Genomic DNA, 288358 nt, shown 5'->3' on the forward strand with positions numbered 1-288358 from the left:
CAGCCTCATCATAGTGTCGGGGAAGGTGGTCTCACACTGTTTGCAGGTAGGACCCCCAGAAGTCACGTGTTCCGCACTACTGCAGCACTAACCCTGAGGCACCAGGAACCAGCTGCAGGAAAGTTTCCACCCAAACAGCTCCAAATGATCTGAAGTTCTCAGCCCGCTCCTAGACAGTGGTGACTGGCAGCACAGGACAAGAGGCCCCTCACTGCTGTGTGACTGTGCACTATATGTGGTACAGACCCCTCATAGCTGTGTGACTGTGCACTATATGGCGGTACAGGCCCCTCATAGCTGTGTGACTGTGCACTATATGGCGGTACAGGCCCCTCATAGCTGTGTGACTGTGCACTATATGTGGTACAGGCCCCCTCATGGCTGTGTGACTGTGCACTATGTGGCGGTACAGGCCCCTCATAGCTGTGTGACTGTGCACTATATGGCGGTACAGGCCCTTCATAGCAGTGTGACTGTGCTCTATATGGCGCTACAGGACCCTCATAGCAGTGTGACTGTGCACTATATGGCACTACAGGCCCCTCAAAGCAGTGTGACTGTGCACTATATGGCGCTACAGGCCCCTCAAAGCAGTGTGACTGTGCACTATATGGCGCTACAGGCCCCTCATAGCAGTGTAAATGTGCACTATATGGCGCTACAGGCCCCTCATAGCAGTGTGACTGTGCACTATATGGTGGTACAGGCCCCTCATAGCTGTGTGACTTTGCACTATATGACGGTACAGGACCCTCATAGTTGTGTGACTGTGCACTATATGGCGGTACAGGCCCCTCATAGCTGTGTGACTGTGCACTATATGGTGGTACAGGCACCTCATAGCTGTGTGAATGTACACTATATGGCGGTACAGGACCCTCATAGCAGTGTGACTGTGCACTATATGGCGGTACAGGCCCCTCATAGCTGTGTGACTGTGCACTATATAGCGGTACAGGCCCTTCATAGCAGTGTGACTGTGCTCTATATGGCGCTACAGGACCCTCATAGCAGTGTGACTTTGCACTATATGGTGCTACAGGCCCCTCATAGTCTGACTGTGCACTATATGGCGGTACAGGCCCCTCCTAGCTCTGCGATTGTGCACTATATGGTGGTACAGGCCCCTCATAGCTGTGACTGTGCACTATATGGCGGTACAGGCACCTCATAGCTGTGTGCAGGGCCGCCATAAGGGCTTTACTGCCCTGACTGGTGTGTGGATCTGGATGAGCAGAGGAGGCCCGCATCGGGCCTCGTCTCATCTGCTCACTGGGCCCTAGCAGCAGGATTCTGCCGCTGCAGAAACTGAACCTGCGTCTGAGACGAAGGTTCAGGTAAACTCTATTGCTGTGCGAGCCCCCACGGCAATAGTTAAAAGCTGTCAGCCTATCGGAGGCTGGCAGCTGATGTCAGCGCACATGTCACCGGTGTATGACGTCATTGCCATTTGCCGGCAACTCCGCACTTGAAATGCCTGGAGGGAGCATTGCCGCAGGAATGCGGCCAGGCAAGAAAAAAGTTTTTGCTTCTTTTATTAAAATCTGCAAGCGGCAGTATGTTTCGACGGCAGGATGGAGATACATGGACCATGTGTCTCCATCCCGCCAAAGGCAGGATGGAGACAAAGGGGGCGGGAATATGGGGCAAAATGGAGACACAGAGGGGGCAGGGTGGAGACACAGAGGGGGCAGGATGGGACATCACATTGGGGCAGAATGGATTCTCATGAGGGCATGATGGGAGAACATATGGCTGGAGCCAGGAATGAGACACACGGGGGCCAGGATGGGGGATATTATTACTATAGGGACTAATTAAGGGATATTAGTACTGCAGTGATGTATTTATTTTATGAGGATACTCTTTTAAATTGGGGAGGCGGTCCTGTTACTGTGTAGCGTGACACTATGTTGCCTTTTTTTCTTCATCTGGTGTAGTTTAGAAGTTGGGAAAAAATTAAGTAATGTGTTACGCATGTAATGCCCTATATAACTGTGTTATTTCCTGCAGAGACAAGCCCTGGCTGGAAGAAGTGATGGCGGTCTGTGCTGGATGAAGATGAAAAGCGAAGATGAAGGACTTCACTGGTGAGTCAGTGTGTTACCTGTACACTGACACTATACACTGTATACTATATACAGCAGTCCTGTGTACAATGTCACCAGTGATCAATGTATTAACTATACACTATATACAGAGCTCCTGTGTATGTCACTGGTGATCCCTGTATTACCTGTACACTGACACTATATACAGAGCTCCTGTGTATGTCACTGGTGATCACTGTATTACCTGTACACTGACACTATATACAGAGCTCCTGTGTATAATGTCACTAGTGATCACTGTATTACCTGTACACTGACACTACATAGTAAGTACAGATCTCCTGTGTATAATGGCACTTATGGTGATATTATTATTGTTGATTTCTTGTTAATGAGCAGTAATAATATTAATAATAATCTTTATTTTTATATAGCGCTAACATATTCCGCAGCGCTTTACAGTTTTGTAGTATTCAGTCACTATGTGGTGGTAATATGTTGTCCGGCCATGGTGCGGTGGTATTTGTCCCTTGTATGTGATATTATTGGTCATTTTAAAAACTGAAAAATAACTGAAAATATACCAAAATTGTATTGGATATTTTAACAAATAGGTTTAATAGGTTAGAGTAGAGTAGGACCTGGCCAAAAGAGGCTACCTTGTCTTGGTGGCGGCTTAAAAAATCTTTTGGCCAAAACAAAAGCTGCTTGCTACATGTGTGATCTGGAGATGGGAACTGTTAATGTGTGATTGGTGAGAAAAGGAGTTTTTCCAAGAGAGGGCGGTGGGGACTGTGGACAGGTTGAGGGGTGGAGCCTGGGTGGAGTCTCAAGGGGGCCCCGAGAATTTTGCTAGTATGGGGCCCCGAAATTCCTAGTGGCAGCCCTGATTGCCTCTCATAAACCCTTTTAAAAATTGTTTTACAGGGAATAATCCAGTTAAAGGGGTCTTACCAGCTAGCTATAAAAAGAAAGACTCCAGCCGGAGATTTAGATACAGCACAGCTGAGTATGACAGTCCTTTATTAATTAAAGACTCTGCGAACCGAGACTAGACTAGATTCTGCATAGTCAAAATTATTCATAAGGCAAAAGATAACCCATTAGTGCCATATGGTTGAGTAATCAGCATGGTGGCTCAGTGGTTAGCACTGCAGCCTTGCAGCGCTGGAGTCCTGGGTTCAAATCCCACCAAGGATAACATTTGCAAGGAGTTTATACGTTCTCCCCATGTTTGCGTGGGTTTCCTTCCACATTCCAAAAACATTCTGATAGGGAATATAGATTGTGAGCCCCATGTGGGACAGCGATGATATTATGTGCAAACTGTAAAGCGCTGTGGAATATGTTAAATATTCAGGATTGAGAGTCCTCAGTAGTTGATACCTTTTAATGGCTAACTGAAAAGATGGTAATACATTGCAAGCTTTCGAGACTACTCAGGTCTCTTCATCAGGCTAGCTATGTGGAATATGTTAGCATTATATGAAAATAAAGATTATTATTATGATCTATCAGCTAAAGATTTCTTGATGAAATAAGGAATAAAACCCAAATTATGTCCCATACATGAGAAGGGCATGGTGTTGCTTCCGCGTCGGCGTCTGGTGCCTGCTGGCGTAATACTGACCACTGGCAGTGACAAAGGAAATTAGAGGTTAGAATTTTTTCACTCATGCATAAACAGCTTTAAGCCATATGTTGAATTTCAAGCAATTTAAAACTAGCTGTCTAATAATCCTAGCTGCCCAAATAGTTTTAGAAGAAAGCATGTTAATAGGAAAAACAAGGCCTTGGTTAACAGAAAAAAATTAAATTCTCGTATTTTGCATTAACGGGCCCCAGAGATAAATATCTAAGAACAGTGAAAAAAGGTTAAGGACAGATGAATTTATCGTTACTTTATTGCAATGCTTACCCAAAAACAAAGGGGCTCTACCAGCAAGATCTTCCATTAAAATTAGAAAGGAATTCCAGCCAAATTTTCGTATCCTCCGTTAACGCAGAACCTATTCTAATATGTGAACCAGGGACAAAAGGCTTTTTGTAGCATCATAAAGGCCCCTGGAGACCACCCGCCCCATAGGAATAATTCTCAGCGCAAAGTTTAGCAATCCCAAGAGAGATTGGAGTTCCCTTAAGGTGACTTTTTTCTTTAATAGAAAAGCCAACAAGTAGTTGCATAGTTTAAAAATCTTATCCTCAGGCAGTCTACATTCCATCTTTGCTGAATCCAAAGTTATACCAAGGAATTCCGATGACCTACAGGTGCTTCTCACAAAATTAGAATATCATCAAAAAGTAAATGTACTTCAGTTCTTCAATACAAAAAGTGAAAATCATATATTATATAGAGTCATTACAGAGCGATCTATTTCAAGTGTTTGTTTCTGTTAATGTTGATGATTATGGCTTACAGCCAATGAAAACCCAAAAATCATTATCTCAGTAGATTAGAATACTCCCATGAGACCCCCCCCCCGTAATTATTTTTGAGGGAAGGCTACCATTCTGATTAATATTACTTTACTTGCTAAATGTGAGGAAGCCTGCTGTATCCCACATTTTAGCTAGTTAGCTAGGTGGTTGTATATCAGTCAGATAGTGTAGCTACCTAGTGTCCAGTGTGGCTGTTAAATTTACCTTCCAGCATTTTTTTGGCCATTACTGAGGTCCACAGACAAAGCCAGCCGGGCACATGTCTTACCAGTGTGTTGTGCACTGCTTCTATTGTGCTCCGTGCACGAGTATAGCATTCTTATTAATAATTTTTCACTAGCTAAGGCTGGTTTCACATTTGCGTTTTTTAGCGCTGGAAAAAAACGCATTCCTGCGCATGCGTTTTTTCCCCTATATTTAACATGGGTGCGCATACCTGCGCGCTGGTAAGCGCATGTATGCGATTTTCATGCGCTGCGTTTTTTTGGGGTGTGCGTTGGTATTTTCCAGACGCAGCATGTTGCATTTTTTGGCCCTGCAAAAAAACGCATGCGCACATATGCGCACGTTTTGCGCTAAAAATGGCCATTATAGCCTATGGATGCGCATATGTGCGCACTGGCATGCTCATGTATGCGTTTTTTTGCATATGCATTTTTTTTTTTTAACCATGGAATTTAGGGGTTTGGGTTAGAGTTAGGGTTAGTTAAGGGGGTTTAGGGTTAGGGTTAGGGTCAGGGTCAGGGTTAGGGTTGGGGTTTGGGTCAGGGTTAGGGTTAAGTATGGTTTGGTTAAGGGTTAGGGTCAGGGTTAGGGTCAGGATTAGGGTTAAGTATGGTTTTGTTAAGGGTTAGGGTCAGGGTTAGGGTTAGGGTTAGGGTTGGGGTCAGGGTTAGGGTTAGGGTCAGGGTTAGGGTTAAGTATGGTTTTGTTAAGGGTTAGGGTCAGGGTTAGGGTCAGGATTAGGGTTAAGTATGGTTTTGTTAAGGGTTAGGGTCAGGGTTAGGGTTAGGGTTAGGGTCAGGGTTAGGGTTAGGGTCAGGGTTAGGGTTAGGGTCAGGGTTAGGGTTAAGTATGGTTTTGTTAAGGATTAGGGTCAGGGTTAGGGTCAGGATTAGGGTTAAGTATGGTTTTGTTAAGGGTTAGGGTCAGGGTTAGGGTTAGGGTCAGGGTTAGGGTTAGGGTTAGGGTTAGGGTCAGGGTTAGGGTTAGGGTTAGGGTCAGGGTTAGGGTTAAGTATGGTTTTGTTAAGGGTTAGGGTCAGGGTTAGGGTTAGGGTTAGGGTTAGGGTCAGGGTCAGGGTTAGGGTTAGTTAGGGTTTAGGGTTTGGGTTAGGGTTAAGTATGATTTGGTTAAGGGTTAGGGTCAGGGTTAGGGTTAGGGTCAGGGTTAGGGTTAGGGTTAGGGTCAGGGTTAGGGTTAGTAAAGTCATGGTTTGGGTAGTGTGAGGGGCCACCTAAAAATGTTGGAAAAAAACGCAAACGCGGTAAAAACGCACTAAAAACGCATACAAACGCATAAAAACGCTGCGTTTTTTTCATGCATGCTCATAAAAATGCTTGAAAAAAACGCAGCAGTTGCATGCTTATGTATGCGTTTTTTCAATGCGTTTTTTTGCGGGAAAAACGCGCTGCAAAAAAAAGCAAGTGTGAAACTAGCCTAAGTGTGAAGCAGCCTGCTGTATTCCACCTTGTCATTTAGTGCTGTGGTGATATGAAACTGTCTGCAGACCTAAGGCACATTAAAAAAAATTATAATATTTTCTGTTGCTGAATGTGATACAGCCTGCTGTATCATTTTGTGGCGATGATATGAATCTGTCTGCAGACCTAACGCGCATTAAAAAAATATATATTTTCTGTTGCTAAATGTGATACAGCCCGCCGTGTCCCACATTGTCATGTTGTGGCAGTGATATGAACCTTTCTGCAGACCTAACAAGCATTAAAAAAAATTATATTTTCTGTTGCTGAATGTGATACAATCCACCGTATCCAACATTGTAATTTTGTGGCGGTGAAATGAAGCTATTTGCAGACCTCGGGAACATTAAAATATTTATTTTTTTTCTGTTGATAAACGTGATACAGCCTGCTATATCCAACCTTTTCATTTAGTGGCGTTGAAATTGGTCTGTGTGCAGAGCTGTTGCACATTAAAATTAATTTATTTTATTTTTTTTTTACAAACGTGACACAGCAGCCGAGATCTGAGTTTGAAATTGTTTTGAGCCTAACTTCTAGATTATGTGGATCTTTGGTGTCCAATTTCTCACGGTCATCTTTTATACCTAGTCTTCTGTTACTAATGTCATACAGTAGGGGACATCTCACTTTGAAATTGTTTGTAGCATCTAGTCAATGTTATACAGGCCTTATCGACAGGCCCCAAAAAATTCTTCTGCTACTAGCGTCATTCAATAGGGGACATCTCACTTTGAAATAGTTTGGAGCATCTAATCAATGTTATACAGGCCTCATCCACACCAAAAAAAACAAAAAATTCTGTTACTAATGTCATACAGTAGGGGACATCTCACTTTGAAATTGTTTGGAGCATCTAGTCAATGTTAAACAGGCCTTATTATTATTATTATTTACTAGCTGAAGAGCCCGGCGCTGCCCGGGCATAGTAACTAACTGTGGTTAGTTATAACAAATTATAATTATCCTCCATCCCATAGTCCCGTGCCCATATACCCATCATACATATCCTCCATCCCATAGTCGAGTGCCCATATACCCATCACACATCCTCCATCCCATAGTCCCATGCCCATATACCCATCACACATCCTCCATCCCATAGTCCCATGCCCATATACCCATCATACATATTCGCCATCCCATAGTCGAGTGCCCATATACCCATCACACATCCTTCATCTCATAGTCCCATGCCCATCTACTCATCATAAATATCCTCCATCCCATAGTCCCGTGCCCATATACCCATCATACATATCCTCCATCCCATAGTCCCGTGCCCATATACCCATCATACATATCCTCCATCCCATAGTCCAGTGCCCATATACCCATCACACATCCTCCATCCCATAGTCAACCATTATGACATCAGAATGAAGGGCGGGGCTTGATACACACACACTTTTTCCCCATTATGTAGATGGGGCAACATTGTTTGGTGAATTGGAATGCGCGGGGTTAAAATTTCACCTCACAACATAGCCTAGGACACTCTCGGGGTCCAGACGTGTGACTGTGCCAAATTTTGTGGCTGTAGCTGTGACGGTGCGGATGCCAATCCCGGACATACACACATACATACATACACACACTTGAGCTTTATATATTAGATATAGCACCATTGATTTCATGGTGCTGTTCATGAGAAGGGGTTACATAAAAATTACAGACATCACTTACAGTATACAAGCTAACAATGACAGACTGATACAGAAGAGAGAGGACCCTACCCTTGCGGGTTTGCATGCTACAGAATGGTGGGGAAGGAGATAGTAGGTTGGGGGGTTGCAGTAGCTCCAGTGCTGGTGAGGTGGTAGCTCTGGTATTGGTGAGAAGGTAGCGGGTCGTTGCAGGCTGTATGCTTTCTTGAAGAGGTGGGTTTTCAGGTTCCGTCTGAAATATCCAAATGTGGTTGATAGTCGGATGTGTTGGGGCACAGAATTCCAGAGAATGGGGAATATTTGGGAAAAGTCTTGGAGGTGATTACGTGAGGAACGAATAAGTGCTGAGGAGAGAAGAAGGTCTTGGGAGGACCGGAGATTACGTGAGGGGAGATATCGGGAGACTAGTTCAGAGATATATGGAGGAGAAAGGTTATGGATGGCTTTGTAGGTCAGTATTAGTAATTTGAACTGGATACGCTGCGTGAATAGGAGCCAATGAAGAGATTTTCAGAGGGGAGAAGCAGAGGACTAGCGAATAGAGAGATGAATTAATCGGGCAGCAGAGTTAAGGATGGACTGGAGAGGTGCGAGACTGTTAGCAGGGAGGCCACAGAGGAGGATGTTGCAGTAGTCGAGGAGAGAGATGATGAGGGCATGCACAAGTATTTTAGAAGATTGAGGGTTGAGGAAAGGACGGATACTGGAAATATTTTTGCGCTGGAGGCGACAAGAGGTGGAAAGAGCTTGGATGTGCGGTTTGAAGGACAGGGCAGAGTCAAGGGTTACTCCGAGGCAGCGGACTTCTGGTACGGGGGAAAACGTGATGTCCTTAATTGTGATAGAAAGATCAGGTAAGGAATATCTGTGAGATGGAGAAAAGATGATGAGTTCAGGTTTGACAACATTGAGTTTGAGGAAGCGAGAGGAGAAGAAGGCGGATATGGCTGATAGACACTCTGAGATTCTGGACAGCAGAGAGGTGACATCTGAGCCAGAGAGGTAGATCTGAGTGTTATCAGCATAATGGTGGTACTGGAATCCATGGGACTTTATGAGTTGTCCCAGGCCAAGTGTACAGATTGAGAAGAGTAGGGGAGCTAGAACAGAGCCTTGGGGGACTCCAACAGAGAGAGGGTGGGATGAGGAGGTTGTGTGGGAGTGGGAGACACTGAATGTGTGTTTGGAAAGGTATGAGGAGATCCAGGATAGGGCGAGGTCTTTGATGCCAAAGGAAGAGAGGATCTGTAGTAGGAGGCAGTGGTCAACTGTGTCAAAAGCAGAGGACAGGTCTAGAAGGAGGAGTATAGAGTATTGTCCTTTAGCTTTGGCTGTAAGTAAGTCATTAGTAATTTTGGTCAGGGCAGTCTTAGTGTAATGATGGGGATGGAAGCCAGATTATAGATTGTCAAAGAGCAAGTTACATGAGAGGTGGGTGATAGCTGGACATAGCGGTTGGGTCGAGGGTTGGGTTTTTAAGGATAGGCATGATTGTGGCATGTTTTAAAGAAGTAAACGTACCAGAAGTCAGTGATAGGTTGAAGAGATGGTTTAGGGATGGGATAAATGTGATAGAGAGGTTGGGGAAGAGTTGGGATGGGATGGGGTCTAGGGCATAAGTGGTGAGATGTGATTTGGAGAGGAGATGTCACGCTCACCTCCTCCCCGGCGCCTGTCACGCTCACCTCCCCGGCTCTGGTCCGCTCTGCGGCATCTGCGGTCGCTGTCCCGACCACCGCTGTCCCTGCTACCTCTGCCCGGGCTCCTGTCACTGCCGCTCCATCTGCTGATGCCGCGGCACCACCGCTTGCGGCGCCTTCGGTTCCCGCCGCCTCCCGTGCCTCCACACCACCTGGGGCTCTCCGGCGCGTCTGGTCCTCTCGGTCCGCCCCCTCAGCTGGCACCTGTCAATCATCCTCCCTGCAGCTGGCCCCTGCTCCTTCACACAGGCGTACAGCTAGATATGCCCCCTAGACCTGGCGTCCTATCTCCTGGCCCCATGGTACTGCTGCACTCTGACCCGGAAGTTCACCAGCATGCTCTATATCAGGCAGCCTCACCCTATGCTCTCTGCCTGACTATCATTTGTGGTGTCGGGTCCATGCGCTCCTGCATTCCTCGTCTCTGCGCTGTGTACCACTCCGTGGCCTCCGCTAACTTCCCTGTTTGTGACTTTCCTGTGCTCCCTCCTAGATCCAGTCCGTTCCTGCCTCAGTCTTCCTGCTCCTGTGTCTCGTCCTGTACCGGTTCCTGCCGTCCGCCATTGCCATTCACGTCTGCCGTCCACCGCCGTTCCCGCAGTCTCTGCAGCCATCCCTGTGGCCGTCGCCATCTCCCATCTGGTCGCCTGCACTTTCCTGCCTGCATACTCTCCCGGCTGTTCCCAGGTATCAGCTTCCACGGCGATAGTCTCCCTTGGGTCTGCCCTAACGCTCCCTGTATAGGGGGTGGTCCACCTGGTCAGCTCGCCCAAGGGAGGTTCGTCATCGCGGTCCTGAGGGTTCACTTCCGGAGGTCCCCAGTCTCACAGGAGACATTTAAGCACCCCTTCAGTGATGTTGGAGAGGGAGGTTATGGGGAGGAGCTTTGGTCTGGTATAGGGGTTATGGTGGTTGAACAGTAAAGACTTGCCTTGTTATCGACAGGACCCCAAAAATTCTTCTGTTACTAACGTCATACATTAGGGGATATGTCACTTTTAAATTGTTTGGAGCATCTAGTCAATGTTATACAGGCCTTATCGATAGGCTCAAAAAAATTCTTCTGTTACTAACGTCATACAGTAGGGGACATCTGACTTTGAAATTGTTTGGAGCATCTAGTCAATGTTATACAGGCCTCATCCAAACAAAAAAAAACAAAACAAAATTCTGTTACTAATGTCATACAGTAGGGGACATCTCACTTTGAAAATTTTTGGAGCAGATCTTCTTTGTTCTTTGTCATACAGGCCTCATCGACACTGAAACAAGTCTTTCTGCTGTGAGTAACGTGATTAATCCCGCCATATTTCACTTTCTAATTTTGTGCCACTGAAATTCAACTGTTTGCAGAGATTCTGCAGAGTAAAAAATCTATTTTTAGTTGCTAATAGTGTGCTCCTAGCACACTATCAGAACAACATGACTGGGAAAAAGCGAGCTCGTGAAGGGAGATTAATAATGCTTGGTGTTCGAGGTATATGTGGGGTAGGTGATAATGTTTCTGAAAGCACTAGTGAACCACTAATGTGACATCCTAACCAAAGGCAACTGACAATTACTGTTACTGGATGTTGTATTTTTTCTCTGATATCTTTAGTGGGGCTTATATGCCTGCTGTTGATGCTGCTGGAGATATTAACACTAATTTGTGGAAATGTGAACAGTCCTGCTTGGGTGTCCATCTGCTGGGTTGGTATCAGAGACACCGCACTGCACTTGCTCATAGAGCCAGTGCGCGTGTCCTGAGTACAGAAGCAGTGCTAAAAGATACCTGTAGAGACGGGCAGCAGAGGTGACCATGCGTGCTTCAGGCTAATAGTGTCAGGGTCCAGTCAGCGCTGGAAAGTAAAGAGGCATAGGACCTGCGGACACTGAAAATGAATAATCTGCACGGGACCTATGGTCATGTGACAGCAAGGGGGCGGGGCTTAGCGTCCTGTATTCAGATAGGACAGGACACCATACAACAACTCAGAGTCAGGCAAAACAGAGGTCACAGCAGTACGGGCAAACGAGGTACAGGAGGGACAAACAGACGGGTAGTCAGACAAAGCCAAAGGTCATACACAAGAGGACGATGTGGTACCAAGGGGACAAGCAGAGAGAAGTTGGGTCACAAGCAGAGAGTCATACACGAGAGGTAGCGCAGTACAAGAGGGTCAGGCAGAACTCGTAACAGGGACAGAACCAGATCACAACCGAACAAGCAAGCAAGATATCAGGCACAAGGCACACGTATACAAGAGGTCACTCAACTCAGCCGAGGGCAGGAGTATAACTGACACCGGACCCAGGTCCAGTGAGCACTAAATAGCCTCCTTCTGCCAGAGAAGAGGCAGCACAATTAACCCATAGTCTAACCAGGACGGGTCAAAGCGAAATCCCGTCCAGGATCATGACAGTACCCTCCTCTCAATGGGGGGCCACCGGACCCCCAGGTCTCTCAGGGTACTTGGCGTGAAAGGCTCGGATCAACCGATCCGCATGAACTGATCGAGCAGGAACCCACGAGCGTTCCTCAGGACCGTAGCCCTTCCAATGTATCAGATACTGAAGGGCGCGACGGACCAACCTGGAGTCGACAATTCGTTCCACCTCGTACTCAGCCTGCCCATCTACCAGAACCGGTGTCGGGGAAGATGATGATCCCTCCCCACTGGACCTCACAGGTTTCAAAAGGATCTTATGGAAAACATTAGGGATCCTTAGAGATGGCGGAAGACTCAACCGAAAAGCCACTGGGTTAACTGCTTCGGTAATTACATAGGGATCTATAAACTTGGGTCCAAGCTTCGCAGAGGGGACCTTGAGCCTTATATTTTTGGTGGATAACCATACCTTATCTCCGACCTGAAACACTGGACCCACGGATCGTTTTTTGTCCGCAAAAAATTTAAATTTGTCCTGGGCCTTCGTAATGTTATTCTGGACCTCCCACCATACCTCCCCCAACCGCTGGATCGTCTCGTCCGCCCCAGGACACCCAGAATTCAAGCGGGAAAATTCTCCAAAATGAGGATGAAACCCATAATTGCAAAAAAAAGGAGATGTATCCGTAGACTGGTTAGTGCGGTTGTTAAATGCAAACTCAGCCAATGGTAACACAGAACACCAATCATCCTGTCGGGCTGAGGTCAAACAACGCAGAATTTGCTCCAGAGACTGATTGGTCCGCTCAGTCTGCCCATTAGTCTCTGGATGGTAGGCGGATGAAAAGGACAGACCAATACCCAACCTCCTACAAAAAGCTCTCCAAAATCTGGACACAAATTGCACTCCCCTATCAGACACCACATTCAGGGGTACCCCATGCAACCGCACCACATGCTCCACAAACAATCTGGACAATGTTTCCGCATTAGGTAGAGCTGCCAAAGGTACAAAATGTGCCTGCTTACTAAACCTGTCCACTACGACCCAGACCACGGTATTACCCTTGGAAGGGGGAAGGTTGGTGATGATATCCATGGACAGATGAGTCCATGGTCTCTCAGGAATTGGCAGTGGTACCAATTCCCCGGCCGGCCGGTTATGGGGAGTTTTCGCACGGGCACAAACCTCACACGCAGACACATACTCCCCAACATCAGAGGCTAAAGAAGACCACCAGAATATTCTAGCAATGGCCTTCCGGGTCGCTGAGATCCTTGGATGTCCACCCAGAACTGAGTCATGGAACTCCTGGAGGACCTTGAGACGAAACTGAGCTGGCACAAAAAGTTTATCCACCGGCTTAGCTGGAGGTGCAAGAGCCTGGGCTTCTCGAATCTCCCGTTCCAACACATTAGAAACCTCTGCCACCACCACCCCAGGCTGAAGAATGGAGGATGGAGGTTCCGGGGGGGACACCGGATCAAGACTGCGTGACAACGCATCCGCTCTGATATTCTTGGATCCTGGTCGAAAAGTGATCGAGAAGATGAATCGGGAAAAAAAAAGTGACCATCTAGCCTGTCTGGGAGTAAACCTTTTAGCTGACTCAATGTAAGCTAGGTTTTTGTGGTCCGTGATTACCGTTATAGGATGAACAGCCCCCTCCAAAAAATGCCTCCATTCTGCAAAAGCCAATATTACGGCCAGAAGTTCCCGATTCCCCACATCATAGTTTCTCTCCGCAGGGGAGAACTTCTTTGAGAAAAAGGCGCAAGGTCTTAAATTGGTCAAAGTGGCGGGTCCCTGGGACAATACCGCCCCCACCCCCACCTCTGAGGCGTCTACCTCAACAATAAATGGTTCAGAGGGGTCCGGTTGGATAAGAACCGGGGCCGACATGAAACATTTTTTCAAAAACTGAAATGCCGCTACCGCTGCGGTTGACCAATTCTTGATATCGGCCCCCTTTTGAGTCATGTCTGTGAGGGGTTTAACCACCTGTGAGAACCCCCTTATAAATTTCCGATAATAATTAGCGAACCCTAAGAAACGTTGCAGACTCTTCAAATCACACGGTTGAACCCACTCGAGAATGGCCTGCACCTTATTAGGATCCATGCGATACCCTTCAGCAGACACGATGAACCCCAGAAAGGACAGTTCCTGAACAAAAAATAAACATTTTTCAAGTTTAGCAAACAGACAGTTCTCCCTGAGCCTTTGGAGAACTGACCAATGTGAGTCTGTTTATCAGGCGAGTAGATTAAAATGTCATCCAAATACACCACCATAAAACGTCCAATCAAATCGGAGAACACATGATTTATGAAATTTTGGAAGACCGCTGGAGCGTTGGTCAGGCCGAAGGGCATGACCAAATTTTCAAACAACCCTTCAGTAGTGAGAAAAGCGGTTTTCCATTCATCTCCGTCCCGGACTCGGATAAGGTTATACGCTCCCCGTAGATCTAATTTCGAAAACCACTTAGCTCGGACAACTGATTGTATAAATCAGGAATAAGTGGAAGGGGATAAGTATTCCTCACAGTTATTTTATTTAACTCACGAAAATCGAGGCATGGGCGCAAACCACCGTCTTTTTTTTTTTAACAAAAAAGAACCCTGCCGCCACAGGAGAAACAGAAGGACGAATATGTCCCTTACGTAGGCTCTCGGAAATATATTCCTTCATCGCAGCCCGTTCCGGACCCAAGAGGTTATACAGGCGGGCTTTGGGCAATTTAGCACCTGGAACCAGGTCAATGGCACAATCAAATGGGCGGTGTGGTGGTAAAACCTCAGCCTCTTTTTCGGAGAAAACGTCTGTATAATCTATCAGGCACTCCGGAATGCCTTCTAGATCCACGAACGACACAGACACAGAAACAAGACATTTCTCAGAGCAATAGGGACCCCATTTAACAATATCCCGAGATTCCCAATTAATCACAGGATTATGCAGCTGTAACCAGGGGAACCCCAACACCAGTCCCGCAGGCAGGTTGTTCATTACAAAACATGAAATACGTTCCTGGTGTAAGGAACTCACTTTAAGGAGAAACTCTTCAGTACAAAACACAATGTCATTCTTAACCAGTGGTGTTTTGTCAATAGCAACAAGGTGAATCGGAGTCTCCAACCTAACTGTCCCTAACTTACACCTGGCCACCAAGTCAGAGTCAATAAAGTTCAATGATGAACCGCAATCCACGAAGGCAGAAGTGGATGTGGAGACACCCCCACAACAAAGTTCCACTTGAAATGACATTTTAGAAAATGCAGAAAAGGGTACCTGAGAGCCTGGGTGACCTCCACGATAATCACCCGGGCTCAGTCGCTTGTTGGTTAGTGGCCGGGAGGGGCAATCCTTTTTCACATGTCCAGACTCGCCACTGTGAACACAGCAATTTCTCACGTGCCGTTGTCTCCTTTCTTCCTCCTTAAGGTTGATGATTCCCATCGCCGTGATTTTCAATGAAGAACTGGCTCCCCTTCCTTGGGAGAATAATGATGTCTCGGTTTGTATCACTCCCCTTGCCCGTAACCTGCGATCCATTCGGACAGCCTGTGTCATAGCTTCCTCCAGGGCATCAGGTGGGGGGTGGAGAGCCAAGGCGTCTTTCAGATGCTCAGACAGGCCTCTACGGAACAACCCCCGGAGGGCGGCGTCGTTCCAGCAGACCACAGCAGCCCAGCGTCTGAACTCTGAGCAAAACCACTCGGCTGAGTGTTTCCCCTGGCAAACATTCATCAGCCTGTCCTCAGCCATACGCACCCGATCAGGCTCATCATAAATATGCCCCAGGGCCTCAAAAAATGCATCCACAGTCGCTCAGGGGCCGTGGTAGGAAGGGAGAAAGCCCAAGCTTGGGGGGCTCCCCTTAACAAAGACATAATGACCCCCATTCTCTGACTTTCATCCCCAGAAGAGTGTGGTCTTAAGGAAAAAAAAAAGCTTACAGCCCTCCTTGAAAACTCTGAAGTCATTTTTATCTCCAGAAAAGGTTTCTGATAACTTCACTGGAGACTCAGGGGAAATTAATGTAACATCCCGAGCCCCCAATGAAAGAACCCCCTGCACAGTGTCAGCGATCAGCTGCTGAGACTGAGCCAGGACTCTTTGTTCTCCAAAGAGTTTCTGAGACATCTGAGTCAGATGCTTAACCTGCTCAGAAAGAGCGTGCATAGGATCCATCACACACACAGGTGAATGGGAGCAGAGACAAAAAAATGGTATGGGTCAGTTATGTCAGAGACACCGCACTGCACTTGCTCATAGAGCCAGTGCGCGTGTCCTGAGTACAGAAGCAGTGCTAAAAGGTACCTGTAGAGACGGGCAGCAGAGGTGACCATGCGTGCTTCAGGCTAATAGTGTCAGGGTCCAGTCAGCGCTGGAAGGTAAAGAGGCACGGGACCTGCGGACACTGAAAATGAATAATCTGCACGGGACCTATGGTCATGTGTTATGATTAAGTCACCGTAGGAGGCAAAAATAGAAATGCTAGCTAAGTCCAGAAAACTAGAGAAGTTGGCAGCTATCGGATTGCAGACCCCTGAACCTATCAACACAATTAGCAGTAGCCGTGGGGGGCTCCTACGATGCCCTAGGCCCCTCGATCACAGCCGGAGGACTACATAGCCTAAAGACAGAAAGGGAAATCTAAACTGCCCCAGAGCAGACCCCAAAGTAAAAGGCAGCCCCCCACATATAATGACGGTGAAGCAAGAAGAAAGAACAAAACACAGACAGAAAGATAGACTGAGCAAAGATGGGGCCCACGCTAGCTTAGATAGGAAAGGACAGGAAGGCTGCTGTCTGCAATCCGTGAAAAACCCTATGAAAATAAGAGCCAACAAACTGACAGTAAAAAAGGCCCTGAAGACGCTAGGCTTCAAAAAAGCTATGTCAGTACTCAGGAATATTCTGAAGACAGAGCAACAGGCAAAAGGAGATTCAGCTAACCCCAGCAGGGAATGGCAGAATCCAGAAAAGCAAGGAAAACAAAACACTAATGCAAAAAGGCAAAGCAGAAATCTTAGCTTTAGATGAGCAGGAATCAGACTGGTTTCCTAGAAGTCCACAGAGAAATCACCCGCAGGCCAGAAGGGCGTCGGCAGCCTTATATCCAGTCATTAAGTCCACTCAGCCAGTCATCATCATCAGCCCCAGGTGTTTGACAATCAGGCTCACTACCTTTCTTCACCAGAAGAGGGAGTTCCTCGGGCCTCAGTAGTGAAGGGGAAAATGAACTCACAACAGTACCTCCCCCTTGAGGAGGGGTCACCGAACCCTCAACCATGCCACCAGGGCGATCAGGGTGAGCCCGATGAAAGGCACGCACCAATCTTTTGGCATGAATATCAGAGGCAGAGACCCAGGAATTATCCTCCTGACCATAACCCTTCCACTTAACCAAATACTGGAGTCTCCGTCTAGCCAGACGGGAATCCAGTACTTTCTCTACCTCATATTCCATGTTACCTTCAACCAATACAGGGTCTGGAGGTGCAACCCCCGGAACAACAGGTTCAACAAACCTCTTTAACAAAGATTTATGGAACACATTATGGATTTTAAATGTGACAGGAAGAGCCAAACGAAAAGAGACCGGATTAATAATCTCCAAAATCTTGTAAGGTCCAATAAATCTAGGCTTAAACTTAGGAGAAGCCACCTTCATAGCAATATTTTTTGATGATAACCACACCATATCACCAACCTTAAATTGGGGACCAATGGTCCTATGTCAGTTGGAAAACCGCTGGGCTTTTTCCTGGGAGAGAGATAACTTATCCACCACTTGGTCCCAGATCTGGTGCATTCTCTCCACCACAGTGTCAACCCCTGGGCAGGCAGAGGGCTCCACCTGCCCTGAAGAAAATCGAGGATGAAACCCAAAGTTACAAAAAAAAGGAGACATCAAAGTGGCCGAACTAGCTCTATTATTTAAAGCAAATTCGGCCAAAGGCAAAAATGAAACCCAATCATCCTGATCAGCAGAAATAAAACATCTCAAATATGACTCCAAGGTCTGGTTTGTTCTCTCTGTCTGCCCATTGGTCTGAGGGTGAAAAGCAGAGGAGAAGGACAACTGAATTCCCAGCTTGGAACAGAAAGTTCTCCAAAATCTAGACACAAACTGGACTCCTCTGTCAGATACAATGTTCTCAGGAATCCCGTGCAAGCGAACCACCTGTTGTAAAAACAGGGGCACCAATTCAGAGGAAGACGGCAACTTAGGGAGTGGTACAAGATGAACCATCTTAGAGAACCTATCACAAATCACCCAAATAACAGTCATCCTTTGAGAGACAGGCATATCAGAGATGAAATCCATTGAAATATGGGTCCATGGCCTCTTGGGGACAGGCAAAGGCATCAACAACCCACTAGAGCGAGAACACGATTTAGACCAGGAGCACGTCCCACAGGACTGCACACAATTCCTGACATCACGAGACAAGGAGGGCCACCAAAAAGACCGACTCACCAGATCTCTAGTACCAAAAATACCTGGATGACCAGCCAAAGCAGAGCAATGAACTTCAGACATCACTCTCTTCTTCCACTGGTCAGGAACATACAACTTTCCACTGGGACAACACTCAGGTTTGTCCTCCTGGAACTCTTCCAGAGCACGTCTCAAATCGGGCGAAATGGCAGAAAGAACTACCCCTTCGCCTAAGATGGTAGCAGGCTTGGTCACCACAGGAGAATCAGCAAAGAAGCTCCTAGAGAGGGCGTCTGCCTTGACATTCTTAGTTCCAGGAAGAAAAGAAACCACAAAATCAAAACGTGTAAAAAACAAGGCCCACCTAGCCTGTCTAGGGTTCAAGCGCTTAGCCGACTCTAGGTAAATCAAATTCTTGTGGTCAGTGAGGACCACGACTTGATGCTTAGCTCCCTCCAACCAATGTCTCCACTCCTCAAATGCCCATTTCATGGCTAACAGTTCCCGATTCCCCACATCATAGTTACGTTCAGATGGAGAGAACTTTCGGGAAAAGAAAGCACAGGGATTCATTTTAGATGTTACAGGATCCTTTTGGGACAAAACAGCTCCTGCACCAATCTCAGAAGCATCCACCTCTACCTGGAACGGAAGTGAGACATCAGGTTGCCGCAAAACCGGGGCGAGGGTGAATCTTCGCTTCAGCTCCTGAAAGGAAGAAACAGCCTCCGGAGACCAATTTAACACATCAGCACCCTTCTTAGTCAAATCAGTCAATGGCTTGGCAATACTAGAAAATTTTGCTATAAATTTCCGATAAAAATTAGCAAAACCCAAAAACTTCTGGAGGGCCTTCAAAGAAGTGGGCTGAACTCAATCGTAAATGGCCTGTACCTTGTCCGGGTCCATTTCAATAGTTGACGGGGACAAAATAAATCCCAAAAAAGAAATCCTCTGTACTCCAAAAAGGCATTTAGATCCTTTGACATACAGGGAATTCTCCCTCAAGATCCGGAACACAGTCCGAATATGTTCCACATGAGAATCCCAATCCTTGGAGAAGATCAAAATATCATCCAGATAGATAATCAAAAATTTATCGACAAAATCTCGGAAAATATCGTTCATGAAGCACTGGAAGACAGAAGGGGCATTAGTGAGCCCAAAAGGCATCACCAGGCACTCAAAATGTCCCTCCGGAGTATTAAACGCCGTCTTCCATTCATCCCCATGCTTAATGCGAATAAGATTATACGCCCCCCTGAGGTCAAGCTTGGTAAACCAGCAAGCACCTTTAACTCTGGAGAATAGATCAGAAATCAGGGGTATCGGATACTGATATTTAACAGTAATTTTGTTGAGAGCACGATAATCAATACAAGGTCTTAATGATCCATCCTTTTTGGCTACAAAAAAAAAACCCTCACCTAAGGGTGACGAGGATGGTCTAATATGACCCTTCTCCAACGCCTCCTTAATATAGGATCGCATAGCCTCGTGCTCGGGTACAGATAAATTGAAGAGCCGACCCTTGGGAAATTTACACCCCGGGCTCAGTTCAATTGCACAGTCATAACTCCTATGAGGAGGCAGGGACGCAGACTCATTCTCACTAAATACATCATAAAAGTCCGCCAAATAATCAGGAACATCATGCAACTGAGGAGAGGTGGAAAACACCGGAGCCTCACTAAAGGCACACCGACAACCCCAACTCACCACAGACACAGATTTCCAATCCAAAACTGGATTATGAATTTGTAACCAGGGAAACCCCAGAACAATAGTATCATGCAGATTATGTAACACCAAAAACCTGCAATTTTCTTGATGGTCTGGGGCGACCCGCATTACCACCTGGGTCCAAAACTGAGGTTTATTTTTAGCCAAAGGAGTAGCATCAATCCCCCTCAAAGGGATAGGCGTCTGCAGAGGTGTCATCGGAAATCCACAACGTTTAGCAAAATCCAAGTCCATTAGGTTTAGAGCTGCTCCCGAATCCACAAAAGCCTTGGCGGAAAATGTGGACAGGGAGCAGATCAGAGTAATAGCCAGAAGAAACTTAGGTTGAACACCACCAACAGAAAACGTGTGTGCAAAGCGTTTCTCGCGTTTAGGACAGACAGAAATAATATGCGAGGCATCTCCACAGAAAAAACACAACTTATTATGCCTTCTGAACTCCTGACGCTGCTCTCTGGAAAAAACTCTATCACATTGCATAGGTTCAGACATCTGTTCAACAGGTGGCAACACCTCTCGTGCAGCTCTGCGTTCGCGTAAACGCCGATCAACCTGAATGGCTAAAGACATAGAATCGTCAAGACCAGAGGGAACAGGAAATCCCACCATAGTATCTTTTACGGCTTCTGACAACCCCTTCCGAAAGAGAGCAGCCAAGGCATTATCATTCCAGGTAGTAAGTACTGCTCACTTTCGGAATTTTTGACAGTACAATTCTGCAGAATCACGACCCTGGTTCAATGCCAGCAGGGTCTTTTCAGCCTGATCAATGGCATTAGGTTCGTCATACAACAACCCCAAGGCCTGAAAAAATGCGTTCACATTAGTCAGAATAGGATCATCTGGTTTCAAAGAAAACGCCCAATCCTGGGGATCGCCACGCAGCAAAGAGATGACAATTTTAACCTGCTGCGCGGAGCTCCCTGACGAGTTAGGCTTCAAGGTAAAAAATAATTTACAATTATTTTTGAAATTCAAAAATTTAGACCGATCCCCAAAAAATACATCAGGTGTAGGAATCTTTGGTTCAGCAGCATGTGAATGAGCAAGGTAGGCGGAAATTCCCCGCACTTCCGCAGCGAGCTGCTCCACACGATCAGACAATTGCTTTATCTCCATTGAGAGAAAAAAAAAATTCCCCCTACGGCCTCAGAGATATAGAGGAAAAAATATACACACCTTTTTTTTTTTTTTTCAATTCTTTCCTGCTATTGAGTACCCTAGAATCTGCGGTATGGTGGGTGATTCTGTTATGATTAAGTCACCGTAGGAGGCAAAAATAGAAATGCTAGCTAAGTCCAGAAAACCAGAGAAGTTGGCAGCTATCGGATTGCAGACCCCTGAACCTATCAACACAACTAGCAGTAGCCGTGGCGGGCTCCTACGATGCCTTAGGCCCCTCGATCACAGCCGGAGGACTACATAGCCTAAAGACAGAAAGGGAAATCTAAACTGCCCCAGAGCAGACCCCAAAGTAAAAGGCAGCCCCCCACATATAATGACGGTGAAGCAAGAAGAAAGAACAAAACACAGACAGAAAGATAGACTGAGCAAAGATGGGGCCCACGCTAGCTTAGATAGGAAAGGACAGGAAGGCTGCTGTCTGCAATCCGTGAAAAACCCTATGAAAATAAGAGCCAACAAACTGACAGTAAAAAAGGCCCTGAAGACGCTAGGCTTCAAAAAAGCTATGTCAGTACTCAGGAATATTCTGAAGACAGAGCAACAGGCAAAAGGAGATTCAGCTAACCCCAGCAGGGAATGGCAGAATCCAGAAAAGCAAGGAAAACAAAACACTTATGCAAAAAGGCAAAGCAGAAATCTTAGCTTTAGATGAGCAGGAATCAGACTGGTTTCCTAGAAGTCCACAGAGAAATCACCCGCAGGCCAGAAGGGCGTCGGCAGCCTTATATCCAGTCATTAAGTCCACTCAGCCAGTCATCATCATCAGCCCCAGGTGTTTGACAATCAGGCTCACTACCTTTCTTCACCAGAAGAGGGAGTTCCTCGGGCCTCAGTAGTGAAGGGGAAAATGAACTCACAACAGTCATGTGACAGCAAGGGGGCGGGGCTTAGCGTCCTGTATTCAGATAGGACAGGACACCACACAACAACTCAGAGTCAGGCAAAACAGAGGTCACAGCAGTACGGGCAAACGAGGTACAGGAGGGACAAACAGACGGGTAGTCAGGCAAAGCCAAAGGTCATACACAAGAGGGCGACGTGCAGAGAGAAGTCGGGTCACAAGCAGAGAGTCATACACGAGAGGTAGCGCAGTACGAGAGGGTCAGGCAGAACTCGTAACAGGGACAGAACCAGATCACAACCGAACAAGCGAGATATCAGGCACAAGGCACACGTATACAAGAGGTCACTTAACTCAGCCGAGGGCAGGAGTATAACTGACAACGGACCCAGGTCCAGTGAGCACTAAATAGCCTCCTTCTGCCAGAGAGAGGCAGCACAATTAACCCATAGTCTAACCAGGACGGGTCAAAGCGAAATCCCGTCCTGGATCATGACAGTTGGGTGTAATGGAAGACCTGTCAGTCCCTATTATACTATTCCTACTGTGGGAAAATTGATGCCACTTTGTTAGTGTCTGACACTAATTTTTGTAAATGTGTAGATTCCGTGTTGGGTCTCCTTCATGTGTTGCCTGTAACAGTAGGCCTCCGATACCGGCAGTCCTCCACTGTCTTTGAGTCAACTAGCTGTGTTACTATCCTTACATTTTTCTGCCAATAGTAATTCACAAAACTGATATGTGTGTCACCTGAGTGTGACTGAGCATCACTTTCAATTTTTTGGGGAGGGATTTTATCACTTATATAGCGCCAATAATTCAACATTTGCTTTACAGACATTACTGGCACTGTCATCATTGGGACTCACAATCTAAGCTTACTATCTTGTAGTGTGGGGATAAAAATAATTACTGGGAGTAAACCCTCGCAAACATGGGTAGAACATACAACCTCTTTGCAGATGCTGTCCTTGGTGGGGTTGTTTTCAAATAATTTTATTGTTTTTTTTAGAAATAAACAGGGTAGGGAAAGGAAGGTAGGGAGGGAAGGGAGTGGGGAATAAACAACCTTGTACAGGTACGGAAATTTTTTTTAAAAACTAGAGGACCCACAAATAGGCATAGAATAACATATCTTGGTGGGGTTGTAACACAGGACTACAGCGCTGCAAGACTGCTAATGTTTTTGCGTTGACAACTGAACTTTTCTGTGGTTGAAAGGCTATCACTGCGATTCAAACTGTGTGCCTCACAGCTGTGTTGGGGAAAACCTCTGTCAAGATTGTCTTCCAGCATGTTTTGATACTGCAGCATGGGAGTGTCCCTTTCCAGGGGGGGAAGCAACAGGCAAACTTGTGGATAGAACACACTGGCAACCCAGTAGTCAGCACAGAATCATAACTATACGGGTAACAATCATGTTGCAGATAGTGCTGCAAGAAGGCTCTCATAGGTTGGTCTCCTTCATGAAGTCCAACTCCACAGTGTGTTGGTGGTGGAATAACACTCAAGCTTTCTTCCTCCATCCTATCCTGACAACCACGGACAACAGGGAATCATTATTATCTTCGTCTCCTAACTGTTGTGTCCATCACCTCTTCCTTCTCATCCTTTTCATGGTCCTTCTCTATTTGTTCATCCCATGGCAAACGTTTGTGAGATGACAGACCTGAACTTATAGATATTGCTAATCCTAAAGGTATCCTCCTCTGCTTCCTCCTCTTCCCCCAGGACCACCACCACCACCTGCTCACCCACACTATTTAAAGTGTGCTCCAGCATGTAGATTCGGTGGATCGGCAGATGGAGCTCTGACCGTTATTTAACATATGTGCATTATTAATGGTGTTGGGGAATTGTGTAGGAGTGGCTATCATGTTGCTTCTGAATATTTCAGGTCGTGATCCCTTATTAGCCTGGATTTTTGGACATTCGTTCGTGCATTGGGAGGCGCTACAGGCTGACGTGAGGCCAGATGGTAGGCAATTAGGCTTTAGTAGAGATCAGGTGGTCATTCGTTGTTAAGGTTTTAGAGGCATGGTTTGGAGCAGGGTCTTCTGTGAATTTTCACGAGCCACTCGTTTTGATAGAGCGCCTGACATTTGGGTTGTGCATAAGGGGATTAATAGGGCCAGGGTAAAGTTGAATAGGGCCGTGTTGAGTTTTGTATCCAGGAATGGTGGCATAAGCGTGAGGCACTTCGAATTGGAATCTGGGGTTGGAAATTTTTGGTTGGAGGATGGGGTTCATTTGAACGCAATAAGGATTGATTTGTGGGCATTGGCGATTCAAAAGGGGGTTGAGAGAGCATTGGCGGTTTTGGGGCACTCACAAGCCTGAGGTGGTCAGGGCTGTTCGTAGTTGGCGGGGAGTGGGGTGCTTGGAATTGACGCTAATTCGTCGGGGAAGGAATTGTGAGTAAATTCCGGACAGTTAAAATGGTGTGGGGTTGATCTGGCATTTGGTAATGGGCTCTGGACGGGGTTTACCCTGGGAGCTTTTGGTGGTTAGTCTTCCCTGAACGGGTTGTATGGTGTCCTCGAACTGGTGGTGTACAGCTGAAGGTTACATGGTGGTTGAAGTTCGCTGGTGTTTTTGCCAAGTAAAAGCCAGGTCTTTTAGCTCCAAGAACCCTCCCCTCATGTTTGAAGAGAGATTTTATCAATAATTATTGTTATTTTTTTTATGTAATTGTTTGTTAATAAACTGGCCACTGTGGCCAATATTATCTGTTATGAATAGGTAACCAAGGAGGATAGCAGGGGAACAGACTAGGCAACCAGATAACCAGAGAGGTTGGTATCTTAGAGAATTGCAGACCCCTAAACTGACAACACAACTAGAATTAGCCGTGGGACGTACCTAGGTTGCCCTAGACGCCTCGGCACAGCCAAAGAATTAACTAAGCCTAAAGAGAGAAAAGGGAAAGCTAAACTGCTTCGGAGTAGAAACCCAAAGGAATAGATAGCCCCTGAACATATATTGCCAGTGAGACAAGATGAAGCACAAAACACAGGCAGAAAATAGAGTAAGCAAATGATGGGGCCCAAACTGTCTAGATAGAGCTGGACAGGAAAGGATACCGTCTGCAATCCCGCAAAAAACCCTAAGAAAAAATCCAACACGTCTGATATGCAAAAATACTTAGGCTACATGACCTCTCCCCACTAAATCATAACTCTGGTGTGAACTGGACGCAAAACAAAAGATACTGATGTAACAGGGGATTAGACATACTGAAAAGACTGACATGAGCTATGGAATATGGAACAGAGTCCAGCACAGGTCCCAGCAGGGAACAAGGCTGAACTCACACCAGCAAAGCAGAAATCAGAGGAAAGCAAAAAATGGATCAAATGCAAAAGATTCAAGCAAACAAATAACTTTTCTGAAAGATGCAGGACAAAGCAGGAGGCAAGTAGACTTCCAAAATGCTCAGGAAGAAAACCAAATCACCGGCAATAACTGAGGGAAGGTTGCTCACTTAAATCTCTCAAGTCTGTAACACCTGACCTCCAATCATCCTCCTCAGGTGATTGACTTCTGTCAGCCAGACCAGCTCCATTACCAGCAGCAACCACCAGAGGGAGCCCAAACTCAGAAGCAAGGTCAAAAGTGTTCACAACAATTATCCAAAGAATTGATGAGCAATGTTTTTATTTCAAGGGGTGGAATTGTCATAAGGGTTGGGTGCAGAAGGGTAGTTGCAAGGTAAGAAACCCGTATTCGCCATACGCGGTCATAGTAACCCCCAATGTATGAATACATTTCCTGAGGAATAATAGAGGAACTTAAATAATGCAGAATTCTAAGAAATGCTCCAGATTTGTTATTTCTTCTTTTCCTTTTTTTAACACATGCAGTCCCTGCATGTGTTGCGGCTGTCAGACAGTCACGAGACAGACGCAGGGACTCGAACATATTTTTCAAGCATGCCGAAGACACTCAGATAGCACCCGAGCATGCTCATAGTGATACTCGAGCATCACTGTGATAAAGGTTAGGAAAGTGGAAAGGGACTTTGTTTTCTATGTGACCTCGTGAAACAAGCAGAACCGGTCTCCTTTTGACAACGGTAGCACCGTAAAAACTTTTATTACATTTTACAAAAGTATGTACATAATTATTAAAAATAAAGATCAGCGTGGTCCGTGTTCTGATATGCAAGGAATTGTACGCATCTTTTGGTGCTTATTCAGATAGGACAGTCCGGGAAAGTGCAAGAAATTCACAGGAAGACTCGGGAACACATTAGGCACTTGCAGTGATAACAGATGGTGCTGGTCCTAGCGGGGGCTACAAAGGTTTGTCAGTTAATCGGTTCCTGGAAGCTTGATGACAATATGAGGGAAGCACGTTGCCATTAATGTTCAGTTTTCTTGGGAATTTTAACAACCAGCTCCATTGGCTCCCTCTGCTTGTTGCTGTAGGACTGGCGAATCACGTCTACTGCCCGCTGGTGTGTCACGTTCTGCAGCGTCTCCCCGTCAACCGATACCAGTTCATAGCCAGCCTAGAAATGTTGTCAGACGTGTTACAGTTTATTCATTTAATTTATTTTCAACAGTTTTTATAACAATTATTTAAAAAAAGGAAACAAAAATAATGTTCCCTGTAAACCTCCTTCACTTTTTGTTTTCACTTTTTTTATTTTACTTTTTTTGTTTATTATTATTATTATTAGTATTATTATTTTGTCTTATAGAGACGTGTATAGGATAAACGGCCCCAAAGAACATCATACCTATAGCAGGCAGCGTTTTGAAAAAAATAAACAATATCGTTACTATTATTTTATTCTTTTAATGATATCTCTGGCTGCTGTTGTGCGCGCCAATGTGAAGCCATACTAAAAGGAGAACCATGAAATAAAGACCCAAGATGTCAGATTTCAAGCTGAATATGTTGCCCTCAAGATGGAGTCTGAATAGTTAGATCTGTAAATTACAACATTAGGGTTTGTCCACACTTGCATATTATTGATTTTCTATCGGATTGCACTAGGACCAAAGTTATTCATTGAGGCAGTGCAGATCTGCGTATTTTTTCCAGCTTGAGAAAAAAATAGCAGCATGCTGTGTTTCACTGCAAAATTGGACGACTCAAAAAAAAACTCTCATGCCATACGGACATCAAAATGCCATCCGATTTTTACGAATACATTACAATTCTGCAGTATGGGAAACTAAATGGTCCTGTAAAAGATTAATAACTGCTTAGTAATAAAACAGATTGCACATTGACAGCACACGGATGACAAGTGAGAAAAAATTGTCTCACTCTCCTAAATGATCCATCTTCGATACGCTAGTGTGAGCGTACCCTTAAAGAGGACCTTTCACTAGGTAAAAAAGTGGACATTTTTTGCTTATATTTTATTTCCTCAGCTCCCCCGAGTAATTGGCTTTTTTTTTTCTTAAATCTGCGGTACGATTCCAGAGAAACAGGCCGTTTAACTTAGTGTGTGCAACATGCAACTTTTTGTGGTCTTTATCAAAGGGGCATGTTTTCAGCATGTTTACTCTGTGAGCAACGCCCTTCTGGGAAATAGCATAAAGATTAGCATATTGGGCACACTAAATGAAAAGGTCCATATCTCTGGAACTGTATGTGAGATTAAAAAGAAAAAAAATGGAATAATTAGAGTAAGGGCTCGTGCACAAGATCGATTTTCTCAAACGGGTACTATCCGTGGTTTTCGTGGATAGCACTTGTACCTATGATATTCTATGAGGCTGTACACATGTTGGATTTTTTCCTCAGACTGAGGAAACTTTTTTTTCTCTCCATGTACGAGAAAAAATGAGGCCACTCTGATCAAAATCTGATTGGAATAATAGAACCGTTTTTCTCGGATGTGGAGAAATTGGTCGTGTAAGCCTACCCTATCAGTAATGCAATAAGAGCAAAAACTGGCCACTTATCACGTGGTGTCAGGTCCTCTTTAATATCAACGTAACGTTTCAGATTTAACACTTCAGACTCCACTGAGAAAAGCCCTGTACTAAATTTTGGAATACAGCAATCAAGAACATTAGCCTACACCCCAGCTAAGTCACAAAGTGAGTGGTACTTACACATATTTGCATCTTCTTTTGTGAGTCAGGGGTGGGGGCTCAAAAATAACCCACGAGTAAGAATGCAAATTTTGGGAGGTATGTATTTGTTTAGTTTTGACCCCAGGGGATTTGGGTCTTGATATCCACACAAGATTAATTACAGATGAAGGTGGTCTGTGATGTTTTGTGCAGGCCAGTCACACTAATAGATGCCAAACCAACCTTTTAAGGGCCTAGCTTTGTACATTGTCATACTAAATTGTCAAACTATAACAGGAAAGTTAAAATCATTGCATACCTCTGCAAAAGTTTACAGTAGGCTCTATGGATTAGAATATGAAACTTTTGCCCAGAATCTGATAATCCCTGCCTCATCTATCACACTGCCAGATGATGCCTAATTTGCTCCAGAGAAAACATTCCCACTTTAGTGACTAGTGCGAGCATCTGAGCATTTTTATCAAATTGACTGTACAGATAATGTAAACCTATGGAGTTGGATGACCCTTTTTGGACCATGCCAAAATTAGTTCAGGTTACATCTGAGAATTTTGAAGTTATTAAAGTGAAATGATAATGGCAGGGTATTGGAAGAATATCACAAAAGCAAGATATCTTTACCTGCAGATCTCCACTGACAAAAGCTGCTCCTCCTGGAAAGATCTTCTCTATCTTAACCATTGGTTGAATTTTCGATTCCATGCCCCCAGAAATGCTAATACCTATAAAACATGAATATGTATAAATCTTAAAATTACAATTACCCCTACTTTATACCTTGCACATCTTATATCCTATGATAGCCAGTGCAAGTAATCTGCAATCAGAAGCAAAAGCAAATTAATAAAAAAACATATTGACAATCTTAAAATATGCTAAGAGTGTTTGAGGCAGTGACCAGTGTCATATGTGAGGGTCGCTATGTGTCCCCCCCCCAGGATGCGTACAAAGACGTACTGAGGCTGTGGGAGTGCATTGCAGTCACAGGCATAGCTGTGATTGCAATGCAAAATAAAAGTAAGTGTTGGTCTTGGGCAAGCCATCTGTCCAAGGCAGATTTAAGAAAACCTGTTCTGGGCTTTTATTTTTGAAATGGACTACAGGATGGTAGTGGGGCAGTCTGTTTCCTTCCCGGACGGCTTTTCCATGTGGCCCACAGCCACAGGTTCCTTGTAAAAACGCCTGAAGCAGAGGGTTGGGTGTGTCAGTTTGGTCTTGCAAGCGTGCAGAGCAGAAGGCTCTGCAGAGAGCTACACCTGTGTGAGGCAACAAGACCTGGCACCCCTTAGTGTACACGGTGGTGTAGTCACCCACGGCAACAGAACCGGAGGTTGGCTGTCTTGTTCCCGGCAGCGATCCGGAGGTGGACTGTCTTGTTCCCGGCTGCGATATGGAGGATCATATTTACTTTCTGTATTGTGAGTATGCTGAGCATTAAAGAGCATTGCTTTGAGCTTTGCTGGGTCAATGCCTCAGCACTGCAGAGTGTGGATACCGCTGCACTACATATGGTGGAGAATGCGGGCAGTGTGAACTGAGGCATACCTCAAAGCGTGCTGCATGTCAGTGATCAAGCCTGCAATGCTAAAGCTCAAGACTGCTGGAAAAATGGAGGAGCTTTTGAAGCAGTTGGTCCTAACTCAGCAGCGGCAACAGGAGCAGCAGCAGTAGCAGCTACAGTTTCAGTGTCAGCAGCAAGAGGCGCTGCAGTTGCAGCGGCAGCAACAGGAGCTACTGTATCAGCACCAGAAAACTAATGAGGTGATCTTGCAGCAGATGTGAGAGGCTCCCCAATCCATTATGAGGCCTGGTACAAAGTTTGGACAGCGCTGAGGGAGATGAGTTCTGAGGACGATATGGAAGCTTTCCTCATGGTGTTTGAGCGCACAGCAGAGCGGGACAGCTTGCCAGTGTCACAGTGGGCTGAAGTGATGGCCCCTTTTCTGATGTAAGATGCCCAGAAGGACTACCTGGACCTCAGTCGGGAGGATGGCCTGGACTACAAGAAGCTGAGAGGTGAGATCCTTGCCCAACTGGGGGTTAATATGTGCGGGCTCAGCAGGTGTACCAGTGGTCCTTTGCAGAGTCTCGTTTCGCCAGGTCTCAGGCCTATGACTTGTTGCAGCTGGTAAAGAGATGGCTTCAGCTAAGAGACCTTGACCCCAGCCCAGATGGTAGACAGGGTGTTGGTCGACCGGCTGGTGAGGGCTCTGCCAGCAGCCATACAGCGTTGGGTGGGGCAAGGGGACACGGGCATTCTGGACCAGGTGGTTGGACTAGTTAAGCAGTATATAGCCATTCAGGACTTTGTACGGGACACTGCTCTACTTCAGCTGTCTCGACGGGCCTCGCCAGCGCAGGAGCCTGGGAAAAGTCCACAACCCTCTGTGGGGGCTAACCAGGACTGAGCCCATGATGAGAGAGTAACCCAAAGTGAGGGTGACAAAGGTCTCGTTTCCCCTAAAGTGGCCCCAGGGTGTAGTCTGGCCCGGACATGTGGCTTCCAACTGCCCCTTGACATCTGAACCCATGGACTAAGGTTATACTTGCCTGGTGTCTATGTTTGCCCAGCCAGTCTGTACCAGCACTACAGGAACTGCCAGCAGCGAACCCCGGTTGTGCCAGGTGTTCGTCAATGGGTACCAAAAAGAGGCTCTCTTTGACTCGGGGACTTTAGTGACTTTGGTCCGTGGGTCCCTTGTTTCTGGGGACAACCCCAAAGGACAGAAAGTGTAGGTGATGGATATACATGGGGAACTCCGGGAGTACCTGACCGCGGAGGTTATTTTTTCCACATCATGTGGAGACATTAAATATGTGGTGGCAGTGCTGAAGACCCTTCCATATGGGACTGTGTTGGGAAGAGATTTGCCCCTGTTCTGGTCCCTGTGGGAGACCAGCGTTAACCCTCCCAACGTAACTAATAAGTCATGTCAGACTAACTTAATTTCCTTCTATGACAGAATCACTGATTGGGTGGATTAGGGAAATGCTGTAGATATAATATATCTTGACTTCAGCAAAGCATTTGACAAAGTATCTCACACCATCCTTATTGAAAAAATGACTAAGTATGGAATGGACAAGGCAACTGTTAGGTGGATTCATAACTGGCTTAGTGATCGGCCCCAAAGAGTGGATGTAAATGGCTGCACATCCAGTTGGAAGAATTTCTCAAGTGGGGTACCACAGGGCTCTGTTCTGGATCCTGTATTGTTCAACATCTTTATAAATGATTTAGATGAAGGAATTGAGGGTAAACTGATTAAATTTGCTGATGACACAAAGTTAGGAAGGATAGCTAATACTAGAGAAGAGAGAGGATTCAAAAAGATATAAATAAACTGGATCAGTGGGCAGCAACTAACAGAATGGTGTTTAACAGGGAAAAATGCAAAGTACTACGTCTGGGCAATAAAAATGAAAAAAGCATATACAGAATGGGAGGAATAGGGATAAGCAACATCACATGTGAAAAAAACTTGGGTATACTAATAGATCATAATCTAAACATGAGTCAACAGTGTGATGCAGCATCAAAAAAGGCGAATACAATTATGGGATGTAGTAACAGAAGCATACAGTCTAGATCAGGCCTGGGCAAACTGCGGCTCGTGGGCCATATCCGGCCCCCTGAGTGTCCCTGCTGACACAGCCTGATGGCTGGAGTCCTCACCTTTGTATGTGAGAGTTAACCCTTACCTCCCAGCTTGTACTGTTGCATGTCCTGTGGAGGACAGGTAAGGGTTAAGTCCTCCATAGTGCTCCCCCTGTGATCTGTGGCTTATGCCATCCACTCCATAGACTGCAATAAGGATTCCCTCCTCTTGTTAGCTCCTGCCCATATGTGATGTGGATCTCTGCATGTGGAGTAGAGGTGGGAGAAAACTTTTTTCCAATGTTCTCAATTTATTGCTTGATCAATTTCTACTACCTGTTACGATAAGCTTTATTGCAACAAGTATTCTCAGGCTGTGTTCACACAATTGTAATATTTGTCCAAGTGCTGTCCGTCAAAAAAAAATAAACCCGACCTCAGACAGAGTCCTAGGAGCAATGTTATGGAATTGTGCTATTTAGATTACAGCTTGAAAACGTCTGTGTGAGAAATGTCACAGCATCCACCAGTCTCTTCTGTATTTCGGATCAGACTCGCCTGTTGAAGTCTATGGGTGTGCAAAAATAAAAAAATTGGATCCCATATGAATCATCCGTATAGCATCCGATTTAACAAACACATTTCCATTACTAACATAGGACACTATTCTTTAAAATTTTATTAACTTCTGATGTCTAAAAATGGATGCCATATGGATGATAATGATTATGGCTGGTCCATACAATCAGGGCAACTGTTACCACCCACCTTTCGTGTCTACCTCTTTCCTCATAGATTGTAAGCTTGCGAGCAGGGCCCTCATTCCTCTTGGTATTTGTTATAATCTATGTGATTATTGTTATGCTGTAATGTCTATTGTCTGTACAAATCTCCTCTGAAATGTAAAGTGCTGCGGAATATGTCGGCGCTATAGAAATAAAATTTATTATTATTATTATATTATTAATACGGATGGAAAGTCGTCTTTTTGTAGATGAAAATAACGATTTTTTTTATACGCTCATGTAAACTTCATCACATAAGCAACTGCTTTTTATATAGTGACAAAATTAATATTATGCAGCATTAAGGGTGATCCGAAACCAAAGGTGACGTTCATACTAAATTTAATTCATAATCTAATCACTTTTCTAATATATTTCAGTTAAAAAAATTCTGCCTTTCCCTCTCTATTCTAACTTCCTGTCTGCTTGTGTTTTTTTTAAACTTCCAATGACATTTTGCTTGAGAATCCCAGTGCATTTTGGGGTACTCACACGGGACATCATCAGGGGGCAGAGGCTGCAGTCACTGCCACAGCTGCTTTCCCCACCATGAAAAGAAGCGTCATCTGTTTCAGACACTGGACTGGTCCCTGTCGGGTCATCTCTTCTCCTTAGAGTCAGCAAGGGAGCGCACTGTCACTGTGCATTCAAAGGAATATAGCACAGAAAACTCATACTGAGTATGCATCAGAATTTACGTACGACGCATTATCAGGTGAGCAGGACTAGCCTAACCTCCAAAACAGACATCACTGATGGCGCCTAATTTCAGAGAGGCCGCAGAGGCTGTGGCAGTGTCCGCAGCATCTGCCCCCTGATGACAGCTCATTCGAGTATCCCAGCATGCACTTGTGAATCTCAAGCAAAATGTCATGGGACGTTAAAAAAAAGACAAGAAGTCTGAATGTAGAGGGTACGTTAGGGAATTTTTCATTGAAGTATATTTGAAAACAAGATTAGATTACACTGAATAGATATACATTTAATAAGAAATTCACCTTTGGTTTTCGGACCACCCCTTTAAGTTCAGCCGATTGGTTTGGCCCTCTACAGCAGTGCCAGTTTCTCATGTGGCCCCTTGGGAAAATTAATTGCCCACCCCTGGTCTAGATCACGTGAAGTCATTATTGCCCTCTACTCCTCTTTGGTCAGACCTCATCTGGAATACTGTGTCCTGTTTTGGGCACCATATTTTAAAAAAGACATCAACAAACTGGATCAAATTCAGACAAGAGCGACTAGAATCGTGACCGGTCTGCAAACCCTGTCCTATGAGGAACGGTTACAGGATTTGGGAATGTTTGCCTTGCAAAAAAGGAGACAAGAGAGGAGATTTAATAGCTGTCTACAAATATCTCAAGGGCTGTCACATTGTATAAGGATCTTCTTTATTCTCATTTGCACAAGGAAAGACTAGAAGCAATGGGATGAAACCGAATTGGAGGAGACACAGATGAGATATTAGAAACAACTTTTTAACAGTGAGGGTGATCAATGAGTGGAACAGGTTGCCATGATAGGTGGTGATTTCTCCTTCAACGGAAGTCTTCAAACAGAGGCTGGACAGACATCTGTCTGGGATGATTTAGTGAATCCTGCTTTGAGCAGGGGGTTGCACCAGATGACTCAGGAGGTCCTTTCCAACTCTACCATTCTATGATTCTATGAAATGTTGTTCCGGGTGCAGAACCTGAAGATCCCGAGTCAGAGATATCTGCCATAGGGGTCGCCAACCTAGGAACAGAGTGTAACTTCGATAGGTTTTCACTAGAGTTATTGGCAGGAGAGGTCAAGGAGAACCCACCGATCCCCGAGCTGGAAAAGTCCCCTGGTAAGTTTGGGACAGCTCAGCTCCAGGGTCCCATGCAGAGACGCATGTACAAAAAAAAATCCTGGAGGAACCAGGAATGTGTGTTCACGGAGGCGACTTCGGTCGTACCCATGGTGAACCCTCTGGTGCCGGCCAAGGACAAAGCCGGGGTCAGGTTAAAATAAATGGAGCTGTTGCTAATCAGCAGCGATGGGAGGCTCCGGTTCAGATGTGACGGAGTATGGATGTGTAAACGGAGTTGCCGGGGCAGACCTCGGTGATACAGCATAACATAGACACCGAGCCCCAGGCAAGGGTATGGAGGAAACCGTAGCGAGGGCCAGGAGCCCAGTACTTAGGTTACTGGATAGGTCGCGGGGTTGTGAGACCCCAAATAAACAAGAACAATGCCAGTGGAGCATCAGGCGGGGAAGTCACAGGGACATGCGGATGCCCTGTCACAGGCCCCCTGTATGGTGACAAATGTTCAACCCCACAAGTTTGAGCAGAGGAGGGGGGTATGTGAGGCAGTGACCAGTGTTATTTGCGAGGGTCGCCATGTGTCCCCCCCAGGATGTGCAAAGAGGCGTATTGAGGCCGTGGTAGGGCACTGCAGTCACAGGCATAGCTGTGATTGCAATGTAAAATAAAAGTAAGTGTTGTTCTTGGGCAAGCTATTTGTCCAAGGCAGATTTGAGAAAACCTGCTCTGTGCTTTTATTTTTGAAACGGACTACAGGATGATAGTGGGGCAGTCTGTTTCCTTCCTGGACGGCTTTTCTAAATCCATCTTTATTTAAAGAGTAACCATAGTTTTAATTTTTATTTTAATAAAAATAAAAATTTGCCTATCCATCAAGTATATAAGAGATGGCAGTTGGTGCTCATAAAGTTCAATGTAGAGGAGAGGAGCTAGAGACAGACACAAATATTCTGTTGCAAATTCTCCTGAAATGATAGTTACAGTTCTCCATTGGGCTTTATTAGCACTGTCAGTAATCGGAAAGTTGGCATTCACTGAATACAGATTTTACCCATGACTTGAGAATTTTGAGAATGAATCATCAGTCCTAGAGGAGAGAAAAAAAGCACACTTTTGTGATAAGATACATTATAAAGTTTCTTATTTTCAGGTGTACTATTAATTTATGGAAAAAGAATTATAAAATGATGGTTAGTCTTTAAAGGAAGCCAGAAAATTGTGTGTGAGATCAAAGTTAGGAGACATCATTGATGTGCAACTTACCCAAAGACTGCTTCATCTTTGAGACCATCACAGTCACAAGCTCATACTCTTCCTCCTTCTCTTCACCAAAGCCATTTTGTGACACCAGCTCAGCTTCTACATGATTGGTCTCCATCTCTAATTTCACAGGTTTCAGCTTGATATCAAGATTTGAAGGACTCAGGGAAACTCCACCGAATATCTGAGATAAAATTGGCCTGGATTTCTTGGGTTTGTTGAGCACAGAATAAGCATTGTCTTTTTTTTCTCTAGATCTACTGCGGATAGTCCTCGATGCTTTTGAGTTCTCACTTGAGTCTCTTTGATCTTTTCTACTCCTCTTAGACTTGTAATCACTAGGCAGCGACGAGGATGTTTGGGATAAATCAGAAGATGACTTTGTGGGTTCAGCAAGAAGCCAATTTGGCCTTGCCTTGCTAGAGGAAGACTTACTATAAGTTATGTTTTGGGCATCATATGAATCGACTGGCACATCTTCAAGTGGGGTAAAGTTTTTTTGTGTCCGTTTTATATATGTAGAATCCGAAACCTGTAACCTGTCCATTCCACCTATCAGTGGTTTATCATTGTGTATCATTATATCTTCTACTGGCTTAAGCTGGAAGGCTCCTCTATGATCTGAGATAAAAAAGTAAGTAAAGTACTACCGTCAATATATTTTCTAATAAAGCACTCAGGATAAAACTAATAGTTTTAAAGATGTATAGTATATATAAAGGTCTGCTAATATACAGTCATTGATCTTGAGAGGAACACCATATAAAATACCGTTAATCGTCGTTTAGAGTATTCCTCAAAAACTAGAGGCCAATATACACAACAGACAGGGAAAATCTGTAACACAAAAAGTGATTTAGATAAGAAGTGGTCCTCTCAAAGAGATTCACTTTTTTGAGACGTTTTTGGAGGTGTTATCATGATGGCTGACATTTTTTATAGACTTTTGGAAAGTATTCTCATTAAAGAACAAGCTATTTTCTATTAGGAGAAGCAGTATATTGCATTAAATGACACAACTAATATAATGTAGGGTTGATAACCTGTTTTTTCTTTTTTTAATTAAAAAAATTACTGACGAGCTGAAATTTTTTATGGACTACATCGGAAAACTGTGCTGAAACAAAAAGATCAGAAGCAAAACTTGTCTATATGACAGGCAGTAATATGAACTCATAGCTGCATTTTCTGTATAACCTAAAATGATGGGAATTACAATTATAATAATTCATACAAGATAATTTGAAAGAAAATCAGAGACATTAATTTTTGTGTTTCCTGTTTCTATGGACTGTCCAGGAATTTATGAATGGTTGGCAACCCATAAAGAAGATAGACTTTAGGACTTATAGTGCCCCATGTAAAATATAGACATATACAGATGTTCTGACACATTATACAGAGCCCATCGACATGGCAAGTGGACATTTCAGATACATCAATTACTTCCTAAAGGTCAATGTGGAAAAAAACGAACTGATTATCTTTCCACCATCCCACTCAACTCCCTTTCCTGATTTATCTATCACAATAAACAACATCACATTTCCCCTGTACCGGAAGTCCTTTACCTCGGAGTAACCCTCCACTCTGCGTTGTCCTCCAACTCAAAAATATTTCCTGTATTCTTTTTTTTCTCAATCCCAAATCTAATAAAACGTTAGTGCATGCCCTCATCATCTTCTGCCTCATCTACTGCAATATCCTCCTCTGTGGCCTTCCAGCTAACACTCTCGCTCGTCTCCAGTCCATCCTTAACTCTGCTGCAAGATTAATCCACCTTTCTCAACGAATAAAGTTAAAACTACTAACAATGACCTACAAAGCCGCCCATAATCTGTTTTCTCCATATATCCCCTGACACCTCACCTTTAATCTCTGGTCCTCCCAAGACCTCCTTTTCTCCTCCACTCTTGTACGTTCCTCACTCAATCGCCTCCCATACTTTTCCAGAGTATTTTCCTTTCTCTGAAATTTTGTGCCTCAAAAAAATTGTCCACCACATTCGGAACTTTCAGACGGAACTTGAAAACTCACCTCCCCAAGAAAGTGTGCAGCCTGCAATGACCTGTCACTACTAGTCTGATCATTGTAACTTATATTTGTATTTTGTTTGTAACCCCTTCTCATGTACAACACCAAGGAAGCAATTACAAATAATAATAAGTACTGACCTGGAATTGGTGTAACAAGATGTTTCTTGGGAAGAGTGTTGGACATGGCCGGCCGGAGTGCAGGAGATGCCACTAGAATAAATACACAAAATAAAACCTGTTAAAAACATTGGAATTATACGAGCGCCCTAATTAAAGGGTCTTTCTTTTAATTGTTCAGAGTGGTTTAAAACAATAAGACATAATGCTCACTGTACTCAATCCCTCACATATTCTGTTCTCATACACACTTTGTCTCCAATGGTCTCTGATCCCTGCTTTTGTCCTTGATACACAGGAAATGTCCAGAAATGTCTACTGAGCCAATCTTTAGCCACTACAGTGACTTGTCTCAGTGACTGGATGAGCAGGCATTTCCCCCCATTTGCAGTGTTTTGAGTATTCGACCAGAAAACAAAGATCAGTGGGGGCAAGGTGAGCATTAGACCGATAACTGCAGGGGGTCAATTAATTTTGGAAAAACATTCTGGTACATGGACATTTTATGGACATTACCTCCTGTAATTATGACCGTATATACGCAGTACGTATACCTGCTCAATTGGAAAGTGCTGGGGAATATGGTGGTGCTATATAAATAAAATTATTATTATTACATTACTATCTCACTATAATGGTCCAGTGACAGCTGTGCAAAGGTCACTGTGGGGACCTCTGATTGTACCGGTACCACCTCTGCCTAAATGAGCATTCGTCCTGGAATGTTCAGTGGGTGTTCTTGATTCCTAGTCGTTGACAGTCTAAGTGTGACTATTTAAGTATTTAATAAGAATATATTGTATTAGTTGTTATTGCCAGATACAATTTATGTAGTGCACTCTGGTATATCTGTTAGAACTATAGAATCGTAGAGTTGGAAGGGACCTCCTGGGCCATCTGGTCCAACCCCCTGCTCAAAGCAGGATTCGCTAAATCGTCTGTCCAGCCTCTGTTTGAAGACTTCTTTTGTAGGAGAACTCACCACTTCTCGTGGCAGCCTGTTCCACTCATTGATCACTCTGTCAAAAAGTTTTTTCTAATATCTAATCTGTGTCTCCTCCCATTCAGTTTCATCCCATTGCTTCTAGTCTTTCCTTGTGCAAATGAGAATAAAGATGATCCTTCTACAATGTGGCAGCCCTTGAGATATTAATAGCTGTCTACAAATATCTCAAAGGCTGTCACATTGTAGAAGGATCATCTTTATTCTCATTTGCACAAGGAAAGACTAGAAGCAATGGGATGAAACTGAATGGGAGGAGACACAGATTAGATATTAGAAAAAACTTTTTGACAGTTAGAGTGATCAATGATTGGAACAGGCTGCCACGAGAGGTGGTGAGTTCTCCTTCAATAGAAGTCTTCAAACAGAGGCTGGACAGACATCTGTCTGGGATGATTTAGTGAATCCTGCTTTTGAGCAGGGGGTTGGACCAGATGGCCCAGGAGGTCCCTTCCAACTCTACGATTCTATGATTCTATGATTCTACTACATATGGTATTTTGTATGACCGCCATGATTTTTAAGGACAGCACCTCCAGGCATGGAATGAACTAGTTGGCCACACATTCCAACATCTATCTTTCAATAGCATTCCATTCTTCAAGAACAACCTTGAATGCATAGTGATGCTCAACTTGTCTCTACCGGATTACCCATATGTGTTCAATTGAGTTCAGTCACACTTGGTCACTGAATCACTTTCACCCTATTGTGGTGCAGTGAAAGGGGTAGTGCTGGATGGAAGATATAGTTCTCTTAGCAGGATAAGATTTGGCCTGAATTTTCCCTAAGGTGGAGGACCTGTAGTGATGTCACAATCGCGTGATCAGCCCATGTGATTATGTGATAGGTACTTCACCTGTGGGTGTGGTTATGGGCAATATAAGGAGACTGTGATGTGGTCACATGGTCTGTGTTGGAAAGTCCTGGTAGTGGACAGACTTCCTGGATAGCACGTGGTGAGACCATGTACCTGCAGAGCATGTGACAGCTACTGTGTTGGTGAAGCCAGGACTGACAAGGAGTCAGTGTGTGGTGCGGAGATCCTGGAAGGTAACTCCGGACAAGGGGGTTGTAATATACGGCTGTCATGTCGGACGCTATTCACACCACAGCGTCCGGCAGGCAGAGGTAGTTCCACCTCCGTCCACTATAGCCTCAGTGGCGCCGGCTTGATTTTCTCAGGCTATCGGGGGTTAATCTAGCTGGAGATCAGTTTGGATGTTTGGTCACGCCCACGGTCTTTAAATAGTCGTGCTGGCCTATGGGCGTCGCCGATTATAGCTTGTGTTTCATACCAAGTGGTTCCGGTCTGGAGTGGAGGTGTTGGAGAGAGAGAGATTCGTAGCTGGTGTCGTATGATCCGTTGTTACCTTTTCACCTTCCCATATTTGTGTTTTGTTGTGCCCTGTTCACATTACTGTATAGTCCTGTGTGTATGCGGCGCGGTGCAGTTTAAGTTCTCCCTGTCTGTCATTATTGTGTGGGGCTTTGGTGGTTTGTCTCCTCACTGGGTGGAGGGTTAAGCTTAGGGCTGAGCAGGAGATAAGGAAAGGTTGGAGGCTCAGGCATTTGCACCATCAGCAAAAACCCTGGGCTGAGGGTCAGACAGGGTTTCCCCTAGTTAAAGGGACACCACAGGGGCCCCGGGTATTTCAGCCTTAGTTGACCTAAGCCCCGCGTGACATTATAATCGGCCTACATTTTTCAGGAGTCCATGGATCCCATGGATTCCATAACCCGCCAGTTGGCGGCGCTGTCCTTACAGGTCTCCGAGTTGAAAGGGGCAGTTCAGCAGCAGGGCCTGGTAGTAGCGAAGGTGCAAACGGCATCTGCAGGTATCGGTGCAGAGCCGAAGATCCCGCTGCCAGAACGATTTTCAGGGGAACGCAGCAAATTTGTCATATTTCGGGAGGCCTGCAAGTTATACTTCCGCATGCGCCCTATCTCCTCAGGTAATGAGGCTCTGCGGGTGGGTCTGGTGTTATCATTACTGAGTGGTGACCCCCCAAGCATGGGCATTTTCCTTACCAGCTGAGTCTGCTACATTTCATTCTGTCGATAATGTTTTTTCTGCACGGGCTCATTTATGATGATCCTGACAGATTGGCTCTAGCGGAATCTAAAATCCGCGCCCTCCGCCAGGGGGAGCGCTTGGCGGAGGACTATTGTTCGGAATTTCGCCGTTGGGCAGTAGACACACAGTGGAACGACCCAGCGCTGCGGAGCCAGTTTATTCATGGGGTATCAGGGAACGTTAAACAGGCCCTCCTGATGTATGAGACTCCTGCATCGTTGGATTCTGCCATCAGTTTGGTTATACGTATTGATCGCCGTTTGCGTCAGGGGGCACGGGAGACGCTACCCCTGGGGGAAAGCAGAGGTGCAAGTGTGGTTGCTGCAGGTGAGCCCACTGAACCTATGCAAATTGCGGGGGTGTCACAGGTTAAGCGTCGCGTTCCTGGGTTCAGGAAGCCCGGAGCATGTTTTTACTGTGGTAAAAGAAATCATTATGTTAACGTTTGTCCTGTGCTACCGAAGAAGATCACACCGGCAGAAAACTGTTAAGCTCAGAGGGTATGGAGGAGGCCCAACTGAGCGTATGCATATCCTCCATGATGGTATCTCAATGTATGCTCCCTGCCAAGGTTATTATCGCGGGCAGAGAGGTACCAATATCAGTGTTTGTGGATAGCGGTTCCGCCACCAATCTCATAGATGAGGAGTTTGCACGCACTGCCGGGTTTAAGATCGAAAAACTCCCTCATCCCATTCAGGTGGTTACCATTAATGCCGCTCCCCTACCACAAGGGGAGATTACGGAGTTTGTGGCTGAGGTGAAACTCCACGTTGGGGTCCTACATTCTGAGTGGGTTACATGTAGGGTCCTCCGTAATCTCCCAGCACAAATGGTCCTGGGTTTTCCATGGTTTTCCAGGCACAACCCGGTGATTGATTGGAAAACTCAGGACATAGTCCAATGGAGTGGTTTCTGCCAGGACAATTGCTTGGCCACATGTGTGTCCGCCGTGACGCCCAGCCTTCCGGAGGCTTTGCAGGATTTCGCGGATGTATTCTCTGAGAGGGGTTGCTCAGAACTGCCTCCACATCGAGCCTATGACTGTGTGATTAGGTTAAAACCCGGGGCCAAATTACCTAAGGCCAGGATGTATAATATTTCTGGTCCAGAGAGACAAGCTCTGAAAGACTACATCGCGGAGAGTCTGAGCAAAGGACACATCTGGCCTTCGTCCTCGCCTGTAGCAGCGGGGTTTTTCTTCATTAAGAAGAAAGATGGGGGGTTACGCCCGTGTCTGGATTTCCGGGAGTTAAACCAGATTACGATCCGTGATCCCTACCCGATGCCTTTGATCCCTGATTTGTTCAACCAGGTGGCGGGGGCGAAGTGGTTTTCCAAGCTTGACTTCAGGGGGGCGTATAACCTCATAAGGGTCCGTCAGGGGGATGAGTGGAAGACGGCGTTTAACACTCCTGAGGGTCATTTTGAGAGCCTGGTTATGCCATTTGGGTTGACAACCGCGCCTGCTGTTTTCCAACATTTTATTAATGATGTATTTGCTCATGTCCTGGGGAAATTTTTGATTGTATACCTGGATGATATCCTCATTTATTCGCGCGACCGGGACACTCATTTAGAGCATGTCAGGCAGGTGTTACAGTTGCTCCGGGAGAATAAGCTCTATGCTAAGCTGGAAAAATGCTTATTTTTTGTTCAGGAGTTGCCTTTTTTGGGATATATTGTGTCCGCTGCAGGGTTTAAAATGGACACCGCGAAGGTGCAAGCGGTGCTGCAATGGGAAAGGCCTGATAATCTGAAAGCGCTCCAGCGGTTCCTTGGGTTTGCTAGTTATTATAGGAAATTTATAAAACACTTTTCTACTATAGCCAAACCGCTCACGGACATGACAAAAAAAGGTACCGATCTGGCTAGCTGGTCTGAGGTGGCGATACGTGCATTTGAGCGTCTGAAGAACAGTTTTGCTTCAGCCCCCATTCTGGTGCAACCGGACGTGTCTAAACCTTTTGTGGTGGAGGTTGATGCGTCTGAGGTGGGAGTGGGGGCAGTACTGTCACAAGACTCGTCCTTGAGCGATATGCATCCATGCGCCTACTTCTCCAAGAAGCTGTCGCCGGCCGACCGGAATTATGATATCAGCAACAGGGAGTTGTTGGCCATCAAATTGGCTTTTGAGGAATGGCGACACTTCTTGGAGGGGGCGGCTCACCAGGTCACAGTCATCACCGACCATAAGAACCTGCTCTATCTGGAGTCGGCCAAGCGTCTGTCTCCTAGGCAGGCTCGCTGGGCATTGTTTTTTACGCGTTTCAATTTTCTGGTGACTTATCGTCCCGGGGCTAAAAACACCAAGGCGGATGCCTTGTCTAGGTGTTTTCCGGGGGGGGGGAGAACCTCGGGAAGAGCCGGTACCCATCCTCCAGGAAGGTGTAGTGGTCTCGGCTCTCACGACTGAGGTAGAGGCGGAGATTGCCGAGGCCCAAGAGGAGGTTCCGCCAGGACTTCCCGCCAACAAATCATTTGTACCCCTTCATCTTCGTCTTAAGGTGTTGAGGGAACACCACGACTCAGTACTGGCTGGTCATCCAGGGGTTAAGGGCACCTTAGAGCTGGTATCGCGTCGTTTCTGGTGGCCCAAAATCCGGCAGGACGTGGTCTCGTACGTGGCAGCTTGCATCACGTGCGCTAGGGCCAAGTCGCCCCGAGCCCGTCCTGCTGGCACGCTACAGCCTCTGGGGGTACCTAATAGGCCATGGACAGAAATCTCCATGGATTTTATCACTGACTTGCCAGCCTCGGCGGGGAACACGGTCATCCTGGTGGTGGTTGACCGATTTTCAAAGATGGCGCATTTTGTGTCGTTGCCTTCCTTGCCCAATGCAAAGACGTTGGCTCAGGTGTTTGTGCAGGAGGTGGTCAGACTCCACGGAGTTCCATCGGACATAGTATCTGATAGGGGAACTCAATTTGTGGCGAGGTTTTGGAAAGCTTTTTGCTCACGTTTGGGGATCAAGTTGTCACATTCATCGGCGTTTCATCCACAGTCAAATGGTCAAACTGAGCGCATGAACCAAAATCTGGAGCAGTATTTACGATGCTTTGTGTCCGACAACCAAGAGGAGTGGTCTACTTTCCTTCCTCTGGCCGAGTTCGCGTTAAATAATCACCGCCAAGAGTCATCGGGAGAGTCTCCGTTCTTTTGTGTTTACGGTCAACATCCTCAATTTTGTACTTTACGTCAGGGTGACTCGGGGGGCGTCCTGGAGGAGGACCAGCTAGGAGCTCAATTATCATCGGTCTGGAGGAGGGTGAAACAGCGATTGTTGAGCATGAGTGCGAGGTACAAACGGGTGGCTGACAGTAGACGCGTGCCAGGTCCGGACCTGTGTGTGGGTGAATGGGTGTGGTTAGCGACTAAAAACATAAAACTCAAAATTCCATCTTTAAAATTGGGTCCAAGGTTTATTGGGCCTTTTAAGATTGCTGCCATCATTAACCCAGTTGCTTATCGGTTGGAACTTCCTGCAGTATACAAGATACACAACGTGTTTCACAGGGCTTTATTGAAAAAGGTGGTAGGCTCTGTGGACACGACGCCGATGCCACCTCCGCTCATGGTGAATGGCGATTTAAGTTTGAGGTCTCCAAGGTAGTGTACTCTCGAGTAGTGCGCCGTACTCTTCAGTATTTGGTACACTGGCGGGGGTATGGTCGGGAGGAGCGGTCTTGGGTACCAGCCTCGGACATACATGCTGATCGGCTGGTCAGTTTTTTTCACCGTCGTCATCCGGACAAGCCGGGTCCTATGAGTCTTGAGGGCCCTGGGGTCCCTCGTAGAAGACGGGGTACTGTCATGTCGGACGCTATTCACACCACAGCGTCCGGCAGGCAGAGGTAGTTTCACCTCCGTCCACTTGTCATGTCGGACGCTATTCACACCACAGCGTCCGGCAGGCAGAGGTAGTTCCACCTCCGTCCACTATAGCCTCAGTGGCGCCGGCTTGATTTTCTCAGGCTATCGGGGGTTAATCAAGCTGGAGATCAGGTTGGATGTTTGGTCACGCCCACGGTCTTTAAATAGTCGTGCTGGCCTATGGGCGTCGCCGATTATAGCTTGTGTTTCATACCAAGTGGTTCCGGTCTGGAGTGGAGGTGTTGGAGAGAGAGAGAGATTCATCTCTGGTGTCGTATGATCCGTTGTTACCTTTTCACCTTCCCATATTTGTGTTTTGTTGTGCCCTGTATAGTCCTGTGTGTATGCGGCGCGGTGCAGTTTAAGTTCCCCCTGTCTGTCATTATTGTGTGGGACTTTGGTGGTTTGTCTCCTCACTGGGTGGAGGGTTAAGCTTAGGGCTGAGCAGGAGATAAGGAAAGGTTGGAGGCTCAGGCATTTGCACCATCAGCAAAAACCCTGGGTTGAGGGTCAGACAGGGTTTCCCCTAGTTAAAGGGACACCACAGGGGCCCCGGGTATTTCAGCCTTAGTTGACCTAAGCCCCGCGTGACAACGGCAGAGAGGTTTATCTGCTACATGAACAGACTGGTGGTCATGATATGCTCGTGGATATAATGAAATGGACTTTACGTTATGCGGTTTATGCAGAGTTAATAAACCAAATAGACTGATTTTTGTGAGAAACCGTTCTTGTGTGCTTTAATCCCGTTGCCAAGCGAGTGTCCCCCAACACATGCAGTAAGCGCTGTCTTACACTATACTGAAGGTAACATGCATTTAGAATAAACAATTTAGAAAAATGCATGTTGCCTACAGTGAAACATGTTGGTGGCAGTGTTCTTATGTGAGGCTGCATGAGTGCTGCTGGTGTCGGGGAGTTACATTTCATTGATGGGATCATGAATTCACAGATGTACTGCTCTATATTGAAAGAGAACATGCTGCCATCACTCCGTACCATTGGCAGATATGCACTTTTACACCTGACAATGATCCAAAACACACATCTGTTGCATTTCTGAAAAAGAACAGGGTGAAAATTGTCCCAAATTAGGAATGTGATGGAATAACAAATTATTACTCAACTGGTAAATGCAACACTGTTCCATGCTGTGGTTCTGCCGGTAACCATCTGCACATGATGACTGCAGTCAATAACTGTCCTCAGTGATAATGGCGGCATGTATGTCACATCGCTGAGCACAGTCTTAGGCTGCAATTGCCATATTTGCATGTCAGGAAGTCATCATTGCTGCAGTGGGGGAGGATTTATCAGGTAAGTATAAATTATTTTTTTATTTTATCACTTTCTCAGTTTTATAGAATTAAACAAAAAATCAGAAGTAAATGCTAATCTACCTGATCGGCTCTTGAGTGCATCATACGCTTCCATCTCCAGGGATATAACCATACTGTCAAAGCGTCCAAGATCCGTCAGTGCAATCAAACCTCTGTTATATAACATATAAAACATAATAAATGCATGTTATAAAGACATCACTAAAGAGACACACAGATTCAGTAACTTTAGATATTGTTTGATATGATGCTTTTTACTTTTTTCTCTTTTATACATTTGGATTTTATCACACGATGATAGAATATGGTGGAAGGAGTCTGTGTGAATCTAAATGACCACCGCAGATCACTTGACAGCACAGCATTCCTTTAAATTTGCGTATGCAGGCACATAGGCTTTTGATACATCTGACTGTTCCAGATCCTGCAGATCAGACCCATTCAGTGATGAATAGCAGGAGTCTTTGGGGTAGGATCCCCACAAATCAAACATTTATGACCAATCTTAAGGGCAGGCCATAAATATTTTAGTTTTACAAACCTCTTTAAAGAGGGTCAGTGACTGGGAAAAACTTCAGTATTCCTACCATTACCCCCATCTTGCCATAGATATTGAATTGTTTTCACAGAAGTATTGAAGAAAGTGTCCAATTTTTGGTTATTAGCACATAAAATACTTGACAAATCTCCCGGACTCTTGGAAGAGGTGGTGAGTCTCTTGAGTACTACTAAAGTCTCCCGAAACTTTCCTCAAATAAGTGATTCCAGAAGCTTTTTTTTTGCTACCACATCCAAATACACATTTAGAGAAAGGATGGACTGTGGAGGGGCGTATCCACTGTAGGAAGAACGACTATGTGTAAAAAATGGTGGCAGTGCATTTCACGAGCCAGAAAGAATCTTCAGGGATATAGTCTGGAAAAGTTGGTAAGTATGGCAGATAGAGTTGATTAAGTGTGGAGGTCAAAAATTCTGGGTGGAGGCTGATATCTTCACAAAGATAGAAACTTTGAGGGGCTGTTGAATGGTCCAATCTACGTGATAGGAGGGTGACCACCATCTATGTACTTAGGTCTCAGTGTAATGCAGTGATCACCGATAGTGAGTGGGTGGGGGGCAATAAAAGATGTAGGCACCGGTGGAACTGACTCCTTGTCTCCTTGCTGGGAGAGTAAGAGGGAAACTGTTATTTATTCACCCACCACTAAGGAATCAATCCAGTAACTTCCTGAAAGAGAAGCCATGATTAAAAGCATTGGAAGTCCAACAGATCCAGAAGCTCGGACCTGTTCTATAGGGTAGCAAGTTCTTGACAGAAAAAGATTTCTTTCCTTGATTTTCGTCTACCAGATTCTACAGAAGAGAAATCCTACCTGACGTCTCGTAAAAGGAGAAGCTTCTCGGGACGGTCCAAAATTGCAAGCAATGGTCTGACGAGATCTTCAATCCCTCCTTCCTGGATATACTGGTAGGAGAGGTAATGATAGATTTAAAAGTGTCTGTCCATATCTGATATTTATGATATATTAACAAATTAGAGAGAACCCCAAATAAACCCTCACTAGAAAGCCTAAAAATTAACTTTTATTATTTGTATTATTAAAATTTAGAAAGGGTATAAAAACAAAATGTTCCTAATTCTAGCCTATGCCCCAACCTTTGATGACACCGCAGACGTGGCGAAACATGTTGGGGGGAACGTGTGCGCTAAATTTATGTTCTATTCTGCCAAATAGAGGCTAGCACCCCAGGGTGTTACTGAATTTGCACAAAAGATAGAGTAAGCTATATACAATGATAAGTTAAAGTATTTAGGCAGATTAGGGACATTTCGTTTTTATACCCTTTCTAAATTTTAATAATGCAAATAATAAAAATTAATTTTTAGGCTTTTTAGTGAGGGTTTATTGGGGTTCTCTCCAATTTGTTAATAATTTATGTATCTCTACAAAGCCTGTATGCCCTCAAATTTGTAATTTAATGACATTTATGATATGCACATTTGCTCGGCAATTTACAGGAGCTCATGAACAATTCTCGAGATAGATCCAGGTCCCAGAGGTGAGGCTTCTCTATTAAACATGAGAACAGGCATAAATGTCCAAGACGGAAATATCTCTTTAAACATAAAAGGATTATTTCATTAGGGCATATGGACATTACAGAGGAGGCTCCTTTTTTTGCACTTATGTATACTTTCTTATTTAGATCTATAACCATCATAGACTCAAAGTACTATAAATGGCAAATTTTGCATATCTTTATGAAGTATCCTCACACCATAAAATATTTCTAAAAGAAAATATATCCAAGGCTGCCACCAATCAGTAGCAACAAAATATAATTTCTTTGACTGTGTTTTGGTGCCACCTTTAGGTCAAAAATAAGAATGCTTTACTCAATAACCTAGAGGAGGGCTGCATAACCTTTTCATAGTTACATTTAGCGTCTTCAAGTGACCACAATCGAACTTAAAGGGAATCTATCACTTTAGACCCCCTGAACAGCCGTGTAAGTCTTGAAAATACAAAGGTAATAGATACATGTATGGCTACAAAGTGCTACCAAAGTGCTGAGAAATTGCATTCTAAACTATTATGATAATGAGGCAGGAAGTTCAATGGGACTGATAAATTACAAGTGTATCAGTCTTTTCCATTACGCCCCACCATGTACAACCCTTTTCTCTTTGACTGATGCCTCATTTCTCTGCTGCAATTAGGGTTTGGCCAACGAAGAGAGGAGCTGTCAATGAAGGACAAAAGGTAGGTACAGGGCTGGGGGTAATGAAGAGGATTAATGCAGGTCTGCCCCCAATACACATCCAGCCTCATTAGCATATATTGTAGCGGATTGTCGCCACAACACAAACACAACCCCATTTTGGTCAACACGGTCTGTTGTGTCCCCCCCAGTGTCCAGCTTCAGGCGTCCAGCACGGCCATTCTTTTAGTATTTCTGCTCCTGCATGGTGATATTAGCGAATAAGTGAAGAGAGACTAAAAAATAATCTATTCACATGGTGTCTTCTTACCGAAGGAGAACAGACGAGGGAGCTACAGTGGTAGCGTGACCCAAACAGGTTCTAGTGCCAGACTGCTAGGTCCTCCTACCCTCACATAAACCCATGAGTGGTGTCCAATCTGTGGCTCTCCAGATGTACCTCTCTTAATTACTGACATATTTTTCCCTGGAAGCACAGTGGCATTTAATGGAACGAGGCAAACTTTTTTAAAAACCTCAGTTGTAAGTATATGGAGGTCAAGTAACTTTCAATGAGAGTAGTATGACATGTATCACTCCATGTCATAAAAGGGCTGTGTACATGGTAAATATTGAGACAAGAGTTGAGTGAATAAATAGTCTGATTCCTGTTTTGCTTTCTTAAAACCAAAAGTTTTTTCTCCTTCCCCAACCTTTATATAATTGACCCTGTGTAGAGTTGAAGGGAGTGCCCTTACCCTGCGACAATGGCGCAGAACTGCCGCCACCTCATCCTCATTGAGCAGCTTTCGGGCCATGTCTTCCGTAACCGCCATTCGATCCTCCATAGTCATATCTCCATTGTAGAGAGCATTCAGATCGCGCTGTGCCCCAAAGAAAAATGGACGAGTCCGATCTTTACCTAGAACAAACCAGATGGATCTTTCTTATTTATCATTCTGAAACCATAGTCAATGATAGGGGCTATAGGAATATATACACCCATCATCACCACCGGTAGAGCATTGGGTGTTATGAATGGATCACCAAGGAGGATAGCAGGACCAGGCTAAGCCACCAGAACACCAGAGAGGTTGGTAACTAAGCGGATTGCAGACCCCTGATCCTATCCACACAACTAGCAGTAGCCATGGAGCGTACCTACGATGATCCTAGATGCCTCTGCACAGCCGGAGAGCTAACTAGCCTAAAGCAAGAAAGGTGAAATCTAAACTGCCCCGGAGCAGGAAGGAATAGAGAGCCCCCCAAACATATATTGTCGTTGAGACAAGATGAAAACACCATCGCAGTCAGAAAAATAGACTGAGCAAATGATGGGGCCCAAACTGACTAGACAGGACAGGAAAGGAAAGACACTGTCTGCAATCACGCAAAAAACCCTGAAAAATCCAACACGTCTGATGCACAAAAAACACTGAAGTCACACGACTTCGTCCCCTCTATATCAGCACTCTGGTATATACTGAAAGCAAAGCAAAAAGAGACCAATATAACAGGGGACAGAACAACCTGACACAAGCAGTAACATATGGACGGTGATCCAGCACAGCCCCAGCAGGAGCAAGCTGACCCGCACAAAGCAGAGATAGACAAAACCAGATCAAATACAAAAAGATTAGCAAATGAACCACTTAGCTGAACCATGCAGGATCTGAGCAGGAGACATCAGACCTCAGAAGGCACAGGAAGAAAACCACCAGCAGGGATAGAAGTCAGCTGTCTTAAATAATCCAGTCAGAAACCCCAGATCTCCAATCATCATCATCATCATCATTATCAGGTGGCAAGCCTCTGTCAATCTGACCAGCTCCACTACCTCCAGTAACCACCAGAGGGAGCCCAGAAAGAGAACTCGCAGCACCTCTGTCAATCTGACCAGCTCCACTACCTTCAGTAACCACCAGAGGGAGCCCAGAAAGGGAATTCACAACAATAGGGGTTTACTTATATCAGCGTATTAAAAATGTTCATCGCAAAAAGTTGGATGAGTGTCCTTCAAGTGTCTTGCGTATGTCATTCCGTATGTCATGCGAGTGTGCGATTTTTTTCTCGTATTGCACTCGTTTGATTTACACTCCAATATCAGCGAACCTTTAAAGTAAATTTCCCCTCTGACCCGCTTTCTGAATTTTAGGTATGCACTTGGGGATAGAAATAAGTTTTGCAACTGGATTTTATTAAAAAATTTGCACTGTTGACGAATGCAGGCTTTCTATTTTCCTGCACATTCTATTTTGATGTGGTCATGGTCATGAATCAGCTCAGAAAAAGACAAATAAAAGAGCTGCAAACTCTCTCATCAGACCATCAAAAGCAAACTCACTGACAGATAATCAGATAACTCATTCTACAGTCGGTATCAGACAGTACAACAAAAAGGCCATAGAAGGCAAATGGTGTTAAATGACCAATGACACCCAATTGCAAAAATTATTTTTAGTCCCAAATAAATGCATTTAATTAAAATAAAAAATGTCCCCACAGATGGACCAAGCGTAAACCCTGCTAGCAAGGACTAGGACAGAGACTATGTTGTCTATTCAATGACTTGCAGTCTTGGGTAGTTGGGTGTGAACAGGGGTGGATTAAGGGTAGCCAGGGCCCGGGGCAGTTCAGACTCTGTGGGCCCCCCTCGTCACGTGACGGGGGTCACGAATCGTAGAGCCACACTCTACATAGAGAATAATGGGGCCTCCAGCACCGACCTCCACCCGCAGAGCCACACTCCACATAGAGAATAATGGGGCCTCCAGCACCGACCTCCACCCGCAGAGCCACACTCCACATAGAGAATAATGGAGCCTTCAGCACCGACCTCCACCCGCAGAGCCGCACTCCACATAGAGAATGGAGCCTCCAGCACCGACCTCCACCCGCAGAGCCACACTCCACATAGAGAATAATGGAGCCTCCAGCACCGACCTCCACCCGCAGAGCCGCACTCCACATAGAGAATAATGGAGCCTCCAGCACCGACCTCCACCCGCAGAGCCGCACTCCACATAGAGAATAATGGAGCCTCCAGCACCGACCTCCACCCGCAGAGCCGCACTCCACATAGAGAATAATGGAGCCTCCAGCACCGACCTCCACCCGCAGAGCCGCACTCCACATAGAGAATAATGGAGCCTCCAGCACCGACCTCCACCCGCAGAGCCACACTCCACATAGAGAATAATGGAGCCTCCAGCACCGACCTCCACCCGCAGAGCCGCACTCCACATAGAGAATAATGGGGCCTCCAGCACTGACCTCCACCCGCAGAGCCGCACTCCACATAGAGAATAATGGGGCCTCCAGCACCTACCTCCACCCGCACTCCACATAGAGAATAATGGAGCCTCCAGCACCGACCTCCACCCGCAGAGCCGCACTCCACATAGAGAATAATGGAGCCTCCAGCACCTACCTCCACCCGCAGAGCCACACTCCACATAGAGGATAATGGGGCCTCCAGCACCGACCTCCACCCGCAGAGCCACACTCCACATAGAGAATAATGGAGCCTTCAGCACCGACCTCCACCCGCAGAGCCGCACTCCACATAGAGAATGGAGCCTCCAGCACCGACCTCCACCCGCAGAGCCACACTCCACATAGAGAATAATGGAGCCTCCAGCACCGACCTCCACCCGCAGAGCCGCACTCCACATAGAGAATAATGGAGCCTCCAGCACCGACCTCCACCCGCAGAGCCGCACTCCACATAGAGAATAATGGAGCCTCCAGCACCGACCTCCACCCGCAGAGCCGCACTCCACATAGAGAATAATGGAGCCTCCAGCACCGACCTCCACCCGCAGAGCCGCACTCCACATAGAGAATAATGGAGCCTCCAGCACCGACCTCCACCCGCAGAGCCGCACTCCACATAGAGAATAATGGAGCCTTCAGCACCGACCTCCACCCGCAGAGCCGCACTCCACATAGAGAATAATGGAGCCTCCAGCACCGACCTCCACCCGCAGAGCCGCACTCCACATAGAGAATAATGGAGCCTCCAGCACCGACCTCCACCCGCAGAGCCACACTCCACATAGAGAATAATGGGGCCTCCAGCACCTACCTCCACCCGCAGAGCCGCACTCCACATAGAGAATAATGGAGCCTCCAGCACCGACCTCCACCCGCAGAGCCTCACTCCACATAGAGAATAATGGAGCCTCCAGCACCGACCTCCACCCGCAGAGCCGCACTCCACATAGAGAATAATGGGGCCTCCAGCACCGACCTCCACCCGCAGAGCCGCACTCCACATAGAGAATAATGGGGCCTCCAGCACCGACCTCCACCCGCAGAGCCGCACTCCACATAGAGAATAATGGGGCCTCCAGCACCGACCTCCACCCGCAGAGCCGCACTCCACATAGAGAATAATGGAGCCTCCAGCACCGACCTCCAGCCGCAGAGCCACACTCCACATAGAGAATAATGGAGCCTCCAGCACCGACCTCCACCCGCAGAGCCGCACTCCACATAGAGAATAATGGAGCCTCCAGCACCGACCTCCACCCGCAGAGCCGCACTCCACATAGAGAATAATGGGGCCTCCAGCACTGACCTCCACCCGCAGAGCCGCACTCCACATAGAGAATAATGGAGCCTCCAGCACCTACCTCCACCCGCAGAGCCGCACTCCACATAGAGAATAATGGAGCCTCCAGCACCGACCTCCACCCGCAGAGCCGCACTCCACATAGAGAATAATGGGGCCTCCAGCACTGACCTCCACCCGCAGAGCCGCACTCCACATAGAGAATAATGGAGCCTCCAGCACCGACCTCCACCCGCAGAGCCGCACTCCACATAGAGAATAATGGGGCCTCCAGCACCGACCTCCACCCGCAGAGCCGCACTCCACATAGAGAATAATGGGGCCTCCAGCACCGACCTCCACCCGCAGAGCCGCACTCCACATAGAGAATAATGGAGCCTCCAGCACCGACCTCCACCCGCAGAGCCACACTCCACATAGAGAATAATGGAGCCTCCAGCACCGACCTCCACCCGCAGAGCCGCACTCCACATAGAGAATAATGGAGCCTCCAGCACCGACCTCCACCCGCAGAGCCGCACTCCACATAGAGAATAATGGGGCCTCCAGCACCGACCTCCACCCGCAGAGCCCCACTCCACATAGAGAATAATGGGGCCTCCAGCACCGACCTCCACCCGCAGAGCCACACTCCACATAGAGAATAATGGGGCCTCCAGCACTGACCTCCACCCGCAGAGCCGCACTCCACATAGAGAATAATGGGGCCTCCAGCACCGACCTCCACCCGCAGAGCCGCACTCCACATAGAGAATAATGGAGCCTCCAGCACCTACCTCCACCCGCACTCCACATAGAGAATAATGAAGCCTCCAGCACTGACCTCCACCCGCAGAGCCGCACTCCACATAGAGAATAATGGGGCCTCCAGCACCGACCTCCACCCGCAGAGCCGCACTCCACATAGAGAATAATGGGGCCTCCAGCACCGACCTCCACCCGCAGAGCCCCACTCCACATAGAGAATAATGGGGCCTCCAGCACTGACCTCCACCCGCAGAGCCGCACTCCACATAGAGAATAATGGGGCCTCCAGCACCGACCTCCACCCGCAGAGCCACACTCCACATAGAGAATAATGGAGCCTCCAGCACCGACCTCCACCCGCAGAGCCGCACTCCACATAGAGAATAATGGGGCCTCCAGCACTGACCTCCACCCGCAGAGCCGCACTCCACATAGAGAATAATGGGGCCTCCAGCACCGACCTCCACCCGCAGAGCCACACTCCACATAGAGAATAATGGGGCCTCCAGCACTGACCTCCACCCGCAGAGCCGCACTCCACATAGGGAATAATGGAGCCTCCAGCACCGACCTCCACCCGCAGAGCCGCACTCCACATAGAGAATAATGGAGCCTCCAGCACCTACCTCCACCCGCAGAGCCGCACTCCACATAGAGAATAATGGGGCCTCCAGCACCGACCTCCACCCGCAGAGCCGCACTCCACATACATGGCTGCTCTCAGTGCTGTGCGCACCGGACCTGTGATGAGGTCACAGGAGGGGAGGAGACAGGGGTCACATGATCGGGGGCCCTGACACCTTACCTCCTGTGATCTCATCACAAGCCTTTGCACGCTACCAGCAGCATCAGCGTTCACGCTACTTGTAGATGCTGCTGGTAGCAGAGCACATAATGCCGCCCCCACGGTCACTCACTTTTAGGTGGGGAGAAGATGGAGTGCCATTGCAGCAGCCAGCAGGAATGTGGTGGGGGCCCCCTTAGAAGCTCTTGTGGTGGGGGCCCCGGGGCTGAAGCCCCGCCTGCCCTGCCTATAATCCGGCCCTGCGCGGTGGCGGATTATAATGGGGCAATTTACTGGCCTGGGCTGTGGGCCCCTTAACCCCACTGGGCCCGGGGCAACTGCCCAAATTGACCTCATTATAATCCGCCACTGGGTGTGAATTCTTTGAAAGATAGTGGGTGGCTGAGCAGTCACAAGGACCGATGGAGTTGCTTGACATATGTGTAACGCATACCGGAGCACAATGTGATGGGATAACCCTCCAGTATGCCGGGCATCGGTCGGATCCTCTCTGTCCCTCGTTACGGTGGTGGCCGTGCCCGACGCCTGTGGCCCTTCGGAGGTCACAGTGATAAGGACACGCGGCTGTGGGCGTACGGGGGATAAACGTCGCTTCTTACCGCCCCGTCATGGTGTGATCTTGCCGACTTTCCCCCGTGATGTTGGTGCAGAGGGAGAGGAAGAAAAGGCAGGTGAACTGTTCAAGCAGATGAAACTTTTACTTTTAGAATGTAGTCAAGAAAGAATTACATCCAGATGGTACAGAGCAGACATGTGCAGATGACAAGGTTCCTCAGGCAGACGCTTAGCGACAGATACAGGGAAAACAGCAGATGAGAGGTGACATTTTGACTTTGGCCAGGACCTACTTGATACCTGATTAAAGGATATTCACTGTATACCCTCACAAAACGGGTTTTCATTTTTTAGGGATGAAAAAGAATATAGGAAAGCATGCTTATAACTGCCCCAACACATACAAAGATGCATCACTATGAAGATGAAACGCTTCTATATCATTGCATCCAAAAAAAAAAAAAATACATATTGTTGATACTCAGGATAACAAAAAATGTCCTGAGCAAGACTGCCAGAAGACGTATTAGGTACATGGGCTAGCTGATTTGCTGGCCCATAGATTACAGACAGTGTAGAAATGATTCACATAATCTGGTATATTTGCTGAAAATCAAAATCTTCCATCATATTTGAGAATGTAGGTTCTTAAAAAGGTATCTGCATCTTTATATATTTGCGGCAGGATCATAGACAAACCATCTGCACACATTACATTAGAATTTACCTCTCTTCAGGCTTCTGATCATAAATTTCTGAACAATATTAACTAGAAAAAAAACAACAATATTATAGCTATGCACACGACAAACCCATTGTTAAAGAATGGCAAACTGTGCAGTGACTTACAAAAATATTCACCCTCCGTGAGATTTTACCTATTTTATTATGTTACAACCTGTGGTTAAGTATGTTTGTAATCTGATTTTTGTGCTATGTATCAGCACTAAATAGTCTAAGTTGGTGAAGTGAAATGAGAAAAATATAGCCGTAAATTAACCCTTCATGACCCGAGGTTTTTTTTGGTTTTGCGTTTTCATTTTGCTCCCCTTTTTCCCAGAGCCATAACTTTTTTTTAATTTTTCGGTCAATATGGCCATGCATGAGGGCGTGTTTTTTTGTGGGACAAGTTATACTTTTGAACGACACCATTGGTTTTACCATGTCGTGTATCAGAAAACGGGAAAAAAATTACAAGTGCGGTGAAATTGCAAGAAAAGTGCGATTACAGAGTTTTGGGTTTTTTTTACGATGTTCACTAAATGCTAAAACTGACCTGCTGTTGTGATTCCCCAGGTCATTACAAGTTCATAGACACCAAACATGTCTAGGTTCTTTTTTATTTAAATGGAGAAAAAAATCCAAAGTTTGGTAAAAAAAAAAAATGGTGCCATTTTCCGAGACCTGTAGTGTCTCCATTTTTCTTTTGATTGCCCGTTATTGCATACTATTGTACAGTATATGCTATTTTAGGTAGCAGCGACCAAAAAAACGTAATTCCGATGTTTTGAATTATTTTCTCGTTACGCCTTTTAGGAATCGGATTAATTCTTTTTTTATATTCCATACCAAATAAGTGTATATTTGATTTTTTTTGTTGTTTTATTTTGAATGGGGCGAAAGGGGGGTGATTTGAACTTTTATATATATATTTTTAAATATTTTTAAAAACTTTTTTTCTTTTTTTAGTTTTTGCATTCGTCAATAATCTCCATGTGAGACTAGAAGCTGCACTACTTTGATCTCCTCTGCTACACATAGGCGATGATCAGATCACCTGTGTGTAGCAGAAATGCTCACTTGCTATGTTGCCAAACCAACACAGCTCGTCACTGAAGGAACAACATGCCCGCAGTCAAATATGGTGGTGGCAGCAGCATGGACAGGGAAAATTAACCGAGTCGAGGTGAAGATGGATCGTGTGAAAAACAGATATTCTTGAGCAAAGCCTGTTTCAGTCTGTCAGTGATTTGAGACTGGGGCGAAGGTTCACCTTCCAACAAGACAATGACCCAAAGCATACTGCTAAAGCAACACCTGAGTGGTTTAAGGGGAAACGTGTAAATGTTTTTTAGTGACCTAGTCAAAGCCCAGACCTTAATCCAATTGTGCATCTGTGGTCAGACGTGAAGACTGCTGTTCACCAGAGGAAACCATCTAACTGGAAGAAGCAGCAGCAGTATTGCCTTCAGGAATAGGCAAAAATCTCAGTGGCAAGACATGAAAAGCATCATAGAGACTTATCCAAAGCAACTTGCAAAGGGCTCTACAAGGCACTGACTTTAGGGAGTGTGGTGTGGTAACCACTGTGTCCGCTAGGGGGCGATGTGTGGAGGTCCCAGGAGAAAGGATGAACGGCAGAATATTGAATGGCCGTTAGGTATCTCAAAGTGGGTGGCTTTGAGATGGAGACTTATGTATGTGTGATCAGCAAGGTCTTTGCTGAGATGCTGATTTAATATGAGAGGGAGAAGTCTTCAGGTAACTAGAGAGATGGGCGGATCTAGTTACCTACAAACCCACCCAGGGGTGTGTCTGAAAACGCCTGTAGTAAAAAGCTATGTGAGTGTGTGAAGGACCTGTGATGAGGTCATAGTCACGTGACCTGGTGGGCATGGCTATGGACCATATAATGTGGCCAGGGTAGGTCACATTTGGTGAATGCTGGGACCTGGTTGGTCCAGTGTGGAAGGTCCCTCTGAGATGGAGCTTCCTGCCTGACAGCACGTGTGGACGCTGTGAGCAATAGCGATGTGTGCCTGAGAGTTCCCTGGAGGGGATAAACGTGTGCGGGATGCTGAAGCCGCATGAGGAGCGCTGACCTGGGTGAGATAATTGTGAGGCTAAGAGAGCCTGCGTACTGGACATTGATAACCAGAGTGAAGCACTATAATGGACGCTATGCAGATGTTATGAAGTTATGTTGCTTCTATGGGTTTATGCTGCTAAATAAATCGCATTGACTGGCTATGTTTTGATGTTTTGATGGAAAACCCAGTGCCGGATGTGTTTTGTTCGCTGCCTAGCGAGAATCCCCTAACTAAATGACAGCGCTACCTCACAGGAGGTAATTAGTTATGCACACTGAAGTTTTCCGTTATTTTGCCTTATTTGTTGTTTGCTTAACAACAAAAAGAAAACCAAATGTTCACAGTTTTAGGCGTGTTCTTTATATGAACTGATGCAAATTCTAAAAAAAACAGTGAAATTCCAGGTGGTTAGGCAACAAAATAGGAAAGATGCCAACGAGGTGACTACTTTCACAAGCCACTGTACACTGATTGTCAAGAGTCAATTTCTTATATTTAAACCATTATATTACTTATTCTAAATTAATAATTAATATATATTGATATTTCTGATGTTCTAATAGCCATGAAGACAAAGACTTTTTTTTATTCAAAAAGAGCATGGGGATAAGTGTCCATTAACACGTGCTGACTGTAGCCTTAAATGACTGCTGACTGGCTACAAAGAAGTAATAGAGTGAGTGCTATGCTCCCTAATGGATTGCTAATCTCATCATTCTGTTCGCATGGAGCATCCTCGCTATCGGCAGCACATCTGTTTACACAGGACGATGTGCTGCTGACAAATAATGATTTTCATGCTAGCAAGAATGATACAATCATCTGACGAACCAGCGTTATGCTCATTTGTTTGATGATTGATGCTGTTTACACAAGCCAATAATTGGAGTAAGGGTGCCATTACACGACAACGATATGACGCGGTCAGGATCGCTGGTGCGTCGCTAGGTGGTCTCTAGTGAGCTGCCACACAGGCAGATCTCACCAGCGACATCGCTGGGGTCGGGGATCCCTACTTACCTGTCAGACGCGGCGATCCTGACGTCCTCCCGCCCGCGTCCACGCGTCGCTCGTCGGCGCCACAGGAAGCCCAGCAGGAAGCGCCTGATGAGAAATGATCCACGACCTTCTCGTGCGATCAGCGATAACCAGCGGGGGAGCCGGTCGGAGGTAAGTATCACATGTAGCGATATCGCTTGTAATATCGCTGCTACGTCGCAAAACCAGTGACGTTACAGCGATATTGCTAGCGATATCGCTATGTGTAACGGGCCCTTAAGAGCGATTACATTGCTGCCTCCTCAATACTGAATCTGCAACAAGAAGGAAAACTCACCGTATTAAAAATCAGGATCGATAGACATGTTAGTGATCTGCAAATAAAGAAAATGGGAACAAAGTTTTCAAAACATCTCGATTTATTCAGTATGAAGTATGAGCAACACGTCTCCAGAATTATCTACCATCGAACACATCTGGGACATCACTGGCTGGCAACTGCAAAGGGAGAAGCTGCCAACAGAGGATCTTGATGATTTGCCTAAGTGCATTCAGCACTGCAGACGACCATTAATAACCTCATTGATAGCAGCCAAGGTGTGTAAGTGCACAGATTTCTGCACTCATACTTAATACTAAATAATTCGAGATATTTGAATTTTTTTTTCCAATTGAATATCATTAACACGTCTATCCATCCTTTGATTTACATAATTTTCTTTGTGTTGCAATTTCAGTGCTGAAGAGTGGAAATAGATGGGAGGTCTCTGCTAGAGCAAGATTTACTACTATTTATTAGTGCATTTCGTCAATAAAGAGTGTATCTCTAATCCCCTAATATCACTGGAATTGAATGATTTATCTCCAAATGGGACTGTGCAACTTACAGTTGTGGCCAAAAGTATTGACACCCCTGCAATTCTGTCAGATAATACTCAGTTTCTTCCTGAAAATGATTGCAAACACAAATTCTTTGGTATTATTATCTTCATTTAATTTGTCTTAAATGAAAAAACACAAAAAGAATTGTCCTAAAGCCAAATTGGATATAATTCCACACCAAACATAAAAAAGAGGGTGGACAAAAGTATTGGCACTGTTCGAAAAATCATGTGATGCTTCTCTAATTTGTGTAATTAACAGCACCTGTAACTTACCTGTGGCACCTAACAGGTGTTGGCAATAACTAAATCACACTTGCAGCCAGTTGACATGGATTAAAGTTGACTCAGCCTCTGTCCTGTGTCCTTGTGTGTACCACATTGAGCATGGAGAAAAGAAAGAAGACCAAAGAACTGTCTGAGGACTTGAGAAACCAAATTGTGAGGAAGCATGAGCAATCTCAAGGCTACAAGTCCATCTCCAAAGACCTGAATGTTCCTGTGTTTACCATGCGCAGTGTCATCAAGAAGTTTAAAGCCCATCGCACTGTGGCTAACCTCCCTAGATGTGGACGGAAAAGAAAAATTGACAAGAGATTTCAACGCAAGATTGTGCGGATGTTGGATAAAGAACCTCGACTAACATCCAAACAAGTTCAAGCTGCCCTGCAGTCCAAGGGTACAACAGTGTCAACCCGTACTATCCGTCGGCATCTGAATGAAAAGGGACTGTATGGTAGGAGACCCAGGAGGACCCCACTTCTTACCCCGAGACATAAAAAAGCCAGGCTGGAGTTTGCCAAAACTTACCTGAAAAAGTCTAAAATGTTTTGGAAGAATGTTCTCTGGTCAGATGAGACAAAAGTAGAGCTTTTTGGCAAAGGCATCAACATAGAGTTTGCAGGAGAAAAAAAGAGGCATTCAAAGAAAAAAACACGGTCCCTACAGACAAACATGGCGGAGGTTCCCTGATGTTTTGGGGTTGCTTTGCTGCCTCTGGCACTGGACTGCTTGACCGTGTGCATGGCATTATGAAGTCTGAAGACTACCAACAAATTTTGCAGCATAATATAGGGCCCAGTGTGAGAAAGCTGGGTCTCCCTCACAGGTCATGGGTCTTCCAGCAGGACAATGACTCAAAACACACTTCAAAAAGCACTAGAAAATGGTTTGAGAGAAAGCACTGGAGACTTCTAAGGTGGCCAGCAATGAGTCCAGACCTGAATCCCATAGAACACCTGTGGAGAGATCTAAAAATGGCAGTTTGGAGAAGGCACCCTTCAAATATCAGGGACCTGGAGCAGTTTGCCAAAGAAGAATGGTCTAAAATTCCAGCAGAGCATTGTAAGAAACTCATTGATGGTTACCGGAAGCGGTTGGTCGCAGTTATTTTGGCTAAAGGTTGTGCAACCAAGTATTAGGCTGAGGGTGCCAATAATTTTGTCTGGCCCATTTTTGGAGTTTTGTGTGAAATGATCAATGTTTTGCTTTTTTCTTCATTCTCTTTTGTGTTTTTTCATTTAAGACAAATTAAATGAAGATAATAATACCAAAGAATTTGTGTTTGCAATCATTTTCAGGAAGAGTATTATCTGACAGAATTGCAGGGGTGTCAATACTTTTGGCCACGTATAGAAACAACACCGTGAGCACAACTCAAGATGGTGCTAAGGTTAGGTTCCCAAACCGTTAAAGCAACAAATATGAACCTAGCACTCAACTTAAAGGTATTTGTAAGGCGGTTTATTGTAGTACACGAAAAAAGACGTTTCGGTCAATGTGACCTTCTTCAGTTACGTGTGGTATATAGATTGTGTAGAGCTTATAGGCATCTATCAGAAAGGACGATGGTGCTTTAGGCATTGAGGAGAATGATCTCTCTAAGGTAACGAGCTTGTCAGTATATAGGAGAGGGGCAAACTTGCCTCCAGATGCGGTGTCCTTTCTGATAGATGCCTATAAGCTCTACTTAGGCTTGTATCCTAAGTCATATTACAAGACTCGTTAAAGGGTTGATTGTGACTTGTAGGATCGCTACTACCAATAGGTGGCGCTGTAGAGTAAAAGTCCTCTTTCTTTCTGAAGAGGCAATTTGCATATAAGCTCTACACAATCTACTGTATATACCACACGTAACTGAAGAAGGTCACATTGACCAAAACGTCTTTTTTCGTGTACTACAATAAACCGCCTTACAAATACCTTTAAGTTGAGTGCTAGGTTCATATTTAATACTTTTGGCCACAACTGTAATTTGTAATGTGGGGGGGATCTGGTTCTTAAGTACAGGCATACAATAGTAAGCATATACAGTCTGTACATACTATGGCAATATACTGTACATATATATAGTATACACATGCACACGTTTATGTATCTATATATACACAAACGGTGTGAATATATATATATATTGTATATATGCACACTTTCTTTACACATTATTATGTTGGGTGTTTGCATCAGAAAAGCTCCCAGTACCCATCTCTGAGCATGTTCATAGGCTACCAGGAACTCTGCATACGTCAACAGTGCGTCATTTTGGCATACAATGTCAGTATGCCATTTTTTCATACTGCAGGGAAATATATATACCATAATATATTTCCACTATTGGCTCCAATTGCGAAAAGACAAAAATAAAATTATATATACATATATAAGACGAATTTTTTTTCCTTTTCATAATTGACCCCAATAGTGGATGTACATGGCTTCTGTTGGAGGTATTCAGGGTAGTACGAGATGTTAGCCAGACATAGGACACAAGCTGCAATACCGTTCATGACCACTAAGAGCAGACTTGTGTCAATTACTGTGGTAGCGGGCGGGCGAGAACCAGCCAGATCACGACAGATCACACATAGGCGGCCTAATATTGAGAAATATTATTACCTTTTTTCACACTCTAATGTTACACCCTCATACAGGAAATCCTGCCCAATCTGAAGCAATAGGTGATTTCTTTCTCAAGCTCAGATTCACTAAAGGTAATCTCAACAGGATTTGGGGACCATTCAAATATAGGATCAGATTACAAGGAGGATAAATTGGATTGGTGACTAAATCCTTCTTAGCGGTGACAGGCTTTCCTTGAAATAAGGTGTCACAGTGACAATAATGTATGACAAGGCTGCTGCCGGAAAACAATGTACAGCAGCCAATCGGACCTAGAAACATATTGCTGAAATCAGCAAAACTGATTCTATTCCCAAAGTAACATGTAATTATAGATGGAGCAGGGATGAATTTACCAATTTTTCCTTTTTGGATTTGCACAGTTTATCAGCTTTTATTACTTTCTAAATTAAAGGGCTTTTTTCAGGCGATCAAAATACAGGTAGATGATCTGTAAATGGAAAGTTTGATCTATTATCTCAGATCCTCTATTCACTGGTCGCTGCTCCAGGCCAGATCCCAGCCTCCGTGTACTTCCAGTGTTTACAGTTTATCTGAGCAGTGAGTAAAGGGGGTGGGCTAATTCCTAATTTCCAAAGTAAGCCAGTCCCCTTTGCTGCCAACATATCAGGAAAAGGAGCTGGCTTAGGCTAGTTTCACACTTGCGTTCCTCTGTGAAGCTCCGCCCAAGGCCGCACCTCCGCCAGTCAGCTCCTCCTCCGTCGGCATGCGGCTGCCTGCGTACCCTATCGTTAGCATTAGGTACGCAGGCCGTGCACAGGTATGCGTTTGCCACTTCATGCGTCGTTTTGACAGTGCGGCGAGCACACCAAAATGCAACAGGTTGCGTTTGGCGCAGGTCACCACACCGTCAAAACGACGCATGTGGCGGCAAATGCATACCTGTGCACGGCCTGCGTACCCAATGCTAAAGATAGGGTACACAGGTCTCAGGCAGCCGCATGCCAACGGAGGAGGAGCTGACTGTACGAATCCCTCCGCAGCTCCAAGGAACGCAAATGTGAAACTAGCCTTAGCCATGCGAATTAGCAGTCAGCCAGCGCCCTTCACCTGAACAGCAGTGATACAGAATTGGGATGAAACGGCGACCAATGGATCTATTAGTATGTGATCTATCTTCATATTAAATGATAATTAACCATATTTTTATTGCTTGTAAAACCAGTTAAATCTACTGTCTTAATTCAGTGCTAAAGAATAGTTAATGCAATTAACAATAAATAGGTTAAATATTATATTAGTATTAGGAATTTTTATTTAATAGAGGAGAGTCTTTAACGCAGAATCGTCATTGTGTAGTCATTGCAATGGCTTCCTCTGTAGAATCCTGAACATCCATTTATCCATCCATCCATCCAGCCAGTGTCAGCTGATTCAATTGTCATTATATAATGCATATATTGGTCCCAATTCATTATTTTTTTTTAACTTTTTTCTGGAGTAAAAACTATTTTATGGACTTGTGCAGCAGATTGTATTTTCGGTCCGAGTGCGATCTGACAAAATCGATCCAAATCACACTTGGACCAATGTTAGCTTATAAGGCCGTGCACATGTCCAATATTTTTTTCCTCAGAGTCTTTCCAGTGAAAAAAAAAAAAATCGCAGCATGCCTGATTTACATCCGACATTTGGTTCACACTCAGCCATTCAAGTCAATGAATCCGTGGAAAACATTGCATTGCACTCGGAAGATATCTGAGTGCAGTCCAATTTCCGCGGCCTCACAGAATGCAGCAGATGGAGAAATTATTTTCTCCATCTTCTCCTCATCTGAGAGAATCGGATCCCACTCTGATCAGAGTTAGAGAAGAGTGTAATTTACATAATCGACCCGATTCTCTGGGATGAGTGATATTTTGTCTGTCTGCACTTGCCCTAAAAGTGATTTTTTTTTAATTTACAACTTTTTTTGTTATTTAATTTGCGACTTTTTTATTAACTGTACTTTTCTTTGTCTTTTCTGTTGTTTGAAAATGTATCGTGGTTTTCTTTATGTTTTAGCATAATTAATAATTTGCTACTTTTTGAAATGTCACAAAATTTTAATGCAATACTACAGGAGTACAAAATGTGTCACATTTTATTTTTGCACAGTTCTAAACTAGCATACGAAATTGTAATAGATCATTCAACTTTTTGCTCTAAAAAGGCTCAAAATAGGCAAAAGACAAGAAAAAAAAGCATATTTGATTTTGTGCAAAATTTGCCAACTCAACTGTTATTTTGAAGAATTAGGCCCAAAAATGGGAACAAATACTACAAGAGGAAAAAGAAGGGTCCAATTCATTATTTGCATCTTTTTAAGTCGCTTTTATTTTTTTTTGTCTCGTGACATTTGCCAAATTCGTAAAAAAAATTGGGAACTTGGTTCACAAATTTTGTGCAAAACAAAAAAATGCTCTTTTTTTTGTCTTTTAACTTTGCTGCACTATTTTTTAGAGCAAAGATTTGCATTTTCAACTAAAATGTAAAAAGAAAATTGCTACAAATTTTCAGGCGCACATAGCATCACTCCAGGAGAAACTGGAGTACATTTACACCAAAATTTGGTGACTTATTAAAATATCACAATTGAATGAACCAAAAACATCTGGCAACTCCAAGCCCTGTCTACTATGGCAAACCTAAAAAAAAACAAGTGAACACATAAAAATGGACTAAAAAGGGCATGAGATAAAAGAAAAATGTGGCACAAATTGAAAACTCTCACAAGTGTTGCACGTCCTCCTGGGAGATCTGGTGTTAGGCGATCATCACTTATTGTGAATCACAGGTCGTCCATTTAGCCTGTGTATTTTGTTCCTCATATTAAATGGACTTTGTTTCCTTTGGCGCTGAAGAGGTTAAAGACTCTGTGTATGCTGGTTAGACATGCAGCTCCATCTCACAGCTGCTCTTGACCTGCTCATTTTCTTTTTCTATAAAATCTGGCCAGACCTTCTCATCCCCGCTTGTGAAAGTTTTACTTCCTGGCTTGCTGGAGTTGGTGTGCTAAAGTTGGAGTTCATAGTTGCTGCTGGAGATTGTTGTATGCTGTTTTTGGATGTATGCTTCTTCTATTATCCTATTCTGATTTCGTTTGTATATACACCGAAATAAAATGGGAATGGTTGGTGATATCAACTTCCTGTTTGTGGCACATTAGTATATGGGAGGGGGAAAACTTTTCAAGATGGGTGGTGACCATGTTGGCCATTTTGGATCCAACTTTATTTTTTCCAATGGGAAGAGGGTCATGTGGCACATCAAACTTATTGAGAATTTCACAAGAAAAACAATGGTGTGCTTGGTTTTAACATAACTTTATTCTTTCATGAGTTATTTACAAGTTTATGACCACCTATAAAATGTGTTCAAAGTGCTGCCCATTGTGGTGGATTGTCAATGCAACCCTCTTCTCCCACTCTTGACACACTGATAGCAACAACGCAGAAAAAATGCTAGCACAGGCTTCCAGTATCCGTTGTTTTAGATGCTGCACATCTCATATCTTCACACCATAGACAATTGCCTTCAGATGGCCCCAAAGATAAAAGTCTAAGGGGGTCAGATTGGGAGACCTTGGTGGCCATTCAACTGGCCCACGAAGACCAATCCACTTTCCAGGAAACTGTTTGTGTAGGAATGCTCGGACCTGACACCCATAATTGATGGTATGGTGTGGAATATGGGGTACAAAGATAGTGGGGTCATTCTTCATCAATGGAAACCTCAATGCCACTGGATATCTGAAATTGCTACATGATGATGTGTTGCCCTCTTTATGCACTGAAGATGGCACGTGCCCTGAGTTTTTCCAGCAAGATGGTGCACCACCACATTATGGCTGTCAGGACCGAGCATTCCTACAAGGAATCTGACCCCCTTAGACTAGCATTTCTTCTGCGGTGTTGCTATCAGTGAGTCAAGAGTGTGAGAAGAGGGTTGCATTGACAATCCAACAAAATGGGAGCACTTTGAACACATTTTATAAGTGGCCATAAACTTGTAAATAACTCATGAAAGAATAAAGTTACGTTAAAACCAAGCACACCATTGTTTTTCATGTGAAATTCTCAATAAGTTTGATGTGACCCTCTTCCCATTGGAGAAAATAAAGTTGGATCCAAAATGGCCGATTTCAAAATGGCCACCATGGTCACCACATTCATCCACTCAATGCCGACTTTTATTCCCCATTGACTTGCATTGGGGTCGGGTTTCGGATGAAACTCTGACTTTTTTTGCCCTAGTCGGACCAGTTTCATCTGAAACAAATTTTATTTCATGAAACCGGATCCGACTAAAGTCGCTCAACTCTAGTCACCACCCATCTTGAAAAGTTTCCCCCCTCCCATATACTAATGTGCCAGAAACAGGAAGTTGATATCACCAACCATTCCCATTTTATTTAGGTGTATCCATATAAATGGCCCACCCTGTATATTTATTACTGACCGTTGTTGCTATAAAGGCTCAGAGTCATTCTGATCTTAATGAAAACTGCTTTGTGTCAATATACCACATATTAATTAAAATTTAGAAAGCCAGATTTGGGGACCATGAAATGAAGCAAATCTCAGTAATACCTTTCTCTGAATCGCCACGTGAAGGGGACTTGCTTCTTCTCTTAGAATCCGGAGTAGAAGTTTCCTTACTGCTGGTTCCATTTTGTTTTCCAAGTCCGCCCTTAAAAAATAGGTTCATGAACGTCTTGGACCGTTGCAGGCCTGGACTTTCAGGAGTGGAACGCTTCTCTTTTTTCTTCTTCTTTCTGGCCTCTGCAAAAAATAGAAAAGAGAATGAATGGAGACTTAAGCGTTTATTCAGCATTGCTATTGTGTCTTTATTCTGGAGTAAAAATTGTTCTAACAGTGATTTATTTTTATATGCACCTTATTCATTTTTTATTCATTATTCCATTTACTTGACGATGTCTGCTCTTTTTCTTTTTGGTTCAGCATTATGGTTGTGGTTATCCAGAATCTAATGCATAATTTGTGACCTTTCGAATTGTTATAAAATTTTTGTGCAGAGGTACTCTGGTACACTAATGGAGTACAACATCTGTCATTTTTTTGCCTAGTTGCAGACTAACGCTATAGTTTAGTGAGAAGAATGTTGTTGTACTTTAAGGGCTCGCTCACATGCGTGTATAAGTCGGAGGGGTGCTATGTTTTATCCGATAGCACGCGGACCAATGTTGTTCAATGGGGCACTGCTGATCTGTGTTTTTCCTAATGCCGATTCAGCAAGAGAAAAAAATCACAGCACGCTGCAAGTGGATCCGTAAATGTGATGACACGCACCCGTACAAGTCTACATCGGACAGCATCTGGATGTCATCCCAGTGCAGTCCGATTTCCGCAGACTCAGACAACAGAGAAGATGGAGAAATTAAGTTCTCCATCTTCTGCTCACCTGTGCTACGATTTCCTCATGCGAAAGAATAGAATTACACTAAGGCTGCTTTTACACTTACCATGTTTTTGCAGGCCGATTTTGCAGCCCCAATAGATTTCTATGGGGCTACAAAATTGGCCCGCAAAAATTCCATGGTGCACCATGTGCTGTACAGCCGTGATAAAAGATCGAGCTTGCTTGATCTTTTACACGGCATATGGACACAGCCCCCATTGTAAATCAATGGGGCCGCAAAAGCAAATGGAAGTTTGTTTTTGCGGCGCACCATGACTTCCGGTTTTGCGGAACGTTTTTTTTTCCCAACACTATTTCCATAGTATTGGGAAAAAAAAACAGCGATCCGCAAACTTTTTTGCGGTCTGTTATTGCGGCACACCACAAAAAATGCGGCAATACTTACTTAATACTTACACAGTTCGATTTTTTTCCACATACTCATTGACTTGTATGGCCGAGTGCGATCCAATTTACGGATGCAAATATGAGTCTCTCCGAGGGAAAAAAACAGCATGCCTGATTTTCATCAGTTAATCGGATTGCACTCGGCCATGCAAGTCAAGGAGCATGTGGAAAAAATTGGACATGCTCACGGTCCCATAGAGCAACATTTGTCTGTGTGCAATCCAATGTTTTGTTGGATTGCACTCTGTCATGATCCGGGTAGGCTATGACAGGTTTTGAATAAGTAACCATTTTTTTCTTTTGAGCTGGTTGCTTGGAGTTGGTTTTGCCCCCAGTGGCCATTGGGGTTATTGCACGGTGGTGTCTTTTGTTCTAGTTTGCCCCCGGTGGTGGTTAGTGTTATTGCACATGATAATGAAGCAGGTGTGATTCCTTGGGTCCTGCCTATAAAGGTGTAGCAGGTTGCTTCACGGTTTCACTCACGGTTGGTGATATTGGTGTTTTCCAACCATCCTTGGTGAAGGAAGGAACTTGAGAAGAGTCCCGGGCAGCCCAGTCAGAATCCTAGAGTGGCAGCTATGGTGTCATCGAGGAGTTCTTGCAAAGCTTGGAGGAGTGGCAGCTATGGTGTCAGGGTGGAGTTCTTGCAAAGCTTGGTGGAGTGGCTGCTATGTTGTCAGCGAGGAGTTCTTGTAAAGCATGGTGGAGTGGCAGCTATGGTGTCAGCGAGGAGTTCTTGCAAAGCTTGGTGGAGTGGCAGCTATGGTGTCAGTGAGGAGTTCTTGCAAAGCTTGGTGGAGTGGCAGCTATGGTGAAAGCTGCACTCAGATGCTGGACTCTGTTGCTGGAGGCGGTGTATCCAGACATACGTGTACTACTGAAATTCGCCTGCTAGAGCCGGTGTATCCGGTTGCACGTTCTATTATTTAAATTCGCCCTGCTGAAGGCGGTGTGTCCAGGGTCACGCGTGTCATATAAATTCGCCCTGCTGGAGGCGGTGTGTCCAGTCACACGTGACCATGACTCACTCGGACCAAAAATATGGTCTGCACAAGTCATAAGAATGAGAAGCAAGTGCTTCCATTACAGCTTGAATTGGAGAAAGCTTAAGGCCCAGCACGGACCTTAACCCCATAGAGAATCTATGGGGCATTGTCAAGAGGAAGATGAGAGACACCAGATCCAACAATGCAGATGAGCTGAAGATTGCTATCAAAGCAACCTGGGCTTCCATAACACCTCAGCAGTGCCACAGGCTGATCGCCTCCATGCAACACCGCATTGATGCAGTAATTGATGCCAAAGGAGCCCTGACCAAGTATTGAGTGCATTTACTGAACATACATTTTAGTGGGCCAACATTTCGGATTTTAAAATCATTTATTCAAGCTGGTGTTATAAAGTATTCTAATTTACTGAGATAATGACTTTTGGGTTTTCATTGGCTGTAAGCCATAACCATCAACATTAAAAGAAATAAACCCTTGAAATAGATCACTCTGTATGTAGTGACTCTATATAATGTATGAATTTCTCTTTTTGTATTGAAGAACTGAAATAAAATAACTTGTTGATGATATTCTAATTTATTCAGAAGCACTTGAATAATTTAAAAGAGAAATCCGTCACTCGTGATTATACAAAAAAGAAAAAGTTGTGTTTATTTCAACTGCATCCCAGTATAGGATATCTATCACTTTGTATGTAACCCCCCTTCTCTTGTACAGCACCATGGAATTAATGGCGCTATATAAATAAATAATAATAATAATATGTAACATTCCAGTCTAATACTTAGACCTTCATCAGACGGATTGCTATTTAGATGGTTGTGCAGATGGTGGGATGCAAAATAGCGCTCTATAGATAGAGGTAGCAGACCAAAAGACCATACTTTTTAATAAGAGTCTCCTTTAGGTAAACCTTTGGGTGCTTTAGATTTCACTAATTTTTCTTTTAATTTTCTTTCGAATAAAGTTTTGGCAACTATACTTTTCAGCAATGTAGAATAAATGTGATAATGTAAGTCAGTAATAAGCATGGGCAACATAGAAGTAAAGAAATAAAGAAAACCCTAAAAGAAATATTTGGATTTCTACATGAAAACTAAATATATAGGAAAAGTATAAAAAAATTAATTAAGAAAAAACTCACCCCATAGAGTAAGGTAACTCTGACTTCTTTTGATGGGCTTTCGAGGTTTGCTAAGAGCTAATAACAAGGCTGTTTTGGGAGATTCTGAGCTAGGAACATCTGAAGATTTCCTCTGCTTCTTCTTAAACTGGGATTCGAGAAAACTCTCTGATCTTATGGCAGTGTCTTTAAGACGAACAGTAGGATGCACAGTCCTGTTGGATTCACCAATGACCATTCCCATCTTGTGAGACCCTTCTTGATCCAGGAGCCCTGATGATGATGACATGTTGGGATCTGTTTGTATGGCAGTCTCTGACTGGTCCAAGTAATTGGTCTCAAGTAAGGCTTCAGTAGAAATGCCAACATCGATCATTCCTGGTTCATACAAGGCTGGGCTGGAAATAAGTGCTTGATGGTATCCATTAATAGAACCTGGAGGAGGTCCGGAGGAATACGAAGAAATAGAAGAGTTGGTTTCCGATGCTTGAGATAATTGCTGCAATTGGCCATTGGTTACTAATAAGGAAGAGAAGAAACAAAAATGTATTATATGGCCCTAAAAGTCCTTTTTTCAGTAAGAAATGGCTTCTCTAACTCTTAGTGAACAGCTATTACTGCTTTTTGTCTACGATAAATGTAGTATTACATGTAGTGCAAGGACAGACCAGGTCCCCCTGAACGGTACTATGTGCTGGTTGAAGGAAAGTCCTGACCGGGAAAATCTAAATCTACATATCCTTATTATGGAAAAATAACAGAATTTACACAGCCGTAAATTTTCTTTAGTTGTCTCATTTGTTGAACACTGTTTCTTAGTTCGAAAGGCTTGCTGGTGATAAGCTGAACACAGGAGGTCCCATGGTTGGGACCATATATGATAAGCTATGGGTGAACTTGGTAGTACATATTCAATTTCTCTGCAGGGCTAAGAAATCAAACTTTAGATCCAATCAAAATCATTGGGCTGTCTGTGTAATACAAAGATATCCTAGATCGTTTAGCTTAAGAGTTTTTTTTTATTTGGATTTTGAAGGGGATCCACTCTCATATCCATGTCCAAAAATACTAAAATATTCTTTGTTGTGGATTTTGGCATGGTTACTTCAACACTTGTAAAGATACATCGACTATTATATCCAGCCGAGTATACCCTGCTGATTAGCTGAAAGATGAGGAACGCAGAAAGTAGCATTCATTATTTCCTCAAGCACAGTGCCATCATCTGATCATGGCTATTAATGGTACTGCAGCTGAATGTAGCCCAGTTCTATTCAAGGAGATGAAACTGAGCTGTATACCATGCACAGCCACAAGTGTACGTAGAATGATGTGCCTGGGTAATCCATGAAGGTACCGGTGAGCATCATGGCCCCTACATTCAGTTGATCACCAGGGGTTTTAGGAGTCAGAGCCTATCTAAAAAAAGGAAACCCCCTGGAACAAAGAACCTAATAAAGTATTTGGAATAAGGCTTTCTAAACAAGACATCTCCTTTAATGAGGACCTACCATTTGCCATAAATATATATTTTTTAACCTGTTATAAATGATGCTGTTCTCCTGAATCCGGTGTTGTTTTTCTTTTGCTGCTGTTCCCGTCCGTTCCTTAAATATGACCCCTATTTATAAATCTAGAGTTTTTAGCCAACTGGGCATGGTCCTCAATAAGAATACATGTTAACCACACCCAGTTGGCTAAAATAATGGATTTATATACAGGAAAGAGAGGCAGGAAAAGAAGAAAAATAACACAGAATTCAAGTGAACATCGACATTTTCACCAAGTGCAAAAATTCCGTATTGAATGGTAAATGATGGATTCTTTTTAATTGAATTGCCTGATCAATTTTGAACAAAAAGCTTCCAAATAAAATACTTTTTTTCGGTATTTTTTTCGATACAAATCAGATGCTTCTTAATAAATTAGATTTAAAAAAGTGAATGAATATTCATCAAGCCTTTTCTAGAATGTCTGGAAACCTTATCTAAGAGCAGTATACATTCTCAAATGGAGTTCCTTGCACCAGGATTCCCTTCAAACGTCACAATCCTGTTTTATTATTCAGTACTTACATCGATTAAACCAACAATACTCTGCAATCATCTCCTTGTACGCAGGGTACATCCCCATCTCCTGTAAGACACAACGAGATACACGCTAATAAAATACACATAGACCTGCAAATATGAGATGAGCTGCAGAAAGTAAAACCTGATCGGCCTGTTTGATGAATAATACATTGCTCTTCACAGATGAAACCGTAGACACAGAGCCTTAAGTAAGTGACCCTGCAGTGCCTTGAGACGCAGCTTGCGTGATGCTTGATTATACCCTTCCCTTTATGGAGGAGGTAATTAGTGGTAAGTCACTTAACCAAAAACAGGCGCAGGTTTTCACTAATGACTCCATCACTCAGGCATGTCCCTCAAAGCTTTCTTTTTATTGTTCAGAAAAATAATTTGCTTCTAATAATATGTGTCTATGATGTAGGTTTATCGATTTTTCTAATTTTTCAACCAGTTATGTCATAAACATTAACAGAAGTAGCTGATCCAGACTCCTACTATGAGAATGAACAGGTCACCAAGCCAAGTTATAATTCCTACATGTCAGTACTACTGCAGCTACAAATGCTTCTCACTAAATTTGAATATCATCAAAAAGTTAATTTATTTCAGTTCTTCAATACAAAAAGTGAAACTCATAGCTGTGGGCCGACACATGCGAACACCGGAATCGCAGCCCAAGGCTTCAGGAAAATGGCCGCCACCAACACAATGCACTCCGCTAGCCGCCACACTAGGCCTGCAGCATCACACCACTGGGGCACCCACTTCTTCCACCCAAGGCCTACAGCATTGCTCCACTTCTGCCGCCACTGGCTTCCTTAACAAAAGGTCATTCAAAAATTTGGGGGAGAATCACAATTTTTTCCTCAATTAGAGCTTGTTGTTTGTCGTAGCTGTAGTATCTTTTGTAATATTTTGGCGTACCCCAAATTTTGGGGAGGAAAGTAGAAAAAAAAAAGATTTTTATAAGATGGGGTCCGTCTTATAGTCCAAATTTAAGGTATCTTACCTGGAGGGCGGCTGCAGTTGAGCGAGGTCACAGGAGGCATGGTTCCTTCCTCAGGATACCGGTGGCAGCAGAAGTGGAGCAATGCCGTAGGCCTTGGGTGGGTGAAGTGAGTGCCCCATTGGAGCGATGCTGCGGGCCTGGTGTCGGCAGTGAGGCATAGCGGAGTGCATTGTATTGGCGGTGGCCATTTTCCTGAAGTCTTGGGCCGCGATTCTGGTCTGCGCATCTCCCCACTTCTGTCACCACCGACTTCCTGAGGCAGGGACCCTGCCTCTCGTGGTGCCACTCCACCACCGCCACAACCCCCCAGGTAAGCTACATTTGGACTATAAGATGCACTAACCATTTCCCCCAAAAAATTTTGAGGAAAAAGTGCGTACAGTCCAAAAATACGATATATATGATCTCTGTGCATTGTATTTTCCGAAGTAGATACAGCAACCGAAAAACAGCAATTCTGTGGTTACTATTTTATTTTTCTTCATGGTGTTTACCTTATGGACTAAGTCATTTTGTATTTTTGTAGATCAGACTTTTATGAATGCGGAGGTGAAGTAGTAAATAAGCTTTTTTAATTTCTTGATTTTTGGCTGGGTAAAAATCGGTGATTTCAACTTTTAAGTTTTTAATTTTTTTTTAGAATATTAAGAATATATGTTTTTCTAATCTTCATTTTTTACAGGAACTTATAGTGACATTTAAGGAGTTAAACAGCAGCGATCAGAGGTGGCTCTCTAACATTTCATCACAAGTGCACTCAGAGCAACATTTTAGCATTTTCTTCTTATTTTACCACTGTAGTGGTGACACTAGCTCCCTGCACCAAGTATCACAATTGCCAGCCATCTTCCATCTTTTATAGGGGGCTCAATACAAATGCACATCACAGTTTTCAGATTTTTATATTTAAAATATTTAGAAAACTATGTATCATTTCCTTTACACTTCACAAATACTAGCTACTTCACAAAAAATCCCAATAGAATACATTTATGTTCTTTTAGTACTTCACTATTGTGGGCTTTAGGCTTCTGATTTCTACATTTATTCCCTTATGAAAAGTACACCTTGTTTGGGATTTTGGAACACCAGAATAGAGAACCCACTAGATTGCTGGATCTTTTAAGCCAAGTTCCTTATCTGTGGATGACGCTACTATTTTGCGCTTTATATTTGGAGTGTGACCAGCTTGGTTTGAATTTATTGTTGCGGCTTTGAAACATTATTTAAGTGACTTTTTTTTGTAGGAATTTATTTGTTCCGTGTCTTATGATTTCTAAATAAACCATTTTGGATTCACCTTGATTGTGAGCATGATGTGAGTTAACCCCTTTAGCACTTCGACCGCTTTACTATGGCTTATGTCTTCAAAGTTAATTCCGTTGGCTGCAAGGACTTGATCTCCAATTTTGATGCCTCTTTCTTCAGCTATTCCCCCTGAATCAACTCTGAGGACAAAACAAAAATATGATAAAATACACTACCGTTCAAAAGTTTAGGGTCACTTAGAAATGTCCTTATTTTTTAAAGAAAAGCACTGTTTTTTTCCAATGAAGCTAACATTAAATGATTCAGAAATACACTCTATACATTGCTAATGTGGTAAATTACTATCCCAGCTGCAAATGTCTGGTTTGTAATTCAATATCTTCATAAATGTATAGAGGCCCATTTCCTACAACCATCACTCCAATGTTCTTATGGTACTATGTGTTGGCTAACTGTGTAAGAAGGCTAATGGATGGTTAGAATACCCTTGAAAACCCTTCTACAAGTATGTTAGCACAGCTGAAAACAGTTTGGCTGATTAGAGAAGCTATAAACCTGACCTTCCTTTGAGTTAGTTGAGAATCTGGAGCATTACATTTGTTGGTTCCATTAAACTCTCAAAATGGCCAGAAAAATAAAATAGAACTTTCATGTGAAACTCGACAGTCTTTTCTTATTCTTAGAAATGAAGGCTATTCCATGCGAGAAGTTGCCAAGAAACTGAAGGTTTCCTACAACGGTGTGAACTACTCCCTTCAGAGGAGAGCACAAACAGGCTCTATCCAGAATAGAAAGAGAAGTGGGAGGCTCCGCTGCACAACTGAGCAACAAGACAAGTACATTAGAGTCTGTTGTTTGAGAAATCGATGCCTCACAAGTCCTCAACTGGCAGCTTCATTAAATAGTACACGCAAAACGCCAGTGTCAACGTCTACAGTGAAGAGGCGACTCCGGAATGCTGGCCTTCAGGGCAGAGTGGCAAAGAAAAAGCCATATCTGAGACTGGATAATAAAAGGAAAAGATTAATATGGGCAAAAGAACACAGACATTGGACAGAAGAAGATTGGAAAAAAGTGTTATGGACAGACGAATCCAAGTTTGAGGTGTTTGGATCACACAGAAGAACATTTGTGAGACACAGTACAACTGAAAAGATGCTGGAAGAGTGCCTGATGCCATCTGTCAAGCATGGTGGAGGTAATGTGATGGTCTGGGGTTGCTTTGGTGCTGGTAAAGTGGGAGATTTGTACAAGGTAAAAGGGATTTTGAATAAGGAAGGCTATCACTCCATTTTGCAACGCCATGCCATACCCTGTGGACAGCGCTTGATTGGAGCCATTTTCATCCCACAACAGGACAATGACCCAAATTATGCAAGAACTATTTAGGGAAGAAGCAGGCAGCTGGTATTCTATCTGTAATGGAGTGGCCAGCGCAGTCACCAGATCTCAACCCCATTGAGCTGTTGTGGGAGCAGCTTGACCATATGGTACACAAAAAGTGCCCATCAAGACAAACCAACTTGTGGGAGGGGCTTTTGGAAGCATGGGGTAAAATTTCTCCAGATTACCTCAGCAAATTAACTGCTAGAATGCCAAATGTCTGCAATGCTGTAATTGCTGCAAAGGGAGCATTCTTTGACGAAAGCAAAGTTTGAAGGGGAAAATTATTATTTCAAATAAAAATCATTTTTCGAACCTTGACAATGTCTGGACTAGATTGTAAATTCATTTGGCAACTCGTCTGATTAATAAAATGAGTTTTCGTGGAAAACACAAAATTGTCTGGGTGACCCCAAACTTTTGAAAGGTAGTGTAAATGAGAGCTAAAATGTAGGAGACATATCGTGATATATGGAATTTAAGATCACAACAGGTTTTATGACTTTACATAATTTTATAGATACCCTGATAAGTCATCATTCAGATGTCTTTTTTTTCCTCGTATGTGATGTCACACTGATGGTAGTAATGTACACATGTATTAAAAAATGGATGAAAATCAGATCTACATCACTGCAAAGTCCCTGGCTGGATGTAGGAGCAGAACTACTGGGTCAGGAGTCGAAGATTGGCTGAGGCTGGGCTGCCAGGGACTTTGCAGTGATGTAGAATTGTAGTTCTAATGATGACTCATGCACGGAAAAGAGACTTCCTGTTTCTACATAGAGTATAGAAGGATTCAGCTAGTCAATTTTTAATCACGTGATGTCATAGACTTAATGGAAAAGAGAAGAATTAACTGAGTAGAAAGGCAAAATGAGCAAGTGTAAGTACACAGTGCTATATAATATGATGATTGCAATATATTTAGAGGATAACAATTTTGATAGGAGTAGTGCTTCTTTATCTGCCCAAGTACAGTAGATAATTTTCTCCCATTTGCTCTTTTTACTGACAGCTATCTCTCCCAACTACCTGTGGGATCTGTGGCCGCGCGGTATGAAGGCCGGGATGTGATCTGAGAGCACGGGCAGCGCTGACTGCGCATGCCCAAGAAGATATAGTACAGCGCAGGTGCCGCATTTCAAAAGAAAACTGAGGAGGCGGCGACAAATACGAAATGAGTAATGGATGCGAGGCGTCTGTCGGAGGGGGGTAAGACCTGTCCCCCTGTAAAACTTCAGGTATTTTTGAACAATTTTATAAACAATTATTTCTGCAGTGGAACGGAAGCTAAGTAACAGAGACACCTTGACAGAATGCAGCATTAGTGCTGCACAAGGTGGCTCTTTTACTTAAAAACGCCTGCAGGGGGGTGACAGGTTCCCTTTAAATGGTGGACGGTTCTGCTGAAATGGCCATGTTTGGTTGACTTTTCACTCATATGTTTAGGGGCCTTCAGCTTATATTTTAGGCTCATTTTTCTCAAAAATCAGTGAAGGATTAAAAAATATACAGTTTCTAATTTTATTATTATTGGGTGCAATCTGGAAAAACACAGCTGCAAAAGTACTGAGAAACACAAAGTTGCAAAAAGTAATTTGATATAATAGATAAAAGATGGATGTACTATGCAACTTACATCATATTTTTAACTTCATGGAATATTTAAAGTTGCCTCTCACAATTGTAACATGGTGGGCACCGATGCAGTGAAGTCACCAGAAGCTTATGGGCCCCAAAGCAAAATTTCCAACAGGGATCTCAACGATCATGCATCTTTTGACTCCCCTAAGCTGTAGGGTACGAGTGTGACTGCAACCCCCGCACCCACAAAAGTTACCCAACTGCTCAGATGACGGAGAAATAAGTACAACAATTTATGAACTAAAATATAAAAGTGTATGTGTGTGGACTCTTCACTTACTTGGAAACAAAGATCCCAAGTCCAAATTCTTTCCCCCCTCTAATGTTGAACCCCCAGCATGTGTCATCAGAGGATGTGTAGAGATGGACGATCCTTTTCATTCCATCTTCAGAGCTGCTGTCTGATGGTGTCGAACTTCCCTTCTCTACTATGAGTCTCTTATTCAGCACATCTACCCTGAAATTAAAGACAGGGAGATATATGATCTAATACATTGATGACACAAACATGCATGCACACTCTTCCAACCAGTTATCGCTAGAGTGAATCTCAATTTAAAAAAACAAAAACAATTTTTGAAATATTGTGTATCTTGTGTACACCACTCCTACACAGACCTATGTGTCTCCATGGTAACAGACTACTAAGGAAGACTATGCAGTCTGGCCATGCAGTCGTACTCCCTTCAATCTTGCCCTACCTCTCCTAATCTACGGAGTGTGCAAGGTCTTGTAATATGCAATCACTAGAACACATAGATCTGCATGGGAGCTGTAAACCTAAAACCGTAGGAAGTTTTTAATCAAGACCTATTGTGAAGTTGTTTTTTAATGATATGGCGGCCCAGATTTTTCTGATCCTTCTAAATTAAAGAAACTGATGGCAATGCTAAAATAGAGAAGCAGAGTGTGGAGAAGGGGATAGCATGATCGAGCATTAGTACAGACCCCATTATGTTGTTTTCTTTTGCCATGGGGCACCTTCTACTGTATTTGTGTCACTGCACATTTATTGTATAGCATAAAATAGTATATTATTGCTATTTGGCCCAGTAGACCTGGACCCTTCAAAAATTGAAAAGCAAGGTATTCTTACAGATGACTGATTTGCTGCCAGAAAATATTCTGTGAAAATCCACAGTGGCAAAAAACACTGTGGACTTCATTGCAGAAATACTATGGAGTAGCCAGTAGAGATGAGTGGACCCGTGGACGTTAGGTCAAACTGTAATCTAAAGTTTGGTTTGGGCACCAGAACTTGACCTGAACTTGACACTCAACCCAATAGGGAACCTGAACTTTGGTGCTGTAAAATGGCTGTAAAGTGGTCGTAGTAAGGGCTAGGGGGCAGCAAAAGGAAGCTAAATGGGGGTAAGAGCAGGACAATTGCCCTGCAAACAGATATGGACAGGAAAATGACTTAAGATAACATAGAATAAAAAAATATTAAAAAATAATAATCTTGAACCAGGATGCAGAGGCCCTAGTAGAGGCGGAGGAGATGGACGTCACATTGTAGGTAAAAGAGGCGGAGGAGGAGGTAGCCAACATTGTTTGTATTTTTTGTTTTTGTATTTTTTTGTGGAAATTAGTAAAAATAACAGACTAAGAAAAAAAATAATAATATTGAACCAGGATGCAGAGGTCCATGAGGAGGATGAGGTTGAGGAGGAGCTGGAGATGGACATGGAGTTGTAGGTGGAAGAGGAGAAGGAGGTAGACAAGACTGTTTTTGTGTTTTCTTGGCAAGGACAAGTCCTGTGGGATCCATGCCTGGCTCATTTTAATGAATATGAGCTTGTTCATGTTGTCTGTGGACAGGCAGATGCGCCTGTCTGTGAACACATCTTGCCGCAGGGCAGGCCAGCACCTCCATGGCATTAAGTGCAAGCTCAGACCATGTGTCCAATTTGGAGACACCGAAATTAAGTGGCGCAGACCCATCACCCCATACATGAAGACACATACTTTTCTACCATGTTGTTGAAACGCTGTCTCCTGCTAATACGGACCATATCAGATGGTAGTGCCAGATGTTGTGGGGTGCTGAGCAAGGTTTTCCACGTTTTAAGGAGGCTAGCCTTCAGTGTCAGTCCCCACCACCTCCCCAGTCAGTAGTGCGTCTACCAGCATGCGCTTGTATGCCCATATTTTCTGATCCTGCTCCAGTGACAGAAGGATGGTGCGTGGTCCTGGTAGTGGGGATCCAACAGGGTAGACATCCAGTAATCAGTACTGGCAACAAACCAGGCAACTCAGCGGTCATTGTGCAAGCACAGAAGCATGTATTTGTTTATGTGTGCCAGGCTGGCCAGAGGCAACGACAAACTGTCCTCGATGAGAGGTGTATCATCTTGGTCCTCTATATCCCCCAGCCATGCTCCAGTGATGAATGCGAGTTGCTTTGAATGCTACCCTGCTGTGAACACAGTTCCTCCTCCTCCTTATTCTCCAAAACTGTCCCCTGGCTGGACAATTGTGTACCTGGTTGCTGTTGGTACAAGAACCCACCCTCCGAGCCATGTGCGGACGACTGGCCTGATAATGTTGTGAATGGTCTCTATTTCTCCTTCTCCTGTGCGACCACCTCATCCATTATTGCCCGAAGCGGTTTTTCAAGCAGGCAAAGAAGTATAATAGTAATACTGATAATGGCGTCATCAAGCGCTGGCAATGTTGGCAGAGTACTAGAAGCAGCGCAACAATGCACAAAAGTCCCACTCGAGTGGAGGCCAACTCATTGGTCATGAAGTGGTGTTGTTCCGCAGAGCAACTCATCCATGCACGCTGCAGCTGAAACTCCACTATTGACTGCTGATGCTCGCACAGTCTCTCCAGCATGTGCAAGGTGGAGTTCCACCTTGCTGGTACGTCGTATATGAGGCAGTGAGAGGGAAGGCAAAAGTGATGTTGCCGCGCTGACAGGTGAGCAGCAGCAGGGTGAGAATGACGAAATCGCACCCAGATAGCATGCTTTTTCAGTAGCAGCTCTGACATATTGGAGTAATTTTTAAGAAATCTCTGCACCACCAAATTCAGCACATGCACCAGACAATGGATGTGCATCAAACCTGCTAGGCTCAGAGTTGCTACGAGATTTAGCCCGTTATCACACATCAACAGGAAGGGCTTGAGGCTCATCGGCATCAACCACTCAACTGCCTGTTCTTTGAATCCCGCCCACAGATCCTGTACGGTGTGGGATCTTTACCACAAACAGATGATTTTAAGAACAGCCTGCTGTCGTTTCCCCCTGACTGTGTTGCAGGTGATATGCTTACTGGATGAGCAGGCGGAGGAGAAAGTTAAGTAAGGGTAGGAAGCTACATGGACAGAGACACATTAAGCAATCCTTGGTGGTGGTAGGACATGTGCCAGAACATCTTCTGCCTCTGTCCCAGCCGCCACTACATTTACCCCAGTGAGCAGTTAGGGAGATATAATGTCCCTGGCCATGCTTACTGATACGTTTATTGGTGGTTATATGGACCTTGCCACTGATGGAGTTGCACAGCGCACACCTGATTTTGTCCACAACATGTGTGTGCAGGCCAGGGATGGCCTGACTGGAAAAGTAGTGGTGGCTGGGAACCATGTAATGTGGGACAGCCACTGCCATCAGTGTTTTAATACTGTCCATCTCTACCAGCCGAAATGGCAGAATTTCAAATGCCAGGAATTTTAAAATGCTTTTAGGACCAGGGCTTGTGGATGGATAGGGGAGTACTTTCGCTTACTCTCCATTGATTGGGGGATAGATAACTGAACGCTTCCATGGGACTGTGTGGAGATGCTCGGGGCTGGTGGTGATGCTGTCACATTCTCTTTGCTGTAATCTAGGTGGCCCTGTTGATTGGGAGCAGGAGTTAGAAGCCGAGACCACAGCAGAAGATGGAGCAGGAGGAGCCTCAGATATTACCTGTTTTTTTCAGATGTGTATTCCACTGCAGCTCATGCTTTGACTTCAGATGCCTCATCATGCCGGTGGTACTCTTCCTCCCAACTGCACACGTCACACGAATAGCCTTCACTTCATGTAGGGTCCAGGACCTCACCCCTGCCCTCCTTGCCAGTCTGCGCACTGCAGAAAGATGCAGTAGTTGGCACGTGTGTTTTGTCATCATCAGAGATGTGCTGCAGTGGTCCACTGACCCATGTACTCGTCCACCAACTGAACAAGTGATTGGGCATCAGTACACTCGGTCTCTTCCACTTCTGGGTAAGGGCCAGGTGGATGGCCCACGGAACCACAGCCAGCGGAGTCATCAAAAAGCAGAAGTGAGTGCTGCATGACTTGAGGCTCAGATTGCCTGGCTGATTTGTAAGGGAGTGAGGTGGAAGCCAGATGACCATGGTCCGCAGGTGCCAACTCTGCGCTTTCTGCAGTGGACTGGATGGAAGATAATGCAAAGGATTTGGAGGCATTTTCAACTATCCAATCTAAAACCGCATCAACATATTGGAGCCTCACCATTGGTCCAGTGGTACTCGGGCCTACGAAATTACGCAGAACGCCCTGACAACTGCGTGCTCCAGATGAAGAGGTTTCATTTGGTCATGTAGCAGGCACCGAACGACTATGTCCTCTCCCTGTAGCAGCTACACCAGCAGCACCACGGCCATGTCCACGTCAAGTGTTTGATGATCTTTTAATTTTTTCCACCCAAAAAGTGCACAGTAGAGAAGAGAAACTGGTCAGCAGATAATTACACTCTTAGTGCTCGCTGCACCAGGCTGTCATGGCATGCTACACCAGGCTGTTATGGCACTCTACACCAGGCTGTTGTGGCACTCTACACCAGGCTGTCGTGTCACGCTGCAACAGGCTGTTATGACACTCTACACCAAGCTGTTATGGCACTGTACACCAGGCTGCTATGGCACTCCACACCAGGCTGGTATAGCACTGTGCACCAGGCTGTCATGGCACTCCATACCAAGTTGTTATGGCACTGTACACCAGGCTGTCATGGCACTCCACACCAGGCTGTTATAGCACTCCACACCAGGCTGTTATGGCACTGTGCACCAGGCTGTTATGGCACTCTACACCAGTCTTAGAGTAAAATGATGGCGCAGCCCATGAAGTGGAGTTTATACAGTCAAATCACAGTTAATCCAATACTGTGATGACTCGAGAAGTGCCCACGACCTAAATGCTTGTTTTTACTTGACACCAAACACAAACAGTAAAATGGATTTAAGGAAAAAAGTTCATGTTCGGAGTTTGGTACTGGACACGAAATGTCCGGTACAAACCCCGAACTTTACAGTCCTGACTAGCCAGATATCACCGATTGCTTTGCAAACTGTGAACTCCCCATTGAAAATATGCAGCTGTCAAATCTGGAGAGCTGAGTATTTTCCACTGCAGATTATCTCTGCACTGTGTAAAAGAGATTTCTTAACTTTGCTAAAAAAAATTGCTGGTTCAAAATTACACAGTGATTTTCTGAATGCAAATTCACGGTGGAAGATCAGCTATATATCGCTCTCATGGACGTACATTCAATAATGCTCTTATTATGGACTTAGTTAATTCATCTAATTTTTGGTGATATCCATCTCATTTTATTTTCATTTGCCATAGACTTCATTGCAACTCACATGTGACAGCGAGTTGTGTGTGACTTCCCTGCCAATTAGTCAATTTATTAAAAGCAAATCACAACTAGGGATGGGCGGACCAGAACCCGGACTTCCACTAGAACTCAAACCCAATTGAAAATAATGAATTCCCGGTTTCAGCAGAAAGTCCATGTTCAGCGTTCAGGCCCGAACAGTGACTGTCCGGTACAAGCACCGAACATTTCTACTGGGTTTGCCCATCTGTAATTACAACTCAAAAAATGGTTGTATGACAAGTCCCAGACAAGTTGTATAGATCTTGTTGGTCATGCGACTTGTCTAAGAATTAAGGTTGTGCAACACATTTTCCCATGTAACCTCAGCTTTATGGCGTATCCACAGAATACATTGAAAATACTTAGTAGATGCACGTCTCACCTTTGGGACCCACACCTGTTTCCAGAAATCTATCCTGCCTACGGAGTGGACAGTTGTCCATGGAGAAGTGGCTGCGCACCTGCATGGCTCTCCCCATCCACTTCAATGTGAACCACAGAAATAGCCACCCATGCTTGCACAGCTAACTCCCATAGAAGTGAATGGAGAGAAACGTACATGTTTAAAGCGAATCCATCAGCAGATTTTTGCTATATAACCTGAGAGCATCATGGTGTAGGATCTGAGACCCTGATTTTAGCAAAGATTAACTTACTGGGCTGTGTTTTGCTATTTAAATAAAATGAGTGTTTTAGCAGGAGATTACTTCAGAACTACACATAACTAGGAACTTGTAGAGATATTAGAAATATTATTTTATTATAAGTAGACATGAATGCCACGGCCCACAGCCCTGCTGCACACCCTACATTTAAAGGTTAAATCGGCATTCACTAGATTTCCATAGACCTAGTGGGGCGTCTCCGAGTGGCGCGTTTTCTGGTCAGAGTTCACGCTCGCACAAGCCCTTTTACTACTGTGAAAGCAGATACTGTGATCCTCTAATGAACTTGACACGCTCTCTTTGGCCCATAGAGGTGATACATTGTGATTTTTGGTTACCTAGAATGGCTGACAATGAGCGGGAGGATGTGAGTGAAGAGTACGGCTCTGCTTACCATGTGGTCTTTTCTCTGGAGAACTTAATCCCTGGCACTTTTCCCATCCGTCTCACCATCATACGTAGACGGTTGTTCCCAGTCAGAACTTTGACAGCGCTTCCCATGGTTATACTTTCTAAACTGATACCATTCACCTCTGCAATCTTATCTCCAACGCAAAGCCCGGCTAGATCTGCGAGTATGAAATAAAAGCGTATTATACCCTATGCATATACAGTAGGTGAAATAAGTATTGGACACATTACCAATTTTCTAAGTAAATACGTTTCTAAAAGTGCTATTGACATGAAATTCTTACCAGATGACCGTAACAACCCACCCAATCCACACAGGCAAAGAAATCAATCCATAGATGTCCATAAATTGAGTTGTGTGTAATAATGAGAAATTACACAGTAATTACAAAGTATTGAACACATGAAGAAAGTGAGGTGCAAAAAGCCACGGAAAGCTGAAAACACAAGCTGAAATCTATCAGTAATTAGAAAGCAATCCGGTCTCTTAGTGAAAAATAATAACAGCTGGTTCAACTTATGGCTTATAAAAGGGTTTCTCATTACCAAGGTGCCACACAAGAAACCTCTCATGATGGGTAAAACCAGTGAGCTGTCTCAAGGCCTTCGCAGCCTTATTGTTGGAAAACATATTAATGGCATTGGTTACAGAAGAATTTCTAAACTACTATTATTTTTTCACCAAGTGGCAGGATTCCTTTATCATCACTGATAGATTTCAGCTGGTGTCATGAAAAAATGGAAACAAATTTTTCAAAATATCTCAATGTATTCATTGTCTCAGGAATACTCTGCCATGATGAATGTACTTGGGCACACGAATCAATAGGATCCTCTCCATGCAATTGCCAACCACTGACATCCCAGATATGCTCAATGTGAGACAAATCCGGAGGCGCTGCAGGTCATGGCAGCATGTTTAGGCCTTGCAAGCTGCACACAGTAGCACGAGAAACATGCAGCCTGGCAGTTTAATGGTGGTAAACAATTGCTGCGGCACTTTGGAGAAATTAACGTACCACTAGTACCACAACCAAATTAATTTATCGCTGAGCTGTTAGTATCTGGAATGAAGACTAGAGGGGTCCGGCTACCATACATTATGCCAGTAGGACTGGTGTGATGTTTCCTTGTGAAGTCTTCTTCATTGTCCTCCTCACATCACTGCTATCAAAGGCTATCAAGTTGTACAGCAGGATGGCAATAGTGTCAGGAATGGAGGTCTATCTTAATCAGCAATGAGTCCCGCTTGGATCAGAGTTAGATGAAGACTGGTCTGGAGACTTGATGAAGAGGCCTTCATGGGGCACTGTCACACTGATACTACTCCAGGGACTTCAGTGCAGAGTAGCATAATGTATGGTAGCTGTGCCCCTCTAATCTTCATTCCAGGTACACTAACAGCTCGACGTTAAATTGATTTGGTCGTCGAACCAGTAGTATGGCAATTTCGACCAAAGCGTCCCAGGAACCGTTTTTCAACACAACAACACGAGATTGCATGTTCTTATTCCATTGCTATCGTGAGCAGCCTGCGTGACCTTAACGTGTTACCATGGCCTGCATCATCTCCAGACTTGTCTTCCATCAAGCACATCATTGATGTCATTGGTTGGCAATTGCATAGGGGGCTGCCAGCAGCGGAGCTTGATGATTTGCTCAAGTGCATTCAGTGTAGCAGGACACTTTTGACAACCATTAACATCCTCATTGATAGCCGCCAAGGCATGTAAGGAAGGAAATTTCTGCACGTGGCGCTCATACTCGATATTGAACACCGAGATTTTTTTGAAAATGTTTCCATTTTGTCATAATTTGTATATCATTAACATGTCTATTCATCCTGTGATTTCTAGAATGCCATGATTTTCCTTTTTGGTGTTTCAGTTTTACTGTTTAACGGTATATACATGATGTATACACACAGATATATCATATATGTATATACACCGTATATACTTGAGTATAAGCCGAGATTTTCAGCACATTGTTTGTGCTGAAAAAGCCCCCCTCGGCTTATACTCAAGTGAGGGTCCCAGAATAGGGAGGGGGAATTGCAGCGGCAGAGCAGTGGGTCACAGGAGGCAGGAGCCGGCTGCTGCAGCTAAAGCGCTCGCATATGAATATTCATTCCTCTTTTGCAGCGGGCACACGTGATCACCTCGCCACTGTAGCTGCTGGCATCGGAACAAGTCGTTGCGAGGGAGCGCAGGGACAGTAAGTAGGATGGGTGATTTTTTTTATGTTTTTCTGATGGAGACTATGCAAACAATGATAGGGATGAGGAGCCATACATACAAGGATAGGGATGAGGAGCCATGCATACCAGCATAGGGATGAGGAGCCATGCATACCAGGAAAGGGATGAGGAGCCATGCAAACCAGGATAGGGATGAGGAGCCATGCATACCAGGAAAGGGATGAGGAGCCATGCATACCAGCATAGGGATGAGGAGCCATGCATACCAGCATAGGGATGAGGAGCCATGCATACCAGGAAAGGGATGAGAAGCCATGCATACGAGGATAGGGATGAGGGGGCCATGGGACCAGGATGGGGATGAGGAGGCCATGCAGATCAGGATGGGGATGAGGAGGTCATGCAGACCATATTGGGATGAAGGGGCCATGCATACCAGGATAGGAATGAGGAGGTCTTGCATACTAGGATGGGGTTGAGGGGACAATACATACCAGGATAGAGATGAGGAGCCATGCAGACCAGGATGGGGATGAGGAGCCATGCAGACCAAATTGGGGATGAGGGGGCCATGCATACCAGGATAGGGATGAGGGGACAATGCATACCAGGATAGGGATGAGGAGGCCATGCATACCTGGATGGTGTTGAGGGAACAATGCATACCCGGCTTATACTTGTGCCTCGGCTTATACTCGGATTGGCTGATACTCGAGTATATACGGTATATATACTGGTCAAAAAAATAAAGGGAACACTAAAATACCACATCCTATGTTTAAATGGTTCCTTTATTTTTTTGAGCAGTATATATCTATATCATGTCAAGTGTTGTAGTACAACACTATTAGACATGTAAGATATAGTACACATCGGGAATACATGCATCTTACCAGCACTGCTTCCTTCTTCCACCTTACTGACAAATATCCCCAGCCCGTGTTCTGAACCACCTCGAACGCTGAAACCCAATCTTCCATCGGGAGTTTTATCCACTGTGATTGCGAGGATTGAATCACTTTCATCACTGTTGGCTGAAAAGAGATCAGTACAGGTTAGTTTGATTAATTTTTTAATTAAGAACTTTTAGAACGTTACACAGCCAAGAAGGGCATAGAAGAAAAAAAAAAATTAAAAAAACGAAAAGGAGTATATAAGAAAACAAGCTTGCATTATCGCAATCTACACAAAGTCTAAAACTGACAATGCAAAGACACAGCTGACGGCTTCTCTATTAGCTTGCTCGTCTCAGCAGAGTGCTTGTTTTTCTAAATTGGAAGAGAATGAGCTAATTCGAGGTCCCTCTTACACAGGCTTGTCACCTGCAGGAAAAAAGGATCAGGCCTGTTGTAATCCAACCTAAGATCTGTTGCCAAAATAAGTGGTTCTATTGACTTTCATTTAAAGGGAACCTGTCAGCATGATTGTGAAAATTAACCTACAGACAGTGTCAGGTCGGCGACCGTTATACTGATTACAATGATACCTTGGTTGATGAAATCCATCTTGTGGTTCTTTTTTAATCTTTATTTTCCGTTTTGACTTAATGATATGCTCATGCTCTGGGGCGGCCTTTGGGGGGTCTTCATGTGGTGCTCTGCTTAGATATTCATAATACAGACTGCTGACAGGTCTCTGATCCCTCAGAGACCTGCCCCCTAGTTTACATAATGAATATCTGTACATACTGCGGAAAATCGAAAAATAAAAACCCTTCTGGAGGCAGGAGCCAGCCGTGGCACCTGCGCTGCAGCATAATCGCATGTGTAGTGTCCTAATAATAAATGTGGTTGATGTTATTCAGATAGAAAAAAAATTAACTTTAAAATGGTGCCCGTCGCTCCGGCACAGTAGCTGCTATCGGTGTATATAGGTGATCCTATCCTATCTCCTATATCTGCTACTGCGCAGGTGCGGGTGGCGCCATCTTGGAGGTCTCCAGCAAGATGATGCTACTGGCGCATGCGCAGTAGATGCTATCCAATCACCTATATGCACTGATAGCAGCTACTGCCACCTACTACCATATTTATTATTGGGACATTAAACATGGGATTATGCTGCAGCGCAGGAGCCATGGCTGTCACCTGCCTGCAGAAGGGTTTTCTTCAGTATGTACAGATATTCATTATGTAAATTAGGGGGCAGGTGACTGAGGGATCAGCGACCTGTCAGCAGTCTGCATTATGAATACCTAATCAGAGCACCACATGAAGACCCCCACAGGCCGGCTCGGGGCACGAGCATATCATTAACTCAAAACTGAAAATAAAATTAAACAACAACCACAAGATGGATTTCATCAACCAAGGTATCACTGTAATCAGTATAACGGTGCCAACCTGTGCACAATTCTGCTAACAGGTTCTCTTTTAGGCCGGGGTCACACATGCGAGAAACTCGCACGAGTCTCGCATCTCAATACCCGGCACTCTGGACTGGAGCGCTCAGATGCATAGAAATACATGCAGTTGAGCGCTCCGGTCCTGACTGTCGGCGGCAGTGCCGGGTATTGAGATGCGAGACTCGTGCGAGTTTCTCGCATGTGTGACCCCTAATAGGTATGCTAGCTGAAGGGGTTAGTCTCATCATTTTCAGTTGGTAAAATTGCAAAGTGCTTCTAAAAACAAGTAACTATGAAACTTACTTGTCATTAAAAATCCTATCCGTTCAAGAATTTTACATTTATTTGGTTCCAGCTTGTCAAGATTACCGGCCAGCGCAGTATGGCAGTGGGGACTGAACATGCACAGTGCTTACAACCTATTTACAATAGATCTTGTAAGTGTTGCTCTGACGCTTGCTGCATCGCTGGAGGGCGCTGTTAGCTCCCGATCCAGCCAACATCTGTGCCATGGCGCTCCACTGATGCTGCAGAAGCAAAGCAGCCTCATGTAGAGACATTAGCGAGTGCACAGTTTTGGCTAGTGGCACAATACTACAGGTCTGTCCTGTGCAATCCAACAAGAGCATATTGCCCCAGGAAGCAGCCAGCCAGAAGCAAAGGTGTGATGCACCTCTATTCAGAAGAAGAGACAATCCCTTCAAAGGGAACCGTCATTAAATTCATGCTGTCCGAACTATGAGCAACATGGTGACATGATTCTAGCCTAGTATGTCCTTCTCTTACCTGGTCTGACCAGTTCTGGAATAACAAAATTAGCCTTACGTACACAGTGCCGCTCTAGCACTACCTCTTCATTGCTCCTCCAGTCTTTGCTGATATGGCTGCAGCAGTGGTGTCACTTCTACATCAAATGACTGCTGCAGCCAATCACTAGGCACATCATCAGTCATGCCAAGATAGACAGTACAGGACTGCTGATTAGCAGAAGGAGATTCTGACTGCACTGCAAGAGAATAGAAGGTCTTGGCTTGTCAAAAACACAGGTGTATCAAGTCTGGAGAGACAAATGCACAGCAGTATACGGGGAAGAGCAGAGAAGGTGCAAGGTCTAGATCACAAGAAAGCATGGGCAAGGCACCAAGGTCTTGGAATCAGGCAGGCAGACATGGTCATTGAGTAGTTGACATCAAGGGTAATGTATGAAAATACAACATAATTAATTAAAAAAAAATGTGTCGAGGTAACGCATTGGATCATAAACAGAGTAACTCATCTGAATATTAAAGGGTCATTCCCAACATGTTATCACCTATTAGGACGTTAGGTGATAACCTGTGCATGGGTGGGGGTTGGACTCTTAGGACCCTCATCAATCAAGAAAACTGCCTCTTATTCATACTATGGGACTGCCACAGATAGCCAAGCACTGTACTCAGAAATCTCTAGCTGTCCCACAGACAATGAATGGACTGGTGACATGATACCACAAAGGAATTTCAAACTCCCAGTCTTAGGACCGATAAGACCCCAGTGCTCCGCAAAATATCAACAGATAACTTATAAATAGAAGGGGTAACGTTAAATATTGGTAATAGCCTCTTGATGTCTGTAGAGGAAGATGTTGCCATGCCAAAAATGACCTGGAAAAGGCACTAAGAAGCCTAGCACACAAGGTGAGTGTCAATGGGAAGAACATATAAGATTATACTTCCTCCATATAAACCAAGTGCCTTAAAGTGGTTTTGTCACAGCCATTAGCCATCAGACTTATAGTGCTTTTGCATGGAGAAATGTAGTATTACATGGCTGCAATTCAAATTCTAATATATGGCATTGGGTCCATCAGATGCCCTCCTCTGTGATGTCTACATGCCATAATAAAGCAAACGACTTGCTGGTGATATTGGTTTTATTAAAAAAAACTGACTCACATTTGTTAGCAATGTTGTGTGGGAGTGAAACGGTTTGGGCACCAGTCCTGTGTCTCATCAGCGTATAGAATCCTTTTTTTACAAATTGACTTATGCAGCATTGCTTGGTGGTGCATCACAATAGAAATTGCATGAAAAATTTTGGGAAAAGAAGAACAGTGGCACTCACCAAAAGCTGCCGTTTTAACAGTCCTTTATTCCAGCAGACATAACTGGAGTAGCGGTGGACAGGAGGTGTGTGGGACCGAGGATAAGTCGACGATAGCCGTTTCGCAATACAACCAGCCCTTCTAGGGATCCAACTCTGAGTTGGACCCCTAGAAGCGCTGGTTGTAGAGCGAAACCACTGCTTCTACAGTTATGTCTGCTGGAATAAAAGACGGCTAAAACTGCAGTTTTTGGTGAGTGCCACTGTTCTTCTTTTCTCCTGATTTCTCACATTTTCTAGGATATCTCATGAAGACAGACCCTTTCCCTGATAAGGAGGTGTGACTTTTGTCACTCCCAAAAATCATCTGGTATTCCAAAGGGAAATTTTCTCCATTACGACATCTCACCTGCAGCAAGCAACATGGGGCATTATACTGTGCGGTTTGCAATAAGTGAGTCTATAAATCAGATACATCTTGTATTCCTCTCCACAGATAGTCACTATCTTTAGGCAACATCTATGATCCTAAATTATATTCTTATAGAGAAAAATATCCAAGGACTTACCTTCTAAGGGAGAATTTATCAAGATCACCCTTCCCATCGGAGAGGTGGCTCGCAGCCCTTTAGTGTGACCATTACCTGGTCTGTTCAACTTTCGAAATAAATGCCGAGCCTTAATTGAGGAGTCTCTCCTGGAACTACTGGGGAACACATCACTGGTCATCTCACCGTCATCCATTTCAATAGCGTGTGCCATGGCGGCGGAAAGTGAGGGCAAGTCATAGGGATCCTAGAGTCTGATAGATGCTGTGGGTGAAGAAATCCGTGGGTTTTTCCAAATAAGAAATTCCCTTATGTCATCTCCCTCCAGAAGAGATATATGCTGAACATAGTGAGAAGAAGCATATCTTCAGGCCATGAATGGACGTTCTGTGTTTGCCATTGTAAATACCATTCAAGAAAAGACCATGACCTAAAGCGGAGAACAGAAAACATTTTTGTTAATTTCTATGCATTTCATTTTTTTTATTGCAGCTTTGTTGCGTCTCCTGGTCCACCTCGTCTGAGTGCAGCATAAGATAGAGGGGCAGATGCTGAGCCCAGGGACATATTAGTTCAACTTGATTAGTTATGTTAATGTAACAAGTCCTGCTTCCCCTGCTCATACATGGAGACAGCCATTGGTGTAACCTTAAGCTTGTGGTCTCCTGTACAAAATCTCAAACAGCGCCCCAAATTATCACAAGTTTTTGCCCACTTTTTGCTCCATTACTTATGCATCCCATACAAAAAAGGGGCTCAGCAGCTCTCTGCAAGGACCAAGATATATGCAAACACGAGCTCTAGACTACACTGTTGCTGAATAAAACATACTAACAAAAAGAATTACTTACAATAATGAAGGTTCCTAGTGCATAACCTGGCCAATTCATGTATGCCCATCATCCACGGCAAGGTGACACTTCTCTGATAGGTCCTATCATCCTAAACATGCTTCTCTTGAGCTTATTACTTCTGCATCTATTATATAATGGGTGCAGGAGTTTGCGGTGAGCTCAACCCACACGCTCCTGTACTTTATGGGAAATCGTGATTTTTTTCCTATCTACTGCATTACTTTAGTATAAAAAGTATTCTAAAGTATTACAATATATAGAACGTGCAAGCAAATGAACAAAAATGGAAATTAAAAATACAGTCAAAGTTAAATAAAAGTCTTTACATTTTTTTTTAAATTATTAAATTGGGAATATCCCCCTTTTCATAATTTAAAAATTAAGACATGAACAAATAAGCAAATAAGATGACCTGAGGTTAGTATCCTCAATAGTCAGAACCTCCCACTCCCGTCTCCAAGACTTTACACGTGCCGCGCCAATTCTTTGGAATGCACTTCCCAGGTCAATACGATTAGTCGCCAATCCCCACAATTTTAAGCGTGCCCTGAAAACGCATTTATTCAGACTGGCCAATCGCCTCAACACATTAACCTAATCTATCCCTGTGTGGCACAGCCAAAAGTTTTACCATAACCATATTTCCTGCATCATGTTCCCACATGCTTTATGCATCCATTAGCCCTCTGTGTCTGTACTGTCACACACATTATGGCTGGTCCATACAATCAGGGCAACTGTTACCACCCACCTTTCGTGTCCACCTCTTTCCTCATAGACTGTAAGCTTGCGAGCAGGGCCCTCATTCCTCTTGGTATTTGTTATAATCTACTGTATGTGATTATTGTTATGCTGAATTGTCTATTGTCTGTACAAATCCCCTCTGAAATGTAAAGTGCTGCGGAATATGTCGGCGCTATAAAAATAAAATTTATTATTATTATAAGCATATTTCTTGAAAATAAGCCCTTATATAACTGTGACAAAAAGTAAAAAAAAAAGTTCTGACTTTTGGAACAAAAAAGCAAAAATGAAAACTGCCTGCTTTTGTAAAGGGTCAATAGTATATGTGCCATAGGGACCTTTTTGGGCCCCCATAGGCTCCAGTACCTGCGGTGACTGTGACCCCTGCACACGCAATAGTTCAATTATCAAAAGTCCCGCAGGAATGTGGTGAGATTAGTCTTTACTGGGGATCTGTCTATGGAGACACTTTTTGAATGATGAACTGGGCACTCTGATGCCCTCTACCTGGCAGGCACATAGCATGGAGACCCTTGTAAGGCTGGTTTCACATTAGCGCTTTTTAAGCGCACGCACGGCCGGGGGTAGCTCCGCCCCCGAGCCGGCTCTCTGCCCGGCGTGCCCGCCCCTTGCTTGTAGCGCCGCCTCCTAGCGCACAGCGGCGCCTGCGATTGGCGCACCCTATCTTTAGCATAGGGTGCGCAGATCGTGCGCAGGCCGTGCGCTAGTTGCGCTTTGACCTGCGCTGCGCACTTTTGACGGTGCGCCGTGCGCGCCAAAATCAAACTTTTCGGATTTTGGCGCGCACAGCGCACCATCAAAAGTGCGCAGCGCAGGTCAAAGCGCAACTAGCACACGGCCTGCGCACGATCTGCGCACCCTATGCTAAAGATAGGGTGCGCCGATCGCAGGCGCCGCTGTGCGCTAGGAGGCGGCGCTACAAGCAAGGGGCGGGCACGCCGGGCAGAGAGCCGGCTCGGGGGCGGAGCTACCCCCGGCCGTGCGTGCGCTTAAAAAGCGCTAATGTGAAACCAGCCTTACGCAAAACTGCCTTTTTATCTAGTAACATTTCATTTGCAACTCATGTAATCTGTGTAGGTAAAAAGCAATGAACCAAACCGAAATAATGTCCAATAATTAGCACATTTATTTAGGGAATATAAAGAGAGGGGCAGGAAACCAATGCCATGGAAGGGGCACAACACACGGACACTAGAATATATCAATAAAAACAAAATCTGGACCACATATCAAATTTTCATATAGGCACAATTATGTGCACTACATGAGGTACAAGTAAAGTGCAAATGCATAAGAAGTATGTGCAAAAATACATATACGGTAATATGTGCAAAATGGTATAGGGCTTGTAAGATAACAATAAGGTGCAAGTGCATACAATTCATACCAGTGCATCAACAAATTTTGCCACACATGACAGGAGACCACAATTGACCTAGTGGATCATTGTAGGATATAATATAAGGAGAATATATTGCATAATAGAACAAAAAAGTAGCTAAAGTGAATAGCACAGTGCTATTACCTCATGTGCTGGTGGAGTCCCCAGGATGCGCCCACCCCGACGCGTGTTTCGGCGTTGCCTTCGGCAGGACCCCCTCTCTTTATATTCCCTAAATAAATTTGCTAATTATTGGACATTATTTCGGTTTGGTTCGTTGTTTTTTATTCAATTTTTTCTGCGTTGTCCTCCATTTATATTCATGAGTGCATAAAGAATATGGGAGTTTTTTATTTTTAGTATATATTTAATTTGGTGCACTTTTCGTTGAGTTTGTTTAATCTGTGTAGGTGCAGGAAGTATTGGGTGCAAGGTGAGTAGAGTCCAGCTCTGAAAAGACCCCCAGGTCACCTGTACATGCGGCACTTCTGGAAGTTATACCTAGCTATGTGAATAATTAACAGGAGATTCTGGCTCCTGTGCTGCGAAAGTAAGGAGAGCTGAGGATTAGATGCGTATTTGTTTCCAAAATGTGCACCATTGTGACTTGTCTGTACCGTAACATTATATAAACACATATGAACAAATAATTGTAATATACAAGATACAACTAGAATAAAGAAAATAAACCCATCCATCCATAAAATATTCATAAAATAGATTAATGTTATAATTATATAAGTAGAATAAAATAAGTTACCGTAGATTGCATTTTATGGCAGCGTGCATGACATGTGTGCCTATGTAGAGCTGAATATGTAGCAGTAACAGCTTTGTGGGCTGCAAAACCCCATCTCTGCAGGACGACAGCCCTGGATCATATGACCGGTTGCTGTTACACTTCATAGCACTGTATAACAAATACAAAGGATGGAAGCTATTTAACCTATTCCTCTCCATTTTGTCCATATGAAAATACCCTACTGTTATTTCCAATGTAAGCTGTTCATAGAGATGAGCAGAGTGTTTCCAAGTGTTCAAAACCGAATAATTTTTCAAGCAAAAACCACTTCAGGAAACTTCTAAATTCATTTTTCTAAATGCATGGTGCCTACAGGGAAACATGGTGGTGGCACTGTCCTTATGTGCGGCTGCATGAGTGATGCTGGTGTCAGGGAGCTACATTTCATTGATGGGATCATTAATTTACAGATGTATTGCTCTATATTAAATGAGAAGATGCTACATTACTCCATGCCCTTGGTTGATTTGCACTATCCCAACATGATAATGATCCAAAACACATGTGTTACAATTCTGAAGAAGAACAGGGTGAAAGTGATTCAATGGTCCAATGTCTCCTGATCTGAACTCAACTGAACACCTAAGCTCTGGAGAGACAAGTTGTCCTCACTCTCCATCCAGCATCCGGGCTCTACAAGAGGTTATTCTTGAAGAATGGAAAAAGGTAGATGTTACAATATGTCACCAACTTGTTCATTCTATGAATGGATAGCCCTCGTATCTACAATAGTGATTGGGGTCATTCACATGTTTTTCCACAGACTGAGTGGTTTGTGCAAAATTGCGGGGACATGTCTGATTTTGATGAGAGTTTTGGATCAAAACCAGCAATGCAAGTCTATGAGTCCATGAAAAAAAATCGGACAACACTCAGATGCCATCCAATTATGTTCCAATTTTTCACGGACTGCTAGATAGGAAAAGAATAGAGATTTTTTTTTTCATACAAGAAAAACCGATGACGCTCGGACCAAACTCTGATGACACACAGATGAAACTGACCAATAAAATCGGATTGCTTTTTTCTTCGCACGAGAAAAAGAATGACGTCGAAATGAGATTTTTTGGTATCCGAATAAATAGGAATTCACAAATATCCAAGCCCGGAGAATCTAAGCTGAGCTGTGAGTGTCTTTAGCTGTTTACGTGATCTTACTTAATATTGGTGTTTCGCAGTAAAAATTGTAGTTGGACAATAGGAGGCAGAATTCTTCATTCTAGATCTATTCACATGCATTGCCTGGGGCTACACCATCTGTCTATGTGCCTGAACAGCAAGAGTTGCCCCATTGAAATAATATACCTTTTCCATTGTCCTGAAATATGCATGCATTCAGTCTGCTTTTGGTCTTTATTCCATGAAAACTTTTAGATGACTTCTTGTATGTCTAGATTCATATTCATTGTATCGTTGAAAAACCTCCTGGGTTCATCTTCCAGATCAGAAGCCAGAACTTTCTTTTGCAGGAAAGAATAATCAGCATAGCACTAAGATCTGACAGGGCTTCCATAGCTTCCTTTTCCTGTTTATGATGCTGAATGTTGTTATTATTACTTTGTATCAATGCAATAGATAGAATAAAATGTATATTAATCACATACAAAACCCACATAACTAGAAAACTGTTTCGCAATAACAAAGGTGAGCATGCTCACTGTAATCATCTCTGTTGCAGGTAGGTTACAAACTTTCACTATTGCAAGTAAAGACATTTGCAAAGAGACTCAGGGGCAACATTATCCTTAGATCTGGTGCCAGACCTGCAGCACCAGGTAAATTTGCAGCAAGGAAGGAACTATTTCTAAGCCAAATTACAGATAATCCTTGAAGAGGACAAAGTTATCAGAGGCAGAAACATTAGAACATTTACTTACTTTACATTTGTCCCTGCAGATGAATATTCTGATGCTGTGCTGCTTCCACTGAATGCTGTGTTACATCACCAGCCTGCACTGTACCAAGACAGCTCAGCTCTAGCGCCCTCTAGTGGCCCTACTCAACCAATAGGCGGAGCTTTCCTACCATCAGGGTAACATGCAGTCACACTGTGTATATAGAACATGCACTTTATAGCAGACAAGGAAGCAATGGAAAAATCAATTAGCAGTGATGAAGGTGAATCCCTCCAGGTTTATTAGAGTATGGACAAGGGTACTCTAAAAAAAAAAAAAAAAAAAAGACCAAAGTTATATGATGATGTGTAGAAATAAGCATGCTCTAAAAATTAGATAAAGTTGTACTAAAAAACATATCAAATGAATGGAAAAGTTAAGGGGGCAACGAAGGTTTGGAAAAGCATGGCTGATTTATTCCAGAAATAGTGGCACCTTTGCTTTGACCATGGGTGGTGCCTGGTATTGAGGACCAGCCGGCGGTCCATGTGGCGTTCCAACAAACAGGACAAACAGTTTGTTGGATGCAGTGAGTAACCGGAGACAGAGAAGGGGATTAACAAGAATTTACTGAACAATTAATAACAAGTAATACTCCACGCAGGGAGGAAAAGGAAATGGCAAATGAACATACAAAATAAACAGGACACTTATCGGTTGCAGTTCTGGCAGGAGGAAGGCTGGAATATCTCCTGGCGGCGTCTCCAACGATGCACAAAGTCTCTGGCTCTGCTACGAAGAAACGAGTAACGCTGCCGCCCGACAGTGCCGATGGATTCAGTCCTGCTTGTCTTGGGTACAAGCATGGAAAAATACTTGCAGAAGTGATCTGCCGCATAATATAACACTGGGCAAAGTGTTATGTGATGTTTTATTGAATTGGACTCAGCCATGTTATACGCTTGTGTGACCCCGGCCTTGGGCTCCCTTCACATGTTCGTGTTTCAGGTACGTGTGGCATTTGTTTTTTTCACAGATACCACACGTATCCATTATAATCTATGGGGCTGCTGACTTGTCCATTTTTTACTGGCTGCACGGATGACAGACCAATACAAGTCTATGAATCCGTGTAAAACACGCACAGAACAGTTTTTGATTTTTCAAGGATCAAGTGGAAAATCACGAAGGAATGTCTGATTTTGATCCAAGGGTTGGCGCAAAATCTGCAATCTATGTCTATGGGTCCATAAAATCAGATAGCACTCAAATGACATCTGAGTACGGTCCAAGTTTCACGAACTGTCAGAAAGGAGGGGTTTTTTTGCTTCTTCAGGTACAAGAAAAACTAATGGCATTCGGACCTCACTCTGATCAGAGTCTAATCAAAATTATCGTTCCGTTTTTCTCATTTTAGATATGTTTTTATCGCGTTTTTGATGCTGCAATTTTTGTCTCTTTTAATTATTACGTCATGTTTTAAACAAAATTGCTTTGTTTTTCATACTTCCTGGAATTTGGCTTTGACAAAACTTTATTTTTGTCAAACTATGTTTGATTGGATTTCTGTCACAGAAATGAACTACAAAACGCATGTGCATTTTTTACCTGCAGATTTTCCACATCTAATGCAAGTCTGTGGGAAAAATTTTAATATTAAACTCGCAAGAGAAATTGACATTTTGTGCATTTGAAATATGCACCGCAGGCCAGTTTACGCTGAGTAAACCAAAAAGCACAATGGGAAAGAGATTTCTATTAATCCCATCCACTTTGCTGGAACCGTAAGAAGCAGCGAAAATACGCAGCATAAAAAATGCACCCAAAACTCATTGTGGGCACACAGCCTTAGGGTATGTGCAAGCCAAGTGGTCATTTCATTAAGTCTAGCATTATGTATGGCAGTCTTAATCTACAAGTGCACCGGAGTACGATGCGCCTAATTCATTAAAATTTCTGATATCTCATGCACACGCTATTTACTTTTTCCTTGTGGCTTTCAACCATGAGAGCCTTTTTGAAATCCTGCAGCATGTAAATTCTTTCAGTGTTTTTCACTGTTAAAATTGAATGAGTAAAGACGTTTCAAAAACGCACATAAAAAATGCACATCTTTAGGCCGGTTTCACACGTCAGTGTCTTCGGTACATGTGATGACAGTTTTCTCACGTACAGGAGACACTGACACACGTAGACCCATTCAAATGAATGGGTCTATGCATATGTCAGCGTGTTTTCATGGAACGTGTGCAAAACCCGCTGACATGTCTGTTTTCTCCCGGGCGCACGAGCCGCAAAACGTCCCACACACGTGCATACAGAGAACACACATTGATGTCCTCCGTGTGCACGGACAGCTGCTGGGGAAGAAGCGCTACTGTAAGCGCTGTTCCTCGGCGGCTGGTGATGAACGCGGCTGTCATTATTCTCCCCTGCTCTGCCGTGAGCAGAGGAGAATGAATGAAAGCCAAACCCGACGTGGGGTCCCCCTATGTTTTTGAACCAACCCGGCAAAACTCATACGTGCAGGCTATTATTCTCAGGCTGGTAAGGGGCCATGAATAAGAGCCCCCCCAGCCTAAAAACAGCAGCCCGCAGCTGCCCCGAAAAGGCACATCTATTATATGCGCCAATTCTGGAGCTTTTCCCTTTAGCGGTGGCAAGTGGGGTAATGGGGGTTAAGGTCACCTTTCTATTGTAAGGTGACATCAAGCACATGGCTTAGTAATGGAGAAGCATCTATAAGACACCTTTCAATTACTAATCCTACAGTTGTGAAGGGGTTAAATAAACACACAACATGAATAAAGCATTTTAATTAAATAAAACACGACACAGTTTTGCCATCTTTATTGTTCTCCTAATCCAAGCGACGCCCTCGATCTCCTGTAATAAAATTTAAAATAACAAACCAACAATATACCATACCTGTTCTGCATTCAGTGTAATCCATATCTGGGGAATAATCAGTTTACAACTGGAGCGGTGCAGTGCGACTGCTCCGGCTGTAAACTACTGGGGAATGAATGAGAATCAGCGGGCGCAGGCTCAGTGACTAGCAGTGATGTCACTGAGTCTGTTCTCACTGTCGGCATGAACTTCTGTGACCTCAGGACGGTGGGAGAACGCAAGTGATGAGGTCACAGCAGTTCAAGTCTGTCACAGTCTGTCTGTTCATTTATTTATTCTCCTCTGCTCGCGCTGATCGCGGCAGAGCAGGGGAGAATAGATGAAAGCCGCATTCAGCGCCTGCCGCCGGGGAACAGCGCTTACAGTAGCGCTTCTTCCCTGGCGGCCTTCCGTGTGGTACTGCAGTGGCACACGGTTGCCACAAGTGTGCTGCGCATAGTACACACACGGACACATGGACAATGGTGTCTCCGGTACCATTTTTTCCGGTACAGGAAATATCAGGACGTGTGAAACCGGCCTTACACACCATTTTTGGTGCAGAAAAATCCTCAAATACTCAATGTGTGCACCTTAGGGTATGTGCACACAACGTTCTTTACATACCGATGTACCTGCTGAATTTTTGAAGCAGTAGACTTTTGGGGTTACTTTTGTCACCGGCCTATTTTTACATATTATATATATATATAAACTAATGATCTGTGAAGAATGGTCTGGTCACTTCTTTTAGTTGCCTCATTGCTTTCTATGTCTCAATCAGTTAAAATAAGACCAAAAAGTCTAAACTTATGCACAGCAAGTCGTTTTGACATTGCTGTTCACATGCTTGATCTATTGGCATTTTTTAAGTGCTTTTTAAGGCAAATTGCGTCGGCTTTTTCCTAAAGTGGCTTCACTAAGAAAAACGCGGAAGCTCTGCCACATGAAAGAAAACATAGAGTACGCATAGTCTAAGGGCTATTTCAGATGTCCGTGATAATTGGTCCAATGTCGGATCGCAATGCATGGACTATCCGCGCGTCTCCTGATCCGCGCGTCACAGCTTCATATATTTCATGCATTGCGATCTGAAATCAGACCAATTATCATGGACATGATTTAGACTGAAAATCTTCAATGTATCCATCCTGAGTGAACATACCCTTAAAATGTTTGTCCGGTTTTAATAAAAAACAAAACCAATTGATAAATCTTTATAAAACTACAGATGATACGTTGTGACGTTATGATGAGCTATTAAAAAAATTTCCGCAATACATTAACTTACTACTGCAACGTTGATCTGTGAGCACCATGAGAAATTTTAAGCTAGTGTAGTAATCGCAGGCACGCGGGATGCAGTGACGAGACGGGAGCCGGAGTAAGCTTTAAGTGTAACTTTTATATAGATAAATATGCACCCCTTTAGGGCTATCTTGAGTAACCAGCAAGCTAACAACCGTTATCCTCGCAGGGATCAGAACAACAATACACAAGTAACACAATAACAACTACCCGGTTAGAACCGGTAGCTATGAGGCCGTGGAATGTCCGACTACGAGTCCAGAAACTATGATTATGCAACTACAACGTGTCACTTATCCTTCTCTGACAACCGTCAGAGTGGTGATCGATGTCTGTTCGAAGTCTCAGCCGCTGGGCCCAGCCGACGAGGAGTTGACACAAGCTTCTGGTGTTCCTATGCCCAGGTGTAGCAAGGGCACAAGAGGCCCCTGTAGGGTTCCTCTGCGTGGCGCCTCCTGGCGATGACGGGGCGACGATGGTCGGGGCCCGGGGCGTGTAGGCCTCAGCCGCAGGCTGGAGTCGGACAGGGGTGGCAGCGGGTAGGCCGCAGCCGTGGGCTGGAGTCGGACAGAGGCGGCCGCGGGCGGCAGCAGACAGGCCGCAACCGCAGGCTGGAGTTGGCAGGCTGCGGCCTGGAGTAAGGCAGTGGTGGCCGCGGACAGCAGTGGGCAGGCCGCAACCGCGGGCTGGAGCTGGGCAGCGGCGGCCACGGGCGGCAGCAGGCAGGCCGCAACCGTGGGCTGGAGCTGGGCAGTGGCGGTCGCGGGTGGCAGCAGGCAGGCCGCATCCGCGGATTGAAGTGGTGGGAGAGGGTGTGCGGTCATTTGGTCGGCGGCCCTCTGCTGGGCCGCTCGGGGCTGTCTCCTCCCTGACAGTGGTGAGTTCCCCTCCGTTCTCTCTGGTCGTCGCTCTCTCCTGCGGTCTCTGGCTCTCTGTTGCCGCCTAGGCCGCCTACGCCTTCTCTCCTGCTCTGTCGAGTGCCCCCTGCTGGAGTTCTCAACTCCCTTTATATCGGCTCCGCCACCACTCCTTCTAGAACTGTCTCTGGTCCGTCCTCTCAATATATCCCCCGGAAAGAGTCTCCCTAGGAACCTTGGTGACAGTCCCCTTGGTTCCGGTCTGTTTACACAGCGGGGACTCTCCCTCCTACACTAGCAGCAGAAAAAAATCATTTTTTGTGGTTTACAAATTAGAGTGTGACTCCTACATGCTGAAAGGACCCCAAACAATTCTCTGTATCTTAAAAATTGATATGTATTGTTTAATTTCGGCCTACCAGGATTTACCGCTTTCTTTTGATCAGTTGGGTCAAACCTGAAGTTTGGGTGAGGTTAGAGATAAGGAGTAAGATACCAATGTTTGTGTAGTTAGTGAATGAAATCTCTTATAAAATAAAAAAAGATTTCTACGTGTAAAATATCTTTGGAGTGCAGGTAATACAAGTGCAGAGTCACTAACTTTTCCTATCCATTAGCTGAATTACAGTGTCTTGGATGAGTGACCAAGGTCTTATGAATTAATCATGTGACTCCCACGAACATCTCAAGTGCAAAGTGTTCTTAGGCACAAACCCGCAAAGCACCGATCTTCAGGAAATTACCGGTCTGCTATAAGAATGCGAGATAAACTGTGAGTCATTCTCCGTCATATCAGATTCTTGCTGTGATTCTGTATCGGACAGGCTATGTGGTTGATTCTAATAGAGATTTTCATTAGAATTATTATTTGGGAATGTCTGAAACTATTTTAGACTTTTTGTTAAGTAGTTTGATGTTAGGCTGAATTTCCCCTTATTTATGGCATAAGGATCAATTTTATTGTGTCTCAGTGTACCACATCTGATGTCAAAAGCGCATCACTTCTCATCCAGCATTTTACTAGTTTATACTGCAAAACTCGAGAGTCAAATTGAAAATGTCAACAAGTAGCATTTTGTGACCTGACTCTTGAAGACTCTAGTGCAACAGCTTGTGTGCTACACGAATGGGAATAATCCCAAAGAAAACTTTGTGATCAGTGTCCCACATCAGTTTTGTAGCCAGCCAGATGGCTCGATAAGTGGAAACAAAACCTTAAATGACATCTTGTATCCGTTAATCCGTATAGGACACACCTGTCATGCCACTACAATGCAGGTAAATGCAAGCTCCACTAGATGGCAATAAAGTGCAAGGAGGACTGCACATAGCAAGGCCAGACCTGCAATGCAGCGGCAAGGCCACCACCAGGTGGCAGCAGAATAGTCAAATAAGTCGGGTCAATATAAGACTGTATCGCAGTACAAAAGAAATAAGTAAACACAGCATCAAAAACAAGCCAAATGGGTCATTACTGGTCAGGATCAGATATGCCAAAGACAAGAGACAAAACAACAAGTCAGAGTCCAAGCCAAGTCAAAACCAGGGAGTCAGTACACGAAAGGGAGACACAAATCGGGAAGGGAAGAGGGGATAAACAGACAGGGGTTCAGTAAGCAGCAGCAGGCCAATCAGGGCAAACGGGGTCAGCTACACACGCCATAGGCAGAAAGTATAACTGACATGGTCGGCAGGACGCAGCTGAGATAAATAGCAAACCTGAGACCTGACTGAGGTTGAGAAAATTAACCAATGGCATGACCACCCCGTAAAAAGGGGAAGACATGATTCCAAACCCGGTCTGGATCATGACAACACCTTACTATAAAACACACTCCAGGTTTAGATAACAGAAAATAAGACAACATACTGTATTTCCTATTAATTAAAACTTCCCCGCTGGTGTAAAGAAAGAGAGGGGTCAAGATCACTAATTTTAGGGTAGAATAGGGAGATAATAGGCCTATTGATAGTGTTTGTGTGCAACATGTGTATTATACTCATGTAGCTTTACAGCACATAATAATAATAATAAATTTTATTTTTATAGCGCCGACATATTCCGCAGCACTTTACATTTCAGAGGGGATTTGTACAGACAATAGACATTACAGCATAACAATAATCACATACAGTAGATTATAACAAATACCAAGAGGAGTGAGGGCCCTGCTCGCAAGCTTACAGTCTATGAGGAAAGAGGTAGACACGAAAGGTGGGTGGTAACAGTTGCCCTGATTGTATGGACCAGCCATAATGTTAAGTGTGTAACAGTACAGACACAGAGGGCTAATGGATGCATAAAGCATGTGGGAACATGATGCTGGGAACCTGGTTATGGTAAAATTTTTGGCTCTGCCACACAGGGATAGGTTAGGTTAATGTGTTGAGGCGATAGGCCAGTCTGAATAAATGCGTTTTCAGGACACGCTTAAAATTGTGGGGACTGGGGACTAATCGTATTGACCTGGGAAGTGCATTCCAAAGAATTGGCGCGGCACGTGTAAAGTCTTGGAGACGGGAGTGGGAGGTTCTGACTATTGAGGATACTAACCTCAGGTCATCAGCAGAACGGAGGGCGCGGGTAGGGTGGTATACTGAAACAAGGGAGGAGATGTAGGGTGGTGCTGAGCCATGGAGGGCTTTGTGGGTGAGGGTAATAAGTTTATACTGAATTCTGGAGTGGATGGGTAGCCAGTGTAATGACTGGCACAAGGTAGAGGCATCGGTGTAACGATTGGTGAGGAATATGATCCTGGCTGCAGCATTCAAGACAGATTGGAGAGGGGAGAGTTTTGTAAGAGGGAGACCGATTAGAAGAGAGTTACAATAGTCGAGACGAGAATGAATAAGAGAAACAGTAAGAGTTTTTGCAGAGTCAAAAGTAAGAAAAGGTCGAATTCTAGAAATGTTTTTGAGGTGCAGATGACAAGAGCGAGCCAGTGATCGAATGTGGGGGGCAAAGGAAAGCTCGGAATCAAGTATGACCCCAAGACAGCGGGCATGTTGCTGGGGAGTAATAGTGGAACCACAGACGGAAATGGCAATGTCGGGTGTAGGTACATTAGTAGCGGGAGGAAATACAAGGAGTTCAGTCTTTGATAGGTTCAGTTTCAGATATAGTGAGGACATGATATTAGACACAGCGTTTAGACAATCGCCAGTGTTTTCTAGAAAGGCTGGCGTGATGTCAGGAGAAGAAGCGTATAATTGGGTGTCATCAGCATAGAGATGGTACTGGAAACCAAATCTACTGATTGTTTGACCAATAGGGGCAGTGTACAAGGAGAAGAGGAGGGGGCCTAGAACCGATCCTTGAGGAACCCCAACAGTAAGAGGAAGGTGAGAGGAGGAGGAACCGGCAAAAGAAACAGTAAAGGAGCGGTCGGAGAGATAGGAGGAGAACCAGGAGAGAACGGTGTCCTTGAGGCCAATGGAACGGAGCATAGTGAGGAGGAGCTGATGATCCACAGTGTCGAATGCTGCAGAGAGATCCAAGAGAATTAGCATGGAGTAATGACCATTTGATTTAGCTGTTAGCAGATCATTAGAGACTTTAGTGAGGGCAGTTTCAGTGGAGTGTAAAGAGCGGAAACCGGATTGGAGAGGGTCGAGAACAGAGTTTTCTGAGAGATAGCGGATAAGACGGGAGTGGACCAGGCGTTCCAGGAGTTTAGAGATGAAGGGAAGATTAGAGACAGGTCTATAGTTAGCGGCACAATTTTGGTCGAGGGATGGTTTTTTAAGTAGTGGATGTATGATGGCATGCTTAAATGAGGAGGGAAAAATACCAGAAGAGAGAGAGAGGTTAAATATTTTAGTTAGGTGAGGGGTGACAGCAGGGGAAAGGCACTGGAGGAGATGTGACGGAAATGGGTCACTGGTGCAAGTAGTTGGGCGAGAAGATGCAAGGAGCCTGCTTACTTCTTCTTCTGTGACTAGTTCAAAATCAGAGAGTGAGTTAGATGCAGTGGGGGAGGGAGGACAGTGCATGGTATGAGGGGATTTGGAGATAATTTCCTGTCGGATCTGGTCAATTTTTTCTTTGAAGTAATTGGCCAGATCGTCAGCTCGGAGCTCAGTGGTTGGGGCCTGTACTCTTGGATTGAGTAGAGAATGAAAAGTGTCAAAGAGACGTTTCGGGTTATTGGACAGTGAGATGATGAGGGTGTTGAAATAGGTTTGTTTGGAGAGGTGAAGGGCAGTGTTGTATGTTCTAAGCATAAACTTAAAATGGATGAAATCTTCGTGTAGATTGGATTTTCTCCACAGACGTTCGGCGCACCTGGAGCACCGCTGCAGGAAACGTGTTTGCACCGTGTGCCAGGGTTGTCGCCGTCTGCGTTGTGGTGTTCTATTTATAGGGGGTGCAAATTCATCCAGGGCACTTTGAAGTGTTTCATTGTAATGCTTCAAAGCAGAATCAGGACATGAGAGGGAGGAGATAGGGGCCAATGAAGACTGCAAGTTCTTCAGAAGTTTCTGGGTGTTAATGGCCTGTGTGTTTCTATAAGTCTGGACAGTGGGGGTGACCTGAGCAGCCTGGCAGTTCTTTATAGAGAATGAAAGAAGATTGTGGTCAGAGAGCGGGAGAGGGGAGTTTGCAAAATCATCCACTGCACAAAGCCGAGAGAAGACCAAGTCGAGGGAGTTTCCGTCTTCATGCGTTGGAGAATTAGTAAGCTGCGAAAGGCCAAATGAGGAGGTTAGAGATAAAAGGTGAGTAGCAGATGGGGAGAGGGGAAGAGCAATGGGGATGTTGAAATCTCCCATGATGAGGGTAGGGATGTCACAGGAGAGAAAATGTGGAAGCCAAGTGGCAAAATGATCCAGAAACTGATGGGAGGGGCCGGGAGGACGATATACCACCGCCACTCGCATGGAGAAGGGGGTGTAGAGTCTGACGGCATGGACCTCAAAAGAAGGGAAGACAAGTGAGGGTAGTTGAGGGATAACCTGAAAGGTACATTTTGGTGATAGGAGCAGACCAACGCCTCCACCAGCTCTATTGTCTGATCTTGGGGTATGAGAGAAGTGTAGCCCCCCGTATGAAAGAGCAGCAGCAGCGGTAGTATCTGACTGCTGGATCCAGGTTTCAGTAAGAGCCAGAAGGTTAAGAGAATTAGAAAGGAAGAAGTCATGAATGAAGGAGAGTTTGTTACACACTGAGCGAGAATTCCAAAGTGCACAATTAAGAGAGACAGATGGCATGCAGGGAATATTAATAAGATTAGAGGGGTTTCTGAGTGTAGCAGTGGGGGGGTTTGACTTTCTATAACATGGGGGACCAGGGTTGGGAGCAATGTCTCCTGCAACTAGGAGAAGGAGGATAGAAAGAGTGAGCAGATGGTTAAGTGATTTGTGAGAGCGTCTCTGGTGTTGAATGGTGGGACTGGCTGGATCTGTGCAATTTAACAATGTGAAAAGAGCATGAGTGCTATACATAGGAGAGGAAAGGAGCGAGGGGCCAATATGGATGGAGTGTGGAGAGTTAATGCCAGGGCGGTGGATGTGTGTGAATGCAGCGGCCAGGATAAAAATTACACAAATGCATATGGTATATATTTGTTGTACTCCAAATGTACAGGGAGTAGATGTATATAAATGTCTTACCTGTCTCCTGCCCTGTTTAACTGCCATGTTATAACTGCCAGAAGTACTTTGATACATGTACTTCGATAACATGTGCATAAATGCCACCCCTGCATAAATGCTCCCCCTAGCTATGTCTGAATATATAGGAGGTTAAGGCTAAGTTTTTTTTGTTTTTTTTTTGGCTCTCTCTTCTCGTTAATCAATCACACTAAATTGAGACACCAGGACCCAATAAAATGTTGTGGTCAAATAAACACATGTCCAGCACTACATGGATCATAAAGCACTTTGAAAAGTTTCTTGACCTCACAACATAAGGGGACAAGCAGAGTAAGTTGAAATAACTATATACCAGATATAAGCTTGCAGAGTTGAAAACACATAGATAGCATTCAGGATTAACTGCTTGCTGACATTGAATGGAGACACAGGAGTGGATTCAGAGCAGAGATTGGAAAAGCTGGTTACCAGATATAAGCTTGCAGAGTTGAAAACACATAGATAGCATTCAGGATTAACTGCTTGCTGACATTGAATGGAGACACAGGAGTGGATTCAGAGCAGAGATTGGAAAAGCTGGTTACCAGATATAAGCTTGCAGAGTTGAAAACACATAGATAGCATTCAGGATTAACTGCTTGCTGACATTGAATGGAGACACAGGAGTGGATTCAGAGCAGAGATTGGAAAAGCTGGTTACCAGATATAAGCTTGCAGAGTTGAAAACACATAGATAGCATTCAGGATTAACTGCTTGCTGACATTGAATGGAGACACAGGAGTGGATTCAGAGCAGAGATTGGAAAAGCTGGTTACCAGATATAAGCTTGCAGAGTTGAAAACACATAGATAGCATTCAGGATTAACTGCTTGCTGACATTGAATGGAGACACAGGAGTGGATTCAGAGCAGAGATTGGAAAAGCTGGTTACCAGATATAAGCTTGCAGAGTTGAAAACACATAGATAGCATTCAGGATTAACTGCTTGCTGACATTGAATGGAGACACAGGAGTGGATTCAGAGCAGAGATTGGAAAAGCTGGTTACCTGTATGAAGAGAATAGAGATGCGTGTCACATTCATCCATGTTATAACTGCCAGAAGTACTTTGATACATGTACTTCGATAACATGTGCATAAATGCCACCCCTGCATAAATGCTCCCCCTAGCTATGTCTGAATATATAGGAGGTTAAGGCTAAGTTTTTTTTTTTGGCTCTCTCTTCTCGTTAATCAATCACACTAAATTGAGACACCAGGACCCAATAAAATGTTGTGGTCAAATAAACACATGTCCAGCACTACATGGATCATAAAGCACTTTGAAAAGTTTCTTGACCTCACAACATAAGGGGACAAGCAGAGTAAGTTGAAATAACTATATACCAGATATAAGCTTGCAGAGTTGAAAACACATAGATAGCATTCAGGATTAACTGCTTGCTGACATTGAATGGAGACACAGGAGTGGATTCAGAGCAGAGATTGGAAAAGCTGGTTACCAGATATAAGCTTGCAGAGTTGAAAACACATAGATAGCATTCAGGATTAACTGCTTGCTGACATTGAATGGAGACACAGGAGTGGATTCAGAGCAGAGATTGGAAAAGCTGGTTACCAGATATAAGCTTGCAGAGTTGAAAACACATAGATAGCATTCAGGATTAACTGCTTGCTGACATTGAATGGAGACACAGGAGTGGATTCAGAGCAGAGATTGGAAAAGCTGGTTACCAGATATAAGCTTGCAGAGTTGAAAACACATAGATAGCATTCAGGATTAACTGCTTGCTGACATTGAATGGAGACACAGGAGTGGATTCAGAGCAGAGATTGGAAAAGCTGGTTACCAGATATAAGCTTGCAGAGTTGAAAACACATAGATAGCATTCAGGATTAACTGCTTGCTGACATTGAATGGAGACACAGGAGTGGATTCAGAGCAGAGATTGGAAAAGCTGGTTACCTGTATGAAGAGAATAGAGATGCGTGTCACATTCATCCATGTTATAACTGCCAGAAGTACTTTGATACATGTACTTCGATAACATGTGCATAAATGCCACCCCTGCATAAATGCTCCCCCTAGCTATGTCTGAATATATAGGAGGTTAAGGCTAAGTTTTTTTTTTTTTTTTTTGGCTCTCTCTTCTCGTTAATCAATCACACTAAATTGAGACACCAGGACCCAATAAAATGTTGTGGTCAAATAAACACATGTCCAGCACTACATGGATCATAAAGCACTTTGAAAAGTTTCTTGACCTCACAACATAAGGGGACAAGCAGAGTAAGTTGAAATAACTATATACCAGATATAAGCTTGCAGAGTTGAAAACACATAGATAGCATTCAGGATTAACTGCTTGCTGACATTGAATGGAGACACAGGAGTGGATTCAGAGCAGAGATTGGAAAAGCTGGTTACCAGATATAAGCTTGCAGAGTTGAAAACACATAGATAGCATTCAGGATTAACTGCTTGCTGACATTGAATGGAGACACAGGAGTGGATTCAGAGCAGAGATTGGAAAAGCTGGTTACCAGATATAAGCTTGCAGAGTTGAAAACACATAGATAGCATTCAGGATTAACTGCTTGCTGACATTGAATGGAGACACAGGAGTGGATTCAGAGCAGAGATTGGAAAAGCTGGTTACCTGTATGAAGAGAATAGAGATGCGTGTCACATTCATCCATGTTATAACTGCCAGAAGTACTTTGATACATGTACTTCGATAACATGTGCATAAATGCCACCCCTGCATAAATGCTCCCCCTAGCTATGTCTGAATATATAGGAGGTTAAGGCTAAGTTTTTTTTTGTTTTTTTTTGGCTCTCTCTTCTCGTTAATCAATCACACTAAATTGAGACACCAGGACCCAATAAAATGTTGTGGTCAAATAAACACATGTCCAGCACTACATGGATCATAAAGCACTTTGAAAAGTTTCTTGACCTCACAACATAAGGGGACAAGCAGAGTAAGTTGAAATAACTATATACCAGATATAAGCTTGCAGAGTTGAAAACACATAGATAGCATTCAGGATTAACTGCTTGCTGACATTGAATGGAGACACAGGAGTGGATTCAGAGCAGAGATTGGAAAAGCTGGTCCAGATATAAGCTTGCAGAGTTGAAAACACATAGATAGCATTCAGGATTAACTGCTTGCTGACATTGAATGGAGACACAGGAGTGGATTCAGAGCAGAGATTGGAAAAGCTGGTTACCAGATATAAGCTTGCAGAGTTGAAAACACATAGATAGCATTCAGGATTAACTGCTTGCTGACATTGAATGGAGACACAGGAGTGGATTCAGAGCAGAGATTGGAAAAGCTGGTTACCTGTATGAAGAGAATAGAGATGCGTGTCACATTCATCCATGTTATAACTGCCAGAAGTACTTTGATACATGTACTTCGATAACATGTGCATAAATGCCACCCCTGCATAAATGCTCCCCCTAGCTATGTCTGAATATATAGGAGGTTAAGGCTAAGTTTTTTTTTTTTTTTTTTGGCTCTCTCTTCTCGTTAATCAATCACACTAAATTGAGACACCAGGACCCAATAAAATGTTGTGGTCAAATAAACACATGTCCAGCACTACATGGATCATAAAGCACTTTGAAAAGTTTCTTGACCTCACAACATAAGGGGACAAGCAGAGTAAGTTGAAATAACTATATACCAGATATAAGCTTGCAGAGTTGAAAACACATAGATAGCATTCAGGATTAACTGCTTGCTGACATTGAATGGAGACACAGGAGTGGATTCAGAGCAGAGATTGGAAAAGCTGGTTACCAGATATAAGCTTGCAGAGTTGAAAACACATAGATAGCATTCAGGATTAACTGCTTGCTGACATTGAATGGAGACACAGGAGTGGATTCAGAGCAGAGATTGGAAAAGCTGGTTACCAGATATAAGCTTGCAGAGTTGAAAACACATAGATAGCATTCAGGATTAACTGCTTGCTGACATTGAATGGAGACACAGGAGTGGATTCAGAGCAGAGATTGGAAAAGCTGGTTACCTGTATGAAGAGAATAGAGATGCGTGTCACATTCATCCATGTTATAACTGCCAGAAGTACTTTGATACATGTACTTCGATAACATGTGCATAAATGCCACCCCTGCATAAATGCTCCCCCTAGCTATGTCTGAATATATAGGAGGTTAAGGCTAAGTTTTTTTTTTTTTTTTTTGGCTCTCTCTTCTCGTTAATCAATCACACTAAATTGAGACACCAGGACCCAATAAAATGTTGTGGTCAAATAAACACATGTCCAGCACTACATGGATCATAAAGCACTTTGAAAAGTTTCTTGACCTCACAACATAAGGGGACAAGCAGAGTAAGTTGAAATAACTATATACCAGATATAAGCTTGCAGAGTTGAAAACACATAGATAGCATTCAGGATTAACTGCTTGCTGACATTGAATGGAGACACAGGAGTGGATTCAGAGCAGAGATTGGAAAAGCTGGTTACCAGATATAAGCTTGCAGAGTTGAAAACACATAGATAGCATTCAGGATTAACTGCTTGCTGACATTGAATGGAGACACAGGAGTGGATTCAGAGCAGAGATTGGAAAAGCTGGTTACCAGATATAAGCTTGCAGAGTTGAAAACACATAGATAGCATTCAGGATTAACTGCTTGCTGACATTGAATGGAGACACAGGAGTGGATTCAGAGCAGAGATTGGAAAAGCTGGTTACCTGTATGAAGAGAATAGAGATGCGTGTCACATTCATCCATGTTATAACTGCCAGAAGTACTTTGATACATGTACTTCGATAACATGTGCATAAATGCCACCCCTGCATAAATGCTCCCCCTAGCTATGTCTGAATATATAGGAGGTTAAGGCTAAGTTTTTTTTTTTTTTTTTTGGCTCTCTCTTCTCGTTAATCAATCACACTAAATTGAGACACCAGGACCCAATAAAATGTTGTGGTCAAATAAACACATGTCCAGCACTACATGGATCATAAAGCACTTTGAAAAGTTTCTTGACCTCACAACATAAGGGGACAAGCAGAGTAAGTTGAAATAACTATATACCAGATATAAGCTTGCAGAGTTGAAAACACATAGATAGCATTCAGGATTAACTGCTTGCTGACATTGAATGGAGACACAGGAGTGGATTCAGAGCAGAGATTGGAAAAGCTGGTTACCAGATATAAGCTTGCAGAGTTGAAAACACATAGATAGCATTCAGGATTAACTGCTTGCTGACATTGAATGGAGACACAGGAGTGGATTCAGAGCAGAGATTGGAAAAGCTGGTTACCAGATATAAGCTTGCAGAGTTGAAAACACATAGATAGCATTCAGGATTAACTGCTTGCTGACATTGAATGGAGACACAGGAGTGGATTCAGAGCAGAGATTGGAAAAGCTGGTTACCTGTATGAAGAGAATAGAGATGCGTGTCACATTCATCCATGTTATAACTGCCAGAAGTACTTTGATATATGTACTTCGATAACATGTGCATAAATGCCACCCCTGCATAAATGCTCCCCCTAGCTATGTCTGAATATATAGGAGGTTAAGGCTAAGTTTTTTTTTTTTTTTTTTGGCTCTCTCTTCTCGTTAATCAATCACACTAAATTGAGACACCAGGACCCAATAAAATGTTGTGGTCAAATAAACACATGTCCAGCACTACATGGATCATAAAGCACTTTGAAAAGTTTCTTGACCTCACAACATAAGGGGACAAGCAGAGTAAGTTGAAATAACTATATACCAGATATAAGCTTGCAGAGTTGAAAACACATAGATAGCATTCAGGATTAACTGCTTGCTGACATTGAATGGAGACACAGGAGTGGATTCAGAGCAGAGATTGGAAAAGCTGGTTACCAGATATAAGCTTGCAGAGTTGAAAACACATAGATAGCATTCAGGATTAACTGCTTGCTGACATTGAATGGAGACACAGGAGTGGATTCAGAGCAGAGATTGGAAAAGCTGGTTACCAGATATAAGCTTGCAGAGTTGAAAACACATAGATAGCATTCAGGATTAACTGCTTGCTGACATTGAATGGAGACACAGGAGTGGATTCAGAGCAGAGATTGGAAAAGCTGGTTACCTGTATGAAGAGAATAGAGATGCGTGTCACATTCATCCATGTTATAACTGCCAGAAGTACTTTGATACATGTACTTCGATAACATGTGCATAAATGCCACCCCTGCATAAATGCTCCCCCTAGCTATGTCTGAATATATAGGAGGTTAAGGCTAAGTTTTTTTTGTTTTTTTTTGGCTCTCTCTTCTCGTTAATCAATCACACTAAATTGAGACACCAGGACCCAATAAAATGTTGTGGTCAAATAAACACATGTCCAGCACTACATGGATCATAAAGCACTTTGAAAAGTTTCTTGACCTCACAACATAAGGGGACAAGCAGAGTAAGTTGAAATAACTATATACCAGATATAAGCTTGCAGAGTTGAAAACACATAGATAGCATTCAGGATTAACTGCTTGCTGACATTGAATGGAGACACAGGAGTGGATTCAGAGCAGAGATTGGAAAAGCTGGTTACCAGATATAAGCTTGCAGAGTTGAAAACACATAGATAGCATTCAGGATTAACTGCTTGCTGACATTGAATGGAGACACAGGAGTGGATTCAGAGCAGAGATTGGAAAAGCTGGTTACCAGATATAAGCTTGCAGAGTTGAAAACACATAGATAGCATTCAGGATTAACTGCTTGCTGACATTGAATGGAGACACAGGAGTGGATTCAGAGCAGAGATTGGAAAAGCTGGTTACCAGATATAAGCTTGCAGAGTTGAAAACACATAGATAGCATTCAGGATTAACTGCTTGCTGACATTGAATGGAGACACAGGAGTGGATTCAGAGCAGAGATTGGAAAAGCTGGTTACCTGTATGAAGAGAATAGAGATGCGTGTCACATTCATCCATGTTATAACTGCCAGAAGTACTTTGATACATGTACTTCGATAACATGTGCATAAATGCCACCCCTGCATCACACATATATACACATTATGTAGATACAGTTGTCGCCAAAAGTATTGACACCCCTGCAATTCTGTCAGATAATACTCAGTTTCTTCCTGAAAAATGATTGCAAACACAAATTCTTTGGTATTATTATCTTCATTTAATTTGTCTTAAATGAAAAAACACAAAAAGAATTGTCCTAAAGCCAAATTGGATATAATTCCACACCAAACATAAAAAAGAGGGTGGAACAAAAGTATTGGCACTGTTCGAAAAATCATGTGACGCTTCTTTAATTTGTGTAATTAACAGCACCTGTAACTTACCTGTGGCACCTAACAGGTGTTGGCAATAACTAAATCACACTTGCAGCCAGTTGACATGGATTAAAGTTGACTCAACCTCTGTCCTGTGTCCTTGTGTGTACCACATTGAGCATGGAGAAAAGAAAGAAGACCAAAGACCTGTCTGAGGACTTGAGAAACCAAATTGTGAGGAAGCATGAGCAATCTCAAGGCTACAAGTCCATCTCCAAAGACCTGAATGTTCCTGTGTCTACCGTGCGCAGTGTCATCAAGAAGTTTAAAGCCCATGGCACTGTGGCTAACCTCCCTAGATGTGGACGGAAAAGAAAAATTGACAAGAGATTTCAACGCAAGAGTGTGCGGATGTTGGATAAAGAACCTCGACTAACATCCAAACAAGTTCAAGCTGCCCTGCAGTCCGAGGGTGCAACAGTGTCAACCCGTACTATCTGTCGGCGTCTGACTGAAAAGGGACTGTATGGTAGGAGACCCAGGAAGACCCCACTTCTTACCCTGAGACATAAAAAAGCCAGGCTGGAGTTTGCCAAAACTTACCTGAAAAAGCCTAAAACATTTTGGAAGAATGTTCTCTGGTCAGATGAGACAAAAGTAGAGCTTTTTGGGCAAAGGCATCAACATAGAGTTACAGGAGAAAAAAAGAGGCATTCAAAGAAAAGAACACGGTCCCTACAATCAAACATGGCGGAGGTTCCCTGATGTTTTGGGGTTGCTTTGCTGCCTCTGGTGCTGGACTGCTTGACCGTGTGCATGGCATTATGAAGTCAGAAGACTACCAACAAATTTTGCAGCATAATGTAGGGCCCAGTGTGAGAAAGCTGGGTCTCTGTCAGAGGTCATGGGTCTTCCAGCAGGGCAATGACCCAAAACACACTTCAAAAAGCACTAGGAAATGGTTTGAAAGAAAGCACTGGAGACTTCTAAGGTGGCCAGCAAGGAGTCCAGACCTGAATCCCATAGAACACCTGTGGAGAGATCTAAAAATGGCAGTTTGGAGAAGGCATCTTTCAAATATGAGGGACCTGGAGCAGTTTGCCAAAGAAGAATGGTCTAAAATTCCAGCAGAGCATTGTAAGAAACTCATTGATGGTTACCGGAAGTGGTTGGTCGCAGTTATTTTGGCTAAAGGTTGTGCAACCAAGTATTAAGCTAAGGGTGCTAATACTTTTGTCTGGCCCATTTTTAGAGTTTTGTGTTAAATGATCAATGTTTTGCTTTTTGCTTCATTCTCTTTTGTGTTTTTTCATTTAAGACAAATTAAATGAAGATAATAATACCAAAGAATTTGTGTTTGCAATCATTTTCAGGAAGAAACTGAGTATTATCTGACAGAATTGCAGGGGTGTCAATACTTTTGGCCACAACTGTATGTACAGTTATCTCTGTATGCACACATATACATAGAATGCTCTCAGTCACGGATAGGACCAGCCACTGAACAGAAAATCCCAGAAAGAGCAGAGGATTAAATGATGAAAACACAAGTTATAATAACTGAATCGTTTATCACAAAACTATATATCAATCTGCTCATCGCCTCCTGCTCTATAACACGGTGCCTGCAGATTGCACTACATTTGCATGGTGAGAGATTCCCTTCATTCAGGCATCCAATTTTATTTCACACATATGAAAAAAAGGACCAATTTTCATCATTGTTTGGTCGGTGTGTTCATTTTTACCATCAGAGTTTTATCAGTGATTTTCTCGTATGAAAAAAATAAAGAATAAAATGCAAAGCTTATCCTACTCATTACAGCGGTAAAAAAGGACAGTATACAGTCAGGACACGAATGACATCCATGTGCTGTCTGCGATTTTTACAGACCAATAGACTTGTATGGGTGATTTTGATCCGTGACTCATCAAAAATGGACGTCGCTATGATTCTTTTTTTGAAGACGTAATGTCTGCAAAACACAGACGTGTGAACAGCTTCATAGTATATAATGAGTACATGTTCTATCATGGATATAACAAGTACATGAAAAACAAACTCCTGTATAAGGCCTAATATTGCAACTTTGGGACTCGCTGAAAGGGATAATAAAACAGGTTATTTTTTGATCTTAAGATTAAAAGTTAAGTTTTATTATCCCTTTCAGTGAGTCCTAATAATTCAGGGATAAATATACCTCTGTCAGTGAAATTCTAATATTGCAACTTTGCCACATTCAAGTCCAAATCCCCTGCTTAGGCCTCTTTCACACTTCAGTTTTTTACAATCAGTCACAATCCGCCAGGTTTTGAAAAAAACGGATCCTCAATTTTCTTTTGAGGATCCGTTTTTTTTCCCCATTGACTTCCATTATTGGCGGATTGTGACGGATTGCCGTCCGTTGCATCCGTTTTTTTTGCGGATCCATCAAAAGTTGCTGTCCGTCACCATCCTCAAAGATTTCAAAACGGAGCTTGCAATGTTTTTTTCTCTGGCGGATCCTCCAGACACTCATTTAACCCAAAATTCTTTCTGGGTGCCAGAGAAAAAAAAAAAATTCTCTCTCTCTCTCTCTTTCCTTTAAATTTCCTCATTTTCAGGATCCGTCTGAAAACGGATCCTGTGCCATCCGTTCACATCAGTTGAGAACGGATCCGCTTGTCTGACTTTTTGGCGGATTTGAACTGATGCAAAAAACTGAAGTGTGAAAGAGGCCTTAGACGTAAGTAAATATATCTTTGGAGAGTGTTATCCATTAGATAGAAAAGATAAAAACTAAAGCCCCCGTCACACACAGCGATCTCACCACAAGTTTTGTGACGCAACAGCGATCTCACCAGCGAGATCGCTGTGTGTGACATCTATCAGCGACCGGCCCCCCTGCCGGTATCGCTGATCGTTGTGGAAAGCCCTGGACATTTTTTTTGATCGTTGGTCTCCCGCTGACCAGCACGCATCGCTGCGTGTGACAGGCGGGAGACCAGCGATCAGCGCGCTGGTAACCAAGGTAAACAGCGTGTTTCTAAGCGCCTCCCGGCAGCTCACCAGTGATCATGTAGCGACACACCAGCGATCCTGACACGTTCATATCTTTGTCGGGATCGCTGGTGAGTCGCTATGTGTGACGGGGCCCAAAGAGTTCAGTTATCTAAGAAGATGATGACAAATAGCAAGCTTTTAAGGTTTTATGCAAGCTTTTTAGGTCTTTTTAGCCAGGTTTGGTGAGGAGACCTAAGCAGTCTGGAACACTTGCTATTTGCTATCAACCACTGAGGACTCACAGTCTTTTCTGATCATAGATAAAATACCTGCAGTCACCACTAGAGGGAGTTTAGAAGGTTATGGTCCATCTCTGTGGAGGCAGTGTGGAGCTCTGTATCAGTGAAATGTAGCCTTGGCTGCTATAAAGATATAAAGAATTTGTATCTATAAATGCCATGAAGTTAAAACATTGACATTATACAATCTTAGAAAATTCTCTTTAATAGGCACAATGCATACAGAAAATAAATACTCCTAGGGCCCCCATAATGACAGCTACAGACCCCATAGGAGGGACAGACCTCAGAGCAATGAAAGTAACAGAATTTAAAAGACCACCACATTTAGAAATGAATGATTTAATCAAACTAGAATTTTAGTTGCCCATGCTGTTTTTTTTTTTTCAGTCCATATACCTATAGCCGTTAATTGTGTTAGGTTCCTGCAGTGTTAACTGCAAGACTGGCCCCAGGGAGGGAAGGTGGAAAAGGCAGCTCCATAGGGGAATCAGTGGGAAGGTCTTAGGGAGATAGGAAGTAAGTAGTGATTGTTGGAGACAGGGGAGGTGAAAGAGAGAAGACGGTTTACCAGTGGTGAAATTACAGTTCTCAGCATGGAAAGGAACTACACACGTGGTCAAAATTGTTTAATGACAGAAAAACCCACAATGGTGACAAAAATAACTTGAATCTGACAAAAGTAATAATAAAGCAAAAATCTATGAAACTGAACAAATGAAAGTCAGACATTGCTTTTCAACCATGCTTCCACAGAATTTAAAAAAAAATAAAACTCATGAAATAGGCCTGGACAGAAATGATGGTACCCTTAACTTACTATTTTGTTGCACAACCTTTTGAGGTAATCACTGCAATCAAACGATTCCTGTAACTGTCAGTGAGACTTCTGCACCTCTCGACAGGTATTTTGGCCCACTCCTCAAGAGCACACTGCTCCAGTTGTCTCGTGTTTGAAGGTTGCCTTTTCCAGACGGCATGTTTCAGCTGTTTCCAAAGATGCTGAATAGGATTTAGGTCAGTGCTCATAGAAGGCCACTTCAGAATAGTCCAATGTTTTCCTCTTAGCCATTCTTGGATGTTTTTAGCTGTGTTTTGGGTCATTATCCTGTTGTAAGACTCATGACCTGCGACTGAGACCAAGCTTTCTGACACTGGGCAGCACATTTCTCTATCCCTTGATAGTCTTGAGATTTCATTGTACCCTGCACAGATTCTAGACACCCTGTGCCAGGAGCAGCAAAGCAGCCCCAGAACATAACAGAGCCTCCTCCATATTTCACAGTATGGACGGTCTTCTTTTCTTGATATGCTTCATTTTTCCATCTGTGAACATAGAGCTGATGTGTCTTGCCAAAAAGTTCAATTTTTCCCTCATCTGTCCATGGGACATGGGACATTCTCCCAGAAGCTTTATGGCTTGTCAACATGTAGTTTGGCAAATTCCAGTCTGGCTTTTTTATGATTTTTTTTCAACAATGATGTCCTCCTTGGTCTTCTCCCATGAAGTCCACTTTGGCTCATACAACGACGGATGGTGCGATCTGACACTCATGTTCCTTGAGCTTGAAGTTCATCTTTAATCTGCTTAGAAGTTTTTCTGGGCTCTTTTGTTACCATTCGTATTATCCATCTCTTTGATTTGTCATCAGTTGTCCTCCTGTGGCAACATCCAGCGAGGTTGGCTACAGTCCCATGGAGCTTAAATTTCTGAATAATATGTGCAGCTGTAGTCACAGGAACATCAAGCTGCTTGGAGATGTTCTTATAACTTTTACCTCTAACATGTTTGCCTATAATTTTCTTTCTAATCTCCTGAGACAACTCTATCCTTCGCTTCCTCTGGTCCATGTTGAGTGTGATACACATCATGTCACCAAACAGCACAGTGAGTATCTGTAGCCCTCTATACAGGCCACTCACTGATTCCAAGATTGTAGACACCTGTGATGCTAATTAGTGGACACACATTATTTTCAATGGTACCATTCTTTCTGTCTAGGTCTGTTTCGTGAGTTTCATTTTTTTTTCATTCTGTGGAAACATGGTTGAAAAGCAATGTCTGAATTTAATTTGTTCATTTTCATACATTTTTGATTTATTATTACTTTTGTCAGATTCAAGTTATTTCTGCCACCATTGTGAGTTTCTGTCATGAAACGAGGGGTACCAACAATTTTGACCAAGTGTGTAGTTACAGACATGGCAGGACATCACAGGCAAGTGGGGACCCCTGCAAGAAGAAAGCTTATAAGTCTGGGAAACGTATTGTCCAGTGAGAAGGGGACCTTGGGACAAGGTAGAGCCATGCTGTGAGTACTGAAACAGGGAACGTCTCTGAGAGGCCCCTGGGACTGATATAAGCAAGGACACAGGGTATCTGTCATGATCCATGCTGGATCATGACAGATAAAAGCACATGTAACCTTTTTTTTTTTCCTTAAGCTTGTGCTTAAGTTTTGGTTTTGCCCCCGGTGGCAATTAGGATTATTACACAGTGGTGTCTTTTGTTCTAGTTTGCCCCCGGTGGTGGTGAGCATCATTGCACTCTGGTTTCTTTAGTTTAGTGCATGATTATAAAGCAGGTGATTGCTCTGGCTCTGCTATAAAAGAGTGTCAGGTGTTGCAATCACTGTTGGTGATAGTGTTCATTTCAACCATCCTTGGTGGAGGAAGGATCTAGAAAGAGGTCCTGGCAGCTCAGTCAGAGCCCTGGTGTGGAAGGAGTCAGAGGGGATTTCCTTGCAGCTCTGACAAAGCTTGGTGGCAGCTATTCAGGAGGAAAGCTGCATTCTGGTGGTGGACTGTTGCTTGGAGCAAGAGCAACAGAGCAAAGCTAAGTGGTGTTTCCCTGTTTGTATTTTTCCCTGGTGTGTATTAGTACAGCGGTGGGGCCAGTGCCTGCACCATCCAGCAAGGGATAGGTGTAGGTTGTGCTAGGGTGACAGGTATCCTGATCGGCGCCCGGTGCGGAACCAGCCTAGGGAACATTAGGAGTGTGAGGGACGCTGACTCGGGAGTGCAGGAGGTCTCCACGTCCCCGTTCCCTATCCCTATTCATGTCTTATTGTTTCAGTTACCGGCCTACTGGTCGCATCACACAGTACGGGTCCACGTGACAGAATCAGGGTCATAGGGACACACCTGGATGCTTTTGAAGATGCAGGCAATTCCAACCTCTCTTCATTACTTTGTTGTACCTGTTGCTGGGAACCAAATGCTAACTGTAACTCTGAAAAAGGAACCAGTGTATTGTGCAAAGGGCGATGTAGAAAGCATAACCTGTTATCCCCTGTTCACCACTTTGGCCATGCATAAAAAGACATTGTTTGTAAGAATTGGTCTGGCCTACTGATTTAAAGAGTCAAAGAGAGTTATGCTGCACCAAAAGGACGATGGAGGTAACAGATTCGAATTGAAAGACTAATGATAAAAAATTGATTGGGCTTACCAGAGGTAAGCGGAAAACAGCCTTTATATCCACTTTAGCCAGCAAAGCTCCTCTGCCACATGGTTGTATTAAAGAGATTGCTTCATCAAAAGAAACTTTACATGAAGATTTATCAACACAATCATTGAGAGAGGAACCAGCTCGAAAAAAAGAGATGGTGAATAAGCCGAAAATTATTTGGCTCCTTTTTGGGGAAAACACCTAAAGGTGAAGTCCTAAAATTTACAAAGGGCGGGTTTAAAATTGGACCAGAAATTCTACATTATTTTAAAGTGAGCCTGTCAGCTGTTTTGGCCTATAAGATGCGGCCACTGCCTTTCAGGGCTTATCTACAGCATTCTATAATGCTGTAGATAAGCCCCCAATCCGACCTGCAAGAGAAGAAAAATAAGTTTTACTATACTCATTTGGGGGGGCGGTCTGGACCGATGGGTCTCGCAGGTCCGGGTCCGGCGCCTTCCATCTTCTTATCATCGCCGCCCTCTTGTTGCTTCATCGCTCCCCAGCACCGTGCTCCTGCGCAGGCGCACTTAGCAGAGCAAAGTACTGCAGTGCGCAGGCGCCGGGAAAAGTCAGAGGCCCAGCGCCTGTGCACTACAGTACTTTGCTCTGCCCTCAGTTTTAACTCAAAGCTGAAAATAAAGATTAAACAACAAATGCTTTCAAATGTTTTATTGTCAGTCCTTAAAGTGGAGTATAAGGCTGTGAGCACACGTTGCGGATTTAGATGCATTTCCACAGCGCTTTTGGACGGAATTTCATCAAATGCACAGGTAGTGTTAGTCAATGTGAAGTTAAGAATTGCTGTGCACAAGCTGCAGAAAAATACGCGCAGATTTGCAGCGTTTTTTTCCCGCAGCATGTCAATACTTTTTGCGGATCTGCAGCATTTCTGTACTCATTGACTTCCATTGAGTCAGGCACATCTGCAGCAAAACCGCAGGTGTAAAAAGATCTGCAGATTTCCTGCAGTTGTTGGTGCGAGGAATGCTGCAGATTGGGAGGAGGCAAGTGTGTGTGTGGGGAGAATATGTGCGTGTCTGTGTGCGGGCGTCTGCATGTATCTGTGTCTGTGTGTGGGGGTCTGCCGAGCTGTATGTAGGCAGGCATCGTCCGATAGGACTACTAGACCCATCCGGCTATGCCTGCTACAGTGACACCATTAGCCAATGATGGGACAGTAGTATTCCCATCATCCGGCTAATGTGTTGAATAGTAAAAAAACAAAAAAAAACAAAACACATACACACATAAAGTACACATACCATACAGCTAATCCCAGACGCCCTCGATCAGCTGAAAAAAATAACACTCATTATTAAATTGATTACGTCGGACCAGGGAGTATACTGTTGGTTTATTATTATTTTTTTTTTTTTACAGGAGATCAATGGCTTTGGGAAATGTTGTACAATAAAAGATGTAAATTTGTGTGGTGTTTTATTTCATTAAAATTTTTTTCTGGCTGTGTCTTTTTTTTGTTTTCAAATATTTTTATTAGGTATTTTAACAAAATTTACAAACATGCTCTTTGTTTATGTAATAATTCACCTTGATAAGTAGGGAAAGGGGGGGAAGGAAAGGGATAGGAGTAGGGAAGGGAGAGAAAGGAGTTTTGATAGTAACATAGACAGAGCTGAACATATTTGTATATCTACTACAAAAAAATTTATCTGTCTTGGTGAGATAATCTTCTTTGAATTTCCATGTTCAAACCATGTACATCGAAAATAGCTGGGAAGCTACCTTTAGCTTAAGGGTAAGAAAAAAAACTTATTAACAAGAAAGTCTTAACTAAACTAAACTAAATCTTGGTATTTAGTGTTCCATATGCTCCATTTATTGTCATATTTATGTAAGCATCCATTTGCTATTGAGAATTTTAGGTCCAAGGAATTATGTGTCTTTAGTCTATCCACAATGTCAGAGAATCTTGGTATGTCAGTCCTTCTCCAGAAGGAGGCTATCATATTTTTAGTTATCAGTAAAAGGTGTATTATAACTTTTTTAGTTGAGTAATGTACCTCTTCCAAGTCCAAGGAAAAAAGAGCTGTTTGAGGGGAAAGTGTAAAGTTCTTGTCAAGAAGTTCACCAATGTATATGGAAATCTTATTCCATAATTCTGTGAGAGCTGGGCAGGACCAGAAAATATGTTTCAAATCTCCCTTGAGCACAATGGGGATGAATCTGTTTTGAAATGTGATATTCTAGAGGGAGTTAGGTACCATCTCGTTAAAATTTTGTAGAATGATTCGTGAAGTAGTATTGATATGTTGGAAGAGTACGAGTCCCTTATTGCCCTTTCCCATTGACCCTTTGTTGCGCAAAACTGGAAGTCTTTCTCCCACTTGAACATATATTTGTTTTTTGTGAAGTCGTCATCCTTATTGAAAGAGCTACAAAGGAATTTAGTGCTCCAGAAAATCTTATGGTTTGGACTGTTTAGAAGAAGATGAACCACCTCTGTTTTCGGAGGGACCAAGCTGACAAATTTTTGTATATACTCCTTGATTATGCAATATTGCATAAAGTCTGAGAAGGGTAGGTTGAATTTGTTTCTAATCTCGGAAAAACTGAGTAATTTATCCATTACGAGAACGTCTCCCAACTTTCGAATGCCATTTTTTGACCATATTTCAGTGTGTCTTTTTTTTAACCCGTTGTAAGGTCGCGCTTGTCATTAAGGTAGGGGACACTCGCTAGGCAGCCGATGAATCAGGTCTGGCACTGGTTTCTCAACATAAACTCAGTCCATTTGGTTTATTATGCAGCATAAACCCTCAAACAGCAACAGAAAGTTCATATCAAATCAGCACAGCGTCCATGACAGAGCTCCCCTCTGTTAACCCCGTGATCACACAGGCTTTGCTATGTCCGTTACGCAGGCTCTCTCGCCTCAGAGTTATATCCCCTGTCAGGGTTACCTCATGGCTGCTTCTCAGTGCAAATGTTCATTCCCTCCAGGGAACTATCAGACACACGTCTCCACATGCACTCAGGAAGCCAGACACATCTTCCTCAGTCGGCCTTACGTCAGCCAGACGAGACCTTCCATACAGACCAACCGGGTCTAAGCATTCCCTCATGTGACCTACCCTGGCCACCTTATATGGTCCGTAGCCACGCCCACTGGATCACATGGCTATGACCTCATCACAGGTCCTTCAACCACTCATACACATACTTTACTATGCTGTTTTAGACACCCGCCCCTAGGTGGGTTTGTAAGTGATTGATCCCACCCGTCTCACCAATCACCTGAAGGCTTCTCCCTAACACATTGGAACAACAGATCAGCTCTGCTGATCAGCACATAATCAAGCCTTCATCCCAAGGCCACCCACCTTGGAATGCATAACGATCCTTTAGCACCCTGCTCCTGTTACCACTCTGGACATGGCTATCCGTCCATCCTGGGACACCCACACAGCGCCCCCTAGTGGACACAGTGGTCACTACACCACACCATTAATTACTATACCACACCATTAATTACTATAGGATTAGTAATGGATAGGTATTTTATCGACGACTGTTATGAATGAGTCACTGTAGGAGGCAAAAACAGAAATGCTAGCTAAGTCCAGAAAACCAGAAAAGTTGGCAGCTATCGGATTGCAGACCCCTGAACCTATCAACAACAACTAGCAGTAGCCATGGGGGGTTCCTACGGTACCCTAGACCCCTCGATCACAGCCGGAGAGCTAAATAGCCTAAAGACAGAAAGGGAAATCTAAACTGCCCCAGAGCAGACCCCAAAGCAATAGGCAGCCCCCAACATATAATGACGGTGAAGCAAGAAGAAAAAACACTAACACAGATAGAAAGATAGACTGAGCAAATGATGGGGCCCAAGCTAACTAGATAGGACAGGATAGGAAAGCTGCTGTCTGCAATCCGCGAAAAACCCTATCAAAATAAGAGCCAACTGACTGACAGGGAAAAAGGCCCTGAAGACGCTAGGCTTCAAAAAGACTATGTCAGTACTCAGGTATTTTCTGAAGACAGAGCAAAAAGGCAAAAAGGAATTCAGCTCACCCCAGCAGGGAATGGCAGAATGCAGAAAAGCAAGGCAAACTAAAACCAAAACACAAATGCAAAAAGGCAAAGCAGAAAACTTAGCTTTTGAGGAGCAGGAATCAGACTGGTCTCCTAGAATTCCACAGAGAAATCACCAGCGAGGCAGAAGGGCGTCGGCTGCCTTATATCCAGTCAGAGATCCCCGTCGCCCAGTCATCCTCTCCCAGCTCAGGTTCTTGGTAATCAGCCTCACTACCTTCCTTCACCAGAAGAGGGAGTTCATCAGACCTCAATGGTGAAGGGGAAAATGAACTCATAACAGTACCTCCCCCTTGAGGGGTCACCGAACCCTCATCCACGCCACCAGGGCGATCAGGGTGAGCCCGATGAAAGGCACGCACCAATCTTTTGGCATGAATATCAGAGGCAGAGACCCAGGAATTATCCTCCTGACCATAACCCTTCCACTTAACCAAATACTGGAGTCTCCGTCTAGCCAGACGGGAATCCAGTATCTTCTCTACCTCATATTCCATGTTACCATCAACCAATACAGGTTCCAGAGGTGCCACCCCAGGAACTACTGGTTCAACAAACCTCTTCAACAAGGACTTATGAAACACATTATGGATTTTAAATGTGACAGGTAGAGCCAACCGAAAAGAAACCGGATTAATGATCTCCAAAATCTTGTAAGGCCCAATAAATCTAGGCTTAAACTTAGGAGAAGCTACCTTCATAGCGATATTTTTTGATGATAACCAAACCATATCACCCACCTTAAACTGGGGACCAACGGTCCTATGTCGGTTGGAAAACCGCTGGGCCTTTTCCTGGGAGAGAGATAACTTATCCACCACTTGGTCCCAGATCTGGTGCATTATCTCCACCACAGTGTCAACACCTGGGCAGGCAGAAGGCTCCACCTGCCCTGAAGAAAATCGAGGATGAAACCCAAAGTTACAAAAAAAGGTGACATCAAAGTGGCAGAACTAGCTCTATTATTTAAAGCAAATTCGGCCAAGGGCAAAAATGAAACCCAATCAACCTGATCAGCGGAAATAAAACATCTCAAATACGACTCCAAGGTCTGGTTTGTTCTCTCCGTCTGCCCATTGGTCTGAGGGTGAAACGCAGAGGAGAAGGACAACTGAATTCCCAGCTTGGAACAGAACGTCCTCCAAAATCTAGACACAAACTGAACTCCTCTGTCAGATACAATGTTCTCAGGAATCCCGTGCAAGCGAACCACCTGTTGCAAAAACAGGGGTACCAACTCAGAAGAAGATGGCAACTTAGGGAGTGGTACAAGATGAACCATCTTAGAGAACCTATCACAAATCACCCAAATAACAGTCATTCTCTGAGAGACAGGCATATCAGAGATGAAATCCATTGAAATATGGGTCCATGGCCTCCTGGGGACCGGCAAAGGCATCAACAACCCACTAGAGCGAGAACAAGGTTTAGACCGGGAGCAAGTCCCACAGGACTGCACAAAATTCCTGACATCACGAGACAAGGCGGGCCACCAAAAAGACCGACTCACCAGATCTCTAGTACCAAAAATACCTGGATGACCAGCCAATGCAGAGCAATGAACTTCAGACATCACTCTCTTCTTCCACTGGTCAGGAACATACAACTTTCCACTGGGACAACGCTCAGGTTTGTCCTCCTGGAACTCTTCCAGAGCACGTCTCAAATCGGGCGAGATAGCAGAAAGAACTACCCCTTCGCCTAAGATGGTAGCAGGCTTGGTCACCACAGGAGAATCAGCAAAGAAGCTCCTAGAAAGAGCGTCAACCTTGACATTCTTAGTGCCAGGAAGAAAAGAGACCACAAAATCAAAACGTGTAAAAAACAAGGCCCATCTAGCCTGTCTAGGGTTCAAGCGTTTGGCCGACTCCAGGTAAATCAAATTCTTGTGGTCAGTGAGGACCACGACTTGATGTTTAGCTCCCTCCAACCAATGTCTCCACTCCTCAAATGCCCATTTCATGGCCAACAGTTCCCGATTCCCCACATCATAGTTACGTTCAGATGGGGAGAACTTTCGGGAAAAGAAAGCACAGGGATTCATTTTAGATGTTACAGGATCCTTTTGGGACAAAACAGCTCCTGCACCAGTCTCAGAAGCGTCCACCTCTACCTGGAACGGGAGTGAGACATCAGGTTGCCGCAAAACTGGGGCAGAAGTGAATTTTCGCTTCAGCTCCTGAAAGGAAGAAACAGCCTCCGGAGACCAATTCAACACATCAGCACCCTTCTTAGTCAGATCAGTCAATGGCTTGGCAATACTAGAAAATTTTGCTATAAATTTCCGATAAAAATTAGCAAAGCCCAAAAACTTCTGAAGGGCCTTCAAAGAAGTGGGCTGAACCCAATCATAAATGGCCTGTACCTTGGCCGGGTCCATTTCAATAGTTGACGGAGACAAAATAAATCCCAAAAATGAAATCCTCTGTACCCCAAAAAGGCATTTCGATCCTTTGACATACAGGGAATTCTCCCTCAAGATCCGGAACACCGTCCGAACATGTTCCACATGAGAATCCCAATCCTTGGAGAAGATCAAAATATCATCCAGATAGATAATCAAAAATTTATCCACAAAGTCTCGGAAAATGTCGTTCATGAAGCACTGGAAGACAGAAGGGGCATTAGTGAGCCCAAAAGGCATCACCAGGTACTCAAAATGTCCCTCTGGAGTATTAAACGTCGTCTTCCATTCATCCCCATGCTTAATGCGGATAAGATTATACGCCCCCCTGAGGTCAAGCTTGGTAAACCAGCAAGCACCTTTAACTCTGGAGAATAGATCCGAAATCAGGGGTAACGGATACTGATATTTAATAGTAATTTTGTTGAGGGAACGATAATCAATACAAGGCCTTAATGAACCATCCTTTTTGGCCACAAAAAAAAACCCAGCACCTAATGCTGAAGAGGATGGTCTAATATGACCCTTCTCCAACGCCTCCTTAATATAGGATCGCATAGCCTCGTGCTCGGGTACAGATAAATTGAAGAGCCGACCCTTGGGAAATTTACACCCCGGACTCAGTTCAATTGCACAGTCATAACTCCTATGAGGAGGCAAAGACGCAGACTCATTCTCACTAAATACATCATAAACGTCCGCCAAATAGTCAGGAACATCATGCGACTGAGGAGAGGTGGAAAAAACCGGAGCCTCAATAAGGGCACACCGACAACCCCAACTCACCACAGACACAGATTTCCAGTCCAAAACTGGATTATGAATTTGCAACCAGGGAAACCCCAGAACAATGGTATCATGCAAATTATGCAACACCAAAAATCTGCAATTTTCTTGATTGTTTGGGGCGACCCGCATTACCACCTGGGTCCAAAACTGAGGTTTATTTTTCGCCAAAGGAGTAGCATCAATCCCCCTCAAAGGGATAGGCATCCGCAGAGGTGTCATAGGAAATCCACAACGTTTAGCAAAATCCAAGTCCATTAGGTTCAGGGCTGCTCCCGAATCCACAAAAGCCTTGGCGGAAAATGTGGACAGGGAGCAGATCAGAGTAATTGCCAGAAGAAACTTAGGTTGAACACCACCCTCAGAAAACGTGTGTGCAAAACGTTTCTCTCGTTTAGGACAGACAGAAATAATATGCGAGGCATCTCCACAAAAAAAACACAGCTTATTACGCTTTCTGAACTCCTGACGTTGCTCCCTGGACAAAACTCTATCACATTGCATAGGTTCAGACACTTGTTCAACAGGTGGCAACACCTCTCGTACAGTCCTGCGTTCACGTAAATGCCGATCAACCTGAATGGCTAATGACATAGAATCGTCCAGACCAGAGGGAACAGGAAATCCCACCATAGTATCTTTTACGGCTTCTGACAAACCCTTCCGAAAGAGAGCTGCCAAGGCATTATCATTCTAGGCAGTAAGGACTGCCCATTTTCGGAACTTTTGACAGTACAATTCTGCAGAATCTCGACCCTGGCTCAATGCCAACAGGGTCTTTTCAGCCTGATCAATAGCATTAGGTTCGTCATACAACAACCCCAAGGCTTGAAAAAATGCGTTCACATTAGTCAGACTAGGATCATCTGGTTTCAAAGAAAACGCCCAATCCTGAGGATCGCCACGCAGCAAAGAGATGACAATTTTAAGTTAGGCTTCAAGGCAAAAAATAATTTACAATTATTTTTGAAATTCAAAAATTTAGACCGATCCCCAAAAAACACATCAGGAGTAGGGATCTTTGGTTCAGCAGCATGTGAATGAGCAAGGTAGGCGGAAATTCCCCGCACTTCCGCAGCGAGCTGCTCCACACGATCAGACAATTGCTTTATCTCCATTGAGAGAAAAAAAAAAAAAATTCCCCCTACGGCCTCAGAGATATAGAGGAAAAAATATACACACTTTTTTTTTTTTAAATTCTTTCCTGCTATTGAGTACCCTAGGATCTGCGGTATGGCTGGTGATTCTGTTATGAATGAGTCACCGTAGGAGGCAAAAACAGAAATTCTAGCTAAGTCCAGAAAACCAGAGAAGTTGGCAGCTATCGGATTGCAGACCCCTGAACCTATCAACAACAACTAGCAGTAGCCGTGGGGGGTTCCTACGGTACCCTAGACCCCTCGATCACAGCCGGAGAGCTAAATAGCCTAAAGACAGAAAGGAAAATCTAAACTGCCTCAGAGCAGACCCCAAAGCAATAGGCAGCCCCCAACATATAATGACGGTGAAGCAAGAAGAAAAAACACTAACACAGATAGAAAGATAGACTGAGCAAATGATGGGGCCCAAGCTAACTAGATAGGACAGGATAGGAAAGCTGCTGTCTGCAATCCGCGAAAAACCCTATCAAAATAAGAGCCAACTGACTGACAGGGAAAAAGGCCCTGAAGACGCTAGGCTTCAAAAAGACTATGTCAGTACTCAGGTATTTTCTGAAGACAGAGCAAAAAGGCAAAAAGGTATACAGCTCACCCCAGCAGGGAATGGCAGAATCCAGAAAAGCAAGGCAAACTAAAACCAAAACACAAATGCAAAAAGGCAAAGCAGAAAACTTAGCTTTTGAGGAGCAGGAATCAGACTGGTCTCCTAGAATTCCACAGAGAAATCACCAGCGAGGCAGAAGGGCGTCGGCAGCCTTATATCCAGTCAGAGATCCCTGTCATCCTCTCCCAACTCAGGTGCTTGGTAATCAGCCTCACTACCTTCCTTCACCAGAAGAGGGAGTTCATCAGACCTCAATGGTGAAGGGGAAAATGAACTCATAACAGACGACTCTCCATTACTATCCGGGCTTGATATCAACTTACAATACAAAGGTGACATTAACCCTTTATTACCCCATGCGCCACCGCTACACGGTAGTTGGAAGAGAGAGGCTAAGTGTCGGAATTGGCGCATCTTACTGATGCGCTATTTCTGGGGCGGCTGCGGGCTGGTGTTTGTAGCCGGGGAGGGGGGCAGTATCCTTGGCCCCTTCCTAGGCTATGATTATCAGCCTGTAGCTGTCTGCATAGCCTTTCTGGCTATTAATTATAAGGGGATCCCATGTCATTTTTTTGGGGGGTCCCCCTAGTTTAATAGCCAGTAAAGGCTAAATATACAGCTGCGAGCTGATATTCATAGCCTGCGAAGATTCATGGGTATTAAGCCCTTCCCAGGCTATAAACATCGTCCCCCAGTCGCTAGCTTTCCCTGTCTGGCACAGAAAACTGCGTGGGAGCCCACACCATTTTTCTTTAATTCTTTTTATAATTAAACAGATATTGCATTAGGCCGGGATCACACATGCGAGAAACTCGCTCAAGTCTTGCATCTCAATACCTGGCCCTGCCGCCGGCACTCAGGACCCGAGTGTGCGGCTGCATATATTTTTATGCAGCTGAACGCTCTGGTCCGAGTGGCGGCGTATTGAGGTACGAGACTCGTGCGAGTTTCTCGCAAGTGTGACCCAGGCCTAACGCAGATTTTTTCTATCTATAGGATATATCTATCCATCTATCTATAGATATATCTAGTTAAAAAAAGATTGAGGCAGCACATCATAATAAATACTATGGTGTGCTGCTTCAGTCTTTTTTGAACTATTTACAAGAACTGGTAAATACCTGAGGCGTTGCACCCTATTCCTAACTGTGCTGTACTTCAACTATTTAATATCTATCCATAGATATATCTATGTATAGATCTGTCCATCTACTGAATCTATCTATTGCTATATCCATCCATCTACCTAGCCATCTATAGATCTAAAAATCCAACGTAAGTGCAACGTTTTGGTTCAAGTGGCGAACCTTTTTCAAGCAGTGAAGGTTCGCCACTTGAACCGAAACACTGCACTTATGGGCTAAATAAACAGCTCTCATTTAACCCTGAAAAACTGGTGTGCTGTTCCTGCTTTCTGGATTTTTTGCATCATAAAGGTTTGGTACATGCCTTTGGGAGCTTTGCACCTGGACTCTCTTTTGTACTTTTGTGCTGCTCTATTTCTTGCCTTCAATAACATCTATAGATCTATCTATCTATAGATCTATCTATCCATCTATCTATGGATACATCTATCCAGGGCTGCCACTAGGAATTTCGGGGACCCATACTGGCAAAATTTTCGGTGCCCCCTTGAGACTCCACCCCAGCCCCGCCTCCACCCCTCAAACTGTCCACAGTCCCTCCTCTCTCTCTTGGAAAAACTCCACTTCTCACCTATCACACATTAACAGTTCCCATTACCAGATCACACATCTAGCCAGCAGCTCCTGTTTTGGCCAAATGATTTTTTAAATCTGTCACCACGACAAGGTAGACTCTTTTGGCTGGGCCCTACTCTACTATAACCTATTAAACATTTGTTAAAATATCCAATACAATTTAGGTATATTTTTTATTTAGTTTTCAATTTTTAAAATGACCAATAATATCACATCCAAAAGGGACAAATACCACTGCACCATGACAAGACCACATTTTACCACCAGAATGACAAAATAATACCACATACAAGGGACAAATACTGCCACACCATGACCAGACCACATATTATCACCACAGTGACAGAATAATAGCACATACAAGGGACAAATACCATATTGTTATGAATGAGTCACCGAGGAGGTATAAACAAAAAGCAAGCTAAGCCCAGAAAACCGGAGAGGTTGGTAACTAGCGGTTTGCAGACCCCTGATCCTATCCACAACAACTAGCAGTAGCCGTGGAGCGTGCCTACGGTGGTCCTAGACGCCTCGTCACGGCCGGAGAACTAAATAAGCCTAAAGAAAGAAAGGGAAATCTAAACTGCCCCAGAGCAGACCCCAAAGCAATAGACAGCCCCCAATATGTATTGTCGGTGAAACAAGATGAAAACAGACACAGGTAGAAAGATAGGCTGAGCAAACGATGGGGCCCTCGCTAACTAGAAAGGACAGGAAAGAAAAGCTGCTGTCTGCAATCACGCAAAAAACCCTGCCAAAAAGAATGTCCAACACGTCTGATAGAAAAAGGCCCTGAAGTCGCCAGACTTCAAATAACTATATCAGCACTCAGGTATATTCTGAAGACAGAGCCAAAAAAGATCAACTGATTGGAGACAAAATGGGGATTCAGCCCAGTCCCAGCCAGGGCTAGCTGAACACAAAAACTAAGTAAAACAGACAAAAACTCATATGAACAACAGCAGAGAAAACTTAGCTTTAGGAAGGCAGGAACCAAACTGGAAACCAGGAGCCACAAGTCAGGAAAAATCACCAGCAAGAAACTAGGGAGTCGGCTGCCTTAAATTCAATCAGAAACTCCTGATGTCCAATCGCAGTCCTCTTCCTCAGGTGGCCGGTCTCTGCCATTTAGATCAGCTTCATTACCTCCCTTCACCAACAGAGGGAGTCCAGATAGAGAACTCACTACTCCTCTGTCAGCACAGACAGCTCCATAACCCTCACCAGAAGCCAGAGGCAAACCCGAAAATGAGCTCACAACAGTACCCCCTCCTTGAGGAGGGGTCGCCGAACCCTCATCCATGCCACCGGGCCGATCAGGATGGGCCCGATGAAAAGCACGAACCAATCTATCGGCATGAATATCAGAGGCAGAGACCCAAGAATTGTCCTCCTGGCCATAACCCTTCCACTTGACCAAATACTGGAGTCTCCGTCTAGCCAGATGAGAATCCAGTATTTTCTCTACCTCATATTCCACATTACCTTCAACCAATACAGGGTCAGGAGGTGCAGCCATAGGAACTACTGGCTCAACATATCTCTTCAACAGCGACTTATGAAACATGTTATGGATCTTAAACGTAACAGGAAGAGCCAATCGAAAAGAAACCTGATTAAGAATCTCCAAAATCTTGTAAGGTGCAATAAATCTTGGCTTGAACTTTGGAGAAGCCACCTTCATAGAGATATTCTTTGATGACAACCAGACCATATCACCCACTTTAAGCCGGGGACCAATGGTCCTATGCCGGTTAGAAAACCGCTGGGCCTTTTCCTGGGAGAGAGACAACTTATCCACTACTTGGTCCCAAATCTGCTGCATTCTCTCTACCACAGTGTCCACACCTGGGCAGGCTGAAGATTCCACTTGCCCTGAAGAAAATCAAGGATGAAACCCAAAGTTACAGAAAAAGGGCGACATCAAGGTGGCAGAACTAGCTCTATTATTTAAAGTGAATTCGGCCAAGGGCAAAAATGAAACCCAATCATCCTGATCAGCAGATATAAAACATCTCAAATAGGACTCCAAAGTCTGGTTTGTTCTCTCCGTCTGCCCATTGGTCTGAGGGTGAAACGCAGAGGAGAAGGACAACTGAATTCCCAGCTTGGAACAAAAGGCTTTCCAGAATCTGGAAACAAACTGAACTCCTCTGTCCGATACAATGTTCTCAGGAATCCCATGCAACCGAACCACCTGTTGTAAAAAGAAGGGTACCAACTCTGAGGAAGATGGCAACTTTGGGAGTGGTACAAGATGGACCATCTTAGAGAATCTATCACAAATCACCCAGATAAAAGTCATTCTCTGAGAGACAGGAAGATCAGAAATAAAATCCATTGAAATATGGGTCCATGGCCTATTAGGCACCGACAAGGGCATCAACAACCCACTTGAGCGAGAACAGGGTTTAGATTGGGAACAAGTCCCACAGGACTGCACAAAATTCCTGACATCACGAGATAAAGCGGGCCACCAAAAAGACCGACTCACCAAATCTCTGGTACCAAAAATACCTGGATGACCAGCCAATGCAGAGCAATGAACTTCAGACATCACTCTCTTCCTCCACTGGTCAGGAACATACAATTTTCCCATAGGACAACGCTCAGGTTTGTCCTCCTGGAATTCTTCCAGAGCACGTCTCAAATCAGGCGAGATGGCAGAAAGAACTACCCCCTCACCTAGGATGGTAGTAGGCTTGGTCACAATAGGAGAATCAGCAAAGAAACTCCTAGAAAGGGCGTCTGCCTTAACATTCTTAGTGCCTGGAAGAAAGGAGACCACGAAATCAAAACGCGTAAAAAACAAGCCCACCTAGCCTGTCTAGGATTCAAGCGTTTGGCCGACTCAAGGTAAATCAAATTCTTGTGGTTAGTGAGGACCACAACTTGATGTCTAGCTCCCTCCAACCAATGTCTCCACTCCTCAAATGCCCATTTCATGGCTAACAATTCCCGATTCCCCACATCATAGTTGCGTTCAGATGGGGAGAACTTTCGGAAAAAGAAGGCACAGGGATTCATTTCAGACGTCACTGGATCTTTTTGGGACAAAACAGCTCCTGCACCAATCTCTGAATCGTCTACCTCCACCTGAAAAGGAAGTGAGACATCAGGTTGCCGCAAAACCGGAGCAGAAGTGAACCTCTGCTTCAGCTCCTGAAAGGCCGAAACAGCCTCTGAAGACCAATTCAGCACATCAGCACCCTTCTTAGTTAAATCAGTCAGTGGTTTAGCAATACCAGAAAAATTAGATATAAATTTACGATAAAAATTAGCAAAACCCAAAAACTTCTGGAGAGCCTTCAAAGAAGTGGGTTGAACCCAATCATAAATGGCCTGTACCTTGGCCGGGTCCATTTCAAATAGTTGACGGAGACAAAATAAATCCCAAAAATGAAATCCTCTGTACACCAAAAAGGCACTTCGATCCCTTAACATACAAGGAATTCTTACTCAAAATCCGGAACACAGTCCGAACATGTTCGACATGAGAATCCCAATCCCTGGAAAGATCAAAATATCATCCAGATAGATGATCAAAAACTTATCCACAAAGTCCCGGAAAATATCATTCATGAAGGATTGGAAGACAGAAGGGGCATTAGTGAGCCCAAAAGGCATCACTAGGTACTCAAAATGTCCCTCCGGAGTATTAAACGCCGTCTTCCATTCATCCCCATGCTTGATGCGAATAAGATTATACGCCCCCCTGAGGTCAAGCTTAGTAAACCAGCAAGCACCTTTAACTCTGGAGAATAAATCAGAAATCAGGGGTAACGGATACTGAAATTTAACCGTAATTTTGTTGAGGGAACGATAGTCAATACAAGGCCTTAATGAACCATCCTTCTTGGCCACGAAAAAAACCACAGCACCTAAGGGCGAAGAGGATGGTCTAATGTGACCCTTCTCCAACGACTCCTTAATATAAGATCGCATAGCCTCGTGTTCGGGTACAGATAAATTGAAAAGTCGACCCTTGGGAAATTTAAACCCAGGTCTCAACTCAATTGCACAGTCATAACTCCTATGAGGAGGCAAAGACGCAGACTTGCTCTCACTAAATACATCATAAAAATCAGCCAAATAGTCAGGAACATCATGCGACTTTGGAGAGGTGGAGAAAACAGGAGTGTCACCAAGAGCACACCGACAACCCCAACTCGACACAGACACAGACTTCCAATCCAAAACCGGATTATGGATTTGCAACCAGGGAAAACCCAGAACAATGGTATCAAGTAAATTATGAAACACCAAAAATCTGCAATTTTCTTGGTGGTCTCGGGCGACCCGCATTATCACCTGGGTCCAAAACTGAGGTTTATTCTTCGCCAAAGGAGTAGCATCAATACCCCTCAAAGGAATAGGCGTCCGTAGAGGTGTCATATCAAAACCACAACGTTTAGCAAAATCCAAGTCCATTAGATTCAAGGCTGCTCCTGAATCCACTAAAGCCTTCGCGGAAAATGTGGATAAGGAGCAGATCAGAGTAATTGCCAAAAGAAACTTAGGTTGTACACCACCCACAGCAAATGTGTGTGCAAAACGTTTCTCTCGTTTAGGGCAGACAGAAATAACATGAGAGGCATCTCCACAGAAAAAACACAGCTTATTACGCCTTCTAAACTCCTGATGTTGTGCCCTAGACAAAACTCCATCACATTGCATAGGTTCAGACATTTGTTTAAAATGTGGCAGCGCCTCCCGTGTAGTCTTGCGTTCACGTAAACGCCGATCAACTTGAATGGCTAATGACATAGAATCGTCAAGACCAGAGGGAACAGGATATCCCACCATAGTATCTTTTAAAGTCTCAGACAAACCCTTCCGAAAGAGAGTTGCCAATGCACTATCATTCCATGTAGTGAGGACCGCCCACTTTCGGAATTTCTGACAGTATAACTCTGCAGGATCCTGACCCTGGTTCAATGCCAATAGGGCTCTCTCAGCTTGATCAAAAGCATTAGGTTCATCATATAACAACCCCAAGGCTTGAAAAAATGCATCCACATTAGTCAAAACAGGATCTTCAGGTGTCAAAGAAAACGCCTAATCCTGGGGATGGCCGCGCAGCAAGGAGATGACAATTTTAACCTCCTGCGCAGAGCTCCCCGATGAGTTAGGCGTCAAGGCAAGAAATAATTTACAATTATTCTTAAAATTAAAAAATTTAGACCGATCCCCAGAAAACACATCAGGAGCAGGGATCCTTGGTTCAACAGCATGTGAATGAGTGAGATAGGCAGAAATTCCCCGCACTTCAGCAGCGAGCTGCTCCACACGATCAGACAATTGGTTAATCTCCATCAAGGAGAAAAAAAAAAAAAGAATCCTCCTACGGCCCGAGAGAAAAAGAGGAGGATACATATAAAAAAAAAAAAATTCTGACCCTTTTTTTTTTTTTTTTTACAATTCTCTCCTGCTTTTGAGTACCCTAGAATCTGCGGTATGGCTGGTGATTCTGTTATGAATGAGTCACCGAGGAGGAAAAAACAAAAAGCTTATAAGCCCAGAAAACCGGAGAGGTTGGTAACTAGCGGATTGCAGACCCCTGATCCAATCCACAACAACTAGCAGTAGCCGTGGAGCGTGCCTACGGTGGTCCTAGACGCCTCGTCACGGCCGGAGAACTAAATAAGCCTAAAGAAAGAAAGGGAAATCTAAACTGCCCCAGAGCAGACCCCAAAGCAATAGACAGCCCCCAATATGTATTGTCGGTGAAACAAGATGAAAACAGACACAGGTAGAAAGATAGGCTGAGCAAACGATGGGGCCCTCGCTAACTAGAAAGGACAGGAAAGAAAAGCTGCTGTCTGCAATCACGCAAAAAACCCTGCCAAAAAGAATGTCCAACACGTCTGATAGAAAAAGGCCCTGAAGTCGCCAGACTTCAAATAACTATATCAGCACTCAGGTATATTCTGAAGACAGAGCCAAAAAAGATCAACTGATTGGAGACAAAATGGGGATTCAGCCCAGTCCCAGCCAGGGCTAGCTGAACACAAAAACTAAGTAAAACAGACAAAAACTCATATGAACAACAGCAGAGAAAACTTAGCTTTAGGAAGGCAGGAACCAAACTGGAAACCAGGAACCACAAGTCAGGAAAAATCACCAGCAAGAAACTAGGGAGTCGGCTGCCTTAAATTCAATCAGAAACTCCTGATGTCCAATCGCAGTCCTCTTCCTCAGGTGGCCGGTCTCTGCCACTTAGATCAGCTTCATTACCTCCCTTCACCAACAGAGGGAGTCCAGATAGATAACTCACTACTCCTCTGTCAGCACAGCGAGCTCCATAACCCTCACCAGAAGCAAACCCGAAAATGAGCTCACAACACCATATTACCACCACATGGTGACTGAATACAATACTGATCATTAATAAAAAAACACAATACTATCACCATAAGTGCCATTATACACAGGAGATCTGTACTTAGTATGCAGTGTCTGTGTACAGGTAATAGTGATCACCGGTGACATTATACACAGGAGCTCTGTATATAGTGTCAGTGTACAGGTAATACAGTGATCACTGGTGACATACACAGGAGCTCTGTATATAGTGCCAGTGTACAGGTAATAGTGATCACTGGTGACATACACAGGAGCTCTGTATATAGTGTCATTGTACAGGTAACAGTGATCACAAGTGACATTATACACAGGAGCTCTGTATATATTATATAGAGTACTTGTAATACAGTGATCACCAGTTACATTACACACAGGAGCTCTGTATACAGTGTCAGTGTACAGGTAATACAGTGATCACTGGTGACATTGTACAAAGGCACTCTGTATATTGTATAGTGTCAATGTACAGGTAACACACTGACTCACCAGTGACGTCTCTAGGTGAAGTCCTTTAGCTTCGCTTTTCATCTTTCATCCAGCACAGACCGCCATCACGTCTTCCAGCCAGGGCTCGTCTCTGCAGGAAATAACACCGTTATCTAGAGCTCCACTTGCAGAACACATTACTTAATTTTTCCCAACTTCTACAATACACCAGATGAAAAAAAAAGGCGACAGTGTCGCTCTGCACAGTAACAGGACCTTCCCCCATTTAAAACATGCAAAACAGAAGCCACGGAGACACCATCATGTGTTTCTCAACGCAAGCAATGACCAGCCAGGTCTTTGCCCGGGAAGGAACAACCACGGGAAGGGCAGTCTCCAATGAAGGAAACCACCTATGCCAAAACATGGTATCCATCCACATACAGCTGTTTCGGGGTATTGCCCCTCATCAGTGTGGAGTAGGAAACTGGATGGTAGGAGCAATGCCTAGTGAAAAGACTATGAAAAGGAGGATGAATGAACTCATGGAGATCAACATCCGACACTGCGGAGACACCATCACTGCGTTGAGAAACACGTGATGGTGTCTCCGCAGTGTCGGATGTTGATCTCCATGAGTTCATTCATCCTCCCTTTCATAGTCTTCCCCCATTTAAAACAGTATTCTCAAAAAAATAAAATAAATACTTCACTGCAGTAATAATATCCCTTAATTAGCCCCTATGGTAATAATATCCCCATCCTGGCCCCCGTGTGCCTAATTCCTGGCTCCAGCCATATTTTCTCTCATCCTACCCCCATATGATCTCCCGATCCTGCCCCATCTGTCTACATCGTATCCATCCTGCCCTATGATCATGTCCCATGTGTCTCCCATCCTGCCCCCTCCTGTGTCTTACTGTCATATTCTGCCCCCTCCTGTGTCTCACTGTCACATTCTGCCCCTCCTGTGTCTCACTGTCACATTCTGTCCCCATGTCTCTCACATTCTGCCCCCTTGTTTTGCATTCTGCCCAGGGTGCCCCCATGTCTCGCATTCTGCCCCCATCATGTCTCGCATTCTGCCCCCATCATCTCGCATTCTGCCCCCATCATGTCTCGTAGTCTGCCCCATCATGTCTCGCAGTCTGACCCCATCATGTCTCGCAGTCTGACCCCATCAGGTCTCGCAGTCTGACCCCATATCTCACAGTCTGACCCCATCATGTCTCACAGTCTGACCCCATCTTGTCTCGCAGTCTGACCCCATCATGTCTCGCAGTCTGACCCCATCATGTCTCGCAGTCTGACCCCATCATGTCTCGCAGTCTGACCCCATCATGTCTCGCATTCTGCCCCATCATATCTCAGTCTGCCCCCATCATATCTCACAGTCTGCCCCATCATGTCACGCAGTCTGCCCCCCTCATGCCTCGCAGTCTGACCCCATCATGTCTCGCAGTCTGACCCCATCATGTCTCGCAGTCTGACCCCATCATGTCTCGCATTCTGCCCCATCTTGTCTCGTAGTCTGACCCCATCATGTCTTGCAGTCTGCCCCCATCAGGTCTCGCAGTCTGACCCCATCATGTCTCGCAGTCTGCCCCCATCAGGTCTCGCAGTCTGCCCCCATCAGGTCTCGCAGTCTGACCCCATCATGTCTCGCAGTCTGACCCCGCCAGGTCTCGCAGTCTGACCCCACCAGGTCTCGCATTCTTACCTGGCCGCGCTCCTGCGGCAAAGCTCCCTCCACGCAGCTGAAGCACGCACTTGCCGTCGACTGACAATGTCAGACGCTGGCGACATGTGCGCTGCGGCTGACGTCAGCTGCCAGCCTCCGATTGGCTGGCGGCTGTTAAATATTGATGTGCGGGCCAATAGCATTGAACTGCTGCAGTGCCCGGTGTAGCCTGCTGGTAGGGGCCCGGTGAGCAGATGAGCCTGGGCTTGATGCGGGTCCCCTCTGCCCACTGGGCTCCATACCCCAGTCAGGGCATTACCCTGATGGCAGCCCTGCATCTATTACCTATCTGTGGTGTGTGGAATCATCACTCTTCAATGGAGTATGCAAAATAAGAGGTTGGACAGAGAAATTACATCACAATTTTTTTTTTAATTAAATAATATATATTAAGCTTACAAAAACGCATACAAATCCGCATGGAAAAAATGCATAAAAATCCGCATCATATCCGCACGGATTTTTATCTGTGTTTTCGGCCAAGAGATGCAGAATCTGCGCAGAAAATTCCACAGGCAAATCTGCACGGTGTGCACACACCCTAATGTGACCCCATAGTCAGAGCTGTCTCCAGGGCTCCTCCCCATGCTGTTCTCCTTCCATTCAGCACTTTTCCCGGCCATTTGAATATTTTCACTGCCCCCCAACCCTCCTTATAGGGTCTGCTGGAATAAAGCTCGGCTCTCCCAGTGACTTCCATTATACTCGTTACTGGAAACGAGCATGCGCGCAAACACCGGAGCATGGCAGTGCTCGCTCCCCCTGTGTAATGTGGCCCCGCGGCTCTGCTGCATCTCGTCCTCCTCGCCCTCTGTCACGCTGTTACCCCGCACGGGGTGGGGAATATTTTGCATTCTCATGTGACCGTCCTCAGCCCGCGCCTCCGTGAGCAGCAGCTATTCTTAGTCACCCCCGCCGTGCCGGCTCCCCCTGCTCTGCTGAGGTTTCCAGTGACAGCAGCAGCCAGTCACAGCGAGGCCGCCCTCCTGCCTGTGTGTGCGGCATGAGCCCAGCACTGGCGGCCTCCCCTCCCCTGTACACTACGGTGACGTCACGGAGAGGTCGCGGCGATCACTGGATGCCGGGGAGCACTGACGGCAGAGCAAGGACGAAGGAAACGTAAGTGACTGTAGTGTACCCTCCTGTGCACCCTGTACACACTGTGACTGCACCCCCCACCCTGTACACACTGCACCCCCCACCCTGTACACACTGTGCCTGCACCCCCCACCCTGTGCACACTGTGCCCCCCACCCTGTACACACTGTGCCCCCCACCCTGTACACACTGTGCCCCCCACCCTGTACACACTGTGCCCCCCACCCTGTGCACCCTGTACACACTGTGCCTGCACCCCCCACCCTGTGCACACTGTGCCCCCCACCCTGTACACACTGTGCCCCCCACCCTGTACACACTGTGCCCCCCACCCTGTGCACACTGTGCCTGTGCCCCCCACCCTGTACACACTGTGCCCCCCACCCTGTGCACACTGTGCCTGTGCCCCCCACCCTGTACACACTGTGCCTGTGCCCCCCACCCTGTACACACTGTGCCTGTGCCCCCCACCCTGTGCACACTGTGCCCCCCACCCTGTGCACACTGTGCCTGTGCCCCCCACCCTGTACACACTGTGCCTGTGCCCCCCACCCTGTACACACTGTGCCTGTGCCCCCCACCCTGTACACACTGTGCCCCCCACCCTGTACACACTGTGCCCCCCACCCTGTACACACTGTGCCCCCCACCCTGTGCACCCTGTACACACTGTGCCTGCACCCCCCACCCTGTGCACACTGTGCCCCCCACCCTGTACACACTGTGCCCCCCACCCTGTACACACTGTGCCCCCCACCCTGTACACACTGTGCCCCCCACCCTGTACACACTGTGCCCCCCACCCTGTACACACTGTGCCCCCCACCCTGTACACACTGTGCCCCCCACCCTGTGCACACTGTGCCTGTGCCCCCCACCCTGTACACACTGTGCCCCCCACCCTGTGCACACTGTGCCTGTGCCCCCCACCCTGTACACACTGTGCCTGTGCCCCCCACCCTGTACACACTGTGCCTGTGCCCCCCACCCTGTGCACACTGTGCCTGTGCCCCCCACCCTGTACACACTGTGCCCCCCACCCTGTACACACTGTGCCCCCCACCCTGTACACACTGTGCCCCCCACCCTGTACACACTGTGCCCCCCACCCTGTACACACTGTGCCCCCCACCCTGTACACACTGTGCCTGTGCCCCCCACCCTGTACACACTGTGCCTGTGCCCCCCACCCTGTGCACACTGTGCCTGTGCCCCCCACCCTGTACACACTGTGCCCCCCACCCTGTACACACTGTGCCCCCCACCCTGTGCACACTGTGCCTGTGCCCCCCACCCTGTGCACACTGTGCCTGTGCCCCCTGTGTGACTGTACCCTCCCCCACCCTGTGCACGCTGGGGTCTGCTGGCACAGAGCCGTTATAGCCTGTAGACATACACCGCTCTGGTGGTTAGCAGCAGCGTTGTCTCTAGATAGCCGGCAGAGAAAGGGTTACAGGGCAGCAGCGCGGAGTATAGGACCAGGAAGCAGTGGGGTATCTCTGTCTGTCTGTCTGTCTGTGTAATCTGTCCTTGGCCGGTGCCGCACTACTGTCACACTGCGGGGACACATCCTGACGCTCCCCGTGTGCCCTCAGGAGTCACGGTCAGGTGGTAGATTGCTGTTATGGGTGGCACAGTCCATGTACCTGGGGTCACCGCTTGGGCACACTTCCTTCTAGGCCGTAGGTGGATTGGCCTTGGTCAGGGTAGATTAGGGTCAGGGTAGGTTTATGACCACAGTGAATAGGACCTGTCTATTGGGGGATTAGAATATGTTTGGGATTAGTGTGTGTTTACATTTGCAAACCCTGACCCCCAACCGTAGTGGCACATTATGGGCTGAGAATGCATTATGTCACTAGATATAAGTGTACACTGCATGTTAGGCCTCTTTCACACTTCATTTTTTTGCATCAGTTATAATCCGCCAAAAAGGCGGACAAGCGGATCCGTTCTCAACTGATGTGAACGGATGGCACAGCTCTCCGGGAAGGAGAGAGAGAGAGAGAGAGAGAGAGAGAGAGAGAGAGAGAGAGATTTTTTTTTTTTTGGCCGGCACCCAGAAAGAAATTCGGGTTAAATCAGTGTTTGCAGGATCCGCCACAGAAAAAAACGTTACAAGCTCCGTTTTTAAATTTTTGAGGATGGTGACGGACAGCAACTTTTGGCGGATCCTCACAAAAAACGGATGCAACGGACAGCAATCCGTCACAATCCGCCATTAATGCAAGTCAATGGGAAAAAAACGGATCCTCAAAAAAAATTTGAGGATCCGTTTTTTTTCAAAACCTGGCGGATTGTGACTGATTGTAAAAAACGGAAGTGTGAAAGAGGCCTTAGTAACCAGTGGGGTTTTTCGCCGTCGTACATTTTGGGTGGGGTCCTGGCACTGCTGCCAAGTAATCGGAACGAAAAGAAGAGACCAGATCTCCATGAGAGGATCTTCTCCCTGCTGGATCCTGTGGGATGTGCAGCACACGGTGTGTTACCTGGACACCTAGAGGTGAACACATTGGAGCAGACAGCGTTCAGCAGAGGTTTCTTTTCAGTATTTATTTTTGGTATATTTCCATATTTCAGCAGTAAGAGAGAAATATTTTTGTTTTCCCGTCTTTGATCTTTTGTATATTTTGTAAACAAAGGGTTTTCAGTGCTGGGAGGTGACGCCTCCATATACCGGCGCAGTCGGCAGACTCACTGCTGCCGTTCTCATGGAGACAACAAGGGAAAGCAGAAAGAGAAAGAAAGAGTTAATGAAGAATCCCTCCCTTTAATTTGACTTTATATGGAGGTTAAAACGGAAAGTTTGAGTAAAGTATCTGGGCATAGTCCCAAAAGGCTGGGGCTGGTACGAGACGGAGCCCTGGAAAAAATGATGAATTTGACTTTTTGTAGAAGGTATTTTGGCCTTGGTACAGTCACACAGCGCATGATCTAAATGTGGGGGATTCAGATTCCAGGATTCAGCTGAATTTCCGACACTCGGACATTGTGGGAGGATGAATTGTTCTACTTGTGATGTACAGTAATGTTCAGTCATCACAACGAAGGATTACAGGAAAGAATGGAAGAGAAATAAGACAAAGAGGTCACACAGTGCAGCATTAAAGGGAACCCGTCCTCGGATTGACGCCGCTTGAATCTTTTTACGAGTTCCCTTAACAAACTTTGATGATGGAAACGGCGCCATCTGCTGTCTGCTGAAAACAGTCCCTCCACAGAATAATTCCGCAGCTGTTGTATACTCCAGAAGTCAGAATTGCACCTGGCGCAGACGTGTAAATCGGGGTCTCGCGACTATGATAGGGCTGTCTGTACTTTTATTGTAAACAAGGGTAAAGGTATAAAATAATGTAAAAAAGCATTACCTATTAAAACCCCAACATTTTAGCGCCACCACTCCATACCATTCAGAGATTTTATCGTCCTCAGCAGTCATGGTGATATTTATGACGAGTTATTGGCTGCAGCAGTCACATGAATGAATATAATGGGGCATTATATGGTTTTCACTGAAAGGCCGGGGTCAGATTTGCGAGAAACTCGGCACAAGTCTCGCACGTCAATACCTGGCACTGCCGCCCGCACTCGGGACCGGCGTCTGAGGCTGCATAGAAATACATTTTTGCACGTCTATTTTCTCCTCCTTTTCTTCCAAGAGCCACAACCTTTTTGCTTTTGCATGAACATAGCCATACGAGAGCTTGTTTTTTTGTTTTTTTTTTTTGCAGAACGAGTTGTAGTTTTGAATTATACAATTCATTTTACCATATAATATACTGAAATATGGGGAAAAAATCCAAGAGAGGGGAAATGGCAAAAATACTCCAATCCCCCAATATCTTTTTTTTATTCTTTTTCACAGCATTCCTTGTGCGCTAATAATGACCTGGCAAATTTATTTTCCTGGTCAATTTTGATAAATTTCAAATTTTCAGCATTTAGATTTTTGTATGTTTTAAATTTCTTTATTTTTAAATTCCTAATTCAAAAGGGATTGAATAAAACTTAATAATTGTATAACTTTTTAAAAAAAATATTTTAATTTTTACTTGTTTTCAACATCCACCTAGGGAATTGAAAATGTGATTGTTTGGTAGCATGAGCACTGTGTATACCCACCCCCACCACTGACATCGCTTCCTGTGCACAGTGTTGGCAGATCGCCGTCCATCATTGTTGCACGGATTAGACAGAGCGCATCACGAGAGGATTAGCAGAGCTGCAGCAGATACAATGAGGACTGTCTGAAAACTCCAGCAATTAGCACGGTCAGTGACACATTAGACTGGGAAGCCTTAGGCCTCGGTTTTTTTTCGCGTTTCCTAGGGGGTATTTTCCGTGTGTTTTTGCAGCGAAAATGTGAAAAATAAGCATCCCATGCATTCCTATGGGATTCCGCAATGCTGTGCTAATGCTGCGGTTTTAACCGCGGCGGAATCGCTTTATGGTAAAAACCGCAGCATGCTCATTAATTTTGCGGAATCGCGGCGATCCCGCACCCATAGGAATGCATTGTTCTGCTTATTTTCCGCATGTGGCTGTGCACACCATGCAAAAAGTAAGCAGAACATTTGCGGATGGTACCCACGGTCCGGAGGAGAGGAGACTGTCCTCCGGGCTTTGGGTACCATATCCCTGTAAAAAATAGAATTTAAAATAAAAAATATTGTTATTCTCACCTTCCGACATCCCGCGCAGCCTTCCCGCTTCTCTCCACGCTCCCGGTCCCAGTAAGCCTTTGCGAGCGATGACGTCCATTCTCGCGGGATCGCGAAGTCTCGCGGTCATTCGCGTGACGTCATCGCGAATGACTGTGAGACGTCGCGATCCCGCGAGAACGGACGTCATCGCGGTAATTGCCGCAAAGGATTACTGGGACCGGGAGCATGGAGAGAGGCGGGAAGGCTGCGCGGGACGTCGGAAGGTGAGAATAACAATATATTTTTTTTTTTTTATTATTATTTTTTACATTCTAACTTTTACTATTGATGCCGCATAGGCGGTCTCAATAGTAAAAAGTTGGTCACACTCATCAAACACTATGTTTGACGAGTGTGACCAACCTGTCAATCAGTTCTCCAAGCGATGCTACAGATCGCTTGGAAAACGCTAGCAATTCTGCAAGCTAATTACGCTTGCAAAATGCTATTTTTTCCGCGGGAAAATCGCCGGAATTTAAAATGCGATTTTCCCGTGGAATGGAATTCCGGAATTCTCGCGGTAATTTCCGCGAGAGTTCCGCTACGTGTGAACCCAGCCTAACCCTGGTGGCATGGCACCTTCTTGGGTTCACCAGGTACTCATGCCGACCTTGTCTCCCAGCTCTAGATTATGGATTTTCGTCTTCAGTTATTTTTAGAACACAATGCATTAATAGCGCAGAATGAGATGGGAAGTTGCATGGATGCAGAGCTGCTTTTCTCTCTTCTGCCGTCAGTGTAGTGATAATCCGGTGCTGAGACATTGCAGTATTAGATTTATACAGTGTGAATCCATACAACGAGCGCCCTATGGATACCTGGACCTTTCCTGGAGATGGTCGAATATAGTAGAACATATATTTTTTACTGCTTTCAGCATTGCACTAATTCACATAACTCTAATAACTGTCTCAGGGAATATAATCTGGCCCTGACTGCAAGGATTAAGCGACTACCTATAGTTTAGCTGTGTGGCTGTCACAGAGATGAAGACACAGGATGAGGAATGATTTCTTCCATGTTCTGGGGCGTTCAGTGTCGAGGAAATCCCTGCCTCCTGTCTTCAATATAATATCACCCCCCTAATGCGCACATGACACTGACCAGTGACGTGCAGCTGTGGCGCCGAAATCCCGCGCCTGCGCCCTGCACTCCCTCCACAATTCACACCTTTTATTCTCTTCAATGGGCCGTGTATTCAGTGCATATGTACACATGGTTCCTAGCGATGACAGTGCAGGGAGGAAGTGGGGAGAGCAACTTATCGTCGCGCACGCCGAAGGTCACTGGAGAGGAAGTCGTTGGCGTCTGCGCAGAAGATCCCTGAATACTGTGCCCATAGAAGGTGCCAAAAGGTTTGGCTTGTAGAGGGAGTTCAGGGCGCAGGCGTGGGATTCTTGTGCCAGAACTGATGTGCATGGGAGGGGGGTGATATTATAATGCAGACAGGAGGCAGGGATTCCTTCCAGGCACCACAAGCCCCGGAGCCTGGAAGAAGTCATTAGTATAAAGAAATAAAATAAGTTTTCTCAAGAAGATCATTAATATGAGGCATACAGGTAGGACTAGTTTAACATTTCTATAACTATATATCGACTTGCCTGTACTGTAGGTATTACTAACTCAGAATATGCGTGTCTTCTCTAAGTCTATTCATTTAGGCATAGAAGACACAGAGGAGTTACTGTGAGGGAAGTAGTAATGCACAAGATTGACAGACAGGGCCCATTGGGAAAGAGATAAGTATGGAGTAGTCTGGGTATCCAAGCCGAACCAGGTAACCAAAGGCAGTCCTCCATAGCCTTGAAATTAAAGTCTCATACATCCTGTTGGGTATTGGTTGTTACTATTCTATATACGTATAAGATAAATACTAGCGATGAGTGGATCGATTCGCGAAGAATGAACTTCAAGTCGAATTTCCTCAAATTTGACCCCCCCCCCCCTCCAAAAAAAAAAAAAAAAAAATTTCCAGGTGCTATTTCACACTCTGCTGAAGAATCAGTAAAATGAAGTCGGGGATGGCTGCGCAGTCTTTTCCATATTGCCTTGCAGATATCACATCGTATGGTCTCGTGCAGCCAATCGGGGGAACTATCACAGCCACTTTAAAAGAAGCGCCATTCTAAGATTTTACAGAATGGGGATAGGAGGTCAGAGGGCACAGATCTTTGCACATAGGGGCAGAAAAAGCTAATTCTGATTGTGGTATACTACTGCACTGCTAAAGCAGATTGAAAATGGAAGCAGTAGTCTCCGTCTGTGATTACTAAACCAAAGATTCAAGTGATATAGGGAGGTGCTGGACCTGCATAGTCAGTGTGACTGTGAATTGATTGATCTGTGATACACCATTGTAGCAGCACCTTAATAACATATTTTTATATTCTTCGGGTTCTGCAAGAGGGCAGTTTAATACCCATCTGTCCTGATGTTTCTGCTAAACAAAAATCATGAAACCAAGGCTTGTGTATCACAGAAATTGTGAATCCTGGATATTAAGACAGACCGACCATATTTGTTTATATATTTTTTGGTTTTGTGAAGATAAAAGAAAAATCTCCACAATCTAGAAATGTAAACACAACTGTCTACCTCCCACTGGTTGCATGTTGTACATTTTTTTTTTCACACTTCATTGATATTTTAGTCCAATATTGGAGCCATACACGCCACCCGAATTCCGCCGTTGGTTACTACCAGTTACCATCCGTAGTTACCATGTGGTCACTTGCACATTTACAAAGGCTCTGTTTGCATTAAAAAGCTAAAAGTGTTCAGTGCACACTTAGGAGACATCTGATAGTTAGAGACATCTTTTTCCAGAGGCTTTGCTGTATTGTGATTCGCAGCAATTGTTTTTGCCGCAAATCACGTTTTGGGAAAAAATTAGGCGAATCTGGTAAACTCAAATTCCAAAACTATCCACAAATCTCTAATAAACACAGAATATGCAGTCTATGGTATTCTGCGTACATGTTTGCACCTTTAATATTTCGCATAGAGATTTCACATTTTGTTCAAAATGCAGCATATACCATAATCTGTTGTGGAATATAGTTCTTCATAGGACTGTCATGAAACACTTCTGGATTGCACCAATTTAAACTAAAATTCCCGGGTAAGAATGACTCCTTTAGGGTACGTGCACACGCTGCGGAATCCGCTGCGGATTAATCCGCACGGATTTTGCAAAAACCGCAGATAATCCGCAGGTCAAAAGACCTGCGGATTATCTGCGGTTTTGCCTGCGGTTTGGTCCTGCGGATTCACTATCTCCACAATGGTGGAGATAGGAACCCGCAGCGGTTTCCGCAGAAAGAATTGACATGTCAATTCTTTCTGCGGATTCAAAACCGCAGCAAATCCGCGCGGACTTTTCCGCAGCGTCGGCACAGCGTTTTTTTCCCATTCATTTGAATGGTACTGTACACCGCAGCTAAAGCTGCTGCGGGTCCGCAGCGGCCAAAACCGCTGCGGAAACGCAGCGGAATCCGCAGCGTGTGCACGTACCCTAACTGCGGTATTTGTGTAGGAAGAACAGGTCTGGAGCACTGCCTGCTTCCGTAACAAGTAAATTACTGAGCACACTAGGAATAAAGAGACATCCTTGCACCTATGCAAAGTACATTTTATTAGGCAGATAAATTTGATTATAAATATAATATTTAGGAGCTAATTTAAACGATACTGAGAATAGGTTGGACCATTGATAAGCTTGTAATATTCCAGACAATATTTAACTTTTTTTTTGGATTTTTGCAGATCATGCCTGAAGACCTTCCTTTCAATATTAACATCAAGGAACCTCGATGGGATCAGAGCACGTTCGAAGGACGAGCCAGACATTTTTTTATGGTAACAGATCCTCGCAATATTCTGCTTGGACCCAAAGTGCTTGATGAATCGAAGACCATTATAGAAAACTACAGGTATGCTGTATTAAATATTGGAATTCTAGTGCTCAGCTTTATGAAATATTCTACCTAAAATAGTGTTTTTAAATTCCTGTACCTACAACAAGTTATAATTTAAGGTTATACTATAGCGACAATGCCTGTAGTAGTTTCTAATGCACTGATCATAATTATATAACTTGTGCAATACTGAGAAAATACGTCCTGTTGCTGGTAGTTAAGATTGGAGTTGAGAAATACTGTTGTTAAATGTACAAGCTTAATTTGAATCACAATTTTGGTGATAACATGTGATGGCTAGGTGGGTCAGGAGCTGATTTCACTGTAATTGCAAGATTTTAGTGTAAAGCAGGTTATTTTTTTAAAGGGATTCTGCCACTTGCGTGGGGCGGCGCATGCCGTGTATTTGTCTTACAACGTGCACTGACAGTGCGCTCGTTACTACTAATCTGAGCCTGTGAGAGAATGCACTGTCATTGTGCACATCACTCAGTAAAAGAGCAGGGACTAGCTCTGCCCCTAAAATGAATGTCACCAATGATGCCTCGTTTCAGGGAGGGGGCAGGGGCTGTGGCAGTAACCGCAGCCCCCGATGACTCTTCTTTTTAATATCCCAGCATGTACTGGGATTCTCAAACAAAGTGTCTTAAAAAAAAGAAACTTGTCAAAAAAGAAAGAAAAGCACTTAGTGTGGTTAGGGTTGAAGAGCAAACTTTTAATTAAATATATTAGAAAATAGATTAGATTATGACATTGAATAGAGATTTGGGATGAAAATTAATTTGTGTTTCGAAGCACCCCTTTAAACACGGCCTAAAAGTGAGTGTGTAAAAGAAATGAACAGATTAATTCCCCTAGTCATTAAAAAAGAAAACTAGCGTAAAACACTTTAAAAAGTTTGAGCGAACCGTATATTTGTGTGATTCACCGCGCTATGCTGAGCAGATGTATACAAAAAAAAAAAAGGGGAAATAAATACTTAACAGCAGTTATACGTACTTACTTAAAAATGAAGTTGATGTAGAATATTCTGTGTAAGTTGAGATGTCTACGTGGTAAGTAGTTTGCAGGTTATCTGATGGGGGAGATCTCGTTTTTGATAGCTGCTGATGCTATTGGAACAATGATATATTAAGGTACCAATAAAACATACAAAAGGTCACACCACTCCTCGCATGTCCACCATACTCACTGGTTGTATCTTAACGTTTATATTCTCTTCGGGGTGTTCCCTTTATGGTGGATCAATTGATACAATACTAAATATGAAGAGAATTTCAATTACTAACAGTGACCACAACCTTGATATTCAGTCCCAGTTCCTGGGGTACATATGCACTTGCTAGATTTGCTATGCTACCCAGGTGTAAATCCTGATAGACTCTCTATAATGGTCTTTGTTGGCTTTATTTAGAGCCAGTGCAGGGACGATATCCACTGTTGAAAAAAATGACAAAGTGCTGGGTAAGGAGGGATCCACTAAACCCACAAATAGTGCTAGCGTTCCAGTAGCCAGTTAGTCCTGGTAGGACTTCTATGCACTTACTTCTGGTAATTGCTCTGTCACAGTCTGGCTGAGGCAGCGGCTGCTGATAGAGCAATAAGCAATGCAGTGTAAGGAGGGATCCACTAGACACCCTAATTATGCTAGCGTTCCAATAATCAGTTAGTCCTAATAGGACTTCTATGCACTTACTTCTGGTGATTGCTCTGGCGCAATCTGGCTGAGGCAGCGGCTCTGGCTGAGGCAGCGGCTGCTGATGGAGCGATAAGCTATGCAGCGTGTAGTAGGGGAGCGGGTAGACGCCAGCACCTCGTGTACTCCGGCCGGAAGTATTGACGAGGACGCGGCGAGAGTGGGGGGGGGGCGGAGCTACTGTGACGTCACAGGCAGGGAGGACAGGTGCACGAGAGGCACAAACCAACCAACATGTTTCGAGGGGGGCTTCCCTCTTCGTCAGGGCTAGCTGCATAGCTTATCGCTCCATCAGCAGCCGCTGCCTGAGCCGCTGCCTCAGCCAGATTGCGCCAGAGCAATCACCAGAAGTAAGTGCATAGAAGTCCTACCAGGACTAACTGATTATTGGAACGCTAGCACTATTTGTGGGTTTAGTGGATCCCTCCTTACCCAGCACTTTGTCATTTTTTTCAACAGTGGATATCGTCCCTGCACTGGCTCTAAATAAAGCCAACAAAGACCATTATAGAGAGTCTATCAGGATTTACACCTGGTAGCATAACAAATCTAGCAAGTGCATATGTACCCCAGGAACTGGGACTGAATATCAAGGTTGTGGTCACTGTTAGTAATTGAAATTCTCTTCATATTTAGTATTGTATCAATTGATCCACCATAAAGGGAACACCCCGAAGAGAATATAAACGTTAAGATACAACCAGTGAGTATGGTGGACATGCGAGGAGTGGTGTGACCTTTTGTATGTTTTATTGGTACCTTAATATATCATTGTTCCAATAGCATCAGCAGCTATCAAAAACGAGATCTCCCCCATCAGATAACCTGCAAACTACTTGCCACGTAGACATCTCAACTTACACAGAATATTCTACATCAACTTCATTTTTAAGTAAGTACGTATAACTGCTGTTAAGTATTTATTTCCCCTTTTTTTTTTTGTATACATCTGCTCAGCATAGCGCGGTGAATCACACAAATATACGGTTCGCTCAGACTTTATAACAGGAGCCGACACAGTCCTGTCCCTTCACCAGCTGCATCTGAGTTTTTTGGATAGGTAGCGCCCGTGTTACTTTACCGTAATTACTTTAAAAAGTTTAAAGTTTTTTTACGTAATGCAGAATTGCAAAAAAAATCTAGCGATTTTTGGCATTTCCATGCCAGTTTCAAGGAGCACCACCAAAACTGGTGAAGCTGGGGAGGAGCCGGGATGGCAAAACTGACTGCGCTTCTTACACCAGAATTGCTACTCCGGAGCACGGTGCAGAAAGTAGCATTTTGGCACTGAGAAGATGCGCCAAATTCATTGAGTGGTGCGCGCCTGTTAATGAATTTGGCTCATCGTACTCCAGCCAAGAATGGCACGTGCAGTGCCGGTCTTACTGAATCGGCGCCATAATTTTCCAATTCTGTTTCCACACGTTCTTCTTAAATGACTTTTAATAAAAACAATTCTGTGTTTCATTCGTCTGGTTATCAATCTTTTTAGAAATGGCATTCCAACACCGGGACTTACTGAAGATCAACTATGGAAAGCGAAATACATCTACGACTCAGCCTTCCACCCGGATACGGGAGAGAAGATGGTCTTGATAGGACGGATGTCGGCGCAGGTGCCCATGAACATGACAATCACAGGCTGCATGCTGACATTTTACAGGCATGTATCAGTTATATGCAGAATACATACAATATATTGACATTGCCAAGCAAGTAGGTGAGAAATCACCAGATACTAGAAAAACAAGTCTGAGTGTGAGACAATATAATAAAAAAGAATAATCTGAATATATACAATCAAGATACAGGGGAAAATCCTAATGTGGGAACTTGTAGCTATCTAATCACGCTTTCTATAAAAACGGCAAAACAGATTAGGGCCATTAGATACATTTAGGAAATTTTGATATCTTGACATTCTAAAGATGTATCACTGCCAATACAATAATAAAGACTTTAATACTACAACTACTAGTATAAGCAGGGACGGTCACACCATTGGGGCCCAAGAGGTAAGGGGGTCCCATTTCTCCCTCCAAACCAGGTGGCATTGTGCATTATGATGAAGTGTTGGTCTGCAAAGGGCCCATAAGCTGAGCAGCAAGTCCCAGATATAGCAGAGCTGAATTTGACAGATGGCATTGAGTTAGTTTTCATTTTTAAAAGATTGTGAATCCCAACCTACGATTATAATATAGCATAAAGTTGTGTTAGGGATATATTGGGCAATCAGAGGATCCTGTCGGGGGCACAAGCTGTCAGAGGTCCAGAGACGTCCAACAGTTTCTTCTCAATTCGATAGAACAGATGTCACTTGCGGCCGGGATTTTATAAAGGACCAGATATTTATGCCTTAGAAGCAAAAAAAGGACAAGAGAAGGAGGGATCTTAGGAAGGAAACGACTTCTGACTCATTGACTGCATTATTGGTTCCTATATACAACGATCAAACACAGAAGACTCTATGCAGGAACTGATAGACTCCTGCTCCATTAGCATATCTTACATTCTTTCGATGAGTAAAATGTTCTACAGAACTAACGAAAGGAATATAACTCTAGTTTAGTGTGTAGCTGCATTACATGAGGTGTATATGTGTGGTGGTGACTCTTTATGACTAAACGAGTACAAACAGCAACTTGTGAGAAGTAAAAGTGCCCGGACAGTGTTATCTGAGCATGCTCGGGTGCTAACCAAGTGACTTCGGCGTGCTGGAATAATATGTTCGAGTCCCAGCTCCCACGTGTCTAACGGCTGTTCGACAGCCGCAACATTTAGGGATTGTCTCTTTGTTAGGCAACCTCTGCATGTGTTGCGTCTGACAAACACCAGCAATAAATGCAGCCGCGGGGACGGGAACATATTATTCAAGCACGCATAAGTCACTCGGTTCACACACGAGCATGCTCAGATAACACCTTATCTGAGCATGTTCGCTGATCACTAATAGCAACATATAAATACAGCACGTCCCCATTATGGCATCGGTTTTTCTACTCCGGACAGAATGGTTTTCCCCTTCATTTTCCCTTCCCATGCACTTGGGTCCTATATGTCCTTGTTGCCCTTTAGTCTATAAAGGGTGTTTTGGAGAATAAAAAAAAAAGGCTGATAAAATAAAATATAAAATCATTGCTTCCCTGGTAAAATCTGCCAACATCAGCACCTTGATGCCTGTAACCAATCACTGGACCTCATTGCCGTTGCCTAAATTTACTGCACAAATGATTGACTGCTGTGGTCTCCTGTTAAGATATGGCATGTCATCACTTCAGCATTGAGCAACAAGTCAATTGGGTCATTGGAGCAGAAAGTGATTTACCAGTGAAAAATACTTTTTTTTTTTTTTTATTTTACCACCATCAGCATAATTTTTTTTTCTTTCTGAAAAAAAAAAAACACCATACACAATACAGAAAAGTTAGTGGGACCGGCCGACCTTCCAATGTGTTTCAGGTGTCCGGACGCAGTGTGCAGACGTAATCATATTCTAATAATAGAATCGTGGAATGTTAGAGTTGGAAGGGACCGCAAGGGTCATCGTGTCCAATAGAAAGAGACTGCAAAGAAGCTTGTGATAACCAGCTGATGATGTGGAGTTTACAGTTCTCAAATTGCATTCAAGTTGGCCCTTTAAAGGTTTAATGCCAAGTTTATAAGTTATCCCTTCAATAACAATGGATAGGAATAACATACTGATCGCTGGGGATCCAACTGCTGGGATCCCCACCGATGTAGGGAACAGGGCTCAGATAACCCCATCTGAGTATAGTCGAGGTCGACCATGCGCACATCCATTCTTTTCATTGTCTATCATTGTCTATGGGAATGTCAGAGAGAGCCAAGTTGTACCTGGCAGTCCAATAGAGAATCAGGAAGAATCTCTTATTTAATAGTGGATAACTTAAGACTTGGCTAAAAACCCATTAGTCAACAGTCAACACCAGATGTGATTAATCCCTAATAATTCCATATAGTCTCCCATTAGTCTACCTATCATTCCCTTATGTACATGATTGACTTAATTTTACTTTTCTACATTCCAGCCTAAAGTTCAAGCCCATGTTCCTGCAAACATTTAACACAGGACTTAAAGTCAAGTGTTAAATTTTTATCTAGATAAAATATAAGTGGATGCTCTTTCATTATAATTTTTTTGGTGGAAAATTCATGAATAATTAAACTATCTGTTCTCGACTACAGAACTACCCCGGCTGTGATATTTTGGCAGTGGATCAATCAGTCTTTTAACGCCATTGTTAACTACACCAATAGAAGTGGAGATGCTCCTATCACCAACAGGTAACACACATTTTTATTCCTCACCTTTAGCTATATATATATATGTATGTATCCTTTTTTTTTCCCTGCAATTTTAGAATGAAAACCTAAGATAAAAACAAAAAAGTAAGTAAAAAGTAATAGTACATGTAAATAACATGGGGTACTTAGTAAACACTGTTTCTGAAAAAAAATTAAAAAAAAAAAGTTAAAAAAAAAAAAAAAAAAAGCGTAAAAGCCATTCCATAATTTAACACACATAAAAGCCATCCCCATTTTGGCACAAGATGTATGTGTCTGGTATTGCAGCTCATCCTCATTCACTTGAATGCTATATCAAGCACAGCCGACAGGAAAGAGTAGCCCTGTTTCTTGAAAAAAAATTAGTTCCTTATACCAAACGCCTTTATGCTTATGATTCGACATATAGGTTAAAATGATATAATAAAGTAGCTCCTGTTTTCAACTTTATGTGTAAATAGCTGCAGACGTCTGACATTGATCACAATCAGTTGATTAAAGGGTTTATCCTGAATTGGGGACATTTTTTTTTTTTTCTTAAATGTCGGTATTTTGTCTAAAAAAAGATTTTTGCATTTGGGTTTCATTAAAAATTGTGCACTTTTTGACTTTTATAGCCTCTGTGTTGCACTGCCTATTGCTGACTGCAGAATGGGTTAACTGAGAATCTATCAGTGAGCTAATTCTTACAGTTCAATGGGAAAGTTTCTAACTCTTTTTTTATTTATTTATTTTTTGTTTCTGAGCGCCTCTCAGTTGATTGATGACCACAGACTACATGGACTGTACAGGGAGGTTAAGAGCCTGTAAATGCAAAATTTCTAAAAAAAAATGATTTTTAGCCCAAAATACATGCATTTAAGTTGAAATAAAAAAATAAATAAATATAAAAAAAAGTCCTCAGAGGTGATCCAGTCTCTGATTCCAGAGAAGTTATTCAGGATTGAAAATAATAACCACTGAACGTGAGACTCTGGGGCAATAAATCAATGGATAAATGGGAAAAGGGCCTCGATCCTTGTTCTTGGGACATAAAAAATGGCTCTGACTTTATTGAAAATCTTTGCATTAAAATAAATATAGTGAGAGATTTCCTTCAATATTTTAAGATCTAACCTTTCTCCTTGTGGAGAGTGACATGTGAAGTCTGGCATGTCATGAGTGAGGAGACCTAAAAGCCATGCATGCGCCTGGCGCTAGAGTCCACGTCCTCTTCCTCTCTGATGAGACAATTTGCATACATAAAATGTTCTAATAAGACTAATGTCAGGCTTGTGTATGAGTATGGCGGGGTGCACATAAATACAGTATATCTCATCATAGATTGATCAGTTGTAGAATACTTTAAAAGTTATTTTTTTTTCTGTGTGTTTGTCATACCCTTATGTTACAGCCAGCTGGGGACAGCCTATGTTAGTGCAACTACCGGTGCTGTGGTCACGGCTCTAGGACTCAAGTCACTGACCAAGGTAATATGATGCAGCAGCTCCTGCTTCTTGTGATTACATTCTGCTTTTCTGTAGGACATCCCTGCATTATTTTACCCGAAAGTAATGTGTCCCCACCGCATAACACCTACACGAGCTTTTCCCACATCGCATCCTAAATCCTCATTAATAAGGAGTTGGACCTGTCTTTGCAGCTATAACAGCTTCCACTCTTGTGGGAAGACTTTCTACAAGATTTTAGGGTTTTTTGGGGGAATTTTGCTTGTTCATCCTGAAGAGGTTGGGATGAGAGGACCGGGCTCACAATCTCCATTCTATTTAATCCCAGAGGTATTCCATGGGGTTGAGGTCAGAGTTTTGTTCTTTCACACCAGACTCCCTGAACCATGGCTTTATGGACCTCGTACACTGGGACACAGTCATGGGAAACAGAAAAGGGCTTTCCTCAAAAAATGTTTCCACAACTTTGGGAGCTACAATTGTCTAAATTATTTTGTAGACTGCATTTCTAAAATGTCCCTTCAGTGGAACTAAGTGGCTAACGCCGACCCCTGAAAATCAAGCTCGGTATTATCACTCCTCCATCAAATTTTACAGCTCAGCTGGCACAATGCCTTCAGGAAAGTATTGTTCACCAGAACAAGATTTATCCATTAGATTCCAGATAGAGAAGTGTGATAAATCACCCCACAGAACATGTTTCTACTAATCCAGACACCATTGGCGGCTGCTTTACACCACTTCATCCATCACTTGGCATTGCGCTTGGTGATGTAAGGCTGCATGCAGCTGCTCCGCCATGGAAGCTCCCGGCGGGGGCGCAGTATTTGTGCTGATGTTAATACCAGAGGAGGTCTGGACTCTGCAGCTAAGGAGTCAGCAGAGCGGTGGTGACTTTTCTGCCCTCCGCTCCTCAGCACTCGGTGACCCTACTCTGTGACTTTACACGGTCTCCACTTCGTGGCTGAGTTCTTCCGGCTTCTTCTACTTCTCAATCATATCACTCACAGGTGACGTGGGAAGATTTAGGAGGGAAGAAATGTAATGAATGGACTTGTTACCCCAGTGACTCCTATTACAGGACCGCGCTGGTATTGGGGAAATTGGTAGAACGAGCCATTGTGTCACAAATGTCTGTAAAGGCAGACGGCACAGCGAGGGGCCGGCTGTTATATACCGGGGGCAATGGGACTGAATGAAAAGCTTGAATTCAATGATTCTGTCAGTGTAGTATATGGCACTGCACTTCCTGCACAACTGATGTGCCATAGTACTTATAGGTGGCAAAAGACATGAACGTCCAGAAAATACTTATCTAACCTGGTTTCCTCCCAGAAGAGCAGGCGGTAGCACTCTTAGTAATATATACATATATTTTGTTTTTTCTACATGTACTATATATAATGATTAGCCATAATAGTAGAACCACTGACATTTGATCATACTGTGACACTTACACTTGTCAGTCGGGTGAGATATATTACACAGATTTTTTTAAATGGAAGTTTTAAAATTTTAGATTTATTCATGAAACAATGTAATACAATTCTCAATACATATTTGAGACCGGTGTTGTAATGTGGCGTGAGTTACCCATCTTTAATGGCAGAATTTATTTGTGGATATTATTAATAATTATTTATGAATTATAATTACTGAATTACTGTCTATAATATAATAACTATTTATACCCAATGTGATGATTCAGTGAGTGAAGCCACCAATGTTGCGTAGATGGGTAGCGACTGGGGAGACAGTGGACTGAAGATGTGGTAACCAGTGTAAAGGCCATAAAGTACATTTTTATCTTATGAAGTACCAAGAGTTGATCTAGTTTTAACAGATCAAGGGATATACCATATGGAAGGATTGGATTTCCTTGCAATAGATGAACAAGCCTAGCAGTCTGAGACCCTACTAAGGCACATGTCCCAAATTTATAACTTAATGAGTCGCTGGGTCAATTTGTGATAGACCTAAATGTAATGGAAAAGGGCCTGTCTGATAGGACTACAACTTCCACTATGTGACCAAATAACCCAATATACTGTACATACTAACAGCGGAACAGGATCAGATTGTTATAGGGGACAACAGGCCACAAAAATCTCCACCCATAGCTGGGAATAAGGCAGCGTTTAATGGCCGTATATGGACTGCAATGCTCACACTGACCGGGGTGTCTCCCGAGCTGAAATTACAGTTTTATATTCCTACTAGATTATGGCCCGATGCTATCGCATCGGGAGGATGCGATAGCATCACACCTCTTGCCATGATAACCCTCAACACACACACTCCTCAACACACACTCTTCTCACCTTTCACCACTCACTCTTTCAATCCACATACGACCCCCTCTCTCACTCCGTCTCTCATACTCACGCCGTCATCGCCGCTGCTCCACGATCCCCGACATCTTCTTCCGCTGGCGCCATCCTGGATCCAGACGTTGTCCACGCCGGCGACATGTTCTTGCGGCGACGCCATCTTGAGTATCGTGAAATCCCGCGATAGTTAAGATGGCGTCGCCGGAAGAACATGTCGCCGGCGGGGACGACGTTGGGATCCAAAATGGCGTCGGCGAAATCTCGCGAGTTTTCGCCGACGACATTTTGGATCCCGACGTCGTCCTCGCCGGCGACATGTTCTTGCGGCGACGCCATCTTGACTATCGCGGGATTTCGCCGATCCAAAATGGCGTCGCCGCAAGAACATGTCGCCGGCGTGGAGGACGTCTGGATCCAGGATGGCGCCGGCGGAAGAAGATGTCGGGGATCGTGGATCAGCGGCGATGACGGCGTGAGTATGAGAGACGGAGTGAGAGAAAGGGTCGTATGTGGAGTGAAAGAGTGAGTGGAGATGGTGAAAGGTGAGTGGAGTGTGTGTGTTGAGGGTTAACATGGAAAGAGGTGTGCGGTGACGTCACCGGTTACAACTGGACGGAAGTTGTTACAACCGGAAGTTGCTTAGGGCATTTATTATTATAGAAGATGAGGCTGTAAGTTCGGATCAGGAGACCCACAGTCAGTCCATACATTCTGGGCCCTATACGGACCGAGAAATAAGGCAGTCAGAACCCGACTGTAGAAACACACCAACTATGACATGGACAATTACGGTATCTTATATTCAAACATGGATACAAGATCTCTTATTTCTATGAAAAAAGACGTAATCAAAAGTACATATAAACAATAATTATATTTTTAAGTTTGTTTTTAACATTAGCTATAGCAACCTAAGTAATTCGAGAAGAAATAGGAACTTTGTATGGCGCGAACATTGTGTGCAATGTGCTTCCACTTTGGATTTAGTAACGGTTCTCCTCCGTTGTACCCTTCCATGTATTTCAGCATCTTCCCTCATTAATCGGCCGCTTTGTGCCCTTTGCTGCTGTAGCGGCCGCCAACTGCATCAACATCCCCCTTATGAGACAACGGTAAGTATCATTACTGATCTCCAGCATCATATTTGGTAGTGATTGCTTTATGACAGCTTGGTCTCTTGGGTTTGGCTTGGGCTCCTGATAGGGCTGCAGATTCTAGGAACCATTTAATTCTTCACCCTTTAACCATCCTGGAATTTTTTTTTTGCAATAGACGTTACCTGCAAGCCAGAAACGCTGTAAAATTAGCAGGTAGAGCCATAGTCAGACAAACTAGAGATGGGTACTGTTTGGTCCAATGGTCGCAGGTTGAGACAGCTACATAGGAAAAATAAGGCACAGGACCCTTTGCTCTCAGACCCCAACTGATCCTGGAAATTGTAGGGCATGAGCGCAAATAAGTGCTGTGTTCCTTCTACTATGTTGGCATTAGTTGGAGACTTGAGCATAGCAACCAATTAAGTGTCTCTGATGAAAAACTTGGCAAATACAGCTGGAGAGGTACATGCCCCTTAAGCTGGTCATACGCATGAGTTAGCTGATGGCCCAACATTCATTCAGCAGACATCTATCTCTCCCGAATTCCCCCATACACATGAGCATTCAGCACGGCTGAACGTTCATGCATTTGCCAGACATCTTTGCCAGTGACTTATCTCCCCTGAAGACCAAAGGACCTCTTGTGGATGAGATTGGGGGCTCCAAAAAAAAATGGTCCTGATGAGATCGTCTGGTTCGGCTGACTTTCATCTAGTATTTATGGGGGCTTTTAGTTTCAGCGATCAGTTGTCAGTACCTGGACCTTCAAGAACTTCTGATGTGTCTCTTGGTCATGTGAGAAATTTTATGAATTTGGAAGCCCACATTTAAGTCATGAAAGTTGACTTGAGTAGATGATCTAGTCTGGTATTAAATGTTCCTGATAATGTCTCATCGTCCACTAGATAGCCTTCCTATGATGTTTCTATAAAACCTTTCCCTTGGTTCAATAATTATTCATTTTCCCATTTTTGCCTTTGAGCGTCCACAGTGATCACTGATTTCCCCTTCCTCCAGCCCATTGATGGGGATGGGCCCTGTTTCTGTTTTTCTACGTTTTTATAAATTCTCTTATAATTTTACTATACCCGATGTATTATACAGAGAACTGAAGTTTGGAATACCCATTACAGATGAGAATAATAACAGACTCGGGGAGTCTACCAACGCTGCCCGGCAAGCCATTGCCCAGGTGGTGGTATCTCGGATTGGCATGGCAGCACCTGCTATGGGTCAGTTTTGTAAGATTTAACATTTCTTTTGGTAAAAAAAAACTGCATTGTTTCCTACGGAGGTATTAATTACTGTGTGTAGTCACTTAGGTATATGATGAACTTTCCGGAAGATTTTCGTTTTTTGTTTGATTTCACTTACTGCAGAGTTTGGCATTTCATGAGAAAAATTATACTTTATTATGTGGAGTGGAGCCTTTACATCTTCTTTTAACTAAAGAGTAGCATTCTTGTAAGGCTGGGATCACACATGCGAGGAATACGGCTGAGTCTCGCATGTTAATACCCGGCACTGCCGTCGGCACTCAGGAGCGGAGCGTGCGGCTCCATGTATTGCTATGCGGCCGCACGCTCCGCTCCCGAGTCCCGGTGGCAGTGCTTGGTATTAACATGCGAGACTCGGCCGTGTTTCTCGCATGTGTGATCCTGGCCTAATACCGACACACTTCACAAATTCCTTAAACTTAGACTTTTACTGTTATTTAAGGACAAACTGCAAATTATTACAAATAAAACAGGGATAAAAAAAATATTCATAGATGAAAAATTATCTTCAACGTCAAAAACTTTGTGCAAAAACGCTAGGGTTTTGATACAATGGGAACTATTATCAATTTTCTCTAATTCTAAGACAGGGTAAAATTATAGGGGTTAATTTATCATCCCCTCTACACCAGAATATTGACATTAAAAACACAAAATTTGGTGGAAGCGACACTTTTGCGAAAAACGTGAATGCCTTAGCAAAAGAATCGTGGCCTATTGTGACAAATTTACTATAATTTATGCCAGAAAATTGGCTCATTGCTGTGTTTCATTTACTGCCTAGGGACAGACTAAAATATGCGCCATGTTTATTAAGAGACACATAGTTGGGCAGTTTTAAGTTGCTCCAGATTTATGATAGTGGTTCATGTTGTTAGATGTGGCGCAACATCTACTAGCCTGCCTAGTAAAATGGCACAATTTGTGCCAAAGTTTTGGCTCACTTTTTGGCGCCTGGTGCTACAAGTTAGGCCTCACCCTTCATATTGATTTCTTCCCCTTTTCCTGCTAAGATGCACACTCTTATGGAACATCGTGCAGAATACATAAGCGAATGGTGCAAGTGAAGAAAAGCAGGTTTTGGAACAAAGTGCTCCATTATTCTGGAGAATTTATCTTGGCAAATCTCCCCTATTTTATCAGATTCATTAGAATATTTGGTCAACATTCAACCTTATAGATTCGCCCACATGTAGGAAGAAGGGTCATATGGAAGGTGACTGGAAACGCAACCTGTCTCTCCCATGGCAGCCAAAAAGCTTTGAGAAGTCGTTTTCTGAGCAACAATCTGATTTACTTCATTGACATTAATTGTCATTTCTTCTCTCGGAAATCTTTAGTTATGAAAATGTAGATAGTCTTAGGACTTATCCTGTGTTAATTTGCACTTATCCTTAATAATGAGAATTGCAGAATTTTAGATTTCTTCTGGGTTTTCTACATACTCAGACTTTTCTCATGGGTAGGATTATTTTACTTACAATCATGACCAAAAGTCTTGGCACCCTTGAACTCTAACATATTCCAAAGTAGCTCACAATCTATATTCCCTATCAGTATGTCTTTGGAGTGTGGGAGGAAACCAGAGAACCCAGAGGAAACACACGCAGACACAGGGAGAACATACAAACTCCTTGCAGATGTTGTCTTTGGTGGGATTTGAACCCAGAACCACAGCTCTGTAAGGCTGCAGTGCTAACCACTGAGCCACCGTGCTGCCAACTTTCCCCCTGCACCTGTCTGTCACTCAGTCCTGTTTAGCTGTACGATGTCATATATTTTTATATGATTTATAGTTACTGTAAACCACGTTTTGGTAAGTTCTGTGCCATAAACTAGGGGAGCTCTAAAATAATAATTTACAATTTATGATTCAGTGTAAATAAATTTGAAATACATAGAATATGCAGAGATACTCAACATTTTATGTAGATTAAGACTGTGGATTGCAGTAAATATGTCATGCAAAAGATGTTTTTCGAGGACTTTGTTATTAGTTGCGTATCCCTAAGATAGGCCTTGTATTGTAGCACTGTTGCCTATGCCCCTGCACTGTGTCCCCTTCTCCTTCCGTTCAGGGATGCCAGCTTACTCACTGCCCCGGTCCCTGGTGCGGTCCCTGCGTGCTCTTGCTTCCTGTGTGCACAACGTAGTTCATTGGCGCACGGATGTGTACTATCCCCCGTCCTTAAAGGGCAGCGCATGCATGTAGTAAATGTCCTCAGCTTGTAGCTGAGAGGCTGTTAGTATAAATTAGTGCACCTACAAGATGGCTCACAGCCAATTTCTGGGAGTCATCCAGTATAAAAGACTCTCTCTCCCTTATGCGTCCTGAACCTGTATCCCTGGTCCTGGTGTGGCCAGTCCTGTACCCATAGTCCCCTGGTCCCTCTGTGTCCAGTGAAGTATCCATAGCCCACTGGTCCCAGAGCGGCCGGTGCCTGAATCTTGTCCCTTGGTTTTGGATCGGCCAGAACCTGAACCTCGTCCCCTGGTCCATGAGCTGCCAGTACCTGAACATTGTCACCCGGACCATGTGCGGCCAAACCTTGATCCAGTGTCTTAGACCAGCGTGTCTGAACCAAGCCCGAATCCCTGTCAGTAACCGTCCTGTACAGGTGCCAGAATTTACTAGTCTGAATGGAGGCCTAGCCATAATCGGTGTCAGCGTATGTGAACCTTGGGGTCACCAGATGTAGTATCGGTCTCTGTCCAGGAATGGTACTTGGCGGCTACCTGCAGATCAGTCTGTCTCCACCATCAGGAGCTCCAGTGAACACCAGGTAGCCCCTTAGCTACACATCTTCCTGGGCAGGTCCATCCCTGTGGCACAATGGGTCCACAAACCCACATGTGCCATCATTGAGCGTAACAAATATCTGATCAGGGGAGTATGATTTCTGACACCTCTGATCAGCTTCCGACAGTGATCGACTTGTAGGAGGAGCTGCACTTTCTTCATTCTATTCCTTGGCACTGCTTTGTAGATTTTGTAGTGACTGTTCCTGGTGCTGCAGCTCTTTGTGGTGTATGTGACTGAACTGCAGGACCAGGCACAGCTGCTATAATGTGTAACCATCAGATCCGGGTGTCATGGGGAAGTGCATAACATGGTGTTCTCCCTGGGGGGCTCTTTCATCCAGGTGTCATGCACCGATCCAGTCAGAAGCTGTACATGCATGTTCCTCTAATGTCATGCTTATTGTCCCCCCTGTTATGCTGCTTTGCCTATGGGAGCCCATCTGTACTTCATCCGATGCATACGTTGTCTCACTGGATCGGTTCTAGAACTGGATGAGAAAGTGATGCAAGTGTGATATTCTGATCCGGCTATGGATGGCAGACAAGTTCTCACTTGTGCTTCACTGGTGCTCGGTTCAGAAATATAGAACTTTATTTTCTTATTGTTTTTTAGGATGATGAGTTTTATTTTCATATCTACATAATCAGTACAATTTTTTTTTTCTTAGCAATCCCCCCGGTTATAATGAACGTATTGGAGAAGAGAGCTTTCCTTAAGGTACGTCCATGAAACAACCAAAACATGACATTTGTATTCCTGGAAACACCTTGGAAAATGAGCAGTACTCCTTCCTTCGATCTCAGTTACTGAGTTAGGCATCATTCACACATCCAGTGTTCTCTTATCAGCGCTGTCCGTGGTGTTAATGGAAAGCACTCGTACCTGTGATAGTCTGTGGGATCCATGATTCTCCGACTGCAGAATATCGCGGAGATATGACTGACATTGAGCAGAGTGTCGGATCAAAATCCAAACGCAACGTGTTGCATTTTGGTGCGGCCGGCGCACCGTCAAAAGGACGCATTCGCCAACAAAAGCATACCTGCACACGGCCTGCGTACCCAATGCTAAAAATAGGGTACGCAGGTCGCATGCAGCGGCATGCACCCATAGGCGGAGCTGACCGGAGGAGGCGCGGCAGGGGGCGGAGTTTCATGGCGAGCGTCCACTGCGCCTCCAAATGCTAGTGTGAAACTAGCTTTAGTCTACGGGTCCGTGACAAAATTGGACTGCACTTGCAAGTCATGTGTGTGCAGTCTGATTTTTACTGACTAATACCAGCATATGTTCGCCGACAGCACTTCAATAGGGAGATGCACGTTCTGGTCCAATGACCCAATTGGAGCATATACCATCAACTAGAAAAAAAGAACAGCATCCCTTCCAGGTGATTAGAAGTTTTCAAAAACGTTATTCTGCCAAAATGCAACGTTTTTGACAAAGACCTGCAAAGGTCGAAACGTTGCATTTTGGTAGAATAAAGTTTTTGAAAACTTCTAATCACCTGGAAGGTATGCTGTTCTTTTTTTTCTACTTGATTTCCACGGACTGTCACATAGGAGAAGGGGCAGAAACCTAAGATTTTTTGTTTCTCCATGTACAAGAAAAACTTATGATAGTTGGAAGACACACTGATCAAAGTCTGATCAAAATAATTGATCTGTTTTTCTCGTATTTGAGAAAAAGCTGATATCTGAATGAGGCCTTACTAAGAAAACTCTCAAGCAGCCGTTTTGTACCAGTACTGAAAAATAGCGTGATGGAGGGAGACCTCTGAATGTATTCACCCTAAATCACTATTGTACTTCTTGTACTCCCGCAATAGCGTTACCCCTGGATGAATGCACCGCTACAAGTCGGACTGGTTGGATTTTGGTAAGCTCTTTTACTGACTTTTTTCCCTTTTTGCTTTATTTTATGATCCAACTCCTCCTCCTTATAAATAGGGCAGTCGAGAATTTAAAAAAAAAAAAAAGAAAAACCCACGGAGCGGCTTTTTTTCCCCAAAAAATAGCACGCTAACTTCTTCTCATCGGGTTCTTTTTTGCCTTTTCAATATCTCCTCTCCTTCTTCGAAGCAGTTAAGGACTTAGTCTTCCAGAACGAGTTGTAGTTTGAGTGGCGCCATTCACTTTACCGTATAATACATAGAAAAACAGGAAGACTATTCCAAGGAAGGTGAAATGGTAAAAAAACCCCCCTACAATTCCAACATTGTTTATTGATTTTCATTTTTACGCTAAAGTGTGATAAAAATGACCTGGTAATATGATGCGTGAGATTGCTGTTAATTTAAACTTCTATGCCGTAGTTTTTTCTATATTTTACTGTTTTAAAAAATTCAGAACCTTGTAAAAAAAAAATTGGTTTGTGTCTCCATTTTCTGAGCCCCGTAACTTTATTTTGATGTCAATAAAGCTGTGCCGAGGCCTGTTGTTTTTTGTTTACAACCTGTTTTTTATTGGTACTGTGTTGACTTATGTATGACCCCCAAATGATTGCTTCTTATTGCATTATCTTAGGTAGTTGTTTGACCGATAAACAGCATTTTTCTGTTTTTCGTAGAGTATGATTAATTTTACAGTTTGATAGATTGGACTTTTACAGAAACTGACGCAAGATATGCTTTTTTTTTCTTTATTATTATTTAATTTATTTTAATTTTAGATTGGGAAAACGGGGTTCATTTAGACTTTTAGGTTCTTCTATTTTTTTTTTTTTTTTTTAATTTTTAACAATTTAATTTAATTTTTTACATTTTTCTTTTTAGTTCCCCTAGGGGAGTTTAACCTATGCTTGCACTATATATTAATATGCTATAGCACTGCAGTATATAGGGATGTTGGTAGGCCTCCAGCTGCCACAACGACCCATTGACTCCTCACGGGGGTGGGTCGATGGGCGCTAGATGACGACTGATTACTGTGTGTGACCACTGCGAGACACCATAGAAGCAATTACGGTAACTTTAAACAACCTTATAGTCTAAGGTAAAGTAAAATTACTGAATCCAATATGTCAGCGTGCATTAATTAGGTTTATAAGGCCTGGAGAGAGATTGTAATACTCACGTCATAATTGTAAAATGTAAACCTCCTGTCTTTTTTATTTTAGCCTGGTGTTTGCAACTCCACTGTGCTGTGCACTCTTCCCTCAAAAAAGGTATGTCCTCACCCCGAGAAAAAGAGGTTATAACAAACTTTTTAGCCAGTATTACATAACGTATAGAGCTGGTACTGTCTTTCTGGAGATTTAATATGTGCTGCAGATTTACAGCTTTCAGCAGAATCATCCGCACTCAGAGATTGTGGCAGAGTGAACTGTTTTACGTCGGACGTACTGCAAAGATGATCAGTGTCATCACAACATGGAGTATTACAGGAAAAATAATAAAAAAAAAACAAAAGATCATACAATACAGTAATGATATACTCAAACAATGAACACGGTGCCATCTGCTGTCTGCCCAAAACAGTCCCTCCAAAAAAGCCTGCAGCTGCTGTATCCTCCAACATTATAGATGTTCATTCATTAATTATACTGTCACCAATTGGCCAAGAAATCAAACACAATCTACTACTTAATAATTTTGAATGTATCTATCTAAAAAGTAAAAAAAGAAGCAGCACTCCAATGGACTGTGCAAAGAAAAAGTGGACTTTAATTAGCCACATGGGCTAATTAAAGTCCACTTTTTCTTTGCATAGTCCATTGGATGCTAACTCTTTTTTTACTTTTTATGTTGTTGTTATTAGGTCTTTGTTTGGGAGGCCTTGGTCCCGAAAGTATAGCCATTTGGTGCTGTTGCACTATGTTTTCTCTATCTATCAAAGGGCTCACTGTCATCAGTGTAAATAAAATCGCTCTGATGTTGATCCAGAAAAGTAGGACGAGTGTCAATGCGTTTTTTTTCTCTGCAACTATTATCTATGATTCTACAATAATTTACAGGACCATTTACTGTGATCTATGCTACAGAATGGTAATGTATCTGTGAAAATCAGACAGCACAGGGATGGTCTGTGTACCGTCCGTTTTTTTTCTCTCTCCCATTGACTTGCATTGAGTCTCATCCGATAAACGTGGCCACCCGCATCATTCTGCCTTTTTTTCTCATCCAGATTCCAACTGAGAAAAAATCGCAGATCAGCACTAACTCATTGAATAACAATGGTACAAGTGCGATCCGATTTTTTTTTTTTTTTTTTATATTATTGAATTGCACTCTTCCAATTTAAACGCAGATGAGTGTGAGCCCTAACGATGAGATGAGTGTGAGCCCTAACAATGAGATGAGTGTGAGCCCTAACAATGAGATGAGTGTGAGCCCTAACAATGAGATGAGTGTGAGCCCTATCAATCACATACACATTAGATAGCTGTCACATGAAGGATGGTTAGGCCAATTGTTCAGCCGGCACCTAGCTCATCTCTCCCATACACAGGAGCACTCTCTCATCCGAGCACACCTGTGTTGTCTACAAGAGAGCCACTGCAAGAACTCTCTTGAGGCCTGTCTCTTAGAGATCAAAATGATTGATCGTCTGGAATCAGACATGCCGAATCCTTATCTTCCCCGACATCATATGTTGGGGGAGAGTCGGGGGGCCCTATACACGTTAGATTGTAGACTGAACCTATTGATATTGGCAGGTCCGGCCTATGTTAGTCTAATGTGTATGGGGGTCTTAAAGTGTTATTCTCAGCCAAGAGCAGTTGAACAATGCAGCTTCCGTAACGTCCATTCATTTATTTGAAGAAGTGTAGGTCAGCTCGAAGGCTGAGATGAGAATAACCCTTGAAATTGGTCTTTAGCATCATACCACCTAGTCTGGCTCTGTTTGATGGTTGGGATTTGAGATATTTTGTGAATTTCCTTATAGTCCTAATTCAAGACCCCCATCTTTAGCGAGCCGCACTGCCCAGGATCACTTTTGCCTCCGAGACCACTGGTTGAGGACCTCTGATCCCAATCTCTGATGTCACATCCATCTATAGTGTCTATTTATCATTCTGGCTGTCTCTCATTCTCTCTCTTTCGTTCGTTCTTTTCCTATTATTTTCACTGTAATGCCTTAAAAAAGCATTATTTGACTGCTATGATCCTAGAAAAGCTGCACTTCTTTGTTATTAACCCTTTAGCTCTATGAAAGTATCCAGTCTGGAACCGGAGATCCGTGATCGCATCCTCGCAAAAAGCCCCAAGACAGAGATTGTATATTTTAACAAAGGACTGTAGACATAGACCATGCGACGTCTCCGTACTAAGCCGACTCCATACGAACAATTCTACAAGCTGCTACTACACATTGTATTCCTCCGTGAGGGCATATCCCCGGTCTTCTCAGGTATAACCAGACGCAAGGTATTGTTTTGTGAGATTTGTGATCTGATATTTTCCTGGTGAGTTAAATACATTCCATATTTTAGTGACATCGCCCAGGACGGGGTTAAATAAGTTATACTGGGCTTTAAAAATAAAAATATTTGGAGGGAATTCACTAAGATTCATCGGCCTTATTAAAAAGGATTCTGGAGTAAGTTGTGTCTGTTCTATTAAGAGACGTAGAACTCAATAATTTAGCCTAATTTGTGCCCATATGTGCAGCAGAAAATCATATCTGACGAGTGTAAATTGGCACGAAGTTTTACCCCAATTTCCATAGTAAGATTTTAGTGCACCATAATTTGCAAACAAAAATAATGAAAGGAGCAGAGGACTCACATCCTAATAAATGCTAGGATATCTGTAATGCAACTTCTATAGAATTAAGGGAGAACAAGTCCACAGATACAAAAACAGTGAAAAACACACTGACGAGTGTAAAGTGACCAGTCCATGTTCCAAATGGTGGACAGAAAGGACGACCCACCCCGAACTCAAAATACAAGCAAGGCTTACCAGAAAAATCATACGGAATCCAGAGAACTATACTCAATAAATCTAAAAATATTTTTAAATTGATTTGTAGAAATATAGCAAGAGAAAGAAAATTGTTGAGGTATCAAAAGAAAAATAACAAATCAATATATTCGGTAGAGTACATTTCCGATGCAGTCTGTATGAAGAAAGCAACAATATGACATCTCTAACCCAAAACAGTGACTTAAAAAAACCCCCCAGTAAGCCATGGGGAGATGAGAGAATAATTACTCTGTGTTTCACCATCCTAATGTCGCTTTGTCAGGGGGAAACATACATAATCGGGACACACTGGAGACCTGGAAAGTGCTACACAATGTATCTAATTATATGAGAATACGGTTGACTATGAAACATAATCAAATACTTCTCAGTGGCGTCCATCGACTAGTAATTATGGGGCTATACCATAGCAACACATGTAGTGTGTGCGAGCTCAATCCATATCACATTTTGCAAGCTCCAGCATAGATTCACTTCCGCTGCCGGAAGTAAACTTTTTTTTTCTCTAGAGATTGTTATACATATATTCTATTACTATTAGGATGTGAAGTCGTCTGTTTAGACAGTGGATATAAATAGTCTACACGCCCTTGTTAATATGCTATGTTTTTGTCATGTAAGAAGTCATACAAAGATGACTCATTTCAGAACTTTTTCCACCTGTAATGTCACCGATAATCTGTACAAATCTATTAAGAACAAACAAATCATTTTCAGGGGAAAATAAAAATAACAAAATAAAATGATGTGTCTGCAAATGTATGAACAGCCTGGGGATGTGGTTTTGTTCAGAATTAGCCATGTTACTTAGTAGTCAGTACACAGCTGCCATCATTTGCAGTGATTCTGATTACCCCCATATAGAGTTTAGCTGTTCTACGAAGATTTTCCTGACATTTTCTTAGTTGCATTTTATAGGTGGTGCATGCACAGATTGAGATCTCCGCTCCCGAGATCTCAATCTGCGCATGCACCACTTAAGGCGGCCATTTTCCCGAAGCCCACCGCAGGGAATTCAATGGAAAAGTGCAGGGAAACCTCTAAAAACTGACATTTTCTGACAGCCCAGGGTCCACAGCCTCGCACTGCCGGGACACCCCCTCCTCCCAGCCTGGGGCTCACAGCATCGCCCCATTCCTACCGCCCCTGGCCTTCTGCATCCGCCCTCCATTAATCTACATTCTGATTATAAGACGAGACCCACATTTTCCTTCCAAATTTTTGGGGAAAAAAGTGTGTCTTATAATCTGAAAAATACGGTAAGTCAGGAGAAGGGTAAAAAGTTCCAAGGCATTAGATAAACCATGGAACACTGTGAAGATAGTCATCAAGAAGTGGCTTAAATTTGGCACAACTATGACATTACCTAGAATTGGCCTTCCTTCAAAAATTGAAAAGAGAAGGTGAAAATTGATCCGGGAAGTTACCAAGAGGCCTATGGGTGATATTAAAGGCAGGAAAAGATCTGAAATGATGCGTCTTGGTATGATTTTTATTTTACATGACAAAACCCTGCATTTTAACAGGGGGGTGTAGACATTGTATATCCACTGTACATACTCTTTTCATTCTTTTTGTTTGCCAACACTGAAGCTATACATATTTGACTGGCATTCTGATTTCTATTGTGCCCACCCTCCCTTACTATTTCCGATCATGTATGTGAACTATAATTTGCAAAAATTAACAAATCGCTCCATGGCGTTCATTGAATACAGCAGTATATATTTCTAGGTTGTCTTCTGTTTAGAAAATGTAGTTGCTCCATCAGAATCCTCAAACGACCCAGTTTGCAGTTTTCTACATAAAATGTAATCTCTTAATGTAACCTGATGATAAATGCGCTTTACATATTGTTTGGCATCTTTAAAATGTACCGTGTACTGTATATTGTTGTGTTATGTGACAGGTAAGGCAGCGGTAAAGCTTTGTTGGGTCAGTCACTTGGATAGTTCCAATGGTGAAGTGATCTCATATTTACATATATGCTGATTTTGCGTTTACATTACATCATTAAAGGGGGTGATCTCATCTTATTAAATGGGAAAAAATGCAAAATGTTTGTAAAAACAAGAAAGTTTGCAGGTTACTTCTTATTAAAAATAGTTTTTGTTCTCCAGAACGGAGGGATTTTGATTCTATAGTGTACTGCTGGTTGGCTTTGTGGTCATTCTCCTAGGAGAAGACCAAGCGCTTGCAAGCGGTTTGCTCTACAGCTTGCAAGCGCTTCATAGAAGCTGGCTGGATCTCTAGATCTGTCCAGACTTGATGTCCCTGCACTTCTCTTATGCTGCAGAGGCAAATATGCCTATACCAGCAGCACTGTAGGGCGTGCAGTTCGGGTCAGCGGCTCAGCCATGCCACTGACTCAATCTGTCAGTTTTCAGGAGTGCACTGTCACTACACAGGCAGTAAGCAGGGAGCGGTGCACTCCCAAAGACAGGAATGTGACACAACCCCTTTAAGGTTTTAACTCATTAATTTGTGAAGGGCTGTATGTCTCCTTAAGTGGTGCTAGTCAATGATTTAGATCTCCAAGTCATGGGAACGTCATATGATTATAAGCCAATGCACATATTGGAGGATTGCGGTAATTTGGGCTCACCAGAAATTATTTTATAATCTTAACTTTTCTGTGAACAATTGTTGTACAATCTCTGGTTTCTTCTTCGGCTCATCCATACACATTTATATCAAGTATAGAGGACCTGGAATCTACATGTGGATGAACTTCCAAGTGTTTGAGTTGCAATGGATCTTCCATTCCTCCTCCTGAAAACATGTAAATGGATGGCACAGTTACTTCTCCATGATAAATTCTGCCTTGTCGTGACTCGTGATTGATGAGACATTTTACCTGGAGATTGTATTTCTAGATTTTGACCAGTTAGAGAGGAAAACCCGTCCAATGGAACTCTGCAGTCTGTGTGGGCCAATATCTGGCTGATATGTCAAAATTTTTGCAAAAACTTGTGGTTTACGATCTGCCTTGAAATAAAGTCTACAGATACTTGTGAGATTTGGTTTCTTCTTTAAAAAAAAAAATCTATTTATATAATTGCCTTGTAATGTTTTCATTTCCTGTTCTGTCCAGATGTCACCGTATCCCAGAATTCCAAGCGGAGGAAGTTCACCGACCGCCATGTTGGGACACCCGTGATGGGTGTCTCAATATGGAAACTGCTGCTGGTTCCAACCTATTGCGCGGTAGCACTAGCGGAACACCGTTGCAATACACACACACACTCTATACGCCGTACGCACCACACATACACACGCTCACACACTCTCACACACACACTCATAGTCACACACTCACAGTCACTCACTCACATTCACACTCACACACGCACTCACGCAGTCTCTTGTGTGGTACAACTAGCAGAACACCGTCACACTTCGCCTGCATGGATTCCACCCAGGCGCAGTGAATCATTCGGCTGATCCCGGTTGCAGATGCGCAACGTGTCTTCAGGCAGAGGAAGCCGGTCACATTAAAGGGGTTTTCCCGCGAATGAAAGTTCATTTTAAAAATTGTCTGTGTCTGAACGTATACGAGCATATCACCTCTCCTGGGCAGGGGAGGAAGCAAAAGACAATACTGACATTACAGCAGGGGATCACAGAGGATTCATTTTGTCAGGTAAAATATTTCACTGACTGTTTTTAAACAATATTTTACCTCACAAAATGTATCCTTTGTGATCCCTTGCTGTAATGTCAGTATTGTCTTTTACTTCCTCCCCTGCCCAGGAGATGTGGTATGTTCTGTACACGGTCAGATACAGACAATTTTTAAAATGAACTTTTGTTCGTGGGAAAACTCGTTTAAATAGAAATTCCTCCTGACATGCTGTGCACTGACTGTTTAGTGATGGGGTACACAGGTTAAACAAGAGATGACATGAGAGAAGAAGACAGCAGATGGGGAGGGAGACAGCTCAAACGGGACAGCACATGAGGGGAGAACACGGCACAGGAAGGAGACACAGCAGACAAGGGGGATAGCACATGGGGTAGACAGGTCAAAGAAGTCAGCACATGGGGAAAGAGAGAGTGGATAGGTGGGTGAGCACATGGGGGGAGAGATTCTCAATGCTGCAAAGCCTGCCCCCATCATGACATTACCGCCCTCCCGACGCGATAGCATCGGGCCTCCATCTAGTTCTTGAATATGAATTTGAATATGAATTAAATGTTTATTCTTTTCATTACATTCTTTTTTTTCTAGAGACGTTACTTTACGCATTAACATCATGGCTTCTGTTCTAACCAGCGCCAATGCAGTTCTGGCACTGAATATCCAGTATCAAAAAGATCCCAAAGGATCCATTATTAGGATTCCAGACCGAGTTGTGCACATCCAATCTAAAGCTTTAATCCTAATGGTGCCTTCACCCTGGCTGATCTTGGCCTGTTAACAAACGCCAATAGACCATATACAAGTCAATCGGCGCAGGCTTACTGTCTTGTACAGACTGACGGGAAAAGAATGATGTGATGTGCTGCCGATAATGATTTTTTTTATGACGTTGTTTCCATAAGAAAAAAGCAGTGTTTGTCTAATACTGTACAACTTCTTTATTTATGTATTTTTCTGCTAAAAAACATACTTTTTTTTTTTATTCTATTCCGCTCTCAAAACTTTAAAAAAGTGTGTCAGAGAGTGAACGTGGTTATCTATGCAAATCGAAGGAAGAAGTATGAACTGCAACTAAAAAGTTGTAAAATAGTTGCAATTTTCACTCCAGTAGCGGCATAGTGTAGAAATTGGAGAAAAGGCTATATAGAAAGAAGTGTTTTATTTAGGCTCGCGTCTCAATACCCGGCACTGCCTCGGGACTGGATTGTGCGGCTGCATGTATTTCTATGCAGCTGAGCGCTCCGGTCCCGAGTGCCGGCGGCAGTGCCGGGTATTGAGGTGCGAGACTCGTACGAGTTTCTCGCAAGTGTGACTCCAGCCTTAGAGCAACACTCCAGCAGGTTTTTTTATTGTAGTGCTGGAGCGGTACAACTAATCTATGTTCCCTGCCCCTAGTATCACAGTTTCCAGCCGCCGTTTTCATCTGTTATCGGTGCCGCTCCAGTCAGTCTCCTGCAGATTGTAGGCTGCCGGATCGCTCCAGTGTTTGCTGGGAGAACTGGAAGTCACAACTGAATGTAAGTCTGAGAACCAGAACGAGGGTCTCATAGACTGAGAGCTTTGGATAAGCTCAGGTCCCGATCTGCCATGTTGTCATCGCAACTTCGGACTGACCGTAAGTCAGAGGTTGCAATCACAACATGGCAGATTGGGACCCGAGCGGCGCCAGGAACTGCTGAAGATGTCAAGTGGAAAGTTTAGGACGAGGGTCAGGGAACTTACGGTACGTTAGACGCACCACTCCACCAGTAATTAAAAGAAAAAAAAAAGTGCTGGAGTGGCGCTTTAATGATTTGCTTTTGATATACTTGGAACAAATTAAAAGCAACTCAGCCTCCAGGAAAACTGACTCAAATCTCCAACACCTAACCGGCCATCTGGATTCTTTTTTTTCCCCACTCCACCGTGGCAGTGATACACTGGTGGGAAACTGTTCTGAGCACGAATCCCATTGATTTTTATGAGATGATTCACATTTATCAGTTGTTATGCCTGACCCTTCAAGGAGTCAGATGAGAAGACGGTAAATGTTGCATTTTTCGATCCAGCTTGACTAATTTTGCAGTAGAAACTGGTGAAAAAGCCTAATGATAACTAGAGCAGTTTTAACATTTAGTTATTGTCAGTGGAGAGCGAGAAAACAGATATGGACGGCCATGGAAGTCATAGAAGATCTATGTCCAAAATGTCCAGACAACTCTTATGTAGTGATTGCACCGATCTGTATAACTGTATTAGCTTTTTAATTCTTTTTTTTTTTACTGTTTCAAATGTTTAACATTTCTACATATTTTTCAAGCACGCCATGGACACTCGGTTAGTACCTGAGCATGCTCAGATAACATTAGCATCACTAATATCTAAGAAATGAATTATAATAGCAGTAATTTTGGCATAACGGTATGAACACTAACCACATACGATCACATATAAACTATCGATATGCCTTTAAGAAATGCTCTGATACTGGCAGGTACTGTGTTAGTGCACCATATTGGATTTGGGCTGATAGGCCATTATTATAACACTTCTATTTTGCATTTGGTGTGTACATAATCCTTTCACTCCCTTATGAGTTGAAGATGCAAATAAGGTCGCTGACCACAAGAGGGCAACCTAAACTAGTAAAGCTCTGTACAATAAAGTTCTTTGTAGCTCCGTTTTTATAGGAGTGTTTGGAACGATTGAGAAGTGATTCAGAACTAACATTATTTACTACTGTAAGTGGTAGGTGGAAAAGAAAAAAGTTGTAAAGTACCTCCATGAAAGATTAATGATGGAGATAAAAATGCTGGAGGGCCTGTGTTGAATTTATGACTAATTATTTTGATAAAAACTTCAGAATTAGTCAGAATGTAAAAATTTTAAAAAATTATAAAAATGATCACCAAAGGAAACACTTTTATGGCTTATGAGGTAGAATTGTAGTTCTAATGATGACTCATGCAGGCAAAATAGACTTCCTGTTTTTATATAGAGCTTAGAACGATTCAGCTAGTCAATTTTTAATCACGTGATGTCATAGACCTAATGGGAAAGAGAAGAATTAACTGGGTAGAAGGGTAAAATGAGCTATTGTAAGTACACAGTGCAGTATAATATGATGACTGCAATATGTTAAGAGAATAAAAACTTGGGAGTGCGTCTTTAAAGATAAACCCCAATGGGGAACACAGTGTATCCTGCCTGGCTCTCACCACAAACAAAGCATAATAAAAAATAAATAAATTCACTGATTGCTATTTTTCACCACTTCTGTATTTATCAGCCACTCCTGGTTTTGGCTTACAAATACTGATGTAAAATGACCAAATACTGAACGTGTGAATGTGGCCTTAAGTGTGTCTGAACAAAACATGTAGAAAAGTTTGGTCTGGCTATGCTCATTCCCCACAGCAGGTTAAAACTGCTTATGGTGACCAAACCAGTCTAATATGTCTAAGATCTGACCTAGTGTCCATGCTTTCTAACTTTTCCTCCACTCTTTGAGCCGCTTCATCAGCATTCTACCAGCACTATAGGTGCAAGAACTTCCTTTTACTTGCTAATTTTTTGTTTAATAATGCCCATGGAGGCTGGTAAATATGAGATTAACAAGTGCATGCTATCAACCTAGGCCCTTAAATAAAATTGAAGGATTTTCCTGGTACAGCAACACTCCTGTTGATGGGTTATCTCAGGCATTGCAGCTATTTCTGAACACACTTTCCGGAAAGACAGCAGATCTTAGGCAACCCTTGGTTTATACGGTCTGATTTCAATCAATGAAATGAAAACAATCAACTCCCCATCATAATAAATTCAGCCTGTGTAACAGTACATCATATGGGTGATAGTGTGATCTCTTGGGAGAAAAGTCTGCATAAGAGAAACCTCAAATAATCCTAACACCATGGGGAGACCATCCCGATATACCTTTAACAAGGAAACTAAAATAAATCAATGTGTTTACTTAGAACTTGGAAGACAAAGTAAGCGAAACGTGCAAGAAACCAAAACAACAGCAGCGTCTTCCAATCCATCTCATTCACCACGGTCTTTATACTGAGGGCGCTGATCAATAAACCATTTTACAACTTCATTTCCAATTAGTCTTCATCAGGAGGCTGTCTGTTTAGAAGACTGGATGTTTCGGTTGCTGCATTTAGGGTAAGATTTACTGCAGGTTTTATAAGGAAGTGAATAAAGGAAACAAAGAGACATCCTCCACCAGATGGCATTCTTCCAAGACATCTCAGCCTTGTGGAGATGAACTTGACAGCAGTAAGCTTCCCTCCAGCCACCAGCCTCCCTCCAGCCACCAGCCTCCCTCCAGCCATCAGCTTCCCTCCAGCCACCAGCTTCCCTCCAGCCATCAGCCTCCCTCCAGCCATCAGCCTCCCTCCAGCCATCAGCTTCCCTCCAGCCACGAGCTTCCCTCCAGCCACCAGCCTCCCTCCAGCCATCAGCCTCCCTCCAGCCATCAGCTTCCCTCCAGCCACCAGCCTCCCTCCAGACACCAGCCTCCCTCCAGCCATCAGCCTCCCTCCAGCCATCAGCCTCCCTCCAGCCATCAGCTTCCCTCCAGCCATCAGCCTCCCTCCAGCCATCAGCCTCCCTCCAGCCATCAGCTTCCCTCCAGCCACCAGCTTCCCTCCAGCCATCAGCCTCCCTCCAGCCATCAGCCTCCCTCCAGCCATCAGCTTCCCTCCAGCCATCAGCCTCCCTCCAGCCATCAGCCTCCCTCCAGCCATCAGCTTCCCTCCAGCCACCAGCTTCCCTCCAGCCATCAGCCTCCCTCCAGCCATCAGCCTCCCTCCAGCCATCAGCTTCCCTCCAGCCATCAGCCTCCCTCCAGCCATCAGCCTCCCTCCAGCCATCAGCCTCCCTCCAGCCATCAGCTTCCCTCCAGCCATCAGCCTCCCTCCAGCCATCAGCCTCCCTCCAGCCATCAGCTTCCCTCCAGCCACCAGCTTCCCTCCAGCCACCAGCCTCCCTCCAGCCATCAGCCTCCCTCCAGCCACCAGCCTCCCTCCAGACACCAGCCTCCCTCCAGCCATCAGCCTCCCTCCAGCCATCAGCCTCCCTCCAGCCATCAGCCTCCCTCCAGCCATCAGCCTCCCTCCAGCCATCAGCTTCCCTCCAGCCACCAGCTTCCCTCCAGCCATCAGCCTCCCTCCAGCCATCAGCCTCCCTCCAGCCATCAGCTTCCCTCCAGCCATCAGCCTCCCTCCAGCCATCAGCCTCCCTCCAGCCATCAGCTTCCCTCCAGCCATCAGCTTCCCTCCAGCCATCAGCCTCCCTCCAGCCATCAGCCTCCCTCCAGCCATCAGCTTCCCTCCAGCCATCAGCCTCCCTCCAGCCACCAGCCTCCCTCCAGCCATCAGCCTCCCTCCAGCCACCACCTTCCCTCCAGCCATCAGCCTCCCTCCAGCCACCAGCCTCCCTCCAGCCACCAGCTTCCCTCCAGCCACCAGCTTCCCTCCAGCCACCAGCTTCCCTCCAGCCATCAGCCTCCCTCCAGCCCTTACCCTGATGTGACTCCGACAATAATTACCTTGTGTTTATTTTTCTATTGAACTCTAGAAGAAAAAAAAAAATTCAAGTGTGATTATTACCCTTGGGAGGAGAACTGATAGGAGTCCCTAAATTGCCAAGTCATCTTGGATTTAAAGGGAAAGAACCTATTATTACGATACACCGGGTGAAATGTGGCTATTGAGTGACCTTCCGGAGGGAGAGTCAATTTCTCCGGGTGTCACAATCCTACTCTGTGATGGGCCTGAGACGAAATGTCACACAAGTGTCGGATATATATTTAAATGCCATCGGTGCCGCAGCTGTAGAAAATGAAATTACACATTAAAGGTCATGAGATATAATAATTCCTTGGTGGCTTGAGGACAGCTCCTTAATGTGCTAAAGGTTCTTCAGAAGTATTGATACTATGGCATGTCTTCAAGAGTTAACTCCTTACCTACCGTCAGTTCATAAGAAGTATTGTTACTATTTCTTTAAGTATTAATTCCTTACCTGATGTAGTATTGATGTTATCCATATCAGAATAATTGGTGTCAATCGGGACATTTCTTTGTCTTTTATTATTCTCGTGTTTTTCTCAAACACAATTATTTATACGATTCAGACTTGTTTCACTGTTTCGACCTGTTCTATCAGATGAATACTGTGACAGAGAACTATCACGATCTACCGTGACAGATGACTACTTGGATGTTCTGTGACTGAGGACTACCTGGATCTAACATGACATTTGGCTGCTTGGATGCACTAAGAATGATGACCGGCTCTATCTACCTTGGCAGTGGACTACATGGCTTAACTTGATTTTAGCTCTTTAGGACGTCCAAAATATTGGTCTGATCTCAGATCACAATGCATGGACTGACCATGAGTCGCCCAACCCTGAGTGTGACGGTGCCATATATTTCTATGATGCTGTCACACTCTGGCTCAGAAGAAGCGCACCCTGTCCTTACTTTGTGATCTGAGATCGGACCGATGATCACGGACATCTGACGGAGCCCTTAGAGCTCGTTCAGACATCAGCGATTTTTCTTGTAAGCCAAAAATGGTCTTGAGTTTTGCCAGCGTTCTATTACCAGAGTTTCTTCAGTTTTTCTTGGATGAAAAATAAAAGAATATTTCACAACATTGTCCTATCCAACAGACCCTGAAAAACAGACAGCAGAGGAAACCGCATCCAAGCGCTGTCAGATTTTTTTTTATAAACCCATGGACTTGCACTGGCGATTTTGATCCTAAAAGCTGATCAAGATTCAAGATAGGACATGATAACCATAAACTTGTGAGGACCACTCGGCCTGCAAAAATACGCAGTCATGTAAACTGCCGCATAGACTATAATAGGCAGGAGTTCTATCCATGAAAACCAGAGATACAACTCGTATAAGGAAACTGATGTCTGATTGCATCCCTCATGTGACAATTACATGACATTATCTTGTTTAATGTTAGGCCTCATTGAGGCGTCTGTGAGTCACGTATGTCTTCCGTCAGTGCTTTCCATAGATAGAATGTGTAAACTATTATCTATGAGGCTTTTCGCATGTCCTTCAGTACTTTTTCTTCATCAAACAGCTGTTCACAAACTTGTGCGATCTGCTGAGTAGGTGTCACTGCCTGAAGAACCTTGGGGGCCGGCAAAGAGATGTCATTGGTTATAGTCAGCTCCTATCAGTGGCAGAGACTCTGTGACAGGAGCCTGCGTTAACCAATGGGTGCTCTTCCTGGTAGTTATACAAAGCGCTTATTGGTTACTGGGAGGCTCCTATCACACAGTCACATCCCATGGTGTGATAGGAGCATTGTATAGTTCCCTTCCACTACAGGAAGGCTCTGCTGCTGCTGTATACAAGGAAGGAATTCATAATGTCCTGTCCCTCATCATTTTGGGCACAATGAAAATGTTTTTTGTTTTTGCCCCCCCCCTTCCAGCCTCTGTAAGAGGCGGAGCTTAACGGGCAGTGGAGGTAGGACTTAGCGATCCTGTGTCGATCTACTACTACCCAGCTACTGCTCACATGTGTGTGCCTGACCGGCGAGAGAAGGAGGGCCCATTTAGACTTGCAATCATTTATTGGCCTGTTTATCCCCTTCCTGACATAGTTATTTTCCATTTTTGCACCTTCGCTTTTTTTTTATCCCTTTCTTCCAAGAGCCATAACTTTTTTATTTTTCGGTCGACATAGCCATTTTCCGAAACCTCTAATGGTTTCAATTCTTGATTGCTTGCGCTGTGTGGGACTTGTTTCTTGTCCTCTGAACTGATGTATTGATATGATTTTGGAGTAGTGTGAGGTTTTGACTGCTTAATATAGCAATTCTTTGTGGCGCTGCAGCAGCAGAAAAAAAAGAACAAAATTCTTGTGTTTTGATTTTTTTCTCATTACAGCAATTACCGATTGGGTTAATTAATTTTATATTTTGATAGATTGGACTTTTACAAATGTGGAGATACTACATGTGTATTTTTTTCTTTTTTTTCTTTTTAATGTCAGGAAAAAGGGTTGATTAGAACATTTTTATTTTTTCATTCCTTACTTTTGTTTCTGTTTCACTATGTTTATTAGTTCCCTTAGTGGACTTGATCATTGGCCAATTTTTTGTACTATACACAATGCCTCAGTAATGCCGTGTAAAGCAAAAAATCATGGATGCCTCTGAACACCAGGCACATGCTGGATTTCATAAGCGCACCGTCATCTGCCCAGAAAGAAGGGGACCCGTCAAATTACATCTGTATACCATTACTGATATGTGAGCGGTGTGAGCTGTATATGTCTGATATGTGAGCGGTGTGTGCGGTATGTGTCTGATATGTGAACAGTGTGTGCGGTATGTGTCTGATATGTGAACAGTGTTTGCTGTATGTGTCTGATATGTGAGCTGTGTGTGCTGTATGTGTCTGATATGTGAGCGGTGTGTACTGTATATGTCTGATATGTGAGCGGTGTGTGCTGTATATGTCTGATATGTGAGCAGTGTGTGCGGTATGTGTCTGATATGTGAACAGTGTGTGCTGTATGTGTCTGATATGTGAACAGTGTGTGCTGTATGTGTCTGATATGTGAGCATTGTGTGCGGTATGTGTCTGATATGTGAGCTGTGTGTGCGGTATGTGTCTGATATGTGAGTGGTGTGTACTGTATATGTCTGATATGTGAGCGGTGTGTGCTGTATATGTCTGATATGTGAGCTGTGTGTGCTGTATGTGTCTGATATGTGAACAGTGTTTGCTGTATGTGTCTGATATGTGAGCTGTGTGTGCTGTATGTGTCTGATATGTGAGCGGTGTGTACTGTATATGTCTGATATGTAAGTGGTGTGTGCTGTATGTGTCTGATATGTGAGCTGTGTGTGCGGTATGTGTCTGATATGTGAGCTGTGTGTGCGGTATGTGTCTGATATGTGAACAGTGTGTGCTGTATGTGTCTGATATGTGAACAGTGTGTGCTGTATGTGTCTGATATGTGAGCATTGTGTGCGGTATGTGTCTGATATGTGAGCTGTGTGTGCGGTATGTGTCTGATATGTGAGTGGTGTGTACTGTATATGTCTGATATGTGAGCTGTGTGTGCTGTATGTGTCTGATATGTGAGCGGTGTGTACTGTATATGTCTGATATGTAAGTGGTGTGTGCTGTATGTGTCTGATATGTGAGCTGTGTGTGCGGTATGTGTCTGATATGTGAGCTGTGTGTGCGGTATGTGTCTGATATGTGAACAGTGTGTGCTGTATGTGTCTGATATGTGAACAGTGTGTGCTGTATGTGTCTGATATGTGAGCATTGTGTGCGGTATGTGTCTGATATGTGAGCTGTGTGTGCGGTATGTGTCTGATATGTGAGTGGTGTGTACTGTATATGTCTGATATGTGAGCTGTGTGTGCTGTATGTGTCTGATATGTGAGCGGTGTGTACTGTATATGTCTGATATGTAAGTGGTGTGTGCTGTATGTGTCTGATATGTGAGCTGTGTGTGCGGTATGTGTCTGATATGTGAGCTGTGTGTGCGGTATGTGTCTGATATGTGAACAGTGTGTGCTGTATGTGTCTGATATGTGAACAGTGTGTGCTGTATGTGTCTGATATGTGAGCATTGTGTGCGGTATGTGTCTGATATGTGAGCTGTGTGTGCGGTATGTGTCTGATATGTGAGTGGTGTGTACTGTATATGTCTGATATGTGAGCTGTGTGTGCGGTATGTGTCTGATATGTGAACAGTGTGTGCTGTATGTGTCACGGGGGCTTAGTTCAACTAAGGCTGAAATACCCGGGGCCCCTGTGGTGTCCCTTTACTAGGGGAAACCCTGTCTGACCCTCAACCCAGGGTTTTTGCTGAAGGTGCAAATGCCTGAGCCTCCGACCTTTCCTTATCTCCTGCTCAGCCCTGCACTTAACCCTCCACCCTCCACCCAGTGAGAAGTCACCACCAAAGCTCCCACACAAATAATGACAGACAGGGAGAACTTAAACTGCACTGCGCCGCACACACACAGGAATAAACAGTAATGTGAACAGGGCACAACTAAACACAAATATGGGAAGGAGAAAGGATAACGACGGATCATACGACACCAGATATGAATCTCTCTCTCTTGAACACCTCCACTCCAGACCGGAACCACTTGGTATGAAACACAAGCTATAATCGGCAACGCCCATATGCCAGTATGACTATTTAAAGACCGTGGGCGTGACTAACCTTCCAACCTGGTCTCCAGCAGGATTAACCCCCGAGAGCCTGAAGATCAAACCGGCGCCACTGAGGCTATAGTGGCTGGAGGTGGAACTACCTCTGCCTGCCGGATGCTGTGGTGTGAACAGCGTCCGACATGACAGTACCCCGTCTTCTACGAGGGACCCCAGGGCCCTCAAGACTCATAGGACCCGGCTTGTCCGGATGACGACGGTGAAAAGAACTGACCAGCCGATCAGCATGTATGTCTGAGGCTGGAACCCAAGACCTCTCCTCTGGACCATACCCCTGCCAGTGCACCAAATACTGAAGAGTATGGCGTACTACTCGAGAGTCCACTACCTTGGCGACCTCGAACTCTAACTCGCCATCCACCATGACTGGAGGTGGCATCGGCGTCGTGTCCACCAAGCCTACCACCTTTTTCAATAAAGCCCTGTGAAAAACGTTATGTATTCTGTACACCGCAGGAAGTTCCAACCGATAAGCCACTGGGTTAATGATGGCAGAAATCCTAAAAGGCCCAATAAACCTTGGACCCAGTTTTAAAGATGGGATTTTGAGTTTTATGTTCTTCGTAGCTAACCACACCCATTCACCCACACACAGGTCCGGACCTGGCACGCGTCTACTGTCAGCCACCCGTTTGTACCTGGCACTCATGCTCAACAAACGCTGTTTCACCCGCCTCCAGACTGATGACAATTGGGCTCCTAGCTGATCCTCCTCCGGGACACCCCCGGAGTCACCCTGACGTAAGGTACAAAACTGAGGATGTTGACCGTACACACAAAAGAATGGAGACTCTCCTGATGACTCTTGGCGGTGATTATTTAATGCGAATTCGGCCAGAGGAAGGAAAGTAGACCACTCCTCCTGGTTGTCGGACACAAAGCATCGTAAATACTGTTCTAGATTTTGGTTCATGCGCTCAGTTTGTCCATTAGACTGTGGATGAAACGCCGATGAATGTGACAACTTGATCCCCAACCTTGAGCAAAAAGCTTTCCAAAACCTCGCCACAAATTGCGTACCCCTATCAGATACTATGTCAGACGGTACTCCGTGGAGTCTGACCACCTCCTTCACAAATACCTGAGCCAACGTCTTAGCATTGGGCAAAGAGGACAACGCCACAAAATGCGCCATCTTTGAAAAACGGTCAACCACCACCAGGATGACCGTGTTCCCTGCCGAGGCTGGCAAGTCAGTGATAAAATCCATGGAGATTTCTGTCCATGGCCTATTGGGTACCCCCAGAGGCTGTAGCGTGCCAGCAGGACGGGTTCGGGGTGACTTAGCCCTAGCGCACGTGATGCAAGCTGCCACGTACGAGACCACGTCCTGCCGGATTTTGGGCCACCAGAAGCGACGCGATACCAGCTCTAAGGTGCCCTTCACCCCTGGGTGACCAGCCAGTACCGAATCGTGGTGTTCCTTCAACACCTTAGGCCGAAGATGCAGGGGTACAAATGATTTGTTGGCGGGAAGTCCTGGTGGTACCTCCTCTTGGGCCTCGGCAATCTCCGCCTCTACCTCAGTCGTGAGAGCCGAGACCACTACCCCTTTCTGGAGGATGGGTACCGGCTCTTCCCGAGGTTCTCCCCCCGGAAAACACCTAGACAAAGCATCCGCCTTGGTGTTTTTAGCCCCGGGACGGTACGTCACAAGAAAATTGAAACGAGTAAAAAACAATGCCCAGCGAGCCTGCCTAGGAGACAGACGCTTGGCCGACTCCAGGTAGAGCAGATTCTTATGGTCGGTGATAACTGTGACCTGGTGAGCCGCCCCCTCCAAGAAGTGTCGCCATTCCTCAAAAGCCAGTTTGATGGCCAACAACTCCCTGTTGCCGATATCATAATTCCGTTCGGCCGGCGACAGCTTCTTGGAGAAGTAGGCGCATGGATGCATCTCGCTCAAGGACGAGCCTTGAGACAGTACTGCCCCCACTCCCACCTCCGACGCATCAACCTCTACCACAAAAGGTTTAGACACGTCTGGTTGCACCAGAATGGGGGCTGAAGCAAAACTAAGGCTGAAATACCCGGGGCCCCTGTGGTGTCCCTTTACTAGGGGAAACCCTGTCTGACCCTCAACCCAGGGTTTTTGCTGAAGGTGCAAATGCCTGAGCCTCCGACCTTTCCTTATCTCCTGCTCAGCCCTGCACTTAACCCTCCACCCTCCACCCAGTGAGAAGTCACCACCAAAGCTCCCACACAAATAATGACAGACAGGGAGAACTTAAACTGCACTGCGCCGCACACACACAGGAATAAACAGTAATGTGAACAGGGCACAACTAAACACAAATATGGGAAGGAGAAAGGATAACGACGGATCATACGACACCAGATATGAATCTCTCTCTCTTGAACACCTCCACTCCAGACCGGAACCACTTGGTATGAAACACAAGCTATAATCGGCAACGCCCATATGCCAGTATGACTATTTAAAGACCGTGGGCGTGACTAACCTTCCAACCTGGTCTCCAGCAGGATTAACCCCCGAGAGCCTGAAGATCAAACCGGCGCCACTGAGGCTATAGTGGCTGGAGGTGGAACTACCTCTGCCTGCCGGATGCTGTGGTGTGAACAGCGTCCGACATGACAGTATGTGTCTGATATGTGAACAGTGTGTGCTGTATGTGTCTGATATGTGAGCATTGTGTGCGGTATGTGTCTGATATGTGAGCTGTGTGTGCGGTATGTGTCTGATATGTGAGCGGTGTGTACTGTATATGTCTGATATGTGAGCGGTGTGTGCGGTATGTGTCTGATATGTGAACAGTGTGTGCTGTATGTGTCTGATATGTGAGCATTGTGTGCGGTATGTGTCTGATATGTGAGCGGTGTGTGCGGTATGTGTCTGATATGTGAGCGGTGTGTACTGTATATGTCTGATATGTGAGCGGTGTGTGCTGTATATGTCTGATATGTGAGCGGTGTGTGCGGTATGTGTCTGATATGTGAGCGGTGTGTGCTGTATGTGTCTGATATGTGAGCTGTGTGTGCTGTATGTGTCTGATATGTGAGCGGTGTGTACTGTATATGTCTGATATGTGAGCGGTGTGTGCGGTATGTGTCTGATATGTGAGCGGTGTGTACTGTATATGTCTGATATGTGAGCGGTGTGTACTGTATATGTCTGATATGTGAGCGGTGTGTGCGGTATGTGTCTGATATGTGAGCGGTGTGTGCGGTATGTGTCTGATATGTGAGCGGTGTGTACTGTATATGTCTGATATGTGAGCGGTGTGTGCTGTATGTGTCTGATATGTGAGCGGTGTGTGCTGTATATGTCTGATATGTGAGCAGTGTGTGCGGTATGTGTCTGATATGTGAGCGGTGTGTGCTGTATATGTCTGATATGTGAGCAGTGTGTGCGGTATGTGTCTGATATGTGAGCAGTGTGTGCGGTATGTGTCTGATATGTGAGCGGTGTGTACTGTATATGTCTGATATGTGAGCGGTGTGTGCGGTATGTGTCTGATATGTGAGCGGTGTGTGCTGTATATGTCTGATATGTGAGCAGTGTGTGCGGTATGTGTCTGATATGTGAGCAGTGTGTGCGGTATGTGTCTGATATGTGAGCGGTGTGTGCTGTATATGTCTGATATGTGAGCGGTGTGTGCGGTATGTGTCCGATATGTGAGTGGTGTGTGTTTTCTGTATATGTCTGATATGTGAACTGTGTGTACTGTATATATCTGATATGTAAGCTGTGTGTACTGTATATGTCTGATATGTGAGTGGTGTGTGTGCGGTATGTGTCCGATATGTGAGTGGTCTGTGCTGTATATATCTGATATGTGAGCGGTGTGTACTGTATATATCTGATATGTAAGCTGTGTACTGTATATGTCTGATATGTGAGTGGTGTGTACTGTATATGTCTGATATGTGAGTGGTGTGTGTGCGGTATGTGTCCGATATGTGAGTGGTCTGTGCTGTATATATCTGATATGTGAGCGGTGTGTACTGTATATGTCTGATATGTGAGTGGTGTGTGCTGTATATGTCTGATATGTGAGCTGTGTGTACTGTATGTGTCTGATATGTGAGTGGTGTGTGTGTTGTATATATCTGATATGTGAGCTGTGCGTACTGTATATGTCTGATATGTGAGCGGGGTGTGCTGTATATGTCTGATATGTGAGCGGTGTGTGCTGTATATGTCTGATATGTGAGCAGTGTGTGCGGTATATGTCTGATATGTGAGCGGGGTGTGCTGTATATGTCTGATATGTGAGCGGTGTGTGCTGTATATGTCTGATATGTGAGCTGTGCGTACTGTATATGTCTGATATGTGAGCTGTGTGTGCTGTATATGTCTGATATGTGAGCGGTGTGTGCTGTATATGTCTGATATGTGAGCAGTGTGTGCGGTATATGTCTGATATGTGAGCGGGGTGTGCGGTATGTGTCCGATATGTGAGTGGTCTGTGCTGTATATATCTGATATGTGAGCTGTGTGTGCTGTATGTGTCTGATATGTGAGCGGTGTGTGCTGTATATGTCTGATATGTGAGCGGTGTGTACTGTATATGTCTGATATGTGAGCAGTGTGTGCTGTATGTGTCTGATATGTGAGCGGTGGGTGCTGTATGTGTCTGATATGTGAGTGGTCTGTGCTGTATATATCTGATATGTGAGCTGTGTGTACTGTATATGTCTGATATGTGAGCAGTGTCTGCTGTATGTGTCTGATATGTGAGCGGGGTGTGCGGTATGTGTCTGATATGTGAGCGGGGTGTGCGGTATGTGTCTGATATGTGAGCGGGGTGTGCGGTATGTGTCCGATATGTGAGTGGTCTGTGCTGTATATATCTGATATGTGAGCTGTGTGTACTGTGTATGTCTGATATGTGAGTGGTGTGTACTATATATGTCTGATATGTGAGTGGTGTGTGTGCTGTATGTATCTGATATGTGAGTGGCCTGTGCTGTATATATCTGATATGTGAGCTGTGTGTACTGTATAATATGTCTGATATGTGAGTGGTGTGTGTGCTGTATGTTTCTGATATGTGAGCAGTGTGTTGTATATGTCTGATATGTGAGCTGTGTGTGCTGTATATGTCTGATATGTGAGCTGTGTGTGTTCTGTATATGTCTGATATGTGAGCAGTGTGTGTTCTGTATATGTCTGATACGTGAGTGGAGCGAGATCAGAATGCCTTGCACGGACTGACCGGCAGCTCTACTGACCCAAACATGAAAGCTTCATATATTTCTATGCAGCTGTCAACCTCGGGTTGGGAGTAGAGATAAGAGAACCCGAACTTAAAAGTTCTGGGTTCCTAGGGACAGTTAGTGTCCAATGATAAACACTGAACATGGACTTCTCCCTGAAGTCAGCTGCAATGTTCTGTGTTCCGAGGGAAATCCGTTGCTGAGAAAGAGAGATTTTCCAGATCCAAAGTTTGGATGTCTATTATTTGCAATGATATTCTGTTTCTGGTTCAGTTCTGGTACCAGAACCAAACTTTGGACTAAAGATCGAGTGAGGTACCAGAACCTGAACTTCTACGGTCTGCTCATCTCTAGTCAGGAGAGCTACTAAGCAGTCCGTGCACTGTAAACCGATCTCGCTCCGATTTATATGGGTAGCTCACTTGGCCCTTAGAAGGGTCACTTGACAATGATATGATCAGAAAATTTTTGGAGATAAGGAATCGTCAGCGAGTGCCCAATTTCCCTGCGGCAGGGACCGAAGATGGGTACTAAACCCTGAAATTAGGGCATGCAGCCAGTGCTCACCTTCCTGCGACACCCTGGCGTGCAGCATTTTAATAACGGAGTCAGACATCACTCACTCTTAACTGGAGAGTGTAGATGAGCACCTCCAGGACCCAAAGGGGAAGAGGAGGAGATAAGCTACTGCTGCAAATATATGCCAGGTAAAATGGGGAGAGGTTGACTTTTAGCCCAATGGGCTTTTATTTGCCAAGTTAAACTGGGCCAGGACATCTTAGTCTGACAGAGAGGGAGAGGGAAAACCAAGCACGACGAGTGATCGTATGGGAGTCGGTGGCACGTTCCTTAAACCGTGTCGTGCCATAGGATCAATAGATTGTCTGTGTAATTTAGGAAAAATCCTCCAGAGTGGGAGACGCTCTCTGTAAGGCCTCATTCACATGTCAGCTTTTCTCGTACAAGTGCAATCCATGTTTTTCTCGGTTAGTCACATGTCTACAGACTGTTACATTGGAAAGAATAGAGAATCTTTTTTTTCACATACAAGAAAAACTGATAAAAATTGGACTAAACTTATGAAAAACAATAATTAATTTCAGTCCATTTTTCTTGTATGTGTAAAAAACTGAACGAGCCCTAAGTATTCTTCAGAAAAGGCGAAGTGATGACCCCCTGTCCATTAACTCATATATCATTTATATTAGAGATAAAAGTATGTTCTTATTTCTTTCATACAACTTTGTAGAAAGAATTGGCATATCTGTGAATTCTGGTTAAATACATTATTGCCTTTTTTTTCAGTTAACTGAATGAAGATATAATATTAATTTTTACATGTTAACAAGATGAAAAATGTTGCACATTTTCTTTCTTTTTTTTCCATGAGCTTCATCAGACTACGACCTTATGGGGACATAGTATCATGGTAAATGTTGGGTATTATAATAAGCACTGTAAGCTTAAATGGAACCAGTCACTGGGTTTTCCCAATTTAAAGTAAGGCCACCACCTTTAAGCCTCTGTTAAAGCATTCTAGTAATCTGTAGTTATGTCCTCAATCTCTTCTGTATAGCTCAAAAAAGCCGGATTACTTACCGGTAATGCTCTTTTACTGAGTCCACGACAGCACCCACTTGGAGAGAGGGATCCGCCCATAGGAACAGGAAACCTACAGAGATAAAAGAGGGCAGTCCGCCCGCAGTACCCAGAAGACCGCCAATTATTAGGCTATTATATTATTTAATATTTTAAATTAATTTTACATCTAAGAAGGTGTATATACAATATGTTAACTTCTAGGGAGGGTTAGTGAACGGGTGCTGTCGTGGACTCATTAAAAGAGCATTACCTGTAAGTAATCCGGCTTTTTACTCTTCGCCACGAGAGCACCCACTTGGAGAGACTTTCAGAGACCTTCACCTGGGAGGGACCACCGTGCCGAGGACCGCTCTACCAAAGGCTAGGTCAGATGAGCATGATAAATCAAGCCTACAGTGGTTATAAAAGGTAGAGGGCGTAGACCAAGTTGCAGCCTTACATATCGACTCGATTGCGACGTTTCCCCTCTCTGCCCAAGAGGAAGCCATAGCTCTGGCGGAGTGTGCCTTGATACCCTCCGGAGGATCTTCATTGCTCACGGAGTATGCCAGACTGATCGCATCTCTGATCCACCGAGACAGGGTACCCCTTGTGACCTCATATCCCTTCTTTTGGCCCTGAAAGGAAATAAATAGAGCCCTACTCTTCCTCCAGCTGCTAGACCTCTCGATGTATTGTAATACTGCTCTTCTAACGTCTAGCGTATGAAAATTTTCTTCTTCTGGGGTAGAAGGGTTACTAAAAAATGAGGGGAGGTGAATCTCCTGTGACCTATGGAACTTCCCTGCTACTTTTGGTAAGTATGAGGGGTCTGGTTTTAATATTAGCTGATCCTGGAATGTCAACAGAAAAGGGGGTTCTATTGAGAATGCTTGTATGTCGCTAACACTTCTAGCTGAGGTTAGTGCAACTAATAGTGCTGTCTTGAGAGATAGGTGCTTAAGGGATATTGAGTCTAATGGTTCAAAGGGAGGACGTGTAAGGGCCTCTAGTACCAGATTTAAATCGCACGGAGGAACCCTGGGTATGTGTACCGGTTCACTCCTCTCACAGGTCGAAATGAATCTGGCTATCCATCTATTGCCTGCCACATTATAACTATAGAGGGCCCCTAGAGCCGATACCTGGACTTTTAGAGTGTTAACAGATAGTCCCAAATCTTTCCCTTTTTGTAGAAGCTCTAGGATCGATGTTATCGGAATTTCTCTAGAGTTAGGAGCTGTGTGAAACTCTAGGAATTTCCTCCATACCCTGGTGTAAATTCTTGTCGTAGCCAATTTTCGGCTCTGTAGGAGAGTATTGACTAATCTCTCTGAGAATCCTCTTGCTCTCAACATCTCCCTTTCAAGTTCCAAGCCGTCAAGTGGAGATTGTCCACTTGAGGATGGAAGAATAGCCCCTGCGAGAGGAGCTTGGGGGTTGAAGGAAGCACCCAAGGGTCGGTCACTGACATTGCTTGGAGACAAGAGAACCATGGCCTCCTGGGCCAGAATGGCGCTATTAAGATTATTCGTGCCTTCTCCGCCCTGATCTTCCTGATCACCTGCTGTAGTAGTATGATTGGGGGAAATGCGTATGCCAGCTTGAACTGCCATGGGGTTTGAAGGGCATCCAGAATTTCCGGTTCGTCTCTGATATTTAGCGAGGCGAATCTTTGCACCTGCCTGTTTTCCCTGGTGGCGAAAAGATCTATTTGGGGAAGACCCCATTATTGACACAATACGTGTGAATATTCGCCGGCTCAGGCACCACTCCCCTTGCCGTAGCGTATGGCGGCTTAGAAAGTCTGCTTCTGAATTGTCTCTCCCTCTTATGTGAAGGGCCGAGAGAGACAAAAAATGTTTTTCGGCTAAGGACAAGATCTTTCTTGCGGAAGACATTAATGCTACTGATCGAGTCCGGCCTTGCCTGTCCAGATATGCGACCACTGTGGTGTTGTCTGAAAGTATCCTCACATTTTCCCCTCGTAACTGTGGAAGAAAATGATATAATGCATGACTAACTGCTTTCAGTTCTTTCAAGTTTGAAGAATCCTGATCCTCACTTATATCCCACCAGCCTTGGGCGATGGTGCTTCCCATATGAGCTCCCCATCCCGTGGGGCTAGCGTCAGTAGTAATTATACGGGAGGGTGTTATTACCCAAGGTACTCCTCCCGATAAGTTGTCCTCCTCTAGCCACCATGCTAGGGAGGTTAGGACCGTCTGAGAAAGGGTAATTTTCTTTGTCACATTCCCCCGGTCATGGGTTTGTTCTAAGAGAATTTGATGCTGTAATTCCCTTGTGTGGAACTGGGCCCACCGAACTGCCGGAATGCAGGAAGTAAGGGACCCCAGGAGGGACATTGCCTCCCTTAAGGATATGTGTGGCTTGTCTATAGCTAACCTAACTTTCGTTTTAATTGCTGTAATTTTTACCTGTGGCAGCAGACATTTTTGGTTTATGGAGTCTAGTTGGAGACCCAGGAAGGACTGAACTGACTGTGGTTCGATTCTGGACTTCTTGAAGTTTATTATCCAGCCAAGAGCCTGCAGGGACAAGATTGCATCATCCACTCGTTTGTTACATTGTCGAGTTGAATTCCCTATTATTAAAAAATCATCCAAATAGGGTATTATCAGAGTGTCCTTCTGGCGTAAGAAAGTCATCACTTCCAGCATCACCTATGTAAAGACCCTTGGTGCGATGGAAAGGCCGAATGGCATGGCTGTGAACTGGAGGTGTTGTATGGTGCCCTCGAGGAAGACCGCCACTCTGAGGTATTTCTGGAATCTGTAATGGATGGGAAGATGATAATAGGCATCTTTCAGATCCAGGCCCGCCATCATACAATTGGGAAAAAGGAGCTTAATTGCTGATCTAATGGATTCCATCTTAAATTTATGATTTATTATTAATGAATTTAGCTTCCTCAGGTTGATTATAGTCCTGAATGAGCCATATGGTTTAGGTATCAGAAAGAGAGGGGAATAAAATCCTTTCCCTTCCTGTCCTTAGGCACATGGATCAAAACTTTTTTGTCCAGTAAACTAAAAATCTCAGTTTCTAGGGACCGCTGTTGGATTGGCGCGCTAAGGGATGTTATGATGACTGAGTTACGGGGTACGTGATGGAACTCTAATTTTAACCCTTCCCTGATAATGCCCAGGACCCAAGGGCTGGCTGTGACTTTTTCCCATTCCCAAAGGAAAAATTTTAATCTCCCTCCTACTGGAGGGACTGGCTCTTTAGCTGCTATCCCTGCGGAAGGAGGTTCCTCTAAACATGGCCCCTTTGCCTTTTTCTTCCTTCGTGGCCCAGCGATTTTGATTTTCTGCTGGTCTCCCTCTGCCAAATGGTCGTCTCCTAAACGCTCTCCTATAAAATGGAAGAGAGGGGTTAGGGAACCCTTTTTTTCTTTCCTTCGCTTTGGTAAGGATTTCATCTAAAGTTTTCCCAAACAAAAACTCACCCTCACAAGGCATGGCACAAAGCTTTGCCTTGGATTGGGTGTCACATTTCCAGCTTTTGAGCCATAGACTCCGTCTGGCATTATTAAGTAAGCCAGCTGTTCTGGCTGCCATGCGCAGTGAATCAGCAGAAGCGTCTGCCATATATGCTGCTGCGCCACGGATCAGTGGTATAGCGGTTCGTAGCTTGTCTCTGGAAAATTTCTGGTCTATTTGCTGGTCTAATTGATCGATCCAGACCAGCATAGACCGAGCCGTGCACGTACTAGCTATTGCTGGTTTAAACGTGCCCGTAGCTGCCTCCCATGCTCTTTTTAGTGAGGCATCAGCTTTTCAGTCCAGTGGGTCTTTTAGAATCCCTGCATCTTCCACTGGTAAGGCCGACTGTCTTGAAGCGGAGGCGACTGCTGCGTCGACCTTCGGGACCTTAGACCACGTTGATAATTCCTCATCGCTGAAGGGGTACCTTCTTTTTGAGGCCGAGGGGAGATAACCTCTCTGGTCCTGCTTCTCCCATTCCTTTTTAATCAGAGCTTTTATAGCTGGTATAACCGGAAAAGCTCTCCTCTTTCTATCTGTTAGACCTGCAAACATAATTTCTTGTGTTGTTTGAGGTTCTTTTGTCTCTGTGCATCCCATGGTGTTCCTTACCGATTTAGCTGGATTGTCCATGTTGTCAAACGGAAAACATGAACGCCCTTCCGTATCAGAAGAAGATGATGATGTGGATGCATTGGAACTGTCAGAGGCTACTGCTTTGTCCTCATCCGTATCTAAGCTAACTGTAGATGGCTTGTTAGCCTTAGTACTTATAGTGCTGCTAGCCTGGATTAGGGCCTGTAATTCTTCCCTTATTATAGCCCTTATATCTGTTGCTGACGTTGAGGCCTGCTTTGCTGTTTCATTGATGCACTTTTTACATAGCCTCTTTGTATAAGAGTCCGGAAGAGGACGAGTACAGAGGGCACATTCCTTATTTTTTGATTTTTCCTTTCTCTTAGCCTATGGCATAGCAGAAGAGAGAGAGAGAGAGAAAGATATATATCAGCTTGATAGGCAGAGAGTCGTCCACTCACCCAGAGAAGCTGTAAGTACCGGCTCAGGCTGAGAAGGAGGCTTGTTGGCGTGGCTTCTGTGGCTTCTATCCGAGGAGCCTCGACGTGAGTGATCCTTGGCTGCCGCTGAATCACCTGCCTGGGGATGCGTGTCCTGTCTTGGGGAAGACATGCTTGCACGCTCTATCCATATCCCCACGGTCTTCTTATAGCCCCTTCATGTACCCGGTACCTCCCCCCTGGTGCGCTGCGGGCGTGGTTAATTAGCATGCGACCGGCCTGGATTACAGCCGCCAGCGCAGCAAACATTAAACCATCTCCTTTTTTTTTTCCCTGGAGGTGGCAGGGAGTGTTCCTCCATGCCTAGTCTCGCACGGCTCTGTGAGACCGCGCATGCGCTGTGCACTGAGGAACCTCCGGTAACCCGGAAGTTCCTCCTTACCTCCTGTCAGCGCTGCATGTGCGTCCTCCTAGACGCTGAAGCCCCCGGAACGCCCGGGGATTTACCGCTTCCCCTCGGTTCCGCACTCCCACAGTACCAGGATGGCTTCTCTCCAAAATCCGAGTGGCGTTTGTATCATCAGAAAACGCCCAGTCGGCCCCACCCGGTACCGGTGTTTCTTATTGCGCTGCTGCTGCCCAAATGAGGAGGGAGCCGGATCCCAGCACTCCCCCGTCGCTGCTTCCGGACCGGAACCCCTGCCATTCCCGCAGATACCGCACAGGCGGTTCCTTGGCCCAGGTATGATCTGTAGAGAATCCTACGGTTCCCATCAGAACAGGAAACCAACTGAGGAGGAGAGGCGGACCGCCCTCTTTTATCTCTGTAGGTTTCCTGTTCCTATGGGCGGATCCCTCTCTCCAAGTGGGTGCTGTCGTGGCGAAGAGTAAAATACCTTTTATTATATTCACTTACAGAGCGGTCCGGTCTGATGGGCGTCTCTGGTCTTGATCCGGCTCCTCCTCTCCTGCGATGCCGTTCTGCTTCCTTGCTTCGTGTGAGTGACGTGCTCTACGTCATCCATACACTGTCCTCCATTGCGCTCCTGCACAGGCGTACTTCTATCTGCACTGACGAGGGCAAAGCAAAGTATTGTACTGTGCATGTGCCAGGAAAGGCCAAAGAGCATAGATGACCCGGAAGTAAATTCAGTGCTTGTGCATTACAATTCCAGACCAGAGATGCCCATCGGACCGGACTGCACCATCTGTGAGTATAATAACAGGTCTTTTTTGCGCCTTGCAGAGGGGATTGGGGACATATATACAGTATACTAGAATGCTGTAAAATAGGGCTTAAAGGTGGTGACCGTGCTTTATATTGGGAAAACCTGGTGACCGGTTCCCTTTAAGGCTTATTTTGGTAAAAAAAAAATAAAATTATTGGGAATTTGTACCACAAAAATGTAAAAATACTTTTATTATTTTGTTATACCCTTATAAATATTTCTTAAATACCTGATATGCAACCCAACAGACCATGGGCTGAAAGGATTCTTAAACTTAAAGGGAACCTGCCAGCAGGTTTTTAAACCCAGATGTAATCTTACCTCATTATGTCCATGCCTTTGTTTTGTAAGTCCATGTTTGTGTTTTTATTAAAATCCATCTATAATTTTTTAAAGCAAATGAGCTGCAAATGCTGAGGGGTTGGTCCTTTACTTTACGACCCCCTGCCTTTTCTCCCAGTTGTACCACCCACCGCCAGCCTCCTTTCAGTGACTGACAGATCACACTTTTCTGTGACCTCCTCCCCCAACTGAGATTTTGATCAAGCGACATCATTCCTGATGGTGGCCCATGCCCACATTGATTGTCCATCTTCCATAATGTGATCATGACCTCACCGAGCATGCACCACTACTGGAATGACGTTGCCTACGCCAGATCTTGGTCAAGGGAGCAGATTACAAAGAAGAGTCACCTGTCAGTCAGTGACAGGATCCCCCTTCACTTAAGGCTCATTTGCGTAAAAAATTGCCAATGGATTTGTATAACGGACTCATAAAACAATAGAGGTATTGGACGTAAGCAACATTACAGGGACTGTAACAGAAGACTTTGGGGCCTAATGCCTTGCTGACACTTTCCCTTTAAGTTTATATCACAATTTATGACATCAATGCCGAGCGCCATCACCTACAGTCATGGCCAAAAGTATTGACACCCCTGAAATTCTGTCAGATAATATTCAGTTTCTTCCTGAAAATGATTGCAAACACAAATTCTTTGGTATTATTATCTTCATTTAATTTGTCTTAAATGAAAAAACACAAAAGAGAATGAAGCAAAAAGCAAAACATTGATCATTTCACACAAAACTCCAAAGATGGGCCGGACAAAAGTATTGGCACCCTCAGCCTAATACTTGGTTGCACAACCTTTAGCCAAAATAACTGCCACCAACCGCTTCCGGTAACCATCAATGAGTTTCTTACAGTGCTCTGCTGGAATTTTAGACCATTCTTCTTTGGCAAACTACTCCAGGTCCCTGATATTTGAAGGGTGCCTTCTCCAAAGTGCCATTTTTAGATCTCTCCACAGGTGTTCTATGGGATTCAGGTCTGGACTCATTGCTGGCCACCTTAGAAGTCTCCAGTGCTTTCTCTCAAACCATTTTCTAGTGCTTTTTGAAGTGTGTTTTGGGTTATTGTCCTGCTGGAAGACCCATGACCTCTGAGCTAGACCCAGCTTTCTCACACTGGGCCCTAAATTATGCTGCAAAATTTGTTGGTAGTCTTCTGACTTCATCATGCCATGCACACGGTCAAGCAGTCCAGTGCCAGAGGCAGCAAAGCAACCCCAAAACATCAGGGAACCTCCGCCATGTTTGACTGTAGGGACCGTGTTCTTTTCTTTGAATGCCTCTTTTTTCTCCTGTAAACTCTATGTTGATGCTTTTGCCCTAAAAGCTCTACTTTTGTCTCATCTGACCAAAGAACATTCTTCCAAAATGTTTTAGGCTTTTTCAGGTAAGTTTTGGCAAACTCCAGCCTGGCTGTTTTATGTCTCGGGGTAAGAAGTGGAGTCTTCCTGGGTCTCCTACCATACAGTCCCTTTTCATTCAGATGCCGACGGATAGTACTGGTTGACACCGTTGTACCCTCGGACTGCAGGGCAGCTTGAACTTGTTTGGATGTTAGTGGATGTTCTTTATCCAACATCCGCACAATCTTGTGTTGAAATCTCTTGTTAATTTTTCTTTTCCGTCCACATCTAGGGAGGTTAGCCACAGTGCCATGGGCTTTAAACTTCTTGATGACACTGCGCACGGTAGACACAGGAACATTCAGGTCTTTGGAGATGGACTTGTAGCCTTGAGATTGCTCATGCTTCCTCACAATTTGGTTTCTCAAGTCCTCAGACAGTTCTTTGGTCTTCTTTCTTTTCTCCATGCTCAATGTGGTACACACAAGGACACAGGACAGAGGTTGAGTCAACTTTAATCCATGTCAACTGGCTGCAAGTGTGATTTAGTTATTGCCAACATCTGTTAGGTGCCACAGGTAAGTTACAGGTGCTGTTAATTACACAAATTAGAGAAGCATCACATGATTTTTCGCACAGTGCCAATACTTTTGTCCACCCTCTTTTTTATGTTTGGTGTGGAATTATATCCAATTTGGCTTTAGGACAATTCTTTTTGTGTTTTTTCATTTAAGACAAATTAAATGAAGATAATAATACCAAAGAATTTGTGTTTGCAATCATTTTCAGGAAGAAACTGAGTATTATCTGACAGAATTGCAGGGGTGTCAATACTTTTGGCCATGACTGTATCTCTGTGATATCAGTCATTCTCCATTTGGCTAATCCATGCTCATGTATAGAAAACCATCATTAATGAGGACGTTTAGCCTCCATTGTAATTATCAATATTTAGGCAATGCATAAATGTCAGCGCCCTCCCCCCTTTGACATGAGGCCGAACCGCAGATTCCTTTGCTTCAATAAATCACAATATTTTTAATCACATGCTAAGCATGGGCAGCCTAACAAATCATTTATCAAGTCAGTGACAGGCTCATCAGATCCAGCGCTCAGGCAGCCAATAACTTATTACATTAAAGCTGTTATGATATAGTGCATCAATTTAACCAAACTCTACACAGAGATGACATTGGTTTATGACAGAACCTAAAGCCAACACTTTGAGAAATTAAACATTTATGAGATGATCAAAAATGCAATTGCTCTTGATTTCAAAATTCAATTTGTTTTCTCGAAATTCGTTACATGATAAAAAGACACATTTCAGATCTGAGTAATCGCTGCAGGCGACGACTTCATTGCGTATTCATGTCTAATTACGCAAAAAAAAACTTTAGAACCGAAAAACTGGACCAGCATAGTGGGTGGTATAAGTGCACATTCACACTGCAGCTATTAAAAGACAGAACCTAGAAAAGATAATAAATTGATATAGATATCCTATTAAGTAAATAAATAAAACATATAATAAGTATAATAAACATAGAGTACTTAGTTGACACCATCGCCATTTAAAAACGAAAAAAAAAAAAATATATATAGATACATACACACTGCTAAAAAAATAAAGGGAACACTTAACACAATGTAACTCCAAGTCAATCACACTTCTGTGACATCAACCTGTCCAGTTATGAAACAACACCAATCGTGGATAAATTTATCCTGCTGTTGTGCAAATGGAACAGATGACAGGTAGAAATGATAGGCAATTAGCAAGACAACCTTTATAAAGGAGTGGTTCTTCAGGGGGGTGACCACAGACCATTTCTCTGTGCCCATCCTTTTTGGCTGTTGTTTTGTTCACTTTTGCATCTTTCAAATGCTCTCACCCCTAGAGGTACTGTACAGTAGCATGAGGCGGTGTCTACAATCCACAAAAGTTGCTCAGACAGTGCAGCTAATCCAGGATGGCACATCAATGCAAGCTGTGGCTAGAATGGTAGTTGTGTCTGTCAGCACAGTGTCCAGAGCATGGAGCAGATACCAAGAGACAGGCCAATACACCAGGAGACATGGAGGGGGGCATAGAAGGGCAGCAACCCAGTATCAGGACCGCTTACCTCCTCCTTTGTGCAAGGAGGAACAAGAGAAGCAGTGCCAGAGCTCTGCACAATGACCTTTAGCAGGCCATTAACATCCATGTGTCTATTCCAACTGTCAGAAACAGACTCCATCAGGGTGGCATGAGGGCCCAACGTCCACAAGTGGGTGTTGTGCTTACAGCCCAACATCATACAGAGTGATTGGCATCTGCCAGAGAACACCAAGATTTGCAGATTCGACATTGGCGCCCTGTGCTCTTCACAGATTAGAGCAGGTTCACACTGAGCAGATGTGACAGAGTCTGGAGAAGCCATGGAGAACGTTCTGCTGCGTTCAACATCCTCCAGCATGACCGGTTTGGCAGTGGGTCAGTAATGGTGTGGAGATATATATATATATATATATATATATATATATGAAGACATATATCTGCCATGCATGCTCCTCTGGGAAATTATATATGCAAATTGCCCTTTCAGAGAGGAAGAAGAATTGAGCTGAAGTCCCACCTATTGGAAGTAGTGATCTTAAAATGCCTTCTTCCACTCTGAAGAGGCAATTTTCACATAGTACACTTTCACATGGTTTTGAAGGAACTAGGCAGGGAGTTTGTTCCAAACATGTTGAAGAACTAGCCACAGATGTTCTGTGAATGTAGGCTTTTGTAAATACTAGGGCATACTCACTTTGAAGCAGGTTTTTTCCTGCCTAAAACTTTTGGACAGTACTGTGTATAGTGTATATACCAGGTAACAATTTGTTTTATGGGGCAACATTGATGCTTTGTGCGTCATGGTAGGTTAAGATTTTCGATGTAACTCAGGCTTCAACTTTGATACAGCACATTTTCCTGCAAGACATAAAGAAGCCCCTAACTAGCTGGTTCCACAAAAAGTGATACGTTGCAATATTAAATTGAATCTGTCAGTAGGATAAACCCTCCTAAGCCGTATATATATGGATATGTAGGTGATTGGAAACTGAATAACGTGATACCTTTATATCTGGGATCTGAACTCTTATGTCACAAAAATCTATGTTTTTCTTAATATGCAAATGAGCTGTTAAGATCTATGGGCTGGACATAGATCTCCCCGAGAATCTGGCTCCAGAGCTTATTGTAAATGAATGAGGGCAATACCAGCTTGAGATATATGACTAACGCAGAACAGGAGAACTGAAGGTTGTATTCTCACAAACACTTTTATTTGTAGCTCTCACAGCTCTGTTGTATTGCAGCTTCGTCTTCCTGTGAGATGGAAGCTGAAGCTGAGAGGAGCCTGAAGATCTGTCAGGTATAATCACACACAGCTCTGCAGTGAGATCGGGAGAGCAGAGAGCGGCCATTACATGTCGCACACCGGTAGCTTCCCGTTTCATGTAGAATAATCTCTGGATGCAGATTCTCATGGAGATCTATGTCTGGCCCATAGATTTTAATAGCTCATTTACATATAAGAAAAATGTGTATTTCTCTGGAATAAGACATCGGATCAAAAATATTAAGGTATCATTTTATTCAGCTTCCTATAACCTGCATGCCCATATAGATGGCGTAGAAGGGTTTAAGCTAGAGACAGATTCCATTTATAGAAGGTAGAGAATATTTTTTAATCAGGAAATCAGTAGGGGGGAGCTCTGCTCACTAGACTCCAATGTAAAGCCCCCCGACACACACAAGCTTTGTGACGCAACAGCGATCTCACCGGCGAAATCGCTGTGTGTGACAGCTATCAGCGACCGCCCCCCCTGCCGGGTATCGCTGATCGTTCATGAAAGGTCAGGACTTTTTTTGGGTCGTTGGTCTCCCGCTGGCCAGCACGCATCGCTGCGTGTGGCAGGCGGGAGAACAACGACCAGTGATCAGCTAGCTGGTAACCAAGGTAAACGTCGGGTTTCTAAGCGGTACGCGGTGCTTAGAAACCCTCTGTGTACCTTAGTTACCAGCGCGCTGATGCAGGGAGCTGGTAACCAAGGTACACATCGGGTTTCTAAGTGCCTCGCGCCGCTTAGAAACTCGATGTGTACCTTAGTTACCAGCTCCCTGCATCAGCGCGCTGGTAACTAACGTACACAGTGACACGCCCGCTCGGCATCGCTGGTCCTGATCGCTGGTGAAGCTGTCTGTTTGGCAGCTCACCAGCGATCATGTAGCGACATACCAGCGATCCTGACAAGGTCATATAGTTGTCGGGATCGCTGGTGAGTCGTTATGTGTGACGGGGCCCTAAGTCAAATTACTTATCTTAAAGAGGCCCCAACACACGATTGGTAGTGGCCAGATTTTGCTCCCATTTTATTCCTGCTGATTATTCCTTTTTTTCCTATCTGCCATGTATTTCCTGAGATACAGTGAAGGATATAATTATTTGATCCCTTGCTGATTTTGTAAGTTTGCCCACTGACAAAGACATGAACAATCTATAATTTTAAGGGTAGGTTAATTTTAACATTGAGACATAGAATATCAAAAGTAAAATCCAGAAAATCACATTGTATAAATTATATAAATTTATTTGCATTTTGCAGTGAGAAGTAAGTATTTGATCCCCTACCAATCATTAAGAGTTCTGTCTCCTACAGACCAGCTAGACGCTCTTAATCAACTCCTTACCTTCATTAAAGACAGCTGTCTAACATAGTCACCTTTATAAAAGACATGATCTCAAGGCAGCTGGGACCACAGTCACCAAGAAAACCATTGCTAACACATTACGCCGTAAAGGTTTACAATCAGGGTCGGACTGGGGTTTCTGGTGCCCACCAAGTGAATGGACTCTAGGGGCCCAAATATCTGTAAGTCGTTATCCCCATTGTAGTGGAGCAGCGACTGTAAAACACAGGGGCTCCTGCACATCTACTGTGTGCCCCCATAACTGGGATGTACAATTGTAATTACGGTATTTTACATTAAAGGTTCTATGGTTAAAACAAATTATGACCGATTCATGGGCTCCACAGGATAGGTGATCGCTTAGGTCCGACCATTAAAAACTGCACCGATCAGAAGAATGGGGAAGTTTTATCCCTGACAGGACACTTATCCCCATTTTAAAATGTAGCGGCAGGTGGGATACCTGACCGCAGCACCATTCATTCTCTTTGGGGCTTCCAGAAAAAAACATGAGAAACGCTCGCAGCCACAGAGTGAATGAATGGATCAGTGGTCCCGTCGGAGATACCGCTCCAGTCTAATGGGGAAAAATGTCACATTCTGCCGACTAGGTCCCTTCCACCACGACCAATCAATACATTATCACTAGTCATGAGCAAGTATACTCATTACTTGGGTTCCCCCGAGCATGCTTGTGTAGTCTCCGAGTATTCAGGCAACCCCCACATGTATTTAGGCTGTCTAGCAGCCGCAAATCATGCAGCTGCGGCGACGAAAACTAAATCTCTGAGCACGCCAAAATACTTGGAGACCACCCAAGCATGCTCGGGGAAACCCAAGTAACGAGTATACTCGCTCATCACTAGTTATTACTAATCCTGTGGAGAGGTGATTACTTTTTTCACAGGAAAACCCCTGTAGCATCTCAGATGCTGTGATCCTAGTATCTAATCTCTAATGGAAATAAAGAATCTTCTCCTAATTAATATCAGAGAGAACAGATGACCGACATATACAACACAATCCACTATACCAAGACCAATAATACCCCATACAGGGAAGAAATACCACCACACCATGACCAGACCACAAAGTGACCGAATAATACTACATATTACCAGCATATAGGCACCAAATAATACCACATACAAAGAGAAATACCGCCACATCATAACTAGACTACACATTCCATCAAATAGTGTCCGAATATTACCACATATAGGGGATAAATACCGCCATACTGTGACCAGACCACAAATTACCACCACATAGTGACCGAATAATACCACATATAGGGGATAAATACCACCACACCATGACCAGACCACATATTACCATCAAATAGTGACTGAATACTACAATATTGATCATGAATACAAACCACAATATTAACAACACTGTTACTACCACCAGTGACATTATACACAAGAGCTCTGTATATACTGTCAGTGTACAGGTAATACAGGGATCACTAGTGATATTATGCACAGGAGCTCTGTGTATAGTTTCAGTGTACATGTAATACAGTGATCACCAGTCACCTTATACACAGGATCTCTGTATATGGTGTCAGTGTACAGGTAGTACAGTGATCCCCAGTGACATTATACACAGGAGCTATGTATATAGTGTAGAGTGTGCAGGTAAACACAGTGATCACCAGTGACATTATACACAGGTGCTCTATATAGAGTGTCAGTATAAAGGTAATACAGTGGTCACTGGTGACCTTATACGCAGGAGCCCTGTATATAGTGTACAGGTAATACAGTGATCACCAGTGACATTATACACAGGAGCTCTGTATATAGCGTCAGTGTACAGGTAATACAGTGATCACCAGTGACATTATACACAGGAGCTTTGTATATAGTGTATAGCATGCAGCGTGTAAAGCATGATCACCAGTGACATATATAGGAGCTCTGTATATAGTGTCAGTTGTAAGGTAGCACTAACTGAGTGTGTTGGGGGACACTCACGTGGCTGCGATATTGATGCACACAGGAACACTTTCCGCTTAAACAGTCCATGTGGTTTATTATGCCGTCATAAACCACACCGTAAGCCCTGTTACACTTCACAGGCTTACACATAGTCCATCACATGTCTTAGTACACGGCTTTAACACACTATCACTAAACACTCTGGACCTCTTTGTCCAGTTACCGTGGGCGACCGCACACCGAACAGTTCATTAATGTCAATAGAACACAACAGGCACCAACAGTCATATCCCCATGTCCGGGGTTACCTCGCAGGAGCTCTGGCTCGATGCGGACTCTTTGTCGGTCCTCTCTTTCCCAGGGAAGCTGCTGAACTGGGATCGCCGTCCCGGCTAACGTCTTGCTCACCAGGCCACCTGACAGTCCAGATCCACAGATGGACAGTAGCTCCCCCAATGCAGTGCCGTCACTGACTCTGCAAACACACAGGCCTCACCTGGTACTATTCAGGGATCCGACCCTACTCCCCAGGTCTCCCAACACACCGGCCACCAGGTCCAGGGCCTCAGCGGGTGCTATTCAGGATGTCCGTCTCCTCCTGAGACCTTCCTACACTCACGCCTCACCTGGCTCAAGGTCGCAGCATGTGCTCCAGGGATCCGATCCTTCTAGCAGAATCTCCCAGCACCGACCCTCCAGAACCTTGCACCCTGAACCAATCAGGTACACACTCTCTCTCCATGTGACCACCCCTCAGGCACATTATATGGTACATAACCACACCCACAGGTGAGGTATGGATCTCATGGTCATGACCTCACTACAGGACCTATTCCACACACAGCCACACACATACAGGCTTTACATTGGGCGTTCAGACACATGCCCCTGGGTGGGTTTTTAGGTGACTGGTCCCACCCATCTCACCATGTCACCTGGAAGCTATCCCAATACACAGCAACAAATCCTCAGCAGTATATCTCTGCTGATTAATACATATTCCAGCTTACATCACAGGAAGCACACCCCTGTGATACATATCGGCCATTTATAATCCTGCCACTCACCATTTTCCCATCATAACAAAGGGAATGCCTGCATGCATGTCCCGGGCAGCCCATACAGCGCCCCCTAGCTGTCACAGGGGTCACCGTATCACACAGTGTACAGGTAATACAGTGATCACTGGTGACATTATACACAGGAGCTCTGTACACAATATATAGTGTATAGTGTGTGTGTACATGTAATACACTGACTCACCGGTGACATCTCGAGTTGAAGTCCTTCTTCCCTTTTCATCTTCAGCCAGCACAGACCACCATCACTTTTTCCAACCAGGACTCATCTCTGCAAAAAATAACACACAGTCATCAATAGCTAATCGCTTCCAGAGCATTTTCTTCACTTTTCCCTGACTTCTACACTACGTCAGATGAAGAAAAAAAATAAACATAGTGTCACCCTGCACAGCAACAGGACCCCTTCCTTTTTGAACCCTCCATGGAAAACAGTTTCCAAAAAATTAAATTATATTACAGTAGTAATAATGTCCCTAATTGGACCCTAAAGAAATTATGCTCCTCCCCACTTGTCACCATAAACTAATATAGCATGTTCCTCATTCTGGCCCCCAAACAGTAATTAAGTCCCTCATCCTGGCCCCCTTTATTTAATAATCTCACCCAGCCTGGCCCCCTTTATTTTATAATATGCCCTAGCCTGGCTCCCTATGTCTCTTGTGCAGCCTGGCCCCCAGATATCCATCCTGCCCCCCAGCTATCCATACTGGCCCCCATATGTCCCTTGTCCTGTCTCACCCCATATATCTCTCCTGGGCCCCCATATATCCATCCTGGTCCATTGTCCTGCCCCCCCATAAATCCATCCTGACTCCCCCCCATATATCCATCCTGGCCCACTTATATATGCATCCTGGCTCCCCCATATAGTCATCCTGGCCCCCATATATATGCATCCTGGCTCCCCCATATATAACTATCCTGGCTCCCCCACATATAACCATCCTGGCTCCCCCATATATAACCATCCTGGCTGCTATATATATATATATATATATATATATATATACTGTATATATACATATATATATACATATATATAAAGAAATGGCTGCACTCAATTGCATTAAGGCATATCAAATATGAAATATGTGAAATACGAATAGCATAATGGCTTTTGTAATCTAGAAAAACATATGAGATACTTAGCACAAAATTTCGCCAAAAGATGTAAGCCCATTCACCAACGACAAGGTGATCTGATTGAACGGGTCCCTATACTAACTGCCTAATGTGAACTAACCTCTGGCTAATAACATGGTAAAGCCTGTATTTATAGGAAGATAGGAACCAAAATGTGATTGGATGTAATTAAAATCACAGCCTGATGAAGGGCGGAGTGCTCAGTCAGAAAGCTAACATACAAATGACAGAAAAAACTGACGGCACATCTAGAACTAGTCTGAAGGCTGTGATTTTAATTACATCCAATCACATTTTGGTTCCTATCTTCCTAAGCTGTTTTTTAGTATGCACCTAGTTTTTTAGTATGCACCTATTCAGACTAGTTCTAGATGTGCTGTCAGTTTTTTCTGTCATTTATACATATATATATACATAAATCCTGGCTCCCCATCTATATATATAAAACTGAATGTATGTATGTGTGTATCACCAACCAATCACGAAGCATCTTTCATTTCACCAGAGCTGTTCAAAAGAAGCTGAGCTGTGATTGGTTGCTATGACCAACAGTTTTCCTTGCAACCAATCACTAAGCATCTCTCATTTCACCAGAGATGGTTAAAAGAAGCTGAGCTTTGAATGGTTGCTATGAGCAAGTTTTCCCACTTGACAACACATCAGCAGACACTGACATGGTGGGAGAAATCTAGCATTCCTGGGAACATAAGCTCCCAGCCTTTGTCTGCCCCCCCAGAAAGGAGCAGCGAGCACATGACAGAAATTAATCCCCCCTCCCATGCCTATATACCCATCACACATCCTCCATAGCAAACCGTCAAAGCGTGAAAAAACGGATCTGTTGCAGATTTGCAAAAAACTGATGCACCGGATCCGGTTTTTGAACGGATCCGTCGCAGCAGCCAGTGTATGAAATTTAAAGGAACAGAACTCTAGAAAAGGGGGGAGAGACCGACCCCAGGGTCTCTTAAAGGGATCATTGGTATGGAAGTTAGGGCAAATCCACACTGCGCCTTGGTACTGACCCCAGGCCTTTCTTAAAGGGATCTCCGGTATGGAAGTCAGGGCAAATCCATCCGGCGCTTTGGTTCTGACCCCAGGCCTCTCTTAAAGGGATCCCCGGGATGGAAGTCAGGGCAATTGCCTTCAAATGCTCTGGTACTGACCCCAGGCTCTCTTAAAGGGATCTCCTGTATGGAAGATAGGCAGAGGCGTATCCGGGGGGGCAGCCGGGGCAGTTGCCCCTGGCGCAGGCAGCAGGGGGGCGCAGTCGGGCCGCCTAATGCAGCGGTCCGCAGTGTCTCCCCCGGCAGCTGCGTTCTGCCGCCCCCCCGGCCTGGGAGTCGGTTGTTCTCTGTGACAGCTGTCAAGCTGACAGTCGGCGCAGAGAAGGAGGCCACGCCGGCTCCCAGGCAGCAATTGTACTTGGCGTCTATACAGACGCCAGTACAATTGAAGCTCTGACCGCCGGGTCAGAGCGACGTCAACAGCGTGATCATGTCACGTGATCACGCTGCTGACGTCACTCCCCAGTGCCCAGAGCAAACGCTGGTGGTAAGTGTGCTCCTCTGTGGAGCTGAAGAACCACCGAAGATGGGAGAAGGGGGGGCGTTAATGAGTGTGGGGGGGTTAATGAGTGGAGATGGGGTTTAATGTGGGGATGGGGGTTAATGAGTGAATATGGGGGTTAATGTGGGGATGGGGGTTAATGAGTGTGGGGGGTTAATGTGTGGGGGTTAATGAGTGGTGATGGGGTTATTGAGTGTGGGGGTTAATGATTGGAAATGGGGGTTAATGTGTGGGGGATAATGAGTGGAGATGGGGGTTAATGAGTGTGGGGGTTAATGAGTGGAGATGGGGTTAACGTGGGGATGGGGGTTAATGAGTGGGGATTGGGGTTAATGTGTGGGGGGTTAATGTGTGAGGATGGGGGTTAATGAGTGGGGGGGTTAATGTGTGGGGGTTAATGAGTGGAGATGGGTTTAATGAGTGTGGGGGTTAATGAGTGGAGATGGGGTTAATGAGTGTGGGGGTTAATGAATGGAGATGGGGTTAATGTGGGGATGGGGGTTAATGAGTGGGGATGGGGGTTAATGTGTGGGGATGGGGGTTAATGAGTGGGGATGGGGGTTAATGTGTGGGGATGGGGGTTAATGTGGGGATGGGGGTTAATGAGTGGGGGGTTAATGAGTGGGGATGGGGGTTAATGTGGGGATGGGGGTTAATGAGTGTAGGGGTTAATGAGTGGAGATAGGAGTTAATGTGGGGATGGGGGTTAATAAGTGGGGGGTTAATGAGTGGAGATGGGGGTTAATGAGTGTGGGGGGTTAATGAGTGGAGATGGGGGTTAATATGTAGGGGGTTAATGTATGTGGGGTTAATGAGTGGAGATGGGGGTTAATGAGTGGGTGGTTAATGAGTGGGAATGGGGGTTAATGTGTGGGGGGTTAATGAGTGGGGATGGGGGTTAGTGAGTGGGAATGGGGGTTAATGAGTGGAGATGGGGGTAATGAGTGGGGATGGGGGTTAATGAGTGGAGGGGTTAATGAGTGGGGATGGGGTTAATGAGTGGGGATGGATGTTATTGTGTGTGGGGATTTGGAGTGGGGGTACATAATATGTGGTGGGATTTGGGAGTAGGGACGAGGGGTTATTGAGTGGGGATGGGGGATACTTAATGTGTGGGGGGATTTGGAGTGGGGATGGGGGGTACTTAATGTGTGCGGGGGATTGTGGATGGGGGGATTTGGAGTGGGGATGGTATGTGTGTGGGGAGATTTGAGGACACAAAATGAAGAGTATGTATGTATGAAGGCATGTATGAGGAAACAGTATGGGGGATGGGTGCAGACAGTAAGGGGTGCGAACGGGTGAATGTATGTGGACACAGTATGGGTGTGGGGAAGGTGACTTGATGGACAGACGTGACTGGTAGAAGGAGGGGACGGTTTGTGCACAAGTGACAGATTGACAAGTTAGAAAGGTAACAGCAGGGAAAGACAGAAAAGGGAGTGCAGTACCGTGAAATGACCACAAGATGGCAGGGGAGAGTAGTACAGGACTTAGCATCAGCTTAGGGCTTAGGAATCCGCTTAGTCATGGGGGGCGGGGAGATAGGAGCCCGGGTGGGAAATTCCCCTGTGAGAGAGGGGATAAATAGAAGAAGGCGGGGCTCCAGGAGAGTTTTAGTCCCGGGAGGAGCTCAGAAGAAGACGCAGAAAGTGAGAAGAGCTCGGCCAGGGGGACGGACAAAAGAGAGACAGTCAGGGGGGTGGCCCTGACCCGATGGACTGCAGGACAGGCAAGGAGAAGAGGCTGCCAGGGGGGAGACCCTGACTCGATTTACCGCAAGACAGACGAGGCCCCGGGGGGTACCGATTGGAAGACGACCTCGGGCAGGTGAAGCGCTGGGGGTAGATTGGTCTAGGGCAGCCCCCAGTGAAAGATCCACAAGGTGCGTTACTGTGACTGGAGCTGAAGAATAGGTACCCAGGCCTGGCGATACAGTGGTGTAAAGAAGCTGCGGTGTGTGTTTGGTGGTCGTCAGGAGGACGACAAATAAATCCGGAACTGTTACAAGTGGAAGCTGTCTCCATCTCATCTTTGCCTCGTCTGCTCGGTAAGCAGTGGTCCACCCCCCAATCCGGCCCCCTACCACATTTGGCGTAGTCGGCAGGATCGCCGCCTCTAATACGACACCTTCCACAGCAGGCCTGCGCTTGAAGAAACCTAGAAGGACTTGGACTGTTCCTCTGTGGATTACAAGTGCCTGTGGATTACAAACACCTGTGGATTACAAATCGCTGACCTGTGGATTATAATTTGGAGACTGTGTTCCAGATCCTTGCTTGTCATCGGAGCATCTGGGGTGGTATGAAAGCCAGACAACAGGCGGAGAAGAGGAGTGACTGCGGGCCCGCGGGAGCTGCCGCTGAAGACATTGCCAGGGAGCCTCCTTGCGGGATCCCCCAGCCATGAGGCTAGCCCCGCCGGATGGCAGGGTGAAGAACGGAGGCTGCGGGAGGAGCCGCGGGATGACGTGTCGGAGGCCGCAGTGCTGGGAAAGGTGAGAGTTCCCCCGGCTCTGCCGGCAGCTCCGCAAGCGGCCCCCACCACCCGGCCGCACCGCGCGGCCTCCTGTGCTCCTGGAGGCTCGGGCATGTCCGGTGTCGCCGGTGCGGAACTGCCACGTCCCCAAACCACCCCGCCCGGCTGCGCCACATCCGGTGTCGCCGGTGCGGAGCCAGTCCACGGCCGACGCTGCTGCGTTCCCCCTTTCAGCAGCGGCCCCGTCCATGAAGCCGGCCGCTACTCCAGCCCCGTCTGCAACTCCGGTTGCAGCCTGCTCCGCGGCCGCCCCTGGTTCGATTGCGGCATCGGCCACTGCCTACCCGGCGGCACCCGTGGCCGCCTCTGCCTCGCTCATGGTTCCAGCTGCGGCCTGCTCACCGATGTCCGCGGCCGCCTCTGCCGCACGCCATACCGCGACTGCGTCCTGCCCATCAAGGTCCCCGGCTGCTCCGGCCCTTCCCCTGGATAGCGGCTTTGGCCGGGTCATCGGGCTCTGCCGCCTCTGCGGAGCCATCTGCTAACCACGCTAGCAGGCCCCAGCTTCGCCGCTCCGCTTCTCATCAGTCCACGACCCCGGTCCCTCACCTGCGGTTGGAGCTGCAGGAGCTGGACGGAGAGAAGCCACCACGTCGACAGAAATGAGAGCGTCCACGCCACCACCGGTGGTGGGCTGCTGGTTCCCAAGTGGAGAACTGGTGCGGAATGCGCGCCATGGAACCACTTTCGGCCCCTTCTACCCCTTTTGACTCATCTCTCAGGAGGGAGATGGCCCCTGAGCCCTGGGCAAAAAGAACACTCAGGGCTCGGGAACAGTCGAGACATCCCGGGAACCTCACGACTGTGGGGTTCCCCTGCTGGACTGGCTCAACATCCGCCGTAAGGAGATGGCCCGGACTGTTGGGATTTCGTTGCACCGTTGTGCAGGCCTAAAGAGGACAGTTATGCGTCCAAAGTTGAGGAAAAGGTTTATTGTTTTCTCTTGATACAGCGGGGATGTGGGAAAAAGTGCTAATGTTAAAGGGAGGGGGAGTAGTTCCATTTTATGTTTGAAAATAATGTGTTTAACGAAGGAGTTAGGGAAAAAAGAGAGAAAGGAAGAGAAAGAGAAGGGGGGTTGCTCCGGTTGAGTAACTCCTATTGTTAATAGAATAGTGGTAATCATATATACGGTATGTTAAAGTTGATTTAATAAGTAGTGTGTTTAACAAAAAAAAATGTATGTAACAGGTTCCGGGTACGAGGTAGTTGTGACGAAGACGCCGACCATGACTCTTTTAATGAAGGACGAGGAGATGAGAGCTATCGAACCAGACAGTGGTCCCAAGTCAGATCCCCGACACCACGGACACCCCAAAAAGGAAGAAATGGTTGAAGGTAGTGTAAGGGGAGAGCAGTGGGAGGTACACGCCGTAGAGTAGTCCGGGTGGACCTCGCCAACCCAAAAGAAGATGTCACGTGGCGTGCGCGCTGGCGGGTAGCAGTAGGCTGCTCGGAGCATAGTGCTCCCGGTTTAGTTCGGCCCCTGTGGTGGGTGTGGCCCAATGACCGGTCCGACAACAGACTGTGGATAAGATTCAGAACGACATAGGTAGGACGTACGATTGTCGGGACAACAATGGACAAAGGGTGGAGGAGTGTGGGGAAGGTGATTTGACGGACAGACGTGACTGGTAGAAGGAGGGGATGGTTTGTGCACTAGTGACAGAGATTGACAGGTTAGAAAGGTAACAGCAGGGAAAGACAGAAAAGGGAGTGCAGTACCGTGAAATGACCACAAGATGGCAGGGGAGAGTAGTACAGGACTTAACATCAGCTTAGGGCTTAGGAATCCGCTTAGTCATGGGGGGCGGGGAGATAGGAGCCCGGGTGGGAAATTCCCCTGTGAGAGAGGGGATAAATAGAAGAAGGCGGGGCTCCAGGAGAGTTTTAGTCCCGGGAGGAGCTCAGAAGAAGACGGAGAAAGTGAGAAGAGCTCGGCCAGGGGGACGGACAAAAGAGAGACAGTCAGGGGGGTGGCCCTGACCCGACGGACTGCAGTACAGGCAAGGAGAAGAGGCAGCCAGGGGGGGAGACCCTGACTCGACGTACCGCAAGACAAACGAGGCCCCGGGGGTACCGATTGGAAGATGACCTCGGGCAGGTGAAGCGCTGGGGGTAGATTGGTCTAGGACAGCCCCCAGTGAAAGATCCGCGAGGTGCGTAACTGCGACTGGAGTTGAAGAATAGGTACCCGGGCCTGGTGATACAGTGGTGTAAAGAAGCTGCGGTGCGTGTTTGGTGGTCGTTAGGAGGACGACAAATAAATCCGGAACTGTTACAAGTGGAAGCTGTCTACGTCTCATCTTTGCCTCGTCTGGTAAGCAGTGGTCCACCCCCCAATCCGGCCCCCTGCCACATGGGGAGTGAGGGTGATGGGATGTGAGCAGACACAGTATGGGGAGTCGGGTATGTGTGAGCAGACAGTATAGAGAGTGAGGGGGTAAATATATGAGGAGACAGTATGGTGAACAGGAGGGATGTTAGAGGAGACAGTATGAGGAGGGAGGGGAATAGTGTGAGGTGACAGTATATTGCAGATATTTTAATTTAGGAGCATTATAATGACACTTCTATCTTTAAGGGCATCGTGTGGAGAGTTGCTGCAGAAGACCGGAGATGATGGAAGTCTGCAGAGACGGCTGTGGATGAGAAAACTCATCATGGGGTCTGGACAAGAAGAAGAAGAAAAGGAGAACGACTTCAGAGACGACGTCATCTCTAAGGTACCTGGATGTAAATGTTATTTGTGACACTGACTAATTCTCATGTTTTTATTTGTTAGGAACATTAAAGGGTTTGTCCAGGTTTGTGCTGAGTCTGCAGACATTCTATGTGACTGCAGACTTCTGAATTCTCACATTGCTCACTGAACGCTGTTAGAATTCTATCATGCCGGTAATTTACATACATACGGTCACATGCTGACTAGACATGTGTGGCCTCAATAAAAATGAACAGAGCGAGGCCGCGCACGTCTAGTCGGAATGTGGCCAGAAGTATACAAATCACATAATTGTGCTGACATGATTGTACATCGGCAAGGGATAATCCTAAAAGTGTGCAGTGCATTCGTTGTGAGAATTCAGAAGCTGCAATGTCAGGATTCAGCTCTGCAGGTTCCAGTAGTCATCACATGGACACTTCACTCATATGCGATTTTCATAGTTATGGTCTTGTGACAACGAGCTTCTTATCCTGCTTTCAGCTTTTTACTGAACATTGAGAGCATTAGGGAGAGCGGCTCGTGGGTACATGGCTAAGTGTGCAAGTCACATATGTACTTAAGGGGGGCGCCGAACCAAATTCTTGCCCCGGGTGCCGGAAAGCCTAGATACGCCTCTGAAGATAGGGCAAATCCCTCAGCGCTCTGATTCTGACCCCAGAGTTCTATTAAAGGGATAATTGGTATGCAAGTAATGGCAAATTCACTCAGCGCTCTGATTCTGATCCCAGGCTCTCTTAAAGGGATCCCCGGTATGGAAGTTGGGGCAAATCCACTCAGCGCTCTGGTCCTGACCCCAGGCCTCTCTTAAAGGGATCCCCGGTATGGAAGTTAGGACCGTTCCACTCAGCCCTCTGGTTCTGACCCCAGACTGACGGGATGATGTGAGATAATAGGGGTAGTAGTCCGGTGGCTCTGGCTGATGGGATGATGTGGGATATTACGGGGAGTAGTCCAGTGGCTTTGGCTGACGGGATGATGTGGGATATTAGGGGTAGTAGTCCGGTGGCTCTGGCTAACGGGATGATGTGGGATATTAGTGGTAGTAGTCCGGTGGTTCTGGCGGACGGGATGATGTGTTATATTATGGGTAGTAGTCCGGCGGCTGTGACGGGATGATGTGGGATATTAGTGGCAGTTGTCTGGTGGCTCTGGCAGACGGGATGATGTGGGATATTGGGATAGCAGCCTGGCGGCTGTGACGGTGTGGTAGGGGCCAGATTGGGGGGTGGACCACTGCTTACCCTGTCTGGATGACACAGACACCAGGCGATGCAAGGACGAGGCGGAGACAGATTTCACAGTAACAGTTCCGGATTTATTCGTCGTCCTGACGACCACAACCACGCACCGCAGCCTCTTTACAGTTCTCTGTCTCCAGGCTCGGGTACCTGCATCTTTGCTCCAGTCGAAGTAACATCCCTCGCGGATCTTTCACTGGGGCAGTCCTAGACCAATCTACCGCCAGCGCTTCACCTGCCCGAGGTCGTCGTCCAATCGGTACCCCCGGGGCCTCGTCTGTCCTGCGGTCCGTCGGGTCAGGGCCACCCCCCTGACTGTCTGCTTTCCTGTCAGTCCCCCTGGTCGAGCTCTTCTCTGTCCACTGTCTTCTACCGAGCTCCTCCCGGGATTGGCCTGCCTGGAACCCTACCCTGTTCTATTTATCCCCTCTCTCACCGGGAATTCCCCTCCTGGGTTCCTGTGTCCCCGCCCCTATGACTAAGCAGTTTCTATAGCCGTAAGCTGATGTAAAGTCCTGAACTACACTCCTCCCTGCCATCTTGTGGTCAAATATCGGTACTGCACTACCTTTTCTATCCTTCCCTGCTGTTACCTTTCTGTCATTGCCAATCCCTGTCTACCGTGCACAAACCGTCCCCTCCAACTACCAGTCACATCTGTCCTTCAAGTCACCTTCCCCACACTCGCCCTCCCTTTGCCCATTGTCGTCCCGACAATCGTACTTCCTACCTACATCGTTCTGAAGCTTGTCCACAGTCTGTTGTCGGACCGGTCGTTGGGCCGCACCTGCCACCCATGGGGGCCGAACCGAACCGGGAGCACCATGCTCCAAGCAGCCTGCTGTTACTCGCCGGCGCGCACGCCACGTGACAACTTCTTTCGGGTTGGCAATGTCCACCCGGACTACTCTACGGCGTGTACCTTCCACTGCTCTCCCCTTCTACTACCCTCTACTGTCCGGAATGCCTTGACCGAGGCCTTTCGCCTACCAGGTCACAGTTGGCGCCCGCCCATCCTTTTGGGGTGTGCGTGGTGTCGGGGACCTGACTGACGGATCACTGTCTGGTTCAACATCCTTCGTCTCTTTGTCCTTCTCTTAAAAGAGTCATGGTCGGCGTCTTAGCTACATCTACCTCGTATCCGGAACCTGTTACATACACATTTTTTTTTTTTGTTATACACGCTACTCACTAAATTAACTCTTAACTATTATTTTTACTTTAATAACCATAGGAGTTACTCAACAGGAGTAACCCCCTTTCCTTTCTTTTTTGTTTTCTTTTTTTTTCCAAACACATTAACATTGTTTCTAACATAATACTTCCCACGCAGCATTTTTAAACAAGTACTCCCCCGCCCTTGAACAGTAGTACTCCTTTCCCCGCATCCACCCTATATCAGGAGGAAAATTTCAAACAAACAAGAAAAATAATTTTTTCCTTTAACCGGGACGAAAAACTGTCCTCGTGGCCTGCACAACGGTGCAACGAAATCCAGACAGTTCGGGCCATCTCCTGATAGCTGGTAACAAGGGGCCCCACAGCCGTGGAGCTCCCGGGATTTAGGGAGTGTCTCTAGAAGTCCTCTTACGGGGGCTCGTGGCCTTCGGGTTCAACAATTATGGCTACCGCGTAATAGCTGCAGGGGCAGTACTCTTTGTAGTACGATACCAAGTACCCCTCTTGCAAAGCCCGACCGTGACGGATGGAAGTCATGATGATATATATTTTCTGGCCGGTTGCGAGGTCCCGAATGAACCCGTCACCCTTCTGCAGGTTGGTGTACATAAGCCGCCCTGTAGATCGTGAAGCCGCCATGCCAGCCTCTTTCATGGAGCAGCCCCCAGTTCTCCCGCTCTCGGGCCTTTTTCTTCTCTATGACCTCTGCGACCCAAACGGAGGGTCTGGTGTAGGCCGCAGAGTCCGATGGGCGGGACGCGGCCAGGGCTGAGAGCGGGGCAGAGGCGGCCGAGGGGCAGGTCGCAACGACACTGGTAAGGAGGCCGCAGAGGCCGGAGTGGCAGCAGGCTTCGGGGTGTAGGCCGCTGCTGCCAGGTGGAATGCAGCAGCGTCGGCCGCGGGCTGGTTCCGCACCGGCGACGCGGGCTGATGCGCCGCCGGGCGGGGTGGCTCAGGGTGGTGAGAGAGAGCGTCGGTCGGCCCATCGGAGACCGCAAAGCCCTCCGCAACTGGGGCCGCTGGAAAACGGGAGGCCACGCGGGGAGGCCGAGTGGTGGGGGCTGGTCGCGGAGCCGCCGGCTGAGCCGGGGGATCTCTCACCTTCCCCGGCGCCGCGGTCTCCGGCCGGCCACCCCGCAGCTCCTCATGCAGCCTCCAGGCTCGTGGGTCCTGCGGGGAGGCTCCCAGGCGATGTCTTCGGTGGCTGCTCCAGCAGAGCCCGAAGTCGCTCCTCCTCTCCGCCCGATGTCTGGGGGCCGTCAGTAGCTCCCGAAAGCAGGCCTCCTGGCCAGATTCAACCTCTTGACGCCACTGCCCTGGATCCGGAACCAAGTCTCCAATTATAATCCACAGGTGAGCAGTCTTGTAATCCACAGGTATTTGTAATCCACAGGTGAACAGTCCAAGTCCTGTTGGGTTCTTCAGACTCAGGCCTGCAGCAGAAGATGTCGTATTAGCGGTGGCGATCCTGCCGACTACGCCAAATGTGGTAGGGGCCGGATTGGGGGGTGGACCACTGCTTACCCTATCCGGATGACACAGACACCATGCGATGCAAGGACAAGGCAGAGACAGATTTCACAGTAACAGTTCCAGATTTATTCGTCGTCCTCCTGACGACCACAACCACGCACCGCAGCCTCTTTACAGTTCTCTGTCTCCAGGCCCGGGTACCTGCACCTTTGCTCCAGTCGAAGTAACGCCCCTTGCGGATCTTTCGCTGGGGCTGTCCTAGACCAATCTACCGCCAGCGCTTCACCTGCCCGAGGTAGTCGTCCAATCGGTACCCCCGGGGCCTCGTCTGTCCTGCGGTCCGTCGGGTCAGGGCCACCCCCCTGACTGTTTGCTTTCCTGTCAGTCCCCCTGGTCGAGCTCTTCTCCGTCCACTGTCTTCTACCGAGCTCCTCCCGGGACTGACCTGCCTGGAACCCTACCCTGTTCTATTTATCCCCTCTCTCACCCGGAATTCCCCTCCTGGGTTCCTGTCTCCCCGCCCCCCATGACTAAGCAGTTTCTGTAGCCGTTAGCTGATGTAAAGTCCTGAACTACACTCCTCCCTGCCATCTTGTGGTCAAATCTCGGTACTGCACTCCCTTTTCTGTCCTCTGCTGTTACCTTTCTGTCATTGCCAATCCCTGTCTACCGTGCACAAACCGTCCCCTCCAACTACCAGTCACGTCTGTCCGTCAAGTCACCTTCCCCACAACGGGACGATGTGGGATATTAGAAGTAGTAGTCCGGTAGCTCTGGCTGATGAGATGATGTGGGATATTAAAGTGAATGTGGCTATGTGGAGTGGGTGGGGTTCTACACTCTTATATAGATATAATCATTATAATTTGTTATAACTAACCATAGTCAGTTACTATGCCCGGGCAACGCCGGGCTCTTCAGCAAGTATATATATATATATATATATATATATATATATATGTCAATACTAGCTGAAGAGCCCGGCGCTGCCCGGGCATAGTAACTAACTGTGGTTAGTTATAGCAAGTTTTAATTAACCTTCATCCCATAGTCCCGTGCCCATATACCCATCATACATATCCTCCATCCCATAGTCGAGTGCCCATATACCCATCACACATCCTCCATCCCATAGTCCCATGCCCATATACCCATCATACATATGCTCCATCCCATAGTCCCGTGCCCATATACCCATCATACATATCCGCCATCCCATAGTCCCGTGCCCATATACCCGTCATATATATCATCCATCCCATAGTCCAGTGCCCATATACCCATCACACATCCTCCATCCCATAGTCCCGTGCCCATATACCCATCATACATATCCTCCATCCCATAGTCCAGTGCCCATATACCCGTCATACACATCCTCCATGCCATAGTCAACCATTATGACATCATAATGAGCGGCGGGGCTTGCAACCTATGATGACGTCAGCGATGGCATGGCAACCATTATGACATCATAATGAGGGGCGGGGCTTGACACACACACACTTTTTCCCCATTATGCAGATAGGGGCATAATTGGTGAATTGGAACGCGCGGGGTTAAAATTTCGCCTCACAACATAGCCTAGGACACTCTCGAGGTGCAGATGTGTGACTGTGCCAAATTTTGTGGCTGTAGCTGCGACGGTGCGGATGCCAATCCCGGACATACACACATACACACATACATACAGTACATACACACACTTGAGCTTTATATATTAGATATTTATATGCATCCTGGCTCCCCCATATAGCCATCCTGGCCCCCCAAATATAACCATCCTGGCTCCCCCATACATAACCATCCTGGCTGCCCTATATATATACATATATCTATATATATATGCATCCTGGCTCCCCTATGTATATATATATATATATATATATACATCCAGGCTCCCCCATATATATACATCATATATATATATATATATATATATATATACGCATCCTGGACCCCCCATATATATGCATCCTCGTCCCTTGTCCTGCCTGCCCCCATAAATCCATCCTGCCCCCCATATATCGATCCTGGCCCCTCCCCATGTAAATGCATCTTGGCTCTACCATATATCCACCCTGGACCCCATATATATGCATCCTGGCTCCACCATATATATCCATCCTTGTCCTGGCCCCCCATAAATATCCATTCTGGCCCCCCATATATATGCATCTTGTTCTCTTGTTCTGACCCCCCATAAATCCACCCTGGCCCCAAGTATATCGATCGTGGCCCCCCTTATATAGATATATGGGGGGGGTCTAGGATGGATATATATGGGAGAGCCAGGATGCATATGTATATATATATATATATAATATATAAAGCTGAATGTGTGTGTTTGTATGTATGTGTGTATGTCCGGGATTGGCAACTGCACCGTCGCAGCTACAGCCACAAAATTTTGCACAGTCACACGTCTGGACCCCGAGAGTGTCATATGCTATGTTGTGAGGTGAAATTTTAACTCCGCGCGTTCCAGTTCACCAAACAATTTTACCCCTAGGTACATAATGTGGAAAAAGTGTATGTATGTGTGTATGTCCGGGATTGGCATCTGCACCGTCGCAGCTACAGCCACAAAATTTTGCACAGTCACACGTCTGGCTATGTTGTGAGGTGAAATTTTAATCCCACGCGTTCTAATTCACCAAACAATTTGGCCTATTATTCATATCATTTCTATGGTGTTATCGTCCTTCTGTAAAGCTGGAAATAACCCAATTTATTACCATGTCAACACAGACCACCCTCTGACACAGACTGCAGGGGGAACCTAGTATCACACAGGATAGGATTAGATACACGGCTCAGCAGTCAGTATCACACAGGATAGGATAAGATACATAGCTCAGCAGTCAGTATCACACAGGAGAGGATTAGACACATGGCTCAGCAGTCAGTATCACACAGGATAGGATTAGATACACAGCTCAGCAGTCAGTAGCACACAGGATAGGATTAGATACACAGCTCAGCAGTCAGTATCACACAGGATAGGAATAGATACACGGCTCAGCAGCCAGTATCACACAGGATAGGATTAGATACACAGCTCAGCACACAGTATCACACAGAATAGTATTAGATACACGGCTCAGCAGACAGTATCACACATAATAGGATTAGCTACACGGCTCAGCAGTCAGTATCACACAGGATAGGATTAGATACACGGCTGAGCAGTCAGTAACACACATGATAAGATTAGGTACACGGCTCAGCAGTCAGTATCACATAGGATAGGGTTAGATACACGGCTCAGCAGACGGTATCACACAGGATAGGATTAGATACACTGCTCAGCAGTCAGTATCACACAGGATAGGATTAGATACACGGCTCAGCAGTCAGTATCACACAGGATAGGATTAGATACACAGCTCAGCAGTCAGTATCACACAGGAGAGGATTAGACACATGGCTCAGCAGTCAGTATCACACAGGATAGGATTAGATACACAGCTCAGCAGTCAGTATCACACAGGATAGGATTAGATACACAGCTCAACAGTCAGTATCACACAGGATAGGAATAGATACACGGCTCAGCAGACAGTATCACACAGGATAGGATTAGATACACGGCTCAGCAGACAGTATCACACAGAATAGGATTAGATACACGGCTCTGCAGTCAGTATCACACAGGATAGGATTAGATACATGGCTCAGCAGTCAGTAACACACATGATAGAATTAGATACACAGCTCAGCAGAAAGTATCACACAGGATAGGATTAGATACACAGCTCAGCAGTCAGTATCACACAGGATAGGAATAGATACATGGCTCAGCAGACAGTATCACACAGGATAGGATTAGATATACAGCTCAGCACACAGTATCACACAGAATAGTATTAGATACACGGCTCAGCAGACAGTATCACACAGAATAGGATTAGATACACGGCGCTGCAGTCAGTATCACACAGGATAGGATTAGGTACACAGCTCAGCAGAAAGTATCACACAGGAGAGGATTAGGTACACGGCTCAGCAGACATTATCACACAGGATAGGGTTAGATACACAGCTCAGAAACAGGATGTGCCAAAGGAGAGGACATTTTCATTTCAAGAATTCCACTCATTCCATCTGATTTGTTTTTTGATTTTAAACGCTTCTAGTTTCCACTTTAACTGCTATTTGCAATGTCTATTAACAATCCTCTGGGACAGTCCTTGAAAGTAGTAGGGATCGATTTGCAATCTCCATGCTTTTCTCATGGTCAACTTTACGTGGTCTGTTCAAGAGTTGGAACTGCCAAAAATCTGTTCATCTTTGCACCGAAAGGAAAAACCAAAAATCTTGAATGAGTTGAAAATAAAATACTATCAATACTTGGGTAATCGTTTAGTTAATTTGTGTTGCAAATCTGCAGTGTTGAATATATGATGTGAAATGTTTTTATGTGCAATATAATCATTATAATTTGTTATAACTATCCACAGTTGGTTACTATGCCCAGGCTCTTCAGCTAGTATATATATAAATATATATATGGAAGACAGGATGTATATATATATATATATATATATATATATCTATATACAGTATATATATATATATATATGGGGGAGTCAGGATGCATGTATATGGGGGACCAGGATGGCTATATGGGGGAGCTAGGATGCATATATAAGTAGAACCAGGATGTATATATATATATGCATCCTGGCTCTACCATATAGCCATCCTGGCTCCCCATATATATGCATACTGGCCCTCCACATATATGCATCTGGCCCCCCATATATATGCATCCTGTTCCATTGTCCTGCCCCCCCATAAATATATCCATCCTGGTCACCCATATATCTGCATCCTGCCCCCCATATATATATATATACATCCTGGCCTTCCCATATGTATCCATCCTGGCCCCTCATATGTTTCCATCCTGATCCTTTGTCCTGCCCAAAATATATCCATCCTGCCACCCCTTATATCCATCTATTCCTTTCTTTTTTCCTGCCCCCCATATATCCATCCTGCCCCCCCCTTATATCCATCCTTGTCCTTTTTTCCTGCCCCCATATATCCATTGTGCCGACCACCCTTATATCCATCCTGGTCCTTTTTTCCTGCCCCCATATATTCATCGTGCCACCCCACCTTATATCCATCCTGGTCCTTTTTTCCTGCCCCCATAAAGTCATCCTGCCGCCCCCCTTATATCCATCCTGGTCCTTTTTTCCTGCCCCCCATATATCCATCCTGCCACCCCCCTTATATCCATCCTGGTCCTTTTTTCCTGTCCTCCCGATATATATCCATCCTGCCGCCCCCCCTTATATCCATCCTGGTCCTTTTTTTCCTGCCCCCCATTTAGCCATCCTGCCACCCCCCTTATATCCATCCTAGTCCTTTTTTCCTGCCCCCCATATATCCATCCTGGTCCTTTTTTCCTGCCCCCCATATATCCATTGTGCCGCCCACCTTATATCCTTCCTGGTCCTTTTTTCCTGCCCCCCCATACATCCATCGTGCCGCCCCCCCCTTATATCCATCCTGATCCTTTTTTTGCTGCCCCCCATATATCCATCGTGCCGCCCCCCTTATATCCATCCTGGTCCTTTTTTACTGCCCCTCATATGTCCATCGTGCCGCCCCCTTGATATCCATCCTGGTCCTTTTTTTGCTGCCCCCCATATATCCATCGTGCCGCCACCCTTATATCCATCCTGGTCCTTTTTTTGCTGCCCCCAATATATCCACCGTGCAACCCCCCTTATATCCATGCTGGTTCTTTTTTCCTGCCCCTGCATATATGGCCCCTTATCCTGGCTTCATGGAGAGACAAAGAGACAGAGAGCGAGAGAGAGAGAGAAAGAAAGAAAGAAAAGATTCCTCTTACCTTCCTGCGCTCCCAGCGGCAGGCATCCTCCTCCTCCTCTGCTGGTCCGCCGCGCACACAGCAAAATGGCCGCCGACCTAGCAGAGGCCGGCGGCTAATGTGCTCCCGATGCATGCGGCGCATGACACTGACATCATACGCTGGTGAAGACGGGCGCACATGTGACAGACAGACATGGGACGTGCGCCGCCGCGGTTCATGTAATGAACGCTGTGTGCACGCGCCCCTGCTTCTCTGCGATTTTAAAGGGCCCGCGCCCCTCAAAACCGCAGTCTTGTTTTTTTTCTCCTCCTCTCCTTCTCTTTCCACTGCCAAGGGCCCACCAGGAGAATCCTGGGAACCCCGCCAGGCCAGAGCGACCCTGTTTACAATACTGCAGTGCCCGCAAGGTTCCCCTGCTCAAGAAGGCACATGTGCAGGAACGTCTGAAGCTTGCCAATGAACACTTGGATGATTCTGCGAGTGATTGGGAGAAGGTGCTGTGGTCAGATGAGACAAAAATTGAGCTCTATGGCATTAACTCATCTCGCCGTGTTTGGAGGAAGAGAAATGCTGCTTATGACCCAAAGAACATCATCCCCACTGTGAAGCATGGAGGTGGAAACATTATGTTTTGGGGTGTTTCTCTGCTAAGGGCACAGGACTACTTCACAACATCAATGGGAGAATAGATGGAGCCATGTACCGTAAAATCCTGAGTGACAACCTCCTTCCCTCCGCCAGGACATTAAAAATGGGTCGTGGCTAGAGTTGAGCGACTTTTGGTTTTTTAGGGTCGCATTTCGTTTCGTGAAACCCGACTTTTCCAAAAGTCGGGTCGAGCAAGATCGTCCGATTATAGGGAAAAGTCGGGGTCGTCCCGAAACACGAAACCCAATGTAAGTCAATGGGGAATAAAAGTCGGCAGTGAGAGGAGGACAGGAAACACACCTACAGTGCCCATTTGAATGCCAAAAGCATCAATTCTTATTACTTAAGCTTGTCAACCTTAATTAACTTCATAATACAAGTTACGCACTGAAAAATGGGGGTTATTTGGCTAAATTTGTGGGGGGGGAGGGCTGGCTGCAGGTTTTCATATGCCCTGGGCGAAAGAGCGCCCCTTTAACACATACCACAACTCATCATGCTCCGATACGGCAGAGAAATAGCGGTATAGTACAATGAAAAATACCTCACTTTTTACATCTCATGACGAGGCCCATCTATTTCTCCATACAAAATCATTGGTCCCATATAATGTTTGAAACAGTATATGATGAGCTCCACATAATGCTACAGTATATGTTGGTCCCCATGGATGAAGCTCCACTGTCTTATGGGCCCAAATAATGCTCCAAACATAATGGGCCCCATTTCTAATGCTCTAGTGTATAATGGGCCCTGTAAATGCTGCTCCAGTGTCTGATGTCCACCTTTGGAATGTTCCAGTGTATGGTGGGCCCCATCTATCATTCTCCAGAGTATAGTGCTCCCCAAAAATTGCTGTCCCAACATTGAAAACAATCAAATAAGTCTCCTCGCTAGGGAATCCCTGTACTTGTCTGGACAGGTGCTGTAGCTTGCTTAACAGCTCGCCAGCCGTTCTCACGCCCAGTATGGATTGCACGTGATTGCACAAAGGTTAGAAAGGGTACCGTATCCCCGGATAACATGTATGGATAGCGTACACATTCAAAATATATGTCTATACAGCATGAGGCAGGCTCAGACGGTGTTAGGCCCAGTATGGATTGCACGTCATTGCACAAAGGTTAGAAATGGTACCGTATCCCCGGATAACATGTATGGATAGCGTACACATTCAAAATATATGTCTATACAGCATGAGGCAGGCTCAGACGGTGTTAGGCCCAGTATGGATTGCACGTCATTGCACAAAGGTTAGAAGGGGTACCGTATCCCCGGATAACATGTATGGATAGCGTACACATTCAAAATATATGTCTATACAGCATGAGGCAGGCTCAGACGGTGTTAGGCCCAGTATGGATTGCATGTCATTGCACAAAGGTTAGAAAGGGTACCGTATCCCCGGATAACATGTATGGATAGCGTACACATTCAAAATATATGTCTATACAGCATGAGGCAGGCTCAGACGGTGTTAGGCCCAGTATGGATTGCACGTCATTGCACAAAGGTTAGAAAGGGTACCGTATCCCCGGATAACATGTATGGATAGCGTACACATTCAAAATATATGTCTATACAGCATGAGGCAGGCTCAGACGGTGTTAGGCCCAGTATGGATTGCACGTCATTGCACAAAGGTTAGAAAGGGTACCGTATCCCCGGATAACATGTATGGATAGCGTACACATTCAAAATATATGTCTATACAGCATGAGGCAGGCTCAGACGGTGTTAGGCCCAGTATGGATTGCACGTCATTGCACAAAGGTTAGAAAGGGTACCGTATCCCCGGATAACATGTATGGATAGCGTACACATTCAAAATATATGTCTATACAGCATGAGGCAGGCTCAGATGGTGTTAGGCCCAGTATGGATTGCACGTCATTGCACAAAGGTTAGAAGGGGTACCGTATCCCCGGATAACATGTATGGATAGCGTACACATTCAAAATATATGTCTATACAGCATGAGGCAGGCTCAGACGGTGTTAGGCCCAGTATGGATTGCACGTCATTGCACAAAGGTTAGAAAGGGTACCGTATCCCCGGATAACATGTATGGATAGCGTACACATTCAAAATATATGTCTATACAGCATGAGGCAGGCTCAGACGGTGTTAGGCCCAGTATGGATTGCACGTCATTGCACAAAGGTTAGCAGGGGTACCGTATCCCCGGATAACATGTATGGATAGCGTACACATTCAAAATATATGTCTATACAGCATGAGGCAGGCTCAGACGGTGTTAGGCCCAGTATGGATTGCACGTCATTGCACAAAGGTTAGAAAGGGTACCGTATCCCTGGATAACATGTATGGATAGCGTACACATTCAAAATATATGTCTCAGGAGGCAGGCTCAGACGGTGTCAGGCACAGTATGGATTTGACGGCCCAGATTACACAGCGGAGGAGCAGGGAGAGGTAAAGATTGCAAATGCTGGGGCCCTGGCCAAGCAAGGGGGGCCCACTTGTGGGCGTCGGTACTGGCACTGGGCCCCTCATAGTACAGCGGTGTGTCTGACGGCGGGTGTGCACCACCACCGTCAGAGACACTTGATTGCACTATGAGGGACCCTGTGCCAGTGCCCGCGCCCAAGAGTCGGCCTACCCACCTGTCCAGGGCAACGGCACTCGCACGGTGTCGTGCGGTAGGTGGTGACCCCGGCCATGGGGGGGGGAGGCAGCACAGTTAGGGAGTTTTAGAAAGTGGCATATGTTGATGTTGGACATTCAGCTGATGCAAAAGGCGAAATAGGTGAAGTACCAGGAAGAGGTGGACCAAAGCAAGCCATTTTTCTGTCACCCTATGTGTCATCAGGGGAAGGTGGGACAAAATCCTTGGAAACCCATGCGTGGTTCATTTTAATGAAGGTTAGATCATCCACATTTTGGGTTGACAGACGGGTCCTTTTTTCTGTCAGGATTGATCCAGCTGCACTGAAGACTCTTTCCGATAGCACACTTGCAGCTGGGCAAGCGAGCTCCTGTAAGGCATATTGGGCCAATTCAGGCCAGGTGTCCAGTTTAGCGGCCCAATAGTCAAAGGGGAATGACCTGTGTGGGAGAACATCGATATGGGAGGAAAAGTAGTTTGTAACCATAGTTGACAACTGCTGTCTCCTGTCACTTTCCATCGATGCAGTATTACCAGTTGTGTGAGCGGTATTTGAAAAATCAGTCCACAACATTGTCATGAAACCCCTGTCTCCAACGCCACTTCTGCTGTGTGCACCACGAACACCTCTGCCAAGCTGCCCCCGGCCCGTATGGCTCTTGTGAGAACCATCACCGCTGCTGTGTCCTGGGAATGCCTCAAGCAACCGATTTACCAGAGTTGCTTGTTTATTAGCCAATATTAGGTCAAGGTTCTCCTGTGGCATGATGTTTTGTAATTTGCCTTTATAGCGTGGATCCAGGATGCTGGCCAACCAGTAGTCGTCATCGTTCATCATTTTGGCAATGCGGGGGTCCCTTTTTAGGATCCGCAAGGCATAATCTGACATGTGGGCCAATGTTCCCGGTGTCAATGATGCACTGCGAGTGCTGGGTGGAGGAGCACTTTCTGGCAAATCCACATCCCTCCAGTCACGCACAAACCCTGTACCAGACCTTGCCACGCCAACATTTTCACTTGCCCCACGAGATGCATCCTCCTCCCCTAAGTAATCATCCCCATCATCCTCCTCCTCCTCCTCCTCTTCTTCCTCCACCTCGTCCAGGAGAGGTCCCTGAGCAGACAATGGCTGAATGTCATCAAGGATTCCCTCCTCCTCTTCCTCCTCATCAGGCTGGAGGCTGAGTCAGCAATGTAAGACAAAACTTTTTCCTGATGCTCTGCCTTTAAAAGCGGTTTGCCAACTCCTAGAAAACTAAACGTTCGAGGCCTTATGTAGCCAGACGATGACGCAGGGTCAGCACCTCCTGCATTCGGTCCTATTTTGCTCTTGCCACTACCATCAGATCCACCACCAACACCATCATTACCAGCTGCCAACCCCCGCCCAATTCCACGGCCTCTTCCACCAGCCTTCCTCATTTTTGGTAGAAATGTAGACAAAATCCAACAAACTATATAGTAATGTAAAACAAGGTACAAGGTGTCTATAGGACAGGGGAGTTTTAGAATTTCTGCACACACTTGTGGACAGTGGACACTTGTGGATTGTGTGAGGCCCACTGATATCTGAGCGCTATGTGACACGCTCGATGGCACAGCTGCCTGTGACCAAAGTGACGAGAGGATAATGGAGATTTTGAATCTCTGCGTACACTTTTGGACACTGGACACTTGTGGATTGTGTGAGGCCCACTGATATCTGAGCGCTATGTGACACGCTCGATGGCACAGCTGCCTGTGACCAAAGTGACGAGAGGATAATGGAGATTTTGAATCTCTGCGTACACTTTTGGACACTGGACACTTGTGGATGGTGTGAGGCCCACTGATATCTGAGCGCTATGTGACACGCTCGATGGCACAGCTGCCTGTGACCAAAGTGACGAGAGGATAATGGAGATTTTGAATCTCTGCGTACACTTTTGGACACTGGACACTTGTGGATGGTGTGAGGCCCACTGATATCTGAGCGCTATGTGACACGCTCGATGGCACAGCTGCCTGTGACCAAAGTGACGAGAGGATAATGGAGATTTTGAATCTCTGCGTACACTTTTGGACACTGGACACTTGTGGATGGTGTGAGGCCCACTGATATCTGAGCGCTATGTGACACGCTCGATGGCACAGCTGCCTGTGACCAAAGTGACGAGAGGATAATGGAGATTTTGAATCTCTGCGTACACTTTTGGACACTGGACACTTGTGGATGGTGTGAGGCCCACTGATATCTGAGCGCTATGTGACACGCTCGATGGCACAGCTGCCTGTGACCAAAGTGACGAGAGGATAATGGAGATTTTGAATCTCTGCGTACACTTTTGGACACTGGACACTTGTGGATGGTGTGAGGCCCACTGATATCTGAGCGCTATGTGACACGCTCGATGGCACAGCTGCCTGTGACCAAAGTGACGAGAGGATAATGGAGATTTTGAATCTCTGCGTACACTTTTGGACACTGGACACTTGTGGATGGTGTGAGGCCCACTGATATCTGAGCGCTATGTGACACGCTCGATGGCACAGCTGCCTGTGACCAAAGTAACGAGAGGATAATGGAGATTTTGAACCTCTGCGTACACTTTTGGACACTGGACACTTGTGGATGGTGTGAGGCCCACTGATATCTGAGCGCTATGTGACACGCTCGATGGCACAGCTGCCTGTGACCAAAGTGACGAGAGGATAATGGAGATTTTGAATCTCTGCGTACACTTTTGGACACTGGACACTTGTGGATGGTGTGAGTCCCACTGATATCTGAGCGCTATGTGACATGCTCAATGGCACAGCTGCCTGTGACCAAAGTGACGAGAGGAAAATGGAGATTTTGAATCTCTGCGTACACTTTTGGACACTTGTGGATTGTGTGAGGCCCACTGATATCTGAGCGCTATGTGATACGCTCGATGGCACAGCTGCCTGTGACCAAAGTGACGAGAGGATAATGGAGATTTTGAATCTCTGCGTACACTTTTGGACACTGGACACTTGTGGATGGTGTGAGGCCCACTGATATCTGAGCGCTATGTGACACGCTCGATGGCACAGCTGCCTGTGACCAAAGTGACGAGAGGATAATGGAGATTTTGAATCTCTGCGTACACTTTTGGACACTGGACACTTGTGGATGGTGTGAGGCCCACTGATATCTGAGCGCTATGTGACACGCTCGATGGCACAGCTGCCTGTGACCAAAGTGACGAGAGGATAATGGAGATTTTGAATCTCTGCGTACACTTTTGGACACTGGACACTTGTGGATGGTGTGAGGCCCACTGATATCTGAGCGCTATGTGACACGCTCGATGGCACAGCTGCCTGTGACCAAAGTGACGAGAGGATAATGGAGATTTTGAATCTCTGCGTACACTTTTGGACACTGGACACTTGTGGATGGTGTGAGGCCCACTGATATCTGAGCGCTATGTGACACGCTCGATGGCACAGCTGCCTGTGACCAAAGTGACGAGAGGATAATGGAGATTTTGAATCTCTGCGTACACTTTTGGACACTGGACACTTGTGGATGGTGTGAGGCCCACTGATATCTGAGCGCTATGTGACACGCTCGATGGCACAGCTGCCTGTGACCAAAGTGACGAGAGGATAATGGAGATTTTGAATCTCTGCGTACACTTTTGGACACTGGACACTTGTGGATGGTGTGAGGCCCACTGATATCTGAGCGCTATGTGACACGCTCGATGGCACAGCTGCCTGTGACCAAAGTGACGAGAGGATAATGGAGATTTTGAATCTCTGCGTACACTTTTGGACACTGGACACTTGTGGATGGTGTGAGGCCCACTGATATCTGAGCGCTATGTGACATGCTCGATGGCACAGCTGCCTGTGACCAAAGTGACGAGAGGATAATGGAGATTTTGAATCTCTGCGTACACTTTTGGACACTGGACACTTGTGGATGGTGTGAGGCCCACTGATATCTGAGCGCTATGTGACACGCTCGATGGCACAGCTGCCTGTGACCAAAGTGACGAGAGGATAATGGAGATTTTGAATCTCTGCGTACACTTTTGGACACTGGACACTTGTGGATGGTGTGAGGCCCACTGATATCTGAGCGCTATGTGACACACTCGATGGCACAGCTGCCTGTGAGCAAAGTGACGAGAGGATAATGGAGATTTTGAATCTCTGCGTACACTTTTGGACACTGGACACTTGTGGATGGTGTGAGGCCCACTGATATCTGAGCGCTATGTGACACGCTCGATGGCACAGCTGCCTGTGACCAAAGTGACGAGAGGATAATGGAGATTTTGAATCTCTGCGTACACTTTTGGACACTGGACACTTGTGGATGGTGTGAGGCCCACTGATATCTGAGCGCTATGTGACACGCTCGATGGCACAGCTGCCTGTGACCAAAGTGACGAGAGGATAATGGAGATTTTGAATCTCTGCGTACACTTTTGGACACTGGACACTTGTGGATGGTGTGAGGCCCACTGATATCTGAGCGCTATGTGACACGCTCGATGGCACAGCTGCCTGTGACCAAAGTGACGAGAGGATAATGGAGATTTTGAATCTCTGCGTACACTTTTGGACACTGGACACTTGTGGATGGTGTGAGGCCCACTGATATCTGAGCGCTATGTGACACGCTCGATGGCACAGCTGCCTGTGACCAAAGTGACGAGAGGATAATGGAGATTTTGAATCTCTGCGTACACTTTTGGACACTGGACACTTGTGGATGGTGTGAGGCCCACTGATATCTGAGCGCTATGTGACACGCTCGATGGCACAGCTGCCTGTGACCAAAGTGACGAGAGGATAATGGAGATTTTGAATCTCTGCGTACACTTTTGGACACTGGACACTTGTGGATGGTGTGAGGCCCACTGATATCTGAGCGCTATGTGACACGCTCGATGGCACAGCTGCCTGTGACCAAAGTGACGAGAGGATAATGGAGATTTTGAATCTCTGCGTACACTTTTGGACACTGGACACTTGTGGATGGTGTGAGGCCCACTGATATCTGAGCGCTATGTGACACGCTCGATGGCACAGCTGCCTGTGACCAAAGTGACGAGAGGATAATGGAGATTTTGAATCTCTGCGTACACTTTTGGACACTGGACACTTGTGGATGGTGTGAGGCCCACTGATATCTGAGCGCTATGTGACACGCTCGATGGCACAGCTGCCTGTGACCAAAGTGACGAGAGGATAATGGAGATTTTGAATCTCTGCGTACACTTTTGGACACTGGACACTTGTGGATGGTGTGAGGCCCACTGATATCTGAGCGCTATGTGACACGCTCGATGGCACAGCTGCCTGTGAGCAAAGTGACGAGAGGATAATGGAGATTTTGAATCTCTGCGTACACTTTTGGACACTGGACACTTGTGGATGGTGTGAGGCCCACTGATATCTGAGCGCTATGTGACACGCTCGATGGCACAGCTGCCTGTGACCAAAGTGACGAGAGGATAATGGAGATTTTGAATCTCTGCGTACACTTTTGGACACTGGACACTTGTGGATGGTGTGAGGCCCACTGATATCTGAGCGCTATGTGACACGCTCGATGGCACAGCTGCCTGTGACCAAAGTGACGAGAGGATAATGGAGATTTTGAATCTCTGCGTACACTTTTGGACACTGGACACTTGTGGATGGTGTGAGGCCCACTGATATCTGAGCGCTATGTGACACGCTCGATGGCACAGCTGCCTGTGAGCAAAGTGACGAGAGGATAATGGAGATTTTGAATCTCTGCGTACACTTTTGGACACTGGACACTTGTGGATGGTGTGAGGCCCACTGATATCTGAGCGCTATGTGACACGCTCGATGGCACAGCTGCCTGTGACCAAAGTGACGAGAGGATAATGGAGATTTTGAATCTCTGCGTACACTTTTGGACACTGGACACTTGTGGATGGTGTGAGGCCCACTGATATCTGAGCGCTATGTGACACGCTCGATGGCACAGCTGCTTGTGACCAAAGTGACGAGAGGATAATGGAGATTTTGAATCTCTGCGTACACTTTTGGACACTGGACACTTGTGGATGGTGTGAGGCCCACTGATATCTGAGCGCTATGTGACACGCTCGATGGCACAGCTGCCTGTGACCAAAGTGACGAGAGGATAATGGAGATTTTGAATCTCTGCGTACACTTTTGGACACTGGACACTTGTGGATGGTGTGAGGCCCACTGATATCTGAGCGCTATGTGACACGCTCGATGGCACAGCTGCCTGTGACCAAAGTGACGAGAGGATAATGGAGATTTTGAATCTCTGCGTACACTTTTGGACACTGGACACTTGTGGATGGTGTGAGGCCCACTGATATCTGAGCGCTATGTGACACGCTCGATGGCACAGCTGCCTGTGACCAAAGTGACGAGAGGATAATGGAGATTGGATTGCCTTTAAAAAAGCAGTTTGCGGAGCAGTGGGTAAACAGCAATGCCAGCGTGTCAGGAAGCCTTAAAAGGCAGCCCAACAACCAACACCACTGATACACCACAATATAGCCTCCCCTTGCACTGCACACACAGTGACTTGTGTGTTGTGCAGGCCAAATCGCTAGCAGCAGAAGCAGTTTTTTTGTCTTCTTCCCTGCCTAACGCTCTCCCTACAGAATCAGCAGCAACCTCTCCCTATACTAAGATCGGCAGAAGTAAGATGGCGGTCGGCGTGCACGCCCTTTTATACCCCCTGTGACGCCCACCAAAGCAAGCCAATCACTTGCATGCCCTTCTGAAAGATGGTGGTGACCCGTGCCTATGTCATCATGTTGCCCACAGTGTCCGTGGATCCTGATTGGCTGAAAAAGAGCGCAAAACAAACTTTTGAAATGCGACTTTGGCGCGTAAGTCGCCGACCTCGTGGCCGACCTCATCCTAGGGTCGGGTTTCGTTTCATGAAACCCGACTTTGCCAAAAGTCGGCGACTTTTGAATTTTTTCGACCCGTTTCGCTCAACTCTAGTCGTGGCTGGGTTTTCCAGCAAGACAATGACCCAAAGCAATGACTCAAAAAGAAGCACATTAATGTGATGTAGTGGCCTAGCCAGTCTCCAAACCTTAATCCTATAGAAAACTTATGGAGGGAGTTGAAGATATGAGTTGCCAAGTGACAGCCTCAAAATCTTAATGATTTAGAGATGATCTGCAAAGAGGAGTGGACCAAAATTCCTCCTGACATGTGCGCAAACCTCATCATCAACTACAAAAAATGTCTGACTGCTGTGCTTGCCAACAAGGGTTTTGCCACCAAGTATTAAGTCTTGTTTACCAGAGGGATCAAATACTTATTTCTCACAGCAAAATGCAAATAAATGTATATAATTTATGCAACTGTGATTTTCTGGATTTTATTTTTGATATTTTATCTCTCAATGTTAAAATTATCCTACCCTTAAAATTATAGACTGTTCATATCTTTGTCAGTGGGCAAACTTACAAAACAGCAAGGGATCAAATTCTTGTTTCCTTCACTGTATAATCATTTTTATTTATTGGGAAAAAGAGGATGTTCAGCTTCACGATGGTGCAAAATGTTTATTCAGTGGATGAGTACAAAAATAGCCTTGTAGAAAATAGTTAAAATATAGAAAGGAAAATTAAAAACATTGCATTAACGCATTTCTGGTGAGTAAGGGCACTCATGCACCAGAAACACGTTAACGCAATGTTTTTAATTTTCCTTTGTATATTTTACCTCTATTTTCTATATGGACATTTTTGTACTCATGAAAATGTGGCGCCCCCAGGAGTATGGTCGCCACAGTAGCATTGCCTTCCTCCGGGGAGGGTGATGTCAGGCTTGGAGGCAATGAAGGGTCTCTCTAACAGTTAACCATGTCATGCAACACAGTTCCCACTCCAAGCCAGCAGAGGGAGCTCTGAACCAGGACTGGGGGAGAAGCGCGCTCTGAGGGCCAGGAGGGGAAATTAGTCAGTGTGAGGAGAGCAACGAGTGTAGACATGTGGAGCGAAGCTGGAGGTTGAGCTGAGGATAGAGAGCTCCCTCACAGTGAAAGTGCATGATCTGGAGCCTGGTCTCCACGGTTGTATGGATACTGAAGGTCCTGCACCAGAAACCAGAGGAATAGGAAGGTGTAAATGCTCTATTCCCAGCTAAGACTCGGAGGCACATCAGCAACTGGTGAGCCAAGAGAGATAGAGGGCTACAGCTGTCTGCCATATGAGGTAGTTCTAAGAGAAGATAAGGAGGAACTTCAGTGTAACACTGTACTGCATGTACCTCAAGTCAGCGCTAGGAAGGAGACTACACAACCCATCTGATTACTGCTACATCTCTGTGCCAAACAATGCACTCTCTTCCTAAACATTCCACTACTGTTCCCTGGGACCAACAGCCCTACCTGTGGAGGGCTACAACATCATTGCTGCACTACACCATCTGTCCCAGAGGATCTGTCTGCAGCGTCGGCTTAACTCCTCCCTTGCCGAACACCACAGGTGGCGTCACGAATCACTTGTAAACTTTATTTCCAACTCAACCCCCTTTTACATGGGTGCCCAAGGCCACGGGCCGGGTCACCGCTGCTGTGACAATCCCCTCTGAGAGACCGGCACGGTACCGAGTACCCCACAGCCCTGGGAGGGCGACCCATACTTGGCGTCATGAACAGAATTACGGAGCCCGGTATCTCCGGGTCCTGTGTGCCAGAGACTGTTGTGTGCTATAGACTGTGTGCAAAATTGGCGCCATTGCCACCATTATCCCGCTGATTGGCGCGCGGGAAGAAAAAGGGCAGGCCTTCGTGGGCGGAGCTTGGCACAGAGCGCGAAGAAGTGAAGTGCTGCGTGGGAAGAGAGGACAGCATGCGAAAAAGGGGAGGAGCTGAGGCCTATAGCCAGTAAGATGCTCAACCCCGGGGCCTGGCAACCGTTAACTAGGGGGGAAGGAGAATGTCTCAGGCAAGCGCCGATGCAGCTGCGGACGCCCCCGCCAGCCCCTCAGCACCGCAAGATGCAGTGCCCAACGTGGCTGCAGCTTCGGTAGCACCCACCGCAGCGGTCCCCATACTGCCGCTGTCTATGCCCTACATACCGGGAGCGGCCTGGCTACCGCAGCACTCAGGTGAGTCCCATTCCCTGAGTGAATTTAAAGAGAGACTGTGCAGTTTGTTTGAGGTGTATCCTCTATCTGAAAGCCAGAAGGTGAGCATCCTGATTGGGCAGCTAACAGGTGCAGCACAGAGAGAAGTAAAAGCCTGGCAGGACACTGATAAAGAGACTGTCAAAAAGATTTTGGCCAAGCTGAGAAGCACCTTTGACACACTGCAGCTGAAATCAAGATGAGGTTCTTTGGATGTAAACAGAAAGTACAGGACAGTATAAGGGACTATGCTCTTAACCTGCAGGAGGCGCTGCGAGCTGTCAAGCAAATTGATCCTGACAGTGTGAAAGAGGAAGACAAACTGTTAAAAGAGCAGTTCATTGAAGGACTCCTGTCCAGTACACACAGAGCGCAGCTGCGCATCATCACCCTACAAAACCCTGACCTGGACTTTGCTGATTTTAAGGACAGGGCTATTCGGGTGCTGCAGGAATCAACTGTCAGCCGTCCAGCGCCCCCTAGGCGCCCAGTGATCACCTACCACCAGGAAGCAACATCTTTCCCTTCCATCCCTGTGGAGGCTGATGCACAGACTCTGGATAAAGATCCAACTGAAGAGCTGCGTCTTCAGGTCCAGGAATTGACCAAAGGTATGGCTGCACTTACTAAAACCGTGCAGTCCCTGCAAGTGTCCTCCAAGGAGAAGATCCAGCTTGCTTCCAGTCCAGAGGATGTCCCGTGGCTCCGGAGGAGGAGAACTCTGCCACTCCGAGGAAGGAACAACGACCGCTATGACCAGGACGGATGTCCCATCTGTCGTCGCTGCCACAAGGCAGGCCATCTTGCAAGATTCTGTCCTTTAAACGAGTAACCCCTGGGGCAGAGGGCTAACCCCCAGGAGTAGGACCACAGGGCCCAAGGAACTGGCGAGCCAAGTATGTTGGAGGGAGACCGGTCCTTCCAGTGGTGATTGATGGCATCCCCATGAATGCTTTGCTGGACACTGGCTTGTTGTGAGTTCATTTTTCCCTTCATCATTGATGTCTGATGAACTCCCTCCTCTGGTGAAGGAAGGTAGTGAGACTGATTACCAAACACCTGGGCAGCTAGATGATAACTGGGTGGCTGGAATTGAGGACTGGATATAAGGCTGCCGACGCCCTTCTTCCTGGCTGGTGATTTTCCTGCTGGATTCTGGGAGACCAGTCTGATTCCTGCGTCTCAAAGCTAAGTTTTTCTGCTCTGCTTTGTACTCTTCAGTTTTGTTTTTGTTTTGCCTTGTTTTTTGGGAGTTCTGCCATCCCCGGCTGGGGGTGAGCTGAATTCCATTTTTGTCTCTGATCTGTTGATCTTTTGCTCTTTCTTAAGAATATACCTGAGTGCTGATATAGTCTTTTGAAGCCTAGCGACTTCAGGGCCAGTTTTTCCTATCAGTTGGTTGGCTCATTTTGATAGGGTTTTTGCGGATGGCAGACAGCAGCTTTCCTATCCTGTCCTATGTAGTTAGCTTGGGCCCCATCATTTGCTCAACCTATCTTTCTATCTGTGTTAGTGTTTTCATCTTGCTTCACCGTCATTATATTTTGGGGGCTGCCTATTGCTTTGGGGTCTGCTCTGGGGCAGTTTAGTTTTTCCCCTTTCTGTCTTTAGGCTATGTAGCTCTCCGGCTGTGATCGAGGGGTCTAGGGCACCGTAGGAACCCCCCACGGCTACTGCTAGTTGTTGTGGATAGGTTCAGGGGTCTGCAATCCGATAGCTGCCAACCTCTCTGGTTTTTCTGGACTTAGCTGGTATTTTGTTTTTTCCTCCTTCGGTGACTCATCATAACAGAATCACCAGCCATACCGCAGATCCTAGGGTACTCAATAGCAGGAGAGAATTGTAAGAAAAAAAAAAAAAGGAAAAAGTGTCAGAATTTTTTTTTTTTTTTGTGTGCATATTTTTTCCTCTATATCTCTGAGGCCATAGGGGGAATTTTTCTCTCAGTGGAGATGAAGCAATTGTCTGATCGTGTGAAGCAGCTCGCTGCTGAAGTGCGGGGAATTTCCGCCTATCTTGCTCATTCACATGCTGCTGAACCAAAGATTCCTACTCCTGATGTGTTTTTTGGGGATCGGTCTAAATTCTTGAATTTCAAGAATAATTGTAAATTATTTTTTGCCTTGAAGCCTAATTCGTCGGGGGAACTCCGCGCAGCAGGTTAAAATTGTCATCTCTTTGCTGCGCGGCGATCCCCAGGATTGGGCGTTTTCTTTGAAACCTGATGATCCTATTCTGAATAATGTGAACGCATTTTTTCAAGCCTTGGGGTTGTTGTATGATGAACTTAATGCTATTGATCAGGCTGAAAAGACCCTGTTGGCATTAAGCCAGGGTCGGGATTCGGCAGAGTTGTACTGTCAAAAATTCCAAAAGTGGGCGGTCCTTACTACCTGGAATGATGGTGCCTTGGCAGCCCTCTTTCAGAAGGGTTTGTCAGAAACTGTAAAAGATACTATGGTGGGATTTCCTGTTCCCTCTGGTCTTGACGATTCTATGTCAGTATCCATTCAGGTGGATCGGCGTTTACGTGAACGCAAAACTACAGAGAGATGTTGCCACCTGTTGAACAAATGTCTGAACCTATGCAATGTGATAGAGTTTTGTCTAGGGTGCAACGTCAGGAGTTCAGAAGGCGTAATAAGCTGTGTTTTTTTTGTGGAGATGCCTCGCATATTATTTCTCTCTGCCCTAAACGAGAGAAACGTTGTGTACACACGTTTTCTGTGGGTGGTGTTCAACCTAAGTTTCTTCTGGCAATTACTCTGATCTGCTCCCTGTCCACATTTTCCGCCAAGGCTTTTGTGGACTCAGGAGCAGCTCTGAACCTGATGGACTTGGATTTTGCTAAACGTTGTGGATTTCCTATGACACCTCTGCGGACGCCTATCCCTTTGAGGGGTATTGATGCTACTCCTTTGGCAAAGAATAAACCTCAGTTTTGGACCCAGGTGGTAATGCGGGTCGCCCCAGACCATCAAGAAAATTGCAGATTTTTGGTTTTGCATAATTTGCATGATACCATTGTTCTGGGGTTTCCCTGGTTGCAAATCCATAATCCAGTTCTGGATTGGAAATCTTTGTCTGTGGAGAGTTGGGGTTGTCGGTGTGCACCTAAGTAATGCTCCTGTTTTCTCCACCTCTCCCCAGTCGCATGATGTTCCTGACTACCGTATTTTTCACTTTATAAGACGCCCCTGATTATAAGACGCACCTAGGTTTTAGAGGAGGAAAATAAGAAAAAAAATATTTTGAGTCAAATAATGTGCAAAAACCTTTAATTAAATAACAAAATATTATTTTAACATAGTAGACTCAACAGCAGTCAACAGCAGCATTGTGGGTAACATGTAAGAACAGTCCCATGTACTGTAAGTATCAGCAAAAACCATGTTCTGGCTAACAATTGGGGAGAAACGTTAATTGTCAGACAGCACAATCTTCTAGTCAGAGAATCACAGGAATTCCTCATCACTGCTGTCAGAGTCTAGGAAGCTCAGGTCCTCACAATCATTGGTTTCACTTTCTTCACTGTCCTCATATAGCGCACCATCTTCGGTGCCATCTAAGGCATTGCTAATCCCACATTTTTTGAATGAACGTATAACCGTTTCATCCTTCACTGATTGCCATGATGTTTTCACCCACTCACAAACTTGAGTGATAGTGGGCCTCTTCATGCGTCCAGTTGGTGTCAGGTCATGATTGCCAGCAGCCATCCATTTATTATACTCTTCTCGCATGTAGACTTTAAACGGCTTGTTTATAGAAACATCGAGAGGTTGTAGCTGGCTGGTAAGCCCCCCTGGAATTACCGCGAGATGGGTCTTCACTTCTTTAAACACTTTTTTTGTGTTTTCACTAATATGTGCTCTGAACTGGTCTAGCACTAACAGGGATGTTTTTTTCAGAAGCCCTCCAGGACGTTTCGACCACACTTTGTCAACCCAAATCTCATTCCGTTCTCGTCCATCCATCCTTTCTCGTGAACGTGCACAACAACTCCTCGTGGGATAGCTTCTTTGGGCATGTTCTTTCTTTTAAAGATTAACATTGGTGGCAGTTTCGTGCCATCGGCACAGCAGGACAACACAACTGTGTAGTGTTTTTTTTCATGTCCTGCAGTTTTTACCGTGATGGTTTTGGCACCCTTTGCATCAACAGTCCTGTTGGATGGCACGTCAAAGGTTAGAGGGACTTCATCCATATTCCCAATCTGGCCTAATTCATAACCATTTTTCTTTCTGCTGTCAATTACAAACTTGTGGAATGACAGAATCTTGGCTTCATATTCTTGTGGCATTTTTTGGGCAATTCTAGTTTTGGTGCGCATAGCAAGGCCACATCTCTTCATGAATCTGAAACACCATGCTGGTGATCCAGTGAAGTCATTGATGCCTTTCTCAGCAGCAATCCGCTTGGCTTCGAATAGGATCATTTTTGTTGAGACCGAAAGGCCATTATTTCTGTGGCGTATGATCCACTCTTTTACGTCCGCGTCTAACTCTGGCCACTTTGCACCACGCCTACGTAGACCAGATCTGCTTTTTCCTGCTTTTTGCAGCTCATCCTCCTGCTTCCTCCACTCTCTTATCATTTTTTCAGTTGGAGGCGGTCCAAAATGTCTCTCCGCTGCTCTGTTCCCATGCTCTTTAGCGTATTTTACAACCTCCAGTTTAAAGGGAATTTTGTATGCAAGCCTTTTCTGCTTTGACATGCTTGAAACATGCACAATATGCAGCAGCCAACTGTACGGTATTCTTCTGCAACAAAATACAGTATTGAAACAACTGTCAGCTCTGTCATTCATAGCTATGGGGCAACTGAGAGCATGAATGAATACGGTACTCTTGCTGTAGAAAAGACATGGGCCGCACATCCAAAAATACGGTAACAAGTTGATCTAGTGGTGTTAAGCAAAAATGTACTGTATTCATCTGAACAAGAAGTTTTTAGTTTACGGTAACATTATGATCAGACATATAAAGCCTACTGCCAAGTGACGGTGAATGTGTCCATAACTTTAAATACTGTAACCATAAAGCTGTGGAGTAATGTGCCGACCACCACAACAACAACGAGCAGGTGGGTACCTGGTGCCCTACAGTACCCATGCTGCAAGGCAAGGGGTTCCGCCTATTTTTGCTCACTAAGGCCGGGATCACACATGCGAGTTAAACAGCCGAGTCTCGCATGGTAATACCCGGCGCTGGCACGGGGACTCAGGAGCGGGGCGTGCGGCTGCATAGCAATACATGGAACTGCACGTCCCGCTCCTGAGTCCCGGCGGCAGCGCCGTGTATTACTATGCGAGACTCGGCCGTTTAACTCGCATGTGTGATCCCGGCCTAAGAAGTTCGCCGTCATGTGCTAGCGGCTTCATACAGTCTAATCAGAATGTTAAACTAAGAACCTCATGTTTAGTTTCATTTTGCCTAGTGGCATTAGATCAACTTATGATTTTAGATGTGTGGCCCATGTCTTTTTCTACACCTATGATGAATGAAAAACATTGTTATGGGAGATGTGTTGGGACGCACTGTTATGAGAGATCTGTGGTGACACACTGTTATGGGGATCTGTGGATAACGCACTGTTATGGGGGATCTGTGGTGACGCACTGTTATGGGGATCTGTGGATGACGCACTGTTATGGGAGATCTGTGGAGACACACTGTTATGGGAGATCTGTGGAGACACACTGTTATGGGAGATCTGTGGAGACACACTGTTATGAGAGATCTGTGGTGACGCACTGTTATGGGAGATGTGTGGAGACACTGTTATGGGGGATCTGTGGTGACACACTGTTATGGGAGATGTGTGGAGACACACTGTTATGGGAGATCTGTGGAGACACACTGTTATGGGAGATCTGTGGTGACACACTGTTATGGGAGATCTGTGGTGACACACTGTTATGGGAGATCTGTGGTGACGCACTGTTATGGGGATCTGTGGATGACGCACTGTTATGGGGGATCTGTGGTGACGCACTGTTATGGGGATCTGTGGATGACGCACTGTTATGGGAGATCTGTGGAGACACACTGTTATGGGAGATCTGTGGTGACGCACTGTTATGGGGGATCTGTGGATGACGCACTGTTATGGGAGATGTGTGGAGACACACTGTTATGGGAGATCTGTGGTGACACACTGTTATGAGAGATCTGTGGAGACACACTGTTATGGGAGATGTGTGGAGACACACTGTTATGGGAGATCTGTGGTGACACACTGTTATGGGAGATGTGTGGAGACACACTGTTATGGGAGATCTGTGGAGACACACTGTTATGGGAGATCTGTGGTGACACACTGTTATGGGAGATCTGTGGTGACACACTGTTATGGGAGATCTGTGGTGACGCACTGTTATGGGGATCTGTGGATGACGCACTGTTATGGGGGATCTGTGGTGACGCACTGTTATGGGGATCTGTGGATGACGCACTGTTATGGGAGATCTGTGGAGACACACTGTTATGGGAGATCTGTGGTGACGCACTGTTATGGGGGATCTGTGGATGACGCACTGTTATGGGAGATGTGTGGATGACGCACTGTTATGGGGGATCTGTGGAGACACACTGTTATGGGAGATCTGTGGATGACGCACTGTTATGGGAGATCTGTGGATGATGCACTGTTATGGGGGATCTGTGGAGACACACTGTTATGGGAGATCTGTGGTGACGCACTGTTATGGGAGATATGGGAGATCTGTGGTGACGCACTGTTATGGGAGATGTGTGGAGACACACTGTTATGGGGGATCTGTGGAGACACACTGTTATGGGAGATCTGGGGTGACGCATTGTTATGGGAGATGTGTGGAGACACACTGTTATGGGAGATCTGTGGTGACGCACTGTTATGGGAGATGTGTGGAGACACACTGTTATGGGAGATCTGTGGTGACGCACTGTTATGGGAGATCTGTGGAGACACACTGTTATGGGAGATCTGTGGTGACGCACTGTTATGGGGATCTGTGGATGACGCACTGTTATGGGGGATCTGTGGTGACGCACTGTTATGGGGATCTGTGGATGACGCACTGTTATGGGAGATCTGTGGAGACACACTGTTATGGGAGATGTGTGGAGACACACTGTTATGGGAGATCTGTGGTGATGCACTGTTATGGGGATCTGTGGATGACGCACTGTTATGGGGATCTGTGGATGACGCACTGTTATGGGAGATCTGTGGAGACGCACTGTTATGGGAGATGTGTGGATGACGCACTGTTATGGGGGATCTGTGGAGACACACTGTTATGGGAGATCTGTGGATGACGCACTGTTATGAGAGATCTGTGGTGACGCACTGTTATGGGGATCTGTGGATGACGCACTGTTATGGGAGATCTGTGGAGACACACTGTTATGGGAGATGTGTGGATGACGCACTGTTATGGGGGATCTGTGGAGACACACTGTTATGGGGATCTGTGGATGACGCACTGTTATGGGGGATCTGTGGTGACGCACTGTTATGGGGATCTGTGGATGACGCACTGTTATGGGAGATCTGTGGAGACACACTGTTATGGGAGATCTGTGGAGACACACTGTTATGGGAGATCTGTGGAGACACACTGTTATGAGAGATCTGTGGTGACGCACTGTTATGGGAGATGTGTGGAGACACACTGTTATGGGAGATGTGTGGAGACACACTGTTATGGGAGATCTGTGGTGACACACTGTTATGGGAGATCTGTGGTGACACACTGTTATGGGAGATCTGTGGTGACGCACTGTTATGGGGATCTGTGGATGACGCACTGTTATGGGGGATCTGTGGTGACGCACTGTTATGGGGATCTGTGGATGACGCACTGTTATGGGAGATCTGTGGAGACACACTGTTATGGGAGATCTGTGGTGACGCACTGTTATGGGGGATCTGTGGATGACGCACTGTTATGGGAGATGTGTGGATGACGCACTGTTATGGGGGATCTGTGGAGACACACTGTTATGGGAGATCTGTGGATGACGCACTGTTATGGGAGATCTGTGGATGATGCACTGTTATGGGGGATCTGTGGAGACACACTGTTATGGGAGATCTGTGGTGACGCACTGTTATGGGAGATATGGGAGATCTGTGGTGACGCACTGTTATGGGAGATGTGTGGAGACACACTGTTATGGGGGATCTGTGGAGACACACTGTTATGGGAGATCTGTGGTGACGCACTGTTATGGGAGATGTGTGGAGACACACTGTTATAGGGGATCTGTGGAGACACACTGTTATGGGAGATCTGGGGTGACGCATTGTTATGGGAGATGTGTGGAGACACACTGTTATGGGAGATCTGTGGTGACGCACTGTTATGGGAGATGTGTGGAGACACACTGTTATGGGAGATCTGTGGTGACGCACTGTTATGGGGATCTGTGGATGACGCACTGTTATGGGGGATCTGTGGTGACGCACTGTTATGGGGATCTGTGGATGACGCACTGTTATGGGAGATCTGTGGAGACACACTGTTATGGGAGATGTGTGGAGACACACTGTTATGGGAGATCTGTGGTGATGCACTGTTATGGGGATCTGTGGATGACGCACTGTTATGGGAGATGTGTGGTGACGCACTGTTATGGGGATCTGTGGATGACGCACTGTTATGGGGGATCTGTGGTGACGCACTGTTATGGGGATGTGTGGATGACGCACTGTTATGGGGGATCTGTGGTGACGCACTGTTATGGGGATCTGTGGATGACGCACTGTTATGGGAGATCTGTGGAGACACACTGTTATGGGAGATCTGTGGAGACACACTGTTATGGGAGATCTGTGGTGATGCACTGTTATGGGGATCTGTGGATGACGCACTGTTATGGGGATCTGTGGATGACGCACTGTTATGGGAGATCTGTGGAGACGCACTGTTATGGGAGATGTGTGGATGACGCACTGTTATGGGGGATCTGTGGAGACACACTGTTATGGGAGATCTGTGGATGACGCACTGTTATGGGAGATCTGTGGATGACGCACTGTTATGTGGGATCTGTGGAGACACACTGTTATGGGAGATCTGTGGTGACGCACTGTTATGGGAGATATGGGAGATCTGTGGTGACGCACTGTTATGGGAGATGTGTGGAGACACACTGTTATGGGGGATCTGTGGAGACACACTGTTATGGGGATCTGTGGATGACGCACTGTTATGGGAGATCTGTGGTGACGCACTGTTATGGGGATCTGTGGATGACGCACTGTTATGGGGGATCTGTGGTGACGCACTGTTATGGGGATCTGTGGATGACGCACTGTTATGGGAGATCTGTGGAGACACACTGTTATGGGAGATCTGTGGAGACACACTGTTATGGGAGATCTGTGGTGATGCACTGTTATGGGGATCTGTGGATGACGCACTGTTATGGGGATCTGTGGATGACGCACTGTTATGGGAGATCTGTGGAGACGCACTGTTATGGGAGATGTGTGGATGACGCACTGTTATGGGGGATCTGTGGAGACACACTGTTATGGGAGATCTGTGGATGACGCACTGTTATGGGAGATCTGTGGATGACGCACTGTTATGTGGGATCTGTGGAGACACACTGTTATGGGAGATCTGTGGTGACGCACTGTTATGGGAGATATGGGAGATCTGTGGTGACGCACTGTTATGGGAGATGTGTGGAGACACACTGTTATGGGGGATCTGTGGAGACACACTGTTATGGGAGATCTGTGGTGACGCACTGTTATGGGAGATATGGGAGATCTGTGGTGACGCACTGTTATGGGAGATGTGTGGAGACACACTGTTATGGGGGATCTGTGGAGACACACTGTTATGGGAGATCTGTGGTGACGCACTGTTATGGGAGATGTGTGGAGACACACTGTTATAGGGGATCTGTGGAGACACACTGTTATGGGAGATCTGGGGTGACGCACTGTTATGGGAGATGTGTGGAGACACACTGTTATGGGAGATCTGTGGTGACGCACTGTTATGGGAGATGTGTGGAGACACACTGTTATGGGAGATCTGTGGTGACGCACTGTTATGGGAGATCTGTGGTGACGCACTGTTATGGGGATCTGTGGATGACGCACTGTTATGGGGGATCTGTGGTGACGCACTGTTATGGGGATCTGTGGATGACGCACTGTTATGGGAGATCTGTGGAGACACACTGTTATGGGAGATGTGTGGAGACACACTGTTATGGGAGATCTGTGGTGATGCACTGTTATGGGGATCTGTGGATGACGCACTGTTATGGGGGATCTGTGGTGACGCACTGTTATGGGGATCTGTGGTGACGCACTGTTATGGGGATCTGTGGATGACACACTGTTATGGGAGATGTGTGGAGAAACACTGTTATGGGAGATGTGTGGAGACACACTGTTATGGGAGATGTGTGGAGACACACTGTTATGGGAGATCTGTGGTGACGCACTGTTATGTGGATCTGTGGATGACGCACTGTTATGGGAGATCTGTGGAGACACACTGTTATGGGAGATATGTGGAGACACACTGTTATGGGAGATCTGTGGAGACACACTGTTATGGGAGATGTGTGGAGACACACTGTTATGGGAGATCTGTGGTGATGCACTGTTATGGGGATCTGTGGATGACGCACTGTTATGGGAGATCTGTGGAGACACACTGTTATGGGGATACTTGGTGACGCACTGTTATGGGGATCTGTGGATGACGTACTGTTATGGGGATCTGTGGTGACACACTGTTATGGGGATCTGTGGATGACGTACTGTTATGGGGATCTGTGGATGACGCACTGTTATGGGGATCTGTGAATCACAGTACAGTGTGTGTAGTAGTGACTACCACCCCCCCCTCATCATTAGGAATACACCCATGTACTGCATACATGGGTGTATTCTGAAAGATGAGGAAGGTGGTAGTCACAGTTGCAATAAACACTTTGGGCACTATCCCTAATATGGCTACAACCCCCATCATCCATCAGAATACACCCATTGATACGGTATGAAGGATGATGGGGGTTGTGTTTCCCTTCAATGTGTGCACTGCCTCACCTCTCCCAAGGATCTCAGAATAATGTGAGGTAAAATGAAAGTGCTACACTATACATTTTGCAGGGATAGATACCTGATTGGTGGAGGCAGCCCAGCAACAGATCCCTCCACCAATCAATATCCATCCCTGCAAACGAGGAGGAGAAACATGCTTCTCTCCCTCCTCTGCCTTAGGTATCTGTGTGCAGCGGAGCCTCCTGATCCTTCTGCCAGCTTTTAGCCACAGCGCATGCGCAGATCGAGTTCAGTGACCGAGCTCCATCTGCGCATGTGCCAGGTCGGCGGCCATTTTCTTGTAGTCCTGCAGACACAGGCTGTGATACCGGTATTCCATCGGAAACCGGAAACTCGCAGCCTGTTCCCGGAACTGTCATGGCGCCGACCAGCACTATCCCACCCGCGTAACCGCCGGTTAACCCGCAGCGATACCCCCAGCTCCTGGCCTGCTGCATTGCCCCACCGGAGACCCTGAGATGTACCAGGCTGCTCAGCAGCCGCCGCGGCCATCGCTAACGCCGCCATCGCTACCGCAGCCGCCACTGCCACCGCAAAAGTAAGTTTTTCCCCCCGATTTTTTTCACTATACGATTGTAAGACGCACCCCCATTTCCCCCACAATTTGGGGGAAACAAAAGTGTGTCTTACAATCCGAAAAATACGGTATTCGGCTGACTTTTATGATGTATTTAGTGAGAATGAGTCTGCGTCTTTGCCTCCTCATAGGAGTTATGACTGTGCAATTGAGCTGAACCCGGGGTGTAAATTCCCCAAGGGTCGGCTTTTCAATTTATCTGTACCCGAGCACGAGGCTATGCGATCCTATATTAAGGAGGCATTGGAGAAGGGTCATATTAGACCATCCTCTTCACCCTTAGGTGCTGGTTTTTTTTCGTGGCTAAAAAGGATGGTTCATTAAGGCCTTGTATTGACTATCGTGCCCTCAACAAAATTACTGTTAAATATCAGTATCCGTTACCCCTGATTTCTGATCTATTCTCCAGAGTTAAAGGTGCTTGCTGGTTTACCAAGCTTGACCTCAGGGGGGCATATAATCTTATTCGCATTAAGCATGGGGATGAATGGAAGACGGCGTTTAATACTCCGGAGGGACATTTTGAGTACCTGGTGATGCCTTTTGGGCTCACTAATGCCCCTTCTATCTTCCAGTGCTTCATGAACGATATATTCCGAGACTTTGTGGATAAATTTTTGATTGTCTATCTGGATGATATTTTGATCTTCTCCAAGAATTGGGACTCTCATGTGGAACATGTTCGGACAGTGTTCCGGATTTTGAGGGAGAATTCCCTGTATGTCAAGGGATCGAAATGCCTTTTTGGGGTACAGAGGATTTCATTTTTGGGATTTATTTTGTCTCCGTCAACTATTGAAATGGATCCGGCCAAGGTACAGGCCATTTATGATTGGGTTCAGCCCACTTCTTTGAAGGCCCTCCAGAAGTTTTTGGGTTTTGCTAATTTTTATCGGAAATTTATAGCTAATTTTTTTGGTATTGCCAAGCCATTGACGGATTTGACTAGGAAGGGTGCTGATGTGCTGAATTGGTCTCCAGAGGCTGTTTCTTCCTTTCAGGAGCTGAAGCGAAGATTCACTTCTGCTCCGGTTTTGCGGCAACCTGATGTCTCACTCCCGTTTCAGGTGGAGGTGGACGCTTCTGAGATTGGTGCAGAAGCGGTGTTGTCCCAAAAAGATCCTGTGACATCTAAAATGAATCCTTGTGCTTTCTTTTCCCGAAAGTTCTCCCCATCCGAATGTAACTATGATGTGGGGAATCGGGAACTGTTGGCCATGAAATGGGCATTTGAGGAGTGGAGACATTGGTTGGAGGGAGCCAAACACCAAGTCGTGGTCCTTACTGACCACAAGAATTTGATTTACCTGGAGTCGGCCAAGCGCTTGAATCCTAGACAGGCTAGGTGGGCCTTGTTTTTCACACGTTTTGATTTTGTGGTCTCTTTTCTTCCGGGCACTAAGAATGTCAAGGCAGACGCCCTCTCTAGGAGTTTCCTTGCTGATTCTCCTGTTGTGACTAAGCCTGCTACCATCTTAGGCGAGGGGGTAGTTCTTTCTGCCATCTCGCCCGATTTGAGACGTGCTCTGGAAGAGTTTCAGGAGGACAAACCTGAGCGTTGTCCCAGTGGAAAGTTGTATGTTCCTGACCAGTGGAGGAAGAGAGTGATGTCTGAAGTTCATTGCTCTGCATTGGCTGGTCATCCAGGTATTTTTGGTACTAGAGATCTGGTGAGTCGGTCTTTTTGCTGGCCCGCCTTGTCTCGTGATGTCAGGAATTTTGTGCAGTCCTGTGGGACTTGCTCCCGGTCTAAACCTTGTTCTCGCTCTAGTGGCTTGTTGATGCCTTTGCCGGTGCCCAGGAGGCCATGGACCCATATTTCAATGGATTTTATCTCTGATATGCCTGTCTCTCAGAGAATGACTGTTATTTGGGTGATTTGTAATAGATTCTCTAAGATGGTCCTTCTTGTACCACTCCCTAAGTTGCCATCTTCCTCTGAGTTGGTGCCCTTGTTTTTGCAACAGGTCTTTTGCTTGCACGGGATTCCTGAGAACATTGTATCTGACAGAGGAGTTCAGTTTGTGTCTAGATTTTGGAGGACTTTCTGTTCCAAGCTGGGAATTCAGTTGTCCTTCTTCTCTGCGTTTCACCCTCAGACCAATGGGCAGACGGAGAGAACAAACCAGACTTTGGAGTCGTATTTGAGATGATTTATTTCTGCCGATCAGGATGATTGGGTTTCATTTTTGCCCTTGGCCGAATTTGCTTTAAATAATAGAGCTAGTTCTGCCACTTTGATGTCACCTTTTTTTGTAACTTTGGTTTTCACCCTCGATTTTCTTCAGGGCAGGTGGAGCCTTCTGCCTGCCCAGGTGTTGACACTGTGGTGGAGAGAATGCACCAGATCTGGGACCAAGTAGTGGATAAGTTGTCTCTCTCCCAGGAAAAGGCCCAGCGGTTTTCCAACCGGCGTAGGACCGTTGGTCCCCAGTTTAAGGTGGGTGATATGGTTTGGTTGTCATCAAAAAATATCGCTATGAAGGTGGCTTCTCCTAAGTTTAAGCCTAGATTTATTGGACCTTACAAGATTTTGGAGATTATTAATCCAGTCTCTTTTCGGTTGGCTCTTCCTGTCACATTTAAAATTCATAATGTGTTTCATAAGTCCTTGTTGAAGAGGTTTGTTGAACCAGTAGTTCCTGTGGTGGCACCTCCTGACCCTATATTGGTTGAAGGTAACATGGAATATGAGGTAGAGAAGATACTGGATTCCCGTCTGGCTAGACGGAGACTCCAGTATTTGGTTAAGTGGAAGGGTTATGGTCAGGAGGATAATTCCTGGGTCTCTGCCTCTGATATTCATGCCGAAAGATTGGTGCGTGCCTTTCATCGGGCTCACCCGGATCGCCCTGGTGGCATGGATGAGGGTTCTGTGACCCCTCCTCAAGGGGGAGGTACTGTTGTGAGTTCATTTTTCCCTTCATCATTGAGGTCTGATGAACTCCCTCCTCTGGTGAAGGAAGGTAGTGAGACTGATTACCAAACACCTGGGCAGCTAGATGATAACTGGGTGGTTGGAATTGAGGACTGGATATAAGGCTGCCGACGCCCTTCTTCCTGGCTGGTGATTTTCCTGCTGGATTCTGGGAGACCAGTCTGATTCCTGCATCTCAAAGCTAAGTTTTTCTGCTCTGCTTTGTACTCTTCAGTTTTGTTTTGCCTTGTTTTTTGGGAGTTCTGCCATCCCTGGCTGGGGGTGAGCTGAATTCCATTTTTGTCTCTGATCTGTTGATCTTTTGCTCTGTCTTCAGAATATACCTGAGTGCTGATACAGTCTTTTGAAGCCTAGCGACTTCAGGGCCAGTTTTTCCTATGAGTCGGTTGGCTCATTTTGATAGGGTTTTTGCGGATGGCAGACAGCAGCTTTCCTATCCTGTCCTATGTAGTTAGCTTGGGCCCCATCATTTGCTCAACCTATCTTTCTATCTGTGTTAGTGTTTTCATCTTGCTTCACCGTCATTATATGTTGGGGGCTGCCTATTGCTTTGGGTCTGCTCTGGGGCAGTTTAGTTTTTCCCCTTTCTGTCTTTAGGCTATGTAGCTCTCCGGCTGTGATCGAGGGGTCTAGGGCACCGTAGGAACCCCCCACGGCTACTGCTAGTTGTTGTGGATAGGTTCAGGGGTCTGCAATCCGATAGCTGCCAACCTCTCTGGTTTTTCTGGACTTAGCTGGTATTTTGTTTTTTCCTCCTTCGATGACTCATCATAACACTGGCTCCCAGGTGACCACTATGCCCTATATCCTCTACAAGCGGTATTGAGCTGACTCCGAACTCACCCGTGGCCCAACTGATGAACTAACAGTAGTTGCCAGTAATGGTCAGTATTTACCACAAGTGGGATGTATAAAAAAAATAAAAAAAATAAAAAAAAAAATAAGTGGGATGTAAAGAAATTACTGTTAAAGTGGGGAGGGTGGAGTTAAAATCTCAAGGTCTGATAGTTGTGGATATTGATCGACGTGAATGTAAACCCATGATGACCCAAGGTACAAATGTAATTGAAAATTGTCATTCCGAGGTTATTGTCTTGTTGCAACAGGTGGCTGAGACTGCTGGTTCCAGTGAACAACGAGTCCTGCAGAAGGAGATCAAGGCCCTGATGCAAAGACAGCAGGTAGAACTATCTGGCGGAGAAATTGGCTACGTCAGAGTGAGTGATGCTTTTCCCATTGCAATACCCCCCAGATGTGAAATGTTGATTTGGTGTCGGGCAGCCATAGGCCTCAGAGGGAAAGATTACCAGGCATTGGTAGAGCCATTATACTCTGATAGCAGGCCTACTGTCCTGACAGCCAGAGGGGTAGTTGATGTACGTAAAGGGAGAGTACCTGTACGCCTTTTGAATTGTGGGGAGGAGGAGGCCACAATACCTCGTATGCCACAGTTGCTAAGCTGCTCACTGTCAGTAACAATGCCATGCAGGCAGCAGAGCCCTTGGTCTCATCCGACCAGGTGGAGGACAATGGCTCTGTCAAGCAGCAGGAGGAGTGGTGCCAGCAACTGCAGGTGGGGACTGACTCTACACCTTCATATAAAAAAATGGGGTTTACAGGGTGACACAGGAGTATGAGCGGTTATTCAGCAAACACTCTCTAGATTTTGGGAAGGCAAAAGAGGTTCAACATCATATCCCGACTGGAGATCATCCACCCATTAAAGAAAGGTACTGGCCTATACCCCCAACACAATACCAATGTGCCAAAGGTATGTTGAGAGAGATGAAGGAAGCAGGGGTTATCAGAGACAGTTGTAGCCCCTGGGCAGCTCCAATAGTTTTTGTAAAGAAAAAGGATGGTACCATGAGAATGTGTGTTGATTACAGAAAAATTAACAGCATTACACATAAAGATGCCTACCCATTACCCAGAATTGAAGAGTCCTTAGCTGCACTTAAAACTGCTAACTACTTTTCCACCTTAGATCTCACTAGTGGGTATTGTCAGGTGTCATGATCCAAGGTGGATCTGACAAGTAAATGGACAAAGTGAACTTTTTTTCCTTTGGCTTGGTGCCAAAGTGGGTTGATTGCCCCCGGTGGCCATTAGAATTATTTTACGTGGTGTCGTTCATTCTAAGTTGCCCCGGTGGTGGTGAGCGGTAGTGCATTTTAGTTTCTTTGGTTTAATGTGCACGTAATTATAAAACAGGTGTGAGGCTCTATAAAAGAGTGTTAGGTGTGTTCAATCACGGTTGGTGATAGGTCTTCAGTTAGTCATTTACAAGGAAGCCTGGGTGAAAGATGGAACTGAGGAGGAGTCCTGGGCAGCCCAGCCAGAGGGGACGAGTGCCAGCTTTGGAGTTTGCAAGGAGTGCTGGCATGGATTGGTGGAGTCCAACGATGGCGTGGTGGAGTCGCAGTTTATGGTGTCAGCAGGAAGTGCTTGCATGGCTTGGTGGAGTGGCGACTATGGTGAGAGTTGCACTCAGCATGCTGGTCTTGGTTGCTGAAAACTGGACTCAAGCATGCTGGACTTATTGGCAGAAAAGCTGGACTCAAGCATGCTGGACATTTTGGCAGAAGCTGGACTCATCTTTGGGACTCTGTTTACTGGGCAGCTGCAACTGGTGGTGGACTCTGCTCCAAGGCTGCACTATGGTGATGGATCCGGTTATGGTGATGGATCTGGTTGGAGGAGAAGATGCACGCAGGTGGTGGGCTCTGTTGCGGGGAGCATAAGCAACAGAGCAAAGCTAAGTGGTGTCCCCCTGTTTTGTCATTTTCCCTTATGTGTGTTTAGTGCAGTGGAGGGATTAGTTTCTGCACCGACCAATTCCCTAGTGAGGGTTTAGGTTCAGGGCGAGTCAGGGTTTTGAGGTTCCTGTGCGTCACCTGGTGCGGAAGCGGCATAGGGAACGATAGGAGTGTAGAGACGCTGGCTCAGGGGAGTGCAGGAGGTCTCCACTTCCCCGTTTCCCTATCACAAGGCCCTCCATTGTTATTGTTACCCAGGTTTCCCCTTTATTATTTAAATTCGCCTTACTGGAGGCAGGGTTTCCAGACTTTTGTATATATATATATATATATATATATATATATATATATATATATATATATATACAGTATATATACACTCACTGGCCACTTTATTAGGTACACCAGTCCAACTGTGTGTTAAGACTTAATTTCTAATCAGCCAATCACATGGCGGCAACTCAGTGCATTTAGGCATGTAGACATGGTCAAGACAATCTCCTGCAGTTCAAACCGAGCATCAGTATGGGGAAGAAAGGTGATTTGAGTGCCTTTGAACGTGGCATGATTGTTGGTGCCAGAAGGGCTGGTCTGAGTATTTCAGAAACTGCTGATCTACTGGGATTTTCACGCACAACCATCTCTAGGGTTTACAGAGAATGGTCCGAAAAAGAAAAAAAATCCAGTGAGCGGCAGTTCTGTGGCCGGAAATGCCTTGTTGATGCCAGAGGTCAGAGGAGAATGGGCATACTGGTTCGAGCTGATAGAAAGGCAACAGTGACTCAAATTGCCACCCGTTACAACCAAGGTAGGCAGAAGAGCATCTCTGAACGCACAGTGCGTCGAACTTTGAGGCAGATGGGCTACAGCAGCAGAAGACCACACCGGGTACCACTCCTCTCAGCTAAGAACAGGAAACTGAGGCTACAATTTGCACAAGCTCATCGAAATTGGACAGTAGAAGATTGGAAAAACGTTGCCTGGTCTGATGAGTCTCGATTTCTGCTGCGACATTCGGATGGTAGGGTCAGAATTTGGCGTAAACAACATGAAAGCATGGATCCATCCTGCCTTGTATCAACGGTTCAGGCTGGTGGTGGTGGTGTCATGGTGTGGGGAATTTTTTCTTGGCACTCTTTGGGCCCCTTGGTACCAATTGAGCATCGTTGCAACGCCACAGCCTACCTGAGTATTGTTGCTGACCATGTCCATCCCTTTATGACCACAATGTACCCAACATCTGATGGCTACTTTCAGCAGGATAATGCGCCATGTCATAAAGCTCGAATCATCTCAGATTGGTTTCTTGAACATGACAATGTTCACTGTACTCAAATGGCCTCCTCAGTCACCAGATCTCAATCCAATAGAGCATCTTTGGGATGTGGTGGAACGGGAGATTCGCATCAGGGATGTGCATCCGACAAATCTGCGCCAACTGTGTGATGCCATCATGTCAATATGGTCCAAAATCTCTGAGGAATGCTTCCAGCACCTTGTTGAATCTCTGCCACGAAGAATTGAGGCAGTTCTGAAGGCAAAAGGGGGTCCAACCCGTTACTAACATGGTGTACCTAATAAAGTGGCCAGTGAGTGTATATATGTGTAATATCTAAATTCGCCAGTTGGAGTCGGTTTATCCAGCTGCACGTCTTATTATTTAAATTCGCCCCACTGGAGGCGGTGTATCCAGGGTCACGTGTGTCATATGGGTTCGCCTTGCGGTACTCGCTGCGTCCAGACACACGTGACCGTGACATTATCACCAACCCTACTTTTTTTTTTCCGGTGAGCCTTGGCCATGTGGAGACCGCTGAGTAATTGCTGCCGGGCCTCACTGAGGTGAGTGAGGAGCGGCATGGTGTGTTAGAGCTGCTGCAGCTGTAGTTATCAGGGTCTGGGGCCTTCCCTTTGGCATCACTAGAAATTCAAATGGCGGCTGCGGTCTGGCAAAAAGCCCCTAGAGTCGCTGCTGGGGAGCAGGACTTGTTCATACAGGTGGACATAACCAGACAGGTGGGTGGAATTGGTGTCCCCATGCTGCTGTGTGGGGTTCCCCAAGGTGAAGGGGTACGTCCCTGTAGTGAGCAGACTGTTTATAGTCCGTGGGGCTGACGCCAAATCTTCTATACCACCGAAGAGGCCGCCCCCTCCTGGTTGTTTGGAGGAAGGCGACCAGCGAGTGTATATTTCTTCCATATTCCTGTCCCCTTCTCCTTCAGGTGTGAGCGGCAGCTGTGCTGCGGGGGAAATCTCAACCCTCACCATTAACCAACCCTGGGAGGCGCAGACCTCATGGTGAAAGGGTTGGAGGGTGGTGTCCCTTGGTGAATAGCGGGGGTGTGAGTGTGGTGACACAGGGGGACGCCTCTGCTGTCGAGTCCAGAATGAGTTCACCAAAATATGACAAATGAATGTGTGGCAATAAACGTTCAGGTCCGACTTGTGTGTGAACGAGAATGTATGGGTGGCAACCAAAAAACATCTTGTGGAAGTGTGTTGTGGAGTCTGATCAGCTCATAGCAAACATACACATACATAAACTCGTTCCCCAGGTCGGCGCTGGGGTGATGATTGGTGCCTCCAGAACATGTATTGCCAATACCAGCGGTGCGTTTGTCATAAACCTGAAGTTTCAGGTAGTGGTGGGGTGAACCCAGGATCTGGGCGTCCCCGCTGTAGGGGTTTCCCTTATGAGGAGTGGTCTTGAGGGTCCAGAGGCCCCTCATTAAGGAGGGGGTACGGGGGTACTGTCATGATCCAAGGTGGATCTGACAAGTAAATGGACAAAGTGAACTTTGTCCATGAGATTGCCTTGGCGCGGCGGGGTGGCTCAATTTATTGATCAATATTTTGCCAAATGTCTCATATTGAATACAGTTAGATGTTAATATGTGCATTGCACTTCATGTTATGCGTTCTGACCACCGGCAGCGCTGGCTTCTCTCTTTTTATATTTATTTGCATATTGCGTCATGGCTGACCACCACTGTTGCCGTGCGTGCTGGGTTATGTTCGCCATTTTTGCTGTGTTCATTGTGATGGATCTAGGCTGCTGTGCACACACACAGCAGCCCCGCCCTGCCCCAGGCTTTATTTAATTTGTGCACCTGTGTCTGAGCCTGCATCGCCCTTCATCTGTGTTTGCTGGTCGGGCAGTGTGTGGAGGTTTAACCTGAGATGTCTCTGTTCAGACCTGGTTGGCCTTTATCTGCACTTGTTTCATCTGGCTGCACGGGAACGATTCAGACATGTTTCAGGTACATTTGCAATAGATATGGTCTTTCTTTTAAAATATTCAGGAGGCCGTAATGGCACAGTGAATAATAAAAATGTAGAGTAGGACCCCCCACATGAGATTGCCTTGGCGCGGCGGCTCAATTTATTGATCAATATTTTGCCAAATGTCTCAAATTGAATACAGTTAGATGTTAATATGTGCATTGCACTTCATGTTATGCGTTCTGACCACCGGCAGCGCTGGCTTCTCTCTTTTCATATTTGCATATTGCGTCGTGGCTGACCACCACTGTTGCCGTGCACGCTGGGTTATGTTCGCCATTTTTGCTGTGTTCATTGTGATGGATCTAGGCTGCTGTGCACACACACAGCAGCCCCGCCCTGCCCCAGGCTTTATTTAATTTGTGCACATGTGTCTGAGCCTGCATCGCCCTTCATCTGTGTTTGCTGGTCGGGCAGTGTGTGGAGGTTTAACCTGAGATGTCTCTGTTCAGACCTGGTTGGCCTTTATCTGCACTTGTTTCATCTGGCTGCACGGGAGCGATTCAGACATGTTTCAGGTACATTTGCAATAGATATGGTCTTGCTTTTAAAATATTCAGGAGGCCGTAATGGCACAGTGAATAATAAAAATGTAGAGTAGGACCCCCCACATGAGATTGCCTTGGCGCGGCGGGGTGGCTCAATTTATTGATCAATATTTTGCCAAATGTCTCATATTGAATACAGTTAGATGTTAATATATGCATTGCACTTCATGTTATGCGTTCTGACCACCGGCAGCGCTGGCTTCTCTCTTTTTATATTTGAATATTGCGTTGTGGCTGACCACCACTGTTGCCGTGCGCGCTGGGTTATGTTCGCCATTTTTGCTGTGTTCATTGTGATGGATCTAGGCTGCTGTGCACACACACAGCAGTCCCGCCCTGCCCCAGGCTTTATTTAATTTGTGCACATGTGTCTGAGCCTGCATCGCCCTTCATCTGTGTTTGCTGGTCGGGCAGTGTGTGGAGGTTTAACCTGAGATGTCTCTGTTCAAACCTGGTTGGCCTTTATCTGCACTTGTTTCATCTGGCTGCACGGGAGCGATTCAGACATGTTTCAGGTACATTTGCAATAGATATGGTCTTGCTTTTAAAATATTCAGGAGGCCGTAATGGCACAGTGAATAATAAAAATGTAGAGTAGGACCCCCCACATGAGATTGCCTTGGCGCGGCGGGGTGGCTCAATTTATTGATCAATATTTTGCCAAATGTCTCATATTGAATACAGTTAGATGTTAATATGTGCATTGCACTTCATGTTATGCGTTTTGACCACCGGCAGCGCTGGCTTCTCTCTTTTTATATTTGAACTTTTTTTCCTTTAGCTTGGTGCCAAAGTGGGTTGATTGCCCCCGGTGGCCATTAGAATTATTACACGTGGTGTCGTTCATTCTAAGTTGCCCCGTAGTGGTGAGCGGTAGTGCACTTTAGTTTCTTTGGTTTAATGTGCACGTAATTATAAAACAGGTGTGAGGCTCTATAAAAGAGTGTTAGGTGTGTTCAATCATGGTTGGTGATAGGTCTTCAGTTAGTCATTTACAAGGAAGCCTGGGTGAAAGATGGAGCTGAGGAGGAGTCCTGGGCAGCCCAGTCAGAGGGGACGAGTGCCAGCTTTGGAGTCTGCAAGGAGTGCTGGCATGGATTGGTGGAGTCCAACGATGTGGTCTGCAAGAAGGGCTGGCATGGCGTGGTGGAGTCGCAGTTTATTGTGTCAGCAGGAAGTGCTTGCATGGCTTGGTGGAGTGGCGACTATGGTGAGAGTTGCACTCAGCATGCTGGACTTGGTTGCTGAAAACTGGACTCAAGCATGCTGGACTTATTGGCAGAAAAGTTGGACTCAAGCATGCTGGACTTTTTGGCAGAAGCTGGACTCTTCTTTGGGACTCTGTTTACTGGGCTGCTGCTACTGGTGGTAGACTCTGCTCCAAGGCTGCACTATGGTGATGGATCCGGTTGGAGGAGAAGATGCACGCAGGTAGTGGGCTCTGTTGCGGGGAGCATAAGCAGCAGAGCAAAGCTAAGTGGTGTCCCCCTGTTTTGTCATTTTCCCTTATGTGTGTTTAGTGCAGTGGTGGGATTAGTTTCCGCACCGACCAATTCCCTAGTGAGGGTTTAGGTTCAGGGTGAGTCAGGGTTTTGAGGTTCCTGTGCGTCGCCCGGTGCGGAACCGGCATAGGGAACGATAGGAGTGTAGAGACGCTGGCTCAGGGGAGTGGTGGAGGTCTCCACTTCCCCGTTTTCCTATCGCAGGGCCCTCCATTGTTATTGTTACCCAGGTTTCCCCTTTATTATTTAAATTCGCCTTACTGGAGGTGGGGTTTCCAGACTTTTGTATATATATATATATATGTGTAATATCTAAATTCGCCAGTTGGAGGCGGTGTATCCAGCTGCACGTCTTATTTAAATTCGCCCCACTGGAGGCGGTGTATCCAGGGTCACGTGTGTCATATGGGTTCGCCTTGCGATACTCGCTGTGTCCAGACACACGTGACCGTGACAGCAAGTTCCCGTGGCAGAGGCAGACAAGGAGAAAACAGCATTTACCACTCCAATGGGTCTCTGTGAGTTCAACTATATGCCATTCGGGCTCTGTACTGCCCCAGGAACATTTCAACGGCTGATGGAGTGCTGACTGGGACACATGAACTTTGAGACAGTCCTGTTGTACCTTGATGATGTCATTGTTTTCTCCAAGACTTATGAAGACCATCTGGAGCACCTGGCTGAGGTGTTTGAAGCCTTGTCCAACTTTGGCCTGAAGGTGAAGCCTTCCAAATGCCACCTCCTGAAGCCCAAGGTACAGTACCTCGGTCATGTAGTGAGTGCAGAAGGTGTGGCACCAGATCCTGACAAAGTCACAGTCATCCGGGACTGGCCGAAGCCCAGCAACCTCCATGAAGTACGCCAATTCCACGGGTTGGTAGGCTACTACCGAAGGTTCATCAAAGGTTTCACTGAAATAGCCACTCCTATGCAAAATCTTCTGGTGGGGCAGTCCAAGAAAGCCAAACAGAAGAATTCCACATTTGAATGGACTGAGGAGTTGGAGAGGTCCTTCACCCGACTGAAGATGGCTCTCACAGGAGATGAAGTTCTGGCCTACCCAGATTATGACAAATCCTTTGTGTTGTATACTGATGCCAGCAACGTGGGACTGGGAGCAGTACTGTCACAGGTACAGAATGGCAAAGAAAGGGTGATCTCCTACGCCAGCAGGAAGCTTCGTCCCACTGAAAGGAACCCTGACAACTATAGTTCCTTCAAGCTGGAGTTCCTCGCCATAGTCTGGGCTGTGACTGAAAGATTCAAGCATTACCTAGCTTCAGCCAAGTTTACCATTTTCACGGACAACAACCCGTTGACTCACTTGGACACTGCAAAACTAGGTGCACTGGAGCAGCGATGGATGGCTCGGCTGTCTAACTATGAGTTTACCATCAAGTACCTAGCATGGCACAAGAATGCCAATGCTGATGCGCTGTCCAGGATGCCTAATCTGCCAGATGCAGGAGAAGACCCTGAAGCTCTTGAAGAAATAGAGTTACCTCCCTTCCACCGGCCAATTGCAGCCCAACGTGCTCAAGGAGTGAGAAACAGATGGTCTGGCTTGAAGGTCACCCTAAATCCATTGCCCCATCACGATTGGGCAGAAACGCAGGATAGTGACCCCGCAGTCTGCCTGGTGAAGGAGCTACTGTCACAAACTGACTCACGCCCAGAGTCGGATGCTCCTGAAGAAACCCAGCAGTTGTGGAAGGAAAGAGGTTGGCTGTTCCTTTATGAAGGAAAGCTGTGTCGGAGGAGTATCAATGCCCGCACTCATGAGCTGGTCTGGCAGGTGACAGTCCCAAAGAGAGAGGCATCAATGGTCCTGGAGGCATACTACAATGGAGCTGGCCACTTCGGATGGAAGAAGTTGGAAGCATTGCTCCGGGAGAGGTTCTACTGGGCTGGTATCAGGAAAGCCATTGAAAAGTTTTGCCGGGAGTGTGGACAATGAAACCTGGGCAGAAAGTATCGAAACAGCCAGAGAGCTCCTCTGCAGCCAATAGTGACCAAGCAGCCACTCGAGTTGGTTGCCCTGGACCATGTGAAGTTGGTCCCAAGCCGGTTGGGCTACATCTATGCTTTTATCATCGTGGACCACTACTCAAGATTCCTGATAGTTGTGCCTGTCAAAGATCAAATAGCCAGGACAGCAGCCAGAGCCTTTCAACAGCACTTCTGTAGACCACATGGTTACCCTGAGCAAGTGCTTACAGATCAAGGTCCAGCTTTTGAGGCAGAAGTTTTCCAGGAATTCTGTAACTTGTATGGTTGTAAGAAGATCAGGACAACCCCGTATCATCCACAGACCAATGGCATGTGTGAAAAGATGAACCAGGTAGTGATTGACCTACTGAAGACCTTGCCTTTGGAGGAGAGGAATCTGTGGCCAGCAAAGTTGCCAGATCTGGTAGACCTCTACAACCATATTCCTGTGAATTCCACCAACTGCACTCCAGCCTATCTAATGAGAGCAAGGCCTGGTAAGCTGCCTATTGATTTGGATATGGGAGTCCTTACACCTGAAGTAACATCACCAGATGCTGACTGGGATACGGAGAGGCAGCAACAGTACAGAAGAGTACAAGAGTGTGTGGAAAGGAGTCTAGCTCAGGCAAGACAAAAACAAGAGAGGAACTACTATCAGCATACCCCTGCAGTTCCCTTGTCACAAGGAGAACAAGTCCTCAAGAGGAAAAGAAGACTGCATAAGCTGGATGACCAATGGGAAGCTGAACCCTACACCATTCTACCCTCAAGCCTTGACGATACCATGGTGTGTCTTATTAGTAAAGATAGAGGAGAAACCTCAGCAGCAATATCAAGGGATCATTTGAAATTATGCCCTGACCAGCTAAAAGAAAGAATGGAAGAACAAAATAACATCCAACCCGTGGAAGAAGAAAAGGTCAGCACCATACTTGGAGAATTCCCTGCAAATTGGACTAAAGTAAATGATGCTATAGTGGTGCTAGTGTTGACATTTCCCCAACTGGTAGTACAAGAAGAAGTGACTCAAGAGAATCCTGAAAATCAGGAAAATCAGGCAGCAGATGCCACACCAGCAGTGGAGCCAGAGATCCCTCGCCCTGCCAGTGGTGAATCTGTCATGCCCACAGTGAGTAGAACTGGTCCTAGGAAATCTAGTATTCCTGTGCTACGCAGAACCACCAGTAGTGCATCCAGTACATTACATACTACACCAGTAGTTAGCACCAGACAACCAGTAAGATCCTCAACCATGCCAGTGTTACGCAGGTCTACCCGTACTATACAAGGTATACCGCCCATCAGATATCGTGTATAGATAAGTTTATGTGAATGTTGAAATTGTGCATACTGTATATGTACTGTAACTGTTTTCAAGTTTGTGCCTACAGGTAATCTGTAAGAGTTTCCTTTGAATTTGCCAGTTTTGTTTTATGGACATTGGACCACAGGACTTGTGTGGTCAAAACCAACTTGTAAATAGTTCACCATTTGCCCAGGAATGGACCATGGACATTGAAGCTTGGACTTATCATCATAGGACTATTTTTGGAGCATGTGGTTTTTGTAAATATTTCATTTTTCTTAAATCTTGTAACCTTTCTATTGTTTACATGTTTATATGTTTTTTATGTTTTTCATCAGCCCAGGAGTGCTGACTTGCACTAAGGGGGAATGTGGCGCCCCCAGGAGTATGGTCGCCACAGTGGCATTGCCTTCCTCCAGGGAGGGTGATGTCAGGCTTGGAGGCAATGAAGGGTCTCTCTAACAGTTAACCATGTCATGCAACACAGTTCCCACTCCAGGCCAGCAGAGGGAGCTATGGACCAGGACTGGGGGAGGAGCGCGCTCTGAGGGCTAGGAGGGGAAATTAGTCAGTGTGAGGAGGGCAATGAGTGTAGACGTGTGGAGCGAAGCTGGAGGTTGAGCTGAGAATAGAGAGCTCCCTCACAGTGAAAGCGCATGATCTGGAGCCTGGTCTCCATGGTTGTATGGATACTGAAGGTCCTGCAACAGAAACCAGAGGAATAGGAAGTAGTAAATGTCTATTCCCAGCTAAGACTCGGAGGCACAAAAGCGACTGGTGAGCCAAGAGAGATAGAGGGCTACAGCTGTCTGCCATACGAGGTAGTTCTAAGAGAAGATAAGGAGGAACTTCAGTGTAACACTGTACTGCATGTACCTCAAGCCAGCACTAGGAAGGAGACTACACAACCCATCTGATAGAAAGATCCCTTAGTTGTTTCCAGGCTAGCCTGCTCCTGTGCCATCTGTAATCAGGACCCTGGACTGCATTTGCCAAGTAAAGGTAAAGAAACTGCACCCTGTTGTGTCCTTGCCTCCTTCTTGCAACATCCTCAGCACTGCTACATCTCTGTGCCAAACACTGCACCTCTTCCTAAACATTCCGCTACACTGCCCTGGAACCAACAGCCCTACCTGTGGAGGGCTACAACATCATTAATGCACTACACCATCTGTCCCAGAGGATCTGTCTGCAGCATTGGCTTAACACCTCCCTTGCCGAACACCACAGGTGGCGTCACAAATCACTTATAAACTTTATTTCCAACTCAACCCCCTTTTACATGGGCGCCCAGGGACACGGACCGGGTCACCGCTGCTGTGACAATCCCCTCTGAGAGACCGGCCCGGTACCGAGTACCCCACAGCCCTGGGAGGGCGACCCAAATAAACATTTTGCACCATCGTGAAGCTGGACATTCTCCTTTTCCCTCTGATTCACATCTTGGCACAGACGGTTCCCGTGCTCCGATTCCTGCAGTCATTCATGTGCGAGAGCTCGACACTCCTTTATTTTCCACATTTTTATTTAGTGCTCATTTTTATGGTCTTTACCAAGGAGGCGTTTCTCCCAGAGTAATGATGCAAACAAGTGTTGAGTCAGAGAATCCTGTCAGTCATGTCTACCTGTAAAGACTGTAACAGTTAGCAAAATACAAAAAGGCAAATATCTCTCAAACCATATGGGACATTTAAAGTCCGACTACGGCATATTTTTTTCCAGTGCCGTAGTGGTGCGTCTAATCTTAGGTCCCTGACCATAGTCTTATAGTTACCAGCCACCGTCTTCACCTTGTATTGTCGCGGACTGTCCAGAAGTCAGAGGTAGCGGTCACATGTTGTCAATACAAGTCTATGAGAGCCAAAATAAGACCCTCATAGACTTGACTGAAAAGTGACCTCTGGCTCCTCCAGCAACTACTGGAGCAATCTGGCAGGTCACAACTTGTTGGACAGCCAGAGCGGCAGTCAAAGAAGGTGAAGAATAAGTGTAAAGCCCCCGATACACACAGCGAGATCGCTAGCGAGATCGCTAAAGCGTCACCGATTTTGTGACGCAGCAATGATATTGCTAGCGATATCGCTATGTGTGATACTTACCTCTGACCGGCTCCCCCGCTGGTTATTGCTGATCGCGCGAGAATGTCCTGGACCGTTTCTCGCCGACCACTTCCTGCTGGCCTTCCTGCTGTGGCGACGAGCGACGCATGGACGCGGGTGGGAGGACGTCTTCATCGCCGCGTCTGACAGGTATGTAACGACCGCCGACCGCTGCTATGTCACTGGTGAGATCTGCCTGTTTGGCAGCTCACTAGCGACCATTTAGCGATGCACCAGCGATCCTGACCGGGTCGCATCGTGGTCGGAATCGCTGGTGCATCGTTAAATGTAACGGTATCCTAAGACTTATGGCGGGAAAGTATAAGACTAGTGTCAGGGAACTTAGATTAGAAGCACCATTGATCATGGGGTAGTAATCATATCATACATTACCAATACAGGCAGGATAACACAGTAGATAACACAGGATCCACTATTCACAATTGGTGATGTCATAGCACACCTCCTCCTCCTCCTCTGTGCTCCGATTTCAGCATGCACAGTTTCTACTTCCATACAACTTAGCGGGCTTAGAATCCCACCATATTTCTGCTGAAAAGAGCAGAAAGGAAAAGCCTAAGAGAAATGTCAAAAAGGAACATATATTGTGCAAGGAAGTAATGAGAAGTCCTGCGCCTTTTTATAAGGTCAGTGCATAGCAGTAATATTGATATTCTGTAACGAGTTATATCGGCTCTCTGTATCCCAATATAATTTCTGATTGCACGAGATACAGTAAAGGTTGTGTGATCAGCTTCTTACGCATTTGTCCATTTTGACCGGGAAGAGTCAATAGAATTGTGTGTCTTGTAATTTACTTCATTCTATAATGTTGCTAATTTGATTTTTTTTACACTTTTACCGTATACTGTAGGAATTTTGCTGAACAATAATAATAATTTTCGGCATCATTATTGACACAAACATTTTATAAAGTAATACTAGATGGTGGCCCGATTCTAACGCATCGGGTATTCTAGAATATATATGCAGTTTATTTTTGAAGATTTAATAATAATGCACCCCCAATCCTGATATGTATGGTTCTCTCACCCCCAATCCTGATATGCATGCTACCCCTCAACCCCCTAAACTGGTATGCATGGTCCTTTCACCCCCCAATCCTGGTATGCATGGTCCTCTCACCTCTCTTTCCTGGTATGCATGGTCCTCTTACTCCCCTTTCGGGGTATGCAAGGTCCCCTCACCCCCCAATCCTGGTATGCATGGTCCTCTCACCCCCCAATACTGTATGCATGGTCCCCTCACCCCCTTTTCTTGGTATGCATGGTCCCCTCACCCCCCTTTGCTGGTATGCATGGTCCTCTCACACCCCAATCCTGGTATGTATGCTCACCGTTACCCCCTTTCCTGGTATGTATGGTCCCCTCACCCCCCAATCCTCCTATGCATGGTATCCTCACCCCCCTTTCCTGGTATGCATGGTCCCCTCACCCCCCTTTCCTGATATGCATGGTTCCCTCACCCCCCAATCCTGGTATGCATGGTCTTCTTACCCTCTTTTTGGGGTATGCATGGTCCCCTCACCCCCCAGTCCTGGTATGCATGGTCCTCTCACCTCCCAATCTTGGTATGCATGGTCTCCTCACCCCCTATCCTGGTATGCATGGTCCCCTCACCCCCCTTTCTTGGTATGCATGGTTCTCTCACACCCCAATCCTGGTATGTATGCTCACCGTCACCCCCTTTTCCTGGTATGTATGGTCCCCTCACCCCCCAATCCTGGTATGCATGGTATCCTCACCCCCCTTTCCTGGTATGCATGGTCCCCTCACCCCCTTTTCCTGATATGCATGGTCCCCACACCCCCCTTTCCTGATATGCATGGTCCCCCCACCCCCCAATCCTGGTATGCATAGTCCTCTTACCCCCCTTTTGGGGTATGCATGGTCCCCTCACCCCCCAGTCCTGGTATGCATGGTCCTCTCACCCCCCAATCCTGATATGCATGGGCCCCTCACCCCCCTTTCCTGGTATGCATGGTCCCCTCACCCCCCTTTCGTGGTATGCATGGTCCCCTCACCCCCCTACCCTGGTATGCATGGTCCCCTCACCCCCCTTTCTTGGTATGCATGGTCCCCTCACCCCCCTATCCTGGAATGCATGGTCCCCTCACCCCCTATCCTGGTATGCATGGTCCCCTCACCCCCCTATCCTGGTATGCATGGTCCCCTCACCCCTTTGCTGGTATGCATGGTCCCCTCACCCCCCTATCCTGGTATGCATGGTCCCCTCAACCTCCTATCCTGGTATGCGTGGTCCCTTCACCCCCCAATCCTGGTATGCATGGTCCCTTTACCCCCCAGTCCTGGTATGCATGGTCCTCTCACCCCCCAATCCTGGTATGCATGGTCTCCTCACTCCCCTATCCTGGTATGCATGGTCCCCTCACCCCCCTTTCTTGGTATGCATGGTCCTCTCACACCCCAATCCTGGTATGTATGCTCACCGTCACCCCCCCTTTCCTGGTATGTATGGTCCCCTCACCCCCCAATCCTGGTATGCATGGTAGAGGAGGAAGACCTGTGAAGACTCAGACGTCAAGGTTAGATTTCAGAAAAGCAGATTTTAAGGGATTCAGAAAGAGAATTGGAGAGATCCAATGGCTGGATATCCTTAAAGACAAAAATGTCCAGGAAGGATGGGAAATCTTGAAAAATGAAATTCTCAAAGCACAATTGCTAACAATTCCGAAAAGAGGGAAGAATAGGAAGCATTTAAGGAAGCCAGGATGGATGAACACAGAACTTAAGCACATGCTAAAAAGGAAGAAAAAAAGTTTATAAAATGGAAAGAGGGAGGCATATCTAAAGAAGAATATAATGCTGTCTGCAGAACCTGCAGGGCACAAATCAGATTATCTAAAGCTGACAATGAATTGAGGCTTGCAAGAGATGTCAAAAGCAATAATAAAGGATTTTGGGGATATGTCAAAAGTAAAAGAAAAGTCAAAGATGCTATAGGATTTTTACAGGATGAAAATGATGAAATGGTAAGACAGGATGTTGAGAAGGCCGAACTTTTAAATTCCTATTTTGCATCTGTTTTCTCTCAGAAAGGAAATGTAACATCAACTGTTCTTCACTGTCCTATTAAGGGAATAGAAGAATCCAGGATATCTATAAACAGAAAGATAGTGAGGAAACACTTAGCTAACCTAAATGAATTCAAGTCTCCAGGTCCAGATGAATTACACCCCAGAGTACTGAAGGAGATAGCAGAAGAAATTTTTGAACCCCTCTCCATAATCTTTGAAAATTCTTGGAGAACAGGAGAAGTCCCAGAAGACTGGAGAAGAGCAAATGTTGTTCCTATCTTCAAAAAGGGGAAGAAGGTGGACCCAGGCAACTATAGGCCGGTGAGTCTGACTTCTATACCAGGAAAGATCTTTGAACAAATTATTAAACAACATGTATGTCAGTACCTTGATAAGAATGAAGTGATTAAACAGAGTCAGCATGGGTTTGTAACTAATAAGTCATGTCAGACTAACTTAATTTCCTTCTATAACAGAATCACTGATTGGGTGGATCAAGGAAATGCTGTAGATATAGTATATCTTGACTTCAGCAAAGCATTTGACAAAGTATCTCATACAATCCTTATTGAAAAAATGACTAAGTATGGAATGGACAAGGCAACTGTTAGGTGGATTCATAACTGGCTTAGTGATCGGACCCAAAGAGTGGTCGTAAATGGCTGCACATCCAGTTAGAAGAATGTCTCAAGTGGGGTACCACAGGGCTCTGTCCTGGGCCCTGTATTGTTCAACATCTTTATCAATGATTTAGATGAAGGATTTGAGGGTAAACTGATAAAATTTGCTGATGACACAAAGCTAGGAGGGATAGCTAATACTAGAGAAGAGAGAAAGAGGATTCAAAAAGATATAAATAAACTGGAGAAGTAGGCAGCAACTAACAGAATGGTTTTTAACAGGGAAAAATGCAAAGTACTATATCTGGGCAATAAAAATGAAAAAAGCATATACAGAATGGGAGGAATAGGCCTAAGCAACAGCACATGTGAAAAAGACTTGGGTATACTAATAGATCACAGACTGAATGTGAGTCAACAGTCTGATGCAGCAGCAAAAAAGGCAAATGCAATTCTATGATGTATTAACAGAAGCATACAGTCTAGATCACGTGAAGTCATTATTTCCCTCTACTCCTCTTTGGTCAGACCTCATCTGGAATATTGTGTCCCGCTTTGGGCACCACATTTTAAAAAAGACATCAACAAACTGGAGCAAGTTCAGAAAAGAGCAACCAGAATGGTGACCGGTCTGCAAACCCTGTCTTATGAGGAAAAGTTGCAGGATTTGGGATTGTTTAGTTTGCAAAAGAGAAGACTGAGAGGAGACTTAATAGCTGTCTACAAATATCTAAAGGGCTGTCACATTGTAGAAGGATCAACTTTATTCTCATTTGCACAAGGAAAGACTAGATGCAATGGGATGAAACTGAATGGGAGGAGACACAGATTAGATATTAGAAAAAACTTTTTGACAGTTAGAGTGATCAATGAGTGGAACAAGCAGCCATGAGAAGTGGTGAGTTCTCCTTCAATGGAAGTCTTCAAACAGAGGTTGGACAGACATCTGACTGTGATGATTTAGCGAATCCTGCTTTGAGAAGGGGGTTGGACCAGATGGCCCAGGAGGTCCCTTCCAACTCTACGATTCTATGATTCTATGTATCATCACCCCCCTTTCCTGGTATGCATGGTCCCCTCACCCCCTTTTCCTGATATGCATGGTTCCTTCACCCCCCAATCCTGGTATGCATGGTCCTCTTACCCCCCTTTTGGGGTATGCATGGTCCCCTCACCCCCCAGTCCTAGTATGCATGTTCCTCTCACCCCCCTATCCTGATATGCATGGTCCCCTCACCCCCCTTTCCTGGTATGCATGGTCCCCTCTCCCCGCTTTCTTGGTATGCATGGTCCCCTCACCCCCCTTTCGTGGTATGCATGGTCCCCTCACCCCCTATCCTGGTATGCATGGTCCCCTCACCCCCCTTTCTTGGTATGCATGGTCCACTCACCCCCCAATCCTGGTATGCATGGTCCCCTCAACCCCCTATCCAGGTATGCATAGGCCCCTCAACCCCCTATCCTGGTATGCATGGTCCCCTCACCCCCCAATCCTGGTATGCATGGTCCCCTCACCCCCCTCACCCCCTATCCTGGTATGCATGGTCCCCTCACCCCCCAGTCCTGTTATGCATGGTCCCCTCACCCCCCAATCCTGGTATGCATGGTCCCCTCACCCCCAATCCTGGTATGCATGGTTCCCTCACCCCCCTTTCCTGGTATGCATGGTCCCCTCACCCCCCTTTCCTGGTATGCATGGTCCCCTCACCCCCCTTTCCGTGTAGCCGCGACCAATCAGCGTCGCGGCCCTCTGTCCGCGACTAATTAGCAACGCGGACCTGTAGCCGCGACCAATCACTGCCGTGGCCCTGTACAAAAATAATATTACAAAATAAAACAAAAGTTATTCTCACCTTCCGACGGCCTCCTGTCTTCTTTCCACGCGCCCGGCCTCGCGTTCCCAGTAATGCTTTGCGGCTTAGACCGCTGATGACGTCGGTCTTCTTTCTCGCTCTCGTGAGAGTGACGTCGGTCTTCTTTCTCGCTCTCTCGAGAGTGACGTCATCAGCGGTCTAAGCCGCAAAGCATTACTGGGAACGCGAGGCTGGGCGCATGGTAAGAAGACAGGAGGCCGTCGGAAGGTGAGAATAACTTTTTTTATTTTAATTCTCTTTTTTACAGATTAAGGCCTGCGCCTGTCGCTGATTGGTTGCGGCCTGGCGGGGACCTGGAGGCCGCGACCAATCAGCGGCCCGCGATTTCGGTTACAGACAGACACGATAATGCGTTTATATATATAGATAATTGCACCAGAGTAGGGATGAGCAGATTCATGGAAGTTTGGGTTCTAGTACCCGACCTGAACGTTAGTACACTGTACCATCGCTTGAATAGCTCTCTCTTTCACTATCGGCTTTAGAGTTCAGCCTACACCCAAACCTGCAAGGAATGCCTTGGCACAGTAAGCAAACATAAAACCTAAAAACCTATGGCGGAATTTCATTTTTTTTTTTTTCACTTTTTTACCACACTTGAATTTTTTCCCCTATTTTTCCCATTTTATAGTACATTGTATAGTAAAATGAATGTGATAGTTAAAAACGACACACAAAAAAATAAGCCCTCCTATGGCTATGTCCATGGCAAAATAAAATAAAGTTATGATTCTTGGAAAAAGCAGGAAAAACAAAAGGAGAAAATGAAAAGTGGTCTTGGTGGTAAGGGGTTAAATGAGTAAACTACAAGTTATACAAAAGGATATTACAATAATTGTACCCCTTTTGATTAACAGGCATAGTTTCATACTCCAAATCACTTCTCTGAATCATTTCTATACCAAGATGTACAAGTAGTAAGAATCTTTTATTCTGTATAGATCAATTTTAAAAGAATTAATAGTGGTGGCTTTTTTATTTTTTAAAGAAGCCTATCATCAACATTTGTATCCTCTTAATATATCGGAATAATCACATTATACAGTACTGTATACTTACAAGTGCTCATTTTGCCTTTCTACCCAGTAAATTATTCTCTTTTCCATCATGTCTATGACATCATGTGATCAAAAACCGACTAGCTGAATCCTTCTAAACTCTATGTAGAAACAGGAGGTCTCTTCTCCATGCCTGAGTCATCAATGCAAAAGGTCCCTGGCAGTGGGAGGAGCGGAGCAGCTAATCAGGAGTTGACAGGGGGATGACTCATGCAAAGTAAAGAGACTTCCTGCTTCTACATAGAGCAGTGAAAAGAGAATAATTAGCTGGGTACAAAGGCAAAATGAGCAATTGTAAGTACACAGTGCTATACAGTGGGGCAAAAAAGTATTTAGTCAGTCAGCAATAGTGCAAGTTCCACCACTTAAAAAGATGAGAGGCGTCTGTAATTTACATCATAGGTAGACCTCAACTATGGGAGACAAACTGAGAAAAAAAAATCCAGAAAATCACATTGTCTGTTTTTTTTTTCATTTTATTTGCATATTATGGTGGAAAATAAGTATTTGGTCAGAAACAAAATTTCATCTCAATACTTTGTAATATATCCTTTGTTGGCAATGACAGAGGTCAAACGTTTTCTGTAAGTCTTCACAAGGTTGCCACACACTGTTGTTGGTATGTTGGCCCATTCCTCCATGCAGATCTCCTCTAGAGTAGTGATGTTTTTGGCTTTTCGCTTGGCAACACGGACTTTCAACTCCCTCCAAAGGTTTTCTATAGGGTTGAGATCTGGAGACTGGCTAGGCCACTCCAGGACCTTGAAATGCTTCTTACGAAGCCACTCCTTCGTTGCCCTGGAGGTGTGCTTTGGATCATTGTCATGTTGAAAGACCCAGCCACGTTTCATCTTCAATGCCCTTGCTGATGGAAGGAGGTTTGCACTCAAAATCTCACGATACATGGCCCCATTCATTCTTTCATGTACCCGGATCAGTCGTCCTGGCCCCTTTGCAGAGAAACAGCCCCAAAGCATGATGTTTCCACCACCATGCTTTACAGTAGGTATGGTGTTTGATGGATGCAACTCAGTATTCTTTTTCCTCCAAACACGACAAGTTGTGTTTCTACCAAACAGTTCCAGTTTGGTTTCATCAGACCATAGGACATTCTCCCAAAACTCCTCTGGATCATCCAAATGCTCTCTAGCAAACTTCAGACGGGCCCGGACATGTACAGGCTTAAGCAGTGGGACACGTCTGGCACTGCAGGATCTGAGTCCATGGTGGCGTAGTGTGTTACTTATGGTAGGCCTTGTTACATTGGTCCCAGCTCTCTGCAGTTCATTCACTAGGTCCCCCCGCGTGGTTCTGGGATTTTTGCTCACCGTTCTTGTGATCATTCTGACCCCACGGGGTGGGATTTTGCGTGGAGCACCAGATCGAGGGAGATTATCAGTGGTCTTGTATGTCTTCCATTTTCTAATTATTGCTCCCACAGTTGATTTCTTCACTCCAAGCTGGTTGGCTATTGCAGATTCAGTCTTCCCAGCCTGGTGCAGGGCTACAATTTTGTTTCTGGTGTCCTTTGACAGCTCTTTGGTCTTCACCATAGTGGAGTTTGGAGTCAGACTGTTTGAGGGTGTGCACAGGTGTCTTTTTATACTGATAACAAGTTTAAACAGGTGCCATTACTACAGGTAATGAGTGGAGGAAAGAGGAGACTCTTAAAGAAGAAGTTACAGGTCTGTGAGAGCCAGAAATCTTGATTGCTTGTTTCTGACCAAATACTTATTTTCCACCATAATATGCAAATAAAATGAAAAAAAAACAGACAATGTGATTTTCTGGATTTTTTTTTCTCAGTTTGTCTCCCATAGTTGAGGTCTACCTATGATGTAAATTACAGACGCCTCTCATCTTTTTAAGTGGTGGAACTTGCACTATTGCTGACTGACTAAATACTTTTTTGCCCCACTGTATATTATGGTGATTGCAATATATTAAGAGGATAAAACCTCTGATGGGAGGAGGAGGGGGGATTCTTTAAGTTTACCTGACTTTTGGGTCCCTGGGATAGTGTCCGATCAGTGCTGAATGTACTGCAGGAATAAATAGGTAAAGGTGAGGTCAAGGCAAAGCCAGAAGTCAAACATGAAGGTGGAATCCGCAGAGGTGCCGCAGACGAGACATGATAACTGGACGTCAAAATTAGGAACTCACAGAAATACAATAGGTCAGTAGTAGAAGGCGGCACATGGACACTACGGCAATAAGAGACTAGAAATAGAGGATTTAACCCCCCCTAATGTGATATTATTAGGAAGCATTGGCTGACAGCGCTGGCCTAAGGATCAGGAGAATATTGATGGAAAATATCACTAATGACTGGCCTTTCTCTAAGAAATGCTATGAAGCAGTTTCCCTTTTATTGCTATAAATAAATGTTCAACCTCACGAGCATTCAATGTGCAGCCATTCCCAAGGAGAGGAAAAGGCAAGTCAGAACAGAAGCCAAAGTATTTGACTTTTGTGAGTGCAGCATACTTATCACACAACTGGGGGCCCTTAGGTCATGGGCTTGGCAAATAATGGACCAATTTAGGGGATTATAAACTAAGGGGCAGGTCTCTCTCGGCACTCAATAAGGGAAACTGACACTTGTTAAAAAGTGTTCACTTCCAATGTATTTTTTTTTCCGGCAGTATGATGACGTAGGGATCACTTTATCCAGTGTTTCTACTGCCAAGAAAATCAACTAAATATAGAAAAGATCGGATTCTGGGCACTAACTTTTCTTCCATTGAAGTGTTTGTCTAGTTGTCTGCTTTAGACAATTTCTTTTTATCAGATAGATATATGACAATATGTGGACTCCAAGGTTTCTCTGTACTGGGACTACAAGTGATCAGCTGTAATCCTCCAGGGGACTCTTTAGTAAATGTTTAAAAGTATGACCCTGTAAGGAGAGGAATTATCCATGGATAGTTAGACCATTTACATCTGTGGTGCCAAAACCATCTCACCAGATAAGAGTTTTCTACATGGACCAAGCATCTGTTAAAAAACAAAAAAAAATGCACTCACCTATGGAACTCAATGGCCGCATACAAAAAGCGAATGCCATATTGACCACAATGGCACCAAGCCACATGGGTTGGGTTTTTAGGGGATCCATTGTGAAGATTGAGTACGAAACTAAATTGGGTCTTTAATTTTTTTTAATTGTGGATGTCAAAAATAGATGTAATGTGAATGTCAAAAATGGACAAACCCATGATATACAGATGTAAAAAACGGACATGGTCTTCTGAACTCAGCCTTAAAAGATCGTCTCTCCACCAACACACTTATTAGGCAATTTGTATTTTTGATGATTCATTTTATTAATGCATTACTTCAGTGCATTCGGACAACCCAAAAGGTTAATAAAACTGAAAGCTGAATATTTAAGAAAGTAAAATCGAGGTTTTGACTTTCTTTCTGTGCAGAATCATTGGGCATCTATTAGTGTGCAAGAATTATTATGCCACTAGATGAAAAACATAAATTTTCCCATATCAATTGTTTATTTACATCTCTTAAAGTAAGAGTAATAACCAACAAATTTGAGCCATTGTCAGAGATTTCAATATACAGTATGTAAGACTATGTGCACGCGGCATCTTTGTCAGATGAGTTCCGCTTGGAATCTGCCAGAACGCGGGATGCAGTGATGAGCAGGAGGCAGAGCAAGAGTTAATGGGTTGTTTATAAAGAGTTATTATAACAGTAAAATCTCCACGCAGGGAGAGAGGGAATATAGGTGAACAAAGCATATACAATTATAGAGCAATAGTATGAGTTCAAATTACGGGTTAACTTATCAGTCTGTGGTTCCCGGATGGTGGCGGCTGGAAAATCCCACAATGGCGCCGTAGGTGATGCGTGAAGTTCCCGAACTGGTCCCGGAGAAAGTTGAAGCACTGTATCTTAACGGAAGCGACGTATCCTGGCTTTCTCGTGTGTAGTCTTGTGGTCCTGGAACAAGGTACTGCTCGAGTGGGTATCTGCGGCACCGCGATTGGTGAACTAAGCCCCGGAGTGGAGGCCGCGGTCTCACTACCTGCTTCAGCATGCACTGTTTAGTGAGTCCTGTGTCGCGGGCCGGCAGCAGTCAGCGGTATTGAACAGTTTGTCTTAGTCACGTCAGAGACGACAGGAGTAATGGTCTCTGGAGGTACACAGTCTGTATGCGCGGGGGATGGGAGAGTGCAAAGAGTGCCTGCTTGTCGGTGTCGGTCTGCGGAGAGGGAGTCAACCTTCTCCTGTAGCACACGCTGTCTTCCCGCCAAAGGCCCATTCTCGCGTGCCCCGTCCCTTTTATCTCAGACCCACCCCCTAGAGTCAGGTGCAAAGGTCTCTTCCAGTCAGAGTCCTTCCACAGCAACAATGGTGACAGTCGCGACAGTTCCGGCCCTGACACGAGAGAGATACCACCAGCCCGGTCCATCTCCCAGCACATGTTAAAATGACATTTCGGTATACATGTTCATCTTATGTCACTTCTTTTAACCACTTTAGAGTTTGGAAACAAAAAACCACCAGCGAAGGTTTTGAAAAGTTTTTTTTTTTTTGCCGCATGAGAACCTCTAGGGCAGATTTCTTAAAACTATCAAAAAGAAAAACCGTCTTTGACACCCCTAACAACCAAACACAGTTCAGTTTTCATTTTATCAAAGCCATTTAAATAAATAACAGCTGAGCTCTAATTGGTTGTTTTGTGCAAAATAATGATTATTTGCTGAAATTATTTTGTCTATGATACAAAGGAAGCACATTTTAGACAGGCTAAATATGCGTTAAATTTACCACCGTGGATCACGCTGGGTAGAGATGATGAACATTGATTCAAAGTTAATTTAGTTTGCTAGAAATTTATACAAAAAATTGATTTGCCAGAATCTGAATTTTCTGCAATTTAATTGATACAAATCTAGACACAATTTTACTGTTTTTTTTTTTTTTTTTAGGGAACCTGATGTGCACTAGGTCTAGTCAGTGTCTGTGGCTTCAAAAATGATGAGAAGTAGAGAAGAGTCAGAGAGAGGGAGCCAGTGGAGGAAGGGGCAGGGAGCTGTGGCAGCTTCTCTTTCTGTCAATTCTTGCAAATCTGTCTCCAAATTAAAATTTCAGCAGATTCGCTTTTCCCTAATGCTGGCTGATAACTTTGCTCATGTTTAGCCTGGATACTTTTTAACCACTCTTTTGCACACAAAACCCCTCTTTTCAACTGAAGAGAACCAGTGTATATGAAGCATGATCAAAAGATGTAAGTTTTGGATAAAATGTGAGCATTTTTTCAACCAATAGTAAATTTGCCCCAGTATTTTGGTTCAAGTAAGTCCTAGAAGGGTATAAGAAAGCATGAAAAGTCGTGTAGTGTTTGGATATAAACAAACAACAATGTGGCAGGGAAATGTGCAATTTGTATACTAAGCATGACATACTGATAATGGCGGCAGGCTATGATACTGCTATGGGACCCATCAACTGGGGAGACCAGTGTAGAATGCTCCTCACTCATGTTTAGGGTCCATGCACTTCTCCCAACATCAATCATAAATGTACAGAAGAAGTCAGGAGGATCTGCATGATGCAGGCGCTGAGCCGCCTCCATACCCAGCGGGTGCTGGGAGGATCTGCATGGTGCGGGCTCTGAGACGCCTCCATACCCAGTGGGTGCTGGGAGGATCTGCATGGTGCGGGCTCTGAGCCGCCTCCATACCCAGTGGGTGCTGGGAGGATCTGCATGGTGCGGGCTCTGAGATGCCTCCATACCCAGTGGGTGCTGGGAGGATCTGCATGGTGTGGGCTCTGAGACGCCTCCATACCCAGCGGGTGCTGGGAGGATCTGCATGGTGCGGGCTCTGAGATGCCTCCATACCCAGTGGGTGCTGGGAGGATCTGCATGGTGCGGGCTCTGAGACGCCTCCATACCCAGCGGGTGCTGGGAGGATCTGCATGGTGTGGGCTCTGAGACGCCTCCATACCCAGTGGGTGCTGGGAGGATCTGCATGGTGCGGGCTCTGAGACGCCTCCATACCCAGCGGGTGCTGGGAGGATCTGCATGGTGCGGGCTCTGAGACGCCTCCATACCCAGCGGGTGCTGGGAGGATCTGCATGGTGCGGGCTCTGAGATGCCTCCATACCCAGCGGGTGCTGGGAGGATCTGCATGGTGCGGGCTCTGAGACGCCTCCATACCCAGCGGGTGCTGGGAGGATCTGCATGGTGCGGGCTCTGAGACGCCTCCATACCCAGCGGGTGCTGGGAGGATCTGCATGGTGCGGGCTCTGAGACGCCTCCATACCCAGCGGGTGCTGGGAGGATCTGCATGGTGCGGGCTCTGAGACGCCTCCATACCCAGCGGGTTCTGGGAGGGATCTGCATGGTGCGGGCTCTGAGATGCCTCCATACCCAGTGGGTGCTGGGAGGATCTGCATGGTGCGGGCTCTGAGACGCCTCCATACCCAGCGGGTGCTGGGAGGATCTGCATGGTGCGGGCTCTGAGACGCCTCCATACCCAGCGGGTGCTGGGAGGATCTGCATGGTGCGGGCTCTGAGACGCCTCCATACCCAGCGGGTGCTGGGAGGATCTGCATGGTGCGGGCTCTGAGATGCCTCCATACCCAGTGGGTGCTGGGAGGATCTGCATGGTGCGGGCTCTGAGACGCCTCTATACCCAGCGGGTGCTGGGAGGATCTGCATGGTGCGGGCTCTGAGACGCCTCCATACCCAGTGGGTGCTGGGAGGATCTGCATGGTGCGGGCTCTGAGATGCCTCCATACCCAGTGGGTGCTGGGAGGATCTGCATGGTGCGGGCTCTGAGACGCCTCCATACCCAGCGGGTGCTGGGAGGATCTGCATGGTGTGGGCTCTGAGACGCCTCCATACCCAGCGGGTGCTGGGAGGGATCTGCATGGTGCGGGCTCTGAGACGCCTCCATACCCAGCGGGTGCTGGGAGGATCTGCATGGTGCGGGCTCTGAGACGCCTCCATACCCAGCGGGTGCTGTGAGGATCTGCATGGTGCGGGCTCTGAGACGCCTCCATACCCAGCGGGTTCTGGGAGGGATCTGCATGGTGCGGGCTCTGAGACGCCTCCATATCCAGTGGGTGCTGGGAGGATCTGCATGGTGCGGGCTCTGAGACGCCTCCATATCCAGTGGGTGCTGGGAGGATCTGCATGGTGCGTTCTCTGAGACGCCTCCATACCCAGCTGGTGCTGGGAGGGATCTGCATGGTGCGGGCTCTGAAATGCCTCCATACCCAGTGAATGCTGGGAGGGATCTGCATGGTGCGGGCTCTGAGACGCCTCCTTACCCAGCGGGTGCTGGGAGGGATCTGCATGGTGCGGGCTCTGAGATGCCTCCATACCCAGTGGGTGCTGGGAGGATCTGCATGGTGCGGGCTCTGCGATGCCTCCATACCCAGTGGGTGCTGGGAGGATCTGCATGGTGCGGGCTCTGAGATGTCTCTGTACACAGCGGGCGCTGGGAGGATCTGCATGGTGCGGGCTCTGCGATGCCTCCATATCCAGCAGGTGCCGGGAAGATCTGCAAGGTGCGAACAGTGAGCTATTTCCATATCTAGCAGGTGCTGGGAGGATGTGCATGGTGCGGGCAGTGAGCCATCTTCACATCTAGCAGGTGCTGGAAGGATATGCATGGTGCTTGTGATAAGCCATCTCCATATCTAGCAGGTACTGGTAGGATTTCCATGGAGCGGGCGCTGTGCCACCTCCATACCTAGCAGGTGTCAGGAGGATCTGCATGGTGCGGGCGCTGAACCACATCCATACTCAAAGGCTGCCACTGGGGGTCCAATTTGCACTTTCACTATAGGGTCAAGATTTTGAAATATGTCCCTGATAGTAAGGTTTTGTAAACCAGGGGGATGTTCTTTTCATATTATGATACAGAGGAGTTCCGCTTTCACAGACCAATAGGAAATGAGAAAAATTAGGTCATATTATATGTATTTAATCACAATTTTTAGGAGAAATCATGGCATGTAGGAGAAAATAAATGTAAAGCTACTACTATTTTCATCTCTTGGGGGTCTACTGTATACCGTACATACAAATATCCCTCGGTGTTCTATTAAAAGGTATGGTCCGCAATAATTCTACAATTCTAATCAATACAAGTAGTTGACCTTTGCCTAGCAGCATTCATAAATCAGGCATTTAGTCATAAGTGGCTTCTATTAATGGAGCATCCACAGAAGACATTGACCGATATTACATATAATCAACATTTAAAGGGAAGGAGACTGGGAATAGAGCTCGCTCAGCCTCATGCTTTCTAGACAAGTGATCTTCCACTTTGGGATCAATTTGCCATCGTCTGCAAAGGAAAGCCTCGTCTTTCAGGATGTTAGGTCTATATAAGTGTGTAGCACTATCAGGCTTTGTATTGTTACTCTAAGATACCACTTCTTATTTTTTTTTTTTACCGGCAAAGGGCAGAAGCGAGTAGTGGAAATCTCATTTTATAACATGTCACTCAGCTGCGGCTCTGCCAGCTTTAAAACCTACAGAACTTGGATTAAACCTGATCTCGGAGGCGCCATAGTTCTCTGGCCTATAGCGCATTTCGCTAGATTTAGAGGACAAGATGGTGATTACAGCAAGTATCTCACACTTTTCTGTTTTACTTTTTTTCTTTGAGATCTTTATTTGCTTTTTTTAACAGACAAGGAATATCTCATAAATTTTGCTACCTTTACCTGACGTTGCTAGTTACTAAAGAATGTGTTTTCCCCTGTTATTTTATAATTATCCACTGGGGGAAAAAATAATATTACAATTATCGTAGTATTAATTACTTTTCTTTGTTACCTCTGGTTCAGTCTTCTTTGAGTCATATAATTATGTAATTATTTGATGTGTTGTTTATGTAGAATATTACTAGAAGAATCCTGACGGCCCTTCAATAGCATAGATATGCAAAATTTTGGTTTATAAAAATGTTTTCAAACCCAATGATGGATCCTTATGTTTTTTTATGCCCTGATTTAACAAAACACTTCTACTTTTAACCGTCACATATGGATTTTGCACAAAATGCGTGTGAAATTACATACAAGCGAGATGAACAAGAAAAACCTTTATTGTAGCAAAAACTGTACACACTACTATATATAAAAATGTATTGAACATTCATTCTGCAACTTTATTGGAAATTAATTCTTGCGCCTTTTCTCTTCAAAGCTTCTATTGATACTTTTTCTCCCATAGAAGGCCTGCGGATCTTCTCTGTGAAGCATCCAGAAGTAGTCCCCCATCATGTTCAGGTTCCACCTAACTTGGTATTGTCGTTCTATCGCCTTGATATCTTGATGAAATTTTCCTCCTTGCTCTTCGCTAACAAGGTTTTCATGAAATTAGTCCAAATGGGAATCTAAAAAATGTAACTTCAAATTCATCAGACAACCCAAGGCTTTGAAATGTTTCAGCATGTTCTCACGATGGACTTAAATTTTGGATCTTTGTTGTTACATAGAAATTTCTTCATGACTTCTTTAAAAGAAAAGATAAAGAAATAAAATATTGACGCACACACCGTACTTTTTTAAAAGATTCCCAAGCCCTTTTCTCAACAGCTTTCATTTTTGTTTCGAACACGTCATCCTTCTTGAGTTTCTGAATATCCAGACCCACAAAAATGCCTTCCTTCAGTTTTGCTTTGGACAGTCCTTGAAACGTGGAACCTGTGTTCCATACAAAGCCATCCACAACCTGAGTCCTCCATACATCTGTGACCTCATCTCCCGGTACTTACCTACACGCAACTTCCGATTCTCACAAGATCTCCTTCTCTACTCCCTTCTTATCTCCTCTTCCTACATACAAGATTTCTCCCGCGCATCCCCCCTACTCTAGAACTCTCTACCACAACATATCAGACTCTCACCTACTGTGACCTTCAAAAGGAATCTGAAGACCTACCTCTTCTGACAAGCCTACAACCTGCAAAAACCACTGATCGTCCAAGCCACTGCACGACCAGCTCTACCCTCACCTACTGTATCCTCACCCATCCCTTGTAGATTGTGAGCCCTCGCTGGCAGGGTCCTCTCTCCTCCTGTACCAGTCGTGATTTGTATTGTTTAAGATTACTTTACTCCTTTTTATTATGTACACTCCTTTTCACATGTAAAGTGCCATGGAATAAATGGCTCTATAGTAATAAATAATAATAATAAATAATAATATCGATCGAAGTATTTACAATATTGGCCGAACATAGCCTAACGCCATTGGAGTCAATGGGAGTAGGGATGAGCGAATATGTTTGGAAACGATCCTCAAACATGGATTCGGCAAGAATATGGCATGAATTTGGCACTTTCGGATTCGGCGATAGTTTTCTGAACATATTTGCTCATCTCTGTTAATAAGGCTCATTTCATTGCCAATTTCAAGGGAAATGGCAAATTCGAATTTCGGCAGATTCACTCATCACTAATACATACACATAATATACAAATGAATACAGTAAACCTTTTGCATTTATACAGGTTTCTATTGTGCCCATAGATAAATCCCTCTCTGTGTCTATGGCTGCTTTAACACATCTGTTTCCCAGTGGCCTCATCTATAACATCAGTGCGCAGTGATAAAATCCTGATTTGGACACAATATCATTTCACTTGCAGAAATGAAACTATTTTTAAGACAGATCCATGAATATATTGTATTCTTAACTAATCTTGTTCAATTTTGACATAATGAAACACATAATAAAAACATAATTCATTTTTTATCGCATTCCTTCTCTGAGCATCGAGATCCACTATTAAAAATCCATCTTCATTTCTCTGGCATGCCGCCCTGCGTTGTTTCATATTTAATTTATGGAAGCAGAACGCCAATTGACAAATCGTCTTGTAGGTTTCGTACATTATTTATCTGACGCCGATTGATGGGCTCTTATTGATTTAGCAATATACTTAAATGCAAGAGGTGGGGCTGAAAAGTGGCATTATTCATAATCTCTGTTAATTGTTCTAAACCGCATATCTCCATAGCGATGACTGATATATTTATTGCTCCAAAACTGCCAATAAAATTGAGAAAAACCTACGAGGTTAGACATAGGGACTGCAGTTTTCGTATCCCATCATAGTCAGCCTCTGCGATGTGTCTACGCTAATATTAGAAATCAGATTTGTAAACCTATCCCCATAATTCTAAGGTATAGGAATGAAGTCATCTGTGAATGTACAAATTCATTTACAATACAAATAGCACTTAAAAGTGTGTCAGCACTAAAAAATAGTAAAATGGTATAAGGACGGAGGCAATTTATGTGGATTAAGTATATAGACACTGGTTAAAGACCATCTGTCTTAGAGAGTTTCCACTCCATATATATATATATATATATATATATATGACCATTATATAACAATAACTTCAATTTGACAGTGAACTTTGTGTTGAGAGTGCTCGGAGCTTAGCCGGCTGTATATAACATTTTGTCTTTTAAGGTTGATTTTTCCATGGCAGGCGTTGCATTACAAGTCGTTTTGTACCCGCAGGCATCTTTTTTACATGTGTCTTTCACATTAGATTATCCAGTGAATCCGTGATAGACCACTCCTTCTGTTCGTCACATCCACCTTCAGACAGTAAGTGCCGACATAAGGTTGACATTAGATTAACGAAAACAAACATGTGAGTGTCTGCTACGGGTTGCAACAGATTAGTCCTTTTTTTGGGATCTTGTAGTTTACGTCTCTTCTACAAAATAGACAAAAGATGGCACGTACTTGTTTTTAGAAACAACCCGACTTTCCTTTATGAATTTATAATCCTAGAAGGGTTCTTCAGGGTGATTCTAAATCAATGGTCTCCAAACCGCGGCTTTCCAACTCTTGCAAAACTACAATTCACAGTGGACTTGACAGTCATAGGCTGTTGGGACATGCTAGGAGTCGCAGCTGGATAGCTACAGTTTGGAGATCACAATATAAAAAAGAACTGTACATAGAAATATACAATATGTACCACTGTCAAACTGACACAAAATAGAACTTTGACCTGGCAAAACACAAGGACATCATGACCCATAAGGTCCGATGGCTGATAATTCATTAAAGAGTAAGCTGAGCAGATCATGACCCTGGTATTGTCGATATTTCGGTGGCAGCACCTACGTCCGATGCCCTTGATATCTCCTCTCCTCCATCCCACCACCCAAATAACCAAAAAAACACACTGACAAATAAGTTTGGATAATTTGGCCACAGGAGCCTATATTAAACAAACACAATAATACTTCAAACGTTTAATTAAATGGTAAGCTTGGTGAGACCCTTATAACTACAAAAATTTGGTGATTACCAAAAACAACAACCATAAACCATAATAACTCCCAGCCGTAACTCTACAGACTCGGGAGCACCATAACCCAAAGGGTTCCTTTTCAACTATGAAAACTTACAGGGCTCAAAATTCCATTGCCACAAGTCCTCAAACTGAACAGACCAACAGACAATCTTTGACAATTGAGGAATCGATATGCTAATGAATCCCTTGGACCAATTTAGAGCTATCTTCAAGGACTCCCTAACTGCCTTTAGCCACCATGACCCAATGACTGTACTTTGGTAATACCAAGTCCCTTAACGACCCTAAAAAATTAAGGAGGGCGGAACTACAATTGAACCTAAGAGTGGAATAATGCCAAACTCCACCCCCTGGTGTCCGATATGTAACTCCTACTCCTCCCCCTAACAATGACCTTACTTTCCTCCAACCCAAAGTCATGCCAGCCTCCACCAATTGTCATGGACTGGGATTCTGATCTTTTCCTTTTTTATGAGGTTTGTTAACTTTTCAAGCTATTTCTTAAATGAATGGGACAGTTATAGCTATGAGAAAATCGATTTGTAATCTTAATGAATCAACTATGGATTTCGCCAAACATTTGCATTTGCCAAGGTCTGAATTGTTTTGAAATTCAACTTGCATTTTCAATTCAATTTTTAACCCCATCTCAGCACACAAAAGAGTTTAGCAAAACGACGACCGACTAGGAATTTTTACTGTATTCTTTTGCCGGCTGAGAAGGGGTTCCACAGTTTAAAGATAAAAAGAAGACATGCGTCCATTGAGCTCAAACTGTAATTTAACATGTTGATGCAGAGAAAGGCAAAAACCCTTTGATACAGATGGTGTTTGCCCCACATAAGGGGAGAAATTCCCTCCCAACTCCATAAATAGCAATCAACTAATTCTCCATACCAACGTCCAATCCCAAAGTCTAGTACTAGTAATCTGTATTATTATACTTTTTGACCATTACAAATTGTTGTGACAGGGAGATCCATATTCTCACTGCTCTTACAGTAAAGAATCACTGTCTATGATTATGATTGATTCTTCTTTCCAGTAGATGTGGAAGATGTCTCCTTGTGACCTTCGCAGGCCTAGGTGTAAAAAAATCATTAGAAAGATCCCTGTACTGTCTGCACTTTTTTTTTTAAATTGTAATATGACTGCCCACAAGCCTTCATTTTTCCAAACTCAATAGCTAAAAGTTTCTTCCGCAGTTCTCCCAGTCCCTTAATAACTATGGTCACTCCTCTCTGCACCCGCTTTAGTTCAGCTATTTCCTTCTTATTCAACGGAGCCCAAGATTGTACACAGTATTCTAAGTTTGGCGGCACTAGTGACTCGTATAGAGGCAAAACTATATCTTGTCATGAGAATCTATGCCTCTTTTAATGCATCTTATGATTCTGTTTGCCTTGGCAGCAGCTGCCTGGTACTAGTTGCTAAACCTTTAACAGGCTGCAATACACCTCACAACCACTGGGTGGCCATACATCTTCTGACAGAATATCACAAAATCATGTTTTATTTTTTGAAAAGGTGGCAATCTCAAGTTACACATCGTGAGATATGTAAAGCCAAAAGAAAAGGTAAGTTAGGACAAATCTGTAGCTGTGAAGTGTTTATCCGCTTAGGTTTGTTTAGCTATATATAAGGCTAGAGCTACACAGTGATTTGGGTGGCAACAGTAGTCACAAAATGAGGGATAGCACACATACATAAAAAATGGACATTTCAATGAGGCCTTGGAAGGTGTGGTTAACGGAATTATACAGGATTGAACATACATAATTATAGCAAGTGAAAGGTCCTCTTTAATAATTCATCAGTGTCTAAACATATTCATAAATATGTAAATTGCCTCTTTAGAGAGGAAGATGACTAGAACTCTAGTGCCACCTATTGGAACTAGCAATCCTAAATGTCAAAAGACCACATCGACTCTTTAATGAGCCTGAGTTAGGAAAATAAGCTGAATCAGAAACTCCATAGACATGTGTTTCTGGGTGTCTGCCTCTCATCAGTGCAGAGCAGGAAGTCTGATTTATCTAGGTGAGAGGCCTCTGACAGGGGATCTAAGGTGGAATGCTTCTGTGGAGAGTGCCAGGCCAGCATAATCCATAAATTCTTGGACAGAGTAGGTCATCATTTCAATGGTTTAGTTCCCATGTCTGAAATTTTATGTTATGTGACAGTTAATCATGGATTGATGGAAGAAATCACCTGATGCCTCGCCTACCTGAAAAAGTAAGCATAAGCTATGGGTCTGAAACCGACTAGCTGAGCTCAGACTCCTTTAGATGATGCATTTAAAGAGGTTGCCCAGGTCTGAACTATTGGTGACTAGAGATGAGTGAACCCAAACTTAAAAGTTTGGGGTTCGTAACGAACAGTTAGTGTCCATTGCTAAATGCCGAACACAGACTTCTACCGGAAGGCCATTGCAATGTTCGGAGTTCCGAGGGAAGTCAGTTGCAGAGAGAGACACAGAGAGCGAAAGAGATACGGTACTTTCAAGCTCAAAAGCTTGGGTTCCCATTGTTTTCAATGGGGTCCAGGTATAGTTTTGATACTCGAACGGAACTTTGGAATAAAGTTTGGGCCGTGTACCAGAACCCAAAGTTGCACAGTGCCGCTCACCACTATTGGTGGCGTATCTACAGGATAGGGGATCAATATGAGATTGGTGGTTGTCCGATATCTGCTTGCCCACTGATCAGATGAAGTCTGCGCCATCTCATTTGAATGGGAAATAAAATGCTGTAGCCACTAAGGATTATACAAAGCCGGTGTGTTCTGGCCACTGTTTCCAGCTGATTGATGGCAGTGCCGGGAATTGTACCCCCACGATCTCATCCTGATGATCCATCCAGTGGATTGTTTATCAATAATTTAGTCCCAGGGAACCCTTTTAGATT

The 288358-nt window shown here is 45.2% G+C and overlaps 2 protein-coding genes across 4 annotated transcripts; one reads left to right on the plus strand and one right to left on the minus strand.

The window, feature by feature from the left end:
• Nucleotides 1-26220: 26220 nt before the first annotated feature.
• Nucleotides 26221-140433, minus strand: PDZD7 (PDZ domain containing 7). Of its 3 annotated transcripts, XM_073555789.1 has the most exons (18): nt 140172-140433; nt 119165-119257; nt 92309-92717; nt 88207-88347; nt 85097-85271; nt 78694-78870; nt 75415-75562; nt 73109-73169; nt 71055-71552; nt 67664-67855; nt 56211-56252; nt 49559-49722; nt 47471-47562; nt 46158-46249; nt 37825-37896; nt 35654-36271; nt 28837-28937; nt 26221-26669 (listed from the first exon to the last, which is right to left on the minus strand). In XM_073555789.1, exons 3-18 carry the CDS (start codon nt 92499-92501, stop codon nt 26520-26522), a joined length of 2916 nt encoding a protein of 971 aa, XP_073411890.1. In that variant the 5' UTR covers nt 92502-92717; nt 119165-119257; nt 140172-140433; the 3' UTR covers nt 26221-26519. The 3 variants fall into 3 exon arrangements, with proteins under 3 accessions (XP_073411890.1, XP_073411889.1, XP_073411891.1); XM_073555788.1 differs by lacking the exons at nt 119165-119257; nt 140172-140433 and adding an exon at nt 108926-109168; XM_073555790.1 differs by lacking the exons at nt 56211-56252; nt 119165-119257; nt 140172-140433 and adding an exon at nt 108926-109176.
• Nucleotides 140434-142531: 2098 nt separating this feature from the next.
• On the plus strand, nt 142532-175469 carry SFXN3 (sideroflexin 3). The gene is made up of 11 exons (XM_073555791.1): nt 142532-142971; nt 151419-151585; nt 154759-154929; nt 157473-157571; nt 158965-159040; nt 162376-162461; nt 163551-163678; nt 167194-167243; nt 168352-168401; nt 169641-169688; nt 171669-175469. Exons 2-11 carry the CDS (start codon nt 151422-151424, stop codon nt 171763-171765), a joined length of 969 nt encoding a protein of 322 aa, XP_073411892.1. The 5' UTR covers nt 142532-142971; nt 151419-151421; the 3' UTR covers nt 171766-175469.
• Nucleotides 175470-288358: the final 112889 nt, after the last annotated feature.

This window comes from Dendrobates tinctorius, unplaced genomic scaffold, assembly GCF_039654945.1.
Source record: "Dendrobates tinctorius isolate UK_male_01 unplaced genomic scaffold, ASM3965494v1 ptg000230l, whole genome shotgun sequence".
Lineage (NCBI taxonomy): Eukaryota > Metazoa > Chordata > Amphibia > Anura > Dendrobatidae > Dendrobates > Dendrobates tinctorius.

Bases quoted from the DNA above. Each gene is read 5' to 3' on its own strand.
- PDZD7 (XM_073555789.1), bottom strand. From the start codon at position 92,501: ATGGCACACGCTATTGAAATGGATGACGGTGAGATGACCAGTGATGTG. The intron at 71,553-73,108 runs GTAAGTACTGAA...CTTCCTTATTAG, and splicing joins GTATTGTTGGTTTAATCGAT to TAACCAATGGCCAATTGCAG. The intron at 67,856-71,054 runs GTGAGTTTTTTC...TATTTTTTGCAG, and splicing joins GAGTTACCTTACTCTATGGG to AGGCCAGAAAGAAGAAGAAA.
- SFXN3 (XM_073555791.1), top strand. From the start codon at position 151,422: ATGCCTGAAGACCTTCCTTTCAATATTAACATCAAGGAACCTCGATGG. The intron at 163,679-167,193 runs GTCAGTTTTGTA...TTTTTTTCTTAG, and splicing joins CATGGCAGCACCTGCTATGG to CAATCCCCCCGGTTATAATG. The intron at 168,402-169,640 runs GTAAGCTCTTTT...TTTTTATTTTAG, and splicing joins GTCGGACTGGTTGGATTTTG to CCTGGTGTTTGCAACTCCAC.